Source organism: Hyperoodon ampullatus (assembly GCF_949752795.1).
Source record: "Hyperoodon ampullatus genome assembly, chromosome: 13".
Lineage (NCBI taxonomy): Eukaryota > Metazoa > Chordata > Mammalia > Artiodactyla > Ziphiidae > Hyperoodon > Hyperoodon ampullatus.
The window spans coordinates 1,660,061-1,943,843 of record NC_136926.1 but is presented as its reverse complement, the minus strand read 5'-3'; the positions used below and the strand labels follow the sequence as shown (position 1 = coordinate 1,943,843).

The window sequence follows — 283,783 nt, the reverse complement described above, 5'->3', positions numbered from 1 at the left end:
GACCGAGACACACACCTGCAAACTTAGAGGCACACGTCACAGATGCTCACACACACAGACTCCCCTGTGCAAATTCAGAAACATCCCTATTTATACGGAGAACACAGACCCACAAGGACACAGGTGAGGGTGCTGGCCCCAACGCTGCTTTTTTGTCTTGTGCCCCTAGAACCAGAGGAATGAACCAAGCATGCCTGGCTTTGCTCCCCTCGAGCTGCAGAAAACCTTGCAACTGAATTAAACATCCACGAGCCCCGGGAGCCTGGTTTGGGAGATTGGATCCGGTGATGAGAAGTCCCAGCTCCAGGCCAGATGAGATGCCTGTGTCCTGCCTCTCTCAGGGAGGATCACTCAGCTGAGCCCCCATGGCTGCAGATCAATATGGACCAGATGCTAATGGCTTTTTAGCTGGAGACCAGCATTGAACCGGGGCAGTGTGTGCTGGCATTGGGCACCTTTGCCTTCCACAGGGCAGAGAGGGTCAGCCACGGGCTGTGACCCCTGGTTGGTGACCTACTGTGTATCACTTGTGCATCAGCCGGGGTGTTCTGACATTGGGGACATCAGCTTCTGTCCACAATCAGCTGTAAACACTATTCATACCTTGGTGAGTCTATCCCACTAATCAATTACAAGGGAAGAAAATCACATTTGAGAGTCAGACATTCTATAGTATATTTCACTTCAAATTATAATTTTATGAAATCTCATTATTTGTGTCTAGACTGAAAGAGATTTAATTTTGACTACTTAACTGCATTTCCTCTTGCTCTTATGAGGAATGCTGTTTTTCTAAAGGTCCTGTGTTTCAGTCATTGAGAGTGGTTTTGTTCCTGATGTGTCTGGAACTGAGCAGCACCATCAGGGGCTTCTAGAAGTCTCTGGGAGTCTCAGGGTTTGACTCTGGAAGGACATTATATCCATTCTGGCTGCTTGCTTTCATCACTGTTATTGTCATCATCACCACCATTATTATCACTGCCGTCATTACCAACATCACTGTCGTCATCACCATCATCATCATCATCGTCATGATCGCAGCCATCATTGAATGTGGGACTCACAAGTCCTGGCACTGCTCTAAGTGCTTTCAGTCTATTACTCTTTTAACATCATCACAAGTCTATAAGATAGTGTCACCATCCCCGTTTGAATGATGAAGAAGTTGAGGCACAGAGAGGTTAAGAGACTCACCTAATGTTGAACAGGTAGTGAGCTGCAGAGTCCGGACTCAGACCCACCAGCCTGGTCCGACATCCACGCGCTCACCCACTCTCTGTTTTGCACAACACGCCCTCGATCTCCCTCGACAGTCTTTGCTCTCCATCACTGGGATTGTGTCCTCACCTCAGCTGTTCCCAGAGTGTCCTTCCCTGCCCCTAAGCCTTTGTCAACATGCTCATCCTCCAGACTTCCCTCTGGTCCACCTTCTCATGAAGCCCCTGCTAGCATCTCTCCCCAGCTCCTTCGCTCACAGTGCTGCTGCTGTCCGCCCCCGCCCCCCCCCCCGGACACTGACCACCTGCAGCACTGTCCTGAGAACCACAGAGGCAGTTCTCCAGTTGGATAGACTCTAGTGCCCTAAGCACCTCCCCAGGATGTCCAGGGGCAGCCTGTTGTTAGCTCTGATGATGATGGCACCGGGTCAGGGAGGAGGTGTTTATCACCTGAAATTCCTGGTCTCTCAATGTCCTCACATCACAGCCCACAGAAACGACATGGCCGTGGCATCATTCGGGTTTGACAGGCATCTGCTGCTCCCCCCACTAGCGTGGGGCCCCCGGCTCTGGATGTAAGCCTGTGACGTGGGCAACTGAGAGATAATGAATTTGAATGAAATCAGATTGAAGCAGAGAAGCCTGTCTTCCCCCACAAGGCGACTGTGCTGGCACCTCTTAAAGGGAACTCACTCTCCATCTGATCTCCCTGCTGGAGACTCCATTATCTTTTCTTACAGAGAATCTAGCCTCTAAACCTACACAATTTCCCTGCTGTAGCAAGACGCGGACAGGGACTTAGAACAGCATGTGTAATTGACCCAGACTGGGCTTCCCCACTGACAGCCGACAGGAGCAAACCAGCCTCCCTGTGAGCACGTCCCCTTCCTGGGCAGACCAGGACGGAGTGGCCTCTGCCATTGTCCCCTCTGAGGCCCCAGCCCCAGGAAAAGGACCCCAATCTCCCCTGGCCAATGTGCAGATGTGAAGACCAACATTAAGATGCTCACTCCGTGCCGGCCATGCTTGAGGAGCTCTGCTTACAGGACCAGCTCACTCAGTCCTCACCCTGACGTGGGGGAGTTTATCCTCAGTTTTCGGATGAGGAAACTGAGGCACAGAGTGGTCCATCTCCTTGGACACGAGGACACACGCTGGTGAATGATGGGACTAAGGTGTCATCACCGTTATCGTTATCTTCTCCCCAATCATAATCACCCGCATATCAACACCTTCCTAATCATCACCATTGTCACCACTGCCCCTCCCTTCCTCCTTTTCACTTAATAAGAGTCTTTCTTTTTCATGTCGTTGATTTCTTTGAGAAAGCAGAGTCATTTTTTTCCTTTGTGGTTTGGCTTCTTTCTCTATAAAATAACTTTTTAAAAATTATATACATATTATTCAGATACTTACAAGGTAAATATTCAGACACTATGAAATTAAGACTAAACAATCATTTATAGAATAAGAAGAGAAAAAACTAATAATTCATGTTCACTAGTAATATTTTGATGGTTCTCCTTCTTTGTTTTTATTCAAAGGTATGCAAAACTTTTCTTTCACCAAACATAGGGTAATAGGGCACGTGGTATTGCATAACCTGCTTCTTCCACTGGACACTCTGTTGTAACATCTCCTGCCCACTCTCACCTATCTACCTGTGCCTCGTGATGTGAAGCCCTCACAGGTGACACCAGCCAACCCCTCCCACCTGTCCTCCTCGCTGTTCAGTGGGGCGAGCGTCTGCACCCCCGTCCCCCAATTCCCATAGGAGCCCCACTTGTTCATGGTCATCAGTTCCTGACCTGCCTCCTGTGGGAGACCCCCTCATCCACTTGTCCTCTGAGACCCCCTACTCGCGCGGGTCATAGCTCATAAATGATCCCACTCGCTGCCTTGTCACACTTCCCGAGAAACTTCTCACTCCAGACCCTGGATGGGTACTGGGGACACAGACACCCCCGCTGACCTTTCTTGAGCACTGACAGGCACCAGGCATTTACTATTTACATGTCTGGCTTCCATAATCCCATAGCAACCCCATGAGGTACGTTCTGTTATGTCCCCGACTCAGGCATAGAGAAGGTGAGGTAGAGGTTGCACAAGTGAGAAGCCAGGCTTCACTACAGGCCGTCAGAATCCAGAGCTGAGGCCCTAACCGTCCTGCTAGTCCATAGTCCCTGCCTGTGAGGAGGCCACCCTGCATCAGAGGACTCTCCACCTGCCCAGTCCTGTGTCCTGAGAAAGGCCAGGCAGAGCCCTAAGTGCTCTGTGCAGCTGGAACTCGTTTACTTGTAAAGGACAGAAAACCCGACTCTAACCGGCTTCAGGCAAAATGGAGGGTTTCAGATTCAAGCTCCTCCCCAGTCTAGGGCCAGAGCTGGCCTTTCCAAGGCTGGATTCAGACCCGGTGATGCTATCAGGGCTCACTTTCCCTCTCTCCCTCTCACTGTCTGATTTCTTCTTCCGGGTCAGCTTCATTCTCAGATACACTCTCCCTGATGGATGCAGAATGGCTGCAGCATCTCCGGACCTCACACTCTCTCAGCTTCAAGTCCAGTGGGAGGTCACCTGCCTCTGTCCTGGAATTTGCACCAATGGAATGTGACAGGAGTGACGGGTGTCCCCTCTGATAGAAGCTTTAGGAACCAGTGTGTCACTTTTCCCTGCTGCAGTGAACAGCAGCGTTCCAGATAGAAGCTGCCTCAGTAGCCTGGGTCCTGGAGTGACAATGATGTGCAGCAAATCCACAGCCAAGACAAGATGAACATGAAGCCTGAGCAAGAATTAGCCTCTGTTTCTGTGAATACTAGACCTGGGCTTGTTTGTTACTGCAGCATAACCTAGCACATCCTGCCTGATCCTCCAGTCCACGAACGTGGTGTGTGTCGGCTGAGGGTCTGTATCTGGCATCTCTGTCTTGTTTCCCCCAGAGAGCCGAGTCCAGACGGAGACCCAATCAATACCTGGTGACTGATGGGTGCCAGTCACCTGTCCACGTTGCTCCTGTTTATCTGGGCTCTGGGCTGGTTCCCTTTTCCTATAAAGTCTCTCTGGCCACTCGCCCTCCTGGCTTCAGCCGAAAGCGCCCAGCAGGGCTCCAGGCGCCGGTCAGGAGCAGGTGAAAAGCTCCAGCTCACCCTCCTGAACCGTGGAAACGAGTCTGGTTTCCATCAGTTGTCCTTGTGAGCTTGGGCACAGTGGGATCTTCCCTGGAGAAGGTAGCTAGGAGCCCGCCTTAAACGATGCATGAAGGAAACAAATGCCCATCACCAGTTTTCAAAAAAATGTTTTTCTGTACAACAGTGGAAAAAATGGGGCCCTGGCTGCCATAATGTTCCCTGAAGTCAGAAGGAGCCAGGGCTCTAATTTAGCCTCTGTTGAGCGGCAGACTCCTTGGCGCTCCATCGAGCAGGAGGCAGCGTCCCTCACAGAGCAGCCTGTCCTCACTCCCACAGGACACGGTGCCCACGGAGGAAGGACTGTGTCATCATCCACCGGAGCTTCCTACCCTCAGCCTGCAGCACGCCTCCTGACGCAGCCTGGTCCCTTCCCGTCTACCCTCCTCCTCGACGGGGCCTTCGTTTCTGGAAATTAGTTCAGTAAATGTACCTGTGTGTATGTATGTGCGTACATGTATATGAATAAAACATTCACTGGAGCGTTTATAGACATTTCAGACCAGCAACCACAGAGGCGTGCGTGGACTGGGGCAGGTTAAATGCCGCGTGTTCATTGTTCGCAGGGACCCCGCGTGGCTCCTTTTAGACGTGAGGCTCCTCCGTGTCTGGCACCCGGGGGTGGGGAGCTGCTCCAGGCTGGGGCAATGGGGCGCTTGCTCCAGGACTAGGGGCTCGAGTGAGGCGAGCAGAGCTGGAGCGGTCCCGCGGCGGTCAGTGGGGGGCATGGGCGGGGTGCCTGGCTGTGACCTCTGCAGGCTCCCTGCTGCCGGGCCTCCGGAGAAGGGCCTGTTTTCTGGGTCCCCGGCAGTTCTCTGGACCCTGAGAGCAGAGCATGAGTTCCCTTTGTCCTTGAGACACAGAGGGTGTCTGCTGGAGCACCGAGAACCCTGGACCCCGGAGCCTGCTCCGCCTCCTTTACCCTGAAGGGCAAGGTCGCACGTGGGTCTCCCTGGCTCTGCACCTGGATCACAGGCCGGCAGAGGGCAGGCCCGTCTCACCTGTGCTTGTCCCCATGTCACCTCCTGCAGGACAGACTGGCTGCAGGAATGACTGCACGGAATCCCCCATTCACGTTGCTGGTCTCAGGTGGGGTGACAGGGTGACAGTGACGCAGGGACACACATGGCTGGAGCCCTGGCGGACTCCGGGCTCTCACTGGGGCTGAGGGTGGGAAGCACACGATGCTGTGCCTGGTTGCTGGGAGGAGGAAAGTGCAGGTGGAGGCCGAGCGCTGAAGGCACAGGGAGGAGCCTGAGGCCGATGCGCGGTGGGGCGGGGCGGGGCGGGCGCTTCCCGTGGGCGGGGCCTGCTCCAGGGAACCGGCCTTTCCCGGGGGCTGGGGCAGGGGAAGCAGATGCTGAGAATCCTGGTTGCTGCTGAGGGTAGCTTGTCTGGGTGGAGGTCATGGCTTTATTGCTCTGTGGGGTTAACTCTCTGTTCACTAAAATTAACCAACTACAGTGAGGACGTGGGGAAACGGGACCCCTCCTACACTGTTGGTGGGAATGTAAATTGGTGCAGCCACTATGGAAGACAGTATGGAAATTTCTCAAAAAATGAAAAATACAACTACCATGTGACCCACCAATTCCACTCCTAGGTATATATCTGAAAACAAAAACACTAATTCAAAAAGATACATGAACACCAATGTTCATAACAGCATTATTTACAATTGCCAGGATGTGGAAGCAACCTAAGTGTCCATCACCAGTTGAATGGATAAAGAGAATGTGGAATGGAATACTACTCAGCCATAAAAAAGAATGAAATTTTGCCATTTGCAGCAACACGGCTGGACTTGGAGGGCATTATGCTAAGTGAAATGAGTCAGACAGAGAAAGGCAAATACTAATATCACTTTTATGTGGATTCTAAAAAATACAACAAACGTTAATATAACAAAAAAGAAGCAGACTCATAGATATAGAGAACAAACTAGTGGTTACCAGCGGGGAAAGGGAAGGGGGAGGGAATCGGGGAGTAACAGGTACAAACTATCAGGTATAAAATAAGCTACAAGGGTACATTGTACAGCACGGAGAATACAGCTTAATTTTATAATAACTATAAATGGAGTATAACCTTTAAAAATGTGAATCACTATATTGTACACCTGTAATGTATAATACTGTACATTAACTAGACTTCAATAAGAAAAGTAAATAAAATTTTAAATATAAAAGAACGCAAATAACAGAGAAGAAAATAAACTCACTGTAAATCACACCTGCCACATGGACGTTGGTCTTGGGGGCTTTGCTGCTCCTGCTTTAGGAAGCGCAGGGCCTCAGGAGGAGCTCGATGAACAGGATTTAGCAGGTGCGCCTCCAGACAGCTGACTGGAAGCCTCTTCGCTGTGTGTCTGGGTGTCTGGCATTGTATACAGACCGCTGCATCCCTGTGGGCACCAGTGGCAGAAGGGGTCAGCTGACCGTGATGGGGGGAGCAGCGCGGGTGGAAGGAGGGTGAAGTCAGGCGCAGCAGCGGGGACACCATGGCGACTGCTCCTGCCCAGGCCACCTGACACCTCACAGGTGTGGCGCTGAGCCCCAGCCCCTCCCACCTCCTCCATCCCCAGGACGGGCATCCCCTGTGCTCCGGCCGCGGCGGTGACAGCGCTCCTGGGGTTGGAGCGGAAATGGAAAAGCTACAGTATTAACGTTAATGGTGATTTTCCTGAGGATAGAATGCGGACGGCTGTACTTTCTTTCTTTCATGCCCTGTGTCTTCTGATCGCCTCTCCCTGTCATCAACGTGCATCACTTACACAACTAAACAAATGGGAAGCTTTTAAAACTTGGCTTCCTCCCTGGGCACGTGTCTGGATGAGAATGCCCCCTGAATCTCCCATCTCGTGAAACGCACGTGCATTATCTCTCACTGGCAGAGCAGAGATCACAAAAATTCAATCAAAACAGCAGTTAGACTGGACACAGACATCCAAGTACAAGGTGAATCTCGGAAGGCATCAGTAGTCTTGTCCGTGCATGAGCTTTAGTGTCTCGTGTTTTCTTCCATGGACTACAATGATGTACGAGTGAATGATTCCCGGCTAATTTATACTTGCTTTCAGAATACATGAGTTCCCCTTTTTAATTAATGATTTCATCCCAGGAGAATTATGCTTTTAAATGTCTGCCTTGGGCGAGTATTACAACAGCTGGGCTCCTGCTGGCCGATGGAGGGGTGGGGAACAGCAGAGCGGTGTGTGCTGGGGGTGCACGGAGGTAGGCGGGGCACAGACCCGAAGACCCCTCCCCTCCCCCACCCGCAGAGCAGCCCACGTGGCTTGTCCACCTAGCTTGTCCCTGAGCCACGGGTGATAGGACAGGGCCCAGCAAGTGACAGCTGCATGGGGTTAAAGAGAGATCTAGACAGAGTTCATGAAATCTAATTTAATGATTTAGTCTCATCATTCAAGGGGAAACTCCAGGTTTAGGCAAGGCTCGGAGGGAAGTCTTTTTCATGATCACTTAAATAAACCGCTTGCATTTCTCCATTATTAACCTTTCCTCTGGGTATCTGTGTCTCTGTTAATAAGGGCATGTCCGGAAGTGCTCTTTGCTGCTGCCAGGCAGGGCACTGCCCCTCACTCTCCCTCATCCCCATCACCCTCTAGTCCCGGATCACCAGCCCAGGCCAGCTGAGGCTGGGGCGTGTGGCTCTTCTCTCTGCAATTTTGTGAGATCACAGTCTTCTCTTTGTACCCTGGGCCCCCTTCACCGTGCTCATGTCCTCTTGTTGTTGGTGAGATGGAACTTAAAGCAAACGCTGGGATCCTCCTGCCAAAGCACAGTGAGAAGACACAAGCAACCAAAAACATGTGACCGTCTTATTGTAACTGGGTGACAGCTGTTAAAATGAGTGAGATTTCCCATAAAGGATGTAATTACATTTTCATTGTGTTAAATAAAGGAAGAAAAGTAATACCAGCTCACAATCATTGCCTTTAATCTCCAGAAATTTCATTTAGCTCTGAAATTGTTAGGGGATATCAGGCCAGGCAGCTGCTGGCGCCATGACTCCCGTGTACGGGGCAGAAAATCCACCCCTGGGGGTGGGTGGCTGAGAAGCGCGCTCACCTGCCTTGGAGCAGGGCTGAGGGACGGCACCTTGGGGTCTCAGTCCCCACCCTCTGCCAGCCTCTGTCCAGGCTGAAACCCCACAGTGTGAGCGGGGCGCTGGCCTGGGATGGTTACCTAATCCAGCACCAACTTCCAAAGGTGTGTTAAAGAGAAAAAGCTGAAATCTCACAGAGGAGAGAATTTCAGATTCGTGGAACCTGGGCTTGATCCAGCTGTGGACAAGGAAGGGAAGGCGTGTACATGTCTGAAGCTTGAGTTCAGATTTGGGGTAAATCAAGAGCCTGTGGGAGGGGGCGATTCCTGACTCAGCGTGTGAACCCTGGGCCTTCCTTTGCAGAGACATTAACAGACCCCAGGTCCCCTCAGGAATCTCAGCCGGGGGTGTGACAGAGCCCGACAGCAAGGGGGGCAGCGGAGGCCCCCTGAGAAGACCCCTGCCAGAAAACCCAGCCGCCCCGCTGTGTTCCACGTACACGGGGGTCCACATGGGCAGCATCGAGTTCTAATTACAAATCGTTAGGGAAGATTACACGGGATTTTAACTGGATAATTCAAGCAGTTAGAGTAAAAGGGGGCTGTTTGTCCTAATATTACTATAGGGGGAAGAGCACGTGTCATTAACTCTCTTAGGATGTCTCACCCCCAGGGGCAGGCAGAGCGCCAGAAATCAGGGAGGTGCTTTCTCAGGTGAAATCCCCGTCTCCTCGCCTATGACGGTCTCAGGATCCCCCAGACAGACCCTCACTCACACCTCAGACCCGCAAAGTTCACCATCAGCTACAAACAGCTTCTGCAGAGTGGATAAAATGTCATATTTTAATGACATAATTACCTGTCTTGATTATGCAGTTAGTAAAAACACCATAATTATACACTTAGAACCTGAAATCATTTATTACAGAGGCCCCGTTTTGTCATTTGAACAATAATTTGTCACAGTGAACCTGGTAAAATCCTACATGATCTGCGGAGAAGGTAGTTTTAAAGGGATGAAGACGGATGCCCTCAGCAAACTGGGTACCAACAATTTCTTCAGTCATCAAAAAGAAGTTCGGAGCCCTGGTGAGAGCTGCAAGTTCTAAAAGCCAACAAATTAAATAAATAGAAAGTAGTTTTGAAATATAGCTCTACACACTGCTAATTTGTTCCTGAGTGTTTCAAAATCACTTAGTCTGTAAGAGAGTGTAAAAGCCTCAGGGGTTCTTCAAAGGCAAAGGTTGCGATTTTTTTCTCAATATTTAGAAACAGGTGTGAGTGTGAGTGTGCATGTGTGTGTATAACTCCTATGGTTCAAGGTACTTTACATGAAGGTCGTGTCCACTACTACATCGTTTAATAGTCATCTCTGGGGAGCTTGGGTGTGTATTTGAAAACGTCCCTCTAGAAGGAAGCTCCACATTGGAAGCAGGTTTGAAACCCTTACAGTCCAGCTCCATGAGTTGGGGCGCTGGGGAATCAGAGGTGACGAATAATAAAAGAATGAAAGGTAGATCCCTTGGCTTCCCTGGTGGTGCAGTAGTTAAGAATTCATCCACCATTGCAGGGGACACCGGTTCGAGCCCTGGTCCAGGAAGATCCCACAGGCTACAGAGCAACTAAGCCCGTGCACCACAACTACTGAGCCTGCACTCTAGAGCCCATGAGCCACAACTGCTGAGCCCGCGAGCCACAACTACTGAAGCCTGCGAGCCTAGAGCCCGTGTTCCGCAACAAGAGAAGCCACCGCAATGAGAAGCCCGTGCACCGCAACGAAGAGTAGCCCCCGCTCGCCGCAACTAGAGAAAGCCCGTGTGCAGCATCGAAGACCCAACGCAGCCAAAAATAAATAAATAAATAAATAAATAAATAAATAAATAACTTTTTTTAAAAAGGAAAAGAAAGAAAGGTAGATCCCTCTTGTCGAGGAAAGTCTGGAGAGAGCAGGAAGCAGCAGGATGGGGATGGAGTAGGACCCTGCCTGGGAGATGTGACGCCTCTGGGTCAGGGTCGCACAGAACTCGCCGTCCTGATCCCACCTTGTCCTGGGGAGGAGCTCTCTCTCCTCAGCCCCCAGCTGGCGGGTCAGTGCTTACTCAGTCCTCCTGCTGACCCCTCCCCATCTAGAGGGTCAACACCTCCCCCACCCCAGACATCTCTATGTGATGGAGGACCTGACTCAAGGCTGTCAAGGGCTCTCCTGCTTGGGGACGCTGGGGACCCCAGCTGCGCTGGGGTGTCACCATGCTCTCACTGTTGCTGTGCATTCCCCAATCTCTGTTTCCAGAAAAGACAGGGACTTCTTGTGCTTGGTGATTGAGATGCCTGCTCCATCCTGTTTTAGAGAAGGTCTGTCCTCATTCCCCAGAGCTGGCTCTCCAGTGGATTCCTGTTCACACACACAGTCACTGTGAAGGAGAGAGAAGATCCTGACTGCGGCACCAGAGTGCCTGGATCCAGCCACACCTGAAGGCAATACCCTGTACTTTTCAGTGAAGTGGGCCAATAACTCCCCCCTTTTTAAAATGTTTTATTTATTTTATTTATTTATTTTTGGCTGTGTTGGGTCTTTGGTGCTGCGTGTGGGCTTTCTTCTAGTTGCAGCAAGTGGGGGCTACTCTTCGCTGCGGTGCACGGGCTTCTCATTGTGGTGGCTTTTCTTATTGCGGAGCATGGGCTGTAGACACATGGACTTCAGTAGTTGTGGCACACGGGCTTAGTTGCTCCACGGCATGTGGGATCTTCCCGGACCAGGGACCAAACCCATGTCCCTTGCATTGGCAGGTAGATTCCTAACCACTGTGCCACCAGGGAAGCCCTCCCCCCTTTTCAAGCCAATTAGAAATTGGTTCTGTCACTGACAAAGTTGTAGTTGATAACCCATCTCTGTCCCTCCCACCCTCACTTCATTCTTCTGAGCCCGAGAAAAATTGGGAGAGAGAAATAAGTGGGCTGTGGAGAGGCAGGTTCTGAGCACCAAGGTCATCACAGCCCCTTCCCACCACATCAATGGACCGATAACTTTGGAAACGCCATTTGCACCTAAACCTTTATAGCATGCTTCTGCCCACTGTGCCCACAACCTGGACACCCTTCCGCAGAAATTCTGCTCCACCCTAAAGAGCCCCCGGCCATCACCTCACACATCTCTGAGGGCTTTGCAGACTGCACCCTTCCTGGGCTACCTCCCCAGCTCCTGTCCATCTGCCATCTGTGCTCAGCCCAACTTCACATCTCTCTGATACTGGAACCGACCTCCTCCCCAGCTGCACTTGGCCCCCTGAGGGCAGGAGCTCCCTTACGTGTTCCTGGTTTCTTGGCTCCTAGCAGAGCCCTGGGGTCCCTGATAAATGTTCATCAGCAATAACCACTCACCCACTGCCACGAATGCACAGGTAACTGCAGAATTACAGAGGGTGTGTGGGCAAGAGAGAGATTGGGAATCCCTGCTCTCGTCCTTGCGGTTTGGGATGCATTCCTACAGGGTTCTAATTAGGTTTATACTGCAAGCAAAGCCACACTTCAAAAAAAAAATAATAAGTCTACTACAGGAATAAATAGACAGTTTTTCATGTAAAGTTTCCACCCTGTGCTTTCCTGGCAGGATTCCGAAGGCTTTTAGAGCTTGTTATCCTAACTGGAGAAGCCCAGAAAGGAGAGCTAGAGGGGAGTGATGGTTTCCTGTATGTCACTCCTGACATTCTGGGTCTCTGAGCATCCCAGCCTGGCTGTAGGGGAAGAGGGTGGGAGGGGACCTGGCTCAGGGAGGCTCCTGGGGGCTGGGGCAGCTGCAGTGACCTGGCAGGAGCAGCATCGGGTTGGGGAGGGACCTACAGACCCTCCTGCCCCCCATCCTGAGACACCATGCAGCAGGACTCCCTCGGGGCAGTGCCACCACCTGCCCCTCCCTGCACAGGATGGAAGGCAGACTCAGCCGACCCTGGGCACATGCCAGAACCTTCTAGAATGTTCTGTCCTCGCTGTCTTTAGTCATGACAGCCAGACACACACCAGAAGAAAATCACCAGGGAAAGGCAGCAGCACCAAGGCCCTGTGTGTTCACTTATTCTTTTGATTTGTTTGGCTGCAAACCAGACTCGTTTTTCTGCGGACTGGAATAGAGCTGATAATATCGATAGTTTATTACATGACCATTAACAGCTGATCCTTTATTCCTACTGTGGTTTTTCACTCAGATTTATTTTTACATCTAGCATAAAGTACCTTGTTTCTTTTTCTGAGGGACTCTGAGGCTTTACTTAATTGATTACCACAACTGACTTCCAGCCCCCAGATTTGTTTAAAAAAAGTACACACTCTAACTCAGGGCACACAGAGCAACATTTCTTTACCTGAATTTTGATTTTTCATTTTTCTGAAAGTTAAGTTTTAAGGGGCTTTTGGCCTAAGCTATTCATCTTTTATGACAAATTGTTTGGGAACATAGTATCTGAACTTTAAAGGTTAGCAGGGGGCTTCCCTGGTGGCGCAGTGGTTGAGAGTCCGCCTGCCGATGCAGGGGACACGGGTTTGCGCCCCGGTCCGCGAAGATCCCACATGCCGCGGAGCGGCTGGGCCAGTGAGCCATGGCTGCTGAGCCTGCGCGTCCGGAGCCTGTGCTCCGCAACGGGAGAGGCCACGACAGTGAGAGGCCCACGTACCGCAAAAAAAAAAAAAAGGTTAGCAGGGATAAAGCTAATGTTCACTTTTCACTTTCACTCACTGGCTGTGTTCCTGGGGCAGGAGCTGAACGTCACGGCATCCTGTCTGTAACAGGACAGTGATAAACCTGCCTCCCGGGGGTCCTGCAGGTCGAGTGGGCCTTGCGTGGAAAGTGCTCAGAGGGTGCCCAGCTCACGACAGCCCCAGCACATGGGGCTTCCCCCGTGGAGCTGCCGGGCCAGGTGAGAGCATCATTAGTTCCTGTGCCTGACGTGAGATGTGCACCTGCCGGGGCTGAGTCAGCGCATTGTGAAGTGGAGCCTGTTCTCCGCTGGCCCTTCTGAGACTGAACGACTGTGTTCTCACCAAATCCACGTTTAATTCCTAAGAATTCAAATATATGCATTTTGCCAGAAAAAAGGAGAGAAATAATTCAAATTGAGCTGTAAAATTAAATTTACACATGTACTATTTATGATACGCTGTTCATTTCAGTATGTGTTTTGCATTCTGAATACGTTTGCATCTGTTCTGTACGCATTTTCCAAAGCTTTTGGGTATTGGGTTTCATGGCTGATCTCAGAGGTTTGTAAAGGCAGTTTTGCCCAAGCACCCTCTGTGCCAGGACGCTGCCCACATGGCGCACGAATCCACCACGTAAGGGAGTAGCCATTCGCATCTCGGTAGGAGCAGATGAAGAGACGCAGCAAGCCTCCCAGGCAGCCCTCCCTCACCCTCGGGGGCAGCGTCCCCACTGGCACCTGCCTCTTGGTTTCAGCCCAAGGGCACGTATCTGAACTCACACAACTTGACGTGGACGTGTGACGGCCTCGACTACACAGCGAGGCCACTGCGTTTGTCCAGGTGGGAGGGGACGGCTGCCTGGACCAGGACGGCAGCAGGGGACCTGGGGAGCGCGGATCAGACCTCCCTAGTGGGATGGGGGTGGAGACGGGTGAGGGGACGACGCCCGTCACTGTCCCCTCCTGTCCGGGGCTGAGGGAGGGTAACCTATGGATGACCCCCTCCATCCTCTGTCCTCTGTGGGCCAGACGCTTCCTGCCACCAGCCCCATGCCCCCCACTTCCCTGGCAGCCCCCAGGCGTGTTAGGAAGAGCAGGGTCCACTTTCACACTCGCCACGACGCAGTGCCCACGAGCTGCTGGCCCCGGGTGCTGTGCGGGGTTCCTCACAGTAGGAACGCCTCTGCAGTGTCGCTCTGGCTCTGGCCCCTAATTGCTTCTTGGCTCCCTGAGCAGGGCCAGCCCCTCCGTGTATTCCTTTCCTGTCATAGGCGGCTCTCTGTGTAGCCAGGGCTGGCTCCCCGCAGGGGCCTCCCAGGGTGACACGGGGGCTGCTGCAGGTGCTCCAGCCAGACCCAGATCCCTCTCCCAGCTCTAAGATCCCATTAACCCACTACCCATTCACCCAACAAGTATTTAATGAGCACCTACTGTGCGCAAGGCAGCAGGGAAGGGTGGTCCCTGAACACAAGCACCTGCGTCTAGAAGGAACAGTATGGACCAGAGGTTACCTTGTCAGCTGTGCTGAGTGGGATGAAGGAGGGGACAGCCCAGGGGACGTGACCTCAGGGACACAGGGCAGGGGCACTTCCAGGAGAGGGAGGCTGGAGCAGAGACAGGAGGGCTGGGGAAGGCCCACCAGGCCAGCAGGGCAGGCTTGAGGGCAGAGGGGCAGGAGGGCAGGGCCTGAGGGGGAGGGACATGGTGACTGGGGACAAACGGGGTGCAGCGAGGCCGGACCACAGCCCGTGCTGGGGAGGGGGCGGGGCATCCCAGGGCCCTGTCGGCCTCAGTGCTCGGATCTCCTGCTGACACAGCTCCCAGCCCCCATCCTGCTCTGCTCTGCTCTGCATCGGGGGCTGGGGTCCGTGGACGCGCTCCCCTGCGCAGGGCCCTGCCAGCTCCTGACCACAGGGGCTCCGAGGGACCCGAGGTGGGAGGGGCCCCTGAGCACGGAGGTCTCCCTCCGGCTCCCCCAGCTGCCCTGCAGAGCCCCCTCCTCGGGCTCCCACCCTGCTGGTGCCGTCCGCCGCAGTCCCGGGGTCCCCAGGGGTCCTTCCACGGTGGGCGGTGGTCCCGCGCCCAGGCTGCTCCTGGGCCCGCCCCCCTGGCCCCCGGCCCCGGGAGCTGCGCGGAGCTGGCCCTGCGGTGGCTCTTCTCTGCCATCACCCACGGTCTCTGCCCCTCCAGCCCGAGCCACCCCCTGCCCTCCCAGCTCTGCCACCGCGGGTGTGACCCAGTCTCCACGTTTCTGCCCAGATCCTGCCTTTACCGCATTTGAGGTTGGCAGCACAGGGAAACCACTGAAGGGATTTTACGCGAGAAGGTGACTTTATTCAAGTCAGTCTTTAAAGATGACTCCGGCCGCCGAGCAGAGAACGGGCTGGGTGTGGGCGGAAGTCAGGAGCCTGCAGGTAGGCTGACAAAGGTGACAGCGCTTGGGAGGGGAGCAGTGCAGATGGATGGAAGTGGGCACATTCCACAGGGGTTAGGACGTGACACCCAGAGCCCCGGGAGGTGACCCCGCCGGGCTGGTTGTACAGAAGAAACACCTGAGGTCCAGAGGCACCACCACTCCCGCAGCACCGTCCACCCTGGAAACCCGGAGAGGGAGTCGCCTCCAGTCCGGCGCCCACCCCTGCCGACCCCTCGCCTTCTCTCAAGGCCACCTCCGCAGATGGGGCCCCGTTATCCTGACTCTAAACTCTTTGTATTTGAGGCAAAATTGAAACACAATGAGAAATGCAGAAAAACATCCCTGACACCACTGACCTGGCTTCAACCACCATCCGTCATTTTTACAGTCTCCGCAGATCGGTCTCTGCGCACAGAATGTCGATGTCCTGATGTTTCCCTGCACGGAGGCCTGCGCAGGGCTGGGGGCGTTGGGGAGGGAACTGTGGGACCCCCATCCCTGTAGGCTCCTCCCCAGGAGGGGGACAGGAGGACATTGCTCTTCCCGGGGCTCCCTACAGGTGGACGGGAGGAAGGACAGCGGGGAAGTGGACACAGGGAGCAAATGCCCGGGGTCCTAGAGCTGCACACCCACCCACCTCCACAGGGTCTGGGTTTGCACCAGTGAAGGGGCCTGGGACCCCCTGCTCAGGCCTGTGCAGACCCAGGGCTGTGAAGGCTCCGGACTGCACCCCGCAGAGGAAAGGCCATCCCACCCATTGCCAGACCATTTGAGCTCATGGCAGGTGTGCTGTGTGCAAGGTGGGGAAGGCCCAGGTGGGGGGATGAGGGTGGGGCCAGGCTGGGGGCGGGGCAGGCCTGGGGGCGGGGCCAGGGTGGAAGGGTGGGGCAGGCGTGAGGGGCGGGGCCTCCACTGTCCTCTTGTGCTGATGGGGGATAAACAGAATGATGTCCAATTTGGAGGGGCCTCCGTTGGTCTCACAGCCCCTTTTTCACTGCTTCTATCTTCACCTACTTTATCGGACCTCAAGACAAATGTGGTGAACTAATCACACTATACAGATTACGTGTCATTTGTCTGCAGGTGGATTCCATCTGGTTTGATTGTTCCTTTATTCCCCTTTAATCCATTCTTCTGCTCTTAGGAAATCACAAAATTGTGTTTACTGGTATTTAATTTTTATTGAATTTTTATGTTATTAATTTGAGTGTGTTTATTGAGACTCTTTCCTAAGATTTCATTCCTAGGAAATCCTTGAACTGTGTTTAATGACTATCTTTTTACTTGAATGTGTTCTTGTAAAATGTCCACTGCTGTTTTGTGGGCATATATTTTAAATAACGATGGCATTGTGTTGTATATTTCATTCTGTTTATGACACTTTATTTTTACGAATAATTATGTTATGTTATTTATTTATTATTGGCTGTGTTGGGTCTTTGTTGCTGTGCGTGCACTTTCTCTAGTTGCGGCGATCGGTGGCTACTCCTCGTTGCGGTGTGTGGGCTTCTCATTGTGGTGGCCTCTCCTTGCAGAGCACAGGCTCTAGGCATGTGGGCTTCAGTAGTTGTGGCACGCGGGCTTAGTTGCTCTGCAGCACGTGGCATCTTCCCGGACCAGGGTTCGAACCCGTGTCCAGGGAAGCCCGGAATGTGGGCTCTTAGTTGCAGCATGTGGGATCTAGTTCCCTGACCAGAGATTGAATCCAGGCCCCCTGCATTGGGTGTGTGGAGTCTTAACCGCTGGACCACCAGGGAAGTCCCACAAATAATTATGTTTTGACCAGATGCTCACGTCGCTAAGTGCACAGTGACTGCCTTGTTTTTCGGGCTGCATTCTGCTCGGGGGCAGGCACCCACCACATTTTCCCTTCATGTTCCCAGGAAGCCTCCAACTCCTGGCCACCACACACATGCTCAGAGAACATCCTCTTACGTGTCCCTGTGGGCCTGTGTCAGCATCTCCCCAGACTTATGCTTGGGGGCAGGGGAGGGGAGACCCCTGCTAATAGAGTTTTCCTGTACTTGGTCTGACTAAATAATGCCAGGTTCCTCTCCAGGATGGCTGCTCCCTCTACCCTCCCGCCTGCCGGGCGCTGGAGTGCCTGTGTCCGCATCTCCCTGGCAACACTGGCAGTTGCCAGCTTCCTAATTGCTGCCAGTCTATTAGGTGTAAACGGGTATCACTTTGCAGGGTTCATTTGCATGTCCCTCATGACCAACAATTTGGAGCATCTTGGCATAACCTTGTTAGTATTTTGAGGTTTCAATCGCTGATGATTATCTGTTAATATCTTCACGTCCATTTGTGGGAATTCTCTCTTTCTCTGGTTGATTTTCACAGTTACATTGTGTATTCTAGTGTTGACTGTTTACCAGTTTCACGCATTACAGACGTATTCTCCCACCTGTCAGTGGTCTGTTAGTTTTGTCCATGATTTCCTTCATGAACAGACATCCTTACTTAGATGTAAGAAAATTAATCATTTAACGATCCGGCTCATAGTTTTTAAATTTGTTTAAAATATACTTGCCAGCTACCTGTTCACCAGCATCCTACATAACCTGCTAGTTTATTTCCTTTCCTATGTAGGTTTGTAATCCACCTAGATCCCACCTTTGTTAGCAGTGTGGGCAGGGACTTAGTCTTACCTCTCCGTTTATACAACTGGTTTCCCCCCACCAGTTGCATACCATCCATCCTCTGTACCTGTTTGTGGAGCCAATTTCACCACTGTCTTTACAGCCATCCTGTGAACACGTTATTTAGTTTGTTGGTTTTGCTGCAATATTCTAGCTTTTGTTGACTGTGCCCCCTTAGGGGGAAGCCAACCAGAATCACACAGAAGAATGAAAACATCACCATCAATGACAAAGACGCCTGGCACACACTCAGCTGCGTTCTGGTGGAGGGCACGGCCGTGGGGTCCAGGAGGCCAGCCCGACCTGGATCCCAGAAGCAGATGCTGCGGTGAGGACCCGGGGATGAGCCATGTGGTCAGAGGCTCTCTCGGAGAGCTGGTGAGGGGCCAGGAGCCAGGCTGGGAGAGGACAGAGCTGAGCAAAGTGTGGCATCCACGTGGCCCTCGGTCTGTGGCCTCAGTGCAGTGGTACCGGAGCAGGCAGTGTCACCACGTCTCTGAGGGGAAGCTCGGGGGCTGAGTCAGCCCCCACACCCGACACTGTCACCGGTTAAAGGCAGAGTCGTGATGCTAAGTGTTTAACAACTGCCCCAGGTTAGAGTAGACGCTTCTGGGGAAATAGGGAGGCGTCCCAGGTAAGCTTAGACATACTTGGGTGATTTGGGAGAAATCTTATTCAGGGGAGACAAAGGGTGACATTAGGGTGACATCCCAGATAAAATCAGACACATGTGGGGAATTAGGCCAGAGGCCACAGGTCCGGGTAGACACACATGGGTAATTAGGGAGACATCCCAGGCTAGAGCAGACACCTCAGGAATAAGGCGGAAATCCCAAATCAGAGTCTTCACACCTAGGAAATTAGGAAGATGTCCCAGGACAGTGTGGACACACTTTTCTGATTCTTCCTGCACTGCTCCCTGTGCACATGGGGTTTAAATCCTCCTCAGATAGGCTGTCCTTTTTAAGGGTAACATCTGGTCATTCGGGATCTTTGAAACATCTGGAAGTCTGAAATGGCTAGAGAATCTAATCTCAAAACACTGCAGTTGATAAAGCTTCAGGAGACGAATACCATAAGCTGCCTCTTCGCCTCCTTTACTCATGGGACCAGCTCATTACAGTATGCGCAGTTGTCATGGTAACAGGTGCCAGACAGGAGGCAAAATTTCCAAAATGCTTGGAGAAGATAGTTTTATAAATCACTCCTGGCTGCCTGTGACTTAAATCTGATTCTTTCTCACTTAAGCAGCAAACAGGGCTTGTTTTTTATGTTTTTGTGGGTTTTTTTGCTTGCATTTTTGAAAAGGCTATGTTAGTACCAATTCCAGGCGGAGCTGCGGTCAGGGCTCAGTAGTGTCATCAGGACCACAGTCTCTAGCACATGGTTCTGCCTTCTTGATTAAGGTCATTGTCAAGCATCACATGTCATCACCTGAAAGGTTCAAACTACTCAGATCATCATTAATATCAGAAGGCCCAGACTTTAAACAAAAAAGTTACCAGTCATTTTATGAAAAATACTACACAAAGTACTGAAACAAGAAGTTCAATAGCATACTGTTCTCCACAGTGGCTGCACCAATTTACATTCCCACCAACAGTGTAGGAGGCTCCCTTTTCCCCACATCCTCACCATAGTTGGTTAATTTTAATGAACAGGGAGTTAACCCCACAGAGCAATAAAGCCACCACCTCCCCCCAGACAGAGGCTCCCCTCAGCAGGAACCAGGATTCTCAGCATCTGCTTCCCCTGCCCCAGCCTTTTTGCTGTAAATGAGCTTCGTAAGTGTGCTCGGGCCAAAGAAATGTCATTTTACAAGTATGTAATGGAAAGTTGTGATCCTAGTACACATGTTATATTATTGGAGGACACTGCAGCCGTGTTGGGAGTGACAGTAGCAGCCACTCGTATGGGCCTTACTTCAACAACAGGCAACACACTGTATGACAGCCTAGGTTCTTTGGGTGTGGGCACCTTATTGGGTGTGGTCGCAGCATTCCTCATCTACACTAACACAGAAGCACCCTTAGGGCGATCCAGCCAGCCAGAACAAGTACAACTTGTTCTTACTTGAACTTCTGGAGAACGACCCATCAGTAAGGGCAATTCATGATGTTAAAGCCACAGATCTAGGATTAGGGAACGTAAGGTTTAAGGCAGAAGTAGATTTCGATGGACGAGTTGTTACGAGATCATATTTGGAAAAACAAGATTTTGACCAAATGCTACAAGAAATTCAAGAAGTGAAGACTCCTGAAGAACTAGAGACTTTTATGCTTAAACATGGAGAAAATATTATTGATACTTTAGGAGGTGAAGTAGATAGACTTGAGAAGGAACTGAAAAAACGAAATCCTGAAGTTCGACATGTAGATTTGGAGATACTGTAGACTTGATGGAATGAATCACCTTAGAGGGAGCCTTGGAAACAAGTTTGTCAAGACTACTTTCCCACACAGAAGGGGTCAATGCCATTCAGAAGCCGTTTTGTTTTGTTTTGTTTTTTGTTTTTTGTTTTTTTTGCGGTACGCGGGCCTCTCACTGTTGTGGCCTCTCCCGTTGTGGAGCACAGGCTCCGGACGCGCAGGCTCAGCGGCCATGGCTCACAGGCCCAGCCGCTCCGCAGCACGTGGGATCTTCCAGGACCGGGGCACGAACCCGCGTCCCCTGCATCGGCAGGCGGACTCTCAACCACTGCGCCACCAGGGAAGCCCCTGTTTTGTTTTAAGATAGAGGAAATATTTAAGTAAAAAGCAATTCAACAGTCCACAGAACTAAAACAACTTCTTACCTCTAAGAGACATATTACAAGTTGAATCAATTTGGAAATCATGTTTTTATGTTTCAACAGGAAACATTTTGGTTACTTATATCGTTCGTAATTTCTCACTTTAGCCTGTCAGTGTGTATCGTACCTTGCAATCATGTTTCCTTTCTTCACATTGGTAAAAAATAAGGGGCATCCATAAGATTATGGTTTTTAATTTTGTTGCCAGTGAAGATTGCTCTCCTTCAAAACCTGTCGATCTTGAACATTCTGGCTAAATCTTGGTTTGCGGTTTTTAAAAGTCACTCCATTTCAAAGTCTGTCTTTCCTTATAGAGGGTAAAAATTATTTTAACATACCTTGTATTTTTTGCCCTGAGCACTAAGTGGAACATTCTCCTAACCCAGTTATCCATAAATGTTCATTCCAGAAAGGGCTTTGTTACTGAATTGAAGGAAGAGATTTCAGCACACTCTTTTAGGTCATGCTACTTGCCATTTTGTAAGATTTCTTTCCTCTTCTTTGCTCTTTTTCCCTTATTTAGTTTAATTTTCCTAGTGATAGGAAATATGAAATAGCCCTAGATCTTTCCATGGGCCAGTGTGATGACTGTTTTTTTGTTTTTGTTTTTTAACTGGCTTCAGTGCCATAATGTGTATTTACTAGGAAATAATGCATTTATAAGCATTTTAACATTCTGTAAAGTGGACTAGAAATATTTAGAATTTTACAGACAGGACAGCATTTTATTTTAATTTATTTTAAAAGAGGCACTACTTAACTTATGTAAATCTGAACTGTGGGATATTTCTTGCTTTAAGAGATAGAGAAGTAAACCTCTTAAGCGGAAACTTATGGCCATGACTTTTGTATAATATCATAGTTAGTAGTGTGTCTGTAACATGAGCTTCTTGCAGTTACAAATGAGCATTTAGCATAATGTATGATTATAACATTATGTGCTAAGTAGCTTTCTAATGATCATAAGGTATCAAGGTGAAAAAACATGCAACTCAGTAATTGAAAATTTAGTGCAAAACTACAGCTGTGTCTCCATTCATCAAAAGAATTCATATGCACTTTAAATTGTTCAGGTACCAGTGAGAATTGTCCATGCAAGAGTGGTAGCTGGGTGAATAATCTCTTTGCCGGGTAAGTGAGTGCTTATGGACCTAGGTCAGTGTCTAAAAACGTATTTAGATTGAAGTTTATGAATTATAGCAAATTATAATGCTGGAAACAAAAAATGAATATTTGATTAAAGGGTTAAAAAAATGCTCTGAGGTCTGAAGCATGTACTTGAGGTAGGGGGACCAGCACTGGGTAAACTGATGAAAGGGAACGTGGAGCTGTCCATGTAAAACCCTTCTGATGGATGTTTCAGAACCACAAGTGCAGTTACTCCAGTGAAGTACTGCAGAGAGGAATGGTTGCTTGTCTTGGACGGACCACGAAATGAGGTGCCACTTTGTCATGATGCTCCCAAGGAAAACTGGGAGCTATGTGGGTGACCCACTGCCCTTCTGAGGTCATAGCTGGAGTTGTAATTCTGTAGGAGATGGAACATGGCTTCCCATTAGAATAGAAGCAGTCACTCATGTCCCTTCTTTCATCTTTCATAATATTGATTGAACGACACTGAAAGCCCAGTACACTGCTAGGAAGTAGACTCTATAAAAGAAGCTCTGTGACGGCTTCCCCAGCCTCTTCCTAGCTCTATTATGACAAAACTTGGAAGAGATCAAAAGATGCTTTTTTCAGCTAAGGACTGGTGATGCAACCAGGCAAAAGGTTATCAGCCTTCTGGTAGCATCTATAAGGATGCTGTAGCCCTGCCTTAGACTTTATTGTCCATCCAACCAGCCATTCAATAAATGTTGAGCACCTACTGTATACCAGGCCCTGGGCTAGGCACTGTCCTTGAGAAGATTATAGCCCAACAGGGAGACAGTCATGGAAACAGACTGACTTGTCAGAACTCCTGGTTTCAGGCAACAGAAACACAGTTCCAAACGCCGAAGTTCAAGGGGGCGTGTGCTGTTCAAGGACAGTGAGAAGGGGTTCTGAGCTGGTTGTTCTCTGTGTCCCCCAAGTTCCACCCTTCACCCTTCCCTGCCCTGATCTGTCCTGGAAAGCTGAGTGTGGATCTCAGTCTACCGTCTTAGGTGGGCTAGAAAATAACATTTAGGGCTGCCTTTCCGTAACTGAAGCTCATTTCTATTTGAGGCCCCCCTTTGTGCCTTTGGTGGAGATGTCACCTCAGCCCATTCAGGCACCCGCCCCCTTTTCCCTGGTGCTCTAAGTTCTGCAAAGGTGAGGTGGGCAACTTTTTTTCTTACTTATATACAAGACCTTTTAAATACATTGACGTGTTTGGCAAATTTCCAGACATATGATTATGAGCCGAATCAGAACACGCGAGTCCCCTCCCAGTCCCCCTGCATCCAGGATGGGCTGGGGGATGGGCAGTGACAGCAAAGGTGGCCAGGTCCTCGTCTGGCCCAGTCAGGTCACTGTTCCAGCCCTGGCCTCCGTGCTCCCGACCGTTCAGTGCTCGCCCCAGGATCTGTTGCATACACTCACTTTCTGCCTCGTCAGCGCAAGTCACCGTCTGAGATGCTGACTGGTGTGTGGGCCACGTGGCGCTGTGACCCTGTGGGAGGGGCGTCTGGCCTCACTGGGATGTCGTCACTCCCATGAGGCCCTCAGACGTCGGTCCTTGCAGGTCTCTGTGATTCCTCCCCCCACCGGGGCCTCTCCAGGATCTCTCTGCCCCTCCCACATGATCCCAGGAGATGGGGGGCTTCCAGCTGCTCCCACCCCCTCCGAGGAGGCCTGGGGGCCCCATGACCAGACTGATGACTCTGTCTGGATGCCCCGCAAGGAGCTACTCTCCTGCTGCCCATAAAGGTGCCCACTGAGCTGGGGCCTGGGTCGGGTGCTGGGTCACCCCAGAGCGGTCTCCAGGGCTGGTAATTCCACTATGGGAAGGTCCCCGATACCCCATTGGCAGGATAGTACTGTGAAGAAATGACTGATGTTTTCTAGCTTGGGCTTCTCTTTTACCACCCTGCCACTCCAACCTGGTCATTGCCCTGGAGGCTTCTGCTCCAGAGGAAGCACTATGGGAGGAAGAAAGGAATAATATTACTTTTTAAAGTTTTTCTCAAATACATTGTCCCACTGTAAATCAGAGAGGCTTGGAAGAATATCTTCAGAGTCAGTTGCTTCCCAGCCCAAATAGGTCAGGATTATCTCTGGGGTGGAGAAGAAGAATAATCCAGAAGAAAGAGGAGAGGCACGAGAAGGGGTCTTGCACCCAACACCTCCCCAAAGTCGCTCTGAAATGGAAAGTGCCAGGCACCCCTGATAAATTTGGGGTCTGAAAACAGAGGGGACTTGGGTTTGCTTCCTGCCTGGGATTCTGGAAGCAGTGACCTCACAGGAGTCCCCACGACCAGAGTGAGGGCAGGGAGAGAGGAGGTGGCTGGTGGGGCCTCAGGGCAGAGGGGACCCAGGGGAGACCCACACATCTTGGTATGTGGAGAAGAATGAGAGCACCCAGGTCCCATAGAAGACAAAGTCCTACAGCAAAGGAAGGGACGGGGCACGAAGAGAGCTGCGCTGGATCAGGGACGTGACACCAGGAGAGCTGTGCCGGGTCAGGGATGTGACACCAGGAGAGCTGTGCCGGGTCAGGGGGTGAGACAACAGGAGAGCTGTGCTGGGTCAGGGATGTGACACCAGGAGAGCTGTGCTGGGTCAGGGAGTGTGACAGCGTCAGACACACTGAACATTGTAGGACCAGACCCTGAACAGGCGTGGGCATGGTCCGAAGATGTCAGCAAGGGTGGTGACGGCTGAAAGTCCCACCCCCACCCCGAGTGACCCCGCTTGCAGGCACCTAGGAGGGGAGGGAGAATGCTCCCCAACTGTCTCAAAAAAAGGCTACCGCCCTGCATTGATACTATTCACCTGGAATTGAGTCTGTTGTTTTCTGCCATTATGCACAGAGAGGGCTCTAGAGAGGAACTATATTTAGTCATTAAAGAATCTAGTTATTTTACACACTTGAGTTGATGGCTTAGAAATCTGTGCCATTTGAGAGTGCTTTGGGAGAAATGGTTATGTGCAGAGTAACAAATGTGAACTTTGCTTTCGAGCCCAGGAGGAACAAAACCAATTTTGGTTTCTTAACCAGGAAGTAGGGTTTGCCCAGGGCTGAGGCGGCTGTTCTGGGTCTGACACCATCTTGAATCTGGAGGGCGGGTTCAGGGGGGACCTTCAGCCACTTCAGGGTGGGCAAAGGCGCTACTCACCCAAGTCCCGGGAGCCGCTGGGCTGGGAGGAGATGGGAGAAGCAGAGGAGAGACGGAGGAAAGGGAGCAAGAGAGGAAAGGAGGAGGAGAGACAGCTGGGCTGGGAGGAGGGGCGTGGGGGCGGGGAGACACAGGTGAGGCGCTGACCCTGTCCTCGGCCTCCTGACTTGGGAGCAGGGAGGACCCTTCAGATCGGAGGAGGAAAACCCGGCAGAGCTTCTCCATCAGACTCATGAAAGGTGTTGTCCTCCGTTGGTTCCTGCACGCACTCAGGGGAGTTTCATCGTCACCCACTATGTCCCTGACGCTGCTGATAAATGGCGGTCGAGGAGGATGCGGTCCTGCCCTCTTAGGAAACAGACAGTGAACAATAAAATGAGAAGAAAGCCAAGACGCTTTTAGATAGTGATGGCTGCTACAACAGGAAAAGGACAGTGGTGAGCCGGAGAATAAGGTGGGGACCACTGCCACGGGGTCAGAGGAGGTCTCTGTGAACTGTCTTTGGGGCTGAGAATGGAAGCAGAGAAGGCGCCAGCCATGTCAATGTATCGGGAGGAACGTGCTAGACAGAGGGAAGAGCAAATGCAAAGTTCCACGAGATAAAGTGTGGAGACTTGGACAAACTGAGGGAACTTGCGTGCCACGAAACCTCGTGACCACTGAGCACGTCTGTGTCCCCTCTGCCCCCCCCACACACACACCGAGTGCTCAGAGCTGAGCTGGGGGCCGGGGGTGTCAGTGTGTCGTTCTCACGGGCACCACTGCAGCATCAGCGCACCTGCCCCAGGACCATCTTTGCAGCTGGCATCTTATTGCTGCTCTTCCACTGCGGGGTCAGATATTTACACTTGAATAAACAGTGGGCAAAGTCCTCATTCTTTACACTGCTGAGGACCTCATGGGAACATCACCTGGAGATTAAAACGTGCGCGGACCCCCTGACTTATGGGCAGAGTCATCAGACCCTGGAGCAAGGGATGCTGGTGCTTTGCCTGGGGTTCCCTCGACCACTCCAGAGAGCCCCCCACCTGTGGGCTCCCTCCAGGCTGTCTCACACCCAGGTACAGAGAGCTGGGCATCCTGGCCAGTACTGTGGCGGGGTGGGGGGCCCCGGGGGTTCTCAGCAAGGAGATGCGGAGCCAGTTGTGAGAGAGACGGGAGAAGAGCAGGCATGGGGAGCAGCTGGGGACGGATTGTGCTCGCAGGAGCGAGTAGCGCCCACATGAGGCCGTCAGCACAACCTCTCACCACGAATCTCACACTGGGCCACGAACGCCTTCGTCCACTCCGGCTGTTTCCACTGGCGCCTCCGAGAGAGGAGCTGGGAGCCCTGTGCTCAGATTTCAGGCAGGGCCTGGCTGCTGGTTCTTTTGCCCCATGTGGCCTTTGCTGGGGTCACTCAGCTGCACCCAGCTGGGGGCTGGGCTGAGCTGGAAGGTTCTAGGATGTTCTTATTCACCTGCCACATTGTTTCAGCACCACTGAAAACAGCCCAGGTAAATCCACCACCAAGAACACAAAAGGTTCCACAGAGACCATTTTGTTACCAGGAGGAGCATCTGGGCGAGGAATCTATCAGGTGAGTGAAGGCTGCCAGGTGTAGCTTCCTTCTCACCTGAAGGATGGTTCTGATCCACAGGGCTTGGGGCTGTTTCTCCTTGAAGTCCAGGCAGCCAGGATCTCGGGTGATGGATCACTCTGAGCTTGAACTTGAGACTTTGATTAAACTTGTCACGTCTCCAGCCCATGGCGCCCTTCCTCCTTCACTTGTCTTGATCTCAGCCGGAAGGAGGGAGACTTGAGACATCCTGAAAACTGCAATGTTTGCTTTGCTAATTCCCAAGAAAAGGGAGCCAGAAAAACTCATTTTGGTGGAATTTAGGAAGCTTGGCTGTTGGCTCCATCTAATGCCCAAAGCTCATTGTGAGTCTGATGAGGTGACAGGTTCGCACAGGTGACCATGGACCAGCTGCTCAGCACCCTCCCCTGGCGCCCCGCCCCTTCTGCCCTGCAGAGACCTGGGCCTCCTCCCCTCCGCGGGCTTCTCACCAGCAGTGCCTGAGAAACGTCCATCCACACTGAACACGTTATTTCTCTGCCACACTCACCCCTTAGCTCAGGCTACACATCGTTCTCCACTCACAGAGAACCTTCCAGGCAAATGCGTGCCGCAGGAGAAGGGTTTCACATAGCATCTAAAGTGTGTCTCCTTCTGGTGTTCCTGTCGCTGTGATCACCCCACCCACCCATGTGGGCTGCGTCCAGGGGCTCAGGGGAGCATCGCAAGCGGTGCCCCGTCCACGTGCCCATCCTCCTCCTAACAGACCCCCCCCACACACTGTGTTTAGGAACAAACCCCATGGGGCATACTGAGAGTAAGAATTACTTGTTATTTATCTGAAATTAAAATGTAACTGGCATCCTGTACTTTGTTAAATGTGACCATTCTACCTGGAATGACTTGGCTATGTCCCTGTGATGTCCCTCTGAAGTGTCATCTGTGTGTTTAGACATGCACTTTGGACCCTGACCTGTGTGTGTAGGGGTTACGCCTTTAAAGAAGAGGTCTCTGTAACAAGAACTATTGCTCCCCAGCTGGGGGTCTCCCACCAGCCCAGGGTCTCTGGTTGGCAGGTGTGAGGGACCCTGTGGTCTGTGGGGAGAGCAGTTGGCACGGGGGTCACGTTGTCCTCTGTCTTCGAGCGCACACCTGGGGAGATGCTGACACGGGTCCACGAGGGACGTGTAAGAGGATGTTCTCTGAGTGTGTGTGTGGTGGCCGGGAGTTGGAGGCTACCTGGGAAAGTGGAGGGAAAACGTGGTGGGTGCCCGCATCGAAGCAGGATGCAGCCTGAAAAACGATGGAATCACTGTGCACTTAGCAACATGAGCATCTGGTCAAAACATAATTATTTGTATAAAATAAAAATTGTCATAAACAGAATGAAATATATAACACAATGCCATCAGTGTATATTTAAATATATGCCCACAAAACAGCAGTGGACATTTTGCAAGACCACATTAAAGAAAAAAGATAGTCATTAAACACAGATCAAGGAATTTCTAAAAATAAATCTTACGACAAAGTCTCAATAAACATACTCAAATAAATAAGGTAAAAATTCAATAAAAATAAAAAAGATACTAGCAAACACAGTTTTATGATTTCATAAGAGCAGGAGAGGAATGGACTAAAGGGGAATAATAATAATAATAAAACCAGATGGAATCCACGTGCAGACCAATGACATGTAACGTGTGTAGTGTGATTGGTTCACCCCATTTGTCTTGAGGTCCGATAAAGAAGAAAAAGTCGGAAGCAGTGAAAGAGGGGCTGTGAGACCCACGGAGGCTCCTCCAAGCTGGACATGCCCTTGTCTGTCCCTGTCCCCAGTAGAGGACATCCTGGCCCTGCCCCTCCCCCAGACATTGTGAATCGGGGAGCCCAACTGTTTTAATACTCGCCCAAGGCAGACATTTTTAAAACATAATTCTCCCAGGATGAAATCATTAATTAAAAAGGGGAACTCATGTATTCTGAAAGCAAGTATAAATTAGCCGGGAATTATTCACTCGCAGATCATTTTAGTCCATGGAAGAAAACACGAGACACTAAAGCTCATGCACGGACAAGACTGCTGATGCCTTCCGAGATTCACCTTGTACTTGGATGTCTGTGTCCAGTCTAACTGCTGTTTTGATTGAATTTTTGTGATCTCTGCTCTGCCAGTGAGAGATAATGCACGTGCGTTTCACGAGATGGGAGATTCAGGGGCCGTTCTCACCCAGACACATGCCCAGGGAGGAAGGTGCTGGCAAACAAAGCCAAGTTTTAAAAGCTTCCCATTTGCTTAGTTGTGTAAGTGATGCACGATGAGGGCAGGGAGAGGCGATCAGAAGACACAGGACGTCAAAGAAAGAAAGTACAGCCATCCACATTCTATCCTCAGGAAAATCACCGTTAGCATGAATACTGTATCTTTTCCATTTTTTAGAACTTTGTCTAAAATGAGGCACACATATAATGCACGTAATATGTTTAACCTCATTTATACCTAAGTGGGACCATATTAGAAATGACATTTCATCACCTACCACCCTCACTCACCATACTGCAGAGACCACTGCACATAAATAATGCAGATCAGCACGACCATCTTATTCTACAGAGTGTTACACTGACGCTGTCCTGAAGTTCACTGGACATTTCCCTCTCTTGGTCCCTCAGGATTCCGGAGGCTTCGGTATCACACACGAAGATGTAACGAGTGTCCTGGGTTGCAGTTTGCCCTTAGCACGAGCCCTGGCAGTGGGTGTGTACTGTGCACACAGAAAGGGAAAACTAAAACACCAGGTTCCTTAGCTGGAATGCTGTGGGGCGGGGGGAGCAACACGAAAGGGGGGATCCTGAAAGCCGTAATGTGTCAGGGAGATGGCAGAGGAGACAGAGACCAAGAAAGGGAACTAACTACAAGGGCGTTTCTGAACTACTACTGGGCTCCCCCTGACCCATGCACATGTGCTCTGATACTCATCAGCACACCGAAGGCTTTGAAGACTGTGCCCAGGGTAGACCAGGGCCCAGGTCCCAGGCTGACCGATGGTTAGAGCACACGAGGGACAGACACACATAGCACTTCCAAGGCTTTGGAACAGAAGCTGAACCATAGCCCATCAACGAAGGCAGGGACTTGCTGCGTGTGCCTAACCAGGTCAAGTGTCCGCTAAAACAAGCCTTCCCCTTAGAATTTAAGCAACATCCAGGGTCATATAATGTAATATTTAAACTGTTCAGGATGCAATCTGAACTCATATGCCATCAATCTGAAATTACAAAAAACCACAACCATCTCAATACCTTGCAAGAGGGAGTTCCAATCCAGAGATACCAGCTCCAAAGCAACAAAGATTTACTGTATAGCACAGGGAGATATATTCAACATCATGTAATAAACTATGATGGAATAGAATTGAAAAAATATATATATATTATAGAATTATAATATATATATAATTCTATATTATATATAGAATTTGAAGTGCAATATACTATAGAATGTCAATCTCTCAAATGTGATTTTCTTCCCTTGTAATTGATTAGTGGGATAGACTCACCAAGGTATGAATAGTGTTTACAGCTGATCGTGGACAGAAGCTGATGTCCCCAATGTCAGAACACCCCAGCTGATGCACAAGTGATACACGCCAGGTCACCAACCAGGGGTCACAGCCCGTGGCTGACCCTCTCTGCCCTGTGGAAGGCAAAGGTGCCCACTGCCAGCACACACTGCCCCGGTTCAATGCTGGTCCCCAGCTAAAAAGCCATTAGCATCTGGTCCATATTGATCTGCAGCCATGGGGGGGCTCAGCTGAGTGATCCTCCCTGCGAGAAGCAGGACACAGGCATCTCATCTGGCCTGGAGCTGGGACTTCTCATTACCGGATCCAATCTCCCAAACCAGGCTCCAGGGGCTCGTGGATATTTCAGTTGCAAGGTTTTCTGCAGCACGAGGGGAGCAAAGCCAGGCAGGCTTGGTTCATTCCTCTGGTTCTAGGGGCACAAGACAAAAAGCAGCGTTGGGGCCAGCACCCTCACCTGTGTCCTTGTGGGTCTGTGTTCTCTGTATAAATAGGGATGTTTCTGAATTTGCGCATGGGAGTCTGTGTGTGTGAGCATCTGTGACGTGTGCCTCTAAGTTTGCAGGTGTGTGTCTCGGTCCTTGCACAGGGCATGTGCATGTGTGCCTACTTTGTGACAACGACATGTTTTCTCTGGACAAGTCGTGGCCTCCTGGCCTGGCCTCCCCTCCGCCCCTCTTGAGCCCAGCAGCAGGACAGACATGGAAAGGATAAACCAGATCACCTCACTCCCTGGTTAAGTCCTCCCAGGGCTTCTACATCATCAGGGTTGGTAACTGTAAGGACAGGAACCCCTGCAGCTGGGTGAAGGGGAAAAGGAGCACGTTTCACTGTCCCTGAGCGGGGTCCGAGCCTGAGCATTTCCAACCGCCCCAGGTGAAGCCGCCAGGTGGGCGGCCAGGGTGCATGTCAGGAGGCGCTCAGGCCCCTCGTGGGGAACAAACGCCTGCCCCACACCAGGGCCACTCAGCCAGACCCCGCCGCCGCCGCTGGCCCCGAGAACTGGACCTTTTCTCTCCACCGCTCCCCGCCGAGGCCTGGCTCCCGGCCAGCTCCACCGCCTTCCCCGGTTCCGCCAGCTCCACCTTCTCTCTTCCGGAGCAGAGGCTCACGGGAGGCTTCGGATTGGTGGGTCGGGGTCACATGACTGGGCCCCGCTGCAAGGGAGGCTGGGAAACGGACCTCTGGTTTCCACCCTGGGAAGTGAGACTCGTGGTGAGGGAAATGTCCCCTGGGAAGGGAGGTCTCACAGCCAGCCGGGGGCTGCACGACGTCCACGGTAGCTTCTCCCACAGCCAGACTCCGGCCGCAAGACTCACAGGCCCCTCCGTCTTTCATCCTCCCACACACCAGGCCCAGCCCCCCACGTTTCTAGAACTTTCTCCGCCCATCTCGCCAGCCGGCCCTCAGTTCAAATGCCACCTCCTCAGAGAGGCTTCCTCCGACTACCCCAGTCATTCCAGGACCCAAATCCAAGGCCCTTAGCCCTGAGGACGTAGCAAAGCTGGTTCACACCTGCCCTCCCCCTTTGAACACAAGGTTAGAAAATGTCCTGCTGTTCAGCAGGACACGCTTCACTTAGCCAGATTCCGTGACCGGGGAAGATCCTGGCCATCCACGTTCCACACAGTCGCAGGGCTGCTCCCAGAAGGAATGTTCCGAGGATAAAACTGATCCTCTTGTTTGAATATGTGATGTGTGTGAGTGTGTGTGTGTGAATGTGTGTGTATGTGCGAGTGTGTGTGTGTGTGTGTATGTATGTGAGAGTGTGTGCGTGGGGGTGTGTGCAAGTGTGTGTGTGTGTGAGTGTGTGCATGTGTGAGGGGGGGGGCAGGGGGCCTTCTTCACAAGGCACACCGGAAGTGCTTTTTCTCTGGCGTGGCCAGCACTGGAAAGGGGCTGACCCAGCATGTGGTCATCGTGTGCAGAGAGAACGGGTGCTCAATGTAGGGAGATCACTGTGTGGATGTCGACCAAGGAAGCTTCCAAGCTATGATACGGCACACAGCGGGATCCTGGCACACACTCATCTAGGTGTTAAATTCAGATATATACACTCAACATCAGGGAGAGGATAGGGGGAGGGAGAGGGAGAACTATGTAAACCATTTGGGTCACTCCTGTCAAGGAGTCGATGTCCCAAACGCAGGAATCAGAGGACAGGGATCTGCTGTCCCCTCATCTGTCTCCAGGGGGTATCTTCACCATTCTGAGATGATTCAGTGTTTAAAACTGTATTCTTCACTCAAAATGGCCCTACGAACGAGGCATGTATTTCATCTTTTGCTCAGCAGAGAAAAAGCAAAAACAAAAAACTATGATCTGTTCCAATGCTGGACTACTCATGATTTTTAAGAAACTCAAATCTAAACTCGAGTAAGGTAGGACTCTCCCATGTTGTCATTATTTCCGGGGCCCCTGTGTCTTAGGCGGCTCCCCCCACACACCGTGCTCCATCCTGGGCGCCGAGGGCCCACCAGCTGGGAGGGGAGCACGCTTGTGTGGGGTCCTGGCTCCACCCCTCCCTGGATGTGTGGCCAAGTCTGTGACCTCTCTGTGCCTCAGCTTCCTCGTTGGTGAGTGTGGATGAGAGCAGAACCTAGCTCACTGGGGGAGGATTGAAGGAGATAATCCATCTAAGCCCCTTAGCACAACGCCTGTCACCCAGGAGGCGCTCCATAAATGTGGTGGTTATTAACTTCACGTTCACGAGATGGACTTTGCAGTAAACGGTGCAGAAATAATTTTGAAATTTGTCATGCTATATTTCAGGGCACTTGTGAATGAAGCACTGGATTTCAAAGGCCTTTATCACATGCTTTCTCATAACTAGGACCCTGGACTCAAATGTTTCTTCATGTTAATGTATGTATTTTTTTCCTCGCCTGGCTGCCTCAACCCATATTTCTTATCCCCTCAGGCCTAATGCTTAAGCCTAGACTTTAGAAGAATAACAGGAACTAGAACTATCGTTGTATTATTTGTTCTTTTAGATTAAAATTTATTTTCTGATTCCCTACAATCTTGCCTTTCACACATGCCCGTGGGCATTAACATTTAGTCAGACCATCCCTTTCATTTCTTCATATCTCCTTCCTCCAGCCTGTCATCTGGAAGGAAACTTGTCATTTTCAGTCAGCTCACAAGAGATGATTTTTAATTTATACCTGAGTGAGAGCTGACATGGCTCAACATTTCCCAGTGTTCCCTCAGGCTCCCGTGTCAGCCAGGATCACCTTCTCCTCCCCTCCCCCCTCCCTCTATTACTTCTCTTTCCCATCTTCACGCACACAAGGCAAACCACTCAACTGGCCCCAGATGCAGTGGGCCGTCCCTCTAGGACTCCTCCAGCCTTACAGCAGGGCGTCTCCCCTTCCCTGGTTTCTGGGTGAACCTCACACTTAACTCTCCCACCTCCCACCATCCAGGACGCCCTGCTCTCTGAGACCTCAGATCTCTCAGGAAGGTCCATCCCCTCCAGCCCACAGGGCAGCGCTGCTGCTTCTCCCAGACCCAGGGAGATGCCAAGGATGAGGCCTGCAGCTACGGGACACAGCAGAGGTTTGTCACATTGGACATTGAGAATGCAGCCAGTATTCTGGGAATCCAACTGATAATGTCTGAGGTGAAGCCAAAATGGCCTCCCTCCTGGAATCCACATGGTGCAGACCTCCTCCCTGCCCCTCGCTGTCTCTGCCTCCTGGAATCTCTGACACGTGAGTTGACCTGCAGGACTTGGTCTTCCCACCGCTGCTCCCACCCAGCACCCAGGGAGGACCTGACCCACAATACAGAGTCAGCAATGTCAGTAGAAAGAGTGAATGTCGGGGAAACTGGGGAGGGGGCCAAGGTCCGGGGTCTACCATCCATGTTCTGGTCGTGCCCATCCCTCAGACACAGGCTCAGCATCATCCTGAGAACTTGTCTTGGGTCACCTGTCACAGGACACAGAGGACATTCTGGGATCAATCCCAGAGCTGGTACAGCTGGTGATGACAAGGGAAGCTGAGAGAAATTTCCTGACTGAATAACAGTGTGTGGTTGAAAGAAAAAATGACCACCTCCCTGAGAATCTTCAGAAAGTGTGTGAAAAGTACAGAACATAAAGACTAACTTTCTTAACAAAATAAACCTTCAGATGTATCATTTTCATAGGACACAAAAAGCACAAGCATGACAACCTTTTAGAAAATGACATCACTTCAGCACATCACCCATTTTCCAAATCTATTTCCTTTCCTCACCATTTCTAGGAGGTTGATCTGTTGATTCTTTGCCAAGCTTTCTAAGCCACAGGCAGCATCGCACTCTGTATGCAGGTAATTAGCTCTCAAGATTCTGGTTCATGGTGGTGGTGATTTGGGACTGACTCACCTTGTCCTACAGTAAGGTAAACCCTGACCGTTGGGTCTTCTCTTTTTTGTTCTGCAAGTGCCTGACTTAAGCTTTGATTGCCAAGGCATCCACTTCAAAGAGGCATCCGCTTCAAAGATGGCATCCACTTCAAAGATGGCATCCACTTCAAAGATGGCTTTCTCAAATAAACACATTGCCAGCCATAAAGAGCCAGGCTGCCTCCCTCCACTGGACCCCTTTGTTTTAAAGATCTTGGTTGATTTTGATAGCTGACCATTGGGCCACTTGTTTTTTCTCTTCCGGAGCTTTAAATTCCCATTCTTATATTTTACATTTACAAATAAAGAGTGAGACCTCGAAACCTTAGGCCCCCACCCCGACCCCAATAAAATCGGAACCCCAGACCCATGCTCGCTCGCTCTCTCTCTACCCGTGGCATCGTGGTGTGGCCCTAGGTGTGCCATGTATTCTCCAGATCCTGTAAGTAATAAACCTTTTGTCCCCAAAGTTCCCTGATGGCCTGAAGGGCATCTTGCAACCATAATAAGAACCACAAGGGCTGGTCCAGCCACAGATTTGTTATTGATGGGCTGAGAGAAGCACACGACACCCACCTTTCAGGATACTGTGAACACTGGGCACCCGCACTCATCCTTCTCACCACACCTTATTTGTATTTATCAAACAAGGTCAGCTCCACTCCAACACCTTGCACACACACCTGGCCTCAGGCAGAGCAGCCTTCCAGTCTGTACGGGCTGAAGGTCAGCTTTTTTCCAGAAACACAACCATCTGTATAGTTTCCTATTGCTGACCTAACAAGTTACCACAAACTTAATGGGTTGGACAACACAAATTTGTTATTGCACAGTTCTGTACGTCAGAAGTCTGATGTGGGTCTCACTGGGCTAAAATCAGGGTGTCTGCAGGCTGTTTCTTCCTGGATGCTCTAGGGGAGGACCTGCTTCCTTGCTCATCCGAGTTGTTGGCAGAAGTCAGTTCCTTGTGGTTGTAGGACTGAGATCCCTGTTTCCTTCTGACTGTCACGGGAGGGTCTTTCTACCTGCTAAGGGCCATGTATGTGCCTTGGTTCACAGCCCCTCGCTCCATCTTCAGAGCCAGCAGTAGTGGCCAAATCCCTCTCGCACTTCACGTCTCTCCTCCCTCTCTGCCTCATCTCTCTGGCCCAGTTAAGAAAGGTTGTCCTATTTTAAGGACCTGCATGATTAGGTTGGGCCCACCTGGATAATCCAAGAGGCTCTCCCCACCTCAAGATCTTAATGTTAATGACATCTGCAAAGCCCCATGTATGGTAACATAGGCACAGGTTCTGGCAATTAGGGTGTAGACGTCTTTTGAGACTACTATTCTGCCTACAACACCATCAAGGACTTGAATAAGATTCGCCCTACTCTCTTCTCCTGCACTTGATGTTTGCTGTGATTTGTTGAATTGCCTGTCTACCTCATCTGACTTGAAAGCCAATCCTTCTCAAGGTCAAGAACAGTCTCACAATCTCCAAACACTTGCTCAGTGAATATGGATTCATAACAAGTTGGAATCCTTAGGAGACACTGGAGCAGGTGGTTACAGGATACGATGGACCAGGTGGGGCTGGGTAAACTGGTGTCTCCATGAGGGTAGGTCCACTGCTCAGCAAGAATCCATACAGGCATGGAGCCTGAGGCTACCAGAGCCCTGACTGCTCAAGAGAATCCAGAAATCAGAATTTTATACTAAACCACTCAATTTTTTGAGGTAATATAAACATAAAATTAACCGATTTAAGCTGAACAATTCAATGGCATTTAATACATTGTGCAGCCACCATCTCCATCTAGCCCCAAAACATTTTGGATTATCCCCCCAAAATAAAACCTTCTATCCTTTAGGCATTTTCTCACCATCTCTCATCCCTCCATCTGGCAAACAACAACTTGCATTCTGTCTCTATGGATTTACCTATTCTGGACATTTCATATAAATGGAATCATAGGATATGTGACCTTTTGTGTCTGGGTTCTTTCACTTATTATAGGTTTTGAAAGTTCATCTTCACTGTAGCATGTATCAGTACTTCATTACTTTTTTAAGACTGAACAATTGTCCATTATTAATATTAATATACATGTATAGACCACAGTTTGTTGATTCATTCGTTCTTTGATGGACATTTGGGCCGTTTCCACCTTTGGCTACATGGTCATGTTGCCACTATGAACATTCATGTTCAAATGATTTGTTTGAGAGCCTGTTTCAACTCTTTTGGGTGCATACCTGGGACTGAAATTGCTGGATCATATAGTAAGTCTATGTTTAACTTTTTGAAGAATAATCAAAACTGTTCCACAGCAACTGAACCTTTTTACATTTCCACCAGTAACGTACAAAGGTTCATTTCTCTAGATCCTTGCCAATGCCTCTCTCTGGAAATGGGGTGGTATCTCACTATGGTTTTGATTTGCATTTCACCAAAGACTAATGATGTTGAGCATATTTTCATGTACTAATTATCTACATATATATCTTTTTTTGGAAAAATACCTATTCAAGTCACTTGCCCATTCTTTTAATGGGCTTGTTGACTATTTTGCGATGAGTTTCAGGATTTCTTTATATATTGTGGATACCAGATGCCTATCAGATATGTGGTTTGCAGGTAACTTCTCCATTCTGTAGGTTGTCTCTTCACTTTCTTGATAATCTTCTTTGAAGCACAAATGTTTTAAATTTTGATGAAATCCTATTTATGTTTTCCTTTGTCACTCACGCTTTTGGTATCATACCTCGGAATCCACTGCCTTCACGTGGCAGGCACTCAAGGATATAAGTTGGATGAATAAGGCTTCATCTTCAACAAGGTTTTGGAGGCTGTAGCAGTGACCCCCAAACACTTGGGCTGGAGCTGAATCACACCCCTTCAACACCACCCTCATCTTCCCCCTAGTGCCCTCCCCATCTCCCCCTTCTCCAATATTGCATGCACCACACTGGTCACAGTGTCCTTGTGATATATGTTAGTACAGACCTGTCCTGTACCCCCATTAAATATAAAATCATAACCAATGCTTGGACGAGAGAGCCAGGGGTAAAGTAGTACCTTGCACACCAGTGGGAGGACTGAGATCACACACTGGTGAATACCTCTCACCAGTGTTATTTCCACACATCGACTCCGAGGCCTGTTCCCCAAGGTCTGTGGGGTGAGTCTTCATGTGATCACTCCAGGCGGGGAATATGCATCATCCCTGGTGGTCAGTGGAGACCACTTGCATTCATTTGTTACCTGGACACTGACTGGTAGCAGACATGAAGCGGTTCTGCGTAAAGTCAAAATGCAATTCTGAATATTTGTTTCACTTAATCTCTTCTAAATTTATCTGTACTGTGTATGCCTTTAAATATGAGTGTCCTTTCTTAAGTTTATACAGCACTGACAAAGGTTTTAATATTTATTTTTTCTGAACATTTAACTTAATCAAATAGTCGTGTATCCTCCCTCCCCTCCCCCATCTTACTGGCTCAACTGAAAGGCTAATTGGTTAGTCGCACACGCTCTGAGCATCAGATCCCTTGTTTATAAACAGTGAACCCTCCACTCAGAGGTGAGAACACTCAGCAGAAATGCTCTAAACCATATTCATTAGTTTTGAAAAACCACTGAAGAAATGCCCCTGAGAGCCCAGAAAAGAGATTAAATGGAAGACAAGGCTGAATGAAATTCCCCATCCCTGAAACGAAGAGAGAACACGGAAGCATAAATAAATACACAAATAAAAGTTTAAAAGACTGACTGGAACTGGTAAAAGTAAACACGTTAGAACTAACAAAAGAGATGCCCCAGAAGCAAAGAATAAATCAGCTCTAATCCTTGCAGGGTGAGATGTTAGAGGAAAGTGTAGGCTCTGGCTCTGAGCCCTGGGATGCAAGACAGCCAGGCAAAAGACTAACTAAAGGTGGTTGTGAAGGAGAGGTTGTCTGCTGCCCAACACTCCTGTTCTATTACAAGAGCTATTTTTGGCTAGTGCATGGAAAGCAAAGGTTTGCAGCAGTCACATACAATCCCCACATCTCAGGGACTTAAAACAACTGTTCATTTCTCATGTCAATCGGGGACTGACAGGGGCGCTCTGCTCACCACAGCTGCCCCAGGACCCAGGCTGCTGCTGTCAGTCACCATGTCAGAGGGGGGAGGAGCTCCACAAGGACGTCAGATGCCCTGGGATAGAAGTGAGTCACGACCTCCACCCAGCAATCCCATTACTCCAGGTGGGTGAGACTAACTCCAAGACACGGGAATGAGATGAGCTCTCTAATGGGGCTCCACTCTGTGCTGAGGGGTGCACAGGGTCAGACTGGGGTCTGGGAGGGCTTCCCAGGGGCTCAGGAGAGGCAGCCGCGCCCACGAAGAGGAGGGCATGAAAGGCTGAGCCTCAGACGTTTCTGGAGGTGCGTGGAGGTCTCAGCGCTGTGTGGGTCTCAGCCTTTGCCTCTTTCGGTTCCTGCCCTTTAACTGCGGATGCGGATTCTCCCCAGCAGCACCGAGAGCGGACCGCAGAGCAGCCAGTCTGGGCGCCTTCTCCACCTAAGGACAGGCCTGCCACCACGGGAGTGTGCTCACCTCATCTGGACACAGGGGCTGTTGTAACCCCATCTTAAACCTTACTTCTGGGAGCCTTTCCCACCAGAATCTCTCATTCTGATTCTAGAGCTTTGTGAGCTTTGCATCGCATTAGGCAGCATTTCTGGTTTCTAAATCGCGTGGAGAATCCCAGGACTGGCACTGCGATACACACATCCAGAGTCGGCGGCTCACTGCTACCTTGAAACGCCTGCAGATGATTCATGTGCTTCCGAGTTCATGAATCAGGTTAAAATTTCGAATCTCATTAGAGCCTCAAGACCATCCAGAGCTCAGTGTAATTTATATTCAGTGAATGCACAAATCCCTAAATCTTCACACTGATACATTCAGGTTCTAAACCTTCAAAATATGAAAGTACCGTTTAAGGAGCACATTACAGGTAGGCTCAGAGAGGCATTAGCCCACGGCTGGGCTGTGGGGAGCCTGGCACGGAATCTGCAGGACCAGAGAAAGGGCAGGACGCTGGGCGGGGTGGCCGACCTCTGGCCAGAACTGTACAGGAGGCCATAGTCCCAGCGGGTCCCAGGCTCTGGCTGAGGTCAGCGGGTCTCAGAGATTCTTGTCCAGGACCAGAAGTGAGGACCAGGCCAGAATCCCTCCTCTCTTCCCTTCAGGGTCCGCATGCAGGGGCAGCTGGGGGCCTCCGGGGCACTGACCCAGATTCTGCGGAGGACATCTCCCAGCATCCACCTCTCCTTCTAGGAGCACCCCAAGTTTCATCCGGGAATCCACCCGCTCAGATCCGTGATGCAGGCAGAGCACCCTTGGCTCCAGTTGAGGCTGTGATTCGGGTCAAGTCAAGCCCTGCCCTGATTGCAGTGATTGGTCCAGAGCTGGTCACATGACATCAGCATGTCCAATCAGAGTGAGCATCAGGACTTGCCCCAGGCGGACCGGAAAGGCTCTTACCACTGGCTGTGTTCTGGCTTTAATGATTGGTTCAGGAAGGTCACATCACCTTAACATGTCCAATCAGAGTGAGGGTTAGGGTTTGTCCCAAGTCAACAGGGAAGGCTCTTACACGTTCCGGGGGCTGTGTCCTAGCTGCAGTGATTGGGTCAGGCACGGTCACATGACCTCATTCAATCCAATCAGAGTGAGCGCCAGGCCTTGCCCGGGGCTAACGGGAAAGCCTCAGCTCTGAGAGGAGATGAGCGGGACCTCCACTGCCATTTCGTCACCGTGGAGGGGCCTGAAGGTGCCAGAAGGCAGAGATTGGCGCCTGATAACAAAACCAGGCTGAACGAAGGCAAAGGGATGAGGGGGAAGAAAGAACTGAGTTCTGATGACGTCACTGGGGCCCTGGATCCAACCGCACCTGAAGCTGGCCCTGCCCTGCCTGCAGAGACCTCAGGTCAGGAGTGCACCAGCCCTACCCCTGTTTTCTTGAGCAGATGTGAGGTGGGTCCGTCACTTCACAGTGAGGAGGCCTCGTTAGTGCAGAGGGCACGGAGCAGATTCTAGGACCGGGATTGTGTGGATTCCCGCCATGCGGTCCGAGCCTGGTTCTTCTGGACCCTCGTCTGTAAAAGGAGGATGGAGGAGCCCATCGTGGGAACAGGGAGGGTCGGGGGGCAGGAGCGCGGGGCCACGGGTGAGGGGCCAGTGCAGAACACCCTCTGCCCCGAAGCGGCCGCGAGACCCCAGCCCCGCCCCCACTGCCCCCATCTGGAGTCCTGTCCCGTCCCGCGGCTGCCCCAGGTTCCTGCGGGGCTGTTCGACTGGCGGCGGCGACGCTGCCTGAGGGAAGCCCCTCCCGTGTGGCGGACTCCTGTGCACCCTCGACTGCCCGGCCAGAGGGGCGTGAGCTGAGCTCTGAGCAAGGAAATCGGCCTCGGCCAGGGGCGGGGAGATACGGGCCTGGCTTTGGGGATGACGCTGGCTGCTCTTCCAGTTACACACCTAGACACGCGGGAAGAAGCTCGAGGGCCCTGAGCTTCTCAAGGATTTCTGCCCTTCTCTATGCCCCCTTCCCCTCACACCGAAATGGGGCAGATGCTGTGTTGCAGGGCGTCCAACCAGTGGGCAGCATTCACAGAGGTAACAAACCCGGCTTACACTGGCCTAGGTACAACATATAGGTAGTGGTCCTATCAGCAGTACACACGTGTGGCACCCATAAGCACCACCCACAGGTAACAGACAGGTAGCATGAACCCAGGTGGCACAGATATTGCACAGGCAGCACCACACAAACCAAAACATATAGATAATGCATGTGCATAACCCACAGACAGCTCACGTAAGAATCACATGTAGGGACTTCCCTGGTGGCACGGTGGTGAAGACTCCACACTCCGAATGCACGGTGCCCGGGTTCGATCCTGGGTCAGGGAACTAGATCCCGCACGCGTGCTGCAGCTAAGAGTTCACATGCCACAGCTAAGACCTGGTGCAACCAAATAAATAAATAAATACTAAAAAAAAAAGAATCACATATATTGGAGTGTGTGAAAATGTTAACACACGAAGCAACAGGCACAGGTAACGTGGAGGTGGCACACACAGGCTGGAGGTAGGCAAGGCACAGAAACAGCACACAGCAGCAGCATGCACACACAAGGGCAGGACACAAGAGACTCACCTGACACAGATGCATGTGTGACATGCACAAATAACGGGATGCTATTGCGTTCAGGTAACAGAGCAGCCACATGAACACGGGTAATGCAGACAACACACAGAAGCAACCCACCCAAGTGAGTGCCCGTGTAGGCTGCACACAAACAGATGACAGGCAGTCAGTGCACAGTGTAACACAAGGGAAAACGCTAGAAGAACTACAGCCATGTAGTACCCTCATAGAGATAGGTAACACACACATGCACAGGATATACACTCAGGCAGAGCATAGCGAATTGAGAAAGGAGGCTCTGCATAGATAAAAATACATTAAGGCTCTCAAAGGACATCAAAGTCAATTTCAGTTTTCTAGAACAAAAAGCATTTTGTGGAAGAGCTTTGCAGTTAGCTTACATTATCAACACCCATATCCTTTTAGTACCACCTCCATCGTCTCAGTTCTTATTCATGGTCTCAGAATGGAGTGACACCTGCCTTAGTTTTAATTAAAAGCTTATAATGTTCAAATACATTTAGAGGGGAAAGGACGCATCCCATTTGAGGATAATTACATACTTTTTAGAGTCCATTTACTATGCTCCATGTTGTGTATGACCCAGCCCAGGTGCCAGCCACAGGTCTTGCTTTGTTGCCACCTGCAGGTGCTGAGTGGGTCCAATGATGAGCACCCTCCTGATTGGGTGGTCAAGAATATGGACCATCACACCACAAGAAAAGAAAACTACAGGTAAATGTTCCTGATGAATTTAGATGCAAAAATTCTCAATAAAATACTAGCAAACCAAATGCAGCATCACATTTAAAAGATCACTCAACTTTATCAAGTGGGATTTATCCCTGGGATGCAGTGGTGATTCAACATATGCAAATCATCCAATGTGATACATCATATTAACAGAATGAAAGAAGAAATATGATAATCTCAATAGAGCAGAAGAAGCATCTGACAAAATTCAACATCTGTTCATGATAAAAATTCTTTCAAAGTTAGTTGCAGGGGCTTCCCTGGTGGCGCAGTGGTTGAGAGTCTGCCTGCCGATGCAGGGGACGTGGGTTCATGCCCCAGTCCGGGAAGATCCCACATGCCGTGGAGCGGCTGGAACCGTGAGCCATGGCCGCTGAGCCTGCACGTCCGGAGTCTGTGCTCCACAGCGGGAGAGGCCACAACAGTGAGATGCCCGCGTACTGCAAAAAAAAAAAAAAAAGAAAAAAAAAAGTTAGTTGCAGAAGGAAAGTACCTCAACATAATGAAAGCCGTATATGACAAGCCCACAGATAACATCACACTCAGCAGTGAAAGGTTCAAAGCTTTTCCTCTAAGATCTGGAACAAGACAAGGGTGACCATTCTCACCATTCCTATTCAACATAGTACTGGAAGTCCTAGCCAGAGCAATCAGGCAAGAAAAAGAAATAAAAGGTATCAAAATCTGAAAGAAAGACGTAAAATTATCTGTATTTGCAGATGACATGATTTTATAATCCTAAAGACTTCTCCAAAAAGTTACTAGTTCTAATCAACAAATTCAGTAAAGTTGCAGGATACAAAATTAACATAAAAAATCAGTAGTATTTCTATACACTAACAACAATTTATCAAAAAATACATATAGAAAACAATTCCATTTGCAATAAACAGCAAAAACAATAAAATACTTAAAAACAAACTTAACCAAGGAGGTGAAAAATCTCTACGCCGAAAACTACAAAGCATTGACCAAGTAAACCAAAGATGACACAAATAAATGGAAAGTTATCCCATGTTTGTGAATTGGAAGAATTAAATGTTGTTAAAACCTCCATACTATCCAAAACCATCTAGAGAGTCAATGTAATTTCTAACAAGATTCCAACAGCATTTTTTACAGAAGTAGAAAAAAATCCTAAAATTTATATGGAAACACAACAGACCCCAAATAGCCAAAGCAATCCTGAAAAAAAGGACAAAGCTGGAGCCAAGAATACTCATTGGAGAAAAGACAATCTATTCAATAAATCGTGCTGGGAAATTTGGATATTCACATGTAAAAGAATGAAACTAGACCCATCTCTTATAATGCTCACAAAAATTAACTCAAAATAAATAACGATTTAAATATAAGAACCGAAACCATAAAACTAGAAGAAAACAGGCAAAAACTCCTTGACATGGGTCTTGGCAATGAGTTTTTGAATATAACACCTAAAGCACAAGCAATATAATCAAAAATAAGTGAGTGGAACGACAACAAACTAAAAAGCTCTGAACAGCAAAACAATCAGCAAAATGCAAAGGCAGCCTATGGAATGGGAGAAAATATTTACAAAACTATCTCTCCGGTTAATCTAACAGTTGGGGGTCATAGGGCAAATGTGAGATGAGATACAAGTCTCCTAAGAGCTTAGATGCAATTAAACAGGTAGGTGCCTGTGTTCACATGCTTGTGCACGCATACGCGCACCACACACACGCGCGCACGAGGATAAAGAAGTGAATGGTTCCATGTGAAAATGGATGACCTGGAAAAGGTGTGGTCCTGCAGTGATGGGAAGCAATCTGCCAGTCTAGAGCCATGGCTTGTGGGGGAGGGGGGACAGGTGGATCAGGTGAGGTCACCTGGGACTTGAAGGATGATGGGTGTTTGTCAGTGTGGCTGGGTCTGCAGGCACCGTTACAGATCTGCTCCATTGGTCCACTTTCTTCAAGCAACTGAGCCTGCAGTTTCCTTGATGAGCCATCATCATTCTTTTTTTTTTTAAGAAGACTATCCTTTTTTATTTTGTTTTTGTTTTGTTTTTCAAAGATTTATTTTTGATTTATTTTTGGCTGCGTCGAATCTTAGTTGTGGCGCATGGGTGCACCGCTCTTCACTGCAGTGCTCGGGCTTCTCTCTAGCTGCGGCGTGCAGGTTTTCTCTTCTCTAGTTGTGGCGCGTGGGTTCCAGAGGGCGTGGGCTCCGTAGTTTGTGGCACGCGGGCTCTCTCGTTGAGGCGTGAGAGCTCAGTAGTTGTGGCACGCGGGCCAAGTTGCCCTGCGGCATGTGGGATCTTAGTTCCCTGACCAGGGATGGAACCCGTGTCTGCATTGTAAGGCGGATTCTTTACCACTGGACCACGAGGCAGGTCCTCAGAGCCATCATCATTCTATGTGGTCAGGTTATCTGACTCCTGTCCTGGGTCTAAGATGCCTATGTGACCCAAACCCAGCTTACTAAATCATTAAATCTCTTGCCAGAGATTGACCCAAAGATGGACGTGTAGCTCTGGATGGACCAATGAGACTCAGTCCTGGACTTTTCATTAAATGATTGAGAAAGAAGCAGCTGAGCTTTCTGAGAAGATGCAAACATTAGTGAGACTCAGATCCCAGCAGCTCTCTTGATACTACATGGGGAGAGCCAAGGCACGAATGGAGGAGTCAGATCTGCAGGACGGAAAAAAGGGGAAAAATCTTGATAATGTCACTCGAGTCCCTAGAGCAAGCATGCCTGAAGCCATCGCTCTGATGTTTTTGTTATATGAGCTACTTTCAGTTGAGTTTCTGCCACTTGACATTGAATTAAGACAAAATAAATCTGCCTGATATTTATCCATGCCACGCCAGAGTCCGTTTGGGGATTGGGAGTTGGAAGAAAGCCCTCATACTGAGAATAAAGTTTTTAAAGCTTACTCTGGATCAGCTATCCGTCATTCTGCAAAGAAAGGGCCCTATATTCAAAAAGAGCTTTGGGAAATCTGGCCTGACCTTAGGGAACCTTCCTCGTTCTCGTTCTCTTCCAGATGACACTGTGTAGCTTAGAGGCATTTGTAAGCTAATATGTCTATGAACCTCAAACAGGGAGGCAGATACGCAGTGTTCCCCACCCCAGTTATCTGGGGAGTTTGTCCTGGAGAGCACACATCGAAAATAGGACTTTCTCCACTTCCACACACACAGGTGAGTTCTGAGGATCTTGACTTGAGAATCTGACTTGACTTCTGAAAACAACCCACCCTAGTTACTCAGAAAGTAGCGCATCCTCCAAGGTCTACACATGATGCAGCCGCCCTGGGCACAGCAGCCTCTTCGTCTGCTCCCTCTGCCAGTGAAGGGCTCAGGATCCCCAGCCCAGGGTCTAGAGCTGACATGCATCTGCCTTCATAGTCTAGTGTGAAGAGACTGGATCCAGGGGCAGGGCTGGTGCCTCACCAGGTGCAAAGAGCTGAGACCACAGTGTCCTCTGCATGAGGAAGCTGATGTCCCTGAGGCCCTGCTCCTGGGAACATAACCTAAGGACTCCAACACGTGGATGCTGCTGGATTCCATGGGTGCTGCACAGACCCAGCTACAGGTTCTGGAAACACTGTGACTAACCCCTGAGAGTGCTGAGACCTCCATCTCTGGAGCAAAGCAAAGAAGCCGGGAGGAGCCAGCACCTATTCTTGATGAGCATTGAACTGAGCATTCACTGATCCAACTAGTTTGGCTCCTGCAGGGTAGAGACCCTGCGTAGAGGAAGCCCAGGGGTTTCCAGAGCATCAGGACCCGCAGGGGAGGGACAGGACCCCACTCGCACCAGCTGCAGCTGCTCTTCGGGTGTCTGCTGGAGCTGCTGCAAACTGAGAATGATTATAGGGTCAGCCTGAGCATCTCACATGTAACTTTCTTTTACCTCCACCTGGAATTCAACCCCTCCTGTTCTCTCTGTCTAGAACACCACCCATCCTTTGTAGTGAGGACAATTTTAGACTCTCACAAATCCTACCTTGATTACAAGTTTGAAATTGCAATGAAAGGGAAACGGAAAACAGAGCTTCCTGGCAAGGTGCTAAATGCCTGGAGCTGATGCCTCACAGACTCTTCTGAGTGACAGCCAGCTTTGTGCCAAGTCAGAGTGTGTCTGCAACCCAGACACATTTTCCCTAGTTCTAACCACATACACATGCAAAATTCTTCCATAGTAGGATTTGATGACCATGAATTTGTCCCACTACCCTCCTACTTTGTGTCTCTAGATACTTGCAAGATAATCTGGGTAAGGATGAGTGGCCAGGTCAGGATGTTGGTGGCCTGTGTGTCAGGGAGGCCATGGGATGGTCCTGTTTGATCCCAAATGTGGGACCAGACTCCCTGGTTGAAATCCAGGTTCTGCTGATCCAGAGCTGGGTGACGTTGGGCAAGTCAGTTTACCTCTCTGAGGCTCAGCTGCCTCATTTGTAAAATGGGGATGACGACAGTCCTTACCACGACATGTCACTGTAAGAATGAATAAGTAGTTTATCATTCTTGGTAAACAATAAGCACTCAGTGACTGCTAGTGGGAGGATGATGGAGGGGGAAAGAATTATCAGATGTATCGTATTTAAGGTAAGTAAGCCAAGTCTTAGGATGCCTACTGGTCATCGGTGACTTAATGAACTCACTCATGCAACAAGTCATCAGGGGGGAAGACTCAATAAGAAAATACACGCAAAGTTCTTACCCCAGCCCAGTGTGCCCACAACTAAACAGCAGTGCCCAGCAGATGTTAACTGTGAACGTGATCGTGGTGATAGTGAAGGTGATGATGATGGTGATGACTATGGTGATGTGATGAAGTGACGGATGTGGAGGGAGATGGGTGAGAATAAGGAGAAACTAACAGAGCATCTAAAATAAGTCACTGCATGTGTAACCCTGCTAATGACACCTGGACCTAGATAAACATATCAATGTAATGAATGTTTATCAAGGACTAAGTACCAGGTATTGTGCTTGAAACGTGTCCTACTTAAGTACAAAGATATTCTCTGCAGCTTTGAGGGCAGCAGCAAAATACTGGCCCGAACAATCAATAGAAAGTAGAGACTGGGATGATCGTTCCCCGAACTCACAGCTGCAGAACAAGCTACAGAAGCTACAGAGACTAGATGAGTGTGTGTGTGTGTTAAGAAAAAGTTCACAGATGGGAGAATGAGGAACGTGGGAGCAGGATGGAGAAAAGAGTGAGTGGGCTTTGGAGCCAAGCCACGCCTGGCTCCTTTCCCAACCCCAGACCAGCTGTGCAGCCTTAGGGAATGAAGTAAACCCCTCTGAGCCTTCATGTTCCCATTGTGAAAACTGGTAATGAATACCCTCCTCGTTAGGCTACTGTGAGGACCAGATGAGGGGTCCCATGTGGATGTAAAATAAGTCCCTCAAGGCATGAAGCTAATCGCTACAATATTTACTATTAGCAACTAACTCGCGTTCCCATTTCCTTTTCCTCTATTACCAGCTTCTGAGCTGTGAGATACCAACAAGACAGTTCAGAAAATTTCAGAATCCTGGTCCCATCTTAATATATGTTTGGGAGTTCAAGCTTTCACCTTTGAAAATAGAAACTTTTCAAAGGGAGCCGACGGTACTTTTTTCATTGAGATTTTTGCTGTAATAAGTGAAACCTCCTGATTCTCATGAGAGACAAGAAGTGTGAGCAAGAAAAAATTGGCTGTTTCAGGCTACTGGGATTTTGTGCGTTATTTGCTATTGCAGCACAATACAGCCTGGGATGCGCCTTCAGCTATCTTGGCACCGTGTAATAAATCTTCCTGGTAGGATCAAGAACTGGCTGATTAAATTCCACCTTCCAGCTGAACGTGAGCTCCTAAAAGAAGTCAGGCAACATCACAGAAGAAAATAAAGCACACACATCTCTCCCGTTCCTGAGTGTGTGAGCTGAGGTTGGTGTGCACTATGCTGGTATTGAAACTCCTGTGTGCTCATCACTGCTGTCCTCTCCTGGCTTCCTCATGAACTTTCTAGAAGACGGGGTGTATTTTTCATCCACCTCCACCCACCGCATACTTGCCTTCCGGGGGCCTGGCATCTGAAGGTGCTACTGCTGCCAGCTTCAGGTGGTTTGAGGGTCCGGGTAAGAGCAGGGAGGAAATCCGCGGAGAAGTGGCCTCTCCGAGGGGCCGTCCCTGCAGGGTGACCTCCTGGGACCCTGGGTCAGCCTCCACCTCCTTCCTAATTAATAACTGCGGATGGAGAGAGGCCTGCCACCTGCAGATTGTCTGTACTTAGGCCCAGAGCCAAGTCTAACCCAGTCAGAACGAAGAACACAGCTCCTGAGCCGCTGATGAAATTCATTAAGGGGAAGCTGGCAGGAAGATGGATGGAGGCTGCTAGAAAGCAGCCGAGCGCTCTGTGTGCAGGGAGCTCACGTCCAGGCCTGCAGGCTTGGTGTCCTCCAGGGGCTGGGGTGGTGACATGCGCTGTCCAGCTCCAGCCAAGTGCCATCAGGAAAGGACAGAGTCCAGGGTGCCAGGTCGTACAGCTGCTCAAGTAAAACCAGATGTTAAGTGTCGACGTCTAATCCATTTGCTTCTCAAACACTGTGCGGACGAAATCAAACAGGCCGGACTGAGCTGGCAGGTCACTGTCTTGTGACCTTGTCTGACGGGCTGTGAGAAGTGGGTGCCCCTCACCATAGGGACCAGGGCGAGGTGAGCCCCACGAAGGCGCCCAGCTCAGTTTTAACTGAGTCTGCTGAGGCTTGTGGTGCTTGTGGGGTGAGGGAGGGGATAAGGGAGGAGCACAGATCCTCTGAAAACCCACGTCCCCCAGCGAGGCCTGTGGGGACCACACTGAAGGACCCCTGCAGCGCTGGCCAGCGACTCCCAGATGAGGTGAAAGAGGGAGGAAGTAACCTCAAGTCCAGATCCCTTTTATCTCCACGTGTGTTTCTCTGGGGATCCTAACCCAGATCGAAGCTCTTCAACTTCATGGACTTCAGCTACTCGCCCTGGGGAGTTCCAGCGTGTTCTATGATCACCCATTTCCCTCTGAGCTCAGCACCAACACCACGTCGTCCAGTGTTCCACCCGCCCGAGCTCCTGAGGCTGCTGCATCCCCGCCCCCCGGACCTGTGATAAATGGGCCCGTGGGGATGGCGACGGAGGTGGGGGAGCCGTCGGGAGCCCGGGGAGTGTGGCCACTTTACTGGAAATGCTGCCATTTTCCACGGACCTTGGTTAGAGGGAGAGATTTACAGGGGGGTTTCTGGGGTCTCCACCAAGAAAATAAAAATTTAAATTTATGAAATAAATAAACCTGAGAGTTGGTTAGGTCTGTATTGCCACCTGTGAGTGCTTCAGTTTACGAAACATCTCCTTTATGCACGTGTATTTGGGTTGTGGAGTTTGCAAACCAGGCTGTCACTGGCCAGAAATGAGGGTGGTCAGCAAACTGCTGGGTCCAGCCCTCCAATCTGCTTTGTGTGGACTCAACAAAATTTCAGCCTTTTTTTTTTTTAATTTGCATGCTTTCAAGCAGGGCTATTCTCCACGCAGCCGTTTCCCTGTCAGGTCTCAGTGGACACGGGGGCTTGCAACCCGATTAAGAGTCAGTCCTCAGCTGAAGCGATCAGCGGGAGGCTCGTAGAAGGCCCTCGTCTTCATAACTCTGCCCCGTCCTGGTTATCATACAACTGCTAAAAAGCATAGTAATCCCTTCCTTGTCAGGAGCACATCTATTGCAAAAGGAAGATTCAAATTTTCAATAAAAGATATAAAAATTTTAAGCAATAAGATGATGCAGAACGAGGCAGAGACAGTTTGTCCACCTGCATCCACTCTCCCCTCTTGCTTCCCAGGAGTTTCCCTCTCTCTCTAGTGCCCCCCCTCCAGGAACGCCACCCACCCCCCCAGTTGCCCTTCAAAGTCCAAGTTCTCCCTCTTCTATCCTCCCAGGGGAATAATGAAGCGATTCACTCCAGGAAAACCAGTGGGGGTGGTGTGTGTACTTTACCTCCAATTCCTCATCAAAGGAATATTTGCCAGCTCAAAGCATAAAACAAACCTGTTACCTTCTTGCATCATGAGGACTGTGAAAATTAAAACTACTTAGAGACAATAAGAAATAAATAGCAGGTCTCCAACGTCTGGTGGATTCCTTATGGCAAATGCCGGAATGCCAGGTGTCAATTACATAGACCAACCCTCCCGCAGGAAACGAGGCCTCAGGTACTCACCAGGACTCCTCAGGATGGACAAGAACAGAGATAGACAAACAAACCAAGAGGTCTTTGTCATCAATTGTCCAACTCTCCTTCCTCTCCTGCCCTTCTGGGGGCAGAGGGGTCCGAGGAAGGGCCTGAGAATGAAGGCACACCTGCCCTACCCCACCCCATCCCACCCCGTCCTATCCAATCCCATCCCCACCTACCCCATCCTATCCCATAGTAGTAGCGGTGCTTGCTGTCCTCTGATCCAAAGACCTTGATCACCATGCTGTAGAGATGCAACCCTTCCACCAGCATCCACGCAAAGGTGCTCAGGAAGAAGTAGTGCAGGAGCATGGCCAGCACCTGGCACGGGGTCTAGGATCAAAGCAATGGCACGGAGGATAAGCTCTCTCGGGGTGTGAGCAGTGGGCGGTTGCTGTTGTCTCAACCTCCCTGCACCCATTTTCTGGGGGCGCCTTCTGGTCACGTGGCCTCATTTTCTTTCTGGGGAGTCACATCTTGCCTTTCTAGATGGAGAGATGTGGATGGGGCACGTGACTCAGGAAGTTGCCAATCACTGCATGCCCCCTTCCCCCACCAAGCACGGTGATTGGCTCAGGAGAGGGCAGGGAATCAGGCCTGGCCAATCAGCATAAATATCCCCATCCCTGAAGCAGGATTGGCTGGGGAGGGTGCACGTGACCCTCCTGGTCCACTGGGGTGGGTTCTGAAGTGGGTAGAGCTGCCAGGGAGCCAGTGAGCGAGGCTGAGGCTTTGGAGACACCTGGGCTGGGCATCCCGCCGGCAGAGCCAGAAGCCATCAGTGGGGAAGGCACTGCAGGCCCGCCAGGACACCAGCTCACAGTAGGTGTGGAGGGCTCCTGTTTGGTTTAGACCTGAGCGGGGGCACTGATGTGAGGAGAGGGGGAGAATGCCCAGGCACCACGCATGTGTCCCCGTGGGACCCGGAGAGGGGCACGGCCTGGGAGGAGAACTGGAGGTGGAAGCGGACGGGAAGGTGACAGGAGGGAAGAGGAGTGGGAGGGAGGAGGGAGGAGATCTTTTCAAAGGAGAAAAAATAAAGAAAAGCATTAAAGACAGAAACCTATTACTGTACCAAACCTGGGTCTGCTAGCAAAGCCACTGACACCAGGTTGTGGTGAAGGAAAGTACAGCGGTTAGTGCAGGGCCAGGCGAGGAGGCCAGCGGGTCTGCTCATGCTCAGAAGACCAGGACTCCCCGATGGCTTTCAGGAGGAGTTTTTAAAGGCAAAGTGAGGGAGAGGGTTGCAGGTGTGTGATCAGCGTGTGGACATCCTTCTGATTGGTTGGTGGTGAGGTAACAGGTGGTATTTTGGGGGTCAACATCATGAACCTTCTGGTTCCAGCTGGTCTGGGGTCTACGTGGTGGTGGTCGGCATGCATTTAGTTTCTCCACCTGGTGGGGGTCTCAGTAACTGCAGAACACCTCAAGGATACGGCTCAGCATAGTATCTACAGCCCTTGAGGAGGAACGAAAGGTCCTTGACTTTGCTTTATGGCTAAACTATTATTATCTTGTCTTACTTGACTGTTTTCCTTTGTTTCTGCATTTTCTCACTTCTCGGATTAAATTTGCTCTTTGGAACTTGGGGAAGGCCTAGGAGGCTAAAGTTCTACAAAAAAGAGAGAGGGGACACAGGGCAGGGGATCTGTCCCCAGGAAGGCCCCACAGTGTCCTGCTCAGTTTCAAATCCAGGGATAGCATGATTTCTGGTGGATACACCGAGTCCTATTCTTACAATATTCAGCAGTCTGCTAATTCTCAGGATAAAAATGTGTACTTGATACCTCGGTTTCCTGTTTGGAGTCACAAAACTTCCATTTGGTCATTAAGCACAGATATCAAATTCACACAGTCCTTGTCTCTGAGGTCCCAGCACCGAGTGGCCTTCTAGGACGAGCTGCCCCTTGCCTGTGGCTCAACCCTGGTTCCCTGTTCTCTTTGTTTTTTCCCCCCTCCCTCTGGATTTCCTTTGGGAGAACTGACCACCCTCTCCCGGACACAGCCAGGCAGGGTGGGGATAGATGCTGTCATCATGGTGTCCCCACCCCTAGCCGAGAGGTGGGCATGTGCTCAGGCTGTCACTCGCTCACATGACGCTTCATGAAATGTTCATTTTTAGCACGGATAACTTCAATCCATTTTCAGATCCACCTTTCCTGGCAACGAACAGATGTGATTTGCTTCCATGAAGACACCCACAGACTGTCTAAAGCTGGTGTCACCTACATTGAGTGGTGACAGATTTGGAGAAAAAGTTATATTTAATCCCAAATAACTCTGTGACTTCAGTTCTTTACACTCCCTCCCTCTCCCCTACTGTCTCGCAAACACGCTTCCTGCTGAACTTGTACCCCCTCTGCCCACTGCCACCACCCAACAGACCCACCCACGTCACACAGGAAGACAGCCTGGTCTTTAGTTCTCAGTGTGTAATGGATCCAGAGGCGGAAGCTGTGCTCCAAGGTCATCCAGGCTCACGGTCACTGCCACACAAGGACATGATGCCACCTGAGCACAGGAGGTAAATGACATCAGACATGAGGGACCCGGAACATCCTGCAGCCACCAGCACTCCGGGAGCCGGGTGGCAAGAATGTTCTAGAATAATGGCTGCAGCGCCTGAGCTGAGACTCGGTCTCCAGACACTTTGTCAGTGCTGAGCCCTCACCTGCACTCAGCCCATCCACCCTGGGCTGGCATTTTAAGATGTTGATGCCCTCATGGGGACATCCATGGAGAGCTTCGGATGTTCTTCTTTAGAGCACGGCTCCCCGGGGGGTGGGCTTGGTCAGGGCCTGGGTGGGCAGCCCGCCTACGAGGCCCTGCCTGAGCCTTCAGGGCCTGTCTCCGCCCATCCGCCCATCAGCCTGGGGAGGCTGTACCAGTCACGGCAACTCATAAACATCTCTCTGGTGGGAGGTTCCACGTGGGGCCTGGGCAGCTGCTCCTCTCAGGCTCCCTGGGGAGCTGTGAGCCCGGGAAGGATGTAACCCAGAGGGACAGGTGACCCATGGCTCATCACAGGGACACGGACACAGAGCATGCATGTGTGGGGAGAGCGAAGCCCAGGGAAGGCCGGGTACCAGACCTGCCCACCCACACCCAGGGCCCCATTTCCCTCCTGTGCACTGACCTGACAGCCAGCGCGGTGGGGGGGAGCCGTGCACAGCCCCAGGGACACACAGCACACATGGGCAACGACACACTTCTGTGTGACCTCTGACGTGGCCCAGAGCTGTGTCACTGGGTCACCCTCTCCAAGGCCAGTCATGGGCAGAGCTTCCTCACAGCACAAGACAGGGTGTCTTCTGAGTATGACTTGGGGGCTCATAAATTCCTCCAGTGCCCCTCTGGGGGTCTCCTCCCGTTCCCACCTCTGTGCGCAGACAGCAAGACAACTGAAAACGGCAGCTATTAATTTCAGAAACCGTGTGTGTGTGTGTGTGTGTGTGTAACAGGAAGAGTCAGACGTGCACGTCAGGGACAGTGTCCTGCCGCCGCCCATCTCCACCGAGGACCCCCGCCGGCTGGGGAGGGAGGGAGGCGGGGGCACAGAGACGATCAGGAAGGGGGCAGGGAGGGACTTCCCTGGCAGTCCCGGGCTTAAGACTCCGCGCGCTCACTTCAGAGGGCACAGGTTCCATCCCTGCTCAGGGAACTAAGATCCCACATGGGAGGTGCAGCCAAAAAAAAAAAAAAAAAAAAGGGGGGAGCGGGAGGCTTCTTCCACCACAGTCTGTGTGAGGACTGTGAACACTGAGGACTCAGCAGCGTTGCGCCCTGGCCCCCTGACGGGGCTCCAGTGGAGAGCGGCCTCCAGCACGACTCCTCTTTCCCCCAACTCACATGTGTCCTTGCACTGGGCACACCCTGGGTGCTCATCTCAGCCCTTGAGTCCAACGTACCCTGGGTGGACAGTCCCCATTCCAGGACTCGGAACACTCACAACTCACCCAGCGCTGCGTGGGCTCTGGGCGTCGGGACAGCAGCCGTGGGATAAGAAAGCCCCACACCTCACCAGCTAAATGGAGCAGCACTTCTCAAAAAAAGGAAGCCAAGATCGAACACACTCACATGTCTAACGATGGTGGGTGGTGGGGAGGTGGGCCATGCCCGGGGCACTGAGGACCCTTAGGCGCTGTGCTCGGTCCCTCCCGACATCCCTCAGTGTGTGACCAGGTCATCCGAGGACACCCCAAGGCCCTGACCCGTGGCCCCGCACGCGCCCTCCCCTGTCCAAATGCCGCCTGAATCCCCGGCTCCCCCGACCCTTCCGGGCCCACCGGCCGATAGAGGCCCCTCTGGGCTTGGGTCGGTCCGTCCTGTCCGTGGACACACACGTCGTGATCACACGAGGCACAGACGGCCCGGCAGGTGCTGACGCACTCGTCCTCACCCTCAGCTGTTGGCGGCGGGCCCCCAGGCCCAGGTGCGCCCCAGGCCCCGACCTGCCGATCGCTCCACGTGCAGCTGAGCACGGTCGGGTATGCCGGGAGGGGCTCGTGCGGGACACGGCGGCACGGCCACCGGGTCCGGGGCGGAGACGCCCACCGAGGACCCGTCCAGAGCCGGAGAACGCGGGGTCCACACGTGCGGGAAGCTCAGGTTTCCCCACCTTCCCGGTCCCTGCGGGATGCTGGGCGCAGGGGTGGGTCCGGTGCCAGAAGGGAATTCAATTCTAACTGTGGTCGCCCGTGGTTCCCCAGGCCCTGTCTCCTCTGTTAAACCTCACGGCTCCAGTTTGAGAGGCACGGGGCCTGCGGACTCCTGAGGTTTACGCTCACGGTTTATATTCGGTGTGTAAACCTGCCCGGCGGGTGAGGGAAACACGCAGAGAGGAAATTGCTCCGATGCTTCCAGCAAAAAGCAAAGAAAAAACACCTGTGAACTTACATAGGGATCTGGAATTAGAACAGCCAGGCTCAAAACTGAACAGAAAGTGTTTTCAAATCGTCCCCATGGCCCAGGTAACACGAGTCAGGAAGGTGTCAGTGGAAAATGCGCTGACACGGGCTAGACTGGTCCCCAGGCCCGTTCGTGCATCTGGCATTTACAGCTGTGGCGTCTCAGGGCAGAGAGGTGGGTCCCAGGGAAGGCGGAGCGGGGAGCAGAAAACAGAAGCGGAAAGAGGCAGGAATGCGTGAGGACGGGCGCGGCCGTGAGCGCCTGTCAGCCCGCAGGTCGGGGCTCTTTCCAAAAGCTCCATCCCCATTTCACAGGAATGGGCTGCACAGTTTCTTATCTTCTTAAAAAGGGAAATCTTGTGTTGAGCCACACACGTCGGACTGTTTGATGCCAGAGGGAATGTGAGGACGAGGGCGGCCGTGAGCTCCTGTCAGCCCGCAGGCTGGGGCAGGGCTGCCCCAGGGAGAGCCGCATCCCTGGATGTGCCACAGAACCTTTCAGTGTGGCCTCTGCCTGCTCCCCGCTGCCCAGAATAAACTCCCCGACCGTCCGGAGAGGCAAGAGCTGCCATTTCACACACAGGTGGCTGCTGCTGCACTGCCCATTACACGTCTTGGTGATGCTGGCGTCACTGTGATGTGTCTTGAGGACATGAGGAGATGTCACTGTGATGCAGTGGGGGTTATGGGGAGGGGCCACTGTGACGGGGCCAGAGGACACGTGAGGGGACCCGCCAGGAGGACAGAAACCCTGAGAGTCCTCAGGAAACTGAGGCCCAGAGAGGTTAAGTGTCCCTCCTGAGGGCACCCGGCTCATGGACAGAGCTGGGATTTGCACACAGGCCAGCTGCTCCAGGGCCCTCACCCTCCCACTCACCATGTGGGGAGCTCACGGACTAAGCTGGGCACTCAGAATGGAAGGGGGTGGGACACAGAACCCAGGGGAGTATGGGGGATGTTGGGATTCGCAGCAGGGAGCGGGTGGGAAGAAGGCTGGACTGAGCTGCCACTTTGCAGACTCTCCGTCCTGTCACCCAGGTGGCTGCACAGCTTCCCTACTTGTCTGTAAGGACATGTCACTCTTCCAACGTTCCCTGTGAGGATGTGGAAGTAGAACTGCTCCCCCGTTTGTCACGTGGGGACACTGAGGCCCGGAGAGGCACAGTGATGTGTTTGGTGGTTGGATGGGTGGGTGGCCAGGGGCAGAGGAAGAGGGAGGTGGAGAGGTGGGCGGGGCCTAGATCTTCACTCTACAACACGGAGCGCGCGTCACTATGTCAATTTAGATCCATTACATTACATAATATGCAAATTGAGTTCCTCAGTCACACTGCCACATTTTAATTTCTCAGCAGCACACGTGCCTGTGACTACCAGTTTGGACAGCACAGCATAGGTGGAGACCCTGGAGAGTTTGAGCAGAGGGGGACATGGTCTGACATATGGGGGCAAGGGACTCCCAGGCTGCTGCGTGGGGAGCTGACTGCAGGGGTCTCGGTGGAAGCAGAAGCTGGTGGGCCTCATGCAGGATCCAGACAAGAGGTGATGGTCCTGTATGAGAATTGCCACGTGGGGCAGGGAGGTGGCTGGATGGTGAAGATATTCTAAAGGTAGAACCATGAGGATCTTCTGAAAGATTGCAGACACAGTTCAAGGCTTTGGCTTAACCAGCTGGAAGAGTGGAGATGTCCTTCTCTTGGATGGCAAAGAACGTGGGTGAGCGGACTTCAGATGAAATCACATCGCAACCCATGAGCATCAGGCAGAGCCTTGGCTGTGGATGTCCACAGCTCAGGAGAAGCAGAGCCTATCAGAAGGAAGGGTCGTAGGAGGGGGCTGAGCAGTCAGCTCTCATGGTTTCAGGGTGGACAGCCCTGTCCTGGGAAGGGCACAGGAACACTCTGAGCCTCGGGTTATCCATCCGCAAAATGGGCAGAATAATTCCTGACCCTCTTTCTCTAGTTGGAAGTTTTTAGGGATATAAGAAGAAATAACACAGAAAGACTTGGAGGCTTAGCCAGGATAAGGCATGAGATAACTCCAAGGTAAGATTATTATTGTCTTAATTGGATGTAGTCAAATTTAGTTTTTTATTTTAATGATTTAGATTTGAGGATGAACTATTAATTTATGAATCATCTGTGACAGGAAATAGACCTCCCTGGTGAAGACTTCCCTAATTACCTGTAACCACCTGTGACTGATGAGCCAGCAGCAGGGATGGTAGGGATGTGATGGCAGGCATTATCTAATCACATGTCCCTGTAAATAATTCAGGGACTGGGGCCACATCTGAGGCTGGAACAGAGTTACCTTTGCCTCTCGTGGTGCATATTTTCTGTCTCTGCAGGAGACAGAGATGAAGCCACAAAGCAGGAGCCAGGAGGAGAGGTGCAAGCACCAAGCCTCTGTCCCTGCAGGCTAAGCCATGCCCCTCTGATTGTGGATGTGGATGTCCACGGCTCAGGAGAAGCAGAGCCTATCAGAAGGAAGGGTCGTAGGAGGGGGCTGAGCAGCCAACTCTCAGGGTTTCAGGGTGGACAGCCCTGTCCTGGGAAGGGCACAGGAACATTTTGAGCCTCAGGTTATCCATCTTTCTCAACACCTGGGCCAACATAGAGCTGGAAGGCATTCCCTCCGCCTCCTTCTTGCCAAGCTGGGTGGATGCATTTGGAACATTCCACTGTCTTTGTTATTAAACAAATCTTGTCAGGCTAATTAGCTATGGGGGATCTTGGGTGGGTTTTTGTTTTCAAAAGTAGTCAAACAAAACAAATGTATATTCTGCTTGGCCCAAGGCTAACTTTCTAATTAAAGTAAACTGCAGTCGGATCACCAAACAAAAGTAAATAAATAATAAGTATGTGTGCACATATGTTCAGAGAGGAAAAGCAGGAGGTAAAATGAGATCCAGCAGAGCAATTGCCAGCCATGAACTGAGCACAGGGTGCAGGTCCCAGAAGCAATGAGGTTGCAGGGAGGGAAGCTGGGTTAGTATCACTGCCTGAAGGGGGGAATGAAGAGGGGAAATAGGTCTTGAGTCTTGAGGGGAAATAGGTTTGTTTGTTTGTTTGTTTAACAAAGTCTTTCTGCCCGGTGTTGGGAGCTATAACATTTTCTTCTCTGTCTTCTTTCTTTTCCTTCCTGTAATAAGGGTCTGGCGTGCGTCAGAATGCAGACCACATGTCACAATGGCTCAGTCAGTGTACGTTTTAGGTCTAGTGTATGGGGGGACCCTGTAGGGCCTGAGTGTGAGATGGCCACCAAGGAGCTTGGGTAGTGACAGTGGAGAAAATCTGCCCACGTGTGGACAGATCCCTGACCTCAGGCAAGATGTCTCCTGCTACTCGAGAGCGAGCCATCCAGGGTTGCTCCGCCCGGCGCGCTCCTGGGCTCGGCAGAGCCGGCAGAGCCGGCGTGTTAGGTTAAGTGTGGGCAGCCGAACCGATCCGCTGAGCCTGTCGCTGCCACCGCGCCCCCCCCCTGCGCCGGGACCCGCGACCCCAGACCCCGACCTGTTTTCGATCGGCCCGCGCGCCCCAGGCCCGGCCCGCGCGGCGCGACAGGAGGATGAGCGGGGCGCAGCGGAAGGAGGCGCCCCCTCAGCCGCAGCTGGCCCACGGGGCCCTCAAAGTCTCTGTCTGGAGCAAAAGGTGCTGCGGAGCGACGCGGCCCGGGGGGACAGGGATGAATTTTTAGATGTGATCTACTGGTCCCGACAGATCATTGCTGTGGTCCTAGGTGTCATCCGGGGCGTGTTACCATTGCAAGGTTTCTTGGGACAAGCAGGACTCTGCCTGCTCAGTGCCGGTGTCCTGTGCCTCTACTTCAGCAACTACCTACATTCTTCGATGCGGAAGAATATGGCACGGGCTTCCCTGGTGGCGCAGTGGTTGAGAGTCCATCTGCCGATGCAGGGGACACAGGTTCGTGCCCCGGTCCGGGAAGATCCCACATGCCACGGAGCGGCTGGGTCCGTGAGCCACGGCCGCTGAGCCTGCGCGTCCAGAGCCTGTGCTCCGCAACGGAAGAGGCCACGGCAGTGAGAGGCCCGCGTACCGGAAAAAAAAAAAAAAAAAAAAAAAAAATTGAGCAAAGGACCTGAATAATTATTTTTCCAAATAAGACATATATATGGCCAACAGACCCATGAAAAGATGCTCAACATCAGGGAAATACAAATCAAAACCACAATGAGCTATCACCTTAGGCTTGTCAGAATGGCTATCATCAAAAAGACAACAAATAACAAATGTTGGCAAGGATTTGGAGAAAAGGGAACCCTCATGCACTGTTGGTGGGAATGTAAACTGGTGCTGCCACTATGGAGAACAGTGTGGAGGTTCCTCAAAAAATTAAAAATAGAACTACTGTATGATCCACCAATTCCACTTCTGGGTATTTTTTCCAAGGAAACAAAAACTCTAGTTCAAAAGATACATACACCCCAATGTTAATAGCAACACTATTTCCAATAGCCAAGATACGGAAGCAACGAAAGTGTCCATCAACTGATGAATGGATAAAGAAGATATGGTACATATGTACAGTAGAATATTACTCGGCCATAAAAAAGAATGAAATCTTGCCATCTGCAACAATATGGATGGACCTAGAGGGTGTTATGCTAAGTGGACCAAGTCGGACAGAGAAAGACAATCATATGGTTTTGACTATACGTGGAATCTACAAAACAAATTAAAAAAAGAACAAATGCAACAAAACAGAAACAGACACACAGAGAACAAACTTGAGGTTGCCAGAGGGGAGGGTGACGGGGGGATGAGTGAAATAGGTGAGGGAGATTAAGAGGTGTAAACTTCCAGTCATAAAACATCAATAAATGAGCCACAGGGAGATGATGTGCAGCAGAGGAATAAAGTCAATAATAATGCAATAACTTGTATGGTGACACATTGTAAAGAGAATGTAAAAGGTGAACATTTTGTAGTGTATACAAGTATCAGGTCACTATGCTGTACACCTGAAACTAGTATAATGTTATAAGTCAATTATACTTCAATAAAAATAAATGAGAAATAATGAGAAATCTCAAGAAGATAAGGAAATTGTGTTAGTCAACGCTCAGTTGTACTTTCAAATAGCCACGTCTCTCTCTCTCTCCATCTTCTGTTTCTGTCTGTGTGCAAACTTTGATCTCCTTTACCTCACACTGACTTTCCCCACAGACCCCACACACTGACTACTACAGAGAGTCGATATATAATAGACGAGATCCTTCCCTCCCTGATTATTTGGTCCAGTGGGTGTCAATAGTCCAGCCTTAGACCAGTTACCATGGCTAGGAAAGGGAGTCAATTGAGAAGGTTGAAATTACATGTTTAGGAGAAGCATCATCCATAATGGGATGATGTGGTAACTTACTGTTCTGGGAATACAGGATGATAAATGTCAGCTGCGTGAGTGACACTCTATTGAACACCTGTGCTCAGTTACTGAGACAAAATTACTGACATTTTATCGAGACATGTGCCCCTGTCCCAGGAGTTCCACAAAATGATATCCTGTTTCATTCTTAAAACTTCATTGCCAAGTACGTCAATTTTGCGGGGGAAGAAATTGATATTCAGAGAGAAAACATTCATTTTCCCTGCTGATTCACCCACCACCTTCTATGCCCCTGAGGCAACAACACACTTACTAAACTTCTGCTTTCCATGGTCTTCCCAGGACACTTGAAAGTTACCTTTCTCCCTAATGGTGTTTCCTAGGTGCACTCAGAAGTCTCCTCTAAGATTTTTCATCTTCCTTTAGCATGTACTTTGTTGGCTTATCTGAAATCTTGTGACATAGTTTCATGGGCTGCAGAGAAGTAAACAGTGTCAACCACATCTAATGAACCACGGCTCATCATATGTTTCTGTCACAGAAGGAGACAAACTGTGTGACTCCTGACCTTTGGGAGGAAAGGTGAGCTTTGCACCAAACACACACACTTAAACACACATACACACAATACAATCACACTCAAATATACATACACACATTCACACACAAACACATGTACAAACACATAGTTAACTTTGAGAAGTCACCCCAGTACCACTGGTTCCCCTTCCTTTTGGACATGCATCTTCCTCTCCCCACGTGTCATGAAGCCTGGGTCCAGGCACTATGTCATAATTCTTCCTGGAGGAAAGAAGCCAATACACTCCTGCACATTGAACTGGACACAGCTGAATGGTGTGTTAAGGAGCCTGAGAAGTCACTGCTTAGCTCAAAGGAATAGCATTCTAGTAGCGGAAAGCTACCAGACGGACAAGGAGAAGATCATTTTGACAAAGAGCTAGATCTTTCTAGCATCACACTACTTGGATTATGACTTATGTGCCTTACACAAAGTAGGTCCTGCATATGTGACAATGACACCTAAGGGCAACGTAACATCCATGTGCATGATGTGGGTGAAGAGAAAGTTCCAAGTTCTGCTAGTGTGCAGCTTTCCAGGACCATGAGACTAGACACTGCTGAGTCTCTGGAGGGCTGTGGCACCATTACACTACCCATCTATCCATCCATCCATCTGTATTAATCAAGCTCCTACTATGTGCAAGAAAATACTACATTTTTAGGTAAGCAAATAAGAGGAGAAGAACTAGAGGTACAATAGTCATAACAGGCTGAACTGTGCTGTGGGAACAATATCAAGTCTTCAGTGGCTCCCAATTCTAAAGGTTTATGTATTACTCATGCTACACATCCACAATGGGTCATTGCAGATGGAGCAGTCATCACCTTAAATGCTGCCAGTTTCTATGCCAGAAGGAAAGAGAGTCCCTGAGAGTTTCCATTTGGCAATTAAATCCTTTGATTACATATGGCATGTGTCATATCCATTCAAAACCCATTGGCTAGAACCAGTCACTGTTGCCAACCAACCACGAGGGGTCTGGAGGTACAATCCTTCCATGTTTGCAGAAAGGTGATAAGCAGACATATCTAGTGAACATCACTATGACACCACATGAAGGAGGTTGGCTCTATTATCATGGTTTTCCCCCAACTTTTCCAAGGCTTGCTGCTGGCGCAGACCAGGAGTTTGGGACTTGGGTACATTTCTTCACCTATAGTTTTGTCCTAGAGCCCTTTCTATGGAGAATGGAACTTGACGTTGCTACTTCCTTGTATCCACAGTCCTATAAGGACCAGATATGAATCCTTATTGAGGATGTATACATAATGAGTCACTCACCTGTAATGGAGACTTTGGCAATGCCCCACCACCTACTCTTGTGGTATAAGATTTCCTGAGATGCCCCTGAGAAACTGCTTCTTCCTAGGGGACACAGGTGGTATCAGGTGACTAGGATGACCATATAAATGAAAAGTATATGACTATGGACTTTCCTTGAGGCAGGGAGCTCATCTGCAATGAAGGAGCTGAATTTGTAAACCTGAAACATTTGGAAATCTCACTTTTTCTTTAATTCAAATCATAATTTGATCCGTGTTGGGTGGATTTCGATTCGTCTTCCCCATGGCTCTGGCCTGAGAGTCATGGAGGCTGTGGGAGCCCAAAGGTGATGCAGGGTCTCTGTCCATTTCCCCAGGAGAAAAGTCCACCTTTACCTGCCCAGGTTCAGGAACCCGGCTGTGACTTTTGGGCAGCAACCCTGGTTGGTTTTATTCCTACATCCTTTTCATCTTCCCAGGATGTGAGTGTATAGTTTTTAAAACATTTTGGGGCACTAAGCAAGAGTACTATACAGGACATTGTAAACACACAAAGTTCAAAGAACTGAGAGAAACCGATTTACTGTCATGCTTCATAATGAAATATCAGTGCTTTCCCACTGAAGTCAGGAAAACACATTAAAGATGCCTAATGTCACTGACATGGAAAACTTTTGATGGAGGATCTGGGTGATGCACAGGACATGAAAAAAGTGGTACAAATACTGCAAAGGAAGAGATGCAGTCATTCATATTTGCAGAATATATAATTGTCTAAGCAGAAACCCCAAAACCAACATCACAAATCAAAAGGACAAATTCAAATCAAAAGAAAAAATTTTAATAAAAAACCAAAATTGTCCTAATTATCAGCAGTAACTGCTTAGAAGATTCAACAGAAAAGTAATTTTCCATTTACAATGGCAGCAAGACTTTAATGTACATGAGTGAGCCTACTTAACATGTGAGATCCTTACAAAGATGACAGTACGACATCCTTGCAAGACATTGCGACGCCCTGACAGAGGGAGCAGAGATTTGCTACCTTCCTGAACTGGAAGCCTCAGGAGTGTGTGGCTGACTTTCTTCCATTTTACTCTACACGTTCAGTGAGACAACAGGCAAAAGCTCAACATAGATTTTTAGAGATATTGACAAACGGAATCTAAAATTCATCTTGAAGAGAAAGGGCAAGACCAGAAAAGATAAGAAAGGAAGAAGAAAAGGAGGAAGAGGGGGAGTGGTGATTCTCTCCCCATGTTGGGCACATGACACACGTGTACAAAACAGGGGGAGGGCAGCTGACGTGAGCAAATAGATCAATCGAACATAATGAAAAGTCCAGAAACAGAGACTTTAGCGTATGTGAAGTTAATACACAGGAAAGGATGCACTTCGCATCCACAGGAATTCACGGCGCTAAATGGTGTGAGACATTTGTCTACTGTTGTGGAAGAAAAATAGAATGAATCTTCAACCTCACATCATTTCCCAGAGTAATTTCAGGTGGATTTCAGACATCAAGGTAAAACAAAACTGTAAAAACATTGGACAAAAATACAAGAAAATGTAACCTGGAGAGACAAAAGACCTCAAACAAGACACAGAAAATGCAAAAGGCTAAAATAAAGAACACATACGCTTGAATACCTCAAAATTGAAAATTCCTCTACGACTCACGATACAGTTAAGAATTACCCACAGACTTGGAGAGAACATTCACACCAGACATAGCAAGGGATTCACAGATAGAATATGTCATCACCTCCATAGAGTAATATGAAAAAGATAAACAACAGTGGAAATTCAGGCAAAGGATATAAACACACGATTCATGGGGGAGAAATTACAAATGCCAACAAACGTGGAAATGCTCAATTCAGTAGGAATGAGGGGAAAACTTGCTGAAACAAGACATCCTTTCTCACCTATTTGATTGGCGAACATGAGCACGACTGATAATAGCGGGTATCAGCAGAGAAGTGTGGAGACAGGATTCGTACGTGCTGTTGGTGAGAATGTACTTTGAAGGGCCTTCTGCGGAGAGGGATCTGGGCGCATCTATTGGCACAGAGACCGCACAGGCCCTGGCTTCTCCGCTTCCCATATCTACCTGGAGAAACGCCCACTCGTGTGCAAAGGAGGTGAGACAGAGGACATCCACCACGATGTTCCCTGAAGGAGTTAGAACTCGGAGGGAAAAATTAAACGTCCTGCAATGGAGACTTGGTTCAAGGCAGAAGAATCTGGTGCTGCAGTTCTTGGACTTAGGAAGCCTGGGGGAGGGGGTTCCTGGCTGACCCCTTTGCCGTAAAACGGTGCGTAGAACAGTGTGGTTGGGACGAGGGGTGTGCAGCTGCCCCCCCCCCCACTGTGATGCAGTGAGGCTGGGTCGAGGGGTCTGTAAGTCCTACAAGGTGGTCACCGCAGGGCGGACGGTGAACGTCAGGGAAGCAGCGCCCACCCTTCCCTGGCTCGGCCAGAGCGGCCCAGTGGGCAGCACCCTGACTTGTCAGTGTTTGCGCCACGCTGATTCCTGTGGAGTTAGGCTTGTGGGACTCTCTCATCTTTCACGGGCATTAGCTGACGCTGGACGTCAGGTATGAGCGGAGGGACACGGGCTGGAGGCCTTGGAGACGCGGCTCAGGGTACCTGATGAGCGTGTGTCCTGCCCACTGGGCGCTGCAGCCCGGTGCACCGTGGCCACTTCCCTCCCACATCTTCTGCACATTGAAGACAAGCCTCCCCACCCAGGAGGCCGCAGGGGTCCTCTCCCCTTGTCTGGAGTCTCCGGGTCTCCTCATGCCGGTCCATGGCCTCACACACCTTCCCCTCTGAAGTTTGAGGCAGCGAGAGACTGGTGAGTATTTTTAGGTTTCCCTCTGTGCACGCAGGTAAAATTTTAATGAGCAGGACTGGAGATGCACTGAGTATGTCTGATGTCGACAGGAGAAATTAGCCCTCTGCTAAGCCAGCTCTGTGCTTTCATTACACGCATCAGATCAATGCTGGGAAAACAAACACAGACGCCAGGCATCCCGCGGATGCGTTCTGGGGGAGAATCCACTGCAGGAAGTGCTGCACTAAGTAGAGGAGGAAACCGCGGGGGTCGGTCCTCACGGGGCCATCAAGAGGCACTGCGGAGAGGACCCCGGGGGATTATGGGTTACAGAGGTTAGTGGGGACCTCTAGGGTCCTGAGCAGGTGCCCCCCACGGGGAAAGACACAGGAGTGTTTTAGCCCCTAAAGCGTTGCTACTCAGACTGGGGTCCATGGACCAGCAGCCTCAGCACCATTGGAGCTCGTTACAAATGCAGATTCCCAGGCTCCTCCCTCCGTATCTGCCTCTTCGGTGGATCAGAACCCCAAGCATTCTCAGGGCACTCAGCTGCCCAGGGCAAACACTGCATTTCCCAGCCACCTTTGCAGAATCAGGGATCATCTGACCAGTGGATTTCAGTTCTGCCCAGTGTGCACTGTGAGCAGAGGTGATGGGAGCAGCTTGCGGGTCGTGCCCGGAGGGGATGCAGGGGAGCCCTCCCCGCCCATTTTTCCCAGCCACTGGCTGAATGAGGCCCAGTCTGCTTGGGTCGGCTTCTTATCTGGGCCCAGGAGGCCCCAAGGGAAAAGGGGACCTTGTGAGCTTTGGAGAAACTTAATCTCTTTATCGTGTGGTGACCACTTAGCTTCCTGTGGCTGGGCTTCCTCAGCTGTGAAATAGGGATGAGGATGGTGATGGAGATGATGACGGTGAAGGTGGTGCCTTATCTCCAGGGGGAGGAGGACAGGTGATGGGGTAACGGCAGGGCTTGGAGCAGGCCCTGTGTCTACCGTTACTAACACCATTCTTATTAGCACCTCGTGTTCTCGGTGAAGCGGACTTTTCCCCTCCTGTCCTGGGCCCCTGCTTAGAGGCAGGAAACAAGCTCCCCTTTAGAAAACCTCCCTTCCCAGCTTGTCCTCAGCAGGAGTCCTCTACAGAAGGCATGCATGTCCCCCAGGCAAGCAGGGGACACAGGCCGGTCCCCCAACCCTGTACCAAGGGCCCCACTGGGCCTGGTATCCTGGAAGGCTCATTAACACAGCAGACCCTGTTTCCTGCAGTAGCACCAAGATCAGTGGCTCCCATTGTGCTTAGCTGAAGGGAATCAGGAATGGACACCAGCGGGCAGGCGCTGGGTCACTTTGTTAATGAGGCTGATGTGCCCACCTCCTGGGCAGTTTCCAGGGGAGGCATCAGCGCTGCCCCTGCAAAGTGGTGGGGCTGGCGTCCCCGGGCTGGTGTCCACACTCCAAAGCACATTAGCCTGGATTGGGAGGGCAGAAACGTCACAGATCTGCTCATTCGAGGCCTGGCTGATTAGTGGCCGGGACATCTTGCCTCGTGTTTAATTGGACCCTCGCATCCTCTTCTGTGAATGTCTTCTCGTAATGTCTGAGTTTTCTGTCAGGACTTCTCTGCTTGTTATTGATTTGCAGAGGCCCCTTTGATGCTTCGTGCACCAAACCTTTGTCTATTAAACACAGCAAACGTCGTTCCCCCGTCTGCCCTGTCTTTTCCCTGTGGTGTGGTGGTCGGTGTTCTCGCTCAGAACTCTACAGTTAACCACAAGTCTCTCTGAAATGAGTTTTCTCACCTAAATCTCCACTCTGCTCTCTCCAGCAATCAGAGGACTTTTCTCAACTAAATTGAATTCAGGGCAAGGCTTTCTAGCACCAGAGGGCCATCAGGAGAAAAGCCTAAATGAAACACTTTTCTGGGCAGTTTCTGTTTTGGCACATTTCCCCAGGACACGGATTCCAGCTGGGGGCAGTTGTAACCAGAATGATCTTTGCCCAGGGGCCGGGAGGCATCCATCCCTGCCGGGGGTCACAGGGGGCTTTCCCAAAGTGTATGAAAGGCTGGCAGGTGGAGCCTGGGGAAACCTTTGAAGAACCCACAGGGCACACAGGCTCTGAGAAGGTCAGAGCTGTGGCATTTAGGGGGAGCCCTGCAGACCCAAGCTGTTTTCTGGGCCATGACCTCCCTGCTCGGGGCTGCCCTCCACTGAGCCCCCTGCCATCGGGGTCCGGGTCTGGGGGAGCAGCCGCTGGATGCATGTGGATCTTGGGGGATCTCAGCGTTCAGGTCCCCCCTAAGGAACTGGGGAACAGCAGCCTTTCTCCCGCTGCCTCGGCCCCTGTGTCTGTGGGATGAACAACGCATTTCTCAGAAGCCTGTGATGCAGGGTGAGGGCAGAGCCTTTGTCCCGGGCTGTGCGGGGCTTTACTCTCCACCGGCTCAGGAGGGAACCTGAGAGCTGTGAGCGGGGCTCCCTCTGGGCGCTGGGGAGGGCGGGGTGAGGACCAGGGGCCCCGGGGTCCGCACACAGCAGGGGAGCCGGGGGCCATCCGAGCCAGTGTGCGTGTCCCGCTCGCACCGCGGGGGTCCCTGTGCCCCGGCACCTCCTGGTTCCATGCCTGGGGGACACCCCTTCCACCTTTCCTGGGCCGGCCCCCTGAAGGCAGCCTTCCGGAGGGCCTCAGATATGACCTGCGCTGGTCCCGTGATTTCCTGTATGAGTTAAGTGTTCATATTTGCATTTAAACTATTGTTGTAAATGTAAAAACGAGTGGTAAAATTTATGCTAATGACTGAAGACTTTAATTTTATTGACATAAAACATTAAATAGCGCATGAAAAAGCCCACGGCAAGTGTAGACAGATCACAGAAGAAAGAAAGGGTTTGTATTTTAGTGCCATTCAACAGAGCTTTGTCCTGACTTTGGAACAAGGGGCTCTGAATTTGATCTTGTGCTGGGCCCCCAAAGCATGCCCTCGGCTCCCACCTGAGAGCCCCTGGGGAGGGTTTGTGTCCTGTCCCCAGGCTCTCTGAGGGGGACGGCCAGTCCACGCCTGAACTGTGTCCCTGGAGACCCCACTTCTCCAAGGCCCGCTCTGCTGGCTCCGTGGACGGGGCGGAATCGTCCAGGTTGCTGGGGAGAAGCTCTGCTGTTCGGGGCAGGTGTGACCCCCAGGAAGGCCGAGGGGCTGAGGACAGGGTGACTGGGGGGTCTCGGAACATGGGGCTGGGGGACACCTTGGGGGCCCCTCCAGTCCCCACTCCTCGTGCTGAGGCCTCTCTGGGGCCCCAGGACAACAGGGACTTCCTGCAGGAGGTTCGGGGAGGCCCTTGGCGGCCCCTGACCCGCGGCCCCTCCCCCTGCCGAGGACACCCCTCTCCCCGAGGGCCCTTTGAGTCAAAGGCAGTGCTGAGCCCAGGGCTGTGGACACAGGTGAGCAGAGAGGCTGGGAGCATCGTCCTGGGCTTCATCCCTGTCCCCAGGATGGATGCTCAAGGACAAATTGGACTCATTACGCAAAGCTATTCTCAGGAAGGGCCCCTCCCAAGCTCCTGCCAGTCTCACACTTTAAAAACAAATTCCTGAATTAAAACACATTGACAAGCTCAGGAATCATGCACATGGGGCCCAACGGATTGAAAAAAGAACTTGGAAAATACAGGCCTTACTTGATTCTGTGCCACAAAAACAAATGTGTTGCTCAGGCTCATACATTTTTGGAAAGGAATTTCTGTCTAAGAATTGCCAGCTTCAGGAACGTTCTCTGCTCTCACAGCTGTGACACAAGGTCACAGCCTCCTCCAAGCAGGAGAGACTCCCTCTCGGTCCCTGCAGACGCCCAAGGGCTTCACCTGTGGGACCGCGTGGGACTCTCAGCGTCGAGTGCCATGATGGCCCTGGAGCTGGGCCAGATTGAATTTAAGAGGGTCCCTGGAGTTCCAGAATTCATAGACAAGCTTGTTGATCATGGAGAAGCCAGAGGAGAATCGGCAGGTAAAAATGGCAGTGCTGACAAGGGACAGAGAGGTGCCACGTTCCAGAGGATCAGGAAGGGGGGGGCGCCCATCTCCCCTGTGTGAGTCCTCCCCCCTCCATCCTTGCCAGGCGTCACCACACCTTCACAGGGTCACCACGTCATTTCTGGAGGCATCCTAAGAGCCAGCCCAAAGGCATATGCTCAGAGCCTGCGCTTGTCGGGGTCCAGAGCAGCAGAACCAAGAGGACGTGTATCTATAGAAAGACTTATCGTGAGGAACTGGCTCAGGGAAACCAAGAGGGCTGTGCATCCCAAATCTGCAGGGTGGGCCGGCTGGCTGCAGACCCAGGAGAGCAGACGATGTGGTCCCAGTCTGAAGGCCATCTGCTGCAGAATTCGCCCTTGACCTCGGAAAGGTCAGTCTTATGTCCTATCCGGGCCGTCGCCTGATTGGACGAGGCCCACCCACACCAGGGAGGGCAATCTGCTTTACTCAAAGTCCACGGATTCAAATGCCAATCTCATCTAGAAACACCCTCACAGAACATCCACCAACTACCTGGGCCCCGAAGCCCGGCCAGGTTGACACAGAAAACTATCCCTGACAGCCCCGTCGCTCACATTTGCCTGGATCATCAGTGTCTGATGTCTCTGCTGGGGAATCCACCCTGATGAGAACAACGGGACCAGGAGGGAGGAGGGGTGTGTGGGCGGGGGAGGGGAGAGGGCAGGGCTGTTCCTGGCCTCAGGGTGCGGGCAAAGCAACACTAAGGCAGAGCAGTGTCCTGTTGGGGGTCCAGCGGAGGGGCAGAGGTGAGCCAGGCCAGTGCAGGGGGCCGGGCGCAGACATGGGATGCAGCTCGCGGGTGGGGCGTCCTAGCGGACATCTGCTCCCTCAGGCCCAGCAGAGCGCCCCCTCAGGTGCAGTTCTTGCCCCCCTCCTCGGTTCACGGCGGACATTGGCTCCTCGTGTCCACTCAACCCCTGAGCTGTGAGGACTCATCCTCCTGCCACAAGGACAGCTGCTGGAGCGGGCAGGTAACCCACCGGAGCCCATCAGATTCGGGCAACGTTCACATTGGAACCTGGGGACCCAGGCGAGCTCTCGTCCCACCACCAGTGACCCTGCGAGGCTGTGGCTGGAGCTGCAGCCTCTGCCTCATCACCTCGGGGATTTTTCAAACTCATTAACAAGCTTTGGAAAGGAAATGGTGTTTTCTTGTATAATGACGATAAACATGAGCTCTCTGAAGCCCATTATCAGAGGGAATAGAGACAATGTCCCATCGAGGGGAAAGAAAGATGACTGTTTAGACTTTCTGTAATAACCAAGTGTATAAACCAATATCGTAATGATCTGAGTATCGCATTGTGTCAAGAGCATCGCTTGTTTCCCACTGCGGCCGTTCCCGTTACAGGGAGAGCAGCCCCCAACTGGTAACTGGCTGCAGAGGCGACCCCTGTGGTCTCTGCCTGGGAATTTACAAGGTCACTGTCACAAGCTGCTCTTCCACCTCGTGGTGTGGATGGGGTGAGTGTTAGAGTGCTTACGCTGCTCTCGGAGTGACCTGCTACGTGTCCATTAGATATCACCAGCTCCTTGTGCATCGATTACACTGGAGGAATTTTAATGATGTGTTAAGCAGGTAAAACAAGCGAAGCAAAGAGATACTTCCCCCCCGCCCCATCTATTGCCCCGACAGCAGCGCTGAAGTCTTAACAAATGAATCCGTGCTCCTGATGCACTGAGAATAAAATCCAGAGTCCTCCCGGTGACTCTGAGTCAGGACACACCACCTCCCCACCCCCAAGTCTTCCTCCTCTCACCCCTCCCAGCCACACTGGCCTCCTGTCCCTGAGACCCTGGGTCCCCTGCCTCAGGGCCTTTGCACGTGCTCTTCCATCTGCCTGGAGCGCCCTACCTGCCTGTGGCCAGCACTGTGCAGGTCTCCCTCAGAGGAGCCTCCAGACCGGCCAGGATAGAGACCCTCTCCCTGCCCCTCGCATACCCCTGGAGCATTGTCATCTGTTCGTTTCTTCATAGCCCTTAACACTGTGGATTTAATCTCATTTTCTTATGTATTTACCTGTATGTTGTCCCTCTAGCTGTCCTGGGGTGGGAGCCCCAGCACAGAACAGCGCCTGGCACGTAGCAGGTGCTGCAACAAGTGTTTCTTGAGTGAATGGTGGGGTGGGGTGTGGAGGGGATGGCTGGGTACAAGGTCCAGCTCAGTCACGAGGGCGAGCAGAAGAGGAGAGTCTAAGGTGACAGATTCACGTGGTGGATCCGGAAAGACTGTTTCAATTGACATTTACAGCATACTGCAAACAGAGCAGGGATATTAATTTTCAAAGTGTATCGAACTGAATTTACCTTTGGGCAAAGCCTCAAATCAGGCTCTGCAGCCACCCGTCCTTCTGTAAATTGCATCCTCAAGACAGCTCCCGAGAGAGCAAGTGGGAGATCGGTTCCCCCGTCACGGCTCCCGTCGCCCTGTCCTCCATCCACAGCTCTGAGCACGTGTTTTAGTCCAGCCACTATCTGAGCATCGCACACGGGGCTGCAGGTGGGAACAGGATTTCTGAGACACAGAGGTGCATCCACCCACGTGTACTCGTGAAAACCATTCCTACCGCGGCGTGGTCACCACCCCGGCGCTCTGGCGTGAACACTCCCCGTGCGCCTGGAACCAGCCCTAAGCCCTCACTTTCCTCAGCAGGACTTGTTGAACCCGGGGCCCCTCCCTCCAGAGCAGCTGTGCAGGTTCAGCAGATCCTGCACCTCTGAGCCATCCCACCTCTGCCAGGGGTGCACTCGGGGCGCAGGGCTGGAGTAGCCCCTGGGCAGGTGAGCGTGGCTGGTGCAGGTTTGTCTGTGCAACTGGAAGCCCTGCCCTTAGGAGAGAAGAACCCTCTCCTGTTCTCCACAGTCCCCACCCCTCCCTATGACTCACCTCTAGGACCCTACTCTCCTCACATTCCAGTCTGCACCCCGAGGACATTTGAGTTCATGATCTTGTCCTACATCAGTGTGTGGGCCTAGAGGTGTGGTGCTGTGGTTAGGAGCTGGGTGTGAGGGGCTGAACTGCCTGGAAGTGAGGGTCCCACACTCTGTGTCTCCCTGGCATGGCTGTGAGCCCAGGAGGTGGCTTGGGGTAAATTAGAAATGGACCCTTCCTCAGACACGTTACTGCCATCTGCTGGGAAACCATCCCAGGGTCTGTATAACCCCAGGGTGACTGTGATGTGAGCTGTGCTGCTAGACTCGGGCAGTGCACAACCTGGACAACCGCACCCGGCAGCCCTGCCTCCTCCTCCTCTGCACTCCCTGCTCCTTCACTCCCCCACCCCCAGAGCTCCAGTCACCAACGACATTGTATAATTTATCTAATAAATGTCCTTTGAATATATTCTCCAAGAGGGCTGTGAATTGGGTCTGTTTTATTCAAGATTGTGTTTCCAGTGCATAAATCTGTCTAACACAAAGTAGGGACTCAGCAAATATGTGTTGGATGAAGGAATGAATGAATGAATGATTGCAGGAATGAGTTCTCCTTCCTTCCTCCCCCTCTTCACCTCCGGTGTCACCAGCAGAGCCCGTGGGCAGAGGTCACCGAGTTTTGTGCTGCCCCGACCAGCCTCAGGGGTCTCGGGCTTGGTCCAGGGGAGATGCTCAGAGCAGGTTTGGGGTTGATTCCTCTGTTTGTAGAAGCTGCGTCTGGGCACAGCTGCCAGGGGCACAATTACGCTGTTAAGTGAAGCGCAAGAAAAGGAGCCGAGTTAGGTTATCACGTAAATGTTTGGACAACTGCACAGGTGCCGAGGAGCCAGTAGTGAAAATTCAAGCTTTGGGAAAAGTTTTGACTCTGTAGAATTAAATGTTTGAGTTGATTATTAAATTTCCGAGCAGTGAAGGCGAGCTGGGAGCGGTGACGTCTGAGGCAGGAGATCATTTCTTAACTTTAGGAGGGAGGCTGATTCCATCTCGCGGGACCGGATTCTGATAACTTAACCTCCACCCCGTGACCCCTGACTCTGTAAATCTCAGAAGAAGCAGCAGTTTATCTTCCTTGTTTTAAAGATGATAAAGTTGATAAACCCTCCCACTTCTGCTCCTCCCAGCAAAGGGACAGTGAGCTCAGGGGTCGGTCATGTCCTCCCAGCTTTCCCCTCAGGGTTCTGCGCACACGGGGGGTGGATGTGAGCCCTGCAGTCCTCAGTGCTCAGGCAGTCGTGAGCGACAGAAAATCGCACCCAGACTGACCGTAGCCCCAGGAGCGCTGGTCACGAGACTCAACTGCAGGGGCAGGTGGGGTCCAGCCTCCAGTCGACAGGACCTGGGGGTTCGAGGGACGCCGTTAACTGGTCTCTCTCTGCGTCAGACACTCTCCCTCTGTCTCCTGTGTGTCCTCCTCCAGGGAGTCTGCCCGACCTGGAGCACAGCATCCACTCTCAGCTCAGGACTCACGTGGTCTCTGCTGACCCCCTTCCGATCGTCCCAGACCGTGGGATCCACCTCACGTGCCCGACCTGCATGGCGTCCCCCTCCCCCGAGCCCCTGTCTGTGATCTGGGCCCAGGGGCTTCCCTGGAGCCTGGCACCAGGCATGGGGGTGCGGTGCCCACCGCCCTGGTCCACACGCCTGAGAGGAGGCGGCTGCCCCCAGGGACGGTGGGCGTGGCCGGTGCACACTAACCAGCAGACACCAGTGCCCCCCCAGCCCCAGGTGAGCAAACAGGGCTCCCGACAGGTGACTAAGCAGCTGGGCCACGTGGCTGGTAGGACGCAGAGTCGGGGTTCCCATGGGGCTTCTGTCTGTCTGTCTGTCCGTCTGCGGGGCCCCGTCCTCACCCCCCAGCCTGTGTGGGCTCCCGCCTGAGCATCTGTCCTGCCCCCTAAGCTGGAGGAAAGACGTCGCATGGACATTCTGTGTGTGTGAAGGGAAACGACAGCAGGGACTCGGGAGGAGCTGGAGGTCGGCTCCTGAGACGTGGCGGAAGGACAGGCGGCCTCGGGGCGAAACGCACACACGGCCCCGGGTCAGCGCAGGGCCCTGCCGGCCCCAGGCTCTCTGTCCCAGCCGGGCCGCCCCGCCCGTCTCCTGGGTGCCAGGCTCCGAGGGGGACACTCTTCTGGGAGAGAAATGGCAGCTCCTGACTGGCTGCGGTGGAGTCAGCGAGGGAGGTGGGAGCCCCGCAGGGGCTGGGAAACAGAAGTTCCGTGAGGGCGCCGCTCGTAACGGCGGGAAGCGGCTGAGCGCGCAGCGGGGGCGCCAAGTCTGGCCACCGAGGCAGCTGCTGCCACGGCAGGGCTGGGCGGCCGGGCGGTGAGCAGGCCGGGGTCTGGGTTTCCTGTCTTCCGGCACGGGCGTCCAGAGTCCCCTCCCGTGGAGCCACGCAGGACGTTGCTCTTACGTCCCCATCAGGTCGTGACAGCACCGGTGACACGGTGTCGCCGGCGAAGCTCATCAGACTCGGTGCCCAGAGCTGCACTGCGGGCTGCCCGGGTAGCCACCCTGCCTGCATGTCCCCACGTCCCAGGCCAGGGAGGGAAGCAGGCGCCCAGCCTCAGCCACGTGGTCTGTGCACGTGGTTTAGGAGGGCGGCGGGCGGAGGCCTCTTAGCCCCGAGGGAAAGTTCCCGTCAGCGTGGGGACTGTCTGCAGCCCCGTTCCCAGACCCTTGCCCGGGGACAACCTTGCCAGAGGCCTTTCTGAGAATCGCAGTTCACATACCAGGCTAGCCCTTCTCTGCACACTTTCTCACTGGGCTGCTCAGGGAGCAGGATGGAGGTCCAGAGTGTCGGGAGGCCGTCCCACGAGGGGATCCTGGCTGCGAGTTAGAGCATCCAGACAAGGGGGCGGGGGACGGAGGAGGGAGAGCCTGACCTGGCTCCCCACAGAGATGTCAGCTTGACAACGACACCGGTCCACGGCCTTTACCAGACAATTGCAACTGTGCGAATGGACACAAAACATGCAGAGATGTCCTTGTGACGCTGACAATACAAAGTAGGAGGGGGTCTAAAGAAGTAGGTATTTTGTAGCTGGCTGAAAGTGAGTTGTTATCAGTTTAAAATAGATGGTTTTGTCTAATAAGGTGTTTTTTAATCCCCTCGGTAACCACACAGAAAACACCTATGGAGGATGCACCAAAGAAAATGATAAAGAAATCAAACATGTCACTACATTAAAAAGCAACACACAAAGGAAGGCAGCAAGAGAGGAAAGTAATGAGAGACGACAGAAAACAACGTGTAAAGGCAACAGGAAGCCCTTCCCCTCAGTAATTACTGTAAATGTAAACGGATTAACTTCCCCAGTCAAAACACATCAGTTGGCTGATGGATAAAGAAACAAGATTTCGCTATATGCTGCCCACGAGACTCTCCCTTAAGACACAAGGGTGGACACGGGCTGAAAGTAAAGGATGGAAACAGGTCCTCCAGCAACTAGTGACCAGAAGGGGGCACGGGGAGCTCTGCTTATATCTGATCCAACAAAATATACTTGAAGTAAAACAGTGTCACAAGAGACAAAGAAGAACGTTATATAATGAAAAAAAGGGTCAATTCAGGAAGACAGAGCAATTGTGAATACACGTGCACCCAACAGCCTAGCTCCTAATTACAGGAAGCAAACGCCGGTAGAACTGAGGGGAGGTGTAGACAGTAGCACAGTGACAGCAGGAGACGCGGTGCCCACTTCCAGTAAGGGATGGATCAGCCAGACCGAAGTTCAGTGGGGAGACACGGGCTCACCCTACACGGCAGGCATGTGAAGAACCCTGCACCCAACAAAAGCAGACACACACCTTCCTCCAGCTGACAACGCATCCCCCAGCAGAGACCACCTGCCAGGCCACAACACAAGTCTTATCAAATTTAAGAAGATTGAGATCATACCAAATATCTTCCCTGACCAAAAGGGAATAAAACTAGAAACTGGTAGGGAAGAAAAGCCAAGAACTCACAAATACTTGGAAATTGGACCACAGTCTCTTGAACAATCCATGGGTAAAGAAGAAATCACAAGGGAAATTAGAAAATATGTTGGGACAAATGAAAATGGAGCACCTCATACCAAAACTTACGAGATCCAACAAAAGCAGTGCTAAGGGGGAAGGTGAAAGCAGTAAATGCTTAAATTTAAGAAGAAAGCTCTCAAATGAACAATCTAACGTTACACCTCAAGGAACTTGAAAAAGAAGAGCAAACTAAGCCCAAAGTTAGCAGAAGGAAGGAAATATTAAAGATTAGTCCAGAAATAAATAAAACAAAGAATAGAAAAAAATCAATGAAACTAAAGTTGTTTTAAGGATCAAGAAAACTGACAAACCCTTAGCTAGAAGAAAAAAGAGAAAAGACTCAAAAAGCAGAAATGAAATAGGAGACATTAGAACTGATGCCACGGACATACACATGATCTTAAGAGACGTCCTTGGACAATTACACCTGAAAATTTGACAACTGAGAAGAAATGGATAAATTCCTAGAAACATACAACATACCAAGACTGAATCATGAAGAAATAGAAAATCAGAGCAGACCCACAACAAATAAGGAGTGTGAATCATGACCCCAACCTCCCAACAAAGAAAAGCCCAGCACCAGCTGGCTCTCCTGGTGAATTCTACCAAACATCTAAGAATTTAATACCAATCCTTCTCAAACTCTCAAAATCAGACAGAGATAGTATAAGACAACTACAGACCAGCACCCCGATATCTCTGGTGAATACTGATGCAAAAATCCCAGCAACCCCTCCAGACCCTCCAGGGCCCCTCCTGTTTGAGCAAGAGGCCGGCGTCTGAGGCTGATCAGGGCAGCGGGGAAGCCACGTGAGGTTTCCTCTGCTCTCTGCTGCCCCAGTGGAAGACCTCTGTTGGGTACAGAGGGGGCACAGGCAGGGTCCAGGGAGAATAGACGAGAGGGACCCTGCAGTGCACACCTGGCCCTGTGGCCCCAGGCACAAGTAGAGAGGAGGTTAGGGGCCCTGGATGTCCCCAGGAAGGGGGATCAGGGGACAGAGGTGAGGCAGAGGTTCACGTCCCACGGGCATCCTGCACAGCTGACACTGATGCTGCTTACTCCCCTCCACAGACACACAATAGATGTAAGTCATTGGATGCCCGGGTACCATGGTGACGGTGCCGTAGCAACCCCCACCTGTGGTCTCCACACTAGTGCAGGTGGGATTAATGAGTTTAGGTTAATTTAGTAACGTAATCGCCCTGGGGAGTCAGGTCTAAAGCCACTTTGAACGCTGGGCCCTGACCATCCAGGACCCGCCTGACAGGACAGAGGGGAGACGAGGTCACAGGTGGGACCAGGAAGGAACCGCACCTGAGCTCCAGTCTCCCGTCTGCCATCACTGCCGCCTCCGTGGCCGTGGGCAGGGGAGGAGGAAGGGGTGACCTGAGCTGCAGGTGTGGGTGATGTTTGCATGGCCCCTGTGGCCGGCGGCGCGCACGCTGGATCACTCACACCTGGAGAAGCATCAGGACCACAAGAGCCCGAGCCCCTCCCAGCCTCCCTCCCCCCTCCCTCCGAGGTACCACCGTCCTCAGTCCTGTCTCCCTCCCCATTGCTTTTGTTTATGCTTTAACCCCTCTTCAGGCATCCTTCACACACAGAGGTGATTGCTGTCACTCTGCACATCTATAGGATGCAGTTGTCTAGCCCATGATCCCCTGTGATTTGCGTATTGTGTTCAACTTACCTTTGGAGCATCATCTGTGTTAAAACGTCCATTGAATGTGCATTTTCACTGCTGTGTACACTTATTTGTACCACAGTTTATTATCCAGTCTATGGCTGTGCACTCCACACATTTGTTTCTTTGTTCTGTGAACGATGCTGCTATGAACACTGTAGGTTGTCGAGATGATTAAATGAATCTATCTTATTTATCCACCTATGTATTTATCTTTCCATCTGCCTATGCTGAGGGCAGCGCCTGGCAGACAACAAGAGCCACATAAGTGTGTCATCATTATTTCTCATTGTAGGATCAGTGACAGTGCTTGAACTGGGTATCCTGTCGACTGTGGCGTGTGGACACACAAGCACACTCATTCACACTCTCACACTGACGCTGACATGAGCACACACTCCTTGGCTGGATTTTATCAAAAGACACCACAGATTGATGTGAAAAGTGAGGCTCCACCTCGCACCTGTCTCGTCTCTGACCTGTGACGGATGCTCAGGGAAACAGGCCCCAGGCGAGTCCAGCCAGGCCCTCTGGGCAGACAGAGGTGCAGGGCTCTGGCCGGGCTGGGGATAGGAAGGAGAGGCTGGGTAAAGTCTTCCAGGGCCAGAGGGACGTGAGCTTTATCCAAACCAGAGTGCTGGGATCCGCAGGCGTGACAGTGTCACAGGTCCACCAACTGTGCCCTCCCCAGGGAATTCGAGAGCTCCGTGGAGACAAACCAGCACCCCTCATCCCGCAGGGAATCAGGAGTGAGCCAGCTTGCTGACCTCAGAGTGGAGCCACAGACTCATTCCCACCAGGCTGGGGGCCACAGCTGGGCACCACAGCTGGGCAGTCCAATGACCTCTGAAAACCTGCAGATCATAACACGCTGCCCCAGAATGAAGCCAGCCCGGGACAGCATCTCCTGAGCTCCGATCTGCTTCAGTCTCCTCCCCAGGAGCCAGGGCCCTTCCCCCTGTTTCCAAGAGGGCCGGTGGGTTGGAGGGGACACTGAGAATGGGTGATTCGTCTGTATGCGAGCTCACTGCAGGACATTCTCCGCAAAGTGGGCTTTTCCCGTTTCCCTCACGCGTGTAATCCCACTGCTCAGAGCAGCGTGGGCGCGCGGTCCGTGCTCAGTAAACACACACGACGTGGCTGGACTAACGCGTCTCTCCCCTGGGAGGTGGGGCCCGGCTGGTGTGGGGTGCCAGGGCCTGACTCTGGGTTGACCAGACGGAGGTCGTGGAGGAAGGCCTTCAGCTCAGTTCTAGAAGAGCTGGGGATGCAGACAGGAGAAGGTGGGGCTGAGATGCGCCCAAAGGAGGGGCTCCCAGGAGGAGCAGGACTCGAGGTGAGGGGGGAGCGAGCCCCCCGCTGAGGGAGGCCGTGCTGTGTCTGTGCTGCTTCAGCGGGGCCGTCCGTCCAGTCCTCACGACTCAGTGACATCAACGTGATGACTGTCCCCACTTCACAGACGGGCAAACTGAGAGTCGGAGCGGTGACGTCATTGCCCACGCACGCGGCTGCGAGCTGCATTCTAGCTCAGCTCTGCCCGACCTCTCAGCCTGTGCTCTTCACGTCCTCCTGCCCCAGACCTGGGTGTCCTGCCAGCAGGTCCCGGAACCCCCAGCACATGGAGACCACAGGGCCTCCTCTCCCGAATCCCAGGCTCTTCCCCACCGGCTCCAACTGAGATTCCGGCTTTTCTTTCCTCTGCCCCCAGAGCACGGGCACAGGCCCAGGCAGCATTAATGACGGGGGCAAAGCCGCCTTGGATGGTGCCTGGTCAGGACCTTTCTCACTCGGCCTCTGCACGGTCTGAATCATGAGCAGGAAAACAGCTTCGGCATGAATCCCAGGGCAATAAACTGCAGCAGGCACACTGCCAGGAAATAAGGGCACGTCTACAGCTCTGGGGATGCGGCCCCTGAGCGTCGGATCAGACGAGGCTTTACCAGGAGCCCAGCCTCCTGAGTCATGGCTCCACCCCGAGTCCTCATGGACTAAAGATTTAGTCACTCAGGTGTGAAATAGGCAGGGCTTTCAGCCTTTTCTCCATGGTGGGTCCTGCACGTGATGGATGCTCTTCGAATGCGCAGCAGACACTCTCCCGAGGCTCATCTAGAGTCTGACAGACCCAGAAAGGTTGTGCAGGGGGTGAGTGGAAACAGCAGCTCCTGAGCCCCAGGTGACCTTCAGTAAACATCACCCTCCACCACACCCTCCCCCTCTTTACAGGGATGGCTTTCCTTTAGGGGTTGACACCGCCCCCCGCCGCCCCGCACTGTCAGTCCCTGCGGTCTAGGTGGGGCCTTTGCCTTTTCCTACCTGTGAATCATGTGACTTGGGCCCACATAATAGCACAGAATCCCGGGCCACAGTGTTATTTGGGGTTAGGCGTGTGACCTAATCTGGACCAATCAGAGTCGTGTCGGGCTATTGTAGGAGCTATTGGGGAAGTCAGGTGCCCTTTCTGGAGAGCAGGGGAGGCTGGAGGTCCTGCAGCCCTGATGAGGACCCAGCTGTCGGGGACACTGTGGGACCTGAGGCTGAAGCCCACACGGAGGAGGGCAGAGCTAGGAGGGAGAGACAGAAAACTTCCGGATGGTACCTTCAGGGAGACGAGCGCAGTCACACCTAAGTCCAGGTAAAATACGTAGATTCCTTCATTTTGTGAGCCAGCAGCTTCCCTCTATGTGACGATTAGGGTCAGGGTATCTGGTGCTTTGCACAGAAACTGTCCCCAGCTGTGCAGTCTCCACAACCTCGGAGGACTAGCCTCGGGGCGCTGGGTAGATGTCACGCTGGCTGGAATCCCAAGTCCCCTCCCCCTTCCCCCCCACCGGCCCCGCAAGTCCTCACGAGCATGGACTAACGAGCAGCTAACTGACCAAACGTCAGTTACTCGAGCAAATCCCTTTAGTTGTTAAACACTAAAAAGTTCCCAGCCTTGACACCTTGCTATTCCTAAAAGATTGCTTGTGAGACCCCACGAAAACGATAGTGACACAATGGTGTGTTTCAGCAGCAGGCTAAGAACAGCTGAACAGAAGCGGGTCTACCAGTAGAGTCCGACCCTGCTGTGAGCTGTGTCCTCCTGCATCAAATGTCCTTGCCCCTTCCCTGCGAGAGAGCCTGACTTTACTGCAGGCAGCAATGCCCCCAGGGTAGTACGGAGATCGCACCCACCGGCTCTGGTGCTCGTTTCTGCCCTGTGAACGTGGAAGTTATATTAACCTACATTATGCTTTAAATGTACCCAGTTGAGGAAATATTTACACATGATCAAGGAAATGTCACAGAAAAAGCGTTCAGTTGCAGAAAATGGCCCTGTTCTTAGGAGGAACTCAGATGGGAGGGCAGGTGCCGCGGGACCAGGACATGACAGAGCCTCCGTCCTCAGCCTTTCGTTCCCTGCCTCTGGAGCCATGTCCTCAGGAGGTGCTTCCTTCCCTCTGGGTGGAATCTTTGCTGAGCCATCAAAGAAGGAAAGGGTGTGGGAGACGTGGCCACAAATCCTTCCTGAAATGCCGCAGGTTCCCCGAATGCCCAGCAGGTGGGCACTGTTCCTGCCCCCAGGAGCCGCTGCTGAGGACAGAGCACAGGCTGGGCAGGTGTCCTCTTGGGGGAGTGAGGGCTGAGGCGGGTGGTGGGGATGGGCAGGGGGCTGCTCCACGCCATGTGCCTCCTTCTCTAGGGGGAGAGGCCCTCTGCCTGTGCCCAGCAGCCCAGTCTGCACAAGAAAGCGTGGAGTGTAAAACGGGATCCAGTGGGGGGACCTTCTTCTTTGTTGCTTTGGCCACAAAGCCTCCTGTTGGCCTCACCAGAGGTAGTCAGAATGTGATCAAGCTTATACACATATCTGCATATCTATACATACAATTTGTCCACAAATGGTAGCAAACTAAGACACATTTTTTATTTTATATGACCTTCCCTTTCTCAATGAACAGAAATCTCAAAGATTCTTCCGCATTGTTGGAACTACCTTGCCGTCATTACGGTCAAAGGCTGCAGAGTGGCCATTGTACAGACGCCCACGGTTCACTGAAGTGGTTCCCTATCTGCCGACATTTATCTCAGTCTTTTGTTTCAACAGACAAGCCTGCAGAGAACATCCTTGCAAGGATGCCCTTGTGCATATCACAGCACTATTTTGTGTGTGTGTGTGTGTGTGTGTGTGTGTGTGTGTGTGTGGTATGTGGGCCTCTCACTGCTGTGGCCTCTCCTGTTGTGGAGCACAGGCTCCGGACACGCAGGCTCAGCAACCATGGCTCACGGGCCCAGCCGCTCCGCGGCATGTGGGATCTTCCCGGACCGGGGCACAAACCCGTGTCCCCTGCATTGGCAGGCGGACTCTCAACCACTGCGCCACCAGGGAAGCCCCAGCACTATTTTCAGTGCCTGCTTGGAGAGCTGTGAGAACACTGCACAATAATTTATTTAGTGGATCCCTGTTTTTAAACCTTTCAATTGTCTCCAATTTTCCCACGATTATAAATAGCATTGCTATGATCATAAATCTTCACACGCACCCCTGAATACTTCCTTGGGATGAATTTCTAGAAGGAGCTGCTGGGTAAACACATTTTAACCTTGAAACTGCTTCAAGCCCATTTCCCAAGGCCTGAGTCAGGGCTGCCCACTCTGGTGGTGCAGGGTGCATATTGCTCAGAGGTCCCAGAAGGGGCAGGGAGGGGCTGAGGAGGAGCCTGTGGTCCACTCCGCAGGTATCCAGGTGCCCCCTGGAGCAGGTAACTTTTTCTAGTCTGCACAAAGGCGCAGAAAGTGCTAGCAGAGCCCTGGCTGAGTTGTCAAAGAGTCTGAGGTCAGAGGAGTCCCGTGACTGAAACCACCCACAAGGGGCCCCAGGGGGTGGGGTCAGGGCCAGCGACTGTCCAGTCTCATCCAGGTGACCCTGCGCATTGCCCAGGGTGAGGTACAGAGCCATCTCCCTTCTGCCCACAGCCCCTGGGCCTGTCCGTCAACAGCAGGCACGGATTCCCCCCACTGGTCACCAGCTGAGTGATGCCCGTCTGGGTCCTGAGGGTTTGTTTAACCTCACAAATCACCCCACGTGGACCAGCCATGCCCCATTGTCCTGGGAGCCTGTGGATCCCAGAACGGAGGATGGGGCCTGGGCAGCAGCCGCGATGCTGGTGGGGACCGTGAGGAAGTGCCTGCCCCCGACGAGGGGGGTCGGACGGACTGAGCTGGGCGCTCCCTCTGAGCCCAGTGCCTGGGCCCCCCGGTCACGCCCAGCACAGGGAGGGGTGTTGGCGTCTGGACAGAGAGCTGTGGAAGGGGAGACGCGGCCTGAGGGAGCCGTCCCAGCCGAGGGAGCTCACAGCCCCGCGGGGGCCCTACGGACGGACGCCGTCCCTGTGAAGACCCCAGTCCCCAGGCTCGGGAGCCAACTCTGTCCCCAGGGGCCGGCCTGGGGCTGCGCAAAGAGGGTCTCTCCTCCTGGGCCACCCAGCGCCTCTGCCGCGGGGCTGGGTGTCCCAGCTGAAATCTCCCAAGGTTTTCACGATTATACTTGATGGGGAAATCCAGCAGAGCGCCAGCCTCCGTCCACACTAGTGGCAGCAGTCAGCTCGGAGCAATTGCGTGGATCTTAGTGGGTGAAAACACACTTAGCGTAACCCCTACAACAATCTTCCGGGCAGAGCTTTGCCCGTCTGAACAGAAACAGTCCCCCGAGGGGACCCTGCAATGGGAGAGTCAGGACCATCTTCACCGCAGAGACAGCAGCAGGGGTCTGGGAGCTCCAGCCGCCTTTGATTGCAGACTTAATGCACTGACCTTGTGCAACTTCAAACCCCCGTTTGGGTGCAGAAGTGGCTCTTTTGAGATGATGGGCTTTTAATGATCACCCTTGACCCTGTCAGCTCAGTGACTGAATCTACAGGAGAGACAGGGACAGGGAGGCAGAGAGATGGAGAGAGAGACAGAGAGAGACAAAGACAGAGACAGACAGAGAGACAGAGACAGAGACAGACAGACAGAGAGAGATAGAGACAGATAGACAGAGATAGAGAGACAGAGACAGACAGAGACAGACAGAGAGACAGAGAGACAGAGACAGAGACAGATAGAGAGATAGAGAGACAGAGACAGATAGACAGAGACAGGGAGACAAAGAGAGACAGAGACAGACAGAGACAGATAGAGACAGACAGAGAGAGAGACAGAGACAGGGAGGAAATGGCGTCGGGGTGTCTTCTGGGAGGTGCAGGGTGGCCCTGCCGGGACCCTACTCCCCAGTCCTGTGAGCTGGGATCTGGGCAGGGGGGTGACTTGGGGTTTTCCTCTTTCCTTCCTCTGCAAAGAGACGTGGAACCAGAGCCAGAGGATGGGGGAGAGAGAGGAGGAGAAGCATCACGTGTCTGCTCCAGTGACAGGAAGCTCTGATCCCAACGGGCACGTCCGTGGGTCCACGTGATGGTGCTGAGGCAGGAGATGGACTCCAGGCTAGACACTTACAACTGGCCTCCTGTTCACACTTCCTGGGGGAGAAGAAGATGGGCTCCAGGCCCGACATTCATTACCAGCCCCCTGTTTACGTTTGCTGAAGCAAGAGACAAACAGGCTCCAGGACTACATATTTATGACCGGACTCCTGTCTAGATTTCGAGACCTGCACCTCGATATAAAAACCAGCAACAGAAATAGGGTAAATAACCAGACATTGGACATTTTTGTGGCAGGGACGGAGTGGGACTAAACCCTGTTAAAAGATCAAGAGGCCGTACATTTCCCATCCTTGGGGCAAGGGAGACATTGCACATGTGCAGAAAGCCTCCTTGGGGGTCAAAAGGAGGGGGCACCACCCCATAATAGGTGATGCTAAGGCCGTCCCATAGGCCTCTGGGCTGGAATCCATCTTGGAAAGAAGTTGCACACGCATGTTAGGGAGGGTCCTAGGGCAGGGCAGGTGTGGAGAAAGAAACCAGATAATTGGCCAGAGGTGAACAGAGACCCGGAAGAACTGCCCTATACAAGTGACTTAACCGCCTCTTTACTGGGGTCCTCCTCGGTAGGGGGGACGCCCACACCCTTGCTCTCCGGGTGTGCGTCTCTGCCCTGCTTCCGTCTTAACTAAACAAGCTGTTTCTCTGTGTGCTCTCCCACTTGTTGTTGTGCTGTGTCTCTAATAATAAACTTTGCACCCGTTTTTACAGTTTTGCCTCGGTGAGAAATGCGTTTTTCACTGGGGGCAAGAGCCAGGGGGTGTGCTGGCTGGGATTCCTGGTTTTCATCCAGGCTCCCCAGGTTCAACTCCTGGGCCGGGAATTAAGATCTCGCTTCTCGCCACCACTCACTGCTGCCTCTCCGAGATCAGTGTCAGACCTGCTCAGGGAGAGGCCAGAGCAGCTGGGGGAGGCCTGGGACACAGTCAACTGCCACCACCTCCCCACCGTGTGGCTTTGAGTTCACGGGCCCTAACAACTGCTAGTGTTGAAATATGGGAACGCGTCTCTAACCGTGGTGAACAGGCACTGCCCCAAGCCCCGCAAGCGCCCGGCCCTCTGCCAGCCTCCTCAGGACCTGGTGACTAAGGGGTTAACGCCTGGCAAGGCTGAGTCAGGGAGGGGTAGGGGAGGGACACACTGCGTCCACAGGGACAGCCACTCCCCAGCCCCAGGACAGCATCTACGTGCCAGAATCCCGGAATCCCGGCCCAAAGTTGCAGACATTCCAGTTCTTCAAGAGAAGTTTCCAAATACATAAATATTGCTTCAGATTTTTAAAGAACCCTCTGTGGACCAAACTTGACCCATTCCAGACAGAATGCAGACCACAGGCGGCAGGGAGACCTTTCTAGTGCAAAACCCACCTATGTCCACATATCCCCAATTCTGCAAATCTTCAGGTCCCCTAAATCCACCAATTTTCATTTATTTACACGGGGAATTCAGACCTGGAAGCTGAGTGGAGCTGGGGCATTTGGGGGCGTGGCCCAGGGAGAGCTCAGGCGGGTTTTGTCCCTGTGAACGCCCCCTCCCCTGGCCCACTCGCTCAGACGACCCTGACTCGGCCTCCCAGGGCCATGGGCAGGGCTGTGGGAGCCCAGACAGGTTTATCCAGCACTTCGACAGAGTGACTGTGATCCCTGAGATTTAACCGTCTGGGAACAAAACCGTTCCCCCTGCACAGGAAACAGCATTTGCCACCATCATCATTTCTATGCTGTTCACTCACCAGCCATCATTTGTATGCTAATCAGCCTGTCCAGCCCAGTAGACTCCCGAGCACTGGTCCCAGCACTGAAGTCACGCCTCTGGGCCTCCTAAATCCAGTCTGCGGGGTTCAGCCCACACCCCGCTGCTCTTTCCCGCCTCCAGGTCGGCCAGGCTAGATGCCCTGTCGCACGCCTGGCTGCCAGCCTCGTAGGCAGGAGGTAGGTGGTTTCCACCGACCCCAGGCTCTGGGAAGCAGGAGGCAGAGGCCAGCTCTCTGTGGACTGGGCCCAGATTGTGGAGGCTGTTCGTGCCTGTGGCGGCCTGTGGCCTTCTCTGCGTGCATGCCTCCCTACCGGGTTCTCCTAATGACAAAATGACACAGCTCTGGCAGGTGAGCAGAGAGAGGATGGTGCCCGCAGTGAGTCTCAGTGGGCTCGGAGAGCTAAATTTAGAGAGAGCCGTGCATTCAAATGTGGACACACCCCAGGGGATGCATCATCCTGCGAGCACGGCGGGAGGACATCTCACTTCCCGGAGCCCCTGGTGCAGGCGGCCGCAGTAGCTGGAGCAGTCCCAGTTCCTGAGGAACTGGATCCCTATGGGGCATGCCCGAGGGACTGGTTACAGGGCAGACGCTCGGGCTTTTCCAAGGGTCTGAGAAGCGCTGAGCTCCGCAAGGTCCCCCCTACCGGAGCCCCTTCGTTAAAGTATGATTTTGCTGGTTCAAATCACATGTAAAAGCATGTAGGGACTTCCCTGGCAGTCCAGTGGTTAAGACTCTGCGCTTCCAGTGCAGGGGGCGCGGGTTCCATCCCTGGTTGGGGAGTTAAGATCCCACATGCCACGGGCCAAGGCCAAAAAATAAGTAAATAAATAAAAGCATGTAAAGCAGAGATTGAAAGATGTTTTATTGGGGGCTGCTTCTTCCCACTTTAAAAAGGGAGAAAAGACGTTCACATAAAAACCCAGTCTTTCACCTGCACCTCGGTGGCCCTGGGCTGAGGTCCGAGCAGGGCGTGGCCAGCGTCCCTTTCCCCTGGGCTGGGGTCCCCTTCCCTGCTGTGGCGTCCTCGTTGGTGTTACATGCCTGAGCCCTTTCATGTTCCCGACGTAGAGGAAAAGACTATTTGGAGACTCGTAAAGAACCAGGTTGTTTTTTAGAGGGCTGTAAGAATTTTGAGGCTTAGAAAAGGGAGATTTAATACAGGATAAGTCAGCAACTCCACAGACCACCTGCTCCTTGTGGAAGGAGATCCACCAAGAATTGGTCTCAGTGGAAAGAAAATGTTTTCCAACTTTGTTTCTGCCGCTGATTTGGAGGAGAGTCTTGGGTGAAGGACAGGTTCGTTCTCAGATGCCCCTGGATGACGGCAGCTTGATGCCACCATTTCTGTCCTTTCTGGGCTCATTTCACAGATGGCAAAGGATGTAACTTGGCAACAGCAGAAAATACTAAACGCTCTCGCACCTGTTTCACAGATCACCAGTATACCCGCACACCCTTAAATCACATGTGCCCCTAAGCTAACTCCCCCAGCATGAGGGGCTGGATGCTTTCTGCAGTGGTGCTGGGCTCAGAGCAGGCACTAAATAGACCTTTACTCACTCATCTCTACACCGACCTTGGTCTCTCCCCAGCCCAGTCCCAGTTTCCAATGTCTACACTCACCTGTGCTTCCACAGCTCAAAGATGACAGTGTGGGCCACAATGATCAACACCAGTGTCACCTGGGTGTGGTCCCCACAGTGAAAATGTCCAATGACAAAAGCAACCTGGTCTGGATCTGTACACCCCAGTGGGAAAGCGTGGTGGCATCTTCTCAAGCTGAGTGCTGTAACACATCAATTCCACCCCTAGGTATATACTTGTCGCTTTCAGTGCAAAAGTGCATAACCCTGGGCCCTAAAAGGCACACATAAGCATGGTCATAGCAGCACTGACCCAAACTGAAACTGCTCAAATGCCATAAACAGTAGAATGGATAGATGACTGGTGGGTTTTCACAATGGGAAGTTATTCAGCACTAAGAATGAGAAAACTAGAAATCACGCCCCATGACGTGGATGACGTGCAAACGTGATGAGTGAGACACTGAACATAGACGAGCACATGCAACGTCATCCCGTTCACCTAAAACATAAAAATAGGCAAAACTGATCTACCATGATAAAAGTCAGGGAACAGCTACCTTTAAGAAGGAAACAAATCAGTGTATCGTGATATATGGAAAAGACCATGATTTTAAAAAAATAAATTTTATTTATTTATTTATTTATTTATTTATTTATTTATCTTTGGCTGTGTTGGATCTTCGTTGCTGTGCACAGGGTTTCTCTAGCTGTGGTGAGCGGGAGCTACTCTTTATTGCAGTGCACAGGCTTCTCATTGCGGTGGCTTCTCTTGTTGCGGAGCATGGGCTCTAGGCACACGGGCTTCAGCAGTTGTGGCTTGTGGGCTCTAGAGCGCAGGTTCAGTAGTTGTGGCGCATGGGCTTTGTTGCTCCACGGCATGTGGGATCCTTCTGGACCAGGGCTCAAACCCATATCCCCTGCATTGGCAGGAGTATTCTTAACCACTGCACCACCAGGGAAATCCCAAGACCACGATTTTTAAATGGGCAAAAGATTTTAATAGACACTTCACCAGAGAATATATCTGAATGGCTAATAAGCACGTGAAAAGACACTCATCATTAGGGAAAAGCAAACTAAAGCCACAATGAGGTAGACACCCCCTAGAATGTCTAAGATCAAAAGGATGGACCATACCAAGTACTGGTGGGAATGGAAAATGGTGCAGCCATCTGGAAAACAGTTTGGCAGTTCCCCAAAAGTTAAATACAGAGTTACCATATATATTAATTTCCTACTGCTGCTGTAACAAATGGCCACAAATTTAGTGGCTTGAAACAACACATTTATTTTCTTTCACTCTGGAGGTCAGGAGTCTTAAAGGGGCTAAAATCACGGTGTCGGCAGGGCTGGTTCCACCTGGAGGCTCCAGGGGAGAGTCTCTTTCTCACCTCTTTCAGCTTCTAGAGGCGTGCGTCCCTCCAATCTGCTTCTGTATTCAAGGTCGGCTCCCCAAACTCCCACCTCCATCTTACAAGGATCCTTGTGACCACGTGGAGCCCACGCAGATGATCCGGGATAATCTCCCAACTCCAGACCCTTAACTTAATCCCATTTGCAAAGTCCCTCTGGCCATACGAGGCCATGTCGATAGTGAATGTGAGGGTACTGACACCCAGACACGTCTATACGGAAAGATGAAGTTCCTTGGTGGGCAGGAGCACAGGCCCGCGGGGCAAGCAGCCAGGGATCTGTGACCTTGGACAAGTTAACAAACATCTCCAGGTAAGAGTGAGATCACAGAGCACCTTCATGAAGGGGCCATCAAAGAAGAAATTCAACTGAGCAAACCTTAAAGATCTTACAGGCTTTATGCAATGATTCATGAATCAGGCAGCATCCAATCTAACAGATAGAAAGAAGCACCAAGGAGCTGTACAAAATGAAAGACTTTTATAGACAGAAGGGAAGAGGAACAAGGAAGTCATACTAGACCAAAAATGGGTTGGTTATTGCAAGGTTACTTTCCTGTAGGAGGTGACAGGCGTCTAACAGGCAGGTAACCTAACTGGTGCGGATGTGGTGATTCCTGGTTCACAGGTTTAAGATCCCATTTCTGGAGAGCCAAAACCATTATTAAATTAGGTCTTACTTTGGTGATGTGGGGCTTAGCATAATCAACTCCATTTGGGGACTGTCGTCTTGTTTTTAGCCAGGCCTTGTGAGGACCAATTGGATAATACACATGCTCAGGAGGGCACCTATCTGCCCTCGTGTCCACTATGGTCCTTCTGCCCAGTGTCACGTGGGGCTTGGCCTGCAGGCGGAGCCTCCAGGCTCCTTTGCCCACTGGCGTCACCTCCGTCCAGCAAATGGTGACAGTTTGGGTGTTGGAGGGCGGGAGGGAAGAAGCCTGTGTATCTCTCTGCTTCTCTGTTTTGAAAGGCACCTCCTGTTCTATCTGAATCTTTTTCCTGATTCCAGGGCTCTGCACAGCACCTCCTTCACAACCCCAGGTCTGACGGGGCCACCTTCCCGCTGCTCAGCCAGCATCCAGGATGGTTGGGGCGCCAGCGCTTGTCTGTCTCAGGGTTGCCCCGCTACTCCTGTATTCAGCTCTTCCTACGCCTTTGTTACCAGTCCAGGGCACTAACTTCCCTCTGTAGAACCACCTTTGTTTTCCTAGGTGAACCCTGATTGAAAAGTGCTCGATAATATAAGCTATTATTTTTAAATTAAGCATGTTCAGATTCATAGAAATTGTATGCCCCTTTACAGTATTTATGTGTTTACATGTCTTCCCCCTGCCTTTTATGAGTAGGGATAATGTAAAATGTAACAGACATTGCTTATTTGCCCAGCCAATACCCATTCTTCCCTTCTTTGTTAGCAAAGAATCTTTATTCAAGGAGACAATGCATCTCACCTAGGGGCCGCAACGTTATTGGCCACTGAATGAAATTTCCAAATGACAGACAAGGCATTGTCATTAATTTTTGTCCAACTGGGGATACAAATACATGTTTCCTATCACCCAGGAGTTCACAGTCCTGTGAGGTGCACTCAAGTGCCTGACACATGGCAAGTGCTCAGGTGAGATGGGGTGACTGATATTCTCTTTCATAAACCTGAACGCAAGCTGGGACCCATGACCTGACCTAGGACTTATATTCCTGATTTACTGCATTATTCACAGAAACGCTTGCAAATGTATAAAAACTAAATCACATTTGGCTGAAAAGGACAAAACTGCACGAAGATGGACCTAGAAATCTAGACCATATAGACCCATTTTCTATGACTATTTACTTCCAAAAACCTATCACCCCTTCACAGCCTGTGCCTGCCAGTGTGGAGTGATCTTAGGAGAGTCGTTTCCTCTACGGCCTCACCCAACTAGGCTGTGACTAGTTACCATTCACGTGGCCAGCTAGCATTCATGGCAGAGACCTGGCTAGGTTCTTAGCCTCATTGGACGGATGAAGTAACTGGAGATCAAAGAGCTCCAGTTTGGCTGGACTGAGCTAATGTCTACAGCAATGGACAGGGCTGGCCATCCTACCCATCACAACTGCCCAAAACCCACCCACACTTTAAGATTCCGGTTGTGTTACAAAGCAGGCATTCCTGTGTGGGAAGAATGTTAATGGAAGCTATCGGCCATTTCAAATTACAGAATAGGAAGGAATCTTCCAGATAATATAAGCAAACTTTTTTACTGTGGTCCACAATAAGAACTACATCTTATGACCATATGTGTGTGTGGCTGAAATAAAAATATCAAAAAATAATAACAGCTTACACCCGAGATGCCCTTTATGCTTTTTAAAAAACATTAAACAAAAACGCACTTGACAGGACTTCCCTCATGGCGCAGTGGTTAAGAAGCCGCCTGCCAATGCAGGGGACACCGGTTCGAGCCCTGGTCCGGGAAGATCCCACATGCCGCAGAGCAACTAAGCCCGTGTGCCACAACTACTGAGCCTGTGCTCTAGGACCCGCGAGCCACAACTACTGGAATGTTTGCAGCATCCCATCAGCCTTTCCTGATCATAACCCTCTGCTTCCCCCACCTCCCTCACATACTCATCTCTTTTAACATTGCTTTACTTTGCTTTAATCTTTTTTTCTTTTTAAAAGCAACTTCAATTTTATTTATTTATTTTTAAATTTTATTTTTTGGCTGTGTTGGGTCTTCATTGTTGCACGTGGGCTTTCTCTAGTTGCAGCAAGCGAGGGCTACCCTTTGTTGCAGTGCACGGGCTTCTCATCGCAGTGGCTTCTCTTGTTGCAGAGCACAGGCTCTAGGCATGCGGGCTTCAGTAGCTGTGGCTCGCAGGCTCAGAAGTTGTGGCTCGCGGGCTATAGAGCGCAGGCTCAGTGGTTGTGATGCACGGACTTAGTTGCTCCGCAGCATGTGGGATCTTCCCTGACCAGGGCTCAAACCCGTGTCCCCTGCACTGGCAGGTGGATTCTTAACCACTGCGCCACCAGGGAAGTCCCCTTTGCTTTAATCTTTTACCACCTAAACACTATAGCTTAGTTTTGCCTGTTTGAATTTTAGGATTGGAATCACAAAAGTACTATTTGTACTTTTCTGTCTTGCTTCCTTTGCTCAAAATTGTTTCTGATTCAGCCAGACTCTTGCTTGCAACTGCAGCTCATTCAGTTTCATTGTATATTCCACTGTGTATGTAACTATACTACAATTTATTTAAGCATTCTGTTGTTGATGGACACTTGGGCTGTTTCCAGTTTGGGGTCATTCAATAATGATGCTATACTAGTGGGAAGCAGCCGCATAGCACAGGGAGATTAACGCGGTGCTCTGTGACCACCTGGAGGGGTGGGATAGGGAGGGAGGGAGGGAGACGCAAGAGGGAGGGGATATGGGGATATATGTATACGAGTAGCTGATTCACTCTGTTATACAGCAGAAACTAACACACCATTGTAAAGCAATTATGCTCCAGTAAAGATGTTTAAAATGAAACAAAAAGTTGCTATAAACACTTGAGTCCAGGTCTCCTGCAGGTCTTCGGATATCAGGTAAGACAAGTGAACTGCTGGGTATTGGTAAGAATGTTGACCTTCACTAGATAGCGACGGTTTTAAAAAGGGGTTGTACCAATAAACTAAATAAATAGAATAAGAAACAAAGCAGTCACCCCGCATGCAAGTGACAGGTCTCCGCAAACGGGGTCGCCACCAGCGCCCCCAACCACTTTTCTCCCACATGGGTCCCAGGACCCCCAAGTCCGTCACCGCGAAGGGCTTCCCGGTTTACTAAGCTCTTTGACACCCGCTAAGGAAACCTTCCGTGGTACGCGAGACGAGGGTCGTGACCCCCAGGACCGAAAACAAACCAGGGCACCAGAAGGCCATGCGACCCATCCCAGGGCACAGCCTGTCAGCCAACCCCCGGGCCTCAGAGTGCCGGCCCCAGAACACCCGACCCCACGGCCCCCCGACTCCAAAGCACCCGACCCCACTGACCCCCGGCCCAAGCGGCAGCCAAGAGGAAACCTCGCCCAGGAAAAGTACATCCGCCCCCACCGAGCCGCGCACTCGGCCCACGAAGCACCCGCGCTCCTTCCGCCCAGAGCCGGGAAGGGCCAGGGTGCGGGCAGCGCGCGATCCAAAGCTGCGCTTTCGCCACTGCCCTGGGCGGCCGCCGGAGAAAAATCAACAAGAAAAACACGCTCCCCTCTGATAACTGCAGCCCCTAACGTGGCGGCGCCTCCGAATACGAAAGGCTAAAGCCAAATCTTTTCTAGCGGCTCAAACTGCCGCGGGAGTGGCGAATCTGCAGGACCTGCTCGTTGGAAGTAGGGCCGCCCCTCGCCGGAAGTTGCGCTTCCTCCATTTTGTTGCCCGCTATGGCGGCGGTGTAGAGGTTGGGGCCGGGATGCGGCGCGTTTGACTGAGCGGGTAGGCCAGGCGGAGACATCGGGGACATCGTCGCGGCGCAGAAGAGAACCAGCCTGGACGCCGGGGACGCTGTCATGTACGGCGCGACCGGAGGCCGCGCCAAAACCGAGAGGAAAAGCGGCGCGAAGGAGGAGGCCGGGCCGGGCGGTGCCGGCGGTGGGGGGAACCGAGTGGAGCTGCTGGTCTTCGGCTATGCCTGCAAGCTGTTCCGAGACGACGAGCGGGCCTTGGCCCAGGAGCAGGGACAGCACCTCATCCCCTGGATGGGGGACCACAAGATCCTCATCGACAGGTCGGTTCCTCCCCCCACCCGCCGGTCCTCCCCGTCCCTCGCCCGCTTGATTTCGTCTGATGTTGACTTGATGGCCAGGACTGGAAAGGGGTTTTCTGGAGCCATCAGGGATCCGGGGGGACACCCACTCCCCTGTCCCCACATCCCCCTGGTTTTCGGGGGGAGGGGGACGGTGAAACCGGCCCTAAGGCCCTGGCTGGAGCTGCGTGTCGCGTCTGTCGCCGGAGGGATCGTCTCTGCCCCCGCAGCCCCTCGCGACCTCTCTTGTCGCTGGGTTGCAGTTGCCACTCCGGGCAGTGGAAGCTGCCCGGGCCCTGGGCCTCTCCTCACCGGCGCTCTGGGGCCCTCCGCGCTCCCATAGCTCGGTGTGGGTGGGAGGGCAGCCCGAAACGCCGCAAGCTTGATGCCGCAATTAGATACCTCTTGGGTCCCCTGAGTTGGCTTTGAACCTGTCGTACCCCCAGCGCTCTCTGTGGAGCGCGCGTCTTTTGCCGGCTTGACATTTGACTCCCCCCGACTCCTCCCCCATCCTGTGTTAATCCCATGAGTTTGACAGATTCAGGCCGAGGGTGAAGTTGCCAATCAGTTGGAGGCCAGTTGACTTCGTGCAGACACTGGCCTTGCTCTTAGAGGTAGCGTTCTTAGGGCTGGTTTCACTGTCTCTTAAAACTGAAGGGTGGGGCTGGGATACAGATGTGTTCTTTTCAAATCAAAGGTGCTTTAGGTAATCACCCTGGAGGGTGTTTCGTCACTTTGGGCAGAGGGCTCCCGGGACTGGGTTTCTAAAGGTGTTTGATTTGAAAAGGATGACCTTACGTGCTGTAGGTTGTTTGCCCTCCTCCCCTCCCATGTTTTCAGTCCCTCTTTCCTTCTCCTTGGGATTTTTGTTTGTCGGTTTGGTTTTTGCCAATTTGGCAACTCTGCTTCTGGGGCCCGGACTGAAAAGTAACCGTGACCAACCATTAGACTGTGGAATAGTCTCCGAGTGAAGGAAGCCCATCGTTTGAGACAATTAAAACTGGATTCTGCAGAGCCCTGGAGCATGACTGTAGGGATGACCTCTGAGCTGGCCAGAATGGACACATTAATGACCAGACGCCTTTTTCCATCCCCGACGTTTCCGTTTGGAGTTAGATCTAGACAAGAAGGACTCATGGACGGAGGGTGGCCAGCTCAGGTCTGGACCTGAGGGCCCCCATGCTCTGCTCAAGCATGCTGTGCCTTTAAACCATGGTTCCTATTGAATCATGCTGCCTGAGCTGTCAGGCAGCTTCCTTTTCCAAAGTGTTACTTGCGGTATTTATTATTAAAGTTTGATAAGGGAGGAAATCTGAGCTTTTTATACAGTTTTCCATATCATTCTGTATATGATGTGAGTTAGGTCTTCCAAAACCAGTGGGGCGCAAACACTACACATGTACATGTGTAATATTTTAAAATAATGATCTACATTTGTAAGTTAAGGAGGTTTACAGCATAGTAAACATAATTTTGAAATTTAATAAAATGCAATAACTTGGCTACCCTGAAATTTTTGGCCTTTTTTTCTTGTAAATGTCTTTTTTTTACCTGTAGTATTTTCTGGTCCTCATTACAAAAGTCAGCATTAAAAAATTAAGCAGACTTTTGTTTGTCTTTCCACATTGGTTTTTGCAACCCTAAATCTGAGTGTTTTAAGTGAAATTTACTAATTCACTCATTATCTGAAAGGTGCACATTGACAGCATCTTCATTGAATCTTCTGTGTTAAAAGCGTGGCAGAAAGTGTTCTTCTTCTTAATTTGGCTGAAGTATCTATTGGTCCATGCAAGTACGCGTGGATGCGTCTTCATGTATGTTATATCTTGGGGGCATAAAGTCTGGAAGGAAATAATGATCCTGCGTCTCCTAATAGTTTTGCTCTGTTTCGAGTGAAGCTCCTTAAACTGCACGTATATGTCACTGTTCCTATGTATGTGTGTCTCTCTATCACATAACCCAGCACTTATTTCCTCAGCCAAGTGGCTAGGGGGCGAGCCTAGCCAAGATTTTACCTCCAATGGACGCAAGTTTCTTTGGTGAAGATCTCTCCTGAGAGTTCGGGACTAGCAGAAGGAAGCGAGGAAATTTCCACCGTTTGGTTCTTACGGATAGGTATTTATGTATCCGGTTTGTGTGAATGTAAGCTATGATATTTGACTTTTCAGAAAAAAAATTTTTTTTTAATTTTTTATTTTTTTTGCAAATGGCATTGAATGGTTAACCAAACCATACACGGTAAGAACTGCCACTGAAGTGGATACCATTTTAAGCTATTAAAGGATTGTTTACCTTTAATTATAAGTTTTATCATATTGCAGAAAGGCGTTTAGACTTTGTTAGACTAAGATAACTTGAGCTTAAAAGTAGGTGAGCTATGACTAGCCAAATTAAATATAAATCTGAGAAGAGTTTGTATGTTTGTTTTCCTATTTTTTTTTCTTTATCTTAATCGGTAAGTATATGTATAAAACATCCCACACAAACCAACCCAGACGTTAATTTCTTTCCATTGACCAGCATGTTCATATTACAGATATGATGGGCGTGGTCACCTGCATGACCTTTCTGAGTGCGATGCTGAGTATTCCACATGGAACAGAGATTACCAGCTTTCTGAAGAGGAGGCACGAATAGAGGCCCTGTGTGATGAAGAGAGGTATTTAGCCTTGCATACGGACTTGCTTGAGGAAGAGGCAAGGCAAGGTACTGCTCAAGAAAAACTTATTTAAGCAACAAACTCTTTAAAATTTTTTAAGTATTTAAAAATTTACTCCCATTCATTTTTTTATACTCACTCTTTCTGATATTATCTTGACAGTACCCAGTGGATTGGAAAAACAGGAGTCTTTGCGTTCTGAGAGGACCTCAGGATAGTTTATATATAGAGCCACAAAGAATTTTCCCAGCTTTTGAGGGCAGACTGGGATTTGAAAAAACAAAAACCAAACTCTTTAACTGTTCTTCTTTAACAGTATCGTATAAATTAAAATTGATGTTCTTGTCTTTGCCTTAACAATCTTTAATACAGTTCTTAATCCCCAAATTTCTCAGCAGGAAGAAATTTTCCACAAAAGACATGTATTCTGCTGTCTGTGGTAAACATGTACTGGCAAAAGTACATATTGATAGATATGAAGTGTGAATTTTTAGAAACATTTTTGCCTCAAAAAGAGGTTGGAAAAAGTGTGCTGTATGCTTTACTGATAGCTACAACTTTAGAAATATATAAAATTTTTCTCAGTAAATTTCTATTTTTGGTAACATAATTCTCATTTTTATTCAAGAGGAAGAATACAAGCGGCTGAGCGAAGCGCTGGCGGAGGACGGGAGCTATAATGCAGTGGGATTCACGTACGGCAGTGATTACTATGACCCGTCCGAGCCGACAGAGGAAGAGGAGCCTTCCAAACAGAGAGGTGGGCGGCTGCCCGGGGCGATGACGCTGGGCAGGTGCCACGTGCAGCGGTAGAGTCTCCCCAGCACGATACGGGCACCCAGTAATCACAGCGTCACTGGGACAGAGGGAGAACATGATTGGTGTTAGGGTAGAACAAAGCTAAGGACCAGAAGATGAATTGTCAATGGAGATGGAGAGTGAACGCAGACTGCACTAGCTGTCTAGGATCTGCGTGCCCTTCCTTTATTTCTTTTGGATTCAGGGAGTAGGAAGTTACTCACCCTGGATTCTTTGTTTCTGGATAGACAATGTATGTGTTGAAATCCACAGTGACCTGCTCTTGGGGCATTGAAAAGCCAGGCATTAACCACCCTCTGCTAGCCTGCCCCTCACAGCCCCTCCACGACTGAGATAGTGGCCGACGTCCAGTGGCAGGACGCCTGTGGAGTCAGTTATTACCGAACAGAAAACAGCACAGTATGTCCTGCTTAGGCTCAGTAGGCCCTAGGATATAGACTTTCCATGGTATTTTAAAATAATGTTTACATGGAATTAAAGGTTTTAAATTTATGCCTTTCTGGATTAACTTGGAATATTTATTTTTTTAAAAAAATAGTGCTATTAGAAAATCCAGACCCATGCAGTTCAGGAACAAACGTCCGTAGTCACTTTGGTAAGACCTGAGAGCACCTTTATTACAGCCCTGCATACTGATCAGTCATGATTTATCGGTAACGATAATTATTAAGGGTGGATCCCTCTATTCATGGTATTCTTTTTAAAGAGAAGGAGAACTTCAGAAACCTATTCAGATGTTTAGAATAATGAACAGGAATCACATCACAGAGGGATTTAACTTTCGCGCTAACTGAACCTGTGATGTGGGACTTGATTGTTTTCTCCTTAAGTAACAAACCTCCTGACACGTATGAAGTACTTACAGCAGTTTAATATTAAAGTGCTGTCTGCCCTGCACGGTGCAGCTGCACTGGGGTTCTCCCGGCCCCTCACCGGGGCCGTGATCCTAGGAGAGCAGGACAGACACTTGCCTTGTTGCGCGTCCTTTCCTTCTGCTCATTACTTGATGGACATAAGAATCACTGTTGCACAGCTCTGTTCTGCGAGCTTCTAAAGAGTTTTTCCAGGTGTAATTTTAACCATATTGAGTTAAAGCGTGGTTAAGGTATTAAACACCTTTTTCCATTGACTTTTGTATCTGACCATACCTCAGAAGTTAGGGTGCGGTAGACATGTTCTTGCAGGTTTAAGAAGTATACACTCGTTCCTTTATCCAAAATAATTCATCCACTTTGGGATGCTGAATAGTTCCTATTTTATTGTTGTGTTTGAACCATATACGTTATGTCTGCTTTAAATATCTAGTGTTTGACTAGAAGGAAGGAATGCCTACTGCCACCATTTCACAAGTGAAGAATTGAGATTTATAGAGCCCAGGTGTCTTTTGCAAGGTCCATCGACTATCTTTGGAAAAATGTACAATAATCATTCCTTAACATTTCAGATTAGGGATCAGCAAACTATGACCGAGGCCCAGCTGGCATGTTTCTGTGAGGTTTTATTGGAACAGCTGTGCTCATTTGTTCATGTTTTGTCTGTGTGGCTTTTGCACTTCAGTGGCAGAGTTGAGTAGATGAGACGGAGACTGCGTGGCCCGAAGAGCCAGGAATCCTTACTGTCTGGCATTTTACAGACAGAGGTTGCCAGCCCCCGTTCTAGGTGACGGGCACTTGTCGTGGCGTCATTATTGGGCTGACTGATGCTGAACTTTGTTACGATTATGGCATTTTAAGAACTTCCACGTGACTTGGTTTCTCTTCCAAGTTTTAGTATGTTTTCTCTTTAACGTAAAGTTCTCTGTATTTAAAATGTTGTTTCTTGGGCTTCCCTGGTGGCGCAGTGGTTGAGAGTCCGCCTGCCGATGCAGGGGACGTGGGTTCGTGTCCCCATCTGGGAGGATCCCACATGCCGTGGAGCGGCTGGGCCCGTGCACCATGGCCGCTGGGCCTGCGCGTCCAGAGCCTGTGCTCCGCAACGGGAGAGGCCACAACGGTGATAGGCCCGCGTACCAGAAAAAAAAAAAAAAAATGTTGTTTCTTTCTGTAATCACATCCTCAGAACTTTGCTTTGTGTGCTGATTAACTTTTTAGTGGAAGTTGGGCCCATGTAAACCTTACAGCTTGACACTTTATGTTTAATATACACTAATATAAATAAAATGCCACATGTATAAATAACATGTACACATGCACGCAAACACATACATACGTGTATGTGTACCTATACATACACACAGTTTTTAGATGGAATTCAAAATGTTGGGTATTTGGTACCCAGTACCACTAACAACCAAATTTTACTTTACTGCTGCATTATCTTAAAATTTGAAAATTTAATTTTTGTTTGTTTTCCGGAGTCACCAACATGTCTAAATATTCCTTGATTTCCAGAATTACTATGCGGTTGACCCTTGAACAACACAGGTGTGAACTGTGCAGGTCTACTCATTCTCAGATTTTTTTTTTTTCCAATAAAACAGTACTGCACTGTTGGTTGAGTCCACAGATGTGGACCCGCGGGTACAGAGGGTCCGCTGTGGGACTTAAGCCTCCACAGATTTTGGTTTCCCCTGCGGATACTGAGGGATGACTGCGTTGTCTGGGCGTCTTGAGCGCCTTAAAACCTTGTGATATTAAACAGGAGCATTTGATGGCACCTTTATTTCTGTGTAACTTCTCTCTTCCCTTTTTGCAGCTTACTGTTTTCATCCCAGTTCCATCCTTTAGATTTTCAGTTTTTCATCATTATTACATATCCATTTTTTTAAACAAGAAAAAGTTATTTAAATTTATCTGAATCTGAGTTAGTATTGCAATGGTTGGTTTTTATTTTGTGCTGCTAAAGCCATTTTTCTGCAAAGAAAGGTATGTATAAGAATAGAGCAAAGCTGTGTAACCCACCTGTTCCAAACAGCTCTTTTGATTCCCATGGCTTTACTTTTGAGAACAACTTAGCACTAAGGAAAGGCTATTTCCTTAGTTTCCATCACTTTGTCATTTTAGGGAGGTACGGTAAAAGTTGTACTTTTATAGAGACACCTTTGGCTTCATTCCCAAAGGAAACTGAGGATGTTGAGCTGTTACTTGGCATGTCGCAAATCAGTGTTTTCTAATATCTACCAGTTCAGTGTGTCATTTGGTTCCTGGAGCTGAACGGGGGTATTGTTGATTACAGGGAGCTTTCAGGCCACAGTAAGTCTTTAGTCCTTGGGTGAGAGTGAGGCTACGTGAACTTGTGGGACTCACTTAATAGGAACTTAGAATCAATCTGTATCTCATCAGACTACAGTCCCCAGGTCTTTGTGTACTGTGAAGCCTGTTTAAAATTCCCTCTTGGCTTCACAGAGAATTAGGTTTGATAGGAGACTTGAAACTGTTCATCTCTTCAAGAGACTCTTATGTATGATGGAAACGTTTGTTTTGATGAAGATTTAATGTTTATTTCATGTCATCTTTTTTGAAAGAAAAACTTAAGTAGATGTTGAAATCCTTAAAACTGTTAGCTTTTACAAGGTTTCTACTATTTTTTGTACACTTCACTATATTCTTTTAAATTGATCATCTGAGTGATTGAACTGTACCTTAGAATTCAGAAAGCTATAATGTGTAGTGCCTTGTCTAATATACAGTAGACAAATGTTTATTAAACGAACCATTAAAGAAGAAGTGGAGGGACTTCCCTGGGGGTCCAGTGGTAAAGAACTGCCTTACAGTTCAGGGCGCGGGTTCAATACCTGGTCGGGGAACTAAGATCCCACATGCCGCAGGGCAACTAAGCCCCCATGCCACAACTACTGAGCCTGTGTGCCACAATGAGAGAGCCCACGCGCTCTGGACCCCGTGCGCCACAGCTACAGAGCCCACACACCCTGGAACCTGCACGCCACAACTAGAGAAGAGAAAACCCGCACACTGCAACTAGAGAGAAGCCCGCTCGCCGCAAAGGAAGATCCCGCAAGCTTCAACTAAGACCCGATGCAGCCCCCAAAAATAAATAAATAAATAAATAAACAAATAAATAATAAATACGTCTTTAAAAACAAAAGAAGAAGAAGAAGAATTGGAAATACATCTGATTATTTGTGAAAAGGGAGGTGGTTTGCTTGGGGGGAGAAGTCTTGGCAGTTACGTGCAGGGGTTTTACAGTTCAGTGGTCAAAGTGGTTGTCTTGGAATTGAGCACCGTGTCCTGTGCCTGACGCTCTGGGGGACCCACAGCGTTAGTTTGAAGGGCGGTCCTAGCAGACCAGAGGGGCTGGGAAGGAGGAGAGCGGAGCGCGTGTCGAGTGCCTGCCGAGGGCGGAGCCTTTTGGGGGAAATGCTCACGTGCCTTGTCTCGCTGTACCTCCCCACGGCTGGGGAGTCCACGCTGCCGCTGCGTCTGTACCCCCAGCCCCTCGGGGGTTTGGTAAAGTGATTCCGCCCACACGTGGTGGAACGAGCAGAGAACGGAAGTGTTCCCGGGAGGGATGGTGTGCGATGGAACCGGGAAGGGCCCGTCGTGCCCGCGGCCCCCGGCCCCGTAGTGGCTTAGAGCTGGTGGGCGTGCCTCCTCTGCAGGTCACGGTTCTGAAGTTCTATGTCTTCTTTTTATACAGAAAAACACGAGGCTGAAAATTTGGAGGAAAACGAGGAGCCTTTCATTGCCCCTTTAGGACTGAACGTGCCGTCTGATGTGGAGCTGGTAGGTGTCTTTCTCGGTCACAGTACTGTTAACCTTTGTTACTACTTATCGGGAAGTACTGGTGTGAGCACCCTGCCACGATCGTAGTTGCTTTCTAGTTTGGGTGTGTAATGCTTTACAACTATTTGTGAGTTAATGGAGAAGAAATCACACACCACCTCTTTCCCCCTAAAGAAAAAGGGAGAAATTATAGCAGACTCACCAGACCAGAGCATCAGGGGCCTGAGGAGCTGGCTCACTCTCGGAGACCATACGGTTGAATCCCCAGATTTTACCAGCATGGGAAAACCCAGTCAGAATTTCTGGTGAGGAGACCGTTGGCCCCGTTTAGGTGCAGACACCCTCCTGCTCACGGCAGCGCGGCTTCAGTACAGTCGCTGTGTCCTGCCTTTTGCTGCTGTGGTTTTGTGGGCACTCAAGAGAGGGACCTTCACCGTAACACTCTCTTGGCACCTTCCACCCGGGTCTCCTCTCCATTATGACCAGGGACCTGTGGCATCTCCAGGTGGCCCCTGCCCTCGGGAAGGACACCTGGGTCGCATCCTAACAGGCCCCAGCCACGTCCAGTCAAGGTTACATTGTAACAGACCCCAGCCACGTCCAGTCAAGGTTACATTGTAACAGGCCCCAGCCACGTCCAGTCAAGGTTACATTGTAACAGGCCCCAGTGAGGATTTTCTAAGTCTTACTTAATGCTAGTAACCCTATAAGGTAGCTTCCTGTTCCCCTTTCACGGATGAAGAAAAGTGAAGAAGTTAGGTCGTGCGTGCCAGGCAGCACCTCTAACCCATGGTCTTAGCTGTTGTGCCATCAGGAGTCACTGTGCTTTGTGGGATTCTTACATGTTCATTAGGGATGTTTAAAATATTTGTGTTGCGTGTACATACTTGGAAAAGGGATATTCGTGCTCAGAGTAAAGGTTTTTCTTTGGCATCTTCCTAACTGGATTGCAAGCACCACGGACGTGGGTATTCCAGCTCCTTCATTGTGTCCTGCTACAGCATCATTGAATAAACAGTGGATGCTGAAAATTCCTCCTAGAAGGAGTCTCTTGTGTTCCCCGCACTAGCACGTGATACTTCCCTTATTTAGCGCAGCGTGAATCCGCTGGTTCTTGCCCTTCGGTTTTATGTGACGATGGGAGATAACAGAATGTAATGCCTGCCTCCACCCATCCCTTCCTCCACTTACTCATTTATAAATCCTCTCCTTCTCTTTCTCTTTTCTTGCAAATATGGGTAAAAATTTCTTTGGATTTTGCCAAGTAGAATTACTATTTATGTTTGATTCCCGTTTCTACCGTTGATCAGTTTGCTACAGTTAAAACTGAAAATGTTATCTGAAGATTTGATATTCTGAGACTTGGATTGATATATTTTTATGTATTGTATTTCTGTTTTTTCTGGAATATGCTGTTCTACGTGAGAGACGCATTAAAAACAGTTGCTCTCTTACCCACACGTAATGCTAAAAGCTTTTCTTTAAGGTTGACTATATAGATTCTTATTAAGTTTTGGTACGAAAGATCATTTTTAAGCTTTTATGTGAACATAAACATAGAGGTGTAGATTTTGTTGCCTTAATTCCTACTGAAGTATTTCACGGCTGTATGTTCCCAGAGTCAGCACCACTAGGCTGCGTGGTGGCCTGCCGGGACCCAAAGCGTGTGCACCCCGTGGAGAGCACAGCAAGCCTGGCGTATAGTGGTCTGCTCTCTCCCGACGTTCATATAAAATGGTCCCCTGGGTAGGAAATCTCTGCAGTGTGTAGAAACCGTGTGTAAGTGCTTACCAGGTCGCCTGTGGACAGCTAGCTTTTCCTGTATGGTGGCATCAGTATGTCATTCTTCAGAATTGCTGTGAATCGGGGCCGTGATTCGTTGTGTACATCACACACTGTCGTGTCCACATTAGTGGGGACACTGTCTAGGAGACAGGTGTCTGCGTCGTATGTTCCACCTTGGTGACCAAGCAAGAAACTGCCAGCTCGTGTTTAGGTGACGCTTGCTGCCTCGGTGGGCAGGGGCTGCTCTGGCAGCAGCGGAGGCGGGGGTGGTAAAGAGAGCGGGTGCTTGAGGGGTTCTCAGGTTTTAAACTAGGCTTTTGGATTAGAACCTCATGGCTGCAGGGTCTCTGGGGGTCCGTGCGAAGGGTCAGGAGCAGTGAGAGGTCACAGCGCCCTGGAAGCTGCATGCCGGCGCCTGCTCGAGGCTGGCCGCCTGGTCCCACTGGGCCCCTAGACGCCGGCTCCTCAGATGATCTCACAGCTTTATTTTAGCTTTTCGTAGTGACTCTGTTTGTCCATTTGTATGTTTCTTGGGAAGTAAGGACCTGTTTTCTCCCGGAGTTTGTAGCCCAGCATCACTTGTCCCAACATTGTGTTTTCAGTTACCTGTCCCTTTCCCAGGGACCTGAAGGCCTGTCTTTGTCACCTCCTGAGTTCTACACGTGCCCAGGTCCGTCTCTGGCTGTGCTGTGTTGTCTTGCGCTGCGGGGAAGGTGGAGGGCATGTCTCAGCCGAACCTCTCACCCACCCGAGACACCGCAGATCCGAGTTCTGAGCCCAAACGAGGTTTCCACAAGTGCTGTCCAGAGGCGCGCGAGGTCTCGTGAGCCCCCCGCCTGTTCTGTAACACCCCACGTTCCCCTCGGATCAGCTAGGGGGACCTCGGCACACCCGTCTGAGTGTATTTGCAAGGGAAATGTGCTTGTTTAACATATTTTATGGACAGAAGGAAAAGGGGGGAGGATACAGTGTACAATCCCGTCCTGGTCCTGCGCGGCGGCACCAGTGGGTTAATCACAGCATCAGATAGTGAGTGTTCACTGAGCGTGTGCTGTGTGCCAGGCACTCTGTTAGCTTGGATCTTCCGTCCTCACAACACCAGTACCTCTGACGGGGACACGGGGCAGAGCCGTCGAGAGCAGCCACCCCAGGTCATCCTGTAAGGGTCAGGCCTGCACTTCCAGCCACTGCGGTTGCGCTTTACTGAATGTTGTTCTGATTAGAGTGTCAGTCTCACCATACGTTCAGGTGCTGTGTTGCCATGGGATGGGGGTGGGGAGAAAAAAGAAGCACGATTTACCCCTGTGTTCCTGTGGAGTCCTGCCTTTTCTTGGGGGTTTGTGAGGACTTTTCACGTATGATGAGTGCTAAGCCCTGATCCGGTAAGTGTCGTGCACTTTTGTTCTCCTGGCACTTTGTCTTTTACCTGTTTGTTCCTCTTTCCGTGCAGAATTTAAAGGTATTCGTGAAGTCATATATGTCACCATATATGTCACCATATTCCTTTCTGGCTTCAGGATTTTGAATCTGGTCTTAGAAGACCTTTCCACCCCTGACAATTTTTAAATATTTTCCTATACTTCCTGCTGTTACTTCCATAGTTTTGTTTTGACAGTTGAGTTCGTGCCTCAGTCTGATACTATTTGGGGCTCTGATCACAGAGGAGGAGAGAGGGCCAGCCCGGCTGCTCCTGGGGCTCCTCGCCTATTCACCCCACCTGCCGCCCAGCCTGGCCCCCAGCCCGACCCTGCTCCAGGGATCGGAGCTCCAGCATTTTCCAAAGCTCTTTGGAAAATGGGTGCAGGCTTTCTGACCTCACATACTGTTGTCCCATTTCCCGATGCCTCCTCTGGAGTTTCTAGAGCCACGTTAACTTTGGAGATGCTGGGAGGTGTTAGTCCCCCTTCTTGGGCTCAGCTGCTTTCTTGAAAGGCTTCCATAAATTAGAAAAGCATGTTCCCCTGGATCAGTCAGTCTTTGTAACACATACATATTTATATGCTGGCTACATCCTTAAAATCCCATCTTACGGTAGGAATAATCATATTCTTAAATAGAAGAGGATTTTTCTAAAACCTACATGATAAGGAGAGCAGAGAATGACTTTCTCCAAACCAAATGTTTATCTTATATCCACTTGCTCCAGTAGCAGATCTTGAAGGACGCTCATAAGCTGCTTTGTTTTTCTCTAATCATCGTCGCTTTGTAAAATGACCCACACGTCGCTCTGTGACTGCTGTAGCCATAATGTGACATCATAAGAGGGCCTGCTTTTAAGAAATTTCAGACCAACAGTTTGGTTTGGTCAATGGAGAACATCTCTCCTTGGGTGGCGGGAGGGGTTGTACCCTCCTTTAAGGATCATCGTTCTGAAGTGATCAGTAATAATTGTCATATATACGGAACACACTAATGCAAAACAGAATCTTCCTGTTGAGCCAAAGCCACTGAAAAAGTGCACCAGGATCCGCACTTGGGTGCAGCAGTGAGCCTTTAGCATGGACTCTAGTGTATTCTGGGATCCGTAAATGACTTTAACCATAGACATTTCTCCAGTTTAAGTGTGAAGGACATCATTAGTTCAGGAATTACATTGGAGAATTAAGGCGTTTGTATTTTGTGAAGGATTCAGCCCTGAAATTACAGGAAGCATCTTGAGTTCTTAACTGCCCATTATTAATGAGAATAATTACCCGCTTTATTTGCATGTAAGTTTCTAGTGTTAATCTCTTCATTAATATTAAAAGTATTTCAGATGTGTGGCTTCCAGCTTCTGGTCCGAGGGGCTCCTTGTGTGGGTAGGAATTGCTCAGCTCATGATGTGGCGGAGGTAACTTAGCAGCACGTGCAGGAGAGAGGTGGGGTCTGGTTCCAGGTAGTGAACGTGCTCCAAGGCAACCAGATGACTCGCCCAGTAAATGTGGGTGAAACCGTCTCTGCTCTGGCCAGACCACAGGTAGCTGGGCCTCAGTTTGGAGCTCTGTACTTTTTTTTTTTTTTTTTTGGCTGCGTCGGGTCTTTGTTCCTGCACGCGGGCTTTCCCTAAATTGTGGTGAGCCGGGGCTACTCTTCATTGTGATATGCACGCTTCTCACTGCAGTGGCTTCTCTTGTTGCGGAGCACAGGCTCTAGGCCTTCGGGCTTCCGTAGTTGTGGCACGCTTGCTCAGTAGTTGTGGCGCACGGGCTCGGTTGCTCCGCGGCATGTGGAATCTTCCCCGGACCAGGGATCAAACCTGTGTCCACTGCACTGGCAGGTGGATTCTTAACCACTGCGCCACCAGGGAAGTCCCTGGAGTTCTGTACTTTTAAGTGGGAGCGTTGATGAACGGGCGCCACGGGGCAGTCTTACAGGGAGTAGGAAGGAGGAACCGGGTGAGGAGAGGTCAGGCTGGGCGTGAGCCTGCGGCTTTCCTTGGACGTATAAAGGTAGTGTTTTCCAAGCTCTAAACACTAGTCCCTGCTGAGGAAAAGGGAAGAGAAAGGATTCTTAGATCCTTGAGAGGCTTACTGAAACATGCACCCCTCTCCCTAGAAGATTGCATGTGTATGTGCAGAATTTGCATACAGCTCCCCAGAGGATTGATTCACAGGCCCCTGAACCCTATCACGGACCCTGGTTAAGGGCCCCCAATATACGGAAGCACATTGATTGGTGCGGAAAAGCTTGCCTCCTGTGGGTTCAGTACAAAGCTAGAATGGCCTGCCTCAGCAGGTGAGTCTTCTCCCCACAAAATACTGCAAAATTCAGAAACTGACCGAGTGTCGTGTAACGGGGCCAGTGCCACAGTCTGTTCAAACTGGGCTCTTCCCATTGAAATGTCTCTGGTCACTAGTAAAACCAGGGTTATTCCTCTGTTTTAAGCCACACGCGCAGTGGAGAAGAGGACAGGCTGGTGACGTGAGTGCGTGTGTTCTCTTGCAGCCACCAACAGCCAAAATGCACGCCATCATCGAGCGCACGGCCAACTTCGTGTGCAAGCAGGGCGCACAGTTTGAAATAATGCTGAAAGCCAAACAGGCCCGAAACTCTCAATTCGACTTTCTGCGCTTTGATCACTACCTCAACCCCTACTACAAATTCATCCAGAAAGCTATGAAAGAAGGACGGTATACGGTACTGGCCGAGAACAAAAGTGAAGAGCAAAAGAGTATGTGAAACGGTTTCTGTCCTGTGTTGGGCTGGGGGAGGGGTTGAGGTCTGCGCTGTAGGACTTCCTGAACGTTTGTGAAGTCCTGCCACTAAGGCACGAGGATTAAACCTGCTGTGCCGTAAGTCTGAACGTATATTAGATTCTTAATTAACGTTTTCATAGATGGGTGACATAGAATTAAATGTTGATGCCATCAGAGCATAACCATCTCTGTTGGAAACGTTTCCCCTCATTCTGGTTGTTGAACATGTCACAGACAGAACAGCGAGCCTCGTGCTCCGTGGATCGTTCTAGCGTGCACCCCGTGTTAGGGCCTGAGGCTAAATTACACAAGTCCACAGAATGAAGTGGCTAATCTTACTCTCTTTTTTTTACTCTACCTTAAGCTGTTGTTTTTATAAGTGTCTAAATTTGGAATTCTTACTACAAAGACCAATTAAGTATTTTGAATAACATTCCGAGACAACAGTACATGTGTCTGCCGTTGAATTTTTCTTTCAGCCGAAACACGATTTTCAAAATCAGTTGTATACACCTTACTACAGACCTCATCTTCTCCATATTTGTTTGTTTGCTGTAGTTTTGTAAAAAAAAATCTGTTGCTGTTATTTTACCTTCATAAATCAGTAAGATTTTTGCCTTTTTTCCAAAAACTTTAAATATTCAGTGGCTCCGGACTAGTAAATGCCAGAGGGAAGGTGCCAGCGGGGCCGAGGTCACGCTCCTTTCTCGCTGCCTTTATTTCTTATAATCCCACTTGATAAAATCACAAGCAAATGTCATTCTGCTGAAAGACTTGGGTGGCAGCAAGATAGGGAATATTTTCCAAAGGTGGTTTTTGGACAGATAACCAAGAAATGGCTGCATATAGTTCTGCCTTTGTGTGCGTGCGTCTGAGGTCTTAATGTAATTTATTTGTACCTTGACGTCTTGACGTGTGTTTTGCTTTCAGAGTCGGGGGTCAGCTCTGACAATGAAGATGACGACGACGAAGAGGGCGGGAGTTACCTGCACCCGTCCCTCTTCGCTTCCAAGAAGTGCAGCCGCCTGGAGGAGCTCATGAAGGTCCTCATCTCGTTACTGAGCTGTAGCTTTATGCCATGACAAAACTGCTCATTTAACTTTGGAAAATTGTTAAGCAGACATTTCTTTGTATAATAGCTTTTTACAATTTTATTAGCATTGACTTATATCTCGCCTTTTTGTTTGGCTTGGTGGCAAAGGATTTGCTCCCTTTATTTCTTATATATCCCATTTTATAAATCACAAGCAATTTATTTTCATTTTATTACAGTTTTACTATTTGGGATATTTAGAATAAGTAAAATGTTGTTAAGACTTGGAAAATTACTTTTTCATGCAGGTTTTATTAAAACAGGATTAGATTTCATAGGTGTCCAGGGTATGTGCCGCTTGAAATAGTCTGTGACCGTCACGGATAACATAATGTGTTAGCGAGAAACATAAAGAAAAATTTTCTTTTCATTCTTATTATAAGGAGTTAATCCACACCACTCATGGTGCCATTTGTGATGTGAAAAAAACGGGGTCCATCAGACCTAAGCACATCATTTCAGCAGTCACGCAGTGTGGCTGATTGATTGGACTTGAAAAGCTGTGGGTGATTAAAAATCAGAAATTGCTTTAAGGATGGACAGAGTTTGAGGTTTTGAGTGAATTTGGAGGCTCACACTTGGCTCAGCAGCAACCTAGTCTTGGTCATCCCTCCTTCTTTTCCTTCACGTCATTAGGCAGATTGAGGTGATTTGTTCATTCAGTTCCTCTGGAGCTCACAACCAGCTAGAGCTCTCGTCGGCCACGGTTAGGGCCTCCCTCTGTGCGCCCGCCCACGTGTGTGGGTGTGGTGCGCGCGTGTGTGCCGCGTGCATGCGTGTGCTGAGGTTTTTCTGAAGCGTAGACACCGTCCTAGAGCCGCCTTGCCACAGAAGCGTTCTGCGTGACTCAGTGCAGGATGTGGTGTGACCTTGCACCGTCTCTCTCTGCAGCCTTTGAAGGTGGTGGACCCAGATCACCCCCTTGCGGCACTGGTCCGTAAAGCCCAGGCCGACGGTCCTGCCCCCACTGCACCCACGGCAGATGGCACGGCCGTGCAGCCCTCCCAGGTGGAGTACACCACTGACTGTGAGTACCTCACTGTGCGCCTCCGGGCAGGGTGTCAGGTGCGGGGGCAGGTATGCAGGTCCGGTGGAGGTGCCATGAGGAGCGTTCATGTTAAGCATCCTTAGCATGTGGCCTCATCCTTTTGCCTGTTCCTTCACGTTGGCAAGATGGCTGCCCTATCACCAGCATCAGCCCTGCATTCCAGAAAGGATGAAGAGGAAGGGCAAGAGCAGAAAGCAGTTTCACATGGTCTTCCCATCCTGCAGCACAGGCTGGGAAATGGGCTTTCAGCTGGATACATCGCTGCCCTAAACAAAGTCAGAGTCTGTTAAGAAGAACGGGGAAAGTGGACATTGGTGGACATGTATTGTACTACCGTTTGCCGTGGTTGCTTTCCTAAAAGACACAGGGGTCTGATGTGCATCTCGGGTTGGTTACACTGCCTGCTTGTTCTTGCGGATTGCTACTCTTTTCTCTCTTTAATTACTTAAAGATTATTAATAGAAGGTAAATCTTGAAGTCCTATTCAAGAAATCATTTGATAGTATTTAACCTTGGTCGCATTATCAGGTCTTTTTAAAATTATTTTATTCAGAGGTTAAATACTGAATGAGAAGAACCTTTAGCAAAGCCACGGGAATTCATCTGTTCAGCCTACTTCACAGGGACACCTGATACAATGAATTTATAAAGCTTGTCACTCTCAGTTAGAGATTGGAGGGTCAGCCTGAGGTTAATTCCCTTTTAAAATGTAAGCTGCTTTGTTACTTCAGGAAGGAGCTTTTGTTAAAAATGATAACTGTGTCCTTTTGCAATTCCCGTCTGGCACTGGCATGCAATGTGTAATTTTGATGTGCTAAATTAACATTTTTAGACTTCAAAAATCAGTTACTTGAGTGAACTTAATGCATGTGTCTTTAAAAAAATCTCTTAGAGAACTCAGATAATTTCTTTAATGCATAAATCAAGTTAAATCCAGTTTCTTTAAACGTTCAAATCAAAGAGCGGATCTGGTGCGGTCTCATCTTACCTCTGGGGGTGCAATGGGCTGGGGGTTCAGTGGGCGTCAGAGTGGGCAGTAATCCCTGCAGCGCTTTGTAGATCACTCCTCATGCCTCCCGGCGGGGCTCTCAGTACGGACAGCCCACCCGCCCGGGTGAAGCCCTTGAATCGGGAGTTGGGCGTGACCGGGGGCTTCTGCCCCCATCTTTACCTCAGTCCAGGGTATAAGCTCACTGAGTGGGACGTCTCTGGCTTCCTTTTTCCTTGCTTTCTCTTTTCAGACCTGTCTTTGAATTTGCACAAGTTGAATGCAGTGTCCCTGCGCCTCCTCCAGATTTCTAGAGCTATTAAGCTTCTTGCATCGGAAAGGAATAAAAATTCAGGGTTGAGTGGCCATTATCAGGTTTTTCGCGCTGCTTGTCGCTAGTGTGCGTGCAGTTAGCTATGAGGTCGGTAATGGCTCTGTGTTTCCACACACCCTGAGCAGCCGAGGGAGGCCGCTCCGTGACTCGGGGTTTTACTGCGAGGTCCCACGCTCTTGATTGTTGACCACGGCCTGGGCCGAGTCACGGCCGGCTGGAGGAAGAGAGGGGTGGGCAGGACCCAGGGAGCCTGGAGCCCCATGACTTCAGTCCCTCCTGCCACTCATCAGGGGCCCCAGAGGCCAGGGTGACCCTTGGCAGCCTCCCGCCCGGGGGAAATCCCACCCTTGCTCTATGCAAACCCTGCAGGCCAGTCCATGGGCGGGGTGTCCTGGTCCCCTCCCTGACCCCAGCCGGAGGTGCTCCAGCAGCGGAGTACCAGTTAGTGACCACTCTTCCCCTCAGTGAAATCATTGTCTTGACAGTCACCTTCTCCTTCACACATGCAAGAGTGACAGACACGAGTAGGAGAGGCGGAATGGGGGTTACGCCTGGTGCTAGACACGCGCTGCGTTGAGGGCCAGCCTCACGTGTGCCCAGGCCAGTGGAGAGGAAGGAGGGAGTCGGTGCCAACAGAGTGTGTGCTGCTGAGACGTGGGTTTCAGCCACGCCAGAGGGCCGGGACCAGGTTCTGGGTTTTCCAGAGAAGCAAGGAACCTAGCGTGTTTAGGTGAAACATCTCAACTTACAAATGTCAGCAGTGAATTCATATTTTGTAAAAATACAAGGCATATTTTGTAAAAATACAGAACGTAAGGCAAGCCAGATGCTACTCACAGGTGCCCGCGTCCATCCTCTGCTGTGGGTGCAGGAGGGTACCTGGGCAGCGGGACAGAGGGAGGTCGCAGAGCTTCTCTGTGGAGATGGTGCTCAGCAGTGGTCAGCTCTGCCCAGAAGCTGGGGAGGAGCTGTCAAGTGTCCTTCAGGTTTCACACAGATTTAAATGCATCGTGCTGGGAATTGAGAGCAGTTTCATTAAAATGGGGAGGACAAAGGCCAGACTCCACCCGGGTGGGAAGTGAGTGGGTGGTGTAGGTGGGAGACCTGAGCATGGGCCGCTTTGTGAAGAGGGGAGGGGCAGTGCCTAGTGGAGAAAATGTTCCCTGAGAGCCCTGCCTCCAGGATCGGCCCCTTGGGTTGCCATGACAACAGCCCATCTAGCATCTGGGAGTCATAGGATGGGAGAGGTGGCCTTAGAATTTGGATCTAGATCAGAAAAATGCCTAGAAGAAATGAACACAGACACCTGTACTTGGGTTCTCAAAGATGTTTTTATTTGTGATTAGAGTCTATGGTTATCTTAAAAAAATAGCAAGCAAGAATATGAAAAAATTGAAAAAGAGGCAAGTAAAGGCAACATGGCCCATCAGATAATAAAATGAGATGTTACAATAGAAGTACTTGGGAGGCCTAAGTAATTGGTGGTTTACACAAAATGTGTGATTAAAACAGGTCAAAAAATGCTGCATACGTACGTGCCTGACATGGGCTGCTGTTGACCCACTTCTGACGTGGGCCACGGCCTTGCCTCTGACGGACGTCCTCAGCACAGCCAGCCTGAGTCCTGTGAGGTGAGGTGCACGCCAGGCGCCCAAGAGCAGAACCCCAGTCTTGCAGGGTCTTACTTCAAGGCTTTCACAGTTCTTTCTCCCTCCTTGGGTTCCACAACAGTTTTTTGTTTTTGTTTTTTAAACAATTGGTGTTTTATCCAGTCTTTTCAAAGGATTCAGTTACATTTTCACAGAATCAGTAATTCTCTTTTCTCACTCAGATTTCATCTGTTTGCATAAATTTTAATTAAATATGTAATTACAGTACGTTTAACCAGAAAGAGTTTAAGTGAAAAACTCTGCTGGTAAAAGCAGAAAGGTTCAGTGTTCTGAGGAGGAGCGCCCTGGCCTGGCGTGTTAGTGCCTCTGGGGCCTCCCCGGCCCAAACCCAGGGGGCCCTTCAGAGGGGAGGGGTGAGTGAGCCCCCCAGAGACAGGTTCAAACAAGGAAGGACTGGCTTATGAAAAGCATGGTGTCGGGGAAAAGCTATTCGGAAAACAGATCCCATTAGAGCCTCACCTTTTATCCAACAGCAAGACTACTTCCAGGTGTAAGTGCCAGATGTGAGAGTTCTCAGGAAAGCAACGACTTTTTTTTTTTAATTTATTTTATTTACTTAGTCTTGGCTGCGTTGGGTCTTCATTGCTGCACGCGGGCTTTCTGTAGTTGCAGCGAGCAGGGGCTACTCTTCATTGTGGTGTGCAGGCTTCTCATTGCGGTGGCTTCTCTTGTTGCGGAGCATGGGCTCTAGGCTCGCGGGCTTCAGTAGTTGTGGCATGCGGGCTCAGTAGTTGTGGCTTGCAGGCTCTAGAGCACAGGCTCAGTAGTTGTGGCGCACGGGCTTAGTTGCTTCGTGGCATGTGGGATCTTCCCGGACCAGGGCTCGAACCCCTGTCCCCTGCATTGGCAGGTGGATTCTTAACCAGTGCGCCACCAGGGAAGCCCAAAAATAACGGAACGAGAATCATCTATTTTAAGCCAACAGACATTATATTCAACTAATGGAAAAAACAAAACCGTTGAGAAAGCAGAAAAAACTAACAGAAACAGCTTTTACAGTCAAATAGGAAAAAAAACTTATAGCCCAGTAGAAGAATGAACTGCAGTATGAATAATTCACAAAGGTAAAAATGACCATAAAAAAATTTTTTAAAGGTTTACCCTTGCTGCTCAGTCAAATGGCATTGTATCTACTGACTTTAGAACCTAACCTCCGTGGAAAATAAAATCCAGCATTTCATTTAAATCAGGCTGCAGCAAATATATGAAGAATCTGAGACTTTTTGTTATGGTGGGAAAATATCCATTCGCAGGCACACAAGAACACTTTGAAAGTATAAGTCTTAGGATAAAATCGAGGTTTCTGGGCTGTGGAAAATGTTGTTTCATGTATACCTATTTGAATTTCTTAGTAATCATAGAGATTAAATAAAAGAGAGCCACGCCATTTTTCAGCTGTCACGTAAGCAAAGAAGGCAAAAAGGTCGACATCACGTTGCTGGTGGGAGTGTTCGACTTGTGGAGGGAAGCTGGCAGTGTAGACCAGAGCCTGAAATGGCGCCTTTGACCCAGAACTGAGCTTACGTGTGTAAAGCCTGAGCTTACAAGAATGTTCACTGTAAGAACGACTTTTGTGAGCAGCAACGGCTGAGATGCCCTGTGTGTCCCTCGGCGAGGACGAGTGGAGTAGGGTTGGAGGCTCCGCCTGGGGCTCCCGAAGGCGAGGGTGGGGCCGAGGGGGGCGTTTGGTGTGAGCCTGGAGGGGCAGGTAAGAGACTGGCGCCAGCGGTGCGCGTAGAACAGGGTTCAGGGTGGGGGGTGACTCCTTCCCTGGCCATTTGTGCTGCTTTGAACCGTCAGAAAAAGTGCAGGTTTGTGTGATGCTCATGTGAAACACTCGTATCCTGAGTTAATTCTTGGCAGTTTTGAGATTTTTAATGGCAAGACTGTTTTGTGAGCTCTCCCTGTATCCTGTTGAGGCTGAAGCAGTCCTTGTGACAGCTTGTGTCCCAAACAGAGGCTAGGGAGCCCACCTGCTGGGGCCCATCCAGGCGGCTGGAGTCACTGAGCTTTTCCGTCTTTTTACATTACTTGGTGTTTAATCATCACCTGAGAATGTACTCAGTCGTCCCTTGTTATTTACTTTCTGCTGATCAGAGGTTTTCCTAGATTTGGCAGTCTAGGAAGAAAAGCATCTTTTTTTTTTTTTTTGCGGTACACGGGCCTCTCACCGCTGTGGCCTCTCCCGTTGCGGAGCACAGGCTCCGGACGCGCAGGCTCAGCGGCCATGGCTCACAGGCCCAGCCGCTCCGCGGCATGTGGGATCTTCCCGGACCGGGGCACGAACCCGTGTCCCCTGCATCGGCAGGCGGACTCCCAACCACTGCACCACCAGGGAAGCCCCTATTTTTATTTTAAAAGAATTTTTTTCTAGAAGCTCCTTAAATACAGATATGTGAAACTTAAACAATCTCATTTATTAGCCTGACAGTGAACTGTCTTTCATGCTGTTTTCTGTTATTAGTTAGTTGTCTTCTGCTATTCAGCTATAAATCCTTGCAAAAAAGCATAATAAATAAAATAAATTATGCTGGAAGCAGTAATGCTGAAATATTACCCACTATTACAGCATGGGGTTTTTTTAAAATAAAATGCCAGCTCGGTTTTTTTGATTTTTCAGTCTATAAATAGCTTAAGTGAAATTAAACCACATCACATGGCTGCAGTCGATATTTTCATGCTTCTTCCCCGTTTTTAAAATGTGGTTTTGCTATCGTTTTTAGCATTTTTTTCCTGCAAAGTCATGACCTTGAAATGCTTTACTTACCTTGCAAACTCTTTTTTAGAAATAGTTGTACTATAATTCAAGAGAAGTAAAAGGGAAAGAGTAAAAATATTACCCAAGATGCCACCATCCAGAAATAGCCGTTTTTAACATTAAGTGAGCATCATTGACACAGTGAAAAAGACTGAGATACTGTGGGGAAAAGGGGAAAAAAAGAAAGCTCATATCTTTAGGATACAAAGATAATTTTTATGCAAAGATAGATTAAAAAGTTGATGTATAGAGAGAAATATTTGTGTTAAAGTGGAAATAAGCGTTATAATTTTACTTGAATTTAGCTGAAGAACTGTAATCAAAATGAAAATGAAGTAATTCCTGAACTTCAGTTAAAAGTTTCTTCCAGGGCTTCCCTGGTGGCGCAGTGGTGGAGAGTCCGCCTGCCGATGCAGGGGACGCGGGTTCGTGCCCTGGTCCGGGAAGATACCACATGCCGGGGAGTGACTGGGCCCGTGAGCCATGGTCGCTGAGCCTGCGGGTCCGGAGCCTGTGCTCCGCAATGGGAAAGGCCACAACAGTGAGATGCTCGCGTACCGCAAAAAAAAAAAAAAAAAGTTTCTTCCATACCTCAAGAATTCAGTTCTAAAAGGAGAACATCAGAGAGGTTGGAATTGTAGGGGTTTTTTCAAGCTATATATTTTTTTTATCTTAGATGTTATTAATCAACTAAGAAACTAGAGAAAATTCAGCGCTATTAAAATGCCTTCCCTTCCCCCCTCCCCTAACTGCTGGGTTTTTTTTAAGAAATACTGTGTTCTGATTGTGAGAGTTTAAAGTAGTATTTACATGCTGTTCTTTTCCCTGGTTGCTTAGTCTGAGTTCCACGGATTACTTTTTTTGTCAGAGCATCTCTCTTTGAGTTCTTTATCTGATTCGTTTCTTGGTCATTTGAATTTCATAAACAAGTAAGTTTTTACAAGGGTTCCATTTCATGCATTCTTGAAAAGTGCCTGCCATTGACCCTGGTGTAGAAAGGAAAACTTGCCAAGTATAAAATACTTGGGTTGTATTTTCTCTCTCTGAGACCTTGTAAACTAGAATCTCACGTGGTCCTTCATCAGAGAAACCTGGGTTGGCTGACTTTTGCCACCGACTAGTTGAGTGAGTGAGTTGGTTGGTTTTCATTCGTTGTTCCTGGGTGCTGTTCTCTGAGATCTTATGTTTGAAACTGTCTGCTGCCCTTTGACATAAGTAGCAACTAGGCAGAGAATAGTACACTTAGTCACACTTGCCCGGAACTTGGGAGCGTTGCTGCATGTTGCTGTGGAAGGGGCGAGGCCAGCTCCCTCTTCCCTCCCTCACCCCTTAAGAGCTTGCTTTTTCTGACTGGATACCTAAAGAGTTCTCTTTGCCCTTAAATTTTAATAACTTAATCAACATAAAGCCCCCAGTTTTCCTGGAATTTTCTGTATACCCTTTCAGTCAAAGATGCAGTTCTCATTTCAGGGAAATTATTTTCTATTATACCTCTGAACGTCTTTTAAAAGACGCCAGTTTCCTTATTTTGGATCATCTTTTTCTTCCATATCTGTCATTTTCTTTTTCTTTTTTTTAATCTGTTTCTCTTTGGCATTCAGCATGATTACGTCCACTTCCTATCCATCTTCTCCTTGGTTGGTGACTTGGTTTTTTTCAGCTGTGACTATTCTGTTCCTTATAGTCGATAATGGTGGTATTTTGGTCCTCAGTTTGTTTTCTAAACTCTCCAGCAGGTTTGCAGAAGACCTTTTCTGTAAAGGATGTAAGCGTTTTCAGTGTGGCAGCTGAGCAGCCTCTGTGGCAGCTACTGGTGCTGGTGGAGCGTGAAAGCCACACTGACCATCAGGAACAAGGGCATGCGGCTGAGCCCTAATAGAACTTGATTTATGGACACCGAACCTTGAATTTCATAGAATGTTTACATCATGAAATGTTGTTTTGTTGGTTTGTTTTGGTTTTGGTTTTGAACCGTTTGAAAATGTAAAACCATCCTGAGCTCTCCCGGGCTGGGCTGAAGCAGGCACACAGGCCCAGTTCCTGACCCTGCTCAGCAGGATCCCTTCCATCTCATTACTAGTTTTACTTCCTTTTCTTTGTGCTCAGTTGAATTCCTGTCTCTCCAGATTTGTCTGTGGCCCAAAGAACTCAGAGGTGGCTTGGGTTCTGTTTCCTTCCAGACTCAGTTCTCTGCTGTTTGCCCGGCATGTTCCTCGCTGGGCTCCCTTGCTGGGCCTTGTCCTTTTCACCTTCCCCCGCTCAGGTCGGCAGCTCCATCCAGACCTGTCATCCCAGCACTGGCCACCCCTCCTAGACACCATTCTCACCTGCCCTGAGATGCTTTGTCATCCCTCCCAAGTGCAGCTCCTCTGGAGACTCCATTCTCTGCTCTCACGAGATCCCCAAAATGCCCTGGAGCAGATGTCCTTCCCCCAGTCAGGGGCCCAGGGGAGACTTCTGACAGCACAGAGCCCCGGCTGCAGGCTCCCACCTCCCGTACCCCTGAGCTCCTGGTCTCACGCTTGAGCGGCCTGTTGTTCCACCTGGACTCTGCAGAACCTGTTCTTAGGTAACTTGCCTCCAAAACCTCCATACGGTATAAAAAATTCAGGTCATTTTGCTTGAGGGTCACTGATGAAGACTTTAAGTAATAGTTGGAGACAAGGCATCTCGAGAAGCAAAAAAAAAGAGCAGTCGCTTTTCAACACTGGCCCTAAAGTTCCTGAGTCACACGTTCATGTATCTAAAACGGATCCATTTGGGTGGTTTCCAGTGAGTTTACAAGTGAGAAATTCTCCGTGTCACTACAGAAGTCTTCAGATTTTCCTCTTCCAGTTTGGTGACAGCAAAACAAGTCTCCTTTTGTTTGAGGATTCTTTTTCCTTAAACACAGGGCTGTCTGGATGTCACAGTGAAGGAAATTAAGCAGGGTGGCTACTGTGAGCCCATGTTGAGCTTCCGTCTTCTCTAGCATCTGGCTCCTGAGCCCTTAACAGCCGTCGGCCACCGCCATTCACTGTGGTGAGGTGAGCCCCAGGGTTTTCAGACACGGTATGTGCTGATCCAGATGGTGAAAGCTTTTAAGTATTTGGGGGGTGGGGAGGGTCATAATATATTATTTTTTAAATAAATTTATTTATTTATTTTTGGCTGCACTGGGTCTTCGTTGCTGTGCGCGGGCTTTCTCTAGTTGCGGCGAGCGGGGGCTACTCTTCATTGCGGTGCGTGGGCTTCTCATTGCGGTGGCTTCTCTTGTTGTGGAGCACGGGCTCTAGGTGCTCGGCTTCAGTAGTTGTGGCTCAGGGGCTCTGGAGCGCAGGCTCAGTAGTTGTGGCACATGGGCTTAGTTGCTCCGTGGCATGTGGGATCTTCCCAGACCAGGGCTCGAACCCATGTCCCCTGCATTGGCAGGCAGATTCTTAACCACTGTGCCACCAGGGAAGTCCCAGGGTCATAATATTTTTTTACTTAAAAACTGTGGCTGTAGAATTTGAGGGAGTTTTGGTTTGACTGTAATTTTCCCTTGCAATTGTGTATGATACACAATTGTATCATAGATTGTGTATGATAGAGAGCTAGTAGATAAATGCTCTGCCTAGAACTAACGGTGGCCAGAAGGGGTTTTTAAGGAACTCCTGAAAATTATCCCAGTCCAGGAGGTGAAGCCAGAAGGCTTGAGAACAGACATCAAGAGACAGTTGAGTGGATAAGAGAGTCTAAAGAAAGGGATAGAGAGGGAGGTTTCAGCTTTGATTTCTCTCATTCTACTTCTGAAGCACCTTGAACATTTTTAATATTCCCTGGGATTATTGGGCACTTTCCTCACCCTTGAAAATGCAGAATTCAGTGATAATTTTGCTTACCATTGAATTGTGTTGTTGATGCTTAATATTTAAACTCCTATAGTTTAACCTATCCTCAGATAAAGGCTTTCAGTATGAGAAAGCTAACTCTTAACTGTAGGCAGAAAAAGATTCTCCAATCAAGTAGACTGGTTTTTTGGGGGGTTTTTTAGTAAATTTATTTATTTGTTTTTAGTTTTGGCTGTGTTGGGTCTTCATTGCTGTGCACGGGCTTTCTCTAGTTGCAGTGAGCAGGGGCTACTTTTCGTTGTGGTGCGTGGGCTTCTCATTGTTGTGGCTTCTCTTGTTGCGGAGCACGGGCTCTAGGCGCACGGGCTTCAGTAGTTGTGGCTCGTGGGCTCTAGAGCACAGGCTCAGTAGTTGTGGCGCATGGGCTTAGTTGCTCCGTGGCACATGGGATCTTCCAGGGCCAGGGATCGAACCCGTGTCCCCTGCGTTGGCAGGTGGATTCTTAACCTCTGCGCCACCAGGGAAGTCCGACAGCTGTATTTCTTGAGCTGTTGGCCACTGGCACCAATCTGGACAGGCCGTGTTCCCAGCCTGTAACCCGGGTGTTCCACTGACTTGCATTCATTGTTTTCCTGTGTTGTTAGTGCTGTTCTCTCCTTGTTTATTTGTTTGCTCCTGTATTTTGCTAGAGCACGTCCTCCAGTAGTTTGCGAAGAAAAGGTACACAGGAAGACCGTTTTTTTTTTGATTCTTGAATGTCTGAAAATGCCCTAGTAGATCATTTGGATGGGCCCAGAATTGTGGTTTGAATATTGCCCTTCAGAGTTTGGAAGGCTCCAGGCCACCATCTCCTGGAAGCCTTTGCCCTGTGCCATTCCAGTTCCTGTTCTTCCACACGTGACTTGTACATTCATTGAACAAACTGGCATCACGGGCAAGCCATGCTGGGAAGAGCAGGGCACGGCGTTCCCTCCATCGTGGAGCAGAATCAGTGAGACCCCTGGGGGAGTCCGCAGTGCTGGCGGATGGAACCAGGGAGGCCCTCGAGCCAAGGCTTCCGGGGCCCAGAGGCCTGAGGAAGCCCGGGTGAGGCCCGATTTGGGTAGCAGGGGGCGGGGCATGGGACCCGAGGCAGGTGCCTCACAGAAAGGGAACGTGGCTGGGGCCTTGATGGGGAGTGACGCGGCTGGGCGGGCAGTATGGGGGCTCTGGCTGGTCTAGGAAGGGGTCCCTGGAGCCTCTAGGGCAGCGGCCGGAAGGGCTCTGGTTCCCGCGAGGTGGGTATGGGTCTGAGAGAAACCACGGAGCCCGGGCTGACTCAGCGGGAGGAGGCGCGACCGCAGGAAGCAAGAGCGGCGGTGTGTGGGGACAGCTGTGTTCTGGACGCTGTCCCTTTGAGAGGTTTATGAGATGTCCCAGTGCGCGTGTTAAGCAGGCACTTAACATACCAGTTCAGCTCAGAGCTGGAGATAGCAGTTCTGGAATCAGCAAGTGTAAGTAGGATTTAAAGCCGTTGAAGTTATTAGGGAAGTCCCAAGTATGCAGGTAGATGGAGACCGGTTGGCCATCCAGTGACGGAGGCCAGGGGGCCAGGCGCTGCCCAGGCTGGGCAGGGGCGCTGCGGGCGGGCAGGTGGTCTTGCTGCTGCTGCCCAGGCCCGCTCAGCTGGTAGCACAGCGCTTCTTTTTCACGATCTCGTGTGGATAAAGTAGATCGGTCTTTTAAGAGTGTACTTATTTTTCTCCACGGAACTCAGGAAAGCTCTTTTCTTTCATTCTTAATAGAGACACATGTTTATATTTCTGAACTGACAGCAGGGATTGCTGAGCAGCCCGCTGATCCCCAAGAGCCCTTCCAAGGCTGACGTTCTCTTCTGAGAGTTAGATTCCTACGAGATTAAGATCACAAACAAGAGTTAGTAAATCGGCTCTGATTTTTGCAAGAAGCCTGTTGGATAGAAGGGTTTTGGAGGGTAATTAGGCAGGTCTGTCTGACCCTGGGTTCTGCAGCTCTGTACGTTTCTAAGCGCACAGAGTGTCAGGGAGGAAGTGCTTAAGAATGTGCCGGGGGTTTTAAGCAGCTTGATCTTTCCCCACAACTATGCCTGCCCTTGGGAAGTGTAGGCACCCGTTGACATTTCTGTCTTAGATTTATTTGGAGTAGACATGTTTTAATAAACGTTATCATTGATGTTTATTAAAATCACATTGGCATTTAACTTTGTGTAAGACTCAATCCCCTCTTGAAAAATTAAACAGAGAGCCCTGAGAACAGCAACAGCCCTAGTAAGGAGTGTTATGCCTTGGAAGCCCGGTGAGAAGTGGGACTGCGGGCGCCCTTTGGAGCCCTGCACACCACACCACCCCATGTCTAGGATGGGACGGTGAGCTCCAGGGAGCCAGACCTCTGTCTGTCCTTGGCTCCGTCTGGTGCAGCGATTCTCAAAACTTAACATTCATGAGAATTTCTGAGTTGGGAGCTGTACACAAAAACACATGTTCTCTAGCTGGTAGTCATTTTAAAGGATCTCCAATTCAAGGATTTCTAGAGCTGTGAGGCCCCACTGCAGCGACGAGCGCACGTCTGCAGTGTCCGCCGCGGGGCGGTGCCGGCCGCTGGCTCCTGCTCTTGAGGAATACCTCAGCACGCGCCTTGCCGTCCACGGGCTTTGCTTGTCACACGCTTCTCTAGTGCCTGCTCTAACCTGGGAGCTGTGCAGCCTCCCTCTCACTGCTTTCAAGATGCTTTGCCTTCTGGGACCATAGCCCTGATCGCAGAGAACTGCCCCAGGGATGTGTGTGCAGGAGGGCAGAGCAGGGGCCTCCTGGGGTGGGAGATGGTTCTGGAGGTAAACACTTTGGTTTAGTTGAAGTACAGTTGATGTGCAATGTTATGTAAGTTATAGGGGCACAACAGAGTGCATCACAACTTTTAAAGGTTATGGTCCATTTATAGCTCCTGTAACATAATTGGCTGTATTCCCTGTGCTGTACGGTATACCCCTGTAGCTTATTTATTGTGTTTGTAATAGTTCTTGCCTCTTAATCTCCCACCCTTGTCTCGCCCCTCCCCGTTTCCCTCTCCCCACTGGGAACCTCCAGTTTGTTCTCTGTGAGTCTGCTTCTGTTTTGTTATGTGTACTCATTTTAGTTTTTAGATTCCACATATGTCATGCCATACAGTATTTGTCTTTTTCTGTCTGACTTAATTCACTACGTGTAATACCCTCCAGGTCCATCCATGTTGTTGCAAGTGGCATTATTTCATTCTTTTCTATGGTTCAGTAATATTCCACTGTGTGTGTGTGTGTGTGTGTGTGTGTGTGCGCGTGCGTGCGTGCGTGTACACCACATCTTCTTTATCAGCTCATGTGGCTGATGGACACTCAGGTTGCTTCCATATCTTGGATATTGTAAATAATGCTGCTTTGAAAGTTAGGGTGCCTGTATCTTTTCAAATTAGTGTTTTCATTTTTTTAGATATATATTTATTCGATTTTACGGGGGTTTTTTGTTTGTTTTTGTTTTTAATATTTATTTATTTATTTGGTTGCCCCGGGTCTTAGTTGCGGCAGGCGGGTTCCTAAGTTATGGCTCACTGGCTCCATAGTTGAGGCATGTGGCCTTAGTTGTGGCATGCGAACTCTTAGTTGTGGCATGCACGTGGGATCTAGTTCCCTGATCAGGGATTGAACCTCGGGCCCCCTGCATTGGGAGCGCGGAATCTTAACCACTGCGCCACCAGGGAAGTCCCTGGTTTTTAGTTTTTTTGAGAAACCTCCGTACTGTTTTCCACAGTGGCTGAACCAATTTACATTCCCACCAGCAGCATATGAGGGGTCTCTTTTCTCCACATCCTCACCAACCTTTGTTATTTATTGGAGGTAAAACTTAGGAGGGGCTTCACAGCAGGCAGAAGACACTGTTAGGAGGTGCCCCTGGCACCTGCAAACGAAATGAGGGGCATGATACTGTTCACCATAGATTGGGGGGCAGGCCAGGCCAGGCGTGGCTCCGGGCTGAGGTTGGCCTGTCACTGTCACATCCGCCCCGGGCCTCAGTGTCTGTGGGGAAAAGGACAGAAACAACCTTCTCCCTAAAATCTTTTCATCTGTGACATCCTGCACATGAAATGGGAATCTGGGAGAAACAGTGCACAATTGGCTGCACTGTTGGGTCCTCAGCTGTGGCGTTGCCCCAGCAGGCACCATGCAGCAGGAAAGTCTGCGTTCTCAGCTCGCCAAGCCTCGGGTGTTTCATTGGCATCAGGGTTATTTTTGGATACAGAGGGATTTTCAAATTCCTGTTCACCTTTGCAAGATGTAATTAGAACTTGTTGGAAAGGACTCACAGAGTGCGTGGGTAAGAAGTGAGAGGGCATCCTGTGTGCATCGTCTTTAGGTTTCTGCTTCCAGTGTGTCCTCGTCTGCAAGTTCCCCAGGGCGCGTGCCCTGGGCTGGCTTTCTAGCATGGGAATCCCGGCATCCGGAGTAAGACTTGGCTCAAGGCTTAGGAGATGCCTTCAGGTTTGGAGGCTTTGTTTGATTTTCACACATGGAAATGGAGCCTTTTCTCTTTGTGAGCTCAGCTGTGCATTTAAATTTTTTCCTTATATTTTACAAGCATGTTTAGGTATTTGTAATGGGTGAGTTCCTGTGTTAATCTGCCGTCTCTGGCAGGGTTGTTTTTAGACTTTGTTTTAATTTAATGTGATGGGTGGCTCAGGTACAGACTGATGGTTTATCTGCATGTTCATTCTTTCAAAGGCATGATCCTTAGTTTTGAAAGTAATTTATTCCCTTCTGTTACATAAAGAATGCATTAAATGGCAATTGCATAATATATAGTGGACACTTCACTGTCCACTGTTCTTTTCTAATCCACACGCCTCACTGGTTGTAGCTACGACGTTGAGATGTATTTTGGCCTGTTTTCGGGCCCGAGGCTGGCCGCCTGGCGCAGAAAGAACACGGGGTGTCTGTCCTGTCCTTGAGACGCGACACTTTGCGCCGTAGCAGCTCTTGCCGCTCCTCCCAAGGCGGGGCGGGGGGTGCTCTGTGGGCGGGGCCACGCTCTGGTCTTGCCGCTGCTGCCTCACCCCTCCTCCGGGGCGGTGTCTGTGCCCAGGGGTGAGAGGAAGGGCCCCCGTCGCTCGACCGAGTGCGGGGTGAGTGGGGAAGGCGTTCCATCGTTTCAAGGAGGAGGATACAGCTCACAGACGCCTCTGTTCATATTTGAATACCTAATTGGGTTAGGAAAAGCTTGTATTTGAAGCATCGAATCCGTCTGTCCACCCAACAGAGTCTGTGTGCTGAGTGCTGGGGTTACAGAACAAACGTGTCTCTCCCGCCCTCTGCCCCCGCCTTCCTTCAGAGATATGGTTTGAACGTCTCTGTGCTGAAGATCACACAGAGGATATTGAGGCCACACATCTTTTTTTGAAAATGTGGAATATTGTGGTGAACATGAACAGTGGTTGGTGCACAGCATCGAGCCAGCGATTCACAACTTGGGAGTTCAGACATGTATAATTCATAGAAAGTCAGTCATTACCAGCCACGGATATGCCTGCAGCACGGGTGAATGATGCAGTTGTTCCAGCCGAGGCGCAAAGGCTGGGGTATAGCTGTCAAGGACAGGTTGTGAGCTGCTGCACCACTGTCATCTTCCCCACGGAGCTTCCAGTGCTGGAAACTGTAGTCAGTGTAAAAGCTCTCACTATTTGCAGATGTTTTTGTTTTAAAGTAGATTAATTGAAGATCAAAGGAAAATTCCATAATGAGAAAAGTCTTTCACCATGCTCTAATGAAGAGGAAATTAAATCTCTGTGTGGTCAGAACCAGTTGCTTATCTACAACAGGATTAGAAACTTAAATTCTTAATTAGTTCATTGGATCTTCTGTGATTTCACTGGTTTTGAATATTTTTCCCCAAAAATAAAAAATGAATAAACTTACAGGAATTTTGATTGTTTTAAAAAATGGGCTCTATCTTACAGATACTTGCGTAGGTGGGCAAAATATATAGGAAGTTATCGTGCTTCACTGTTTATAGTAATAAAGCCCCAGATGACCTCAGTGTCCGTGAGGACTTCTTAAATCGATTGCAGTACGGCTCTGTGCTGGGGTGAAGGCATGCAGGGGTTGTTACAGAGCAGCACAGCTTTGTAGACAAGATGACTTCCAAGACAAGTGTTTGTTTGTTTATTATTGAAGTATAGTTAATTCACAGTGTTGTGATAGTTTTTGGTATACAACAAAGTGATTCAGTTACATATATATAAGAGATACATACCAGATTCATTTATATGAATGTTGTATATAATATATATTCTTTTTCAGACTCTTTTCCATTATAGTTTGTTACAAAATATTGAATATAGTTCCCTGTGCTATACAGTAGGACCTTGTCGTTTATCTATTTTGTATATAGTAGTCTGTATCTGCTAACCCCAAACTCCTAATTCATCCCTTCCCTCCCTCTTCCCCCTTTGGTGGTGTTCTCTATGACTGTGAGTCTGTTTCTATTTTGTAAATAAGTTCATTTGTATCGTATTTTAGATTCCACATATTAGTGATATCATATGATATTTGTCTTTCTTTTTGTCTTAGTTCACTTAGTATGATAATCTCAAGTTCCATCCATGTTGCTGCAAGTGGCATTATTTCATTCTTTTTTATTGCTGAGTGATATTCCATTGTGTATATGTACCACATTTTCTTTATCCATTCCTCCGTCGATGGACATTTAGGTTGTTTCCATGTCCTGGCTATTGTAAATAATGCTGCTATGAACACTGGGGTGCATGTGTCTTTACCAGTTAGAGTTTTCTCAGGGTATATGCCCAGGAGTGGGATGGCTGGATCATACGGTAGTTCTATTTTTAGTTTTTAAAGGAACCTCCATACTCTTTTCCACAGTGGCTGCACCAGTTTACATTCCCTCCTACACTGTTGGTGGGTTCCCTTTTCTCCACACTCTCTCCAGCATTTGTTATTTGTAGACTTTTTAATGGTGGCCATTCTGACTGGTGTGAGGTGGTACCTTGTTGTAGTTTTGATTTTCATTTCCCTAATAATTAGCCATGTCCAGCGTCTTTTCATGTGCTTATTGGCCACCTGTACGCCGCCTTTGGAGAAATGTCTATTTGAGTCTTCTGCCCATTTTTTGATCGGGTTGTCTGTTTTTTTTGTCACTGAGCTACACGAGCTCTTTGTATATTTTGGAAATTAACCCTTGTCGTTCACACCATTTGCAGATGTTCTCTCCCATTCTGTGGGTTGCCTTTTCATTTTGTTAGTGGTTTCCTTTGTTGTGTAGAAGCTTATTAAGTTTGATTAGGTCCCATTTGTTTATTTTTGCTTTTGTGTCATGCCTTGGGAGACTGACCTAAGAAAACATGGCTGCGATTTATGCCCAGACAAATGTTTAAATGAGAAAAGTAAGGAGAGGAGAGAGTGGAGAGCTGGTGTCAAACGGGGAAGCCAGCGAAGGGTGTTTAGTCCTCAAAGGGGTCATCTCACAGGCCACACAGGAAGGGAGCCAGTGCTGCTGGACAGTGGACTTTGTCCTCACCTGCCCGCTCTGCAGTTAGGGAGGACATCAGTTGTGTAGCAGGAAGGTCCACGTTGGGCTGCCTTGAATGTCCCCGTGCATGTTCACTTTCGATCGTCCCTGGGTGTGTGTCTGGGCATTGCCTGATTCTTCCAAACTGTGTGTCACCTGGGCAGCCTTTCTTATATCAGAAAAACGAAACGATGTGGTTGACCTTGGACAGAAGTGACATTGCATTTGGAAAAGTGTCCCTTTTTTACTGCATTGTGGATACTCACCAACTAGCCTGTCTTTTGCCACTCTCACGCCCCCACAATGTGTCTTTTCACAGCAACAGTGGCAGCCATGTACTACAGCTACTACATGCTGCCCGACGGCACCTACTGCCTGGCACCTCCCCCCCCAGGGGTTGACGTAGCCACTTACTACAGCACCCTGCCTGCCGGGGTGGCCGTGTCCAGCTCCACTGGAGTGACAGCCACGGCCCCGCCCCCTCCAGGGACCACGCCACCGCCCCCCCCAAGCACAGCAGAGACGAGTAGTGGGGTGACCTCCACCACCATCACCACAAGGTATGCTCTCACTTCTCCTGGTCACCTGGAGCACCTGTGTTCTCGGTTTGGGCTTCTTTATGGTGTGCGTCACATAGAGGGTCTCCGTTATCCGAGTACTTATTATCCAGATCCCCGAGTTACAGGGTTGATTGGGCAACAGAAAGTGTCCTAACATAAGCACTCGTAGCAGTGAGGTCTAACCACTGAGAGAATGAGCTCCCCGTTAGCGTCCCACACCGCTCCCCTGAACCCAGCATCTGTTCTTTCCCGTGTGCCACCATCTCGGTGGGGCAGTACTAGGCACAGTCAGTGTGAAGTGAAGCCCACTTTTTGCCAAAAATGCAGGACTTCATAAAGCTGATGCAAGTGAATCCTTCACAAGCTATTAGGAAATGAGGATCTGGCTGTTCGTCCAGCCAACCACTGAATAACAGAGCCAGCAAGGCAGGGGCTGACCCCCGGCGCCTGTCCTGGGTAGCGTGAGGGGGACTCTGAAGAGTGCCTATGGGTGAGTGAGCACTTGGTAAGGGGCACTGGCATGTCTCCAGCTGCAAAGACGCTCGGGAGACTTGACGGAACACTTGGGTAGTTCCCACTTTCTGATCATGCTAAAGAAGTCAAACATGAAACGAAGGGTGATGAATCACGCTAGCCAGCATGCTTTCATATGTATGTAACAAAAATTCACACTTGATTTGTTCTTGGTTGTTTCTAAGAATTAGCAATTGGGGGGAAATGGGAGGAGAGAAAAGATGAACCTGTTTTCATGACCTTAAGTGTCACTTTGAGTAAAACCCCTATTTTCATCATTGGCAATGATATTTTGGTCCCTGTTTCAAATGGATTGACTTTGATTAGTTTTCTGTAGTCCCAGTCATCTCAGATAAGGGCCTCCCTGTCTGCGTGTAACTTACCTGCCGGTGTGAACTGAGACAGTGCAAGTCCCCCAGCAGCCTTGCTGGCCGCCCCCTGCCGCTGATCTGGAGGAGGGCCTGGCACTGTGGGTGTGACCCAGCTCTCCTCTGCAGTGCACTTGCTTCCGTGGCCGCCATCATCCCCCCGCCCCCCGACATTCAGCCCGTGATCGACAAGCTGGCAGAGTACGTGGCCAGGAACGGCCTTAAGTTTGAGACCAGCGTTCGTGCCAAGAATGATCAGAGGTGAGTGAAGGAGTTGATGTGGGGTAGATGAATGGTATTTGGGGTTTAGTTTAGCCTCTTTTTTTAATCTAGCTACATAATTGTTTATATATATGTATATATACATATATATATATTTTTATCCTTATGTGTTTAGATAAATATATCTTGTTAAATTACTTAGAGTTGGGGTGGTGGTCTTTTTTATTGTTATATTTTTTTTGTTTGTTTAACTTGTTTTGCTTTGTTTTTTAAAAATGTTGACCCTACCTAAAATAAAAAGCTGGAATTCATGCTTTTCAAGAATCTACTGTGGAAATTCAGACACACACTGCACTTTGTTTTTTTCATCAAATAATGTTCCGTGCTCGGGTCGTAACACAACAACAGGAGGCTGTGGTCGCAGCATGATCTGTGCGATCGGCAGGGTCAGTCACTGCGAAGCCTCCGAGCAGCAGGTGTGGTCCGTCGGAGCCGAGGGGCGTCACAGCCAGCGAGCGTGTCTTGTTGAATGACCCGTCCCCTTCTCTGTTCCTAGGTTTGAGTTCCTGCAGCCGTGGCACCAGTATAATGCCTATTACGAGTTTAAGAAGCAGTTCTTCCTCCAGAAAGAAGGGGGCGAAAGCGCACAGGTACGTGTCTGGGAAGAAGTAATCCTCGGGATGCGCGCTAGTAGCGTTGGTTGGTTTTACGCTCACTTTTAGTTGTAACGTATGTCTTGCGTTTGCCGAATTTAACTTTTCCCACCTCTTTTGTCTTACATCTGTCGGAATCTTTGCCCCGTATTCATAGTTCATTGAGGATCATTTGTCCAGAATGTTGTAAACAAAGTAATCCTGTCTCTTCAAGCATTTGGTGTTTTGGTTGGCCGTTATTTTTAACTACGTTGGATGGAAGCTGTGTGTTATACTTCTGTTGTGTTAACATGTACTTAAATGCCTAAGTGTAACCACAGGTGCTCCCAGCTGACAGGCTGGAGCCACACAGGTGCTGCCCACCCACTGGCCTCGAGCGCCACCTGCCAGCAGCTCGCCTCACGACTCCCATCCCTGCAGACGTCCCGCACTTGGTTCTCAGGCACCCGTTGGAAGCATTGCCTCCTGTCCTTGTAATCCCTTTTCTGCCTCTCCTCTCCTCTCCTCAATTACGTGGACACCCTAATGTCTTTCTAAAACCTGTTTTGGTAGAGAGATGACGTAGGCTTTGCGTATCAGTGGATTTCTTCAAGCTTTTATCTCTGACTGCTCAAACTGAAGAAAATGGACTCATCTGTAGGTGCTGGGCATAATTTGCTGTTCTAAACGTGTTCTCAGCCATCCGTCTCCAAAGAAGAGCTAGTTGGCATTGGTTCGCAAAACAGTATTACAGGGAAAATACCTCCTTCCGCTCCTCTTTTCATTCTGTTGTATCAGAAAATAGTAAATCTGAGTTAGAAAGGATATTCCGTGGTGTTACTTAGGCAGTAACGTAGCCATGCTGTTGTCCCATGAAATGTATGTGCTGCATATCTTTTCTGACAAATCCTGTGTCATTTCCAATGGAGCAGTTCAGAGTCACGTTTAACCTCTGCAGGCTGTGTCAGCACCGGAAGAGGCTCCTGCAGAGTCTGCTCCTGAAAAGCCGGGTGACGTTGGGGACGATAGTGTGTCTGAAGACGTTGCCGACGCAGGGGGCAGAGGTGGCTCCTCGGGGAAGAAGGAGGTGTTGTGCAGCAAAGCCATCCCCGACGGGAAGCTGGTGAAAGGTATGCTGCCCTCGCTACCGAGGGTTCCAGTTTTGACCTTGTACCTCACAGGTGTCACTTCAAATTAGCAAGGAAGAATGCTGGACCGCTTAAGGTCAGGTGCCTTTAGCCACAGGACAGGAGGAAATGGCTGCCCCTTTTAAGTTGCTGTAATTAATGCAACTTGCTTATTTCATAGTACTTTCCTGATTTCGGGTTTGGGGTCATTTGGATATAAGCTCACCTTAGGTATGCATTCTACAGGCTGTTGCTAACAGCCTGTTCTAGCAATTTAATGGAAATGTTTAGAATTTTTCAAATAATGTTTTGTACCGCCCTCCTTGGACTTCTGAAAATATATGCAAACTATTGTGCCAATGGAATTAGTTTTCTTTATTTGTTAAGGCAAGTCCCTTGAGGGTCTCTACCAGGCGGTATTCCACTCGCTCCGTTCCAGTTACCTTTTATGTTCTTGGGAGGAGTTTCTCATCTACCAGGACAGACATACATGAAAAGAGCAAATATAAATAAATAGAAAGAAAAAAAAGCTGACACAGGCGCGGTAGCAGAGAACTCTGTGGTTGGACGTGTGAAGAAGCAGTGAGTTGCACCAGGTGGGAATGAGAAGGGCTGTGCAGAGCGAGGAGGGTTCCCAGAGCCAGCGGAGCTCCCAGGCGGGACGGCGTGGTCTGAGCCGTGTGGCCTGTTCAGACACGGGAAGTGGTCTGAGGGACCCGGGTGTCAAGGGGGGCACACCTGCCCAGGTAACCATGGCCAGCTTGTGGGGCTCTGCCTTCCTGCCGGGTCCCGGGGCTTCCAACAGGGGCAGCACACCTTACGGCTTAGATCAGCGGAATCACTTTCTGCAGTATGGTGAGTGTGTGAAGGGATGGAGGCAGAGAAGCCGTGCGGGGGGTTCGGGGTGGAGCTGGTGGCCTGAACTGGAGGAGGGGGCGTGGCCGGGCGGTGCAGGAGCCAGTGCCCGGATTAAAGGAAAAGCAGAGGAGATGCGGGATGGGCGGGGCGGGCCAGGATTGCAGGAAGGCCTTTTCTGTGCGTACAGATGCCTTTGCTGGTACAAAGATGGCGATCAGGAGTAACCAAAGTGACCCAGATGGGTAACAGGGAAACTTCAGTGATTTAGGAAAGCATGGAAGTACCTGTGAGCCTCTCAGTCCAGGAGGTCACCTGAGCACACGTGTTTAATCTCTCACCCTTCCCAGCCGCCTTCAACTCTCATTGGAATAACCAAAGGAATGTATTAGTAAGGAGAGAGTAAAAAGTTACTGCTCCAGAGGCAGGGGGAGGTACTGTTCGTGTTTAAGAGGGACAAGCCAGGCCACCGGACTTCAGTTCATAGGAAAGAGCAGGACATCTGGGGACTCGGTGGCAGTGACCCCGGGGGAACCCACTGTCAGCCAAAGAAGGGGGCGGGCAGAAGGCCAGAACCACCGGGAGCATCCACGGGGCCGCGGGTCCCCAACAGGGTGTGGTCGGGGCGCAGTGGGCCAGCCCCCGCCGTGGAGCGCCCTCCACGCTCCCGTGAGCAAGCGCCCTGGGACTCGGCAGACGAAAGAGCGCTCGCCGCTTCCCTCGTCGTGCCCTCTGAGCCTGAGGCGCCCGAGAGCTGCGGATGTCCGAAAGAACCCACCGCGCCCTCAGCTCCGTCAGGGTGAGGACGAGGAGACAGAGAATCACGGCTCCTGCAAAGAGGCAGGAGCTCAGAAGGCCACGATCCGAGCCTCGGAGCATGTGGGCACCTTGGAAACAGTTACTAAGTGACAGGAAAATTCTTTTAGTCTCTGATTCGTATTCTCACAGAATTAAAGGTACTGTAAAATGAGTGCAACCGATAATCTGACATCTGGAAAAGACTGTTTAGAGAAAGATTGCCAAATTTTAAAATATAATAAAAACACTAAAAATCAGATTGGATGAGAAGACAAGTTCAAAATTTTCCTCAAATTTCCAAGGAAAGGGATAGAGATGGAAGGAAAAGCGTCCAGATGGGAAAATAGACAGGTTGTCCTTCACGGGGGAGAAAAAGCAGGCTGGCACTTCAGATGTGTATCTATAGCATTAAATGCCAGGTAGTTAAGATCTATCTGAAATTTTGAATGAAAAGTATTCTGAATGCTGGAGGACAAAGATGCTTACAGACGCGTCAATGCCCTGAAATTAATCAGTCAGAGAAGGTGAGGACAATGAGAATATTATCCAAAAATTATCAAATGCAGTGAAAACTTAAAAGAAAAACCTATAACCTCATACGCTTATGTTGGTAAAGAAAAAGTAAAAACAGAACAAGCATTCAACTCAAGAACCTAGGAAGAAACTTTATATAAAATGCATGTAAGAAAAGCAGAAAGGGAGAATCAATAAAAATCAAAGCAGAAATGGGTGAGGATATAATAAAAGACCAGTAAAACTTATCATCATTGTACAAGTTTACAGAAAAAAAAGCAAATGCACAGCATAATGAGAGAGAAAACGGTATTTTTTAAGTTCACGAGAACAATATATTTAACTAAATTTGAATAAATTTGAAAATAACTGAAAAAAAGGTCTACGAAAATATATTGATAAATTGCTAAGTGTCTCCAGAGAGGCAGTAAAATGACAGATCTATAGGCCTGAAAGAATTTAGAAAACATTGGTCAGTGAAATACCTCTAAAAGTAGGCAGGCCAGGACAAAGTCAAGGTCAAGGTAGCTTCCCTCAAGAAAGAGAAAAACTTGTCTGATTAAAGCTACTCCAGAGCCCAAAGATGGAAAGTTAGGAAGCTCTCCAGCCCTAGTACCTTAACCCCATAAAGCTTAGCAGTCTGCAGGCCAGGACCCCTTGGAAACCCAGGTGTTAGCACCTCAGATGGAAGCAAGCTTGGAATGACAGTGAGAGCAGGTATGAGCAGGTGGGGTTCCTTGCAGCCATCCCAGTGCGGCATCCCACCAGAAAAATCTCCAAGTACAGTCTTACCTTGCTAACAGATGCTGGAAAAGCACCAACATTTCCTGAGACTTTTATGATAAAGCTTCCCTAGTATGACAATAATTGATGTTGGAAAAACAGGCTCTCCATTTTGAAAAACATAAGACTCTTACATTACCTCTGACAATTATAGTGATTCCAGATAGATTTAAGTGTTTAAACGTAAAAAATAAAATCATAAAGTAGAAGAAAATAAAGGTAATTTTTTTCTAGTCAGAGTGGAAAGGATTTTCTAAGAATTGAAGCCATGAATGATAAAGAAAGATAGGTCTGATGGGAACTGGGCCTGTATAAAGTTGAAAGACAAATGTCAGGATGGCAGTGATGGCTAATATAACAGAAGATAAAGGTCAAAATCCTTGCTATAGAAAGAGCTCTTGTAAATCAGTAAGAAAAGTCACTGCAGTAGAAAAACAAAGGACATAAAAAGGTAGTTCACAAAAGAAGGAAAACAGTTGGTCAGTGAATAAACTTTTTTTTTTTTTTTTTGCTGCATCAGGTCTTCGTTGCTGCGCGCGGGCTTTCTCTAGTTGCAGCAAGTGGGGGCTACTCTTCATTGTGGTGCACGGGCTTCTCACTGTGGTGGCTTTTGTTGCAGCGCACAGGCTTCAGTAGTTGCGGCACGCGGGCTCAGTAGCTGTGGCTCGCAGGCTCTAGAGCGCAGGCTCAGTAGTTGTGGCGCATGGGCTTAGTTGCTCTGCAGCATGTGGGATCTTCCTGGACCAGGGCTCGAACCCGTGTCCCCTGCACTGGCAGGTGGATTCTTAACCACTGTGCCACCGGGGAAGTCCTAAACTTTTAAAATACATCCTCACTAACAAGATACTGTTCTTTGCCTCCAATTTGGTAAAGTTAGAAAGTAACAGAGTGGGTGCGAGTGGCAGGACCCTCACTCACGCATTGTCCTTGGAGTGTTGTCGGTGAGGCCTCTCCAGGGGAGAGCCCGATGATGGGGACCAAACCCTAAATGCAGATGCCCTCCCACTCCTAGAAACGTCTGGCTCACCAGGACGTCTTGACCAGGTGTTCCTCCCAAGGCTCATGGGCTTTTAAAAATAAAAAATTGGGAACCATCATGGGAGACTGAAATCAGTTGGCATGTCCATACTAAGAAATATTATTGCCGTTTGTTAAAATGATGTATGTTGACATGGAAAGATGTCTAAACTTTTTCTATGGAAAGGTGTTGCTTACTAAGTGAAAACAGCAGGCTATAAAGTATGGTCCCATTTTTCGTGTGTTTGTACACATGCACACGTATGTGCCTCGGAACCATTGTGTTCAGATCATTTCTTTCCCGTATCTGAAGAGCAGTTGGTCTTTCATTTTGTTCACCTGTGTTTTCAAAATTTCCCATAGAGAATATATATTACCTTAGAAGTTAAAAGTTAGTAATGAAACTGGATACCTTAAGAAAGGAAGCATATTTGACGTGGAAGGTGGAGGGCCGGGCACCGTCGGCTCCCTCACGAGTGTTTCCTGAGCACAGGCTACTCTGCATCAGTGCACACCAGGGCCATGTTAGTCCTGCGGTCCTGCCCGCTCCAGGCTCCGGGGTAACCAGACCACGCACACAACACAGAACGTCAAGAGTGGCGTGAAGGAGAGAGGCCGGGCAGGGCCTGTCTGAGGAGAGGCTTCATTTGAGATGAGACGAGCAGGAAAGCCAGGCATGAGAAGAGGATGATGGCTCCAGGCAGAAGGCAGGGCGGGGCTGGAGCGCAGTGCAGAAGGCGGGAGCGGGAGAGGGGACCCCTCCACCGCGGCTGTTCATCCTTAACACAACAGGACACCGCTGAAGGCTGCAGGAAGTGCTGTTCGCGTGTTGTGATGTGACTTGCAAATAAGGTTCCAGGTAGAAGCAGCAGTTGTGTAATTGAATAATTCTACAAAGAAAATAGTTCCTGATCCCCTGCCTTCTGGCTGAGCTATGCTGGGAAGGTTACTTGACCTTTTTAGCCTCAGTTTCCTTATCTGTAAATGGGGAGGCCTGGTAGTATCTGTCTCCTCCGGGGGTTGCAAATGTTAACTGAGGTGAGGCATGGAGACTCTGCACATTAGTCAGTTCTTTTATTACGTCACTATTTTTTTAATATAAATTTATTTATTTTTGGCTGCGTTGGGTCTTCGTTCCTGTGCGCGGGCTTTCTCTAGTTGTGGCGAGCAGGGGTGACTCTTCATTGCAGTGCGCAGGCTTCTTGTTGCGGAGCATGGGCTTTAGGGCTCGCGGGTTTCAGTAGTTGTGGCATGCAGGCTCAGTAGTTGCAGCTCGCGGGCTCTAGAGCACAGGCTCAGTAGCTGTGGCACACGGGCTTAGTTGTTCCGCGGCATGTGGGACCTTCCCGGACCAGGGCTCGAACCCGTGTCCCCCTGCATTGGCAGGCAGATTCTTAACCACTGCGCCACCAGGGAAGTCCCTAAATCACTCTAAAGTATGTGTCAAACAGTGGTGCTGTTTGGCACTGTATTCGACATGCATTAAACTGTGTTCCAGGAGTTTTCATTTTAATATATTTGTTGATTGCATATTTTTTAATTTGGAGGAAGAGATTGGGAGTAATTGTTTTTAAATTATTTTGTGATATAATACTTTAGCCCAAGTTAACTTGAGTAATTTTGATTAACATTTAACTGAAGTTTTCTTTTCTATGTTTCTTTGACCCTATTCTTAAAGAGACCATATTGCTAGAGTATAGCCTATATATAGAGAGTATATAAACGGTTAATATCATGAAAGTATTTTCTTACGGAGAATTTCAAACAAGTACAGAAACAGAGCCTGGTGTAATAGTCACACAGCGCCACACGCAGTGCTCAGCATCCAGCTCCTGTGGCCGACGCAGGACACATCTTAGAACTCTCAATCCAGCCCACCCCCAGGATATTCTGAAGCAGATCCCAACATCATGGCATTTTATCCATCAGTGTGATCACACTTATCTCCAAAAGATAAGGGCCGTTCTTAACATAACCACGGTAAAATGGTTAATATTGACTCTCCCAGCAAAGTGTACTTTTCACCCCGTGTTATATCTTTGGGGGTTGTTAGGAAGGTAGACCTCAGCGCACCACGTACAGTGCAAGTGCATGGCGTTGCATAATCAACACAGAGACTGATTTTGCCCCCTTTTCATTCTGACTTATAAAATATCACTTTGCTAACATTTAACATCTTGGGGTGTGCTCTGTAGCTTGAGAGATTATTGACGAGAGATGATTATATGTCAAAGATCTGGGTTATTTACCAGCTTCAAGTCACACTTGAGTTTGGAACCGTAAAATGCTGAAAGTGGAGAAGCCTGGGGTGGGTGGGGGGGTGCAGCTGGGTGAGCTCACCTCCACAGTTATAGCCACATCAGAGCCTGCCTTCGGTGACCTACCTAGATCCTCTTCCCTCTCAGAGTCAGCCCGTTTGCACTGCACTTGACCTTGCCCTTCGCTGTGGTCTACTTGAATAGCTTTCATCAGTAATAACACATGGTTTTTAAAAATAAAGTATCTCATTACAACCAGTTAGGTGTTGTTAAGAGCCATTTACCGTAGTCTGAGGAGGAAGGGACCCCGTGAGTGAGTGTTGAGTAGATGGGGGGAGGGGAAGAAGATTGTTTCCTTTGGGGCCTTTGTATTTTCTCTTAAATTAAAATTTCCAAATATTCTAGGAGAGAAAAATTGAACCACCTAAATTTTCGTTACACTAGGTTTAAAATTTTCTTAAAGGTGCAGAGAATAGTCTGACATAACACCTAGCACAAAGTAGGCACCCAGTCAAACGTTTGCTGAATAAAGGAACAGTGTCTGCAGCTTGCTTTTGTAAGAAAAGGTTACCTTATACGGTTGGGATTTTTTAGAAGTACCTTTTCATAGTGGAGTCCCATCATATGCTTACTTCTGCAAACTCAGCAATGTGCTGAGCCCAGAAAAAAAAGGAAAACACCAACAAAAATTGACCATTTGCCCGTGGAGTGACCCCAGCTGGCACTCAGTGTGTGCGTCCTGACGTGGCCCGAGGTGGAGCCGGTGCTCTGCCGTCCCCTCCATCGGGCTCAGCATGTGTGATGTCCTTCTAAACGCCCTCTGACATCACAGGCACTGCCTGCGGCCCCTGAACCTCCCTCTGCGTAAGATGTGGCTCCACTCAAGACGGTGCTCCTACCAGCTCATGCTCATGTGGATGGTGGGGCCCGCGTAGATTTCTGCTCTGTGCTTCCAGTTACTTTAAAATGTATTACCATTTTCACCTTTTCTCAATAGCTTCATTTGCTCCAATAAGCTTTGCAATCAAGGCCAAAGAAAATGATCTACTTCCCCTGGAAAAAAATCGTGTTAAGCTAGATGATGACAGTGATGATGATGAAGAAAGCAAAGAAGGCCAAGAAAGTTCTAGTAGTGCTACAAACACTAACCCGGCAGTTGCCCCACCCTGTGTAGTTGTTGAGGAGAAGCGGCCTCAACTTACCCAGGAGGAGCTAGAAGCAAAGCAAGGTTTGTCAATATGTTTTAAACTTCTTAAAAGAAAAGTACATAAATACAAGATTAACCTACTAAGCCAAAAATACGAGACTGCCAACTCGAGTCTCCAGCCTTTGGAAATCGGAACCACTGGGGAGCCGTGTGGTGTTTTTGCTCATCTGAGAAGTTCTCTGTGGAGTGAGGAGCCCTGCTGTTCCTTAAGCTCAGATGCAGTGCCCTCGGCGGTTTGTTTTCAGAGGATACGCTGAGGGTGGCCAAGAAGGCTTTAATGGCAGCCTTGGGGCAAAGGCCCAGCCTGCGCGCCCAGCTCGGGCTAATGGTCCGAGCTGGGAGACACCTCTTTGTGAGGCCGTCTTCCTGCAGAACCATCGGACCCTTGAAGGTACTGGGGCCCAAGCTGGTTTTCAGGCTGTGGCTCGTCTTCAGGGGTCACGATGTGGCCACCGCTTGCCTCTGACGCATGGCTAGCAGTGTCTGTGGGGAACGTCTTGTCGTGTTCTGTCCCTCTTCCAAGGTAAATTCTGTTCTGCTCTCACTAAAGTAGTGACTTAACAGTTGCGTTTGCAGTACTTATCTGTTCTCACTGGTTTTGTATACACAAACAGACCACGCAACATTGATGGAAGGTAATTCTTTAACCACAGGATGCTCTGCTCTCGGGAACTAGCATTGCGCTGCTGTCCCCGAGCACACTTGTGTTCATGCATGTGTACCTAAATCTGCATTTATTGCGTGTGAACTGAACAGTGTGTCAGATCATTTGGAATAAAACACTTTTCACGGTGTTCCTTACCTGGTAATTTGGGCACGTGTTTATGAGAACCATTCCAAGGTTTTCATCATTTCAGGTTTCACTGCTGTGGAATCCCATCAACTTTCTGACTTTGATTTTGAATGTAAAATATGAGAAGTACCAATAGTAAGCATTATAAACTAATTCTCTGAGAATTCTGTTTGCCCGATTTGTTGACCTTTCCTGAAACCTGTATCATATTCATGTATTAAAATAACTGCATTATATTTCATGACCCTTTTACTGCCCATGGAAATTAAGATAGCAAGATATTTATACAGTACTGCTTGCTCTAAACATCTTTTTTTCTGTCTATTCCTTAAGCAAAGCAAAAGTTGGAGGACCGACTGGCAGCTGCTGCCAGGGAAAAGCTTGCCCAGGCGTCTAAGGAATCAAAGGAGAAACAGCTTCAAGCAGAACGTAAAAGGAAAGCAGCTTTATTTTTACAAACCTTAAAAAATCCTCTGCCAGAAGCAGAAGTCGGGAAAGTGGAAGAAAATCCTTTCAACGTAGAGGTAAGTTAAACAAGGGTCCATGTCTGTGTTCTGGGCAAAGCGCAGTGGGTAAGAGTGCCTGAGTGTGGATTCCTCTGGCCACTCAGCTCTCGAGCCTGCACGAAGGCTGTGAGCAGACGCCGCTCTCCTGCCACGTGGGATCGCGTGCTTTTCCGGGCAGACCTCGGAGATACCATGGTTTCAGGTCCAGACCATAGCAGCGAAGCAAATCACACGCATTTCTTGGTTTCCCAGTGTGTATAAAAGTTATGTTTACATTAATCTGTAGTCTATTAATTGTGCAATAGCATTATGCCTGAAAAATATATAGATACCTCAGTTTAAAAACCCTTTATTGCTAAAAAATGCCAGCCGTCATCTGAGCCTTCAGCGAGTGGTGATCTTTTTGCAATAGTAACATCACTGATCGTAGATCTAATAATGAAAAAGTTTGAAACATTACGAGAATCACCAAAATGTGACACAGAGACATGAAGTAAGCAAATGCTGTTGGGAAGGTGGCCCTGATAGACTTGCTCGACGCAGAGTTGCCACAAACCTTCAATATGTAAAAAACAAACAAACAAACAAAAAAAAAACGCGGTATCTGTGAAGTACAATAAAATGAGGTCTCTCTGTACTGTATAGCTGGGGTCAGTAAGAACCCGATGAAAACTCCCTGAATGCACATGCACACCAACTACTGGGTGCAGTGTCAGAGACGCGGAGCTCTGGGTCCAGGCTGGGAGGCTGTGCTTCGTGGTGAGCCTCCCAGGAGCTGCAGCAGAGCTTCGGCTGTGAGGGCCACACCAGGCCTGGACAGACTCGCCAGAGCACTGATGCTCCCGCCACAGCAGTGGCCCTTGAGCTCACACTGACGGCCAAGAATCTTACTCAGGGGTCTGTGTTAATAGCAGCACTTTAATTAAAGTGCTTTAATTAAATTAAAGGGCCTCTGTATACCCACCAGATAAGGATCAGATTGCATATGCTGTTGGGAAAAAACGTGTTGACATAGATGCTGAGAGAATAAGAAAGGCAGAAAACAAAACCATGTGTTGGGTTTGGGACTGTCATATGTGAAATGCAGAATAAAACAAAAAAAAGTTATTTAAAAAAAATTTTTTTTAATTAAAAAGAAAAGTAAGATATGGTTACCATCGTCTTCTCTTAAAGGGGTCAGATCCTCACAACTCTTTCCTAAGCTGTAGAACCAGAGCTTAGCCCCCGGCCCATTTCCTCCCTTCAAATGGCAGTGGGGCGTGGGGTGTTGGACTGCTCAGAACACGGCCTGCCCCGCTTCTCTAGGGGTCCCCAAACGTCTTTCGCAGCTGCCTTTTTCCTGTAACATAGAACGGGCACTGTGCGTTTTTTACTTTAATTATGTTGACATTTCTTAGCGTCTAAGGCCGTTATTAAAAACTGATTTTTGCTGCATGTAGCCATTGGTTTATTTGTTTCTCCATGGAAAGCAGCATTCTAAGTTCAGATTTTCAGCATTCTGTTGAAGGTCGAATCAGCTTTCTCACCTCAGGAGTCGGTCTGAAATTCAAATCTGGCAGGAGACCTCAAAAATATAGCTGGGTCAGACTGGGGAGCACGAATGCCAGCTTCCGTGAGAGCTTGTGGCCTGTGGGCTGCGCTCTGGCAGTCTGGGTGCTGTTGCCGTCCTCCTGGGCACCCGGCCGCCTGCTGGAGCACTGGCCTGGCCGCCTCTGTGCTTCCCTGTGCCGCTTCCAGAGGCAGCCGCTCGGGGAGGCCAGAGGCAGCCGCTCGGGGAGACCAAAGGCAGGCGGGCCCAGAAGAGCACCTGCAGTCATGCCCTGGCTTTGGGAGCACCTCTGCGCCAGGGCAGGGATGAAAACATGCAGCCGCTAAAACCGCCACAGATGGAAAAGCGGGGAGAGGCAGAATACAGAACAGCTCCACGGTTATGGCTGCAGCTGTAAAAACATGCATATAGTGCGGGGAGCGGGGGGCAGGGAGCTTAAGAAGGTGAGGAAGCTGCCACATGGGAGGGGTGTGAGTGAACTACTTTAATTTCCTTTATTTTGATGTCATTTGTGCAGGGAATATAGGGCTTAATTAAAAGGTATCTGCATACATAGATACTGTAACCCATTATGTTACATGGTTACATCTATATTTTCTAATAAAACTGTGGGGTTTTTGTTCGTTTTGGTTTTTTTTTAATATCTATATTGGAGTATAATTGTTTTACAATGATGTGTTAGTTTCTGCTTTATAACAAAGTGAATCAGCTATACACATACATATACATATATCCCCATATCTCCTCCCTCTTGCGTCCCCCTCCCACCCTCCCTATCCCACCCCTTTAGGTGGTCACAAAGCACCGAGCTGAACTCCCTGTGCTATGCGGCTGCTTCCCACTAACTATCTACCTTACGTTTGGTAGTGTGTATATGTCCATGCCACTCACTCACTTCGTCCCAGATTACCCTTCCCCCTCCCCGTGTCCTCAAGTCCATTCTCTACATCTGCGTCTTTATTCCTGTCCTGCCCCTAGGTTCTTCAGAACCCTTTTTTTTTTTTTAGATTCCATATATATGTGTTAGCATACGGTATTTGTTTTTCTCTTTGTGACTTACTTCATTCTGTATGACAGACTCTAGGTCCATCCACCTCACTACAAATAACTCAATTTCGTTTCTTTTTATGGCTGAGTATAATATTCCATTGTATATATGTACCGCATCTTCTTTATCCATTTGTCTGTTGGTGGGCATTTAGGTTGTTTCCATGTCCTGGCTGTTGTAAATAGTGCTGCAATGAACATTGGGGTGCATGACTCTGAATTACGGTTTTCTCAGGGTTTATGCCCAGGAGTGGGATTGCTGGGTCGTATGGCAGTTCTATTTTTAGTTTTTTAAGGAACCTCCATACTGTTCTCCATAGTGGCTATATCAGTTTACATGCCCCCCAACAGTACAAGCGGGTTCCCTTTTCTCCACACCCTCTCCAGCATTTATTGTCCGTAGATTTTTTGACGATGGCCATTCTGACCGGTGTGAGGTGACACCTCATTGTAGTTTTGATTTGCATTTCTCTAATGATTAGTGATGTTGAGCATCCTTTCATGTGTTTGTTGGCAGTCTGTATATCTTCTTTGGAGAAATGTCTGTTTAAGTCTTCTGCCCATTTTTGGATTGGGTTGTTTGTTTTTTGGATATTGAGCTGCATGAGCTGCGTGTACATTTTGGAGATTAATCCTTTGTCAGTTGCTTCATTTGCAAATATTTTCTCCCATTCTGAGGGTTGTCCTTTCATCTTCTTTATGGTTTCCTTTGCTGTGCAAAAAGCTTTTAAGTGTCATTAGGTCCCATTTGTTTATTTTTGGTTTTATTTCCATTACTCTAGGAGGTGGGTCAAAAAGGATCTTGCTGTGATGTATGTCATAGAGTGTTCTGCCTGTGTTTTCCTCTAAGAGTTTTATAGTGTCTGGCATTACATTTAGGTCTTTAATCCATTTTGAGTTTATTTTTGTGTATGGTGTCAGGAAGTGTTCTGATTTCATTCTTTTACATGTAGCTGTCCAGTTCTCCCAGCACCACTTATTGAAGAGACTGTCTCTTCTCCATTGTATATTCTTGCCTCCTTTATCAAAGATAAGGTGACCATATGTGCATGGGTTTATCTCTGGGCTTTCTATCCTGTTCCATTGATCTATATTTCTCTTTTTGTGCCAGTATCATACTGTCTTGATTACTGTAGCTTTGTAGTATAGTCTGAAGTCAGGGAGCCTGATTCCTCCAGCTCCATTTTTCCTTCTCAAGATTGCTTTGGCTATTCGGAGTCTGTGTTTCCATACAAATTGTGAAATTTTGTGTTCTAGTTCTGTGAAAAATGCCATTGGTAGTTTGATAGGGATTTCATTGAATCTGTAGATTGCTTTGGGTAGTAGAGTCATTTTCACAATGTTGATTCTTCCAATCCAAGAACATGGTATATCTCTCTATCTGCTTGTATCATCTTTAATTTCTTTCATCAGTGTCTTATAGTTTTCTGCATACAGGTCTCTTGTGTCCCTAGGTAGGTTTATTCCTAGGTATTTTATTCTTTTTGTTGCCATGGTAAATGGGAGCGTTTCCTTAATTTCTCTTTCAGATTTTTCATCATTAGTGTATAGGAATGCAAGAGATTTCTGTGCATTAATTTTGTATCCTGCTACTTTACCAAATTCATTGATTAGGTCTAGTGGTTTTCTGGTAGCATCTTTAGGATTCTCTATGTATAGTGTCATGTCATCTGCAAACAGTGACAGCTTTACTTCTTCTTTTCCGATTTGGATTCCTTTTATTTCTTTTTCTTCTCTGATTGCCGTGGCTAAAGCTTCCAAAACTACGTTGAATAACAGTGGTGAGAGTGGACAACCTTGTCTTGTTCCTGATCTTAGTGGAAATGGTTACAGGTTTTCACCATTGAGAACGATGTTGGCTGTGGGTTCATCATACATGGCCTTTATTATGTTGAGGTAAGTTCTCTCTCTGCCTACTCTCTGGAGAGTTTTTATCATAAATGGGTGTTGAATTTTGCCAAAAGGTTTTTCTGCATCTATTGAGATGATCATATGGTTTTTCTCCTTCAGTTTGTTAATATGGTGTATCACATTGATTGATTTGCATGTATTGAAGAATCCTTGCATTCCTGGGATAAACCCCACTTGATCGTGGTGTATGATCCTTTTAATGTGCTGTTGGATTCTGTTTGCTAGTATTTTGTTGAGGATTTTTGCATCTGTGTTCATCAGTGATATTGGCCTGTAGTTTTCTTTTTTTGTGACATCTTCGTCTTGTTTTGGTATCTGGGTAATGGTGGACTTGTAGAATGAGCTTGAGAGTGTTCTCCCTCTGCCATATTTTGGAAGAGTTTGAGAAGGATAGGTGTTAGCTCTTCTCTAAATGTTCGATAGAATTCGCCTGTGAAGCCATCTGGTCCCGGGCTTTTGTTTGTTGGAAGATTTTTAATCACAGTTTCAATTTCAGTGCTTGTGATTGGTCTGTTCATATTTTCTATTTCTTCCTGATTCAGTCTTGGCAGGCTGTGCATTTCTAAGAATGTGCCCATTTCTTCCAGGTTGTCCATTTTATTGGCATAGAGCTGCTTGTAGTCATCTCTCAAGATCTTTTGTATTTCTGCAGTGTCAGTTGTTACTTCTCCTTTTTCATTTCTAATTCTATTGATTTGAGTCTTCTCCCTTTTTTTCTTGATGAGTCTGGCTAATGGTTTATCAATTTTGTTTATCTTCTCAAAGAACCAGCTTTTAGTTGTATTGATCTTTGCTATCGTTTCCCTCATTTCTTTTTCATTTATTTCTGATCTGATCTTTATGATTTCTTTCCTTCTGCTAACTTTGGGGTTTTTTTGTTCTTCTTTCTCTAATTGCGGTAGGTGTAAGGTTAGGTTGTTTATTTGAGATGTTTCTTGCTTCTTGAGGTAGGATTGTATTGCTATAAACTTCCCTCTTAGAACTTCTTTTGCTACATCCCATAGTTTTTGGGTCGTCATGTTTTCATTGTCACTTGTTTCTAGGTATTTTTTGATTTCCTCTTTGATTTCTTCAGTGATCTCTTTGTTATTAAGTAGTGCACTGTTTAGCCTCCATGTATTTGTATCTTTACAGATTTTTTTCTTGTAATTGATATCTAGTCTCATAGCGTTGTGGTCAGAAAAGATATGTGATATGATTTCAATTTTCTTAAATTTACCAAGGCTTGATTTGTGACCCAAGATATGATCTATCCTGGAGAATGTTCCATGAGCACTTGAGAAGAAAATGTATTCTGTTGTTTTTGGATGGAATGTCCTATAAATATCAATTAAGTCCATCTTGTTTAATGTATCATTTAAAGTTTGTGTTTCCTTATTTATTTTCATTTTGGATGATCTGTCCATTGGTGAAAGTGGGGTGTTAAAGTCCACTACTATGATTGTGTTACTGTCGATTTCCCCTTTTATGGCTGTTAGCATTTGCCTTATGTATTGAGGTAGTCCTGTGTTGGGTGCATAAATATTTACGATTATCATATTTTCTTCTTGGATTGATCCCTGGAGCATTATGTAGTGTCCTTCTTTGTCTCTTGTAACAGTCTTTATTTTAAAGTCTATTTTTACTGATATGAGAATTGGTACTCCAGCTTTCTCATAATTTCCATTTGCATGGAATATCTTTTTCCATCCCCTCACTTTCAGTCTGTATGTGTCCCTAGGTCTGAAGTGGGTCTCTTATAGACAGCATATATACGGGTCTTGTTTTTATATCCATTCAGCCAGTCTGTGTCTTTTGGTTGGAGCATTTAATCCATTTACATTTAAGGTAATTATCGATATGTATGTTCCTATTACCATTTTCTTAATTGTTTTGGGTTTGTTATTGTAGGTCTTTTTCTTCTCGTGTTTCCTGCAAGGAGAAGTTCCTTTAGCATTTGTTGTAAAGCTGGTTTGGTGGTGCTGAATTCTCTTAGCTTTTGCTTGTCTGTAAAGGTTTTAATTTCTCCATCAAATCTGAATGAGATCCTTGCTGGGTAATCTTGGATGTAGGTTTTTCCCTTCCATCACTTTAAATATGTCCTGCCACTCTCTTCTGGCTTGCAGAGTTTCTGCTGAAAGATCAGCTGTTAACCTTATGGGGATTCCCTTGTGTGTTATTTGTTGCTTTTCCCTTCCTGCTTTCAATATTTTTTCTTTGTATTTAATTTTTGACAGTTTGATTAATATGTGTCTTAGCGTGTTTCTCCTTGGATTTATCATGTATGGGACTCTCTGTGCTTCCTGGACTTGATTATCTATTTCCTTTCCCATATTAAGGAAGTTATCAACTATAATCTCTTCAAATATTTTCTCAGTCCCTTTCTTTTTCTCTTCTTCTTCTGGAACCCATATGGTTCGAATGTTGGTGCGTTTAATGTTGTCCCAGAGGTCTCTGAGACTGTCCTTGGTTCTTTTCATTCTTTTATCTTTATTCCGCTCTGCAGTAGTTATTTCCACTATTTTATCTTCCAGGTCACTTATCCGTTCTTCTGCCTCAGTTATTCTGCTATTGATTCCTTCTAGAGTATTTTTAATTTCATTTATTGTGTTGTTCATCGTTGCTTGTTTCATCTTTAGTTCTTCTAGGTCCTTGTTAAACATTTCTTGTATTGTCTCCATTCTATTTTCAAGATTTTGGATCATCTTTACTATCATTACTCTGAATTCTTTTTCAGGTAGACTGCCTATTTCCTCTTCATTTGTTAGGTCTGGTGGGTTTTTACTTTGCTCCTTCATCTGCTGTGTGTTTTTCTGTCTTCTCATTTTGCTTAACTTACTGTGTTTGGGGTAAGTCTCCTTTTTGCAGGCTGCAGGTTTGTAGTTCCCATTGTTTTTGGTGTCTGTCCCCAGTGGCTAAGGTTGGTTCAGTGGGTTGTGTAGGTTTCCTGGTGGAGGGGACTAGTGCCTGTGTTCTGGTGGATGAGTCTGTATCTTGTCTTTCTGGTGGGCAGGTCCACGTCTGGTGGTGTGTTTTGGGGTGTCTGTGGACTTATTATGATTTTAGGCCGCCTCTCTGCTAATGGGTGGGGTTGTGTTCCTGTCTTGGTAGTTGTTTGGCATAGGGTGTCCAGCACTGTAGCTTGCTGGTCGTTGAGTGGAGCTGGGTGTGGGTGTTGAGATGGAGATCTCTGGGAGATTTTTGCCATTTGATATTACGTGGAGCTCAGAGGTCTCTTTTGGACCAGTGTCCTGAACTTGGCTCTCCCACCTCAGTGGCACAGCGCTGACACCTGGCTGCGGCACCAAGAGCCTGTCTCCCCCACGGCTCAGAATAAAAGGGAGAAAAAGAAAGAAAGAAAGAAAGAGAGAGAGAGGGAGGGAGGGAGAGAGGGAGAGAGAGAGAGAGAGAGAGAAAGGATAAAATAAAATAAAGAAAATAAAATAAAGTTATTAAAATAAAAAATAATTATTAAGAAAAAAAATTTTAAGTAAAAAAAAAAAAGAAAGAAAATAAAACCGTGCGGTCAGAACCCTAGGACAAATGGTGAAAGCAAAGCTATACAGACAAAATCTCACACAGAGACATACACATACACACTCACAAAAAAGAGGAAAAGGGGAAAAAATAATATATCTTGCTCCCGAAAGTCCACCTCTTCATTTAGGGATGATTCGTTGTCTCTTCAGGTATTCCACAGACGCAGGGTACATCAAGTTGATTGCGGAGCTTTAATCCGCTGCTTCTGAGGCTGCTGGGAGAGATTCCCCTTTCTCTTCTTTGTTCGCACAGCTCCCGGGTCTCAGCTTTGGATTCGGCCCCGCCTCTGCGTGTAGGTCGCCGGAGGACGTCTGTTCTTCGCTCAGACAGGACGGGGTTAAAGGAGGCGCTGATTCAGGGGCTCTGGCTCCCTCAGGCTGCGGGGGAGGGAGGGGCACGGAGGCGGGGCGAGCGTGCGTCGGCGGAGGCCGCCTTGATATTGTTGCACCAGCCTGAGGCGCGCCGTGCGAACGTTCTCCCGGGGAAGTTGTCCCTGGATCCCGGGACCCTGGCAGTGGCGGGCTGCACAGGCTGTCCGGAAGGGGGGCGCGGACAGTGACCTGTGCTCGCACACAGGCTTCTTGGTGGTGGCAGCAGCAGCCTTAGCGTCTTATGCCCGTCTCTGGGGTCCGCGCTGATAGCCCCGGCTCGCTCCCGTCTCTGGAGCTCGTTTAGGTGGCGCTCTGTACCCGCCCCTCTCCTCTCGCACCAGGGAACAATGGTCTCTTGCCTCTTCGGCAGCTCCAGACTTTTCCCCGGACTCCCTCCCGGCCAGCCGTGGCGCACTAACTAACTCCCTTCAGGCTGTGTTCACGCCGCCAGCGCGCTCTGACTGAAGCCCGAGCCTCAGCTCCCAGCCCCGCCCGCCCCGGCGGCTGAGGAGACGAGCCTCTCGGGCTGGTGAGTGGCGGTCGGCACCGCTCCTCTGTGTGGGAATCTCTCTGCTTTGCCCTCCGTACCCCTGTGGCTGCGGTCTCCGCCGCGGCTCCGAAGCTTTCCCACTCCGCCACCCGCAGTCTCCCCCCGCGAAGGGGCTCCTAGTGTGTGGAAACCTTTCCTCCTTCACGGCTCCCTCCCACTGGTGCAGGTCCTGGCCCTATTCTTTTGTCTGTGTTTTTCCTTTTTTCTTGTGCCCTACCCAGGTACGTGGGGAGTTTCTTGCCTTTTGGGAGGTCTGAGGTCTTCTGCCAGTGTTCAGTAGGGGTTCTGTAGGAGTTGTTCCACGTGTAGATGTATTTCTGGTGTATCTGTGGGGAGGAAGATGATCTCCGTGTCTTACTCTTCCGCCATCTTCCCCGTCTCCGAAGTATCCGTTTTTAATTCATTTTTGATTGCATAAAATATACATGCAGTTTATCATTTTAACGCTTTTTTTTTTTTTTTTTGTTTGCGGTACGCGGGCCTCTCACTGTTGTGGCCTCTCCCGTTGCGGAGCACAGGCTCCGGACGCGCAGGCCCAGCGGCCATGGCTCACGGGCCCAGCCGCTCCGCGGCATATGGGATCCTCCCGGACCGGGGCACGAACCCGTATCCCCTGCATCGGCAGGCGGACTCTCAACCACTGCGCCACCAGGGAGGCCCCATTTTAACGCTTTTTAAGCATACAGTTCAGTGGTATTAAGTACATTCATGTTGTTGTGCAGCCGTCCCCACCCACCGTCCATCTCCAGAACTCTTCCATCTTCCCAAGCTGAAACTGTCCCCGTTAAACACCAGCTCCCCACTCCCCTCTCCAAGCCCCTGGCACCCGTCATCCTGTTTATCTAGGTATAGATTTTAAATATTACAATAATAGGACTGTGCCCTATCCATTATTCTGGTATCTCGATTCTTTTCACTTCTGCTAGGGATCTTTCCATATCAATGCCAGAGTAGTGCTTGGTGTGTAATAGACACTTGGTAACTGTTTACAGGATGAGTGACTATCAGTCCTTTCATACATCAGTCCTGAAATCAAGCACCACCTGCATGTGCCATACTTGGTTCACCCCTCCCTGCTGGTGGAAATGCAAGCCGCTCCTGGGGTTTTACTGTTACAGCAGTGCTGCTTTAAGCCTTGTGTACTCACTGAGGTGAGTATATCCACAGGATAAATCCCTGACTATGGAATTGATTTTTAAATTTCAGATTTAAAATTTTTTAAATTTATGTTACTGCTAAATTAGCGCCTAGAACGATTATAGCAGTTTTGGGGGGTTTTGTTTTCGTTTTGTTTGTCTCTGTGATGTGTGAATGTAACTGTCTTCACGCCCTGCCGTCACTGGCTGTCATCCACCTTAATTCTGTGAGTCTGATAGATGGGAAAAGATGGTATCTGTTTGGTTTAACCTACATATTTTAATTATAGGTGTTAACTGAGTAACTTTTCATGGGTTTTGTGGCCTTTTTATTCCCCTGCTGTGAACCCCTTCCATAGCCTTTACTTTTCTCCTGGCTGGCTGGCTTTTCTCTCCTGTTTTGTGTTAGCTCTGTATCACCAGAGTTACCAACAGTTTCCTTTTTGTCTTTTAATCTGCACCACTGAGAATTTATTTCATTCTAGCATATAGCTAGACACAACACAACCCCCTAAATCACACATCTTTTTGCACTAGTTCAAGGGCCCCTTTATTATACACTCAATCCCAGCTGTACATGCTCTGTTAATGCATGGTTGTCTGTTCGGTTCCATTGATCTCTTAGGAGAGGTGATTTTTACGTACTCAGGTATAACTTTTAATGATGCCTTGGAGTGTGTTTATTGATGTGGACAGATACTAGTATATTAAATTTTTAAGCAGTATATAAAATATTTAAAACACTATTCATAAGTAGTACTTAGAAATCTGCTTATATACCATCCAATTTTTGGTGTGTGTTTGTGTGTGCTCTTAATTCAAAACAAAGAGAAATCAGAAGTCTTGAATTGAATCCCTGTTGAATCATGCCGTCATTTACGTGGTAACAACAGACTTCAGGACGTTGTTTAGATAACAGTAATTTTTTCAAGTTAATGATCCCGCCAGGTTTACAGGTCCAACAAGAGTTTGAAAAGGAAAGGGGAACAAAAGTCAACCCATGTTTGTTGAGCTTCTGTCATAATTCAGGGCGCTTTGGGATGTGAATTAGAAGCCTGTTTCTTATCCCGTGACCAGTCACATTCGTGTGGTTGGCATCTGCCTGTGGACATTTCCACCAGGTCAGCCCTGCGGGGCACAGAGCAGCTCTGAGCAAGAGGGTGAGGGCCCCGGGCCCCCAGGACAGCAGAGGTGGCACAGGGCAGGGTCCGTAGAGTGCTTGGGGACTGGGCAGGGTCTCGGGGAACCGCGGTCATTTGGGGAGGTGACGGGGGTGAGGGCACTCTGGGGCCAAAGACCCACAAGCTGCAGAGGCGGGTGAAACCTGCGCAGGCAGCAGTGATTGGCCCAACCCCGCACTGAATGAAGGGTCTGTGGAGGAAGGGGGAGAACCAGCACGGCGGTGGGGACAGGTCTGGGAGAGGCTGAACCGCTGCAGGACGTTTCCACGGAAGAATATGGATACGGCGGCAACAGCAGTCTGAGTGGGCACAGCTGATTAGAGGGCAGGAGAGGGTGCCAGCAGAGTGGAAAAGGCGGAGTCATCTGGAAAGAGGCCTCAGCAATCAGATCTGGGCGATTGCCCTGCCTGGGAGGTCGACTCGGGAGACTCTGGCTTGACGTGCGCGGGTAGACATTTGCAAATGCAGTTTTAGAGGATGCGTTTCAAAGTCTGATTTCAAACGTATAAAAAATCTTGAGTCCTTTGTATAATTATCCCGTTTCGTGGTTAATGTAGTGTTACTTCAGAAATAAGATTTTATTTTAAAATGTATGTTAGTCTTCTTTTGAGCAATTTATTTTCCCACAGCAGGAAATAATAGTTGCTGGTTTGTGTGCTAATTTGTTGACAAATACTTCATTGTGATCAAAGACTGATCAGTATTGTTTCCCACTGTTACCAAAATAAGGGACACAAGTTTTTAAATACTCTTTTTTTTTTTAATTTACTTATTTTTGGCTGCGTTGGGTCTTCGTTGCTGCACACGGGCTTTCTTCTCTAGTTGCGGTGAGCGGGGGCTGCTCTTCATTGTGGTGCGTGGGCTTCTCATTGCGGTGGCTTCTCTTGTTGTGGAACACGGGCTCTAGGCACGTGGGACTCAGTAGCTGTGGCTCAGGGGCTCTAGAGCACAGGCTCAGTAGTTGTGGCCCACCGGCTTAGCTGCTCCACGGCACGTGGGATCTTCCTGGACCAGGGCTCAAACCCATGTCCCCTGCATTAGCAGGCAGATTCCTAACCACTGTGCCACTAGGGAAGCCCTTAAATACTCTTATAAATGACTAATCTTTCTCCAGTTCCTTCCTGATTTTGCCAGTCGTGACTCAGACCAACCTGTGTGTTCTCCTCCCCCATGATGATCTGTGCTTTGATCATTTTTGCTGGAGTATTAACATTCCATCCCCAAAGGGCCACTTTGCTTGTTGGACACTGGTTGCCGCACGGCTCTGTTGCTGTGTCCCCCGCGGGCATCACAGGCACATCCTCACGGGTTGCCCTGTGCAGAGCCTCAGCCAGGCACCCTCAGAAACCAGACAAGGGAGGTGTGGGGCTGCAGGGAGGGTGTTGACTCGGCAGTGACTGGTCTTGGGGTTTTCGTATAATTTATAGTACAAATTAGCAGGGCCATTGACTCCTTCAGGATGTGCACCGTGCAGTATGGCCACCAGCCACACGTGGCAATTTCAGCTTAACTCAATTAAAATTCAGGATTCAGGTCCTTGATCACACTGGCCACATCTCAAGTGCTCAGTAGCCGCACGTGGCTGGTAGCTAACTGCAGTGGCGGGGGAGCGCAGAAACAGAACGTTCCCGTCACTGCAGCCAGGTCTAGATTACAGAGCTAGCTGAGTATTTAAATCTCTTTTCCGGTAGTTTGAAAGTCTGGATTGCTGCATCAGTCAGGGCCCTGATTACACATGCTAGAAAACCACCCGACTGCCCCCAAATGACTTAAGCAAGTCCAGTAACTAGTTGGGTTCACTTTCTGAGTTGTGAGGGCGGCGCAGCTTGCTTGGGGCTCACGTATGTTGCTTGGGGCTCAAGGATTCCTCTGCGGACTCAGCCTCCCGGGCGGGCTGAGCTCCACAGCTTTGCTCCCTCCGGCCCCTGTCTCAGCGCCTCACTCCACAGCCCCGCCCCGCTCAGCCTGGCCTTGAATCTGTTGACCTGGGCCAGACTCAGGTCATGTGCTTCTCCCTCAACGTAGCACGGTGGCCAGGGAGAGCAGAATGTTCTGGTCTGTCTTCTGCTTCAGCTGGAGATCTTCATCCAGAATTCACGCACCAAGAGGGCAGGAAGGGCCATTGTCCACATCAGCGGTGTTTTTGCAAGTAGGGGAGAGGGTGCCGGGCTGCAGAGAGAGCAGGTGGCCACCGCGCTTTTCTCAACAGCCCGAGTGACGTTTTCCTGAAATAGTCCTGTGGCTCATGTCGTTAATATCCACGAACCACTCCCTCTGTGTTGTTGAGTCCGTGCCCCCTGCGCCAGCTGTGCACCCAGGAACGCCTTGGATGTAGTTGGAGAGGCCAGAACACACTCCTGTCCTGACGTGTCCCAGGTGCTGGCCGCTCCCCGAGACTGGACATAACGGAGGCCCTGCCTCTGAGCAGCCCTGTAGGCCCGGGCAGACCAGGCCCTTCGGCTTGTGTTTGGGTAGAGCTCCTGCATCCAGCCGTCCTGTCTGGCAGTGCGGGCGGCCTGGAAGTCTCTTCAGCCTCACCCTGCGTGAGAGGCGTGACCCGCGCCTGCTTCCCCCTGGTGCGGTCACGAGAGCCGCCACCCTGCGTGGTGGGATGCGTCATGAGGTTGCTTGGTTTCAGAGGGGGAGCCGTGTTGGGGAGAGCGTACATCTCAGGACCCCGAGACGTGCTGGCACAGACAGCCTGCCCCTGGGGTCACCATTGTTGGGGGGCTGCCCCTGGGCGTGTGGGATTGGTTATCCTTTCTTTTTTCTTATTCTCAAGTCTAACTGCCAGGGTTTTTTTTAATATTCTCTTAGTACTTTTAGGCTGAAGAAAACAGTGAGGTCGTCACAATGCATCATCTTAATTCAGCCCAGCCAAGGCCCCCCACCTCAGTTGCTGATTTTCACTTTAATGGTGAAGGGTAATCAATCATTTTATTGGAATAAATAGACCCCATGACTTAATTACGAGTTATATTTTGAATATATTGATTCACTTATTCCCTCGCCTCAAAATGAAGTACTAAACTATAACCACAGTGGTGAAATGAGTACTCCTAATGACGGGCGTTAGTTAGGATAAAGGCAAAAGAAGCAGTAATAAAGTTCAGAGGTACAAAGTATCAGGTTGGCAATAACGTATAAACAGGAATTCATCCACTGAGCTGCCACTCACCCTCTCCTGTTGCCCTGGCCTGGCCGCCTGCAGTGCCTCGCCCCCCTGGTTCTTACCCTTTGCGGCCGTCCATCACGGGGGGGCGTGTTTTCCCATCTCTCCCCGTTTAGTGCAGCACGAATCACCACTAATTAGTGCCGTGCTTCTGTTCTCATGTGCAGGAAGGGAGAACCCTGAGGGAGGAAGACAGCCATTCTGTGCTTCTCCTCACTCAACAAACCACTTAGATAAAGGATGGAAACCATGTCTCAGTTCTCCTAAAATAGACTCTGCTTCCGGGGGGAAATCTCCGCAGCAGTCCTGACTGCCCTGTGGCTCCTGGGGCCATGACCACTAACTCCCCATTGCTGGAGGCCTCGTGCATGCTGGCATGGAAGTGCTCACTGGCGGCTCTTACCCCTCATTCCGTCTCCTTGTTCATGCAATGTATATTCCTAATTTAGAGTCCACAGTTACTGGGATTTTTTAAATGCACTAAAAGCTGGTTCTTCCAGCCGAGCGGCAACAGTGTTCTCTACTAGGCAGCACGGCTGGCGGCACAGCCAGCATTTCCCTTCCGCCAGCCTTTAAAGTTAGAAAGCTCACTACATTTTATTTATTTTAGTCTTAACATAATCATTTTGTATATATGTTTATGGAGTGCCAGAGTGGGAGTTAGGTGTTCTTAGAAGCAAAGGTTCATTTCTACATGTTAGAATTGTTTAACAGCAACCAATTATTTTTAAATGTAACCCAAAAAATATTACTGCACTAAAAGAATTTGAAGTGAGAAAGACCTTTTTGATAGGAAGAACTGTCTCACGATGAAATGGGTTCCCTGGAGGCAGTTTAGGCAGAGCCTTAAAAATTACCTGGGCAGCGCTGACACGGAGGAGACGAGCGAAGCCCAGCCAGGAGCGGCAGGCGGCCCGTGCGCCCCCCCTTCTGCGGTGGCCCCGGCTACAAAGAGCAAACTGCTTTGGGAACAGGGCGTACAGTTCTTGAGCGATTCTCGGCCCTGCTGCCTCTCAGCTCACAAGGAAGGGAAGGTGTGCGAGATGGTGTTGTGCGTGTAAACGGTAGGCAGGTGGAGCAATGCCCTCGGGTTGCAGCCCCGACCCCTAACCAGGGTGGCACCCTCGTCCGCCGCAGGAGCACCGCCGCTGATCCTCTCAGAGCCAGGGCAAGAAGCGCAACTTCAGAAGAACCATTTGCACAAAGTGTTCTTTTCCCTCATCCAGTTGGCCTTGTCCAAATGGACCTGCGGAGAAGAGAGGGGAGGCCGGTCCTGCTGGAGCCCAGTGCCGGCAGCAGCCAGCACCCACGCGGCCCGCGAGACGGGACCGGGCCACAGCCCCTGCCTGGGATTGTTTTCCATAAACTGTACAGCTGAATCCTCCAAGGCACAAGATGATACACTGCAGATTTCTCGGTATATCTCTGCGTGTGGTATTTACTGGCTGTAGTTTAAATTCATGTAAAATGAATTGAGGAAATGACCTTTCTCAGGACAAGGGGAAGGGCTGCAGGTGGGTGGCCACAGCTGCAAATATAAAATACTGGTGGTGGTTTTTTGGAGTTCTGGGTTTGTTGGGGTTTTTCTTTTTTTTTCTGTAAATTCATATTTTCATTTTACAACGTGATGTGGACAAATGTTAACGTCAATAAAAATAGGGTCACCACATCATTTTTTAAAGTTGAGCACTAATTCACTGGTTGGATGGACCATAGTGAACCAGGAGTACCCTTTTGATGGTCGTTCGGGCGGTTTATAATTCTTGTCATCACAAAGTGCAGTGTGGTCCTTAGGTGTGCGTCTCCAACACTTAGGTGACTGTGTCTTTAGAATAAAGTCCTAGAAATGGGAGTGCTCTGGATGCCACAGCGCTGAGGGTGGTGGCTCCTTGATGTGTGTGCTGGTGTCCCACTGTGAGAGTTTAGCAGGCGGCGTCCTGAAGGTCTATGCACTCTTCTGTGTTCTGTCACGCTTGGGTAAAGAGGTTTTTAGGGATGACTGATAACTTACTAAGTGCGGTACCGTGGTCTGGTGCGTTCACACGTGTGGAGCACGGCTGACTTGCACCAATGGGAGTATCTTGTTTGTGATTCCCATTAGTGGCTTTCTTTTTTTCTTTTTTTCTCAGTTTTACTGAGATATAATTGTGTCAGTGGAAAAAAAGTGCACCACGTGAGAGTTGTGAGTTAAGTTTTATTTGGGGCAACATGAGGATGATAGCCCAGGAGACAGCCTCTCAGGAGCTCCGAGTAACTGCTCCGCAGAGGTTGGGGGCCGGGGGTCAGTAGACATGTGACTCTGGAGAGGGGGTGCGTGCAGTCAAGCACACATCTTGGCAGAAGGTGGCAGCTCGTCACGAGGAGCCGATGTCACCATTAATGACGTTAGTGCTTTTCTAGGCATGAGGAGGTGCGAGAAATCAGGCCCATAAAATCTTCTGAAACTGTCTATCTGAAGGCCTGTTCTGCCAGCTTTTCCCAGAGCACCGAGGGCCTCCTTCCTGATCTCCACCCAGAACTCCTTTCAGGGGGTGTCAGAGGTCAGCGACGGCAGTGGCCAGTGACTTCATCCTTGTAGAGCAGATGGCGAGTGACAATTTTCTGGTTAGCAGTTGACACACAGCATTGTGTGTTCAAGGTACACAGCATGATCTCACTTGCATATAGAACAAAATAACTACCACAGTAAGTGAGTAGGAGTTAGGAGTTAACATCCATCACCTCACACAGGTACAGAGAAAGAAGGAAAGAAGTGTATTTTCTTGTGACAGAATCAAAGAGGAGCCCCTTTTGGTTCAGGCAGAGCAGAGGTTCATCAAAACGTGACACTAGAGGAACCTCCTTTTCGCTGGAAAGTCACAGTTATTTACGGAAGAGCAAGCGGGGCTCTTCTAACACAGAGCACTTCGTGCCGCGTTCCTTTCATCAAATCCAGCTGCCACAGCCCAGCAGGCTTGGGAGGGAACCCTGCGCGGGAAGGTGCGGCTGGGAGAGGCGGGCATTCAGCTCTTGACTTCGAAGGAGCCATCGTTTTCCCTAAGATGCCAGGGCAGTTTTTTTAGCACCACAGAGGGAGGCGTGCTCCGCTCTAAGAGGTGTTGGTTTGTTATTGGTGAGAGGGCCCCAAAGTCGGAAGCTTATAAACACACATCTTTAAATGTCGCATTTTCCCTGTTAACATCCAGACGTTTGCTTCTGTTCCCAGGAAGCCAGTACTGTGTCCTGCCCTCTACTGGCCGGAGGCAGACCTCTGCCCACTTTAGACATTAAGCCTCCGGAAGGGCGCTCAAGCAAAAGCAAAGACCCGCCGAGAGAAGAAGAGAGAGAGAGGAAAAAGAAAAAGCACAAAAAACGGTCTCGAACAAGATCACGCTCTCCCAAGTACCATTCGTCGTCCAAGTCCAGGTCTAGATCCCACTCGAGAGCAAAGCATTGTCTTCCCAGTGCCTATCGGACAGCACGGCGCTCGAGGTGGGTGTGCAGGGCGCCCGCGTGGCCGTGCATCTGGTGTGGGTGCAGACCCCCGCACCTGCTCACCAGCAGAGCTGGGCGGAGCCTCCCTAGCCCAGCTCCCCGAAAGCACAGACCCACACACCTGCGTGTGTTGACGAGAGATGCGCCCTGCCAACCCAAATAAGATCTTTTCAAAATATTTTTTTAACCTGACTTGCTAAGGTTCATCAGCTACTGCCAGGTTTTTTAAAAATAGAGGTATTTACATTTTAACAAGTCTTAGAAGCAAGCCTAGCATATCGGCTGAAATGTGTGGAAGATCCACAGGGTTGGGGGTCTTTTGCTTGGTGTGCACGCGTAGGCTTTCCCAGGCTAACTCCTCATGACTGTGCAGACGGCGAAGCAGGAGGAGTGTGTACTGTGCCTGTGTTCAGCTCCCCTGGCACAGCACCTACAGGTGCACGTAAAGGAGGGAGCACAGTGGCACACATCTGTTTTCTCGATTAATTTGCTTCTGCAAACCTCTCACCCACAGTCACTGTTCAACCAAAAACCACCTTTACAAGGAGCCGGCTTTTGAGGAAGCAGCCTAAAATTTCAGGCAACAGAAGTAGAAAACCTGTAAGGATCACAGAATTTGCTGCTTAGTAAAGCAGATATTTTTCTTTTTTTTAAAGCACCTGGCTCGCAGGAGGTTCAGGAAAGCAAATTTTTAATTTGAAAACTCACCTCACGCTTCTGCTTTATCCCTGAGTGTTGACTGGATGTCTCTCAGTTTCTCTTTAGCGCAGCGCTTGCACTGATCTAGTTCCTCTTCTACCGCTGGTGTTAGTTCTTTCCTTTCCATGGGAAAAATGCAGGTGCCCTATATACCTTTTATTTTTTAATGTTTAAAAAAAAAAGTGTACTTGTATACACATCTGCCTGTCTTGAATATATCCTAGAGCAACATGCTTTCCCTAGAACAACATGCTTTCCCTATTTTTACCCAGACCAGACCTTAAAGGCTTGACAAGTATTTACACTTGCCTACAGTGAAATTAGAATAAATTTGATGTTTGGCTCTCTGCATTTCTTTTTAATAAATTTATTTATTTATTTATTTATTTATTTATTTATTTATTTATTTATGGCTGCATTGGTCTTTGTTGCTGCACGTGGGCTTTCTCTAGTTGGGGTGAGCAGGGGCTACTCTTCGTTGAGGTGTGCAGGCTTCTCACTGCTGTGGCTTCTCTTGCTGTGGAGCACCAGCTCTAGGTGCACAGGCTTCAGCAGTTATGGTGTGCAGGCTTCAGTAGTTGTGGCTCACAGGCTCTAGAGCACAGGCTCAGTAGTTGTGGCGCACGGGCTTAGTTGCTCCGCGGCATGTGGGATCTTCCCGGACCGGGTCTCAAAACCGTGTCCCCTGCATTGGCAGGTGGATTCTTAACCACTGCGCCGCCAGGGAAGTCCCGTTCTCTGCGTTTTTGCTAGTTCTTTAGAAGTTCCATTACTCCTCCCTCTCTCTCTCCTTTCTCTCTCTCTCTCTCTCTCTCTCTCTCTCTCTCTCTCTCTCTCTCTCTCTCACACACACACACACACACACAGAGCTTGTTGTTGTTTAATTAAATGAACAGCTTTGCTGACATATTTTTAATTTTTGAAAGTCCCCAGAAACTTTATATGTATATATCAAAAATTTTTTAAGTTTCTTATTTGAAAAAATTTCTTGTAACATTATATAGTGGAAATAAATAAATAGGCCTGTACCAGCCCTCTGAGTAATAACATACCCAGTAAAACTCTTCCTAGTTATCCTTTATTCCAGGGCTCAAAGAGAAGAGAGTATAATGCATTCATAACCCCCCATCTAGGGGACTGGTAACTCTCAGGGTTCCTTAGATTGTTTCCTGGTGTAAGAAATGAGTAGGGTTTCATGGTGAGTACTCAGCACATACAGTAGGTGCCGGTGTCTAGTACTGAAGGGAGCCTGTCTGGTCAGATGTGATGGCCACAGACCTTTCCCCCAGGTTGGTCTGTTCAGAACTGGAAGTGTTCGTGAAGCACTTGGAATTTTAACCTTCTAGGATTTATGTGATATTTATTGACTATCTATATATAATAGAGTAAGTCATTTTGTATGTTATTTTAATACATTTACAATATTTTTTTATTTTAGAGTAGATTTACATATTTTATATGCAAGTATATTTTATATTGTTTTCATATATTCAGTGCTGACAAGTGCAAGAAGCAAAATCCTAATCCTTAGTTTGTAATTTTCAGTTAAAAGAAAAAGTTAAGTTCAAAAAATTTTTAGTGTGAGTTCTGTGATGGCAAACCACCAATTTTACCTTAATTTGACCTATAGTTAAAATATTTGTAAAAAGAGCTGAGTATTTTTGTAACTCCCAAACTTTTTTTTTAATCTCAATAGTATCTCTGTGATACTTTTAGTTAATTTGAGTTAAATCAGCTGACTTAAGTTCACTAAATAAGTCAGATCTTTGATGTTTGATTTTGCAGTTTAGATAAAATATCAAGGCAGAGTGCAACTCTATTATAAAATTTTTAAAAAATAATATTATAAAATAAAACCTTCAAAGTATTTGTCCAGGAGTATTTGCCTTGAAAGCTTATATGTGACAGTGATGCTCCTTGAAATCAGACCACCTCTGAGCTCAGGGCCCAGAGGCGGGTTGCAGGTCTCTGATCGGAGGTATGGAGGAGAGACCAGCTGTCTTGTGGTGGGTCTCTGGGCCCTGGGGACATAAGTCAGATAAGTCACCTTCACCAGGTAGAATCCTGCCTCAGCTCTTATTTCTGAGAAGAGTGAGTTTTATTTGATAATACTGCCTTTTTTCTTAAGCTGGTTACAGACCTGCTTTCTTAATCCAGGCTCACACTAATAATTTCTAGGGATCCAACTGGATTTATAAAATAAACAGTTATAAAATGAGAGAGGTTGGTATTCTTGGTGATGTGAATTGTATGAAGTATAAAAAAAAGAAATTTAAATTTTAACCAAAATATTGAAGTTGCTAATGATACTGTCATAATTTTCTCTTTAACTATCTGTCTTTTCAGATAGACTAACCCATGACAGACATAATGTCTGCATAGGATATATGAGACTTGTTTCTTGGGCCTGACACAACTTAATCAATTGTTTTAAAAAGACTACCGCCAGCTCCAAGTAAAATGACTTTTGTTAATATTTCTTTCTACTTGTAGGATATTACAGTTGAAATATATTTTCTCTTGTATATTAAATTACTGAAATCCTATATAAAATGTAGAAAGTTAAGATTAAAAAGCTTTTATGTCATAAGTAATTTTTATGTTAATATGTTAATGCTCGTATGGTTGAAGTCCCATTTATCAAATATGTCTAAATTATAGATGACTGGCTCTCCAAAGGTGAATTTGTCATAGAAAAATCTTTAGTTTTGGAACTCAGTCTTTTGCTTCTCAGAAAGCATAGTGATTACCGAAAGACAGTATTTGGTGTTTTTTAAATCAACATTGATTAAAGTATAATACGACTTCTTTCTCTGTTGTTTTCTACTTTTATATCACATTAGGTTTTATACCTTAATGGGATGAAGATGTACTCATGCAATTCACTGCCTAAAATTAAAATCCACTTGTAACAGTGTAGGTATTTTAAAACAAAGTTCAATGAGACTAAAGCTTGAAATTCAGCTTATTTGTAAGGCTTTTTGATGAGATCACCTACGGCGTCGTGTCGTTGGTTAGTTGGTGGGGGTTGGCTTCGCCCGTTCTGAGGTTGGGGGGATTCTGGGTGGAACTGTGCAGCCCTGCGGTGTGAGGTGCTCTGTGTGGAGGAGGGTCGGGGGCCCCGGGTCGCTTCCAGAAGTCAGGCTCCCTCGGGGCTTTCACCCGGGGAGGGGTCTGGGAGCTGGGGGTTGATGTGGCTTTTGCAAGTGCTATATTTAATGTTCAAAAAGAACTCAGGCGGGCAAAATTGCGGTCGTACTTTAGTTTGAAATTTGTAATTCCTTACGTTTTCCCCCTGGTAAACTGCGTAGCAAACCGGTGAGGGTGGTTGGTTTAATCTCCTGATCCTGGCCCTTAAAGGAGGATGGGGTGCTTGACGTTCCCCCGAGGCGCCGGTTCACGTGCTGGTGTCCAGGAAGTGAGTCGTAACCCCAGGCAGAGCCCCGGCTGCTGGCTGCCGTGTTGGTAACCGCGCTGGGGGAGAAGCTGTCCCCGCAGGAGGGGGGAAGGGCTTGCGGGTGAAGTCGGGCCCACAGTGCAAGCTTGAGAAGAACTAAAACCTGGGAGCCTCTTGCTTGTTCAGCCTGCTTGGTACCAGATCCTTGCTGCCGGGTCCCCAGTGCTGCTTGTGCAGTTCCGTGAGGACCTGTGAGTAGTAAAGTAACAGGAATGGAGGAAGTGGGTTCCTGAAATGGTTAAACGCTGCTGGAAAGAAGCTATTTGTAAATATCACTATCATTCAGATGAGAAGTCTCCTTAGGACTCTCTTTGAAAGCAAACCATTGTGATCATTTAAGAAAAACAATCTGAGTTGCATTATGCTTGAAAATTTTTTAATTCAGACTATTTCATTTTCTTTATGAGAAGGCCTCCGGTCACATTATACAGATGATTTACTTACAAAATGGAACTCCTGTTTCTTGCACTGTGCCATGGTAGCAATATTCAGACCCTACTTAACAGAATAAAAGCATTGGAGCTTCTTTTTTTTTTTTTTTTTTTTTTTTTTTTTTTTTTTGCGGTACGCAGGCCTCTCACCGCTGTGGCCTCTCCCGCTGCGGAGCACAGGCTCCGGACGCGCAGGCCCAGCGGCCACGGCCCACGGGCCCAGCCGCTCCGCGGCATATGGGATCCTCCCAGACCGGGGCACGAACCCGTATCCCCTGCATCAGCAGGCGGACCCTCAACCACTGCGCCACCAGGGAGGCCCTGGAGCTTCTTTAATTAAAATAAAACCTAAGTATCATCTGGTGTAGCTCATGGCCCTTCGTTCTGAGATGGGCTTTTTCCCAGGTAACTTGGAATCTACTGGTAACAGGCACTTCAAAGAAAGCTAGTACCAGTGGCCACTGCAAAGTGGTATTGTATGTCAAAGTTAGGGATTTGCAGACATTAAAAACTAATTTATTTTCCTGATTATTGAGTTTATTGTAGAAGTCTGTGTTTAAGCGTTCCATAGGTGCTATGGCTTTGATTGAGCAGAGCTTTTTTCGGGGCTCTAGCACCGCGCAGCCCAGCACATGTCATTCTGAATGTGAAGTATGTGCCTCTGTGCCACAGACCCATGGCCTCCCAGGGATGCTGAGCTCGGAGCCTTGTCAGAGCAGCTCACAGTGGTGGCAGCACAGCAAGGCAGTTATCGGGCAGCCTCGACCACGAACAGATTTGACTCCTGGAGCTCTTTTGAGGGAAAGTCTGGTAAAATGTCAAGGTGTCTGACTGACCTCACCTTTGTAATCTGTTACTTAAATCTTAGGAAAGCTCTGGAAACAAAAATCACAACCATTGTATAAGCTGAAAAGCAGTTGTGTCAGAGGAGCCCCAGAGCCAAGGCGCGTTTCTCCCGGAGCAGGTCATTCCGTGGCTGTGGTGTTTTTCAGGAGTGACTCAGCGTTCCCCCTGTGACACAGAGGGTGGAATGTGATTACAAGCTGATCTTTGCAACAACGGTGTGCGTTGTTGGGGGTTTTACTGTGACTAGAATGATTCCGTGTAGAACTTCTTTAGATGACAAAATCAAAACATCTCTTCTGTATATCATTTTTTGAGTGGGTTGTCATAGAAATAGAATGGAAAGAAATTCCACCCCCCCAGATTTCTGCTTATTTCAGGTCTCCCCAAAACAGTAATTTCACTGAATGGACAAAAAACTAAAATAAGAGTCCTAAACCCATTGTTAAAGGGCCCTCCGTTAGGACCTTGACCCCGTGGGTGAGGGTCTCGAGTTGGAGTTCTGCGTGCTGGTGTCTGTGGGGCATGGTTGCCCTGTGTGGATCACGGCACTGCATGAATAGAATAGTCCTTCTCCAGGCACAGGAAAGGGAAGAAAAAATATTAGACATCTCATAAACAAATGATTTAGCCAAAATTTTCATGGGAACGGCATGGTCTGAATTGGATTGAAGGTTCAGGCTTCCTGCCAGTGGGCCTGCAGCCTGTTCTTCATGCTGAGAGGCCATAAGATGAGTGCAAACAAGAGAGATTTCCAGGGGGTCCTCGAGCTTCATCACGTTTCAGTTTCTTCCTCTCGCCAGTGTTCAGAACAAGTAGGAACAACTCACTTGGATCTTGTTGCCTTTCCTCACCTAATTTTGACAGCAACACCAGTGAGCCGAACATGTTTCAGGGAGACCAGATGGGCAAAGGCAAGAGGAAGGAACAGCGGCAGCGGGCCTGCGTCCGCCGGGGGCCGCAGGGAGAGCCCGGTGGGCGGGGCTGGCTCCTGCTGACTGTGCACCAGCAGCCTCGGCATGAGTTGTGCCCCACTTAGAAGTTTAGCATTGGTGTGAGGAGCGTTCTGCCTCTGAGCCTGGATCCAGTTCCGGGCCAGCAGAGTAGGGAGGCTGGGGGCGGGCCTTGAAGGGACAGGCAGGGACCCACCACGCCCCACAGGCTCAGGCCAGGGCTGGCCTCCGTCTCAGCAGTGGAGGTGCTCCCCTGCCCACCCCACACAGGACTGAAATGCCTGCTTTCCTCTGCCAGGTCCCGGTCCCGGTCCCCTCGGAGACGAGCGCACTCCCCCGAGAGACGGCGGGAGGACAGGAGTGTCCCCACCGCCTACCGAATGAGTAACAGCCCTGGAGTCAGCAGGAAGCGGACCCGGTCCAGGTAGGCGGCGGAGCTTTCGCAGACACGGGACCTGTGCTGGAAGGTGGGGCTCCCACGTCTCCGGCACAGAGCTGTCCGGAACCGGTGAGCAGCTGCTCTGGCCGATCCCGAGTCACCCTGGCAGCGTTTTCACTGCTCTGGAACTCAGAAGCAGAGGGCGCTTGCCTGTGCTGGAACACGTCTGTCTTTGCAGCTGGTTGACCCTGCTGGGAGCTCTTGGGGTCACATTTCCCCCAAGTCTAGCTGCCCCTAGACCCCCACACACAGCTCCTTGCCCTTTACGTGTTGAGAAGGGAAAGGAGCGGAGGGACGAGTGACAAGGAGAATCCGAAGTTCAGGTTTCAAGTGGATCCCTCCTGCTGCCCAGGTGGCCACACCTCGGCTGCAGCTCCCAGGAGAGTGCCACAGGGTCCTCGTGGGGTCTGAGAGCAGGGAGAGGGCCCATCCTCTGGCCCCTTGACCGCTAGGAGAGACCTGTCTAGTTGAGGAGAGTGAGGGAGGCTGGTTCCCATGTCGCCATCACCCCCAGTCTGGGCCTTGGACGCTCAGCGAGCCAGGGCCCCTGCCCCCGCTCCCAGGAAGAGAGCTCCGGGGCTGACCTCTGCCACCAGAGGCCCTGGCACCACCACTGACTTGAGGAGACACAGGACCCAAGCCAGGAGCATGGCCGGTGGACCAGTGGGCGTTTCCCTCTCGGCTGAGGGGTGCCATCCGGGGATTGTCCCGTCCAGCGTGGGTGATGCCACCTGAATGCTTTATGTCACTTGGCTTCTGTATTTCCATTCTCTCTGAAAATGAGGGCTTCCCATTTTTTGTGTCCCTGCACTGGAGTTAAGGCAGGCCCTGGCTCTGGTAGGTAGACAAGGAGCATTGCTGTCCCAGTGACCAAGGCACCCAGAAAAGGGCAAGATGCCATTGTTGCCCGTCGTAGTCTCAGAATTCATGATGCCATGCTGCTGAGTGTCAGGACACCCGGGGTTCCAGAACCTTCCAGAGTCTTCCAGAGGACGAATCTGCATTTCAGGTGTCCACCATTCTTGGACAAATGAACCCAGCCATCACCCAAACCTGCCTCAGAGACGCCCCTCCATCAGCAAACATCCTCAACAGGAGCAGTTCTTTTTTTTTTTTTTTAACATCTTTATTGGAGTGTAGTTGCTTTACAATGTTGTGTTAGTTTCTGCTGTATAACAAAGTGACTCAGCTACATGTATACATGCAGGAGCAGTTCTGAAAGCCATTTCTAACTGAAAAATGTTCCTGCAGTCTGGCTAGTTATGCAATAGTTCCATTAAATGATAAAATGTCATCTCTGTTTCTTAAAACAGAAAAATCAGGAAAGGAGCTGTAAAACTGATATATTTCAGTGAAGGCTTCATGTACAGACTCACTCCTTCTGTTTATAAATTTCATTTTGTGCCTTGGAACTCACACACTAAGCATACGTGACTGTTGCAGGATGAAATGATGAAAATTGAAGTCCATTTTAAATTTTATTCCTTACACAAGTAATTGACATTTGAAATTTATCATCACCCTTGGTATATGTAAAGGGCATGGTCTAAAATTAATTCCTTGTAGCCGAAGATCTCTCCTAACAGAAGAGTTCTTGCTTTGCCCTCAAATTAACCTTTGCATTAAAAGAGCTGTCACTAGAGAAGATGGTGATTATATTAGGATTCATCAGAGCTTGTGTTATCATCAGAACTTTAATAAGTCAGACAAAAGAAGTTAAGATTCAGCTTACTGCAGGGCCTAGCTACCCTGCCCTGGTAGATGGGATCAAGCCTGTGACCTGACTCAGGGGTCATGGACAGTGGTGGACTCAGGAGGAACACAGTAGAAGTGAACACGTGCACGATTACTGGTCGATTTCCTGGGCTTGACTATAAACCCAGAGTTTCTGTAGGCCAAGAATCTGTTCTGTTAGCAGGCGAGTTGTGTTAGCCCAGCAGTCAGGCTGTCCCCTCCGTCCTTCTGCTCGGAGTAGCTTCAGGGTCTCTGCTTCAGTGTGGCAGCAGGTGACTGACTCGTCCACCAAGTCAGGGTCACTTTAATCCCGTCAGGTCACCCCAACTGAGGGGAAAGTGCCTCCTGCCAGATTTGAAGGATTATTTCTACAAGCTGATCACTGAATGCTTCTTTCACTAACTTTTTTTTTCTATTTTCTTCTTCTTTTTTTTTAAACTTAACATTTTTTAAAATTTATTTATTATTTTTGACTGCATTGGTTCTTTGTTGCTGCGCGCGGGCTTTCTCTAGTTGTGGTGAGCGGGGGCTGCTCTTCGTTGTGGTGCGCGGGCTTCTCACTGCGGTGGCCTCTCGTTGCGGAGCACGGGCTCTAGAGTGCAGGCTCAGTAGCTGTGGCTCGCAGGCTCTAGAGTGCAGGCTCAGTAGTTGGGGCGCACGGGCTTAGTTGCTCCACAGCATGTGGGATCTCCCTGGACCAGGGCTCAAACCCATGTCCTCTGCATTGGCAGGCAGATTCTTAACCACTGTGCCACCAGGGAGGTCCCTGACTTCTATTTTTGAAAAACTTTTAACTTACTAGAAAGTTTTTAACTTACTACTTAAAAATACCCATCTGCATGTAACTTGTAGCTGGATTCAGTGTTAATGTTTTGCCACATTTGCTTTCCTTTCTCTCTCCTCCTCTTCCTCCCTCTCTCATGCCCTCCTGTGAGTGTATATTTCATGACTTTGACAAGCCCAGGTCACCTGTATCATTGAAGGTCCCACACTCTGGATTTGTCTTACTGTGTCCTTTTGGCTGTGTTCATGTTAAGTATTTTTAGCAAGAATACTCTGTAGTGATGCTGTGTAACTTCCCATTGCATCACACCAGGAGGCACACAAGTGTCCCTTTGTCCCATTGCCAGTGACACTGAGTTTGATCACTTGGTTAAGGTTGTGTCTGCTGTGTAATTGTACCTTTTCCTCTTTGAACTAACAAGTCATCTGTGGGGTGGCACTGGAGCAATGTGAGTGTCCTGTGGCCAGCAGCTTTCTCCTCATTTCTTCTCTAAACACCCGCCTTTGTTTTAGTGTCACTGTGGACTTTGGGTTTGGGGGTTTGTTTTTTATTTGTTGTGCAACAGTCCGTTGCCATTATAATCTATTTGATGGTAACATTGTCTCACATTTGTCCCCATTGTTCTTTGAGTACTTTGTCACTTTTGGCCCAAGATATTCCAGGCTTAGCTGGTGCTTTCCCTGCCCTAGACCTGGAGTTAGCTGTTTCTCCTAGGAATCCTGGTTCCTTTTAGTGTTTGGAGATCCAGATCTGGGCAGAGTGAATATTTTTAAAAGTAAAATTCATGAAAATGTTTAGCCAAATCATATTACAGTACACTCCAACAGGAAGTCCCAGTTACTTTATGACAGTAAATAGTATGTGATTGGTTAGGGTGGGGGGCAGGGTTTAGCATTGAATCCCTACAGCTCAGCGCTCACCGAGCACATCAGCAGACACTTGTTGAGTGAGTGAATGGGAATATGCTACTGTTCTGTGGTTCTTGTATCATAACATGAAGTGTTATTAATTGAAAGATGCATATCGTAATTCCGTAAAGCAACCACTAAAAATAAAAAGGTTAAAAATCCAATAGAAACTGTTAAAGAGAACCATAAAAATGCTTTGTTAATGCAAAAGAAAGCAGAAAAGTGGGGAAGAGGAGGAAAAAGAACAAATGGACAGCTAGAAAACAAGAAGATTGTTAACACCATCCATACAAATAATTACATTAAATGTAAGCAGACTAAAAACTCTAGTTAAAAGGCAGAGATTTTAGACTGCATTAAAAAGCAAAACTTAATACTAAGCTGCTTATAAGAGATACTTTAAATATACAAATAGGTTAAGATCTAAAAGATACACCGTACAATGCTAATAAGAAGAAAGGTGGTGTGGCCGTATTAACAGGAGACCATGCAGACTTGAAAAAGTGGTGCTAGAGATAAAGAAGGCAGTTTCATAATGATGAAGGGGCCAGCTCTTCATGAGGACATAATGTTTTAAATGCGTGCATTGAATACAAGAGCTTTAAAATACTTGAAACAAAACTGACAGAACTAAAGGGAAAGGCAGGCAGTAGAACACTACAGATGTGGCAAATATGAACAGCACTGTTGACCAGCTAAACACTACCACCTGCAGTGAAGCGTGCACACTCTCGTGACATGCGCATGGGTCAGTCACCAGGCTAAATCATTCCCTGTAACACTGAATGAGTCCCAGCACATTCCAAAAGACTCAGATGATACAGAGTATGTTTTTTTACCACATAAAAATCTGTAGAAAGGTATCTGGAAAGTCCCCAAATACTTGGAAGTTAACACATTTTAAATTACCCATAGGTCAAAGAAGAAATCACAAGAGAAAGTAGAAAATATGTTGAAATGAATGATAATGAAAATGTAACACACTCCTTCTGCAGCTGTACTCAGAAGGAAGGTAGTAGCTTTAAGTGTTTATATTAGAAAAAAAAAGAAAGGTCTAAAAACTAATCTTCTGTCTTAAGCTAGAAAAAGGAAGAACAAATTAATCTCAAAGTAAATAGAGGCAAGGAAATCATAAAAGTAAGATCAGAAATCAACAAAATAGAAAACAGACTGACAGAGGAAAACAGTAAAACCAAATGATGGTTCTTTTTTTTGTTGTTTTTTTGCGGTACGTGGGCCTCTCACTGCTGTGGCCTCTCCCGTTGCGGAGCACAGGCTCCGGACACGCAGGCTCAGCGGCCATGGCTCACGGGCCCAGCCGCTCCACGGCGTGTGGGATCTTCCCAGACCGGGGCATGAACCCATGTCCCCTGCATTGGCAGGTGGACTCTCAACCACTGCACCACCAGGGAAACCCCAAATGATGGTTCTTTGAAAATGATTTTAAAAAATGATAAATCTTTTTTTAGATTGATCAAGAATGAAAGACCCTATAGACATTAAAAGGATGATAAGGAAATAAATCTCATTCCGGTTTAAAGACACATTTATTCAGCGTCATGATCAGACTATTACATTTAGCAATCAACAGCATGGGTGCAAAAAAAAAAAAAAAATCTACATTAAAACCCTTTGTTGGAATGCTTTACACTTTCCACAGAACAGAAACTAAAATAACCTGTATACAATTAGTCACAAATACAGTCCTCGAGTTTTGCCCATACACATGAGTATTGTCTAAAACATGTCTTCTTTGTAGCAGCTAGGCCCTGCCACCACTGTGCTTGGCTGAGTTCACAAATCTGTTGTAACCTGTAGCTTCCCTGTCACTTCTCTGGCTCTCCTCTCCTGCTAAGCTTTGTTTCCTGGCAGTAATCAAAACCTTCTGCCACTGCCACTGCCATAGCTACTGCTGCTGCTGGAACCACCATAGCCACCTTGGTTTCGGGGTTTGGCAAAGTATTGGCCTCCACCACCATAGGGGCCAGAACTTCTGCCTCCGAAGTTTCCTCCTTTCATGGGTCCAAAATCGGAAGATTGATTGTTGTAACTGCCAAAATCATTGTAGCTTCCACCACCTCCAAAATTGCTTCCATCATTACCAAATCCATTATAGCCATCCCCACTGCCACCATATCCACCACCACCACGGCTGCCACCAAAGCCACCTCGACCACTGAAGTTTCCTCCACGACCAAAGTTGTCATTCCCACCCAAACCACCTCCACGACGACCACCAAAGTTACCAGAACCACTTCGACCTCTTTGGCTGGATGAGGCACTAGCCATCTCTTGCTTAGTTAGGGCTTTCCTTACTTCACAGTTGTGGCCATTCACAGTGTGGTATTTCTGAATGACAATGTTGTCTACAGAGTCATGGTCATCAAAGGTTACGAAAGCAAAGCCTCTCTTTTTGCCACTGCCTCGATCAGTCATGATTTCAATCACTTCAATTTTCCCATACTGTTCAAAATAATCTCTTAGATGATGTTCTTCAGTGTCTTCTTTAATGCCACCAACAAAAATCTTTTTCACAGTTAAGTGGGCACCAGGTCTCTGAGAATCTTCTCTTGAGACGGCCCTCTTTGGTTCCACAACTCTTCCATCCACCTTGTGTGGCCTTGCATTCATGGCCGCATCCACCTCCTCCACAGTGGCATATGTGACAAACCCGAAGCCTCTGGAGCGTTTGGTGTTTGGATCCCTCATTACCACACAATCTGTGAGCGTTCCCCACTGCTCAAAATGGCTCCTCAGACTCTCATCGGTTGTTTCAAAGCTCAAACCTCCGATGAAGAGCTTCCGCAGCTGTTCGGGCTCTTTGGGTGACTCTGACTTAGACGTGACGGCAGTGGAGGGGGGCGGGGGAGACGTTAGCGATGCTTACTCGGCTGTCCAGGAGCAGAAAGTCATTCCGGTTAATTTAACGGCATAGGTGAAATGGACAAATTCCTTGAAAGAAACAAACTACCAAATGGACAGCAGAAGAAATGGAAAATCTAAGTAGCTCCACATCTGCTAAAGAAACTGAATTTATAATTTAAAACCTTTCCACAAAACTCCAGGCCCAGATGACTTTTATCAGTAGAGTCTAACAAACATTCAAGAAAAAGGGGATAACCAATTTTATAGACACTTCAAAGGAAATAGAAGAGAGAACACTTCCCAGTTCACCTCATGAGACCATCCTAAAGCAGATGGACAGTGTATGCACATCTGTGTGGTGTGGAGTGTGGTGTGTTTTGTTGGGGGGGGGGGGTGTGGATGTGTGTGCACACGCATGTGTTTATTCATAAACTAATACTCTCAGGAAAATAAGTGCAAAAATCCTTAACAAAGTATTAGCTGATTTGAGTCTAGCAATTAACTAAAAGGATAAAATACATCAGGACCAAATGGGGTTTGTCTCAGAAATGCAAGTTTCTTTAACATTCAAAAACCAGTCATTGTAATTCACAGTATTGACGGAATAAGTGAAGCAAATCATATGACATCTCAATAGATGCAGAAAAAAATATTTGACACAATTCATCACCCATTCATTAAAAAGAGAAAAGCGGGGGGAGAAAACTTGGCAAAAGCAGGAATAGAAGGAAATTTTCTCCATCTGGTAAAGGGCATCTTTTTTTTTTTTTTCTGGCCACACCCTGTGGCTTGTGGGATCTTAGTTCCCCAACCAGGGATTGAACCCGTGCCCTCAGCAGTGGACGTGTGGAGTCCTCATCACTGGACCGCCAGGGAATTCCCAAAGGACATCTTTGCAAAACCTACAGCTAGCATCACACTTGGCGGTGCCTTCCGCCTGAGATCAGAGACAAGGCCAAGGTGTCTGCTCTGTAATAGAATTCATAGCCTCGACAGTAAGGCAAGAAAAAAGAAATAGAAGGCCTAAGGATTGCAAAGGAGAGCGTAAAGCTGTGTCTTCTTACATAATCGTAAAATCTTGAGGAACCTCTAGGTTTATTTCTGTATACTAACCTAGAACAACCGAAAAATGAAGTTAAAAACAATACTAATTGGAACAGTATCAAAAAAACAAACTACTTATGGATAAATGTAAGGAAATATGCCTAAGACCTCTCTACACTGAAAATCCCAAAACATTTCAGAGAAAATGTTTAGGAAACCTAAATAAATGGAGAGAAAGTCCATATTCATGGATCGGAAGGCTCAGTATTGTTCTGATGGCTCTTCTCCACAAAATGACCTGTAGATCCAATACAATCCCAGTCAGAACTGCCCTAGGCTTCTTGTAGATGCTGGCATACTGACTAGCAGTCAAAACCACCTTGAAAACTAAGTTGGAGGACTCTTACTACCCATTCAAGACTTGACTAGAGAGCTACAGTAATCAGACAGTGTGCGCCGTACACCTGAAAAAGGTGAAGAGGCAAAACAGTGCAGTGAGGAAAAGTCGTTTTTCAGCAAATCTTGACTGAACAGCTGGACATCAGAATGGAAGAAAAGTGACCTGTACCCCAAATACCAAGCTTAACTCAAGATGGATCACAGCCCTAAACATGAAAACTAGAACCATTCTGTTTTTGAAGAAAACAAGGAGAATACATTTATGAGGTGGCAGAGATTCCTGAGGATGTAGAAAATGGCACCATAAGAGAAAAAAAATACAAATTTGACTTCATTGAAATTGAAAACTTCATTCAAAAGGGACAGTTAAGAAAGCGCATCGGCAGGCCCCGGATGGGGAGAAATATTTGCACTGTGGATCTTTGACAAAGGTCTACGTCAGTTCCAGAAAGGCAGCCCAATTAGAAGAGGGGCAGATGGCTTGAAAGACATTTCCTAACAGGATGTGTTTCAGGTCCATCTCTCCATCGGCCTGGAAGGCTGCTGTCACTGCGCTGTGAAGGAGAGGAGCTTCCTGTCCCGTAACGAGGCCTCGGCGGGGCAGCCTCCTGGCCGAGCGCCTGCACTTCCCTACTGCCGGAGCGTTCGTTGTGTCCCCGGGTGTTGCAGCTGTCTGTACGCTTGCTGTGGCTGAACCAAGAAAGAAGGCGTATGCAGACGTCGACAGAAGTTATGATTCCATAAAAGAGTTTGAGGAGATGAGGAAGGCTGGTATCTCTTAGAGTGCAAAGTGATTTTGGAATGTAAAGAATTTCTTTGGGTTGAGTTCCACAGTAGTTTGTCACATGCTTGTGTTTTGAAACTATGAACTATGCATATCTGGGCTAAGGAATAGTTTCTCTTGATAAATAAACCACAAATACCTTGGTGGGAAAAAAAGAATATATTTAAATAGCCAGTGAAGGTAGCATATGAAAAGGTGCTCAGCTTCCTTAGTCATCTGTCAGGCAAATGCAGATTAAAACCGCAGTGAGATGCTCTTCACACTGACAAGAATGGCTGAAAACAAGCAAGACGGACATTACTAAGTGTTGAAACACTTGGGAAACAGTTTGGCGGTTTCCTACAGAGTTACGGCCTGACCGTGCTAGTCCCAGGCGTTTACTCGCCATAAACATTTGACCACAGACGCAACTTGATTTGTAATTGCTAAAAACCGGAAACAACCCAGATGTCTGTTAACAGGAGAAAGCCTCAACCAGTGATGGCAGATTCATACGGTGTAATGCTACCCAGCAGCGAGAAGAAACCCACCTCATGAAGCATCTCAGAAACATCCTGCTCGAGCGAAAGAAGCCAGTCACAAAAGACTAATACTGTGTGATCCGATGTATCTGAAGTTTTCATGTATGTGATAGAAGTCAGAGCAGTGGGTATCTGTGATGGTGGGGCAAGGGATAGGTGCCTGAGAGCATCAGTGGAAGAACCTTCTGGATGGTAGAAAGTTCCTGGTCGTGACAGGGGTCTGGGTTTCACCATGTCTGCCAAAACTCATCAAATAGCACTTCAGACCTTTGCATTTTGCTGGATATAAAGCACACCTCAATTTAAAAAACAAAAAGATTAGTTAATTCCTTAAGCGAACGCTTAGAAAGTTTTGTCATGAGATCAAGCTGTAGTGAAATTGAACGTGATTTACAGTTCAGGATTGCTCACCTCCCTTTAATTAATTCATGTAGGCAGCCATCAGAACTTAGCCGGATTTGGGGCTGAAATCATTTGGGACATATGTCACGTGCTACTAAGTATTTTATTTATTGTTTTATTAGCTGCTTCCTTTGAAATCCTAGCCACGTGTTTACAGACAAAAATGTCTGCCGTGTAGGAAGTAGGCCTGTGGTGTGCACTTCCCCCTTCTGTGTACCCAGCACCGGGAACAGCCTCTTCTTTACGGGCCACTTCTCTTGCTCCTGTCCTGCACGTAGGCCAGCGCACCAGGGACACTTCCCACAGCTGAACTGAAGTTGCCCAGCTGCCCCCACCCAGGGCCAGGTCCTTGTTGTTGAGGCAGAGCCAGAAAGCCGCGCCCTGCCCGGCGGGAGGGTCAGCTTGCTTCACCGGCCAGCAGCCTCCTGCACCAGGGGTCCGCGGGAGCCGCCCCAGGGAGGTGCCCTGACGAGTGACAGGCGGGCTGACAGGTGCACTGGTCTTGGGGTGGGTGGGCGTGTAGACGGGCCCCGGGGTGTCTCCAGGTTGGGAAGGGCCTGTGAGCCACCTGAGTCCCGAGGAGCCAGGAGGAGTGTGAGCTGTGCAGGCGGTAACCCAGGACGTCCGTATTTAGAGCGGTGATGGCACGCGGGGAAGTGACAGCGCCAGGAGCCCGTCATCCACCCTCCGGCCGCGCTCTGAGGACGAGGGCGCGGGCATCGGGTGGTGCCTCCCGAGGTCCAGTTCCCGTGCTGTCGCCCAGCTGCCCACGGCCAGGGATCCACCCTCTAGTGCTTTGCAGCAAGTCGCAGCCCGGGAGGAAGTGGGGAGCAACAGAAACTGAGACGGGGGCTGATGAAACCAGCGGTGACCTGTGCCTGCGGAGACTCCAGGAGACGGTCCCAGCAGGAGGGCGGCCTGCAGCCCAGGCGCCTGGCGGGTTCTGAAGGGCGGGCAACCGTGGTCTCAGGAGAAGCGGGCAGCGGCCTGCAGCTCAGCGCTTCCTCCACCCACACACTCCCTCTTTCCTGCTGTGTTTTCGGGCCGTGGGGAGGGGGGTCACGGGGCAGGGCGTGGAGTGCGGTGAGAGCTGCCTCTGGGCGGCAGGCGGTGGGCGCAGGCTGAGTGCCGGCTGCGGGTCTGGAGGGGGCAGGGGCCGGGGGGCGTTTCTGACGTGGAGTCACGGGCCTTGGCAACTCGGAGGACGTGGGCAGCGAGGTGCGGCCCGCGCGGCCGGTGGGAGAGCGAGTGGCCCCAGGGCCCGTCAGCCTCAGGCCAGAAGGACACGCCGAGCGTCTGTGCTCGCAGTGCTCGGTTTTGATGATTTTCCACTTCTGGTTGGAAATTCCCATTAAGTCAGCGTAAATGAACAAGCAGTACAGACAGCGCTTGGTTACTTATCTTGGGTTATTTTAAATGTAGATAAAGTGCTGATCGTGTTTTAAACCCACAGGCATCTGACTTCAGGACTTCTGCCGATGAGCTGGTCTACGTTTTGCTTCTGCACGACTTTTATTTTATGTCCATCCGTTTCAAGTTAATTAAATGTGTATGGTTTTAACAAGGAGTCCATGCGTATAGAAGGGTGGGTGGAATCGCCGACTTGTCCCACGGAGAGCACTCGGAACGCCTTCAGAGCCAGCGCTGTGCCTTTGTCTAAACCCGCTTTCCTTCCAGAAGCCCCCATGAGAAGAAGAAGAAGAGGCGCTCACGGTCACGGACCAAGTCCAAGGCCGGCTCCCAGCCAGCCTCCCCGAGCAAGCAGGCCGCGCGCCGGCACTCGGCCAGCATCTCTCCTGTGGAGAGTCGGGGCTCCAGCCAGGAGCGCTCCAGGTAACCCCGCCCTGACCTCTGGGCCACGGGGGGGCGGGGGGCACCGAGAAGGGGCGGGCTGGCAGACCCCCGGCCCCGGGCCCTGCGCCGCACATCCCCCCCGGGTGTCACTTGGGCTCCAGATGAGGAGAGGGCGCACACTGAGGGGGGCGGCCAGAAGCCGCCCCCGGCGCTCGGGCAGGGGGAACCCTGCGACCGGGAGTGGGGCGGCCGCGTAGTGTGCCAGTGGCCGGTCCCCAAACCAGTGTCTCTCCAGGCTCCCCGCCGATGGTGGCTTGTGCTCACGTGCGCCGTATGAGGTGGGAGCTGGGGAGCCCGGTGTGACCAAAGGAGGGGGTCGGGCACTGGGCTCCGCAGTGACAGGGGCCCGGGACCCCCACCCACCCATCGCTCCCTCTCAGCCCGAGCGGGCAGGGGTGAACCCGTCACTTCCTGACCGCGCAGGCCGTGGGGATGTCGGCGTCCACACTGATCGTCCCGTGGTCTCCCCGTGCCAGCGCAGGTGACCCCCGTTGCCTGGCTGCCCGTGGTTGTCGGGGGACATTTGCCAGACAGTCCTGTTTCGAAAAGCCGCCTGCCCACACCCACCCACCCAGAGCCTGGGCGGGGGTCGGAGGCAGGGCATCAGGTCCTCCATCCCCCCGCTTCCGCAAGTGTGCATTACGGTGCCCCGATGCTGGTGGGTGAGTAGCAGAGGCCACAGCTCACTTGAGGTGGGTCAGAATCTAAGGTGCGGCTTCTTTAAAGGTAAAACGTGACTCAGTACAGGCCCCGACCACCACTTGTGTGTCGTGTCCACCGCTCCGAAAGTCCTCACAATGCACCAGAGGCGCCCACTTGGGTTGTGGTCAGGCTCTGGGTGTGCGGCGCCAGCTTTCTGTGCTTTTGTCCTTTTCTTCATCTCTTTTTTTTTTTAATGTGTCTTATATAATGTTTACATGAACATATCTTTTTTTTTTTTTTTTTTTTTTTTTGCGGTTCACGGGCCTCTCACTGTTGTGGCCTCTCCCGTTGCGGAGCACAGGCTCCGGACGCGCAGGCTCAGCGGCCATGGCCCACGGGCCCAGCCGCTCCGCAACATGTGGGATCTTCCCGGACCGGGGCACGAACCCGTGTCCCCTGCATCGGCAGGCGGACTCTCAACCACTGCGCCACCAGGGAAGCCCTATATCTTTGAGTAATGTTGCATTTTATGAAATATTTCAAACGTGTTACATAAAATATAAAAGTGAAATACATATATTTATAATGTTGATTTCTTTTTTAAGGATACTGGAAACAAGTAAAACAAAATGGCTTCTTAAAGTATTTTTTAAGCCTCTGATCTCTCTCTTTACTTGCGTTAGGGGAGTTTCTCAGGAAAAAGACGGTCAGATCTCCTCAGCAATTGTTTCTTCTGTGCAGAGCAAAATCACTCAGGTAAGGTGGGAGTGGGTCTCTCTTTCCTCCCATCTTCTTCTAAAGGGGCTAGTCCACTCCCTGTCCCCTCATCTTGTGGGTCCTGACAGGGGGTCCCGGCTGGTCCCCTGGAGGTGGTGGTGTCGGCGTTGCCCGGGGCAGCTGGTCCCTGGGCCCCCCTTTCCGGTCAGCCCCGTCTCCTCCTCCCCGGCCAGGCCTGAGCGTCTCCTCCTGGGCCCTGAGCCTGCCTGGGTGTGTCCCCAGCCACCCAGCACGTTGCCCCCAGTTTCCTCGGTCTTCACCCGTTAACACGTTCGCGAGCTACTTCCCCGTGTGGAGCGTCCGCTTCCCGAGTCTTAACGGGAGCCCGCGGGGATGCCCTCTGTCTCTCCTTGCACAGGACCTCATGGCCAAAGTAAGAGCGATGCTCGCAGCTTCCAAAAACATGCAGACCAGTGCCTCCTGAGATTCGGCCGTGGGCGACTGGGCCTGGGGCCCCAGGAGCTGGCAGAGCAGAGCCCCGTCCTGCACAGACCATCCCGCTGGGGCTCCTGGACGGTTGGCGGGTTTTGTAAATTAATTTTTGATGACATTTTAGGTTTAAGATTTTTGACCAGCAGTCTCTTACCTGTATATTTGTAAATAATATCCTGTTTCTGTGAAAATGTATTATCAAATAAAATGGGAGGAAAACACCTTTTCTAGCTAGTAACCGTGGGCAGTTTCTTCCTTGTTTGGCTTGTGGGTTCTTTACTGTTTGCCGTCTGTCACTGGCCTCTAACACTTGCTGCCTGGGTGTCGCGCGGCACGGGGACGGCTGTAGGGGTCGCCTGTCCCGCTCCCCCGGCCCTGCACCGGGGCACAAGGCCACAGCCGCTTCAGCCCCGGCCAAGCAGGAGAGGCAAGTCGCCGGGAGGTGCCGCCCCCGGGCAGGGCGTCGCTGCCGTTTGGGTGGGTTTCTTTCTATCTTTAGCACCAAGATGTCCTCCACGTTGACCCGGGTGGATGGTGCTGACTGAGGCCGTCCCTTCACTGGGCCCTGCTCAGCTGGCCCCTGGTAACCCCTGTTGTTCGAACAGCCATACTGACCCCACCGCAGGCTGCAGCCACGCCACGGAAGGGCGCTTGGTGGCGTCACGCGGGGTCTCGGGCCTTTTTCTCTGCAGAGTGCTCGCGGCCCCGGGTGGTCTGTGCCTCCTCTAGAGCCTCCGGCCCCGCAGCGCAGCCCCGCTCACACGCCTCTGCGCCGGAGTCGGAGTCCGCCCTCGTTCTGACAGTCGTCCGAACCCCCAAAATGGAACCTTGACCCTTTCCTTCTTAGAAAGTAGCCCCCTTCCCAGGAGTCCTGCTCCAGAGAGTCGGGGAAAGCAGGACACGCCCCTGGGAGCTGTTTATGAGCGGGGGCGGGGCCGAGGGCGAGGAGCCACTTCCCACTCCGGTGGAGGTCCCGCTGCCAGGCAGACGCGTGTGCAAATCGGTGTTGCGCACACCTGTCCCTTCGCACAGTGGTGGCCACTTCACGCCGAGTTCTGTACTTTGTCCTACGTGTTTGCCTTTGAGACAGGGCCGTGTGGGCACTTAAGGACCTGCCCTGGCCATCGCCGTCCCCTGGACACGGTCCTGGCACACGGACCGGGTCCGTGTGTGTCGGGGGCATCCTCCCGGATGGATGCCAAGCTTCCTGCTGTTTGAAGCATCCGCCCACGAGAGCCAGCCACACTGGACATGCTGGTGCAGGCGTCACCTGTGCACACAGGTACCACGGAGTCTGCAGACTCCATCCCTAGCAGTGGACGTCACAGGGAACGTGTGCTTTTGATTTCGATGCAAGTAATTGCCGTCCAGAAAGGGCTCTCTGCCAACCAACCCCGAGTGCCTTTTCTGCACCCTCACCAAAGCCGTGTGGCGCAAACGTTACCTTGGCTGAATCAGAAAGACACAAAGTTCTCACATTTTAATTTCATTTCTTTAATCATGAGTAAGATTGAGCAACTTCTCTATTTAAAAATCCATTTGTATTTCTCCTCTGTAAACCAACCTTGTACTTTGGCTGTTTGTTACTATTGAGTTTCTTACTGCACTATAAGCACTCCTTTCTGTATTATTTATTTTGTAAATAATTTTCTCCCAGTTTGTCACTTCTCTCTTGACTTTATTTTGTGTGTGTGTGTGTGTGTGTGGTACGCGGGCCTCTCACTACTGTGGCCTCTCCCGTTGCGGAGCACAGGCTCCGGACGCACAGGCTCAGCGGCCATGGCTCACGGGCCCAGCCGCTTCACGGCATGTGGGATCTTCCTGGACCGGGGCACGAACCCATGTCCCCTGCATCGGCAGGCGGACTCTCAACCACTGCGCCACCAGGGTAGCCCTTGACTTTATATTTTTAACCTGCAAAAATTGCTTTTTTTACACGGTCCTTCATTTTTCTCATGGCGTATGGGTTCTGTGTCCTTAGACAAGACTTGTGGGCTCCGACCGTGACTTTCTTTCTCCCTGCTACTTGTACGCCTTTGCTGTTTTGTGCAGAGCCGTCGATTGGCTGTATCATTCCCACTGTGAAGGAACTGGGATTATGAGCCAGAGAAAGAGTCTTGGAAGGAAAATGACCACTTGGGCCGACACCAGCAGGACAGTCACTGACCGAGCGCTGTGGAGTGGGCGTCTGTCATGGGGGTGCATCCTGTGACATCAGCTGCGGGGAAGCCCTGGCAGAGGACGCCCGGGCTGGGGCCGTGGGCTCTGTCCGGCGTCTGTCAGGCCCCGTCTAACACGGTGGACATTTCTGTTTGCAGCCAAGCGGGCTGGAGTGATGGCGGGTGACATCAAGCTGCCAGGGGAGCTTCGTGGCGCAGTGAGGAGACGCGGTCTTCACACGGACGTCGCCCAGACGACACCTGCCGTGGACTCGGTGTGGGGGGTGGGGGGAGCAGCAGAGAGCGTCTCCACTGACCTGGCCGAGGGTGGAGTGGAGCAGGGCAGCTCCCGGCGTGGGGCTGGGGGAGCCCGAGTAGGAGCGGCCCTTCCACCTCCCAGCGAGGGAGCGGGCGAGCGGCTGCCCTGCGCGGACTTCCTCCAGCTCTGTCCGGGCTCAGCGCCGGCAGGGGCTCCGGCGGCACGGCATGGCCGTAGGTCCCCGGGCGAGAGAGGGACGCAGGCCAAGCCCCGAGGAAATCGGGCGCCGCTGCCCACAGAAGGTGTGAAGGACGCCGGGCCCTCCGAGAGCCAGCCGTCCACCCCGCTCCGTGCCCGCGGGTCGGGGGCTGCCCACCTGGCGTCTGGGGCCGGTGCTGAGTCCCCCTGACAGGCCAGGCCGCCCGCCGTCCACGCAGCCAGCAGGCGCCAGGGGCTCCGGCTTCGCAGGGCTGGCGGGACAGGACGCTGGCATGCGTGCCTCCACAGACGGCATGCAAGGGCAGGCCCCAACTCACTCCACCTCGGGGGCGTGAACTACTCATCGCGGGCAGCTCAGGGGAGCTGGGGGATCAGGCGCTAACCGGGGGGTTGAGGAAGCACGGCCAGTGGCTCCCCGTTCACTCTGATGTTCAAGCTGCACAACCAGCGCCGGGGTCTCCGGGGACAGAGGGGGCGGGCGGGTGGCGGAGGGCAGGTCGGCTGCGCCCTCTGTAACGCGGAGACCTTCTGTGGGCTCACGGGGCTTCCCAGCTCTCAACTCAGTGCGCAAAACCCACCCCAGGGGCCAGCGCCCTCCAGCCCAGCGTGGGCCCGGGCTCAGCACACAAGCCAGGCGATGACAAAGCCCTGGAGGCGGGAGGCCCGACAACAGTCTGGTCCACAGCAGTGGGCGGTGCGCCTGGGGGAGAGGGGACGCCGAGCGGAGGGCGGGGATGGGGGCAGGGCCAGGCGTTCCGGGCTCAGGGACCAATGAGGGAGACAGACAGAGACACAGAGAAAGAGAAAGAGGAGCCCCAGGTGACTCCCAGGGTCCCAGGTCGGCAAGGGGAGAGGCCGGATGATCCCTGTGGTGACGGACTAGATGCGGAGACCGCAGCGGGAGCGCACGCTTAGCTGAACGTAGCTCCGGAAGGTTGCATGTGGAAGCGTTTATGCATATGTGCGCGCACACAGGTTACTACACACACGGGTTACTACACGCACGTACTTCTTTCAGCTGACACACGAGACCCCAGGAGCACCTGCCTGGGATCCCAGAACAGAAATAGGACGTTAGGGGGAAAATGAGAGTGTCTGATACAGCAGGGACCGCAGTTAATAATAATGCGTGGACATCAGTTCACTGATGGTGACAGCGCTCCACAGCACGTACGATGGTAACAGCGCAGGAAAGCAGGTGTGAGGCACACGGGCCCTTTCTGCACCATCTTCACACGTTTTCTGTAAACGCAAAACTGTTCCAAATTTTAAAGTTTTTTTTTTTTGGCCACACCGTGGGGCACGCAGGATCTTAGTTCCCCAGTCAGGGATCCCCCTGCAGAGGAAGCAGAGTCCTAACCACTGGACCGCCAGGGAATTCCCAAAGTTTATTTTTTTTAAAAAAAAAGAAGAAAAGAAACTCAAACACGCGAACTCTGCCTTCTAAAGCGGGCACCTAGGAACGCCGTGTTTTGAATGCGCGTTAGCTTGTACAGTGAGCGCACATAAGCCGTCAAACCTGCTTGCCCAGTGTGCTTGGAACCCTGGGACCCAGAGTCCGGAGGGGAGAGGACAGGGGCGTCACTTGGGAAGAGTGGCCTCAGTCACACACGGCATCCATCGTATGCAGAACGCCTGGTGGGCACCGTCGCCTGCTGCTGAGGCTGCCATCCGAACGCAGGTGCCCCTCGATTGGGCTCCAGAGCTAATCTTCCAAAACGTCGTGTGAATAGAGAGCTGGAACTAGGGGCTCGAACGCTACCAGAGGAAATATTTGTTGACTTCAATCAAGTCAAGGTGTAGAGCTGCATTTCCTTTTGCCATTATTTGTAACAGACTTGTTCAGAATGAGCACTTCTGGGTTAAAGACACAGTAAGCAATTCTACAGAAATAACAATCACGCCCGGGTTTCCAGCCTGGGCTTCAGGGTTCACGGCTACACCTGCCACGGAGTCAGGAGTGCAGGGTGTGTGGTGGGGAGGTGACGCACCGGCGCTGGGGACACACGTGTTTGTCTGGCGTGGCTCATCCATGGGACTGTCCAGGGAGGAGGCTGTCGGCCAAAGGTCTCAAACAGGCCAGAGCTCGGGCGGCAGGGGCCTCGTGCCCGCAGCACGTGGCTGGTAACCGGAGCCTCCAGAGTCAGCAGGACGGGCATCAGAGCAGGGAAAGAGCGACCCAGGACCAGCCTCTGGGAGCCCCGCCCCGAAGGGCTGCGTTGGGGGGGCTGAGGGCCCAGGAGACCCGGGGACACCAGGCCTCCAGAGCCCCGGCAGTGGCTGGTCCCCTCAGTCCCTCGCCGCCTTGGCGGTGGGCTGGGGCAGCCTCCCCTCAAAGGTGGAGCATCCCTCCTGCGGCCCTCTTGGTGCTGCTGAGAGCCACTGAGGGCAGGACAGCAAAACCCCCCGGCCTTGAGGGGGGCCCGGAATGAACAGACGAGAAGGTACCAGATGGCGGGTGGTGGAGACTGCACAGCGGGGACTGGGGCAAAGGCAGAGGCTGCTTTGCAGAGGCTTCAGCAAGGAGGCATCTCTCAGGAAGAGGCTCGGGCGAGACCTGCGGGAAGTAATGAGGGTTGGGGGGAGCTCTGGGGCTGGGGGGCACGAAGAGCGTGAGCAAAGGCCCTGAGGCAGGAGCAGGCCTGGGGGGAGGGGGCAGGGGCGGAGCGGACTGGGCCCACAGGCTGGGGTACGAGCTGGGACTTGCCTCCGAGCACGACGGAAGACCCTGACGCTGATGCAGGCGGCACCATCCCTCCACATGTGGGGAAGGTCGCCCCGGCCCTGGTTTAGGGAACGGCAGGAAGGCAGGGTGGGCACAGAGGACAGCTGGGAGGTGTGTCAGGGTCCTGCTCAGCCACCCAGACCACCGCTAAGCAGGGTTTGAAAACTCAGGAGTTTGCCCGCTCAGTCCTGGGGGCCAGAAGCCCGAGGCCCGGCTGCCGCAGGGCTGGGGCTCTGTGGGCGGATGTGCTGCTGCCCGTCCGCTCCCGGTGCTGCCGGCGTCCTGGGCGCTGCTGTGTCCTTGGCTCGTGGCCGCACGGCTTCTGGCTCTGCCGCCACCTGCCCATGTGTTTCCCCGCTTCTCACCTCCTCTCCAACGACTCTGGGTTCAGGCCCCACCCGGACAATCCAGGATGGGCTCATCTCCAGCCTCAGCTTTGATGCCATCTGCAGCAACCTCTTTGCAAATAAGCGCATATTCTCAGGTTCTGGGTGGACGTGAATTTGCGGGGACACCACTCGCCCAGATACAGGGCCCTGGAAGGAAACCCCAGATGCTGTGCAGGAGCAGGCTTGAGCTCCGAGAACACACGGCTATAGGCTGAGGGCAGTGGGAGCGTCAGACCCTCTGCGTGCGTTCCCAGCCGGCTAGGCTCCTCCCGGGCTATTTAAGAAGGAGAATCCCTCCCCCTCCCCCTCCCCCGCCCCTCCCCTGCCCCTCCCTCTCCCCTCCGCCCCGCCCCGCCCCCTGCCCCGCCCCTCCCCTCCCTCCGCCCACCCCTCCCCCGCCACACGGACAGAGCACAGACCTGACAGTGCCTCCAACACCTCACCAGCCTGCTTAACTTTCCTTGCCCTTTACTGTGTGTTTCATGGGGATGCACGGTGAAGAGCTGTGTCTTGCTGAGTCTAGAAAGCTCTTCCCATAAGTCGGAAACCAACTGCACGTGACAAAGCAGCCCGTCATGTGCGTGGCGGCCCTTCCCGTTCTTCGCGCTCTCTGAGATCGTGGTACCGCTGATTCAGTGACGCACAGTAACTTGGCTTCTCAGTTTCACAACCTGCTGAGCCCTGCGAGCAGCTGTCAACTGTGCAGCCGGGGCCGGAAGAGCAGCGGCCACACAGCACAGACGGGGCAGGCGGGTCCGACCTGCCGGCCCTTCACCAGCGCGCCTGGGGCAGGGCCCCTGACCCGTCATCCCCGGTTTCCTTCTCTCCTTTTAAGCGGAGACTCACACACCATGCCATTCACCCCTTTAAAGTGGCTTTTGGTACACTCACAGCACTGTACAGCCATCAACCACTATCCAATTCCAGAACATTCCCAGCACCCCAAGAGAAACCAACCGCCTACTCATTACCAGTCGCCCCCTTCCCCTCCCCCAGCCCCTGGCAGCCACCGCTTTGCTTCCCGTCTCTCTGGATTTGCTGGTTCTGGACATTTCCTATAAATGGAATCGTACACCTCGTGGGCTTGTCTTCCTGTTTTTTTCCACTTACAAAGTGTTTTCCAGGCTCTTCCAAGCTGCAACATGCATCAAAACTTCATAGCTTTTTAGGGCCGAATAATAGTCCATTGTGTGGCTACACCACATTTGTGTGTCCATTCTTCACGGGTCAATGGATATTTGGGCAGTTTCCTTTTGGCCATTATGAATAATGCTGCAACGGACACTCATGCACAAGTTTGTCTGTGGACATAGGTTTTCAGCTTTGGTTCTTTTTAAATTGGGAGTAGATACACCGCCTCCAGGTAGGGCAGCCAGAATTCACTGAGTTGGGTCTGTACGTCCTTAGATCAGCTCCCAGAGCACAGTGACCGGACGACAAGCCTGGAAAGGGTGCGGGAACATGCACTGTCGACCTCTTTCCTGCCAACACCCCTTTCTGGCACCTGCACCCCAATTTTCCTCCGGAAAGCTGCCCCTCCCCGACTTGGCCCACGTGGTAAGGGTGGGGCTGACAGGCCCTCAGCCCAAGACCCCGACCAGCCAATCAGAACTCACCTCTGCTTGGCCCAGTGATGGGCTCAGGGAAGAGCACAAGACCCAAGTGAGACAATCCAGGACCTTCCCTGAAACGTTAGGAAGGGCCTCCCCAGGACTTCGCTGGCGGTCCAGTGGTCAAGGCTCCGAGCTGCCAGCACAGGGTGTACAGGTTTGATCCCTGTTTGGGAAACTAAGATGCTGCGTGCCGCATGGCATGGCCCAAAAGAAGGGGGGCCTCCTCTTCTGGGCAGGGTGGGGGAGCACGCGAGGTCAACCAAAGGGAGGAAGCAGAGTCTGGGCCCAGAGCCCCTGGAACCAACCATGCCTGAAACCAACCCTCTAATTTTTCCTCTTAAGCTGGGTTTCTCGGAGGCGCCTGAAATTGCTCCTCCTGCACTGGGACCAGTGGGGCCAAGGGGGCCAGAGACTCGTCCTGGATGGAAAACAGGGAACGAGACAGCCTGAGTGCCAGAAAGCACGTCCCACAGACAATCCCAGCAGTTAGAGCATCTTCTCTTCAGATCCCAAGAGGTGAATACAAGTATTCTGAACCGGAACTGATTTCTCTTGTAACACCCTCTCTGGAGGCCGTGGCACGGGGACCCGCCTCCCTCTCAGGCAGGTGCCCCAGAGAGGGAGGGGCTGGGGTGCTCCCCGGGGGCACGGCCTGGGCAGAGGGTCCAGCTCCGGGACCAAGAGTTGCACTTGGCAGCTGAGTGGGGCGGGGCCCAGGGACACCAGCGACACCCCACCCCAGCCCCCACGGCCACTCGGCCCGCACAACCCCCTGCACACACGGTCCCCGCCCTGACGACCTCTCACCTCCAGCTACGACCCCCTCCCCCTCCATCTGGGCGTCTGCTATGGGCTGAACAGTGTTCCTGCAAAATCTGGATGTTGCGGTCCTCAAGATGTGATTGTACTTGGAGATGGGGTCTTAAAGGTGATTAAGGTAAAATGAGTCCATAGGGTGAGCCCCGATCCAGTGTGACTGGTGTCCTTATAGGAGGCGGAGGTCAGGGCACAGACACGCGCAGGGACGACCACGTGAGGACACGGGAGGACACGGCCGTCTACACGCCCAGGAGAGAGGCCTCGGGGGGACCAGCCCTGCGACACCTCCATCTCGGACTTCCCGCCTCCAGGACACGGGACCATAAATGTCTGGGTGCTTGTTACGGCGGCCCTGGCAGACTCACACGGCATCTAGATACCAGCAAAAACATCCCAAATGTGGCAGTACTAAACATCTCTCAGCCATCCTGACTATCTCCCAAGGCTGCGGCTGTCCGGGCTTGGCCGGGCAGCGCTCCTCAAGGCCTCCCTGCAGCCACCCCCAGACCATCCGAAGCTTCTTCACCCACAAGCTGGCCCCTGAGCTGGGAAGACGCAAAGCGCCGGCTAGAGCAGCTGGGGCTTCCGTGCATCCACTCTCTCTCTCCCTCTCTCCGCCCCCACTGAGATGGCAAGTGTCTTGCACTGAGTGCCGGGGGTCCAGGGAAGCCCGTGGCCTTTTCTAAGGCAGGCTCAGAAGTGAGCCTTCAGGCCCATCTGTTGATGGAGGTGGACACGAAGGCCAGGGGTGTAGCCCCCGCTGGGAAGCAGAGCCAAGAGTCCAAGGACAATTTTGTTGTTGTTGTTTTGGCCATGTTGGGTCTTTGTTGCTGCGCGCAGGCTTTCTCTAGTTGCAGCAAGCAGGGGCTTCTCCTGTTGCGGAGCATGGGCTCTAGGCGCGCAGGCTTCAGTAGTTGCAGCACGCGGGCTCAGTAGTTGCGGCACACAGGCGCTAGAGTGCACGGGCTTCAGTAATTGCAGCACATAGGCTCAGTAGTTGCGGCACACGGGCTCTAGAGCACAGGCTCAGTAGTTGCGGTGCGCGTGCTTAGTTGCTCCACGGCATGTGGGATCTTCCCGGACCAGGGCTAGAACCCGTGTCCCCTGCATTGGCAGGTGGATTCTCAACCACTGTGACACCAGGGAAGTCCCAAGGACAAGTTTTAAAACCACCTCCCCCTCTTGGCACTCCAGCGCCATGGCTGAACCTCCAACACACAGAGGCTGCCCCAGGGCCTTTGCATGGGCTGGCCCCCTGGCTGACTGCTCTTCCCTCAGGCCTTTGCGAAGCTGACATCTCATCCTCCCGACCCCGCCCATAAGATGCACAGGAGTTTCCTGTGGCTGCAGTAACTGTGACCACAAACCTAGTGTGCAAAGTGAGACACATTTGTTCTCCCACAGTTCTGGAGTCCGGAGGTCTAGAGACAGTTTTGCTGGAGTGAAAGCAAGATGTGAGCAGGGCTGGCTCCTTCTGGGGCTCCCGGGGAGGCTTGCTCCTTGCCTCATCCAGCTTCGAGAAGCACCTGCATCCCTCGGCTCCCGGCTGCATCACTCCGACCTCTGCTTTCATCACCACGTGGCCTCCTCCCCTGACTCTGAGCCTCCCCCGCCTCCCTCTTTCAAGGGCCCTTGTGAGGACGCTGCGACCACCCTCATCTCAAGATCTCTAACTTAATCACATCTGCAAGGCTCCCCCTACCACATAAGGGAACACATCCGTGGATTCCAGCAGTGGGGCCTGGAAACTCTGGGAGCCACTGTTCCACTTTGCACCCGATTCATCTATGCCCACCCTGCCGGGTGTCAGCCCCATAAGGGCAGGGATTCAGGCATGCGGCCAGTGCCCCGTCACTCTGCTAGACTGAAGGCCTGGGGCCTGGTCTAAGGGCACCACATCCCCTTGGAGCCCATCTTGGAGCAGGGACCTCCCTGAGCAAGTTGACCTTTCCCATCCAACACACACATGCACCCTGCTCTTCCCACTGACCTTGAGTTACACAAGCAAACCAGGAGTAGCTGCTCCTGGTAAGAATGTAAAACTGTGCTGAGACACTGAAGGCCTCGGTCTCTTCACATCCTGGTACCTACCTGTTGGTCCTCAGCTGGTCCCCTGAGCAGACCAAGCTCAGAAGAGATGACACGTGTGTTTGTACATGGTTCACATGGTAAATGTAACTATGTAGTTGCTTCGCGGGGTTTTTCTGCTGCTTTTTTTCTCGTAATTTTTTTTTCACTCAACAATAGGCCTGAGTAGCCTCGTTGGTGCACCTGGATCTAGTCCGCTCTTTCTCACTCAGTGTAGTGTTCCATCTTTGGGGTACATCCCAGTGTGGTCATCCCAGGGCAGCCACCAGCTTCCACAGCACCTGCGGGTCTTAGAAAAGGTGCCCTTTTCTGCAGTGGGACATGACCCCACCACAGCAAACACAGGCCGGCAAATGGGCACAGGGGGACTCTGCCCGTCACCCTCGTCCTTGACCACAACCAGCACCAGAGCACACAGTTAGGCAGTTTCTGGGTTTATTTATTTATTTATTTTTTTGGTTAACTATTACATCTTGTATCAGCCGTCTTGTACAAAGATGGGAGTGTTTTTCTAGGGCAGACGCCAAGAATGCTGGGCCATAGGAAATGTACGTTTCAAATTTTAATAGCTGCTCCCTGATGGCCTCCCAGCGAGGCTGTACCAGCTGGCACCCCCTCCAGGAGCACCAAAGTCCCCACTTCCCTCCTCGGTGAGTGATGATAGATGACTTTCTCAACGTCGCCCATCTGATGGGTGAAAAGTGGCCTCTCGTCAGCGCTTGTATTTGGGCCACATTCAAATGCCAGAATTCAGTGGCGGGCTCGAGGAGAAAACAGCAGCCGTGGTGCCACACGGCCCCCCCCCCATGAAGTGACATGTCCCCCGACACCAAGCATCCTTGGTTCCCGCACCGTTCACCAGGCACCATCTGGACCTACCTAGGGAGAACCATGTGTGTCTGTCGGCCGCTTCTTATGCTTGTGGCCCTGCCACTGCCACTGCCATGGCTCTTCACCGCCTTCAGGGCCTCCTACAGCTCCTCAGCCAGCGTCCCCTCTCAAATGCAGGAAGAACTGTTACACCGTGGGGTCGACTGCTCCAGTATCTCTTCCGAGCCCCTTGAGCCAGCCCTGGCTGCCACGCACCCTCCTTTACTCTGATGTCAGCATCTCAAAGTTCCTTTAGAAAACCCCTTCCTTCCCATCATCAGTGCAGGTGGTCCTGCTCACTTCCGTCCCCCAGCCACATGCTTGGTGAGGGATGGGCACACGGCCCACAGCGTCCAATGAGAGATGGCCCTGGGACTGTGGCCTGAGAATCGGTCGGCCGGGTTTGCTAATCTGGAAGAATGTCGGGTGCAGCTGCCCGCTCTGTCGTTGCTGCCATTTGGAGAGATCTTGCCTGAGGATGAAGCCAACACAGAGATGGAGAGAGAAACCGTATTCTGATCATGTCCTTGTGCAACTTGATCCAGCCTTGCCTGACGTCAGCCTGCTCTGAGATGGCCTAGTTTAATGAGCCCATAAATTTCCTTTCCCTGACCAGAGCCAGTCTGAGCTAGGTTTTTGCCAGCAGCACTTGAGCAAAGCTGGGGGATGTGCCTGTGAATGGTCATCATATGCAGGGTCTTCACTGCAAGTGATCTCAGCGGGTCAATATAACGGTCTTCTGAGCAGGTGCAGAATCTCCATGCTCCAGAACAGACCACTGAGGCCTGGAGAGTAACAGGGTAGGATGAGCAAGACCCCAGCCACGGGAGGACAGTGGAGAGGAGACTCTACCGGAAAACCCAGCCCTCACCTGGGTGGAGGGGCCACCACTCCCCTCAGACTGGGGGAATGTGGGTCAAGCAGAAGCACCTGGGCCTCAGTTTCCCTGTCCGTAGAATGGGACCTCAATCTTGATAGCACCAGCTGTGATGGGGGGGAGGGGAGCATCTGTAGAAACAGAACTAAGGTGTAGGGGTATTTGCATCTGAATGCCCTGCCCAGGATCCTTTGGCTCTGTGACCTCCCACAAGTTATTTAATTTCTCTGGGCCTCAGTTTCCTCATTTGAAAAATGAGAATGATAGTTTCTGTCACGAAAGATGTTGTGAGAAGTGAACGATTATATATGGCAGGTTCTGAGCTTGTGCCGGGCACGCACTGACCTCCCAACAGACGTCACCCATTTGCATTCTCCTCCCCAAACCCACAGCGACCACAGACCCACGGCCCTCGCTGACTCCCAGCTGCGCCCAGACCCCACCAGAGTTAGGGCCGCCGCCCGCGCCCCTCTTAGTCTCTCACCCCACCCCCTCCCGCAGTCCCTCCCGAGCTCCCACCCCCAGCCCCGCTGCAGCCCGGCTCCTCGCACGCCCCCAGCCCCTCCCTGCTCCCACCCCTACCCCGACCCCTCCCACTCTCCCACCTCAACCGCCACCCGACCCCACCTCCCTCCTACCACGGTGCAAAGGCTCCCCCAAGCGTCCGCCGGGCGCGCTGCGGCTGCCGCTCCGGGTCCCGCTCCGGGTCCCCATCCCTGACCGTGAAACCGTGCTTGGCGCGGGGTCCACGTACGCGCGGTCGGGCGGGAGGCGGGGTCCGTTCCCTGGGGGCCGGCACAGAGCCCCGGACTGTGCCCCCGCCTGCACGCCTCCGCCGCCCCGGGGCCGTCTGGGGACACACAGGAAGTGTCTTCCTTCGGGCCGCCGCAGCCAAGGTCCCCGTGTGGACTCGCCGGGCGGGGCGTGGGTGAGGTCTGAGCATCCTCCAGGGGGCGCGGGACTCTGGCGGGAGCGGGGCGCGGGCCCTTTAAGGCGGGTGGGGGGAGCGCCGGCGGCGTTCATTAACATATATTAGTATGCCCCGCCCCGCCGCTGGGAGGCGGCGCGGGGCTCGGTTGGGCAGGCAGCCTGGCGCGGGCTCCGGGAGCGCGGGCGCGGGGCGCACGGGCGCGGGGACTGCCACCGCCGCGCCGTCCGCCCTATGAGCGCGATGCGGCGCCGCGCCGCCCGGGGGCCCGGCCCGCCGCCTCCCCGGGCCCGGGTCCCGCCGCTGCCGCTGCTTCTACTCGCGCTGGCCACCCGTGGGGGCTGCGCCGCACCCGCGCCCCGAGCCGAGGACCTCAGCCTGGGAGTGGTGAGTGCGCGGCCGGGATGCGGGGCTCCCGCGGGCCGGGGAGACCCCATCGGGGCGCCTCGGTGCCTGCGGGAACTCGGACGCCCTGCACCCATTTCCTGGGCAGGAAGGCTGAGGCTGGGTCACAGTCTGAGTGTCTTACGCGCGCGCATCCGGGTCTGGGAGAGGCGGCGGGTCCCTCCCGGGCTCCGTGCGCTCGGAGCCCGCCGCAGTCGCTGGAGCCCGCGGAGGTTGGGGGTTCACCTGGCCCCAGCCCCGTTTCCGGCTCCGTGCAGCCCCAAAGGGGCCCCTGAGGCGGGTGGGACAGCAATCGCAGCCGCCCAGAGCAGGGCGGTCCCGAGTGCGTTCCCCGTGGGAGTGGCGGGGGGGAGGGGTGCGCACCCACAACCGAGAAAAAGACAGGGCTGCTGAGTGTGGGCGCCCCGGAAAGTCGGTGGTTTCGAGTTTGCTCCGTTGAGGATGTTGAAGATGTCGGGGAGCAAGGGAGCCGGCCTCCCAGCCCCCTGCTGGGCATGGATCTTGGCCCTAGTCCCTGTCCCCTTCCACCCCCAGGGTGGCCAGCCCTGCCTTGCCACCCTTGTCCCTGTCCTGAGCCTGGTGGAGCCCCCCTCCCATTCCCAGGCTCGGATGTAGCCGTCCAGCCTTCTCCTGCGCCCGCCCCCCCCAGTATCAGCTGTCCCACTGGCTTGGAAACCATACTGGGGGACTGCGCAGTGTCTTCTTCCCACAACCCCTCCCCCGTTCAGCCCGCCAGGCTTGGAGCCTCCTCTTTGGGACCTGGAAGATTTAGATCAGACTTTATGGGTCTCACCACCCCCAGGCCCCGGGAGGCCAGGCGAGGGCGAGAGCAGGGCGGTGGATTCAGCAGATTCCTTCTGAGGCTTCCGCCCCTGCAGTTGCCCTCACTTGCACAGATGAAGGGACAGGGCCGGGGACCTTGGCTCCCTGCCCCCGCCCCCGGCCCACGGCAGTCTCCTAAAGGGCTGCTGATAAGGCTCCTCTCCCAGGCCAGTGGCATTCTCGAGCTCCAGGTGGCTTTCAGGCCAGTGCAGGCGTTTGGGCGCCATCCGCAGCCCCGTGGTTGGCAGGACTCAGCCACCCCCGCCCAGCTGCCGCAACCCCTGCAGCCGCCTGGGGGGGGAACAACCACAGTCCCTGCCGTCTGCATCCAGATGCCAGAGGGTCCCCAGCGCCGCTTCCTCCCAGCCAAACTGCTCTGAAATTGGGGTGCCTTTGCCCACCTCCTCCGGGCCCTGGGGTGTCTTGGACCCCCTCCCGGGGCGCACGCTCTGAGGGCATCAAGTCTCTACGTCTGGGCTGGGTGGTAGTAGAACTAGGCTCCCACCTTCCAGCTGTGAGGGGCCTCGCGGGAGGGCTCCTGGGGGTCGGGCCCGCACACTCAGGGCGTGGAGCTCCTGGCCCAGCCAAGTGCGTGCATCTCGTCCAGTGCTGTTCTGAAGTTTCTCGCCGCCCACCCAGAGGAAGCGGGTCAGGTACACACTCCGGCTCCCGGCTTGCACCGCCATGCCTCCTCCTCTCCCTGCTCTCCTGGGTTCCAGGGGACGTGGCTCCCCAGCCTGGAGCCCCAGAGACAGCAGGGCCCTGGTATCCGACCCGGCGCGTAAAGAGCAGAGGATGCTGCCCCTGCCCAGAGAGATCCCCCCACCCAGGGAAGGCCAGGACCCCTCCAGCCTGAGTGAGAAACCTTCCTGCCTGCTGCCCCCGACTTGCGGGCCGAGGGCGGTCTCTGGTGGCCTTCGGGGGAATGACACCTCAGCGCGTCAGACCCGGAGGTGCAGGAAGGCTGGGAGACCAGCAGGGATTTGCCGGGAGGAGGGAGGACTCCTCTCCACCCCGCTCTGCAGGCTGCCCCCAGGGGCCCAGTGACTCTGGATATTCAGGTCTAGGGCTGCCAGTGAGGAGAAGGGCCCCTTTGTAAGTGTGACCCAGCTTCTGCCAGACAGAGCCGTGCCCAGCGGGTCTCTTGTGCGCTGGCTGTCCCCGGGAGGGGGCTCCCCAGCCCAGCCCGCCCGAGCCTCAGAGGAGAACAAAGCACCGGATTGAGGCCTGCCGCGCCGGTCCAACGGTGGTCTTTCAGGCTTCGGCGAGCGGGACAAAAGAGCCCCGTGCCCTCCTGGGGTTGTCGACTGAGCCGCAAGTCCTTCTGGGCCCGTTTTCATTACTTTATTTCTGAGTAGGTAATACCCACAGCAAAATATTCAGGCCGTACAGAAGGGTCCGCAGGGGTCGTTGTCTCCCTCATTTCCTGAGGATCCTTCCAGAGGTTGTCTGGGCACGGAAAAGGGCATGGGGACCTCGGTCCCTTATTTCCGCGGATGACAACCTGCTGTCCACTGCTGCGTGCCCTGCTGTTTTCACTTCCCAATGTGTCCTGGAGGACGGTCCACGCTGGAACGTCAGGTCCTCCTGGTTCATTCTTTCCACGCATCGCATTTCACTGCACGGATGTCACATCCATTAGCCAGAGCCCCGCACGGACGTGCAGGCTGTTCCTAATAGTTCGCCGTGGCCAGGAGCTGCCAGGACGCCCGCTTACTGCGACGTGAGTACGTGAGGGACCCGGCCCTGGGGGAGCCCAGGTGACAGGCGTGCACGTAACGTATCGTATGTTGGCAGATCTGCCACCATCCTCTACAGTTTGTTCTCAGGTTTCTATCCCGGCAACAAAGTCTGTGAACTCTTGTGCCTTGTACCACGCGTGTTGGCAGGTCTTTTGATCTCTGACACCCAGACGGTGACAGTGGTTTGTGGCTGAGAGTATGTGAGGGTGGCCGGGAATAAGCAGGGCCCTCAGCGGCCCAGGGGGCTGGGCAGGGGCTGGAGCTCCTGTGAGCACATGTCCCCCTCCAGGGGGTAGGGAGGGGGGTGGCGGGGATGACCGTCACCCTGGCCTCAGCCAGTCGCCTCTGGGTCCCCGCTGCTCAGTGCCAGCACCCCAGCAAGCCTCTGGCACCTCGGTGCACTCAGGACCCGTATCAGACCTGGCTTGGGGCCAGGAACATCCCTCTCGGCTGCGGTCAGGGAACCCAACCAAGGGGACCAGGGATGGTCTCACTGAGCCGGCAAGAGGGGAGCCTCGGCTCCCAGTTCCCCTCCCAGAGCTTGAATTTAAATGCGATGACGGTCCTAGGACCCAGCTGGGCCCCTCCCAGACCCTGGAGGCACGTTGTCAACAAGTGAGTTCATTTCCCAGACACTCATGGCCTTGGGCGTCTGGATGACTGAGAAGTCTTTGTGGTGCTTTCGAGGGGGCCTGTGGCGTGGGCAGGACCGCACTGGCCGCCTGTGGTCTGAGCCCCGGGACTGTGGATGCTGACTAAATGGGCTGGCGACCAGCCTGGCAGCTGAGGAAATGTCGTTGCTCTTTCAAGGGGCTCTGGGACCAGCCTCTGGGTGTGGATCCCAGGCTGCTGCTCACAGCCTGGGATCTGAGTGTTGGGCCTCAGTCTCCTCGTCTGTAAAGTGGAGCCATGAGAACGGGGCAGTGAGGACGTTCCCTGGGTGATGCCCCTGGATCTCTCACCACAGCGTCTGCAGGAAGTAAGCTGCCTTCGTGTTCTGAGGAGGGGGTGTGGGAACAGGGACAAGGGCTTGAGGGCTCACCAGGGAGCTGCCTGATGCAGTGCCCTCCTGGGGGTTTCCGAGGGTGCTTTGCGTGCGTGTGGTTTTTGCCTCTCGGTTAATGGTGGCTCGGAGCTTCCAGTGAGATGCTCTGGGTGCAGGGCCTATGCTGAGCACGGGAGGGGTGACGGGTGCGTCTGTCACAGGCTAGCCGACAGCCTGCTGTGTCCCTCCCAGGCACTGTCCAGCTCTCAGGAGGGATGGACAGTGGCCTGGGCAGGATGTGGAACCCACTTCCCCCCTTTACCTGGCCGCCTGCCCACTCCTCCATCCTCTCTTCCCTCTGTACCCCAGTCCTACCAGTTCCTTTCTGCTCCCTGAACTTCCAAGGCTGGTTCCTGCCACAGGGCCTTTGCACTAGCTGTTCCCACTGCCATGAATTCTCACCTCGGCTCATCATCTGGCCAGCTCCTTCTCATCCTTCAGGTGCCACCCCCCCGAGCACCCATTTAAGGAGCCCCTCCACCCTGTCTCACTTTCCCTCATAGCACAGCCGTCCTGGGAATAGGCCCTGAAGCCACATAGCCTGGGTTCCCCTCCCAGCTCTGCACTGTCTGGCTGTGTGACCGTGGGCAAGTGTCCTGACCTCTCTGCACCACAGTTTTCTCACCTGTAAAATGGTCATAATAATAGCGCCCACCTATAAGATCATTTCAGTAGTTCTCTATTGAGCGCCTACTGTGTGCCAAGCGTGAACTGAACCCCACAGACCCCTGTTCTCACAGCTTTCCCCTGTGGGCGCTGTGAGTAATTGAGCAGCGCTCAATAATCGTTGGCCATTAGGATCACTAATCATTGATCATCTGTGACACTTATCACGTGTTTATCTTTGGCTTTTTGCGTGAGACTGTCCCTCCTGGGTAGACAGCAGGACGGTGTCTCCCCAGACCTACCCTGTCCCCTGGCACCTGGCACAGGGATCCCTCGGTGAGGGTGTCGGATGGATGGGTGGACCGTCAGAGGGGGTTCTGGGAGCATCCCCCTGGGGAAGATGCTGGGGCAAGGCGTCATCCCAACCGCCAGCAGCCCCTGGAGGAAGACCCACCTTGCCGGGGGGCCACCAACTCCTTTGTCTCTGGGTCTTTAGCGCCCTGACGGCCAAGCGGGTCAGACACAGACTTGAGCCAGAGCTGCGCCCTCTGACCGCGAGCCATTTCCGCAGCTGCACGTGGAGGTGATGGTGACGCCGCCCTCGTGGGTGCTGAGGAATGAGTGGGTGAAGATGCAGAGCTGGCGGCACGCAGTGGGTGCTGAAGGGTCTGTTATTATTCGGGTCTGGGGGTGGGTGCTCTAAAGCCACTGCCCGCCCACCTCCGCTCCCCCAATGCTGTGACGGTGTCTGCACTGCCCTGGGCCTCCATTTCCTCATGTGTGCCGTGGGGCTGATGACAGCCGCTCTCCATACCCCCTACAAACGAGGCTGGCGGAGTCCAGTTAGAGATGGGGGGCGAAGGGGGGTGCCGACAGCTCAGCCGTCCGTCCCCACGGTCCCGGCCAGACACAGGCCCCTCACGGGGCTTCGGCGAGCCGACAGGCGTCCCGGGGTCCCGGCTGGCTTCGCTCCAGTCCTGCTCCCACGGCCAGCACGTCCGGCGAGCCCTCACTTCCCCACTTACAGGTGTGGCCAGGGACACTGTGGGAGCAGTGGCCAGGCCTGGGGCTGTGGGAAGGACCTGCGGGGGCACCGGCACCGGCACCGTAAGGCACATCACGGCGCGGCCTTCCCTCGCCCGCGGGTCCCCCCCCCCCGTCTGTGGAAGGTCGGTTTGCTGCGCCCCCTGGGAGCGAGCACCGAGGCCGCAGGTGCTTGCACTTGATGGCTGACCTGCTGGGCGGAGGGGCCACCGAAGACGTGAACGCGGGGCCGCTCGGTGGCGGCGATGGCCCACTTGCCCGTGGCTTTGCCGAGGTCAGGAGGGGAGTTTTGTGGTGTGTGCGTTAAACATCGCTCAACAGCGTTAACGCTGTGAACAAACGCACGTTGTGTCAACCAGCAATAAACGACACAGAGAAAATCAAGAGCAGGCGGGGGCTGGGCGGGGGGAATGGGAAGGCCACGGGAGGGATGGTAGGTGACTGCGTTTGCGGGAGGCGCCGGCGCCCCACTGCCTGCCAGTGCCTTGGGCAGGACACCCACCTCTCCGGGCCTCAGTTTCCCCATCTGCAGTACTGGCTCAGCTCACGGGGGTCCTTGCGGGGAGGAGGGTGGGAGCACGTCCTTGGCTGCCAGGGATTCCCCCGGGCGGGGCCGCCCCCGCAGGCCTGGGGCTCCCCTTGCTCCCCCCTCCCCCCTCCCCTCAGCCTTCCGGAAAGTTCACCCTCCGCCCACACGGCCTCGTTGCCCTGGAGACACGGTAGCCGTGGTGACAGTGAAGGGAGGACCCGGGGATGAGCACAGGAGGGGGCTGGCCCAGGCGACCCACAGTCTCTGTAGGGTACTGGGGGGCGAGAGATCTGGGCCCCCACCCCGGGGGCCGTCCTGATGCAGGCACCACTGTGCTGGGTGCAGGGATCGGCGCTGCACGGGCTCCAGGGCAGCCGAGGCGGGGCTTTTGTCAGCCTTTGCCCCATGCAAGGACCCCGGCCCTGAGGACGGGTTCTCAGCCTGGTTCCTCTGTGATGGTCCAGCGCGTACGTACTACCAGGGAAAAAAAAATGAAACCCCGGCCCTTGGGGAATTTGCTTGTCTCCCCTGAAGCGGGGAACGAGCCGGCAGGGCGAGAGGGAGAGAGAAAGAGAGAGAGAAAGGGGCTGCCCGAGACGCCCCCTCCCTCCCAGGGCTCTAGGGCTGACTGTTCCTTCCCAGCAGGGATGGGGGCTTCTTGTTGGGGACACTTGTGTTTCCACCGAAGGCAGGAGAACAGGATGGCTCAGGGCTGGGCCAGGGTCCCCATGGGCTCTTCAGGCCCCCCTGATCCATGCATCACCTGAGGGCCGGTGGCTGCCAGCAGCATCCCCCCAGCAAACCCACCAGGGGCTCGTCCTGTTGTCGGACACCTCCTGAGGATTTCCCCCAGCGAGCTGTCCAGGAATCGACACAGAAGCCACAACCACTGGGGGGGCCACGGGGAGGAGGTGGGCCGGGGGTGTGAAGAGAGGGGACCGGCTTTGTGATGGGGAAGGGAGCTGCGCTGGGGGCAGGTGGGATGTCTGAGCCCAAGCCTGCGGGGAAAGGGGGGAGGGAGCCCCTCCCCCCCGCCAGCCCCTCAGATCTGGTCCCATTCTTGCGCTCTTGCACGCAGCAGGGGCTGCAAGCTGCAGCGCCCAGGGCCCGGGCAGGCGCCAGCAGCTGCTGGCCGTGGTCAGAGCAGTGCTTGTCCCAGGCGGGCACAGGCCCTCAGCTCTGCCCTTGTTATGCAGGTTGACACAGAGCCAGCCACTCAGACCTGTAGCTGAAACCTCCTGCTTTGCAATGTTAGCAAACGTTTCCAAACCACCTGAAGTGCTCTTGAGGCCTGAAGCCCAAAGGTGTGCGTGGCCTCCTGGCCAGGCTGCCCAGCCCCAGAGGGCGCAGCTCCTCTGTGAGCCCCGTGGAGCCCCACGAGGGCTCGGAGCAGGGGTCTGCTACGATCAGACACCCAGCTGTTCTCCCAGCCTGGAAGGGGACAGCCGGGAGATGGGTGGTCCCCCCAGGCTGTCTCAGCCCCTGCCCACCCAAAGCACCTGGCCTGGGTGGGGAAAGGCACTTGCCTGGGTGGACCATTACCTGGTGAGGAGAGTGGGGATGGCACCCTCACCCAGCATCGTGTATGGCCTGAGGACACTCCCAAGGGATTCCTCGTGGCGCTGGGTGCCTCCAGGCTCTGTAGCTCAGTCCTGCAGTCTTAACAAAGAGCTGCAAAACGTGTGTGTGTATTTTCTGACTTTCAGAAAGAAAACGGCAGACTCAAAACCTTAAAGCATGTGTAAAACTTTCCCCCAAAATGTGTAGCCACAGGTACACGTTTTTTTAAATAACTTTTATTGGAGTATAGTTGATTTACAATGTCATGTTAGTTTCTGTTAGTACAGCAAAGGGGATACAAACACACATCTGTCACCTGGAATGCTCTCTTGGGTATTTCCAGGGCCCAGACAGTGATTAGCCAAGGGACTCAGTAAATCCTGTTGACGGCTGACGGGATGCATTTAAATGTGTTTGAAGTGATGTGAAGGGTGGTCCTCCCAAAAGAAGGGTGCTCAGGGGTGGCAGAGGCCTCAATACCACAGAGGGCAGAGCCCAGGGTCAGGGGTGAGCCTGCCCGGCCCTCGTGCTCCCCTCGTCTGAGCACAGGATGTCACTCGGGTGTCCACCGGGAGCACCCCTTGGTTGCTGTTCACTGTCCTGCCTGGGTCTAAGAGGGACCCCCAGACCTGAGGGGGGGGGTCTCCCGGGTCCCCCAGTTCTGCGCATTCCGGGGGTTCCTTCAGGAGTTGGGGAGGAGGTAAAGGGACAGAGAGAACCCCAGCGAGGACTCAGTGTTTCCTGGAAAGGAGGGAATCCAGCTAGTCTGCTGCAGGTGTATGCAAATTATATGCAAATCATTGAGGACCCTCCTGGTCAGTTGCGTTCCCTAGGAATTCCAGGAGGATAGACCCCCTCCCACTGAGCACCCTCTGGGCCCCCTGTGGGGACAGATCCCCGGGGCGGGGAGTCCTCAGGCAGGGGCTGCAAACGCGCAAGCTTCTGGGGGCCCTGCAGGTAGCATAAATGAATCAAGGATTTCTTAAATGTCCACCAAAAAAAAAAAAATAGACCTGCAAGTCGGTGCATTTCTTGAAGCCTGGTCTGGGAGGGGGTGGAGCTCAGAGAATCTCCAAAACCCTGCCTTGCACCCACCTGTGGGTCATCCTGAAGCTAGCTGATGAGCCCACCCCCAGCATTGCGTCCATATGACTGAGTGCTTTTTTTTTTTTTTTATCCTTTAGGACTTTTTTTTTTTTTTTTTTTCGGCTGCGTTGGGTCTTTGTTGCTGCGCGCGGGCTTTCTCTAGTTGTAGCGAGGGGGGCTGCTCTTCGCTGTGGTGCGCGGGCCTCTCACTGCAGTGGTCTCTCGTTGCAGAGCATGGACGGGCTCTAGAGCGCAGGCTCAGTAGTTGTGGCACGTGGGCTCAGTAGTTGTGGCACATGGGCTTAATTGCTCCGCGGCATGTGGGATCTTCCTGGACCAGGGCTCGAACCCGTGTCCCCTGCATTGGCAGGCGGATTCTCAACCACTGTACCACCAGGGAAGCCCAGCTGAGTGCTTTTTATGGGATTGTCACACAGCTTGGGAAGTGGGCATGAGCACCGTGTGGCAGTTGAAGAAACAGAAGCCCCCCAGGAGGTCCCCACGGATGGCATTGGTGCCTCCCTGTCCCCTGTGCCCCCACAGATGGTAAAGGGGTTCTGTGTGTGTCCGTGGTATAAAGGGTTGCCCCCCATTCCTGCTTCCTGTTTGGCTCAGAGGACCCCCACCGGGGCACTTTGCATCAGAGCTGTCCGCTGAAAACATGCACTTTATATGGAGGGTACCTGTGTCAGGGCTGATGTGAGCATTTCCACGTTCTAACTCTTTATATCCTCACATCCATAGGCGAGGAAACAGCCCAGAGGGGGTGTGACTTGCCTCAGTTGCACAGTGAGGAGGGGGCTGGGTGGGATTTGCACCCAGGCAGCCTCGCTCCAGAGTCTGGGCTCTTAACTACTGTGCACATGCAGCTCATAACCAGATTCCTAAAACCAGATTCTGAGCCCATTGCCCTTCTCAGCGTGGGTTTCAGACCTTGGGTCCTAAACTGCTGCCTCACAAACCAGCTCAGGGCCTGCATTTGGCACTCACGATGTTAAATAACCTTTTAAAAACTTCACTTTCCTAAGTGTCCCCTGGGCATTTTGCTGCCTCCGGAGGAGTGAGGTGGGCCAGGCTGCCATGAGCAGTCGCACAGGTTGTGCACTGCTCAAGCCCACCCTTCTACGGGGCATCAAGTTTATTAAGACACTCGGGCAAGGAGGGAGCATGAGACGCCCTGTGGGCTACCGGGCAGGGGCTGGAGCGTTGATCAGAGCTGGGAGAGGCCCGCCCCTCCCCGCAGTGGTGGCCCCAGGCAGGCGGCTCTTCTGTGGGGCGGAGCCCCCCCTCCACCCCTCACTGTACTCTCTGCCCGCAGGAGTGGCTGAGCAGGTTCGGCTACCTGCCCCCAGCAGACCCGGCAACGGGGCAGCTGCAGACGCCAGAGGAGCTGTCCAAGGCCATCGTGGCCATGCAGCGGTTCGGAGGCCTGGAGGCCACTGGCGTCCTGGGTCAGTTCTCAGGGTGCAGTGGGGGATGGGTGAGCTGAGCCCAGTTCCTCCTAACTGCCCCCTCCAGCCTGCCCTGCTGTCCTGGGATGGAGGGAGGATTCCCGCCGCATGGGAACCGTCCGTCATCCCCCTCCCCGTCCCCCGGCCGTGGGCACAGCAGGGGGTGTGTGCGTACCAGCCGCACCCAGACCCTCTTTCCACACTTTCAGTGGGGTCTCAAACTCCATGCCACGGGCCAGGCAGGCCAACTGTCGGAGTGGGGTCTGGCCACCCACGCCCCAGTTGAGTCGCCCCATTGGGGTGCCGGGCCTGTGCTGTTGAAACTGCCCGCTTCCCAAGAGAAACCAGAAATCTGGGGGGTTTATGTGAGCACCCCACCTTTTACCTTTTGGCCACAAATTCCAATTTTGTAAAGACTCTTCGAAGGGCCAGCTGATCAAAACATGTCTGTCCCCAGGCCTCTCAGGAGTAGACACGTGTGTCACACACAGAACCGGTCGGGTGTGTGTCCCGTGAGATGCAGGGAGTGTTGGCCAATGGTCCAAGTTGGGGCCATGCCCCCTCCGACTGCTCAGGGCCCTGCCGTACATTAGTGAATGCTTTGAAAGCCCCCCATCCTGGTCTGTGGACGTACCCTGGCAGGGGGCCCGACATAGGTGGAGGCCTGGGCCTCGTCCCCCCAGACCTGGTGCAGGGAGCGAGGGAGCGGGACTGGAGCTTGGTGCCGGCTCTCGGGGAGCTGCTGGGAATCCCCGGTTGGGGGTGCGCGTGCGCTGGGCCTGGCTCCTGACCCCCGCCCGCCCGTCCGCCCTGCAGATGAGGCCACCCTGGCGCTGATGAGAACCCCGCGCTGTTCCCTCCCTGACCTCCCAGCCGTAGCCCCGGCTCGAAGGAGGCGCCAGGCTCCGGCCCCGACCAAGTGGAGGAAGAGGAACCTGTCGTGGAGGTGGGCAGGCGGGGCTCCACCGGGCCTGGCCTTTCCGGGGGTCTGGGCGTTGGCCAAAATGAGCACCCACAGACCGGGGCTTAAGAGACAGGAATTTATCCTCTCGGTTCTGGAGGCCAGAAATCCGAGATCCAGGGGCCACAGGTCCCTTGGCGGCTGTGAGGGAGAATCCGGCCCAGCCCCCGTCCAGGTGCTGCCGGCAGCCCTGGGCCCGTGGCTCTGATCCCTGCTTCCATCTGCACGTGTCCTCCTTCCACGTGTCTGTGTCCCCTTCTGTCTGTTGTAAGGACACTCACTGGATTTAGGGGCCACCCTATTCCGGGATGAGCTCATCTCCATCCCCGCCCCAGTTACGTCTGCAAACCCCATTTCCAAATAAGGGCCCCGCTGCCCCCCACGACCCCGGGGCAAGTTGTTCCAGGGAGCACCGTCCAGCCTGGGGCGGGGGCACTGGGTCTGTCCCCGTGACCGACCCGTCTGTGACCCCGCCTGCCCCAGGGTCCGCACGTTCCCGCGGGACTCGGCCCTGGGCCGCGACACGGTGCGCGCGCTCATGCACTACGCGCTCAAGGTCTGGAGCGACCTCACGCCCCTGAACTTCCACGAGGTGGCCGGCAGCGCCGCCGACATCCAGATCGACTTCTCCACAGCGGACCACAACGACCGCTACCCCTTCGACGGCCCCGGCGGCGCGGTGGCCCACGCCTTCTTCCCGGGCGACCACCACACCGCAGGGGACACCCACTTTGACGATGACGAGGCCTGGACGTTCCGCTCCTCAGGTGCGTCCGGGCTGGGGTGGCCCCGGGGACCCCGCAGAACCCCCAGCCCCTGACAGAGCCCACGATGGTGTAGGGAGCCACACCAGCCCCCCAGGAAGAGGAAACCGCCACGGCTCCCCTGCCTAAAGCCGTGGGCACCTGTCCAGCTCAGGAGGACAGCTCTGCGTCCAGCCGTCTCTGCACGGGCAGCCCACCTGGCAGACCCGGGCTGGGCTCACAGGCCTGGGACGTGACTCCGTGAGCCAGGCTTGTCCTCACCCTGGTCCAGCTCCCAAGCGGGAGTACAAGCTTGTAAGGCCTCTGCAGGCCTAGGCACGCCATCACTTCTGCTAAGTCCCATTGGCCAAAGGAGTCGCAGGCCCCTAGCTTCAAGGCGGGACGAGGGTCAGAGCCGCGTGGCACAGGCTGTGGGTACGGGCCGGGGAGACGGGGGCCTTGTGGGGTGAGTCTGTATCCCAGGCTGGGGAGCCCATCCGAGCTGGAGGAGCCAGGAGTGGCCCCGTAGAACCCGTGGGTTTTATACCTTGATGGGAGCCCAGGCCCGTCCTGTGGGGCCTGGAGCATCTATTCAGTGCTGTGGGGTTGAGGGAGCTTACGGTGACCCCTGTAACTTGGGATCCTGATGGCCAGCAAGGCCTGAAATACTTACCATGTGGCCTGTACAGAATAGTTTGCCAACTTTAACTGTGAGGGGCACGTGGGAGGTGAACTCCACAGGGCCTCCTAGGAAGCAGACAGGCCCTGAGTGACTCCATAGGACCCGTCTGTCAGGACTGGGGCCTCCTCTGTAACCAGCTTGGCGGACTCATCTCACCCCACCCCACGGGTCCCGTCCCCGTGGCCCAGCAGGAGCTGGCGGTGCCTCCCTGGGCTCACTGGCTCCTGTGTCCCCAGATGCCCACGGCATGGACCTGTTCGCGGTGGCTGTCCACGAGTTCGGCCACGCCATCGGGCTGAGCCACGTGGCGGCCACACGCTCCATCATGCAGCCGTACTACCAGGGCCCGGTGGGTGACCCGCTGCGCTACGGGCTCCCCTATGAGGACAGGGTGCGCGTCTGGCAGCTGTACGGTGAGTCCTCCCCACAGAGCCGTCACGGGTCAGCCGGGGATGGGGACAGCAATGCCGGGGACCCCCAGAGCACAGAGCCCCACGGAAGAGGGCTGGTTCTGTCTTGTTCGCTGCGTGCTCAGCATCTGGGACCGCCTGGCACACGCTGGCTGCCCCGCGGTGTGTGTGGAATGAATAAGCAGGTGAGTTGTGTCGCCAGGGGTCCCTAGGACCTGGGGCCCCGCTGCCCTCTCCACGGAGCTCGTCTCAGAGCCCCGGGCAAGATCCCACGTCCAGTCCCCAGACGGTTTCGGGTCGTGACAGCTGACATTGATGGTGACCCAGGGCCCACGCAAAGCACTTACATGTATTAAGTCATCCAGTCTTTACAACCTGTGAAGTAGGTACCACATCCCCACTGAGAGATGGGAGCGCTGAGCCAGGACTGACCCAGGGCCAGCTCCGGGCCCCGTTCTGCTGGGAACACACCAGACAATGTGGCAGAAGGAGCTCTGTCCTGGGAACTGTGAGAGCGAGGTGGGGAGGATGAACCTCCCCCGGTCACCCCCCACTTCTCCATGCTGGGCTCCCCGACCCCACGCCAGACTGCCCCTACCACAGCGGCCAGAGCTACCCTCTGAAAGCCTGGGATCGAGTGCCTCGCCTCGGAGGCCGGCCTCCCCTCATTCCACGTCGCAGCCTCTCCCCTCCGCCTGGACCCGCCCGCCCCCCACTTCACTGGTGCCCCAGCGCTTACCACCCTCTGACGTCTGTGGACGTCTTTTATTGAAGTAAAATTTACGATTTTTACCCTTTTAAAGCAAACTGTTCAGTGACATTTGGTACATTCACAATGTTGTTCAACCGCCCTTTCTCTCCACTTCCAGAACGTTCTCATGCCGCCCCCCACCCCCCCGCCGTCCCACCTCACCCATTAGCAGTCACTTCCCATCCACTCCCCCGCCCCCGGCAAACACTCGTCACTTTTCTGTCTTTCTGGATTTGCCTCTTCTGGGCATTTCACATAAATGGAATCATACAATGTGTGGCCTTTTGTGTCTGGCTGCTTTCACTGAGCATGTGTTTTCCAGGGTCATCCCCGTCATAGCATGCATCAGTAATTCATTCCTTTTGACAGCTGAATCATTTTATTTATCCATTCTTCCGTTGGTGGACATTTGGGTTGTTTCCACCTTTTGGCCATTATGAATAATGCTGCTGTGCACATTCATGTACAGCTTTTTGTTTGAACACCGGTTTTCTGTTATTTTGGGTCTGTACCCAAGAGTGGAGTTGGGGGGCGGGGGGGTATAAACACCCCTTTAAGTCAGTGGGGCACCTGTGCCTTCTGCTCATGCATCACGATGCTCTGGCTCCAGGGACGGGAGTCTCCCCTGCCCTGCTCACCGCCGCAGCCCGGCGCTCAGCTCAGTCAAGACGCAGTGCCACCCACCCGATGGCCCCGGCTCCGTCCTGGCGGCTCCAGGAAGGGTGGTGGAGTCTGCAGGGAGGCGGGTGTGCTGGGCCCGATGCAGCCTCCTTGTCTCCACAGGCGTGCGGGAGTCCGTGTCCCCAACGGCACAGCCGGACACCCCAGAGTCCGAGGAGCCGCGCCTCCTGCCAGAGCCCCCCGATGATCGCTCTAGCACCCCGTAAGCCATGGGCCCCTTGTCTCCGCTCTGCGGCCAGCGCGGCCCCCAGCAGCAGCTCCGAGTCCTGAGCTCGTGGCTCTTCTGGGCCAGCTGAGCCCTGAGTGACAGTTAGTTTCTTTTCTTATGGACAGACAGTGGAGGGGACCCCCGCTCACCCCAGCCCAGAACCGTGCAGAGGCCTTGACTTTCAAATGTGCGATTTCCTCTCACTCTTCGTCCCAGTCAGTCATCGACGGCTGCGTAACAAGCAGCCCTGCCTCGTGGCATGAAACCACCACTATGTCTTTAGGCTCGTGGGTTCTGTGGGTCAGGAACTTGGACAGGACACAGTCGGGGGTCAGGGGTCGGCTACACAGTGTTGTGGAACATCTGCTGGGGGCTGGAATCGTCTGGGGGCATCTTGACTCAGGTCTGGTGCCTGGGCTGGGCTGACTCGAAGGCTGGGCTCAGCTGGGCACCATCTGTGTCCCGTGCCGGAGGCTGGATTCCTGGAGTGGCTGTCCCAAGGGAGCATCCGGAGGACTGGCAGTGCTGGAGGCCATGCAGCAGCTGTCCGCCTTTTAAGGCCCAGCCTTGGATTCATCCAGCCCCGTGGTGAAAAGAGTCAGAGCCTGCATACTCTCACCCCCCTGTCCCCCAGTGGAACAAGTGCCACAGAGTCTGCAGGGGGCATCCCCGTCCACCCCTCCCACCTTTGCCCTCACAGCCTGGCATGCCTCCTTGCCACCTTCAGGCTCACACTAAACACAAAAATACAGACAGAAATCTATGTATTTAGGCTTCCGTGGTTTGGCTTGTTTTGAGGTTTGGTTTTCCAAACGTGGGATGTTTTTATGCTTTTCTCCCTCAGCTGTATGTGGTGAATTTCCACTGAGGTCAACAGATGTTGCTCTGACTTGTGTTATTATTGTTCTTCATTGCATTTATTTATTGCATAAGTAACACCTGCCAGCAGTACACGATTCCAGAGGCACAAAAAGCACTCACAGTGAAAAGTTAGTCCTCACCGCTGACCTCCCAGTCCCCTCCCTGGGGCAAACATTTGTGCGTGTGCGTGACCTTCCAGAGAGATTCCACACGTGTATAGAAAGCCAAGCATGTAGATGTCCATGCGTGAACCCAGTGGGACGTCTCCTGTGCTGCTCGGCCTCAGCTCTGGCCCCAGGGCCTGTGGAGGCCTCTGTGTCTGTGAAGATGCCTGGGTCTCGGAGCTGAGCTGCACTGCCGTACGCGTGTGCCCTGCCCTGTTTTTAAGTCCTGGATCGGTGGGCATTTTAAGTTCCTGACCTTTTGTCGTCACAAATGATGTTGCTGTGAGTACTGTCTGTGGCTAGAGCTCCAGATTCAGAACCGGGCTCCCGGCACGCACGCTCAGCGTTTCTGTAGGACGTGCCCAGCTGGCTTCTCGATGCTTCACTGGCAGCGTGGAGAGCGCCTGCTTGTCCAAGTGCTCCCTGACGCTCGCTCAGCGATCCATCTTGCATCCTGCACGGCGAGCGTGGGGCTCAGTTTCACCTGCTTTTCTCTCTTGACTAAACTGCTGTGGTTGCTGGACCTACAGGCGGTGATGCGGGCGTGCAGGGTCCTTCGGGGATGCTTGTCCCCATGGCCTTGCCTAGCCCGGCTCCCCGGGGCAGCTCGGAGTGGGGCTGCCTCCCAGCCCAGCCCTCTCTCTGCCCCTAGGCCCAGGAAGGATGTGCCCCACAGATGCAGCGCCCACTTTGACGCGGTGGCCCAGATCCGAGGCGAGGCCTTCTTCTTCAAAGGTAACCCCCTCGGGGTCCAGCAGCCGCTGGACAGAAGAGCAGACCCCACTCTGGGCCCCAGGCTGGCCACCTGCAGCCCCACCCCCTGTGTCCCCCCAGGCAAGTACTTCTGGCGGCTGACCCGGGACCGGCACCTGGTGTCGCTGCAGCCGGCACAGGTGCACCGCTTCTGGCGGGGCCTGCCGCTGCACCTGGACAGCGTGGATGCCGTGTACGAGCGCACCAGTGACCACAAGATCGTCTTCTTCAAAGGTGGGCGCCCCCCCATCTGGGTGCCTGCTGGGCATCGCTGACCGGGGGCCGCAGCCTGCACTCCCCAGGACCCCCAAAGCTCGCGTCCACACAGGAGGCCAGTCCCGTGCTTTGCTCTGTGGGTCCAGAGCTCAGAGCAGAGAGTATCACATTCATGTGTGCACTCAACCAATTTGTAGTTATTGAGCACCTGCTATGTGCTCTGCACTGTGGTAGGCCCTGCAGACACACAGTGGGCAAGACACAAAAATCCCTGCCCTCATTCTGGGGCGGGGGACACACAATAAGCACCTGCAAGTAATGAGGGAGTTAATTTCAGATAAGCCTGAGGGAACAGCATACCAGGCAGAGGGAGCTGCCAGTGCAAAGGCCCTGAGGCAGGAACAATCTTGCTGATTGAAAGAACCTGGAAGAGGGTGATGAGGCTGGATCAGAATGAAGGGTGAGGAGGGCGGGGTGGGAAGTGCAGGTCGACTCCGAGTGGCCGTGGGAAGGAGCTGGATTTAGGCTAAGAGCAGGGGGAAACTGCTCTCCCATCTCAGTCCAGGGTGGCAGGTCCACTGGAGGAGGGGTGTCACTTCACCCTCAACAGCCCCGCTCCCGGGCTGGGCTGGGGTGGTGGTTCCTGCCCTTGGGGAGCATGCTGTCTCTGGGGAGAAGGAAAGGTGCCCCGCCTGCAGCAGGAGACTGAGCCCTGCCAGTTCTGTGGGCACTTTGGGGGCTGTGAGCCTTCCTCAGTCTCACGCACTGCTGTGTGTATGTGCAGCTGTGTTTTGGGGGTGCAGGGTCTGTAGCTCCCCAGAGTGAAGCCACCCTGCTGCCCTGACCCAGGCTCTCCAGCCTGGCCTCCCCTGTGTGGTGCTTGGGCTCGACCCCTCCCCACTCACCCTGACGCGCCCCCTGACAGTGGAATCACCGTCTCCCAGGCTGGATGTCAAGGGCCGGCCACAGTCATGGTGGGGGGACCTGTCTGGCATCTTCTAAGTAACTTGGATTATTTCTTAACATTTAAAAATCGGGAGATCCCCACGAGAAACCACAGCTCCAGACTTGAAATATGAGACAGTGTGGGCACTTGGGGCCTGTGCACTTGCCTGGCAGCGTCAGCTGGAGCAGGTCGGGCTGCCCTGTCAACGACACCCCGCGTGCGTGCCCACTCAGAGGAGAGCATCACAGCCCTCCTCGTTGTGATTGCACGGGGCCCTGTCTGCAGCTGTGCTATCATTTCCTTCAGTTGTTGCCAGTCTCTGACAGATGATTTTTTAGAAATTATTGTTAATTGTGGTAAAACACACACACACACACACACACAATGTAAAAGTTACCGTCTCAACCATTTTTAAGTGTAGAGTTCAGAGGCATTAAGTTTTTTCACACTGTGTGCAACCATCACCACCGTCCATCTCTAAGGCTTTTTCATCTTGTAAAGTTGAAATTCTGTCCCCATGAAACACTAACTCCCCATCCCCCTCCTCATCCCCCGGCACCCACCAGCCTGCTTCCTGTCTCCATGGATTTGCCTGCTCTAGGGACCTCATATCGTGGAACCACACAGGATTTGTCTCTTTGCGACTGGCTTATTTCACTGAGCGTAGTGTCCTCAAGGTCATCCACGTAGCAGGTGTCAGGATTCCCTTTTTTAAGGCTGAGTAGTGTTCCATTGTATGGATGGACCACGTTTTATCATCTGTCGATGGACACTTGGGTTGCTTCCACCTCTTAGCTGTTGTGAATGATGCTGCTGTAGACAAGTGTGTACAGATAGCCCTTTGAGGACTTGCTTTCAATTCCTTTGTGTATATACCCAGCGCTGGGGTTACTGGATCCTGTACTATTTCTATGTTTAACTTTTTGAGGAACTGCCAAACTTTCTTCCACAGCAGCCGCTCCCATTTTACATTCCCACCAGCGGTGCCCAATTCCCCCGATCCTCACCTACGCTTGCTGTTTTCTGGGGGCGGGTTTGATCGTGCCCATCCTACCGGGTGTGAGGTGGTATCTCATTAGGGTTTTGATATGCATTTCCCTGATGACTGGTAACGTTGAGCATCTTCTCGTGTGCTTACTGACCATTTGAATATCTTCCTTGGAGAAATGTCTATTCCAGTCCTTTGTCCAGCCAAAGATTTTTTTTAATGTTTTGCTTCTTTTTCATTTGTATCTTCTGTTTTCATTTGTTTCTTTTTTCATTTGTTTTGTTTTGTTTTTTTTGGCCGCAGCTTGCAGGCTGAAAGCACAGTCCTAACCACTGGACCGCCAGGGAATTCCCTCATTTGTTTTCTAAATAACAGGGTTGATTTGTTGCTAAACCCCGGTGGGAGTGGGGGACCTGACAACACATACCCAAATTTAATTCCCGCCCTTCTGCGGCAGAGCAGCTAAGGATGTTTCCAGAGCCCAAAGTCAAGGATATACCCAACAAGGATCTCAGTCACACCATTTCCCGAAAGCTTTACATGCAGGTTTGAAGTTCTCGGTGATTTCTAAAGCCCTGCTTCTGTGTAATCTGACAAGGCTGCACACATGCAGGTCCGGCGGGCCTTGACCCAGTGCCCTTCCTGCTTTGCCCGTGAACATGCTCAGCCCGCCTCACAGCAGAAGTGGACAAGGCCCCGCTGACCGAAGTGGCTTCTCGGGGTGGGAGGGGGGAGTCTTGCCCCCTGGCTGTGATGTGGCCGCCTCATCTGGCCCCGCGTCCCCAGGCTGCTGGCACGTGTGGGACCCCTGCCGGGAGCACAGCAGGCGCTCGGTGAACCCTCCTGGGACTTACGCCGTGGGCACTGCGCATCGGGGTGCCCGTCTGTGGGAGGAGCAAGGGCTGGGGCCCCCGCCCGGCGGGCTGGGCGAGCTCCGGCCCACGGCTCTTTCTCTCGCCCCCAGGAGACAGATACTGGGTGTTTAAGGACACTAACGTAGAGGAAGGATACCCGCGGCCCATCTCGGACTTCGGCCTCCCGCCGGGCGGCGTCGATGCTGCCTTCTCCTGGGCCCACAATGACAAGACTTATTTCTTTAAGGACCAGCTGTACTGGCGCTACGATGAGCACACACGGCGCGTGGACCCTGGCCACCCCGCCCAGAGCCCCCCGTGGAGGGGCCTCCCCAGCACGCTCGACGATGCCATGCGCTGGTCCGATGGTGAGCCGGGCGCCGGGGGAAGGGCGAGTCCGGGGCAGCCTCAGCCTCCACCCCTGGGGAGCGGGGATCCAGGGGCAGATGCGTGCGTCTGCCCCGCCCCCCACCCCCGCGCCGCAGACACCACCCGCCCCCGGAGGGGCCCCTGGGTCGCCCCCTCTGGCGCTTGTTCACCTCTCGGGGTCCCTTCCTCGCCCCCGTCACCCCTCTAGCCATAGCAGCCTCGCCTCCTGCTCTCACACACACACACCCCCAGGGCCTTTGCACTGCCGTGCGTCCCCCCCACCCCCCAACACTTTCCCCACAGGCTTCAGGGCTCCGCCCAAACGTCATTTCAGCGCCCCCTGGCTGCAGTGAGAAGTACAGCATCCTCCCACAGGGGCAGCTCCACCCGTACGGGAAGTTTCGTTTGTTCTATTTGCAAAGCCAAGTCCCCAGTACCTAGAACAGCCTGGCACATAGTAGGCCCTCAGTAAATAAATAGTAGGGAAAAAGCAGAGGTCATCTCATCCATCCCCCTGCCTCCAGGCGGCTCCTTGAGCTTTCCCAGGCCTGTAATGCTCTGAGTGCCCACAGATGGGCTCCCCGGAGGCTGAGACCAAGACTCTGACTCTCACCTGAGACGTTCTACGTCTGTCCTTCCTGCTGGCCCCGCAGCTCTCTGCATCCCGTCCCCCTGCCGTCTACACCGAATCCCTCGTGCTGCAGCGGCCGGAGCTCAGCCGCCTGCCCTCTTCTCTCCCAGGTGCCGCCTACTTCTTCCGCGGCAAGGAGTATTGGAAGGTGCTGGACGGTGAGCTGGAGGTGGCGCCCGGGTACCCGCAGTCCACGGCCCGGGACTGGCTGGTCTGCAGAGACCCGCCCGCTGACCCCGAGGGCGCAGACGGAGAGGCTGGGGCCCACGCCCGGCCGGGGCAGCGCGACCACAGCCGCTCCGAGGACGCCTACGAGGTCTGTTCCTGCACCTCCATCGCCGCCGCCGCACCGCGGGCCGCGGGCCCACTGCTGGCCGCGCTGCTGAGCTTCCTGTGGACAGCGGCCCGGGCCCTGGCGCTGTGACATTCGGCGCTGGCCTGCGACAGGACAGAAGGGGCTACGGCCCAGAGGCACAAAGTGCAAGGACTGATGCCCGCCCCTCCAGCGCCTGAGCCAAGCGTCCCTGCAGAGCGGACCCCGCCTTGCAGATGGGGACGGCGCCACCAGCCCCCGGGCCGAGGCCACCGGGTGCAGCCTCCCCGACTCGGCAGAGGCCAGCAGAGGGCGCTGCTCCCCGGGCGCGGATGCAGGGGGAGCGCCCGCCTGGCCTGCCTGCCCTCTGCCAGCTGGGGAGATTGCGTCACGTCCCGGCCGGGTCGGGGCCGGGAGCCGTCCTTTCAGCGAGCGAGTGACTGAATCTCACGGAGATTGACCGAGGAGCCAGGGGCAGGCTGGGCTGGGGGCGTTACATCAGGTCCGCAGGCCCACGGGCATCCCCTCCCCATCACCTGCCGCAGAGCCGCCCCTGGTGCTTCCGCCCGCCCGTGGGGCTTCCTCTCCTGGACCCAGTGGGCCTGCCGGCTGCCCTGACCAGGGCAGCCGCCTCCACGGGCGAGCCCCCAAGCTGGGGCCGTGGTGGGCTTCCCTTGTGACGCGTTTCAGACAAACACGATCTCTTCCTGCTTTGTAACGGCTCAGGCTCGGCTCCCTGACGCGCCCAGGCGGTCTGAGTGTGGGCGTCCTCCGGGGCCTCGAGGGGCTCTGTAGCCCTGGCCCCAGACCACCTGCACTCTGGGGTGGGGGGCCTCCAGGAAGGCCTGTGCAGTGGTCACCAACACCTTCCTGCCCAGCGCCTCCTTGACGACTCCATGACCCCTGGGTCATTACACCCATTTCACAGACAAGCTGAGGCCCAGCTCAGGGAAACGAGGCTCCTGCCCGCAGGCAGGGGTCGGGCCGGGTCAGGTCTCAGGACCTGGGGTTCTGGCACGTTCGCCCAACCTCCCTGATGGATGGAGTGACTACCTGCACGTGCAGGTACTGTGCTCAGTGCGGGACGTGCAGAACGAGACAAGGTGTTGGGTGAGGCACCTGGGACGCTGTCTGCCACCCCGAATGCCCCCGAGGGCCTCCCAACAGGAAGTGCAGGGAGGTGGCTCCGTCCCATTGCTCCTTCTGCTTCTGGCTCCAAGGCCAGGATGGCAGCCACCACTCTCCCACCCGGAGGGGCAAAGAGTGGGAGCGGTACCCCCTTCACCCGGGAGGGCGACCTTTCCCAGAAGCCCTGGCTGCCTGCCCGCTCTCACTGGCAGGGAGCGATTGATCAGTGCTTCTCCTGGGGGTGCGTGGACATGGGGGTGGGATGGTCCCTGCCCATCCCTGTCGCAGCCATAGATAACCCCAAAGGTAGGATCACCTGGGTTGAGAACCTCTGGTCTAGAGGAATCACCACCCCTCCCTGGGGCTGGGGCAGGTGAACGCCTGCAGCAAAAATGGTGTCGGTTAGGAAGAGAAGAGTAGGTGAGGTGAGCGTCAGGCCATCAGGGGGTTGCGAAGAGCCCCTGCAGGGGCTGCCTTGGAGCAGGGGTTCTCCAGGCGGGGTGCCCAGCCAGCAGCATCCACATCACCCAGAGCCGGTAGAAATGCAGATTCTCGGGCCTGGCCCTACCTGCTGATCAGAAGGCTGGGGGTGGGGCCGGCCATGTGTTACCCTCTCCCCTTTCTGTGAGTGTGATACACGGGGAAGTTTGTGAACAGCTGCTTTCCAGGGGGCTCCGGAAGGGCCTCCCTGAGCCAGGGAATGAGCCGAAACAGAAGAGAAGGAGTTGGTTGTGCAGCGATCAGAGGGAAGAGGCCAGCTGGGGTGGGGGGGCAGGGCAGGTGCGCACGTTCTGGGGTGCAATGGGCCCGCTCAGCAGAAGACCCTGCATCCTGGAGATTTTCCACAAGGCCAGCCCACATGGGGGATGGTAGGCTGCTCTAAGGCACTGGCACTCATTCCCTGCGTCGTGGGAGTTATCACCCCCCCGCCCCCGCTCTAGGGTGAGGCACAGACGTTCGCATGTTCAGGAGAGGGCTCAGGCTCCTGCAGCTGCACACCTCCACCCCGACCTGATGCCCAGGTAGCAGAGGCAGGCTCAGGGCCCGTCCCGGGATGCGTGGATGCCACGGCCAGGCAGGCAGTCTCCGGGCCAGGCCCCATGCTCACTGAGCCAGGCCAGGCCACATCCCACATCCGTCTGTCCGCCGTCTGGTCCCTGGACCCAGGAAGGGTCTCCGCCTGTCTGACCACACCAGATGGACTAAAGGTCCCTCCTGGGGGAACAGGCTACCTCTGCTCATCAAGGACAGCCCCACGTGGTCCCACTTCATTCTCCAGCAGCCTGCGGGGGCGGGGGGGCAGTCCTAGGCCCTCGTGTGTTTGGGGGAAGGGCACACAGCCCGTGGGCCAGAGCCGGCAGTGGACCGGGTCTACAAGAACCCAGGCTCTCTCATGGTGGGTGGTGGTCTTACTCTTGTGTTAAAGCCAAAGACCATTTTATAAAACGTTCCCATTAATTCTGTCTCACATGAAGTAAACAGCAGACACAGAAGTGGTGCATCTCTGTGTTCAGTCCTAAAGGACAAATTAGCAGTAAAAGTAGTAGCAGCAAGAGCTGCTCCCACCAGGGGCTGCAAACCAGGGGTCTGGGCACTGAACAAAGCCATGGAAATACTTGGCTTGAGCCCATCTTTTTATAAATACATGTGCTTTTACATTTTGAAATAGTCTCATATATACAGAGAAGATGCAGGTAGAGTACAAGACTTTTTTTTTTTTTCTTACCTAAATTATTTGGGAGCACACTGACGACCCCGGACACTTTTCTGTGTATTTCCTGCAAACTAGGACTTCCTCTCAAGTCTCTGTAAAATCAAGAAATAATAGGACACATCAGACCCCACTTGGTTTCTGCATTTGTCCCAGCTTGTCCTGTCTTTTATTGACAGGACCCAACCCAGCATCACACTCAGCTGTCCTGAGGTTTTATGCTCCCTGAGCCTTGGTTTTCCCTTGACCTCCATGACCTTGGCCCTCGTGAAGGTCACAGGCTGGCTGTCCTGTAGACTGTCCCTCAATGCCAGCGGCCTCAAGTGTCCCCATGGTTCAATTCCAGTCCTGCATCTCTGGTAGTAATGTCACAGAAAGATATTATGCTCACATAAAATTTTCAATTTTAGGTGAGTCACTATTTAAACACCTGGAGCTTTCATGTAAAATTTTAGGTTTTCAGTCAAAAGTCTCTATTTTCACACCAAGCTGTGCTGGCTCTACTTGGAGAAGCTGTGGATCCCTCAGGGAGCCTGCAGCCATGGTGACAGACCCAGAGAGATCCCTCAGGAGGAGAACAGAGGGCTCACACCACACCAGTGAGAGCACAGACCCCAGGCGAGGTCAGCCGTGGAGGCCCAGGTGCTGGCTGACTTCAGCATGACTGGGCCTTGCAGGCAAACACTCATATGCCTGTGTGCATGGGTGTCAAGTATACAAAACGCGTCTACACAGGGGACCCCTGGGACCAGAAGGTCTCTGTTCTAGCTCCCATTTTACAGGTGGGGAAACTGAGGCTCTGGTCTTGGCTCAGGCTGTCATAATAAAAGCCACAGTGCAGGCTTAAACAGCAGTTATTTATTTCTCACAGTCTTGGAGGCTGGACGTCCAAGGCCACGGTGATGGCAGATTGGGTTCCTGGTGACGGCACCTTCTGGCCGTGTGTTCACATGTGGTCTCTTCTTCTTATAGGGACACTAAGCCCATCGTGAGGGCCCCACCCTCACGACCTCACCTCAGCGTATCACCTCCCAAGGTCTCATTTCCAAGTACCATCACGTTGGGGGTTAGAGCTTCAACGTACGACCTTCGGGGGGGCACAAACATTCAGCCCGTAACACACAGGGAGAAGGGCCCCCCGCACCGCAGCTGCCCCTCGGATGGGACCGAGGCCAGACCCAGATTCCAGCCACACCTCATCCCCTCCTGCCACCTTTCCTAGGAGCAAATTATGGGAGGCTAGGAGGCTCTGGGTGACTCACCCTAGAGAATAATCACGATGGTGCAGTTACTGGTTCTGTTCTGCACTTGACAGGCACAAGGGAGGGAATGTGCTTAGTTTCATTTTCCAGATGAGGAAACTGAGGCTCGGAGAGGAGCGGTGATTTGCTGAAGCTCAGACACTTAGTGGGTGGGGGAGCTGGGAGTGAACCCGTGACGCTCCTGCTCTGGGGGTCCTGCTCACAAGCTGCCGTGGCCCTCCCTGGGTGGGGAGGGGGTGTGATTATGGGACAGCAGCGTGGGTGCCCCTCGTTGGAATCCCAAGGACGGTGAGCGGGTTTTCCTCCAGGGCTCTGGGGCCAGGCCAGCGCTGGGCCGGTGTCCTCCCGCCTCCCAGGTGTCCCTCGCGACTGTGTGCCCGTGGGCCTCCCACCCCAGCTGGGCATTGGGCCCCTGCTGGCTCTGCAGCCCCTGCCCTCTCTGGGTGGACAAAGGGTGACAGGACCCCAGTGCGTCCAGAGAAACGAGAGGAAACCGAAGCAGATGGCCCCCAGCACAGCTGCCCGCTCCCCTGCCTCCCAGGCACTGGGCACGCTCGAGGCTGCAGCAAGCACGCCCACCTGCCCTCTTCCATTTCTGGGTTCTCACCCGGGGCCGTCGTGGACTTGCAGCCAGGTGGTGACCAGGGCCGCGTCATCCTCACCCACATGGCGGTGATGCTGGCCGTCTCTGGAGCCCCCGCCTGGCCTGGGCTTCCTTACCCGGCGGCGGCCAGTGCCAAGGGCAGGAGTCCCAGGAGGCTGAGCGGAAGCCACAGGTCACTTCTGCTGGTCTCATGCCCACTGGCCCCAAGGGAAGGGGACAGACCCCACCTCTCAGTGGGTGACAAGTGTCAGTCCACAGGCTGAGAAACCATGTGAGATCCAAGGACTTTTGCTCCTCTTGGAAAACTCAGCTGGCCACACTGCTCCCCTGAGCACCCCAGACCTGCTCCTCCACAGGCAGACAGCAGGCCACCCCGTGGCTCAGACGGAGACCTCATCGCCCTGCTCTCACCTCCCGCCCGGCCCCACAGCCCCTCTGACCCTCTGACCCCCAGGCAAGCCACCATCCACTCTGCCTCTGAACTGTCCTCTGCATCCGCACTGGCCACTCTCCCGTCTGTTCTCCACACGGCAACCACAGGACCCGTGAAAAGCTTCATCAGGCCAGATCCCTCTGGTCTCCAAACCCTCCCGTGGATCCCCTGGCCTTGGGAGTGAGCGTGAGGGTACAAACCCAGTCCTTACCATGGCCTAGATCAGGCCCCTCGTCCCTGCCCTCCACCTCCCCTCCCCGCCTTCGCTCCAGCCACTCTGACCCAGCCCCTCCCAGACCACAGCTCCTGCCTCAGGGCCTTTGCACACGCAGGCGCCTCCAGTGTCACCTTTGCAGTGGTGCCTCTCTGACCACCTCCCTGGAACTGCAAACAGCCCTCCTTCCCCATAAATGCACCCACACCCCTTCCCTCCTTTATTTTCTCCATGGCTCCCACTACCATATGACCCACTCTATAGTCAGTTTATATACTCAGCTTGTATTTTGTCGGCTGTCTTTCCTCTCCACTAGAGTGTAAAGATTTGGCCTATTTTGTTCAACGCCGTGGTTCTGACTTACTAGATGTTTGCTGAGCGAACAAACAAATGACAGAAATGCCGCAGGTGGACCCAGGCCCCATGCTGGCGGCTGGGCCAGGCCTTCTTTTCCCTGTGCCGTCTCAGGACTCCCCTCTTCCTCCTGGCCCAGGAAGCGGCCTTTGGGAGGGCGGCCGCTCAATTTGGATGAAAACCAGGACTGTCCTGGATGGACCTGGACGGCTGGCCCCGCATTCTAGGCCAGACCAGGAGTGCGGCGCCTGACTCGGGGGTAGACTCCCTGGGACTGAAACAAGCTCCATGCCCGGAGCCTCTCTCAATCCTGACTCCCTCCTGGGGTCCGTGGTGTTTGAATCTCTCTCCGTCCAGCGTTGGTTTCAGAGGGGAGAGGTAAGCCTCTTGTGCTCCGCTATCGGGAGGCCCAGGGATGGTTCAGCAGAGGCTGCCTGGCTGATTGCGGCGAGCAGCACGAGGACCTCGAATCAGCACCAGGTGAAGACACGAGGAGCAGCGTGAGACAGAGAGGACTCAGCAGACGGACGGACGCCGTGCAGCAGCCTCAGGGTCTCCTGGCCCTTTGTTTAGTGATAACACATGAGACGTGAACAAGTGATTCCTCAACAATGCGGCCACTCCCTGCCCGGCAGAGCCCTTGTCACAGAGACACAGGGGCAGGACGCAAAGTGCTGACCGAGCCCACAGAGGACACGGGCGGGCCCCCGAGACAGACTGCACCGCGGCATTTACTGTCAGACGCACTTCACAATCGCACCCAGGAACCAACGGGTAAATGTAAGTCGGTGGCTCTGCAGGGACGGGGGCGCAGGTTGTGGGGAAAGTGAGTAAATAGCAAGGAAAATGGGTGGTGACCTCACGCCGTGAGTGAGAGGCGGGAGTTCTGGGAAGGATGGAGGCCCTAGGGGTCTGCGCGGAGCAGCCGGGGCTGAGAGCTCTCTGGGGACCGTCAGAGGGTCACGGAATGTGGAGCTCCCAGGGCCCGCCCTCATCACAGTCACCGCCCAGGAAGGCGGCCACCGGCCAGGGTTGCATCACCCCAGCGAGGCCCCAGGCAGCCCCGGGCCACAGCAGCGTGGACCCTGATGCAATCCTCCGCCTGGACTTGTGTGGCCCCGCTGGCCTGCCGGCCTGGACTGTGCCCTTCCGGGGGCCCCGGCCCCCAGCGCAGCCTCCAGCTGCCCCCTCCTCGCAGGCTCCAACTAGAAGCACTTGGGGTTATTGCCTTGCGGTGCCAAGCACGTCACTAGCGGCCTCCGAGGCTTCCTTTCCCACCTCCCAAGCGGCCCAGGGGTTGGGGAGCCAGGTGCGTGCCTGTCGGGAGCGTGGGTCCCCCGGCCAGACCCCCGTTCACGCCTGCTAGTCTTCTCCTTGACGGTGTGACTCTGACTAGTTACTCAGCTGTTTCGTCTGTGAATTGGGGATGAGCACACCTGCCCGGTACGAACAGCCACACCCAGAGGAGAGGAGCCGGCCGGGCACAGGTGCGAGGCCAGAGCCTGCTCGTGTCACGACCGAGTTTCACCGAGTCCTTGATGAACAGTTTGTCACGTGAAATCAGGATGTGTCTTAAAGCTGATGGAGGGTCAAAGTACACCACAGGGACTTCCCTGGCGGTGCAGTGGTTAGGACTTCACACTTCCACTGCCGGGGCGCGGGTTCGATCCCTGGTCAGGGAACTAAGATCCCGCATGCCGCGCGGTGCGGCCAAAGAAAACAAAGGTACGACCCTCAACGTTGTGTTCTTTCTAGCAGCTCGTAAATGAATGGGGGTCTTACTATCAGTGGCATTTAGATTTGACTGAACACAGAAGTATTACTAAGCCGGAGAGCACAGGGTGTCACAGACTCCACGGAGGGGAAGCGGGGGAAGAGCTCTGTGAACCAGGAGTGGCGTTAATGGTGCCTGGGCTCAGGGACCCCAAGAAGGTCCCAGGCTGCCCCATGGGCACCGTAGCCCCTGGACACCTGGCCCCTTTCCTGGGGTCTCAGGGACTCCAAGATGCCAGCAGACGTCATGAGCTCTCATTCCAGAGGCAGAAGAGAGAAGTCAGTGCTGCCGTCAATAAAAGGAAGGTTGTAAGTGGTGACCACAGCGGCCGGGATGAAGGTGGGCTTGGGGGACTTTAGACCAGGTGGTCCCGGAGGGCCCCTTGGAGTAGGCGACATGTGAGTGAGACCTCCGTGATGGGAGGGCATGGGGGCAGTGTTCCAGGCAGAGGGAACAGCCAGAGGCCTCAGGCTGGAGCCAACTTGAGAGGCGGGGGAAACAGAAAGAGGCCAAAGGTCGGGGTAGCTGACCCAGGTCACCCGGCTCCACTAGGTGGATTTGAAGCCAGGGCCCAGGCACGTCCAGCTGCACTTACCGTGTTATTGGTTCTAACGAAGGAGAAGAGGAAGAGAGGGGGCAGCTCTGGGCGTTTGGGAGGCAGGTGGCCGGGAGCGGGCGGAGGGGGACCGGCAGAGGCACATCTTGCATTCCGTCCCATGCACCTCTGACCGTCCCTGAGGAAGGCAACGCTCAGACCCATGGTGTCCCAAGGCCAGGTGGCCCTCCAGGTGGAAACAGGCAGCCGGGCACTGGGGGAGGAGCTGGGGGGAAATTCAAGGGTCTGTTTCTTTCTGAGCCCAGGCCCCTCCCCGCAGGATGAGATGCCCAACTGCAAGGGCGCTGGCCACACCGCAGCTGGCACCTCAGGTTATTTCGCCTCTCCACTGAAACTGTTGTATGGTTTCTGACAATGTAGATTTGACGTTCTTTTTCGCTTATCCATACTTTATTTCAGCTCATACCTTTTTCAACAACTGTATGCTAAAATACACGGCACAGGGCCTCCCTGGTGGCGCAGTGGTTGAGAGTCCGCCTGCCGATGCAGGGGATACGGGTTCGTGCCCCGGTCTGGGAGGATCCCATATGCCGCGGAGCGGCTGGGCCCGTGAGCCATGGCTGCTGAGCCTGCGCATCCGGAGCCTGTGCTCCGCAACGGGAGAGGCCACAACAGTGAGAGGCCCGCGTACCACAAAAAAAAAAAAAATAAATAAAATAAAATACACGGCACAAAATTTATCATTAGTGACACTGAGTACACTCCCGGTGCCCACCCTGCCCTCCACCCAGCTCCCGACCATTTTTATCCGCCAGAGGGAATCTCCGTGCCCCCGAGCGGTCACCCCCAGCCCCTCACCAGCCCTCAGCCAACACGGATCTACTTTAAGTCTCTGTGCATTTGCTTATTCCGGGACCCTCACCTGGGAGGAAATCATACAATAGTCGTCATTTTGCGTCTGGCTTCTTTAATGTAACATGTTTTCAAGGTTCATTCGTGTTGTAGCGTGAATCAGAGCTTCATTCCTTTTTACGGCTGAATCATGTTCTCTTGTATGGCTGGCCCACATTGGTTTATTCATTCATCCCTGGACGGACATCAGGGTTGGCAACTGTGAATAACGCTGCTATGAACGTGGGTGTGTGTGTTTGCTGAGCCCCGGTTTTAGTCGTCCGGGGAGTAGACACGGAAGTCTAACACAGGCTTTACCGGGGAACCCGAGTGGGCTTCTGACAGCACAGCAGGGGTGCAGATGTGTAAGGTGCTGTGTCACCCAGCCTGAGTCAGGTCTGGAAGAGTAAAGCTCCTCATCCTTTCCCGCGCCCCTCCACCCAGCTGTTAGGGGAACCACTGACCAAAACGCCCCGCCCTGGCCAGACCCAATAGTAACCACTTGCATGAGTTATCGTACAGCTGGAGGTCCTGGGTAAGGAACGTGGAACTAACAAGCTACCACCAACCGGAAGAATTCGGGAAAGGCCCAAAGGAGAGAGGGAACGCCAGTCCGTATGTCCTACCAACTTCCCAGAATCCTTCTCTCTGGAATCCATCCAGGCTGAGCGATGCGTGCGCTACCAGCAAGGACCCTGAGTCAGAGTGATTGGCCAGAGACAACCCGGAAACTAACCCCGTCACCATAAAACCCGAGACTGCGAGCCTCGTGGCAGAGCCGTTCTCCTGGGGTCCCTGACCCTGCTGCTCTCGGCCCGGGCGCCCCTTCCCAACAAAGCCTCTTGCTTTGTCAGCACGAGTGTCTCCTCGGAAAATTCATGTTCGCGTGTTAGAGAAGAGCCCACTCTCGGACCCCGGAAGGGGTCCCCTTCCTGCAACACAGCCGCGACCCAGAAGCTGTGCCCGGGGAAGGGCTGCTGACTGGGTCTGACCTCTAGGCTGGAGCTGCGGAGTTCTAATCCACCAGCTTCCCAGGCAGTCTGCTGCTCAAGAGTATAAATGCATGTGACAGCTTTGCCCGGGCCGTGTGCAATGTCCCGCACCCTCCATCTCCTGCAGAGGCTCTGCCGTGTCCCCGAGGGCATCTGGATTTGAGACCCGGGGCCTGTCTTGGTCTGGGGAGGGGAAAGGGGTTCCTGCAAAAACCCATCAGGTAGGTCCTGGAGGCTGAGTACCACCTGTTCCAGGTGAGTGCAGGGATGCCCAGGTGTGGACTCTGCAGTGTGGCTGGGCTGGACTGTTTCCTTGGGGTCACTAGGGGGTGAGGAGTGGGAGAGTCGCCAGGAGCACAGAGCCAAGCGGATACCTGCGGGGACCCTGAGATAATGACCCTACAAAAACCACGTGTTAGGCAAATTGATTTGGAGCCTGTACCAAAGTTTATCATTTGTCAGGAAGGGAACTAGCAGGAGATAAGAGAGTGCCCTTCTGAGAGGGTTTGGAGAACGTGGTTTAGGTATTTGGTACACGTGCCTGTTGGATTTCATGAGGTCCTAAAACTTCTCACCCCCATCGGTTTGTGGACAAAGAACATCGTCTGCCTTTTCAGTAAACAAGGATGTTGCGGCCATAAAGCCAACAGCCACTGAAGTTGCACCTATGGTGCACCCTGAGGGGAATTCAGGATGCAGAAAAACAAGATACTGGCCCTAGACAGTTAAGATGCATATCAAAGAGAGAGAGAGAGAGAGAGAGAAGGAAAAAAAAAAGACGCACATCAAAGGAATGCTAAACAGGAGATGTGATTTCCAACTCCTAACCCAAAGCGCACACACGAAGGGGCCATCGAACAGCTTGTGGGCTCTCGCCCTGGGCAAGCAGAAGGATGGGGAGGGGGTAGGACTGACTTGGGACGGACAGGAGCTCCATCCTTCGCCCCTACCCCAAGCTAGAGATGCCTGGTGGCCCAGGCCCCTCCGCTTTGCTCTCCTACCTGGGCAGCGCAGAGCAGAGGTGCCTGAGGTCTCGGGAAACGTTGCCTGCATGCATATGCATTCAGTAGGCACTCACCCCCGCGTTCATTCACCACAGAACTATTTGTGGAGCACCTACTCCGTTCCACGTTCTGTTCCAGGCACAGGGGATGGCAGAGAACTTGAGCCCCAGGGGCAGCCCCTCCTCCACCCTGGGCCGACCTGCTGGGATATGAGCAGTCACTTCACAAAAGAGGCTGGAAGAGCTGAATTTGAGGCAGCAAAGAGATGCTCTTTGAACTGGACACTGTCTGTCCAGTAGTGAGTGCTGTCATGGGCTGGTGTTAGCAGGGAGGACCCATGGGTCCAGGGACTCTGGTGGGTGTGTAGCCCTCTGCAACCCCTTTGCAGCATAAATGGGCATATGATTTTGTAAAGTGGAAGCTTTGCATACTTTGTTACTCTGCAATTCCACCCCTAGGTACGTCCCCCAGAGAAACTCTGGCAGGGGACAGTAGGAGACATGAGTGAAAGTGTTTGTAGCAGCAGCCAGTTCCTAACAGCAAAGATCTGGAAACGACCTACGTGTCCATCATCAGAACGGATCATGGCTCTGGGACGGACCTTACAGGGCAGAGTGTAAGGCAGCCGTGACGAGAACGGGCTGCTGCTGAACAACACAGAATGGATCTCAGTGACAAAATGTTTAGTGAGAACAGCAAGGTGCAAAGGACTACAAATGCTATTGTTAAAGATGATCAAAAAAGGAAAAATCATGATTCAGAGCTATACAAAAGAAGAGGTGTTAAAGATGTTGCTCAAGGAGGGACCCAGGCTGATGTTAGAAACTTCAAAAGAAAATAAAGAGGGACTTCCCTGGAGGTCCAGTGGTTAAGACACCTCGAGCTTCCACTGCAGGGGGCACGGGTTCCATCTGCCCCTGGTGGGGGGGTGGGGGGACTAAGATCCCGCAGGCCCAAAGTTGCGGCCAAAAAGGAAAGAAAGAAAAGAAAAAGACACCTTTATAGATAAGGAGTATTGAAATGCATATGTAAATGGAGGAAAATCTGTATTTTTCCCCCTGGGGTGGAGGGAAGATAACTGAACCTCTGTGGATAAGAAAGAATTCCCATGTCTGTCAGTTATGTGCAATTTACAATGAGTTGTAAAACAGCCCAGAGACAACGGAAGCCCAAATTCCGATAGCCCTGAAGCACCTGAAGCAACAGGGTGTGTGGCTGACCCTTGGAATATTTTTCCATTCCTTTCCTTTCAGCCTGCCTGTGTCCTTAAATCTACAGAGAGCCGCATATAGCAGGCAGCACACAGTCGGGTCTGGGTTTTTTATCCACTCAGCCATTCAATGACTTTCAATTAGGAAGTTTAATCCATTTGCATTTATGGATTTACATTTATCCATTTACATAATTACTAATAGGGAAGGATTTGCTCTTCCCATTTTGTTCAGGGCTTTCAGTTCACCCTGTAATCTCCTTTCCTTGATTGGGTTTGTTGATTTTTAAAATATTGATATGCTTTGATTCCTTTCTCTTTCTCTTTTGTATAACTCTATAGGTAATTTTTGTGTGTGGTTACTTTGGGACTTACATAAAATATCACAGTTATAAAAGCCAATTTTAAGCTGATAACAACTTATGTTCAGTTGCATACAAAAGCCCTATGGTTACCTCCCCCTACACATATTTCTTTTTAATTGAAGTATAGTTGATTTACAATATTATATTAGTTCCAGGTGTACAACATAGCGATTCAATATTTTTATAGATTATACTCTATTTAAAGTTATAAACTATCGACTATATTCCCTGTGCTGTACAATGTATCCATGCAGTGTCTTTATTTCTTTGGAGTAGTTTGTACTTCTTAATCCCCTGTCCCAATCTTGCCCCTCCCTACTTCCCTCTCTTCACTGGTAACCATTAGCCTGTTCTCTATATCTGTGTTCCTGTTTTGTTATATTCACTGGTTGGTTTTATCTTTTTGATCCCACATATAAATGATAACATACAGTATTTGTCTTTATCAATTTCACTAAGTATGATACCCTCCAGGTCCATCCATGTGTTGCAAATAGCAAAATTTCATTCTTTTTTATGGCTGAGTAATATTGCATTTTATATGTGTATACTACATCTTCTTTATCCATTTATTTTAGATAAGCATTTAGGTGGCTTCTATATCATGGCTACTGTAGATAATGCTGCTATGTATCTTTTCAAGTGTATGTTTACATTTTCTTTGGGTATACATCTGGGAATGGAATTGCTGGATCATACAGTAGTTTTATTTTTAGGTTTTAAGGAACCACCATAATGTTTTCAGTAGTGGCTGCACTAATTTGCATTCCCACCACACACACACACTTTATGGTATTGTCACAATTTATATCTATTCATACTGTGTACTTTTTGACATATTTATTAGTTATAGTTATTGTTTAATACTTTTGTCTTGTAACTTTTAAACTAGAATTAAAAGTGATTTACCACCACCATTACAGTGATATTCTGTATTTGTCTATATATTTACCTTCACCAACAGTTTTCTTATGCTATTGCGTTGTGTTTTTTGTACACTAAGATGTCAGTTTTATAAAGCTTAAAAACAAGCAAAACACAATGTCAACGTATATGAATATACATATACAAATACATACATACACATATATATATGCTAAGATTGTTTTGCAAAAGCAAGGGAAGGATGTGATCTCATAGGTGAATCTTATGGACATACCTCTTCCTGAATGAAGCCAGACACAGAGACTGAGCTCTGTATGATCCTTTTTTTTTTTTTTTCTGGCCACACTATGCGGCACACAGGATCTTAATTCCCCGACCAGGGATTGAACCCGTGCCCCCTGCAGTGGAAGCTCAGGGTCTCAACCACTGGACCGCCAGGGAAGTCCCTGTATGATCCATTTTTATAATGTTCAAGAACAGGCAACACCAATCTATGGAGAAAGAGGCCAGGGTAGTGGTTCTCTTGTCAGGAGTGAAGAAGAGTACCTGAGAGCTTTCTGGGGCCTGGAAAGCGCCGCACCTTGAGCTGAGCAGTGGTTACACAAGTGCAGACATTTGTAAAATGAATCCATATCCTTAAGATTAGTCTACTAACAATGGTAATAAAGAAGATTTTCAGAGTAAACATATAGGGATGCCCAATAACAAGTACTTTTCTATATCTCTTACACAGTATTTCTTTCCAGTTGTCGTGAAAAAATTCAAGCTTAGAAAAGAAAATAGTTGAGTGAGCAGTCACATACACAGCACCTAAATTTAATTATTGTCAGCATTTTGCCATATTGCTTCACTTATTTTTGGTCTTGCTGAAGTAATTTTAAAGTAAAATAGACCTCCTTGTTTCATTCTTACTGCATTTTATAAGAAAGTAGACTTGCTTTTTCTGGATCAGTTAAGGTGTTAGAGTATTACATTTCTTGGAAAACATAATTTGGTTTATCAGGAGCCTTCATTGTCTTAATGCAAAAAAGTTCCAAGTGCAGTGATTTCCAAGGAGCTAAGTTCTGACGTTTGTTCAATAAATGTTTCCTGAGTATCTGGTAAGAGCAAGATACTGTGTATTAGGTGCTGTGAAAGAAATCCAGTTGAGAAAACCATAATCCGAAAGGATACATGCACCCCAATGTTCATAGCAGCACTGTTTACAATAGCCAAGACAAGGAAGCAACCTAAATGCCCATCGACAGATGAATGGATAAAGAAGATGTGCTACATATGTACAATGGAATATTACTCAGCCATAAAAAAAGAATGAAATAATGCCATTTGCAGCAACATGAATGGACCTAGAGATTATCACACTAAGTGAAATAACTCAGACAGAGAAAGACAAATATCAAGTGATATTACCCATATGTGGAATCTAATTTTTTAAAAAAAAGAGAAAAGGAAAAAATGAACTTATTTAAAAAACGGAAACGGACTTACAGATATCAAGAACACACTTACGGTTACCAAAGGGGAAACATGGTGGGGGAGGGATAAATCAGAAGCCTGGAATGAACAGGCACACACTACTATATATAAGATAGATAACCAACAAGGACCTACCGTATAGCACAGGGAACTCTATTCAATATTCTGTGGTGACCTATATGAGAAAAGAATCTAAAAAAGAATGAATATGTGTACATGTATAACTGAATCACTTTGCTGTACACCTGACACTAACACAACATTGTAAATCAACTAGACACCAATAAAATAAAATTTTAAAAAAGAAAGAAAGAAAGAAATCCAGTTGCATGAGACTTGGTCCTTGCTTTCACAATTTGGAAAGTAAAATAAAATATTTACACATATACCCCCCCAAATTTTTTAAAATAAAGTAACATAATGACATATTACTCCTAAGTACCTTGTATGAGAATACAGACATTTTAATATGTCAATTATATGTCAGTTAAAAAGAAAAAGATCATTTTCCTGCATGACAGAGACAGCACTGTCACACGTCCCAAAATTAACAATAACGCCCTAATGTCATTTCCTACGTGACCGTATTCACAGTTGCCCCCTTGTCTCCCCAAATACCTTTACGGTGGATCTGTTCAATCAATCCTGGTCCAGAACTACGGTTGCATTTGTAAATCTCTTTTAATCTACAACAGACCCCTATCTTCCCCATGCCCTTAACTTGATGAGCAACTGGGATTGATTGTCCCAAGACAGGTACTTTATTTTTTGTTTGTTTACTTTTTATTTTATATTGGACTATAGTTGATTTACAATGTTGTGTTAGCTTCAGGTGTAACTTATATGGTTACTACAGAGTACTGAGTAGAGTTCCCTGTGCTGCTCAGGAGGTCCTTGTTGGTGATCTGTTTCATGTATGGTGGTGTGTATATGTCAATCCCAAGCGCCTCATTTACCCCTCCCCCCCACTTTTCTCCTTTGGTAAACACAAGATTTTTTTTTTTGAAGTCTGTGAGTCTATTTCTGTTTTTTTGTTGTTGTTGTTTTTGGTTTTTTTTTTTTTTTGCGGTACGCGGGCCTCTCACTGTCGTGGCCTCTCCCGTTGTGGAGCACAGGCTCCGGACGCGCAGGCTCAGCGGCCATGGCTCACGGGCCCAGCCGCTCCGCAACATGTGAGATCCTCCCGGACCGGGGCACGAACTCGCGTCCCCTGCATCGGCAGGCAGACTCTCAACCACTGCGCCACCAGGGAAGCCCTGTTTCTGTTTTGTAAATAAGTTCATTTGTGTCATTTTTTAGATTCCACATATGTGATATCATATGATATTTGTCCCAGACAGGTACTTTAGACAAGGCAGACCAGGGTGAAGTGATGGAGATGGAGGGGGCGTGGCTTTGCTTTAAGTGGTCAGGGACGCTCTCGGAGGAGGGGCCACCTGGGCTGACCCAAGAGCCAGCCACGCAAAGTTCTAGGGGGAGAGTGTGCCCAGCAGGGGCGAGGCACAGGCTCAGCATGTTTGAGGTGGAGCGTGGAGGCCAGAGTGGGCGGGCGGGCGAGCCCGAGGAAGGGCTAGAAGTGCAGTCAGAGGAGCCGGGGAAGCAGGTCACGAGGAGTGAGCGAGCCAGTGGACAAAGGCTGGCACAGACATTCCAGTTGGACGACCGCCCGTCTCTGTGAATCATCTGCTGGGCATGTGCTACGTGCTGGGCACTGCAGCGAGCATTTTATGTGGTCAAGCCACCCGATCCCCACGACAGCCCAGTGAGTTCCCGACCATCAGTCAGGACCCGCTAGGCTCTGCAGCAGTAACAAACTGCTCCGAAAAGCTCTGCCGCTCGAAGCCCTGCAGGTTTACTTCTTGCCCCTGCTGTGTGGTGATCCATCCCAGTGTTGGCTAAGGGCTCCAGAATGAATGTGGGACCATCTGGCATTGCCACACCAGGGGGGAGCTCAGGAGGGGCCGTTAGGAGCTCCATTCCGGAAGCTTCTACTGACAGCTCATCCGTCAGAACTGACCGCACGGCTCTAACCACAAGAAGGACAGGAAGTTTCTTCCCACTGGGCGCCCAGAAGCTGGGAACCTGGAAATATCCTAGTAGCATTGTGGCCCCATTTTACAGATGAGAAAACTAGTTTAAAGAAGATAAAAGTAAGTTGCCCAAGGCCTCACACCTGGTTGCTGGAAAGGCAGGGAGAGCTGGCCTGGACTTGGGCTTTGATGGCAGAGGCCTCGGCAGAAGGATGGTGATGGGCGTGGTGGCTGTGGCTGTTCTTCCTGCCCCAGGACACAGGGCGCAAGCGTTTTGCCCGTCTGCCTCCGAAGGCTGGAATCTGCCTCCGGACACTTGCTTCCTAGCCCAGAGGCACCCCAAGTCCCCAGAGGGCTGTGAAGCTGGTGGTGAGGGCTGGGACCGGGACCCCGGGCCTCCAATTCCCCCCCGAGAGGCGTGTCCTGCACACGCTCGGTGCCCCACACCCAGACCAGGCTCTGGGCCCTGGAGGCTGCGTCGCCCGGGGACCTCTGGCTTTTCCTGGGTTTGGCCCAGCAGAGGCCCTTAGTCCCCGATCCTCCACATCTGTGAGTTCTATGACCACCTCCCACCCGGGCCCTCCACCCAGCTCCAGCAGCCCCTGCAGGCCTGGCGAAGCCCCAGGTCCCCACAGCCCTGTGACTCCCTTCATTAACGTCCAGTGAGACCCTGTGGAGTGGGATTCTGTCTCCCGTCAGGATATTGACTGATAAGGTCCCTTCACCAAGAAGGTCTGGGAGGTTAGGCAGGGACCACTCACACAACAACTTCGACTGAGGGCTGCCTGAGGGCCAGGTACTGCCTGAGGTTCTGGAAAATCCCTTCCGTCATGGAGTTCCCGTTCCACTGGGAGACAGACAAGAAACGCCATTAAACGAGGCCTGTTAGATGGTGCTGGGTTTCCTGGAGGGAACAAAAACAGGGAAGGTGCGCGAGTGTGCGGGAAGGGTCATAACTCTAAACAGGGAGGTCAGGACCCGGGGTCGGGGGGGCGGGCTGGGCGACACGGGTCCCTCCCACCAGAGCAAATAGCAAGTGCAAAGGCCCTGGGGCAGGGGCAATGAATGCCCTGTGTGTTCAGGGGAGGCTAGAAGAGGGGAGGCAAGGGTGTCCAGCCTGGAGCGTGAGGACCTGGGCTCCGGCTCGCAGCGACCTGGGCGTCCTTGGAGAGGGGTTGCAGGCTCTGACTTGGATTTTCCAGAGCTGTGGGCCTGCACAGGTGAGAAGAGACTGTGGTGGACCCCGGCTAGAGGCTGGGGATGCGGCCCAGGAGGGAGATTCTGGTGGCAGAGGCCAGCACCTCCCACCTGGATTAGGTGCTGCACGGGGCTGCATGGTGTGTCCACAATTCATGTCCACCAGGGACCTCAGAATGTGACCTTGGACTTCCCTGGTGGCACAGTGGTTGAGGGTCCACCTGCCGGTGCAAGGGGCGCGGGTTCGATCCCTGGTCCCAGAGGATCCCGCGTGCGGCGGAGCAGCTGGGCCCATGCACCAGGGCTGCCGGGCCTGCACTCTGGAGCCCGTGGGCCGCAGCTGCTGAGGCCTGTGCACCTGCAGCCCGAGCTCCGTGGTGGGAGGGGCCCCGCGGTGGGGACATGCGCGCCCAGAGGGGATTGGCCCCGCCCCCTACCGCCCCCTCACTGCCCCCGCTCACGGCGGCTGCAGAGCTCCCGCGTGCAGCCAAACATAAATTAATTAATTTTTTAAAAAAAGGAATGTGACTTTATTTAGAGATAAGGTTTTTGCGGATGTACGTAAGTTGAGGTCATGTTCAGCTAGGGGGGTTCTAAATCCCGCAACTGGTATTCTCACAAGAGGAGAGGGTGCACAGTGGTCTAGGGACTTCCCTGGTGGCGCAGTGGTTAAGAATCCGCCTGCCAATTCAGGGGATATGGGTTCGAGCCCTGGTCTGGGAAGGAAGATCCCACATGTTGTGTAGCAGCTAAGCCTGTGCTCCACAACTAGTGAGCCTGTGCACTAGAGCCTGAGAGCCACAACTACTGAGCCCACGTGCCACAACTACTGAAGCCCGCGTGCCTAGAGCCCGTGCTCTGCAACAAGAGAAGCCACCACAATGAGAAGCCTGCACACCACAACGAAGAGCAGCCCCCGCTCGCTGCAACTAGAGAAAGCCTGCGCCCAGCAATGAAGACCCAACACAGACAAAAATCAATCAATCCGGGCTTCCCTGGTGGCGCAGTGGTTGAGAGTCCGCCTGCCGATGCAGGGGACACGGGTTCGTGCCCCGGTCTGGGAAGATCCCACATGACGCAGAGCGGCTAGGCCCGTGAGCCATGGCCACTGAGCCTGTGCTCCGGAGCCTGTGCTCCGCAAGGGGAGAGGCCACAACAGTGAGAGGCCCGCCTACCGCAAAAAAAAAAAAAAAAAAAAAAAAAAATCAATCAATCCATATATATTTTTTAATAAAAAAATAAAAATTTAAAAATGTGGTCTATCCGAGCAATGGAGTATCATTCAGCAAGAAAAAGAAATGAAGCACCAATACGTGTTCCGGTGCAGATGAACCTTGAAAACAACATGCTGAGTGAGAGAAGCCAGACACAAAACAAACCAAAAAATAAATAAATAAATAAATAATAAAAGAAGGAAAAAAAGAAATAGAAATAAGTCTGACACAAAAGGCCACACATCGTATGATTCCGTTCATACAAAATGTTCAGAACGGGCAAATCCAAGAGACAGACTAGTGGTCATCTGGGGCTGGGGGAGAGGGAGCCTGGCAGTGGGTGTGGGGTTTCTTTCTGAGGTGCTGAAAACGTTCTGAGATGAGATAGTGGTGATGGTCGCACAACTCAACATGCTAAAAAACCGCTGGAGTGTACACTTTAACATCCTGAATGTTATGGTATGTGAATTATATATTTTTTTAAAAATGAAGACAAATGCAATAAAGATGTTTAAAAAAAAAAAAAGAAAAATGAGGTACTGCCTGACCCGCTTGCCTCCGGGTGCAGAGATTGGAAAAGCAGCCTGGGGTGGGTGGACGTCGAAGGCGCCACCGCTGTGCACTGCCCACAAGACAGGCTGACCTGTGTGGATGCTGGTCCACAGCCGGGCTCCAGGACCTGCCAGGGTGTGGTTCTGGGCCAGCCAGGCCTCTCCTTCATCACCTGTAGAATGGGGAAGGTAATGGTGCCCACTTGGAGCCGGGGGTGAGGAGGAAGTGGGTGGGTTTCCGAGAAGCCCTAAGAGCAGGGCCTGGACGGGGCGCTGTGTTACCCGTCCATCCACAGAGCCCTCGGAGCGCCTGTCCCCAAGCCAGAACCCCTCGAGATATTTTTTTCTGAGGTGCGATTCACACAACACAAAATTACCCACCTTAAAGTGAACAATTCAGGGGCGTTTAGCACGTCGACAATGCTGTGCAACCACCACCTCTGTCTAGTTCCAAAACATGGCATCACCCTGAAATAAACCCCATCCCAGTTAGCAGCCCCTCCCTCTCCCCTCCTCCTCCAGGCCCTGGCAACCGGTCTCTGTGGGTTCACCTCTTCCAGGTGTTTCATATAAATGGACCACTTGCGATATGGGACCTTAGACTTTCCCTCATTTGAAGCTGCTGGGAGATGAGAAAATAAAAATATGTCTCCACATGGTTATATGAATTGTCCTTTTCAAAGAAATTCTAAGCAAACCCCAGATGCACTGCTTGGATGAATCTTAGTTCGTGGTGCGCTGTCACCATCAGCCTGGACTTATTTATAACATAAAAATGCGTGAGTTCACCAACCCACCCAAGAACTAGAGTATCAATGATAACTTCCACCCGCCTCTGTGCCTCACACCTTCTCATCCCTCCCAGGGACCACTGAGTTTTGTGCTGTCACCTCACCTTTGTTGGATGGCAGTTTTAACACAAATGGACAATCACCCAGATATTCATCACACACGCATTACAATGTCACGTTGCGTTTTAATTGTTTTCAGCTTTGTCGAAAGGGTGTCTGTCATGTTATAGGTCATCTTCTGGGACTCATTTTTTCCCACTGCATATTATGTCGGTAAAAAGCATCTTTGTTGTTGCAGGAAGTTGGCATCTGTTCCTTTTTTTCCACTACGGGGTAATATTCCATTGCAGAAACAGATTATAACAGAGGTTTGGGGAGGGGAGGGTTCAGTATTTTTCCTTTTATAAAGACTACTGCTGTCATAAAAATGAACGAAATTGGGTCATTTGTAGAGACATGGATGGATCTAGAGACTGTCATACAGAGTGAAGTTAAGTCAGAAAGAGTAAAACAAATATCGTATATTAACGCATATATGTGGAACCTAGAAAAATGGTACAGATGAACTGGTTTGTAGGGCAGAAATAGAGACACAGATGTAGAGAACAAACATAGGGACACCAAGGGGGGAAAGGGACAGGGGGTGGGGGAGTGGTGTGATGAATTGGGAGATGGGGATTGACATATATACACTAATATGTATAAAATGGATAACTAATAAGAATCTGCTGTATAAAAAAATAAATAAAATAAAATTCAAAACTTCAAAAAAAAAAAGACTACTGCTGTAAACATCCTAGGTTGTCCTCTGTGAGTGTGTGTGTGTGTGTGTGTGAGTGTGAGTGTCTGTGTGTCCAGGGCACAGGCCTGGAGGGGGCTCAGCAGGGACAGGAGCAAGAACAGGCTCCCACAGCAGAGCGGAGAGGTGGGTCTCCGGGGATGGATGGGAAGGTGGGAGCCTAGACACGCCCAGCCCCTGTGCCCCGTTCATTTGCTCATTCATTCATTCAACAATAGCGAACTGGGGACTTCCCTGGTGGCACAGTGGTTAAGACTCTGCGCTCCCAATGCAGGGGGCCGGGGTTCCATCCCTGGTCGGGGAACTAGATCCCACCTGCCACAACTAAGAGTTCTCAGGCCACAACTAAGGAGCCCTCGAGCCACAACTAAGACCCAGCACAACCAAATAAATAAATAAATAACAATAGCGAATTGAAGGTTTCCTAAGTCCCTTTTAGGCTAGTCACAAATTCAAGCTCCCTGTTTTGGAGCTTCCACATTGATGGAGGGAGCTAAAAAATAAGAAATCAACAAGGAGAGTTCCCATAAGGATAAGTGAGGAAGGAAATGAAGTGGGGCTGAGGAGTTCTAAATTTTTTTAATCTTAAGCACTTTGGAGAGGGTGAATGGTAAATTTCTGCTGGAGGTGAGCGAAATAAGGATGTAAGTGTGTCTCCCATCCCACCTCCCAGACCCTTGACTGTGCTCCTTGGCCCACAGTCCCCTTTGTTAGAGTGCCAGAGGGGACCGGCTTCTTTAGATGGAAAGGCAGTCAGGGAAAGCCTCTGGAGGAGATGACTGGCTGAAGCCAGCGTTTTGACCAAGAGCCGGTCAGTGCAAAGGCCCTGCAGCTGGGGTAGGTTGAGTGGGGCTGGATGAGGGAGGTGAAGAGGGAAGAAGACAGCGATGCTCCGAGCACTGTGCCCACCAGGAGGCCCCAGGCCCCAGACAGTGGTTTAGACCAGGGCGTGGCCAGGACTGGAACTGGGGGAGGAGGAGGACAGCAGGTTGAGGCAGGGAGGCGGGGGGCATGCGCATCATCAGAAGACACACCTGGCTGCCCCTTGAAACGGGGCTAGAGGGAGGGCAGGACACCACAGGATTCTGGAGTTGGGGCCCAGGCGCTTAGAGGAAGCCCAAAGTCCCGATCCTTGCTCCAGGCCTGGCAGGGGCTTCTGCATGCCTTTCCGACGTCCCGAAGGGCTCCTAACTCTCTGTCGTCCATCAGCAGGGTGGCAGTGGTCCGTGTCAGGTTGAGTCACCCATCTGGCAGGATGCAAAGGCCTTGGGGCACTCTGCTTTGACTTCTGCAAGAACCAGCAGCCGCAGGCTCTGGGCCAGCTTGGTTCTCACTCAGGAGCTGCTGACTTCAAGGGCTGGAGCCCTCTGGGCCTGGGAAAATGCGGGCTAAAGCTCGGCGCCCTGGACACAGCAGTCACTCGCTCCTTCTCCCTCCAGGCCTTCGAGGAGGCTATTGGCACCCGATGTGCCTTCTAGAACCAGAGCCGCCAGCCCCCAGCACAGCCGCCCATGCCGCGGGCACAGTGGGAAGCCCCCTACCCCTCAGCAGTCCCTGCCCCTCCCCCTCCCCATAGCCCCTGCCAGTCGCCAATCCTCTTTCTGTCTCTATGGATTTGTCTGTCTGGATGTTTCATGTAAATGTCTTTGTACAAGATGTGGCATTTTGTATCTGGCTTTTTCACTCACAGGATGTTTCCTAGGTTCATCCACACTGTAGACTGTGTCAGTGCTTCTTTTTATTTTATTTTATTTTGGCCACGCCACGCGGCTTGAGGGATCTCAGTTCCTTGACCAAGGATCAACCCTGTACCCCCTACAGTTCAAGCACGGAGTCCTAACGACTGGACCGCCAGGGAATTCCCAGTGTTTCTTTTTAAAATTAACTTTGGGACTTCCCTGGTGGCGCAGTGGTTAAGAATCCGCCTGCCAATGCAGGGGACACAGGTTCGAGCCCTGGTCCGGGAAGACCCCACATTCCGCGGAACAACTAAGCCCATGCGCCACAACTACTGAGTGTGCGCTCTAGAGCCCACGAGCCACAACTACTGAGCCCGCATGCCACAACTACTGAACCCGCACACCTAGAGCCTGTGCTCCGCAACAAGAGAAGCCACCGAAATGAGAAGCCCACGCACCGCAACAAAGAGTAGGCCCTGCTCGCCGCAACTAGAGAAAGCCCGTGCGCAGCAATGAAGACCCAACGCAGCCAAAAATAAAAAATAAATAAATTTATTAAAAAGTTAAAAAATAAAATTAACTTTACTGAGGTATAATTCACACACAGTTAAATACTCGCATTTCAAGGGTTTTGACAACTGTATAAAGCCATGTATCCACCACAACCCCAATCACCATAGAACACTTGTCACCTCCAAAGCCCTGCCTGTCCTTTCCCAATCAATCCTCCCAGCCCAGGCAACCAACAAGTGATCCATTTCTGACGGATGAATCCCTACAGCAGAGGTCTTCTGGGCCTGGCTTCTCTCGCTTTACACACAGGGTGTCAAGGTTCGCCCGCGCTGGGGCGTGGACAAGATGCTTATTCTCTCTACTCCAGAGTGCGGATATCCCCATTTGTTTCTGCTTTTGCCTGTTGACGGACATTGGTTTCCAGCTCTGGGCTACTCTGAATAAAGCTGTAATGAACATTTCCCATCAGGCACCCTCAGTAAACACCTAGGAGCGGGATTGCTGGGTTGTAAGTTTATGTTCAGCCATCCCTGCCTGGGGGACACAGGTACAGACCTTCCCTCTGGGCTTGAGGCTGGAAGGGGCTGGCTGCAAGGCCAAGGTGGGTGGCGCCCTGAGGTTACCTGGGGCTGAAACCAGCCCGGAGCCCCCTTAGAATCCTGGCTGTCACCATCCCAACCTTCTGGAAGCCAGGAAGCAAATTCCCATCCTGCCCCAAAGTCTGAAGTCCTTGAGATGAGCCTATGCCCTGAGAAGCTTTGCCTAAAGTCCCCTAGAGGAGGACAAAGACCTTTTCGGGATGAGATCACCAGCTCTCCCTTCAGCAGTGCTCCTTGATGGCTGGAATTAGCTTGGGATGGGGCTGGGAGGTGGTGGTGTTCTAGGGAACTCCTCTTGAGGAAGCTGGCTGTCTCCATTGTTCTAGTTAATCCTCTTTATTATCCCAGCTGAGATGACCTAGGCACAGAGAGGCCAGGTGGCTACCCAGGCTTCCCCGCTGTGCCTAGAGGGGACCCACCCAGACACTCACCCACTCTGCCGTCCAGCCCATGGTCTGGAGGAGGAGTGTCCTCCCAACACACACACCAGTAGTGTTTCAGTGGCATTTGAGGAGTGGATTCACCTCTGGGCATCGTGGACTGGGGTGATAGAGACAGGAACTCCTAGGTTTTGCTGGTATCCACTACCACTGTTTGGAAGAATGATCCAGAACTTGTAAGTAATGACTTCAGCATGCTCTTTCGTGGTCCAGTTGGAGCATCATTGAAGGACTACTTAGTAATTCAAGGCCAGGGTCACCAAACTCATTCTGTAAAGGGCCACATGGCAAATACGGCTTTGCAGGTCGCATGGCCACCTTTGCAGCTACTTAGCTTTCCAGGTGCAGCTTGAAAGCAGCCAGAGACACTAAGTAAGCAAGTGGGCGTGGCTGGGTTTCAATAAACTTTATTTACCAAAGTAGGCAGTTAATCTCTAGAATATATAAAGAACTGCAACTCAAACAATCCAATGAGAAACTGGTCAAAGAACTTGAGTTGACATTTCTCCAAAGAAGATAAACAAATGGTCGATAAGCAAATAAGATGCTCAACATCACTAATCATTAAGGAAATGCAAATCAAAACCACAGTGAGAAGCCACAACCACTAGGATAGCTATTTTTAAAAAGCAGAAAATAACAAGTGTTGGTGAAGATGTGGAGAAATTGTGATTGCTGATGAGAATGTAAAATGGTGCAGCTTCTGTGGAAAACAATATGGTGGTTCCTCAAAATATTAAAAATAGAATTACTAGCAATTCCACTTCAGGATATATATCCAAAGGAATTGAAAACAGGATCTGGAAGAGATGTTTGTACACTCACGTTCATAGCCGCCTTATCCACAATAGCTAAAATGTGGAAGCAACCCAAGTGTCCTTCACTGGATGAATGGCTAAACGAAATGTGACGTATACGTACAATGGAATATTATTCAGCCTTAAAAAGGAAGGAAATTCTGACACATTATACAACACGGATGAAACTTTTGGACATTATGCTAAGGGAAATAAGGCAGACATTAAAAGACAAATACTGTAGGATTCCACTTTTATGAGGTACCTAGAGCTGTCAGATCCATAGAGACAGAAAGTGGGAGGGTGGGTGCCGGGGTGGAGGGAAGAGGGAGTAGGTGTTAGTGTTTTCGCAGGGGGTGGCATTAGTGTGTAATGGGGGCAGGGTTTCAGTTTGGGAAAATGAAAAATTGCTGGAGATGATGGTGGTGACAGTCGCACAACAATATGAATGTATTGTACACCCTGAGGTGTACACTTAAAAATGGTTAAGATGGTAATTTTTTTTTTTTTTTTTTTTTTTTACGCCTGACACGTGGCACAGAGCCTGCGGGGTGGGGTCGTCGCAGCCACCACCGGGTGCCTGCGGCGGGGCGAGGTGGAGTCGCACGGGGTGGAAGACCCACACGCCACACCTCGCGCCCCGCCGCCCTCGGGTGAGCCAGAGACCGGAGGCGGCACCGCGGGTCGGGTCAGCCGGGCACACACACAGGCATACGCACGAGAGCCGGCGCGCAGGCCCAGGCGGGCGGCTCAAGGGGCTAAGGGGACGGTTCGGGCGCCAGACGGCGGCCCGCGGCCCACAGCCCAGATCCCTGCGTGCGCCCAGAGACCCAAAGTCCTCAGCGACTAGACGCCAGAGAACACCGTGTCAGCAAGATGGTAATTTTTAAGTTATGTGTATTTTACAAATATTAAAAAAATAAAAAGAAAGAAAAAACTGGGACTTCCCTGGTGGTTTAGTGGTTAAGACTCTGCACTTCCACTGCAGGGAGCACAGGTTCAATTGCTGCTTGGGGAACTAAGATCCCACGTGACGCAGGGCACGGCCAAAAAAACAAACAAACGAAAAACAACAAAAAAGGAAAAAACCAAGAGGAGGGCTGGATTTGCCCCCTTAGACCATAAGTTTGCTGATCCTTGATGTAGGGGTTCTGCACCCGTGTTTACCTTTCTGTTGACAATTGATTCAAAGCTCTGAGTCTGTGACATTATCTCCATGTTAACTTGTAGGTTTTTGTCAAACAGAAGACAGATGATTTCTCTGAGATAGAAAAGATAATCAAAGGTTAATGTTTTGCCCTGGGAAACAACAACCAGTTTTGAATCGGCCTGACCAATCTTACTCTAACATTCTTCTTTTCAAATCCCTGTAAATAAACAATCCCTCAAATTCTACCCCGGAACCATCTTTACTGTCTGGCTGGTTCCCTCCTTACTGAGTTAGCTAAACCTCTAGCCCACTTTTTGCTCCATATTCATATGAGAGTTTGTTGGTTTGTTTTTTTAATTTTTCGGTCACACCATGTGGCATGTGGGATCTTAGTTCCCTGACCAGAGATCGAACCCACACCCCCTAGATTGGAAGCAGAGAGTCTTAACCACTGGACTGCCAGGGAAGTCCCTGACAGTTAGCTTTTAACTTCTTGAAAATTACACTGGTGAAGTCACAATGACACAGGAATGCAGCCCTCTGTCTGTTTTAAGGCACACAAACCACCCCCCACCCCCAGCACCTGTGACAGACATTACTAATCCATCACAGAATTCTCAGAACTCTTAAGCTTAAGACTCTGGGTAGCTGCCACCAGTCCCTTTGAACCGACACCCATTCACCATTCCTTTCGTAGAAGGTGGCAGCAGTGCTGGAGGCCTGTCTGGGTGGGCAGGTGGCACCTCCATGGAAGGTGGTGTGTTTTGGCTTGTTGAGTAAGCAAGTCAGGGGTGGTTTTCTTCACTCAACATCCTTTCCACAGGTTTCTTTACTGACTGCTGGGCACTGGGCTGAGCACCAGAGGTCAGAGATGAACAGGATTTTGTCCTTGCCTTGGGAGGTTTGGAGACCTAGGAGGATGAGGTGCAAGTGCTTGCAGCGGAGAGGTATCACTTCTTAGTTGCATGACCTTGGGCAAGTCACTTCTCTGGCCATCAGTTTCTTCCCCCATTAAATGGGAGTAGCCATAGGAATCTACCTCCCAGGGTTGATGTGGGCATAAGAGTTATTTCCTGTAAGGAGAGTTGCCTGCACATAGCAAGGGCAGTTGATTCTCACTGTTCATGGTACTGTGAATGAAGAATGTTTCCTGCCATATCAGTAAACAAAGGATGTTGCAGCCATCAAGCCATCACATTACAGCTGCCCCAACGGTGTACTCTGATGAGAAGACTCAGGATGAGAAGCAGAGGATACTGGCCCTGGATAGCTGAGGTGCATATCAGAGGAATGATTTCAATGCGCCCAGACTTTGCATCTTCCCATACATAGCAAAGCGCTGAATTCCTTCACTTGTGACGTCTGGTTTTCCTCATTTGACGGCAATCTTTCGATGTTCCGACTACCTGGTCTTTGTCCCAAAAACTCCCATAGATCCTGGCTCCCCGCCCCTTGCCCATTTGGGACAGTCTCTCAGAGCCTCTGAGATGCTGCGTCCCAGACTTAAGTCCTTAGTTTTGTCCATCGAATAAAGCATAACTCTGAACTTTTAGGTTGTGCATGTTTTTTCAGTCGATAGTACTCATGCTCTATAACGTTGCCACCAGCACAGGATTAGCGGATTTTGAACCTGCTCTGGGAAAAATACATTTGGGTTCCTGCCACCCTCTGGTCACAACAGTTTTGTCAATGGTTCAATACATCACTGTGTGTTTATGCGTGTTTCTGTTTAAAAGACATCTTATTTAATATATGCTGTTGATTCATTTAACATAGTTTACTTTTTTTTCTTTTTTTGCTGTACGTGGGCCTCTCACTGTTGTGGCCTCTCCCGTCGTGGAGCACAGGCTCCGGACATGCAGGCTCAGCGGCCATGGCTCACGGGTCCAGCCGCTCCGCGGCATGTGGGACCCTCCAGGACTGGGGCACGAACCCATGTCCCCTGCATTGGCAGGCGGACTCTCAACCACTGCGCCACCAGGGAAGCCCTATTGTTTACTTTTGAACAGCGAAATCACCAACAAAAAGCACAAAGATCCGAAGAATGTTGTAGGGCTCCAAGGACAAAGGACGACCCTGCTTGAAAAGGTGTCAGCGTCACAGCCCCTAGGGACTCTTACTCACCCTCCCCACCCTGTTGCGATGGTTACAGAATTCCTAAGCCCACCTGGGCGACACCCATCTGAGCAACAGGGACCTGTCCCAAATAAGGAAAGGCATCTGCCCTGTCCCACTGCCACCCTACAGAAGGAAGGTATATGTGCCTCGACCAATCAGTAAACGAAATTTTCACCTCGGACCATTCCTTTGTTTCCTGGCTATAAAAACTGATCAGTAGCACACGTTCGGGCTCGACTCTCCCAGAATGCTAGGAAGTCAGCCCGCTGTTCTGGCAGCGATGCTTCCCTCCAATAAATTCTATCTTCTTTACGTTCTGCCTGTTCTGCCTTGTGTCTGGAAATTCTTTTCCAGCCCGCGTTCGGGCCGCGACAGATGTGGCCCCAAATAGCCCATAGGACCCTTGTTTACAGTATGAGAGCTGCTGACGCAAGGCAGTGGCCTCCCTCACCCTCAGCTGGGGAAGAGGGCCTGGGGCAACAAACATTTTGCCCACAGAAGCATGTGAGTACTGATTTGGGGGTTACATGAAACACTTAGCGAATAGGCAAATTCGCAGATATGGAATCTGAATCACGAGGGGGGACTTGGCACAGACCATGGTGGGTGTGTCACACAGAGGAGGGTGGCAGCCTGAGCAGCTGAGCTGGGCCCAAGGCCAGGGGAATCGAGCATAGCTCGCCTCCCTTCTCTTCCACTGTCGAGGGCCCAGAAACCTCTTCCAAACGCACATCCCATCTCATCTGCCCCCTTCCTAACTTCTGCCCTGTCACTGCCCAAGTTTAGGGCAAATATCTCCTTCCCAGGGTGCGCTGGGATCCTGGAGGCATGTCTCCAGGGGAGCTAGGCTCCCTCTAGCAATCTTGGCTCCCACCATCTGCCCTGCCCATTCTTTGCACTTTCCTGGGTTGAAACTTTACAACTGTCTGTGCAATCATTGCCCGCCTTGTCCCCCGACCCCAACCACTGGATAGGAAGGTCTTGAAGGAGGGGATTCTGTGTTTTTCTTCTGTGGCAACTCTGGGTGTTGAAAAAACAGTCATTGGATGAAGTGAGGGGATGGATGAGGAGGTGAGGGCAGGCTACAACCGACCACATGGCACTGCAAGACCTCGTCTTTGGAAGACAAAGGTGGTGGGCCAGGAGACCCATTGTCCCTTCCAGCTCTGATGGTCTCTGGCCCCAGTCGGGGTATGGAGTGCCTGGGAGCCTACCCCTCAGAAGTGTGTTCCCACAGGCTGGTGTAACCGTCCAGGGCTATTACTGAAGACTGGGAGTGACAGGGAGGATTGTTTAGAATTCTGCATTTGCAAAAGCAATAATGGAAGGTTATAGGAGCAATTCACACTCAAGGTGTAAAGTGGAAGGGACCGGCTCTTCCCAAAGCAGCCACTGTTAACAGTTTCTCCTGTGAGAATCCAGGCTCTTTCTCTTGCTGGCTGTGTGACTTTTTTACCTAACTTCTCTGGGCCTCAATTTTCTCATCTGTAAAATAGGGATACAACAGCAAGTACTTCATGGGATCATTGTGAGGAATAAATGAGTTACTATATGGAAAGACTACTGCCTGGCACATGGTAAGCAATGGGTTAGCTGTTATAATTACCCAATGTACTATATATGCATACATAGTATAGTACTAGGAACCCTATATATGTAGATACATACATAAAACTATATACACACGTAGGTATGGTATACACACATCTCTCTCCAGTGACTTTCTTTATTTTTTAATTAACTAATTCATTCATTCATTTATTTATTTTTGGCTGCACTGGATCTTCGTTGCTGCACGCGGGCTTTCTCTAGTTGCGGCGAGCGGGGGCTACTCTTCGTTGCGGTGCTCGGGCTTCTCATTGCGGTGGCTTCTCTTGTTGCGGAGCATGGGCTCTAGGCGCGTGGGCTTCAGTAGTTGTGGCTCGCGGGCTCTAGAGCGCAGGCTCAATAGTGGTGGTGCACGGGCTTAGTTGCTCTGACGCATATGGGATCTTCCCGGACCAGGGTTTGAACCCGTGTCCCCTGCATTGGCAGGCGGATTCTCAACCGCCACGCCACCAGAGAAGTCCCTTGGAGCACTTTTTATCTGAGCATCTCTGCCTCTAAGAATCTGCTGTGTATTATTCCATAGAAAGGATGCACCAGGATTTACCTAACCTTAGGACTTGTGGGCTATTTCTTAGGTTTGGTGCAGTTTGGGGGACAGTTTGTAACTATCGAGCGCAATTTTAAATTCATAACCTGCAACTCAGTCGTTCGCTTTCTAAGAATTTATTCTATCCAATCTCCAGCCTTGGGGTACACAGGCCACGTCCCAGGCATTAATGGCGGCTATGGCACATGTGCGCCCCCCAGATGCGCAGACAAGGGACGTAGTGTAAGGCTGCAGCAGGAGAACTGGTTGGAGGGCGACCCCTGGCTCATGCCCAGGCTTGCAGCTCCCCTGTCATTCCCAAGGAGGCGGGCCTGCTACTGACCCCGCCCCAACCATCTGGTCCCGCCCCAACAGGCCCCGCCCCGCCGCCAGCGCCACCACCCACTGAGCGCGGCCGCCCGGCAGGCCCCGCCCCGCCCCAGCCAGGCTAGCCCCCAGGCTCCGCCCCACCCGGCACTCTGTGCGCTTGCGCCGGCGTCTCAGGCTCACGGGCCCGGCGGCCGCGGCTCTTTTGTCTCCCGGCCGGAGCCCGAGCCGGATCCTGAGCTAGGGTCGGAGCCCAGGTCAAGACTGGGTTGGAGTCGGATCGCGTCCGCAGCCCGGGCTGCCCGATGGGGCGCTCCCCCTGCCCACCACCCCCGGCCCGTGCCGTCGCCTGAGCCCCGGCCTGCCTGGCCCGGCCCGCGCCATGGAGTCCGGCCGCGGCGGCCTGGAGACCGTGGGCAAGTTCGAGTTCTCGCGCAAGGACCTGATTGGGCATGGCGCCTTCGCCGTGGTCTTCAAGGGGCGCCACCGCGAGGTGAGGGGCCGGCCGGCCCGGACAGAGCGCCGGCGAGGGCGGCCCCCCCGCCCCGGGGTCCCTCTCCGCATCCCCCGCTCCAGGGACCCCCCCATCCCCACCGCCGGCCACCCCTATCCACACCCCGGAGGCCCCCTCATCCTGCCGGGGACCCCACATGAACACAGCCGGGCGCCCCTCGTCTCACCTCACAGCCCCGGCACCCCACGTCCCCCTCACATGCACGCCTGAGCCCCTCATCTCCAGGGACCTGCTGGGCGCTTACCTGGCTTGGGCAAGGCCTTCAAGGGGTTCCCGGGTTCCCCGCCCCTGAGGGACACCCGCGCTTGGTTTTCAGAAACACGACCTGGAGGTCGCTGTCAAGTGCATTAACAAGAAGAATCTCGCCAAGTCCCAGACGCTCCTGGGGAAGGAAATCAAGATCCTCAAGGTGAGCTGGCCTCAGAGGCCGGAGGGGAGAGGGTGATGGGTGGGTCCGCTTCACTCACGGGAAACTTGGGTTTCTGTCCTAGGAACTGAAACATGAAAACATCGTGGCTTTGTATGACTTCCAGGTAAGGCTGCGGGCCGCCGTCTTGGTGGGGAGGGGGTGTGCTCCCCTCCGCCCCCGCCCCCACTGGCCCCAGTACAGCCTCAGGCCCCGGTGACTTAAGTCGCAGTCCAGCCAAGTGCTGGAGGCCCTGGCCAGGAGTGGACTGTTCTAGGCTAGCATCTCGTACTGGGGGAAGGGGCTGGGCACCCCGCTGTGTGGATGGGCGTCGGAGGCCTGCGGGGACCTTGGAGACCCCACCCTCAGCCCAGTTCTTGGGCCTGGGTTTCCTCTGGGCACGTTGGGAAAGCTCCCACCTTCCCCGGCCACCTGAGTGCCATGGGCGCCAGCGCTGCTCCACTGAGGGAGGTCTGGCTACAGCGTGGCCCTCGGGGGTGTCTGGCTCAGTGGCTGCGACGGTGAGTCCTGTCCCCAGCGCAGGCTCAGGGCAGCCCTGCCGGCCTGGACCACCTGTCTGGGCCAGCGGATTGTTTGTTGACAGTACCCCAGCGGCCCGGCATTGGCCACTGTCTCCCTGTGTCAGACGGGGAGGGGCGGGGCTAAGGGAGATTCCTTCTTGCTGGCAGTTGGGGCCAGCCACCCGGGCAGGAGGGAGGCGGGTGCCCAGCTGATGAGGCCATCTCAGGCCTAGCTGGCCCAGAAGACCGCGGCCTGCTTCCCCCAGTGACCCCGGGCCCCCAGGCCTGGCGGTGGGGAGCCCAGCCTCGGCCCAGGTCTGGGACCCTGGAGACCCAGTTTGGGGACCAGGAACCTGAGGCAGCAGATCTGAGGGCCAAAGTGCTGACTAATGGTTTTGAAACCTGTTTACTGAGGCCACGGGACCAGCCCCTGGCTGAGGGGAAGTTCCCAGCCTGGCTGTCTGTGTTTTGGTGGCCTCCTCCCTCCTTCCCTGTCCTCTCCCTCCCCCTTCAGAGCTGGGCTGCGGCCTTGGGGGCTGTGGCATGACGTGAGGTGACTTGGGGAGGGCCCAGGTCCAATGTGACAGCGACAGGGGGAGTGCCTGGAAGCTGTGTTCTGGGGCCACGAGGGCAGCCCCCTTCCCCCTCCTCCTCTCCCACCCTTCCCTGTCCCCTGCCCCCGCCTGTGCGCACCCTCCTTCCCATCCTGGCTGGGCCACACACCTGGTTGTGGGCAGTGCCACTTCCTCCAGGGCTGGCAGTGCTGTGGCTTCCCTTGTGCAGAGGAAGTGCTTAGAGGCCAGCCAGCCTCTCCCTTGCAGGCCCCCCCCCCACACTGCCGGGGCTCTGTGCTCTCAGCCTTTGGGGTGTGGGGTGGCTCCCCAAGTCCTTAGACACTTGTCTGAGACACACGTGGGACCCAGGGAGTTATGGCTTTTAAAAACAGTTAATGATTTGGCTTAAAAAAAAAAAATGAAGAAACAGTACAAAAGGGACGTGGAAAAAGGTGACTCTTACCATCCCTGTGCCCATGAGCCCCATCTCCCCCAGAGGGTCTTGCTGGGGACAGTGACACATGCTCACGTACCTCCTTGCTGCCGCACCGTCCACAGCTCTGCTGCGGCGTCTTTCACTTCAGTGTGTCTTTGAGAAGGTCTGGGTCACTCCACATTCACTCAATCCACATGTGAGAAGTGACACCCCTCCTCCCAAGAAAATTGTCCCCCATTCTTTCTGCAAGGTTCAGAGTCCAGACTCTGAAGTTAGGTGACCTAGTTCCAGTCCTGGCTCTGCCACTTAAACGAGCTGTGTGTCCTGGAACGAGTGTCTTAATCTGTCTGTGCGTCCATGTCTTTCTCTGTAAAACAGAGAGTCTGGAGTTGTTTGGTTGACACTGGTCCTAGGAAGCACTGTATGTGCTGGCGTTGCTGCGACCGTGGCTGTGGTGTTCTTTGCAGCTGTGTGGTGTTCCGTGGCCCTGTATTCCACAGTTGACCTCACCAGCCCCCCGCTGGTGGGACGAGAGGTTATTCTGGGATTCTGACATGTCAGCAGTGTGGTGGTGACTCTCCTGGATTCACCTTTGCCGTGACTGTGTGTCTGCAGGGTGGATTCCTAGAAATAAGAGGATGCGTATTTTAGTTTGGAACAGTTGCCAGATCGCGGTCCACAGAGGATGGGCCGTGCACACGGCAGCGCTGCTGGCGGGAGGGGCTGTCTCCCCACAGCCTCGCCAGGAGGTCGGTTATCAGGCTTTCATCTTGGCCTGCCTGAGAGGTGGAAAATGACATCTCTTAACGGTTCTGTTTTTCACTTTGGGGGGAGGCTCAGCATCTCTCTGTGTGCACGTGAACACCAGGAATGCCTCCTACCCAGGGATGTGCTCCTGTGGGTCTTGTGATTACTGAGGTTGGACGGCACTGTGGTTAAGTGGTTAACGGCCTGGGCCCTGCGCCCTACTGCCTTTCTGAGCCCAACTCGCCCATTTACTTACCTGTGTGGCCTTGGGCAGGTTACTCAGCCTCCTGGTGCCTCAGTGTTACCCAGAAAATGGGAGATGATAACAGTACATCTATGTCATAGGGTGGTTGTGATGACAGCTTGAGTCTACGTATGTTGAGTGTTTAGATCTGTACTTGTTAGTTAGTAAGCGCTATATAAATATTGGTTGGTGGAAACTCTTTATATATTAATGACAGCCCTTCTGTGATAGGTTGCAAATCTTCCTCCTCAGGTGGCTTCTTGTCTGTTGAGGTGGTTTTGTTTCGTGGCCAGACGGCATAGTGACTGTTGTCAGGCCACGGTGGGTGCGTGGGGGAGGCCTCTGGGGCAGTGCTGTGCTCTGTGGCCCGCAGACATGTGGGCAGGCAGCGGGAGCCCCTGGCCTTGCCTCTCCTTGAGGGGCAGACGGCTGGCTCTGGGTCTTGCCCTCCCCTGCTGGGCCGTGGTTGGGTGTGCTCTTTCTGGGGAGAGTGGTCATCACAGGGATCAGGGGACAGCCCTGCCCAGCGTGCACCCTGGGACGAGGGCCTTCCTGAGACCAGCACGCCGTCCAGCTGCTTCCCACAGCTGGGTGACTCACTTCCCAGCCTGGCTGACAGAGCCACCCCTAGTGACTTTGGGTGGGTGGACACCTCAGTCAAGGGGAGAGGTCTGCCTCGCTGTGGGGTCGTTCAGGACAGTGCCAACCTTTGGCCTTGCTTTTTCTAGAACGCTGGCTCTCGGTGGTGGGCACCATGACCCAGGCGGGCTTGGTGGGTCCCGGGCAGGGATGTGTGGATTCTGTGTTTTCCATTCTGGAAGCGTCCCCTGCTTCTCCCGAGTCAGGGGCAGGCCCGGTGTGTGGGAGGAAGGGGGCTGGAGAGGGCAGCTGGCCTCCCCCCGGCTCCCCGCCCCCCCGGGAGCCACAGGCACACAATGGAAGCTGAAGGAGGCTCCCTGAGGAAGGGTGGGCTTCCTCCTCAGGGCGGGGCTGGGCATCCCTTCCTGTCTAGGCGCTGTCCAGGAGAGCCCAGCCTGGGGGCGGGGAGTGCCGCGGCTCCCATGGGCTGCTGTGCTCCGGCCCTGGCTGTGGCTTTTGCCTCCTTCTGGAGCCAAGACGGCCCACTCCAAGGGGTTAACTAGGTCAGTGCCCGCCTGCCCACCTGCCCACCAGGCCCAGCCCAGGATCACCAGACAGAGTGGGCTCGGCCGAGCCCGGGAGCTGGGATCCTCTTAAGCAAAGCACCTTAGCGCCCTGTGGAGGCAGGGCGGCCTCCTGCGTGCCTGGGCGCCCGTGCCAGGCAGCTTGGGACACCTGGCCCCAACACCCGGGCCAGCCCAGTCCCCAGGGCCTGTGGGCGCGCCACTGAGAGACGGAGAGGGCGCTGCTTCATCCCGCCTTCAGGGCTTCGCCTGTCCTCTCGAGGTGTGCAGGTCAGGGTTCACTGCCCCCTTCCTTGGGGGCCACACGCACGGTGGAGTGGCCAGGACTCTGGCGCCCGGCCCTGCCCCTCCCGCGCCAGCTGGATGACAGGCAGAATCACAGGACCTCTCTGTGCCCGTTTCCTCCCCTTAAGTCCGCTGGGACGTCGATGGGACCTGCCCGGTCCCAGGTTGCACCGGGGGGACTGGTGGGCTGGGGGTGACCCCGCTGTGCTCCCTGTAGGCCCGGGGGCCTGGTGGGCCGGCGCCTCGGCCGCGTTGGTGGTTTTGCATTAAGAACATGACGGACTCCTGGGGCCAAGAGCGCAGCCAGAAGCTCCCTCATCCGCCTCCCCCAGGAGGGGAGCCCTCTGGCTCAGCGGTCGCCGCAGCCCCAGGAAGCAGTCCTGGTCCTTTCGAGTGTCCAGGCCGAGTCTGGACCCGACCCCGAAGGAGGCGGCCTGCTGTCTGCAGTCCACTTGGTCCCCCCGCCTGGGGGAGCTCGTGGAGACCAAATATAGCTCAGGAGGAGGAAGGCCGAGGCGCGACCCTTCCGGGTCTTGGGTGGGCAGCAGGCTGCCAGGGGCAGACCAGCTGTGCCACCGAGGCCGCACTGACCTCCCCCGCCCCGGGGAGCCTGGAGAGCCGGCTTCCTCAGGGGGGCCTGGGCACGCAGCTGTCCTGGAGACCGCCGCACTGGGGGCGCTGCAGGCATGGCCGAGGCTCGTGCCGGACCGTGGGGTTAGAGCCTAACAAGCTGATGCCACGGGCGGGGAAGGGGCCTCTGAAGCCAGGGCAGTGGGGGACCCCGAGGCCGGGCCTCCGCGGGCCCGAATCCCACGTGGTGAGGGGAGGCGGGCACGACTCCCCCGGCCCAGTCCTGCTGTGCTGTCCCCCTCAGGCCCTGACCCTCTGGGCTCCGCGCACAGTAGGGCCTGCGGGCGACACCCTCGGTCTCTGCTGGTGGCCCACGGGGTGAAGGGACAGCGGTCGGGGAGGAGAGCGGCCCCGGAGCCCCTGGTCTTTGCTCACTGAGGGCTCGCCGAGGCCCGGGGGCGCCAGGAAGGCTTCAGGGAGGTCTCGGGGGGCCGGGTTGTCAGGCGGTGGGGAGGGCTAGGAGCCCCGAGCCAGTGGGCGGCGGGCCCCGTGGGGTGGCCCCGCGGGAGGGAGGGTGTCTGGCCCGGCGTTTGGAAGCGGCCCCAGCTGGACTGGGCTCGGGGGTCCCCTGCGGGGGTCCCATGGGTTCCTGGGCACGAAAGGCAGTATGCTGTCACTGACGCACGGGCACCTCCTTTGTGGGGCAGGAGGTCCTGGGCCCCAGGCTGCGCAGGGCTCACCTCCCCGCGGGCAGGCCCCTCGTCCCGTCCAGCCACCGTTCTGCCAGCCCTGGGTGACTCCCCGGGGACCCTTGGGGGGGCGTGGATGCTGCATCTGTCTCCTGTCCTTGTCATCCGGCCTCTGTCCGTCCTGGCTCGGTGGGTGATCGGAGGCTTTCCTGGGGAGCAGGGGGCCTGTCGGGAGGACAGCCAAGAGCTGGGGGTGCCTGGGCCCCGCCCTGCGCTGCCCCTCTGGCAGTGTGACACCTCTGGGCCACTCAAGACAAGGCTGCTCCCTGGCGGGCGAGTTCGGGAGCCTGTTCAGCGTGTCCCCAGAGGTGGCTGTGGTCAGGGTGACGGCAGATGAGGGAACGGGTGGCCTGGGTGTCACGGGGAGTGGCTGTTCTATCTCCTGGGTTAGTTCTGGGTCCTCATGTCTGGCCCCTCTGCCCGGGAGCCTCCGGCTCTGCACCCGGCTCTCAGAGCCTCCCTCCGCTGGGATCTCCCTCCTCCTGGTCCCCCTCTGTCCCCGTTGGCCTGGGCCCACCCCGCCGGGGTGGGTCGCAGTCGCGGGCGCGGTGTGACGGGGGACTTTCTCCCTGCATTATCTCTCTCCGCAGCTGGCCTGGGAGGGCGGGGCCTGTGTGCTGGGCTGAGGCAGCTCCCACCTCTCTCCTGGGCGGGGGTGGGGGGGGCCTGCTTTGGTGGGTGGAGCCCGCCCCCTCCCAGAGGAGCCCGGCTGGGCACTTGGGAAGGCTTCTGCATCCCTGCCGGACACGCGGCTGAGTGAGGGCCTGGGGAGCAGGGTGGGGCCCGCGGCCCAGCCAGCCCGGGAGCTTTCAGTGTCCACCTCTCAGCCCTGCACCCCGGGGCGTCCCCGTCCTGGACCCACAGCCCCTCTGCTGGGGGAGCGCTGGAGGCATGGGGGCTTCTCTTTTGTTTCGAATATAAATGTATCTATTTTATTTACTTATTTTTGGCTGCGTTGGGTCTTCATTGCCGCACGCGGGCTTCTCTCTGCGGTGGCTTCTCTTGTTGCGGAGCACGGGCTCTAGGTGCGCAGGCTTCAGTAGTTGTGGCATGCGGGCTCAGTAGTTGTGGCTCGTGAGCTCTAGGTGCGCAGGCTTCAGTAGTTGTGGCATGCGGGCTCAGTAGTCGTGGCTCGTGGGCTCTAGGTGCGCAGGCTTCAGTAGTTGTGGCATGCGGGCTCAGTAGTCGTGGCTCGTGGGCTCTAGGTGCGCAGGCTTCAGTAGTTGTGGCGCACGGGCTCAGCTGCTCAGCGGCATGCGGGATCTTCCCGGACCGGGGCTTGAACCCATGTCCCCTGCATTGGCAGGCGGATTCTCAACCACTGCGCCACCAGGGCAGTCCCGTGGGGGTCTTCTCTTGTTTCAGGGGGCTGACATTTACACCTGGGGTCTCATCCAGTGGCTTTGTGTTCTACTGGTGTGGGTCTGAGCCCAGGCCCAACCTCCTGGGGGTAGGGTGACTGATCAGGGGTCCTCTGTCCTGCCAGGTCGGGGTGGCGGGGGCATCCCTGGGACCTGAGTAGGGGTGGAAGGCGGTGGCCCGCTGCTGGGGATCAAGTCTGTCTGGGCCTCGGGTGCCCTCCCCCAAAGGCCGCTGAGAAATGTCCCTCCTGCAGCCACCTCCCTCCTCCCACCCAGGCTTCCCTCGGGGCTCCCCCCATGCCTTGAGGGCTCCGGGGCCAGCTCATGCACTTGCCCCCTTGTCCCTTGGGGGTTAGAAGCCGGAGCTGCCCGTGAGCAGCGTGCTGGTGGGGAATGGGGACTCGGTGCATTCTGCTGGGCGGCGGGGAGGGGCTGTTCCTGGTCCCCAAGGCCCAGCAGTGTACTGGTGCTGAAGGGGCTTGGGGACTTGCTCCTGGCTGGCAGGGCCCCTCGGTTAGGGAAGACCCCGCCTGGGGAAGAGGGGAGGGGACTGTCTGCAGGAGAGCAGAGCGGTTAGGACCCCACCTGCCTGGTTGACTTGGCTTCGCCAGCCTCAGTTTGCTCATCCGTGACCTAGGGATCTCAGGGGCCCCTCCTAGACGGACGCCGGGGCCGTGAGTGCAGGAAGGCGTCTGTGCGCTGGCCTGAGCAACGGGCTCCTCAGTCCTGCTGGCGTGGACCGAGCTGTGGATGCTGGTGGCACCCCGAGGCCATGGGTGGCCAAGGGCTGAGCCGGAAGCTGGCCGGCAGTGGGCTGGCGGCGCCAGCCTATAATGCTGTTGGCATCTTTGATTCCGGAGCCAGGAGCAGTTTCCGTGGCCTGAGAGTCAAGGCCCTCACACCCTCGCTGTGTCCCTTCTTGGGGGCCTGAGTCCCCCACTAAGTGCTTCTCCTTGGCCAGGACTCACCACTCATAGAAGAGCAAGCTGAGCCCTGTCAAAACCTCCGGGCCAGGGCTGACCTTGACCTTGATGGAGACCTGGGTTGCTGAGGGCTCGCCCTGGGAGGTGGGGTCCTTGCTCCACCCCTGACACCTCTCCTGCGTCCTCAGCCCCTTCCCCAGACTTGACAAATGGAGTGGTCTGATTGGCTGCTTCTCCGGTCACTCAAGCCCACTTGGCTCAGACATCCTCATCTCCTGGCCACTAACCAACTGGCTAAGCCCTGGCATGACAGGCCCCAGGGCTGCCAGGCCAACCAGTATCCACACTCACTGGCCTCTCCTGCCTGAGCCCAGGTGGTGTGTTGAGGGCAGCTGCAGGTGCCGGGTGCCCAGGTCACACTGGGGCCAAGCCAGGCTTCCCAGACGGCTGCCAGACTGGGGGGCAGGGTGTGCTGCCCTCCACCTCTCACTGCCTCTTCTGTGTCCTGCAGGAAATGGCCAATTCCGTCTACCTGGTCATGGAGGTGAGTCCTGGAGGCCAGCTGTGAGGACGGGGAGGCTGGGCCCTCTTGGCTCTCAGGCCCCTTGTCACCTTGGGGTTAGAAGTTGTTTTCATGTCCGTGGGCTTAGGGCCACCTCACCAGCGGCCACAGCAGGTGCTGGAGGGGCGGTGAGCACCCCCCATTGACCTCCTCAAGCACGGATTGCGGGGGGCGTCTGCCCTGGGCTGGAGACAGGGCACCAAGTGCCCGGGGAGCAGGCGTCCAGGGGTAGGGTGGTGGGAGACGTGGGCAGGGCTGGAGGGCCTGCCCTGGCCGCTGACCAAGGCGTGTGGCCGGTCTCTTGCAGTACTGTAACGGCGGCGATCTGGCCGACTACCTGCACAGTGAGTGGACACGTGCGGCGGGATGGGCTGCCCGCCGAGGCTCACCCTGGCCCATTCTGAGAGGTGGCCTGGCGTGAACGAGCTTTCCTGGGCCTGCTGGTGATGGCGGATCCTCGCATCCCCCTGGCGCCTGCTGGGAAAGATGGAAGGGGGAGTGGAGCCCCACTGGGGACACATGCTGTATCAGAACCACGAGGGGTGGCCTCACAGGGCAGACCTGGTCTGCAAGGGTCACTCTTGAGCGGGGCCCCATGCAGCCCGCTGTGGATGCGGTGCCCGGCAGGGTCCCGGTCGCTAGTCGGCTGCTCTGTGGGAGCCAGGCCTGTCCTGGGCCCCGGCGGGGGCCGGCTCTCCACAGGGGGCGGGCCTCCGCAGGGCCCTGGCGCAGGTGCGGGACTACCGCTGAGGCCAGGCCTGGGGCTCATCGCACAGCCGCTGGCCGTGGTGCACGCTGTGAGCAGCGGGTAGGGGGAGCTGCTGAGAAGCGGCCCTCAGCTGAGAAGGGGCGGGGTGTGCTGGGCAGCAGCACGGGCCTCGCAGGCGGGGAGGGGACACCGGGCCAGCTCAGAGTCAGACGGCGTGGCCGACAGGCCTGGAGACCGCAGGGAGGGGCGCGGGAGCTGTGCGGGGCGGGAGGCCCCCGGCTCGGGGCGCCCGGGCGAGCTGCGCCCCACGGAGCCCGTCTCCCCTCAGCCATGCGGACGCTGAGCGAGGACACCATCCGGCTCTTCCTGCAGCAGATCGCGGGCGCCATGCGGCTCCTGCACAGCAAGGGCATCATCCACCGGGACCTGAAGCCCCAGAACCTCCTGCTGTCCAACCCTGGCGGGCGCCGTGCCACCCCCAGCAACATCCGGGTCAAGATCGGTGAGGCGGCGGCCGGGGCCCCGGGAGACCGGCGGAGGTCCGGGGGCCGCGGCCACCCCTCTCACGCCTCTCCTCGCCTGCAGCCGACTTCGGCTTTGCCCGGTACCTGCAGAGCAACATGATGGCGGCCACGCTCTGCGGCTCCCCCATGTACATGGTAGGTGGGCCACCCCAGTCCCTGCTGCCCCGTCCTGTTGGAAGGGGCGTCCGCGGTGGGGTTCCCTCCCGTGTCCAGAGTGGAACCCCATCCTGTGGCCTCACTTGGGTGGCAACCGGCATGGCTGTACCGTTTCCCGCCACGTCTGTGGCATTCGGCTGGTGTCTGTTATGATTGGCTGGCGCCTGGCTGGAACCAGACTTTGCTCAGCGCACGCTCAGCGTCCCTTCTCGCCGTAGCGCCGACCGCACTGTACCCCCGCAGGCCCCGGAGGTCATCATGTCCCAGCACTACGACGGGAAGGCGGATCTGTGGAGCATCGGCACCATCGTGTACCAGTGCCTGACAGGGAAGGCGCCCTTCCAGGTGAGGGCCCCCCCGGGCAGAGGGTGTGGGCGCGCTCAGCTCTTCAGCCCAGCGGTTGTCGGCCGTCACAGCCCTGCAGCCTCCCCTCACTGGAGTGACGTGGCCGCCCAGCTCCCCACCATGCAGTCACTTCAGGGCCATGTCCTGCTCAGGGCCGAGGCCGGAGTCTCCACTGGCTCTGGGGCGTACCTGTGTGTGTCCATGTGTATGTCTGAACCAAGTTTCGTGGCCTCCCTCCTGCCCATTCCAGGGCTGGCGTGACCCACCAAATTGGTACCAGGACCCCAAGCTCTGGGGTACACCCTGCATTTGGAAGGCAGTGGCCTGCTGTGTGCTGGACCCCAAAGGGTCCAGGGCTCTGAGCCCGTGCCGCAGGCCCTCGTGTCCCATAGTGGCCTCGTGGACCGACCCGGCAGCTCTCCACTGTCGCCAGCTTGCCCCAAAGCGCCCCTCTGCCTGCCCGGTGACCTAGGCTGCCCCCATCCCCCCCCACCCCCGCACCTCCCTGCCTGCCATTTCCTGCATGTGAGCAAGTGACTAGCGGAGGGCTGTCCCCCGCTGGCATGTTGGCCTTGGGAAGGCAGGGGCTGTCTTGCTCTTGGCTGTACCCCCCGTGCCTTGAACAGTGCCTGGCACACAGCAGTGCTGAGCGCGTGACACATGAACAGGCGTGTGGGCTGGGCCCACTTGGGGGGCGAGCTTGTTCTGGGGCCCTTGGCTGGGGTGGGGTGCACGGGCCACATTTTAATTTCAAGAAGCACATGACCGGTCACACCCAGGATGCACCCACACCAGGTGGGAAGGGGGCCCAGTCAGCATCCTTGCTCTGGGCCCCCCTGGCCCCCCTGTGTGGTCCCCGTGGTTCCACAGCCTGGCTGGGGGGACGGGGGCCCCTTCCTTGGAAGCAGGCGAGGGCGCTCAGTGTTTGGACAGACAGGCTGGCAGTGCTGGACCAGGGGCCTCTCGGGAGACAGAGGCTCTGAGCGGCTAGTGGCCGAGAGCAGCGGGGATGCTCACACCTGGCCCCCTGGCCCCCACTTCCAGGCCAGCAGCCCCCAGGACCTCCGCCTCTTCTACGAGAAGAACAAGACGCTGGTCCCCCCGTGAGTGCCCCTCCCGCCAGACACAGACACCCCGCCCCCCCACCCCCGGGCAGGCTGCCCTGTCAACGTCGTGCCCTGTGCCCCCAGCATCCCCCGGGAGACCTCGGCCCCGCTGAGACAGCTGCTCCTGGCTCTGCTTCAGCGCAACCACAGAGACCGCATGGACTTCGGTGAGCACCACCTGGCCGGCCCACCACCTCGCCCGACAGGCCTGGGGGGTCAGGGCCCTCTGGCTTGCGCCCCTGCCCCCCACGTCCTGCACACCCCGCTCCCAGGGGCCCTGTGGCGCCAGTGAGTGGGTTTCCCGGGGCCCGCAGCTCCTTTCCCAGCAGCGGAGATGGTAAAATCCCCGGTTTTGCAATGGGCAGCAGTGCTGGGAAAACCGTGGGCAGGGTGGGTGGATCCGGGCCTGGGCCGCACTGGGGACGCCAGCTGGGGCTGTGCCTCCCTCCGTTCCTGGCATGAGGCAGCGGAGACCGGGCCCAGAGCCAGCTGGAGCTCGGGCCCCAGGGCACGGGGGGGCCTGGCCTCGACCCTGGGAGCCCTGGCGTCGGACCCTCCTGAGCCCAGGCCCATCCCTCCTCCTGCAGATGAGTTTTTCCATCACCCCTTCCTTGACGCCAGTGCCACCGTGAAGAAGTGTGAGTCCCCTGAGGGTCTCGGCGCTCCCGTGCCCCCGCCTTCTCCCTGTGGGCTGCCAGCCCCACCCTGGGAGGTTGGGGGCTACCAGCTCCTCAGCCCTCCTCCAGCCTGTGGTCCCCAGGGGCCCCCGAGGCCAGGGGGTGGGCTCGAGCTCAGCTGACTTGGTGCCGTGGGATTGGAGAGGTGAGGGCGGCCCTCACCCAGGCCCCCTCCCGGCCCCTGGGTTCCTCCGGGGCGGGGCGGGCCCCGAGCCGGCCGCTGTGCTAGGCGTGGGGTTGACATGGGCAGGGTGGGAGCGCGCAGCGTGCTGACGGGTGCTGACCTGTGCCCTCTGCCAGCCCCGCCCGTGCCCGTGCCCTCGTACCCAAGCTCGGGGTCCGGCAGCAGCTCCAGCAGCAGCTCCACCTCACACCTGGCCTCCCCACCGGTGAGTCACGCGCAGGCGGCGGGCGGCAGGCTCCTCTCGCCTTCGGGGCGTGCGGGCGTCCGCAGGAACCTCGTCGGGCCCCGCCCCAGCTCGCGCCTTTATTTCTGCTGTGTCGTCTGGTCCCATCACACCAGACTCAGACACGTTCTGCTTGTGAATGTGGCGGAGCTAGAAGCGGGTGGGGGCCTGTTTCAGGGTCCCTGTGTCCCGTCGGTCTCTTCAGCACCGTGTCAGCTCCGCGCATGCGTGTGCACAGGCGCGCGGGTGGCCACGGGCGGGGGCCCCGTGTTCTGGGAGCCCACCCGCCCCGCAGCCTGCGTCCCCAGCACAGGGCTGGGGTGAGGTCTGCCGAGGTTGTGCTCGGGGGCGGGGGCCCTGGGGCTTGAACCTCCCTTGGGCCGTCCGTCTGTCTGTCCGTCCTGCCAGGCGGGGGCCGGGGCCAGGCTGGTGGCGAACAGCGCGGCTCTCTCACGCCCGAAGGCGGACCTTCCAGACGCCCCACCTCCCGAGCGCAGTGCAGGGCCACGGGGGGCGGGGGGGGTCTCTGGAGCCTTCGGGGGCCAAGCGGTTCCTTGTGCTGGGCAGCAGGGGGCTCCGTGAGGTGACCGCTCCTGTGGGGGAGGTCACCGGAGAAGGAGTGGCCTGGGGGAGGAGAACGTGCAGAGCCTCTGCCTCGTCCCCACGGCCCCCTTCACCCAGGCCCTGGGGCCGGGTCTCAGCGGCCTCCCCTCTTAACCTCAGTCCCTGGGGGAGATGCAACAGCAGCTCCAGAAGACCCTGACCTCCCCAGCCGAGGCCGCCGGCTTCCTGCAGGGCTCCCGGGACTCGGGCGGCAGCAGCAAGGACTCGTCCTGTGACACTGATGACTTCGTCATGGTCCCGGCCCAGTTTCCAGGTCAGGGGGCCACCAGGCAGGGGTGGGCAGGGGGATCACTGCAGACGGAACCCCTAAGAAGGGGCTTCTGGAAGCTTCTACCCCAGATCAGCCTGGCCAAAGAGTCAGAGCTGAGTCCTGCCCGCTGCGGAGCATCCAGGGCGCCTGCTCCGAGGGGGAGCTGCTGCCCTCGCTGTGTTTGCTGAGCTGCAGCCCCCCACCCAACCCCGCAGAGCTCTGTTCTCGGGTCCTCAGTTCCCCTCGCGACCCCGGATGCTGGCACTTCTCTCACGGCCTTGGCCACCCTGAGACTCCCGGGACGGGGCTGGGAGGGAGCGGGCCCAGGTGTCCGACGGGCCCCCTTGAGCCTGTGGGCTTGGCTCCGCAGGGGAGGAGAGGCCCCGCACCCAGCCGCCGGCAGCGCAAGGAGGGCAGTGGGAAGGTGGGGACCCAGCGGTCCTGGAGGAGGGGTGAGGCCCAGATTGGGAGGTGTGGACACCCAGCCTGGGGTTCGCTGAAGGCTGGCGTGTGGGGAGGGTACCAGGGTCTCCTTCCAGCGCAGTGAGGTCCTGACAGGCAAAGGGGGTTGTCAGCGCGAGCGACAGAAGCGGGGACGGGAGAGTGCTGGGCTCGCCGTGGCCCGGGCCCACCCAGGAAGAGGCGCCTGGGCCCAGCCTCGCCCGTGTCCCATCCACAGGTGACCTGGTGGCCGAGGCGGTCGGTGCCAAGCCGCCATCGGACAGCCTGATGTGCAGCGGGTAAGCCCCCAGCCCGAGCCCCGCCGGCTCTGCGGGGAGGGCGACGCCTGCTCTCAGGCTGTCCCCTGACCTGCCTGGGTCAGGCAGTTTGGGAAGGGCCGAGTCTGCTGTGCCCAGTGCAGGACGGAGTCCCAAGGAGGGGCCAGGGTCTGCGCTCCTTTGGCCCGAATGTGAGGCCCTGCCGTCCGCCCTGTCCCCGCCAGGAGCTCGCTGGCGGCCTCTGCTGGCCTGGAGAGCCGCGGCCGGACCCCGTCTCCTTCCCCGCCCTGCAGCAGCTCCCTCAGCCCCTCAGGGTAAGCGGGGCCCAGGGCGCAGTCGGCATCACAGTGCCCCAGCCCCAGCTGGATCCTGCAGGAAGCGGTCATGTCCAGAGGCCCTGCCTTCATTCAGGCCCGGCAGGGTGCCAGGTCCCTGTGGGTGGCCCAGCGGAAGGAAGGGATTGTGGTGGAAGGGACGCAGGGGGGCCTTGGGGCCCAGGGGTGGTTACGGGAACCACCAGAGACCAGTGTCGTCGCTCCCTCCCCCTCTCCCCGAGCTTGTGGGGCGAAGCGGGCAGGGACTCCCAGTGCCAGCAGGAGCCGGCCCAGCCCCGCTGTCCTCTGTCCACCCCCGCACTGGCTGGTCCCAACCAGAAGCCACCTGGGTGCAGAGAGTGGGGGGCATGGGGCACCAGGGAAGCAGTGCTGGCCGTGTGCAGAGACAAGCAGGTGGCCCGGAGTGGCCTCTGCCCCCAGGATGTTAGGGCCTGGGGTTCAGCCCAGCGCCCCATCCGCGGTGACCCCAGCCTCTCCCGCCGCACAGCCGGGCCGGGGCATTCTCCAGCAGCAGGTGCGGGGCCTCGGTCCCCATCCCAGTGCCCACTCAGGTGCAGAACTACCAGCGCATCGAGCAGAACCTGCAGTCACCCACCCAGTACCAGACGGCACGGTGAGTGCACGGGGCCCCCCAGTGGCCAGGCACGTCCCAGAGGGCTGTCATGAGAACCCCATGCAGCCCACTTGGATGGTGCAGGGCCATCTCGCACGCACGGTTGTGCAGACTGCACGCTGTGTGACTGTCAGCGCCACCGCTCTGTGGACATACTGGCACTCGGGCTGTACCGTGACTGCTTTCTGGTAGATGTCAGTGAAGTGTCTTGTGTCCACAAAACCGACGTCAATTTTTCTAAGTTTCGGAAGAGGAGAGGGCACCTTTTTTTGTAATTCACAGAAGCCCCTGTGGGTCGGGGGCTGCCCTGGTGGGGACTCGCAGCTCCCACCGGGTTGTGGCTGCTGGTGAGGCCCGTTATTTGGACGGAGGGGGACAGACACGTGGCATGCTGGTGGCCCTGGCCGGGCGTGGCAAGGGGCCTCACACCCTGTGCCTGCTTGCGTCCGCAGGTCCTCTGCCATCCGCAGGTCAGGCAGCACCAGCCCGCTGGGCTTTGCACGGGCCAGCCTGTCCCCCCCGTCTCACGCCGAGCACGGAGCCGCCCTGTCCAGGAAGTTCTCCCTGGGTGGGGGCCGGCCCTACACGCCGTCTCCCCAGGGTGAGCCTGCGCGCCGCTGGTGGACCCAGCCTCGGCGCTGGAACGGGGAGTCTCCACGCGGGGGGTGGGGGAGGGACTCACTCTCTGTCCCACATTGACCTCGGCAACCCCTCTTGCCTCCAAGTCGGAACCATCCCCGAGCGGCCGGGCTGGAGCGGGGCGCCCTCCCCCCAAGCAGCCGAGATGCGGGGTGGCAGGTCCCCTCGTCCAGGTAGGTGCAGCTCCGGCCCAGTGGGTGTGCAGGTGGAGCTGGGGAGGGGCGGAGGAGCTGGGCTGACCTCCCTGGGCTGGCCTCTCGCTGCTTGGGATAGTGGCCGTTTTCCTGGTTCACGAGCATCATTTCTTACGCGTTAAAAGAAGGCAGGAAACTCCGTGAGACTTATTTTAACAAGCTTAAGCCTTCAGCTTACGGAGGCCCACTGTGGGGCTCGGATCCCACCCCGACCCCGCCATGCTGTGTGACCTCGCGCAGGTGTCTCAGCTCCTCTGTGCCTGTTTCCTCAGGTGCGCAGTGGAGCCTAGGTGCAGTGCGGCACAGGTGGCCACGAGGGTAAAGGGAATCCTGAGCAGGCGTGGGGGTCTCCATACAGTGTCCTGGTTGGTCGTGTGGGTGGGGCCAGGCAGTCCTTGGACGGCTGTGATTGGGCCCGTCCTGTCCCGCCCTAGGCTCCTCGGCACCTGAGCACTCTCCCCACAGCGCCGGGCTGGGCTGCCGCCTGCATAGTGCCCCGAACCTGTCTGACCTGCGTGTGGTCCGTCCCAAGCTGCCCAAGCCCCCCACGGACCCGCTGGGTTTGGCGTTCGGCCACCCGCAAGCCAGCCCCCCACAGCCCTCCCACGGGCTGCAGTCCTGCCGGCCCCTGCGCGGCTCGCCCAAGCTGCCCGACTTCCTGCAGCGGAACCCCCTGCCCCCTATTCTGGGCTCCCCGACCAAGGTAACGGGGCCGCGGGCCTCCAGGGGGGTGGGTGGGGAGTGGCTCTGTATGTGCGCGGGCCACCGGGCTTTCTGCCTGGTGGGATTCCCACAGGACCTGAGGGGCCCCGGAAGCCAGAGGCAGGGCTGGTGTGCTCCAGCACAGCTGCACCTGCCCTCTGTGCTGAGACCTCTTGCACTGGCTGGTGGCTGGATCCGTGTCTCCCCGTTCACGTGTGGGGTGGCCACGTCCCCGTGACGAAGACTGGCTTCCAAAGCCAAAACATCTGCTCTCTGGCCCTTGACCGGAAGCGTCCCGACCCTGGCCCAGCATCTAGAGCCCCAGAGAACCCAGGCTGCCACCATGGGCACATGACTTAGTTCATCCCTTGCCTCAGTCTTCCTGTCTGTGAAATGGGGCCAGAACCTGCAGCTACCTCGTGGTGTCTCTGTGAGGGCATAGGTGCACACGTGCGTGGCCTGTGTCGGACGCGTGCGTCTGCGTGTATCACTGTCCTCCAGCACAGGGTGGAGTCAGCCTTCACACCTTTGCTGTGAAGACCTGGGTCGTGGAAGTTTGGGGTTTTGCGGCGTGGGGCCCTGCAGACTCAGGCCAGCGCTGCTGACCCCGTTGAGATGTGAATGTCACCGTGGCGGGTCGTTCTCAGCACTTCACCTGCCCCTCCTAGGCCGTGCCCGCATTCGACTTCACCAAGACCCCCAGCTCCCAGAACTTGCTGACTCTCCTGGCCCGGCAGGGCGTGGTGATGACGCCGCCTCGGAACCGGACGCTGCCCGACCTCTCCGAGGCGGGACCCTTCCAGGGGCAGCAGCTGGGCCCCGGCCTGCGGCCCACCGAGGACACCAAGGGCCCCTTTGGCAGGTGAGTGGGTGGGGACTCCCCCGACGTGGCCTGCGGGAGGAGAGACCCAGCCCTGCCTGCTGTCTGCGGGCACCTCACTCCCTCTTCAACCCCTTCTGAGCCTCAGTTTGTGCGTCTGTTCAATGGGTGACAGTAACTGCCCGGGGTGGGTGGGAGGACCGGGGGGCCAGCACAGTCGGGACAGGCTGGGCATGCTGACCAGGCTTCGGGGCCCCCAGACCCTGCCTGGGGGGGCCGGGGGGCTGGCCCTGGGCAGCGGGTGGCCTGGTGCCTGGGTCTCTGGATCCCCTGGGTGGTGCCCGGCACGTGTTCACCACCCTTCACCCTGCAGGTCCCTAAGCGCCGGCCGCCTCACGGATCTGCTCCTTAAGGCTGCCTTTGGGACGCAGGCCCCTGACTCAGGCAGCGTGGACAGCCTGCAGGAAAAGCCCATGGAGACCGGTGCGCGGGGGGGCCGCCGGGGAGCGTTCTGGGAAGTGGGGGCCCCCCCGCGGCGGGAAGACCCTGAGCCCCTCCTCTTGCTCTCCAGCGCCGTCTGCTGGCTTCGGAGGGAACCTGCACCCGGGAGCCCGCGCCGGGGGCACCAGCAGCCCTTCCCCCGTGGTGTTCACGGTGGGCTCGCCCCCAGGCGGGACCACGCCGCCCCAGGGCCCCCGTGCCACCGTGTTCTCAGGTGAGGACCGTCGCTGGCCTCGCGGCTACAGCGGATCAGCAGCCCGTGCCGTCCGTTAGGAGGCGGGAGGGGCCCTCGCTGTAGAGTCAGGAGCTGAGCCGGGCGCTACCCTCACACGAAGCCCTGGGAGGGTCCTCCTTGGAGGCTCGGGGGCACGGCTCCCACAGACAGCCCCCTGCAGCCCTGGCCCTGGACTCCGGGGTGTCCCTGCAGTGGGCGGGGGCCCGGGAGGGGTGAGGCCTCCGCTGGGGCGCCTGCTCGCAGAGGCGCAGGAGTGGAGCGGGTGGGGACCGGGCTCTGGCACAGAGCGGCGGAGGCCTGATGGGGAGGGTGGCCGGCCCTCTCCCCACAGGGGGCCCCTCCAGCCCCCTCGGCTCGGCAGGCTCCTCCTCCGCCCGTCACCTGGCGCCCGGGGCCTACGGCGAGGCCCCCCTCGAGGTACCCGCCCCCGGCCACTGCTGCAGCTTTGCCGACCCCGTTGCCGCCAACCTGGAGGGGGCCGTGACCTTCGAGGCCCCCGACCTGCCCGAGGAGACCCTCATGGAGGTGAGGGCTGGGCGGGGGCAGGCGCCTGGCCCAGCGTGGCGTCCGGGCAGGGCTGGTCGCGGGTGCCGAGGTGCGTCCCTCAGTCGCCCCGTCTCCCCAGCAAGAGCACACGGAGATCCTGCACAGCCTGCGCTTCACGCTCGTCTTTGTCCAGCACGTCCTGGAGATCGCGGCCCTGAAGGGCAGTGCCAGCGAGGCGGCCGGGGGGCCCGAGTACCAGCTGCAGGAGAGCGTGGTGGCCGACCAGATCAGCCTGCTGAGCCGCGAGTGGGGGTGGGTGTGCCCAGCGGGGCCCCGCGGGGAGGCGGCGGGGGTGCGGGCCCCACCCCTGACGCGTCCTTGCCGCCCTGCAGCTTCGCGGAGCAGCTGGTGCTGTACCTGAAGGCAGCCGAGCTCCTCTCCTCGGGCCTGCAGACCGCCATCGACCAGATCCGGGCTGGCAAGCTCTGCCTGTCATCCACCGTGAAACAGGGTGAGGGCAGCCTTGGCCGGTGGCGGCGGCGGTGACAGCAGCGTTCGGGGCACGAGACCCTGAATCGGGGCAGGGGAGTCGGGAAGGGAGGGAGGACTGTCTCTGGGAGAAGGTCAGCGAGGAAGAGGGGACGAGGGAGGCCTTCCTGAGGAGGTTACCTGGTGCAGGCCCAGCCCGGGGAGGGATAGCTGGGGCGGGGGCAGGTGCAAAGGCCCTGCGGCAGGGCCCCCACGGGTCTGGGGTCGGGAAGGCGCAGCGTGAGTTGCTGGAGCAGAGCGCCTAGGAGGTGGGGTCGGACAGTGCCCCGGGGACGGAGGGAGGGGCTTTTGCCCCCCGGTCGCGTGGGTTTCCTTCCTGGGGGCCGGCCTGAGCTGCCGGGGCGCCTCCCACAGTGGTGCGGAAGCTGAACGAGCTGTACAAGACGAGCGTGGTGTCCTGCCAAGGCCTGAGCCTGCGGCTGCAGCGCTTCTTCCTGGACAAGCAGCGGCTCCTAGACCGCATCCAGAGCGTCACCGCCGAGAAGCTCATCTTCAGCCACGCGGTGCAGACGGTATGACGGGCGGGGCCCCCTGTGGGGCAGGGCGGGGAGAGCGGGCTGAGGAGCGGGCAGGGGCGGGTTGACGGCCACAGCTCCGCCGGATTTCAGGGGGCATCGCTCCCGGGGTGGGAAGTTACACTACGCTGTCCCCGCAGCCAGCACATGTCACCCAGGCCCCTCCAGCCCTGGTGGGCAGCCGGGAGCTCACCTGGGCTTCCGCCTCGCTGTGAGGCTCCACGGCCCAGGCCTGCCCCTCCCTGAAACTCAGGTTCCTTACCTGGAAAGCGGGGAACCTGGTTTTCAAGGCTCTTAGCAGGTGAGTTGGTTCCTCCTTCTCTAGAGGAAACCAACGCAGGCAGCCCAGCTGGGAGGTACGGCGTGAAGGCAGGAGGGGCTTGGAGGGGCCGTGCTCAGTGCTCTGTGTCTGTTGCTTTGGGGTCCTTGTGCCCCAAAAGCGCTGCTTCTGAGGCAATGCTTGTTTTTGAGAAAATTCACTCGCGCAGTAAAAACGCACCCCGAACAGACGTTCGGGAACAGTCGGCCTCCTCGTCCCCGAGCTCCCCCTCCCCCAGGGGTGACCATCACCGACATGACTGGGACCGAGGGCGTGCTCTGCCCGGTGCGGGTGGCCGGTCGCCTGCCCTGTAACCCTGGCTGCCTGCGGCGAGCAAGCCTCTGTCGAGACTGGGCGTGACCCGGCGGCACCCACAGCGTGCTGCACCGTGGCTCGTGCGGCCGTCAGCCCTGGGTCCCCCGTCTCTGTGGAGGGCAGCTGGGCCCAGCCTCCGCCCTCACCCGGCAGGTGCAGTCGGCCGCCCTGGACGAGATGTTCCACCGCCGGGAGGACTGTGTCCAGCGCTACCACAAGGCCCTGCTGCTCATGGAGGGGCTGCAGCAGATCCTCTCGGACCAGGCAGACGTGGGGAACATCGCCAAGTGTCAGTGCCCGCCGGGCCCCTGGGTGCGGGGGCGGGAGGGGGCAGCCGGTGCCCGCTCACCGTGGTGCCCGCCCCCCTCCCTCCCTCCAGGCAAGCTGTGCATCGAGCGGAGACTCTCAGCCCTGCTGACGGGCATCTGTGCCTGACCTCCTCGAAGCCCGGCCCACGGCGCCCAAGGGGCTTGGACCTTCGCTGCCGATCCATGGGGTGGGGAGCAGCGTGTTGGCCGGACTCGGAGGGGCAAACCCGCGGCCGTGACACCACTCGCTGGTGCTGCGGAAAGGACCATGGCTCCCCATCCAGCGTCCGGAGCCAGGCCTCTCTGTCTCCTGGGCTCCGTGCCCGTGGACTTCAGGGCGCTGGAGGGCCCCGCACAGCACCTCAACGTAGGCCAGTCCCCTGGCCTGGCTGACGGGCAGAACTCCCTGCCCAGCCGGCAATCAGAACTTCTCTCCCGGCTGCCTCGATGGCAGGTGGGGATATGTGGGCGTCCCCCCCCAACCCCGCCCAGACCCCAGGGCTGTCTCGCTGAGGACAAGCAGAGGCCCTGAGACCATGATGCCCACTCAAGCCAAAGCCGCCAGGCCTGCCCAGCGGATCCACCAGCAAAAGGTGTGTCCTCCTGGCTCCCTCTCCTCCCTTCCCCGAGACCACCACCCAGCTTTGTGAATCACCCAGCACTTTATGCAGGCGGACTGGACCCGGGGCTGCCGCTCGGTCCCGGCTGTTGCACCACCAGGCGCGTGTACACACCCGTAATCACATATCCGTGTGCAGACAGCTCCGCGAGCGCGTGTGCTGTGCCTGCCGCCCGGGTTGCTCGCGGGGCGACACAGCCGTCTTATTTAAATGTTCTTTTAGGGACGGACAGTACGAAGCACCGAGCTTCCAAAACGCGGCACAGACGTTGTTGCCGTCTTTCACACTTTACTCCTAAGACGTGTCTTACCTTCTGCAGCTCTTTTTCTTTTTTTTTAAAAGAAGAAAACTCGTATGAGTTGACGTTTTGTTCTGAAAGGACGGGGGCAGGGTCGGGGCAGCCTCGGCCACGATGCTGAGGCCCGGGGGGCCGGTGGCGCTGGGCGCGTGTGGCCTGCGCGTGGCCGTCCGCCCTCCCGCCTGTAGGGCGGCCCTGCCCCTACCCCTGCCCCTGCCCCCTGCCTGAGGACGGCGGGCGGCCGAGGACCGTTTCGTGCGTGAACCGCCCTGTCCAGCTCTCACAGCGGGTTGTGACGTCAAGTCCTCCGTCCCCTCGCCAGGTCCTGGCTGCCGTGGGGGGTCGGCGGGGAGGCCACCTTCCAGGCTCGGGGGGGTCCCTTTTCTGGTCTGCCCAGCTCCGCCGAGCCCCTCTCGAACGTGTCCTCAAGGATGCAGAGGGAGCCGCCCCGGTCCAGCACCCCCGGCGCTGAGGTTTCACCACAGGCCCAGGCGAAGACCCCACGTGTTTCTCTCTTGCGATACTTGAAATCTTGCCTCTGTGCTTGGACGCAGAAGAAGAAGAGCAGCCCTGGGACTCGTTTCTGTCTCCGCACCAGTGACTTGAGCTTCTCCTCCTGCGCAGAAAACGTCCGTATTTATTGCTTTACGGTTGGCTGGAACCAGGGCCTCTGGGGGGCCGGCGCCGTGGGAGGGGCCCCTCGGGCTCTGTCCGCGGGCCACCTCCGGGGTGCGGGGTGAGCACCGCCCGCCCGGCCTGACCTCCACAGCACAGCTCTCCGCCCTTGGTCTACCTTACAAGACGTTCGTGTCACCCGCCCCCACCCCTTGCGTTAAGTTGTGTAACATCAATTTAAGGAAATAAACCTCTGGAGTTGTTGGGCTGCTGTTACCGATGGTTTGGTCACGGCCTACCCTTCTCCCGCCGCCTCCTTTCTCGGACTACACGCCCCGCCCCCCCATGTCCTGCAGCAGCAGCCGGAGTTTGGAGGTCAGGTTCGGGGCAAGGCTGGGAGCTCAGTCCTCCAGGGGTTCACCGGGTGCCAGACCTTGACAGCAGCCGCGTCACTTCCGTCCCCACCCGCGGCGCAGGAGGGTCCCCCGCCCCACCTCTGGGTGGATGTGACAGGCTGTGGTTTGGATGTGCACGCCCCCGACAGTTAGTGACCTCAAGTATCTTTTCATGTGTTTCTCAGCAAGATCATTTTTGGAGAAATATCCATTCATGTCCTTTGCCCGTTTTTGAATCGGATGGTTTCTCTTTTGTTGAGTGGTAAGGTTTCCATTTTTTAGACTACGTGGTTTTTTTTTTGGTTTTTTTTTTTGCGGTACGCGGGCCTCTCACTGCTGTGGCCTCTCCCGTTGCGGAGTACAGGCTCAGCGGCCATGGCTCACGGGCCCAGCCGCTCCGCGGCATGTGGGATCTTCCCGGACTGGGGCACGAACCCGTGTCCCCTGCATCGGCAGGCGGACTCTCAACCACTGTGCCACCAGGGAAGCCCCTACGTGTTGTTTTTTATTTATCTGTTTCTAAGTGTATTTTATTTATAAATTTATTTATTTATTTTTAGTTTTTTGGCTGCATCGGGTCTTCGTTGCTGTGCGCGGGCTTTCTCTAGTTGTGGCGAGAAGGGGCTCCTCTTCATTGCGGTGCGCGGGCTTCTCATTGCGGTGGCTTATCTTGTGGAGCACGGGCTCTAGGCTTGCAGGGTCAGTAGTTGTGGCACACGGGCTTAGTTGCTCCGCGGCATGTGGGATCTTCCCGGACCAGGGCTCGAACCCGTGTCCCCTGCATTGGCAGGTGGATTCTCAACCACTGCGCCACCAGGGAAGCCCCACGTATTGTTTTAATAGGTTAAAAGTATCTCATTAAGTTACCAAAAAGGCTAACCGCAATGTGAAACGAAAGCTCGCGGAGGGGTAGTGATAGAGGAAGTGGAAGGTGGGGCCTCAAAAGGCCAGGTCCCAGCAGGGCTGCTCCAGTCTGGCTTCCTGGAGTGCGTGCTCCCGGCTCTGCAGACAGGAAGGGCCGTGCCTGGTGGAGATGCAGCCCCTTCCGCTCTGTGGGGCTCCCGGTATGTTACACAAAGAAATGCCAAAAGAGGATTAAGACAACCGTGGCATTTTGTTGTCAAATTAATAGACTTCGTTTCTTACGGTGGTTTTAGGTTGACAGAAAAATTGTGCAGAAAGTACAGAGAGTTCCCAAATACTCCCTCTCCCCCTGCCACCCACTTTACTTCTCCTGTTAACACCTTGCATGGGTGAGATTCATCTGTTACAACTGATAAACCTACACTGACACATCAGCATCACCCAGAGTCCATGTTTACGTTGTGATTCACTCTTGGTGCCCGTGCTGTGGGTTTGGACACACATATGATGACCTGTACCATTTCAGTGTCAGGCAGAGTAGTTTCACTGCCCTGAATATCCTCTGTGCTGTGTTCATTCCCTTTACTGTCTCCATAGTTTCGCCTCTTCCAGAATGCTGGAATCACACAGTGTGTAGCCTTTTCAGATGGACTTCTTCCGGGTCTTTCCATGGCTTGATGGCTCATTTCTTTCCAATGCTGAATGATACTCCCCTGTCTGGGGGTACTGAGTTTATTTATCCATTTTCCTACTGAAGGATATCCTCTTGCTTCCCAGTCTTGGTATTTATGGGTAAAGCTGCTGTAAAGATCCCTGTGTAGGAGCCTGACAGTAAGGAGGGCCCAGGAGGGCTGGCTGGGCCGGGGGTGCAGCGGGCACACAGGAGGGACCGGCTCCCCCCTTCCTGCGGAGCTCACATTGCCCTGCACGCTCCTGGCACGCTCACAGGGGGCCTTCGGCCAGGAGGTCTGGCTCAGGTGCCTGCCCCACTTCCAACTGCCCCCTGGGCACCTGTCCCAGCCTCACAGGCCTCAGTTTGTTCTCCGTAGATCAGAGATGTGGGATCGGGGCTGCTGGGTCCGGCTCGGTGCCACCATGGCCAGTTTGCAGGGAGGCCCGTCGGTGGTCTTTTTCTTTCATTCTCTCAGCTGACGCAGGACCTCAGAGCACGGCCCCAAGCTTCCATCCTCTCCACCTGCTGGCCTGTGGCGCAGCCTGGGGTCTTGGGCCTGCCCCTGAGACTGCCCTCACCCGGCCTGGGTTTCTGTTCCAGCACCGGGAGCTTCCTGGTTCACACGGGCAGGGGGAGATGGACCGCTTCCTGGGGCACAACCCGAAGTCCCAGCATCCAGTCTCAACTGCCTTCCTCTGCGGCTCTAGTTCCAGCCGTCACAGTTGCCCAGGTCTTGCGTTCACACGGATGGTTCAGCCTGGGCCCCGTGTCCACCGCATGTGCCAGAGCGGGCCCAGGCCTCCAGAGCTGCAGAGGCCGAGGGCGGGGAAGGAGTGTCCCCCGACAAAGGAGTCTCTATGGTAAGGGGTGCTCTGTGATGGTAGGTGCTGTGTGACGGGGTTCTCTGGGTGAAGGTAGGGTGCTCTGTTGTGGGGTGCTCTGGAGATGGTAGGTGCTCTGTGTGAAGGTGCCTCGATGCTTCCTAAGGCTGCTCAGCCACCTGAGTTCCCCAGACCACACGTGACCTTGACCTTTCCTCATGCCTGGAACCCTGGGGCAGCTCTTCCCTTCCTCAGAGGGGTGGGCTGTCCTGGGGATTGGTTAGCACAGGTGAGCTATGCCCTCCCGCCTGCCTGAGCTCTTTTCCAACTAGGCCTGACTTTTCCAACTAGGAGGCTGAGTAGACTTTGGTCCAGGAGAGAATCCTTGTCAGCAGCCACTGATCCCCTTTCTTGCTTGTGGGTTCGCTTTTTCTGGACATTTCACGTACAGGTGACGTGCGAGCAACGTGGTGGTTAGGGGCACAGACCACCCCCCCCCACGCAGTCGAAAATCCACATATAACTTGACAGCTGGCTCTCCGTGTCCGTGGTGACGCATCCGTGGATTCAGCCACTGGCAGACTGAGTAGTCCTGCACTTTGTATTTAGTGAAACAAATTCTGTATAGGTGGAGCCGCACATTCAACCCTGCGTTGCTCAAGGGTCAGCTGTACATGGAATCATACGCGCACGACGTGGCCTTCTGCGCCTGGCTTCTCCACTGAATGTGTTTTCAGGGTTCACCCCCAGCCGTAGCACGCGTCAGTACTTCTGAGTCGTTTTCACACAGCATTTAACACTTGATCACACACTCTCTTGCTGTTGGTCTGTCATTGTCTGTCCCCCCTAGAGTGGAAGCTTCCCGAGGGCACGGGTTCTGCTCCTAGTCTATTCCCAGCCTCTGCAGGCGCTGGGAACCTACTAGGTGCTCAGAAAATAGCTACTGACCGAGTGGCCATCTCCGGGAGGTCTGAGTCCCGTGCCGCCAGCCGCACTTCCTTCCACCTTCTGCGGGCTGTCACTCGCTCCCGCCAGCTGTGGTGACATCTGTGCCGCCTCCCAAACCCCATGTGTGGACGAGTTTCCCATCTGTCTTCTACCAGCTTCCAGGAGGTCCTCACTCCCTGGAGCTCTCACACAGGCGGCTCCAGCATGACCCAGTCTCTCCCTGGCATCTGGGCCCCTCTCCGTGCCTCAGCTTCCTCATCTGTAAAATGGGGACAAGAGAACCTTCCTCAAGGCTTCATGAGGATTGAATAAGCTAACAGGCATCAAGCCACTAGAGCAGCACCTGGCACCGGCACATGGCAAGTGTTTTCTTATGAGAGGTTTGTGGGAAGGCGCTGGTCTGCACACTGTTGAAAGACAGGCTGTCATTCCAGATGCCGGGACTGGTGCTGTGTGGCTTCCGGCCATGGGCTCAGCCTCTCTGTCCCTCGGGTTCCTCTTCAGTAACGTGCTTGCTCTTATGGTGCTTGCTCCCTAAGGCGGGCGAAAGGACTGAATGAGCTAACACTTGTAACACGGAACAGAGCCTGGAAGCGTAGTTGTTAGGACGATTTGTTCGCCCTGAGAGGGCGCATCCACATCGGCCTCAAACCACCCCCGGTCTCAAACCACCCCCGACCTCAAACCACCCCCGAGTTGGCAGCGGGGAACCGGGCTCCCGGCGCCAGGCCCCGCCCTCCCCGCCCCGAAGCCCCGCTCAGTCCCGCCCCTGACACCAAGCTCCGCCCCAAGCCGCCTCGGCCCGCCTCCCCCAGAAGTACTTTTGTCCACGTCCGGCCGCCGTCCGGCCGCGCGCTCCGCTTCCGCCTTCGCCCACGTGGTCCGGCTCCGGCTCAGTCCGCGGCTCCGTGAGTGGGGCCGGGTCGGGGCGCGCCCCACTAGTCCCGGCGGGGGTGGCCGGGGTCTCCCCGATTCCCGAGGGAGAGCCGGCTGGGCGAGGCGAGAGGACGAGGGGGGAGCAGGAGGGACTGGGGAGGTCAGAGGTCAGCCTGGGGGTCAGGGACGTCTTAGGTTATCCGCGGGCGGGGCTGGAGCGTGAGAGGGTCCCGGGAAGGTTAGAGTTCACAAGGGGTGGGGCTGGAGCGTGGCCGTGGTCGGAGTTAAGGAGGGGCGGGCTGGTGTGTAGGGGCCCCGGGGAGGTTAGGGGTCTAGAGGGCCCGGTGGGTGCGTACTGGGGGAGGTCACGGGTCGGGCGCGTGCCCCCCCGCCCCTCCCGCGTCTGCATGGGGCTCCCCAGCCTGCGGGCGGCGGCCTGGGCCCTGAGGAGAGCCTGCGGACCGTGGACCCCGCGCCTGGGACCGCGCCTCCTCTGGTAATGACAGTGCACTTGTCCGTGACCCCAGGGTAGCACGCTGACCCCCACTGAGCCCGACTGCATGCCCGGCGAGCACCAGCCCTAATCGCATAAAGTGCTGTCACTGCTCCATTTCTTGGACAGTGAAACCGAGGCCAAGGTGGTGGTTGGGCAAGATCTACAGTTAGCGCCCAGCTGGGATTTGGACTCGGTGGTCAGCCCAGGGTGTTTACTGGGCCGTGCTGCCACCGTCAGTCTTTCACTGGGCCGCTTCCTTCTGTGTCTTGCTCACACCCCACCCCTCCTCGCCACCGTGTCTTTTCAGTTTGCCCCCCATGGCAGGGAATGGGGAGGCCGCCATGCCCGTGGGGACCAAGCAGGAGCAGGACAGGAAGGCCCGGCGTGGCTGGCAGGGCACGGCCAGGATCTGGGAGGAAACAGAGCAGCAGGCGAAAAAGCTCAAGAGCAGCGAGGACGGGGAGCAGCACAGGAAGCTGCCCAAGCGGAAGATCGTGCTGCTCATGGCCTATTCCGGGAAGGGCTACCACGGCATGCAGGTGAGGGCGCCCGCGGGCCCGGACAGCTCTGACTTCTCTCGAGGCCCGTGTGCTTGGGGCAGGGACCTCGGAGTGACAGTTACCCAGTGAGCCATCTTGGGAAGTGGCAGAAAGGGGGGGTCTCATTCTTCACCTCCTTTACCGTGTGGGTCCCATCAGGCAGGATTTAGATTCACATTGAAGCAGCCTTGAGCCCTGTTTCATCCATGCATTGCTTGGCGGGGGGGGGGGGAGATGTGCATGAGTCTCCCAAGGTGGTTAAAGGCCCAGGCCTGCCGATGGCCAGAGGCGGCAAGTGACTCGAGCTCTCAGTCCGTCGTTTCCTCATCTTTCTGATCACAGTGCTGACCCTACAGGGCGTGAAGGGCCATTAGGCTGACCGATACCGCACACTAGAACTGGGGCAGCGCCAGGGGTGCTCAGAAGAGGCAGCCGTTACCCTTCGTTAGACACGTGAAGGTGACAGTTGTGGGTACGCGGGCACGTGAGAACTCCCTGCCCAGCCCAGCCCTGTGACCCTTTCCTGAAAGGCACAAGAGCCCCGGTACCCCAGCAGACGCACGTAGATCTTCTTCTTGTTCCTTGTGGCCAGCGTTGTGGCTCTTACACTTGGGTGCCTTGTTCTTTAAACTTCTGTAAGCTTGACTCGCAGGGAGGAATTCCCTGCCGTGTAGAGTGTCTAACTGAAGCGGGAGTTTAAGGAAACAGTGCCCAACCTTACCAGGTGCTGTGGTCACCTTTGCTGTAAATAGTAGTAGTAATGAGATACTTCGTATCCTATTTTAGTATTTTTTATTAAGTATAGGGTTGCACCCGTGAAACCCATTTGATGACCTTTGATGACCACGGGTAGATTGTGACAGTGGTGGAAACAGTGCTTCGGTCTCACTTAGTGGAACAAATAAACCACCTCTGCTGCTCTTTGTGGGTGTTTAAATGCTTTTTTGTTTGAGGGTGACTGATTACGTGTGTTGTTGCCTTATGCGCTGTCTTGAGAATTTTGCCTGTCTCACATCATCTTCTGTTTGCCTCAGTTTCCCCATTAGGGGAATGGATGGGGGGTAGAGGGTGACGGTAGCTCACAGGGTGACGGAAGGACACAGCGGGATGTGGGGAAGGGTTGTTATCCCCGTTTCTTAATATCCATTCCGATCGCGGGAGGAGCATTTGTAGCTTCTTGCTGAGTAAAGGGATTGGACTTACGCTGCGGTGGGGACTGTGAGGTAGACTTTGGGAAGAACCTGCCCCCTGTGGTGCGTCTTGGCGAAGTGCTTGTCGCCCTGTGTCCCTTGCTTTGCAAAGATTTTCTTTGACAACGTCAGGGTGGTGATCTCACTGATGTCACAGGGTCCTGCAGGCCCTGGACTGTGATTGCACTTCATCCGCACCCACTAGGTGCTGGCAGCACCCTGGGGTGGCTTCCTCCTCCAGCAGGGGGGGCCTGCCTCCCTGTAGTGATGCAGGAGGGCCTGCTCCCTGCTGTGGTGAGGGAGGGAGACCCTGGGGTGATGAGGGAGGGGAGTCCCTCTTTGGCCGGGTGCAACAGACAGATGGGTCTCCAGCAGGAGGGTGCTGGTCTCACATCTGACCAGGTAGGGGGAAATGATGTCTCAGGTGATGCCCGCTGTCAGCTGCCCAGGGTGGGAAGTTTCTAGGACTGTGGGCACCCACAGGTGGCTTTCCTGCTTCCCACAGGTCGGGGGACGAGCTGCAGGGTCTCTCCATGCCCACAGGTGCGGTCCCCTCCTGCCGGGTGCAGGCACAACGCACATGCCCCTACCTGGATCGGCCGTGGCCCAGGGCCCCTACTGGGGGTGGTGACTGAGTGAAAAACAAGTTTTCTTCTCTTTTCCTCAGAGGAATGTTGGGTCCTCGAAATTCAAGACCATCGAAGATGACCTGGTGTCTGCCCTGGTCCAGTCGGGTTGTATTCCTGAGAATCACGGGGAGGACATGCGGAAGATGTCCTTTCAGCGCTGCGCCCGGACGGACAAGGTAGGTGCTGTCCCCACATCCCCCGCAGGTGCAAGCGGCACCGAAGCCGCCGGTCTGTGGTGTGCGTTTTTCCTCGTCCCACTTTCCATCTCAGCGCCTTTATCTCTCAAGATTCTCTTGGTCACAAATGACAGATGCACAGCTCAGACTAGCGTCAGTGGAGAGAAAGTTGTTGCCTCGTGTGGCCAAGAAACTGGGGCATTTCCGGCCCAGGTGTGGCTGGACCTAGGTGCTCAGGGCCACAAGGTCTGGCGTCCTCTCCGTCTGTGCTTTCTCCTCCGTCACTCCTGTGGCTGGCACGGTGGCCACGACATCTGCCTTAGATCCATCCATCTCAGGCTCGCGACACAAGTAGGACCGCGTGGCCGCAGAGGCCTGCCATGCGTGTGATGTTAAACTTCCTAGGAGCCACAGCCAAAAGGGAAAAGGAAACAGGTGACGCTGGGTTTTGTTATCAATTTTATTTAACTTAGCGTGTCCAAGGTAGTCGCTTTTCAACGTGTAATCAATATAAAAAGCGATGAACGGGAAATAGTTTCCGTTGTGCGTGTGTGAGTGCCATGTCTTTGGAGCCCCGCGGGAGTTGCACACGCAGGAGTCTCGGGGGGCCGTGACCCAGCACTGTCCATTCACGCTCATGAGATTGAGTCCTGCTGTCTGGTTGGCTCTCCCACCGTCCCAGGCCAGTCGCTGGCTGGTCCCACCCTGGCACATTCCCAGGTGTGGGGCTGGTGCGAGCAGGGGCTCCCCACAGAGGAATGGAGGGTGTCGCCGAGGCAGGTGGGACAACCAGCCACGGAGAACGTAAAGCTCTCCCCCAGGAGATAAAAAACCCAAAGTGCCCGTGCACCTTTGAGCCTGCTCTCTCAGACCCGGGCCCTGAAATCATCTCTCCGGCCACCTAAGGTCACTGGGAGTCTGTGGTACACGTAGCTTTTTGCAGGTCAGGGTCCCGGGAATCTGAATAACGTTGAGTTTCAAAGGTACAGCGTCCCCTGGGATCCACAGGCCCAGGCCAGAACCCCGGAACCAGAGCTACCGCACAGACAGCTAAGAACAAAAACAGGCGCCTGGCAGTCTCGTGGGTGATCCAGTCACATGGTAGTTGGTCCAGGTAAAGAGTACCGGGGCTATTCGTGGTGTTTGTTTTCTTTTTAACTTTCCCACTTACAGCTCTCTGGTTGTTTTCAAGGCAGAAGAAAAGTAAACATTTGCCTGAGCTAATGAAGACAGCATTTCCAAATACAGGGCTAGCATTTATTTCAGTTTTCACTGTTATTAGAGATGGTTTTATTCGAATATGTTTTCCTTCTTACATTTTGGGAAATCTAGAAAACCTTTGATACTAACATCCCCACGGATGAACAAATGATAATATTTTGTTAGTTTTTGTTTCATGTTAAAAAAGAAAGTTTCAAGGCGCTGTAATTCGCTCCCACACATTTTGCCTATTTAAAGGGTACATTCATTGATTCTAGTCTTTTCTCACAGTTGTGCAGCCATCACCACAGTCAAGCTTAGAACATTTTCATCATCCCTAAAACTTCCCTGTACCCTTTAGTCATCACCCACTCTCCACCAGCATATCCAGAAAATTCTCATTTCAATGTGTAATCAGGGCTTCCCTGGTGGCACAGTGGTTAGGAATCCGCCTGCCAGTGTAGGGGACATGGGTTCGAGCCCTGGTCCGGGAGGATCCCGCATGACGCGGAGCAGCTAGGCCCGTGTGCCACAACTACTGAACCCCGCGTGCCTAGAGAGCCCATGTTCTGCAACAGGAGAAGCCACCGCAATGAGAAGCCCGTGCACCGCAACAAAGACCCAATGCAGCCAAAAATTTTAAAAAAACAAAAAAACATGTAATCAATATAAAAAGATAAGCAATGAGATGTATTTCCGTTCCTTTTCGTGTGCTGAGACTTTGAGACCTCATTTCAGGACAGCCATTTTATGCCCTCGGTAGCCACTCGTGGCCAGATGCCTCTGTGTTGGAGGGTGTCTGCCTGGGGAACAGTGGATTCGGCCTGTGTTCCATCTTACCAGTTTGTTTTTTGTCTTCCTTCTTTTTTACAAAAATCTCTCCAACTTTTTATTTGGAAAACGTTCAGACCCCCGGAAGTCCCAGGAACGATGCGTGAACACCCTTAGTCTTCCCCTAGACTCGGCAGTGTTAAACTTTTGCCATATTTGTTTTCGTTTTTGTGCCTTTGAATGGAACCATTTGAGAGGAAGTTGCAGACGTTATCACCCTTCACCCCAAAATATGTCACATGAGCAGTGGCGTCCCCTGGCAACTGCTCAGTGTAGCTATCACCCTTGGGAAATTTAACACTGATAACACCGTTTCTTATTGATCCTGTGTCTAACCCAGGGTTGATGGTTCCATTCAGTTGTCATGTCTTTTGAGTTTCCTTCATTTTTTTTTTTAATTAAAAAATTTTTTTCCTATTTCTTGTATTATTTCTTTTATTTATTTATTTTTTTGGTTGTGTTGGGTCTTCGTTGCTGCACGTGGGCTTTCTTTAGTTGTGGCGAGCGGGGGCTGCTCTTCATTGCGGTGTGCGGGCTTCTCACTGCGGTGGCTTCTCTAGTTGTGGAGCACGGGCTCTAGGCACGCGGGCTTCAGTAGTTGTGGCACATGGGCTCAGTAGTTGTGGCTCACGGGCTCTAGAGCGCAGGCTCAGTAGTTGTGGTGCATGGGCTTAGTTGCTCCGTGGCATGTGGGATCTTCCTGGACCAGGGCTTGAACCCATGGCCTCTGCTTGGCAGGTGGATTCTTAACCACTGCACCACCAGGGGAGCCCTTGAGTTTCCTTTAAAATGGTCTCCTCACCTCCTTTCTGTCCTTCCTGACGTGATGTTTTTGGATAGTTCAGGCCAGGTATTTTGACGAATGTCCTCAATCTATTTGTCTGATTGTTCTCATGACTAGATTCAGACTAAAGAAATTTTTCAGCGGAGTGTTACATGTGTTACACAGTACTCTATCTTCTTTGCTTACGTTTAAAAAAATCTTTTTAGAAAGTATGACTGTAGTAAACAGAAAGGTGCATACAGTGTCAGTATAAAGTGAAACGGGTGATTCTACGGTGAACGCCTGGATAATCTCCACTCAGGTCAACACGTGGGTCTCTGCCCGCACCCCAGGAGCCCTCCCCGTCCACCTTCCGGATCACACCGCTCCCCTCCCCGAGACCTTACTGCCATATTGCCTTTTATGAAAACTTGCTTTTAGAAAAAAGGTATAACATACAAATGGTAGATGGTACTCTTCTTGAGTGCAGAGCTTGATCAGTTTTACCTGTGTCACTAGCACCCCATCCCCACAGGATACCTGCTGTTGTGACTTAGATGGTGACCTCTTCCTTGCTCAGCTCCAGAGTTCTGTCATCTAAGTTGCATTTTCTTTTTTCCTAAGTCCTTGAGAGTCACATCCAAGGTGGGACTTTATCTCCTGTCTGCAGGATTTCATGTACTTGTTCCCATGTTTTTTGGGCTCTGAAGTTCACCTGTAATATTTTCTAAGTTATGTGGCACTCACTCCCTTGTTCTTGTATCTGATTATTCCCTTCAGAGGCACTTCTAAAAGCAGAATTCCTCCACGGAAAGATGTAGCGCGCGTGTGGTCCTTCTGCTGAAGAGACCAGCTTGCAGAGTGTCAGAGTGTCGTGCTCCAAGTGCAAGGCCCAGCTGGCCCTCCCATGTCTGCTTCCTTTGCAGGGTGTGTCTGCGGCCGGCCAGGTTGTGTCCCTGAAGGTGTGGCTGATTGACGACCTTTTAGAAAAGATTAACAGCCACCTTCCGTCTCACATTCGGATACTGGGTAAGCCTTGCAGCGCTGGGCTGCACACTGGGTGGTGGCCGGTCTCACAGGGACACGAAATTTCTTCTTTCACCGAATTTCTCTGTTGCGGAGCTAAGATAACAGGGTGGTTGCTTAGCAGTTGGTAGGAGTGGTTGTGAGTCAGCTGTAAGAAAGGGTTCAGTATTCCCACCTCCTTCAGAAAGGGACACAGCCAGACAGACTTGGAAAGGCCCTCGGTGCAGCATCTTGGTGCTACATGTGCCTTGTTTTAACCAAATGCTTGGATATGAAAGTCCAGATTTGATAAAATTAAAACAGGGGCTCTGACTCCCTATTGTAACAGGCCTGATAATGGGATTTCCAGTCTGACCCTCTCTGCCTTTTAAGTGGCATATATGTGCCATTGATAATTAATGTGGTTACTGGGGTGGCTGGGGGTAGCTCTTCTTGCCTTCTGTTCTCTCTGTCCCATTTGTTTCCCTCTTCTTTTTCTCCCTCCTTTTGGATTAAGTGATGTTTCTTATCATTGCATTTCATCATCACTTTGGTTAGCTAATGCGATGACTCGCTATGGTTTTTTTTAGTGATTGCTTTGCCGGCCCTTAAAGCAAGGGCTGGCAAAGTCTTTCTGTAGAGGGCCAGGTAGTAAACTATCTGAGGCTTTGTGGCCACATAGATTACTGTCTCTGTTGCATATTCTTCTCCTTTGTTTCTTTTTTTAACCACCCTTTCAGCCTTAGCTCAGAAGTTGTACAGGAACGGCCATGGTTTTGGCCACTGTTTGCCAGCCCCGGGGTCAAAGCATCCATGGGCCAGTTACCACAGCTGCCTTCATGTGAAGCCAGGCCACCTTGCACGCACCTAACACCTGCAGCCATGTACTTGCACCTGTCCTGCTGTCGTGACGTGTATTTCAGGTCTGCCTGTGTTATCGCCCACACACTACAGTGTCAGTTTTTCTTTAACCAGAGAATTAAAAACACTTTTCAATGCTTTTTAAAGTTGAAGTATAACCAGTGTACGGTAAACTGCATAGTTCATTATACAATTAAAAAGTTGTGATATGTGTGCATACCTGTGAAACCAGCCCACTTGAGAGTCACCCTGTCACCCCCAGAAGATTGGAACCCTCCCCACGTCCCTCCCACCCCATTTCTCACCAGGCCACCACTGATGTGCTCTCTTTCACTATAGATTGCTTCGTATTTCTAGAGTTTTATGTAAATAGGATCGTATGGAATGGCTTCTTTCACGGAGCCTGGTTAAAGATTCCTGCACGCTGTCGCGTGTATCCGGTTTGTTCCTTTCCATTGCTGCGTGGTTTCCAGTTGTTTATCCACTTGCCTGGTGGGGAACGCTGCGGGTGTTTCCAGTGTGGGGCTGTTACAAAAAGAAACTGCCATGAACATCTGGTCCAAGTATAAATAGGGATCTCAACACAAAGTCACAACCGTTATTTTTGGTTACTTTGCCCACTATTAAATTTATTTTTTTAAATGTTTATTTATTTATTTATTTGCTGCACTGCATGGCATGCGGGGTCTCATTCCCCGACCAGGGATGGAAGCCGCGCCCCCTGCAGTGGCAGCACGGAGTCCTAACCGCTGCACCGCCAGGGAAGGCTCTGCATTTATTATTGGCATAACGCGGTTTTATTTTTATTACCCTGTGGTCTTTCTCTGCCTGGTGAGGATAATTCCCTCCTGAAGACCTTCTCCGGGAGCCAATCCTCTGAAAGTCCCGTGTAAGGCCCCTTGACATTCATTCCACGGGGATGTCCTCATGTACGCACAGGTTGTTCCCCACTTCTGCTAAAATAACACCAAAGCCTACACAGTTCGCAGCCGTTAGCACTGCTTACATAACACAACACAGCAAGGCTGTGTTTCCCTCATTAACAGCCCAGCCATGTGGTCGGCTGCCGGCCCCTTTCAGCCTTTTCTTGGCAGTTATGTTCCGCACGACAGAAATTAGGTGCACAAAGCATACCTGTGACGCTCTGTGTCGATGAAATTGGATTCTTTTTTTTTTTTTTTTTGCGGTACGCGGGCCTCTCACTGCTGCGGCCCCTCCCGCTGCGGAGCACAGGCTCCGGACGCACAGGCTCAGCGGCCATGGCTCACGGGCCCAGCCGCTCCGCGGCATGTGGGATCCTCCCGGACCGGGGCATGAACCCGCGTCCCCTGCATCGGCAGGCGGACTCTCCACCACTGCGCCACCAGGGAAGCCCCGATGAAATTGGATTCTTAAAGCAAGACAAAACACAAAAATAAGATTACCCCAAATCAAATGCGACAGCAGAGACAGAAGACGGGAAGGGCGGTGCGGATGCAGCCTTGAACTGGCAGCCCCGGCGCGGTGTCCGAATCAGTCCTTGTAACATGAAGCCAAAGTTGGCCTGTAAGTCAGCCTCCTTGTGAGGCTGAGTCCTCGCGACCCCGTCTTGACTTTAGCGTGAGGACAGCCGCGGAGCACGGAGCACCCAGGGCCACAAGGCGCTTCGTGGTCCCCAGTTCCCAGAAACCGCCCCCCTAACAGTTGTGATTCTTTCAGAAATTTTCTATACAAATACAGACATAATTCGTATGTTTGTGTTTCTCTCCAAAGAGAAATACACACGTAGCTCTTCGTTTGCTTTTCTTTTTTCACTTAACGGTTAAGAAGTCTGTTGGGAGGCCTGGCCAGGCACAGTGAGCGCCCAGTGGTGCAGCCCCCGGTCCTGGGGACGGGCGCCTGCTCTGCGGGGCTGCTTTCGGTTCATTCTGCAAATGTCTAAGAGCCGTTGATCGTTTCCCTGTTGCTGGACTTATTAAGTTGTTTCCAGTTCTTTTGCTGTTTGAACACACTGCTGTCCTTGGCCTCACCTGCAGGATGGCTTCTGATCCAAGGCTTCTGGGTCGGGGTCACCGGCTGGTGCTTTAGTCCACGTGGGTCCCCCGGGGTCCGTGAGGCGAGAGCAGGATGTCCCGCACCTCGGCCGACCCCGGGGTTTGTTGGACAGGGTTTGGCTGAGGGTTTAGCGCACGGAGCCGGGGCCCCCTCGGGCTCGTCCGGGTTCGGCAGGTGACGTGCCGGCACTCAGACCTGCTCAGGGTGTCGTCGGTCCTCATGGCCTCCTCTGCCCCCAGGACTGAAGAGGGTCACGGGCGGCTTCAACTCCAAGAACAAGTGTGACGCCAGGACCTACTTCTACATGCTGCCCACGTTCGCCTTCGCCCACAAGGACCGTGACGCGCAGGACGAGACGTACCGGCTGCACGCGGAGACGCTGGGGCATGTGAACCGGCTCCTGGCCTGCTACAGGGGCACCCACAACTTCCACAACTTCACCTCGCAGAAGGGGCCCCGCGAGCCCAGCGCCCGGCGCTACATCCTCGACATGTTCTGCGAGGAGCCCTTCGTGCGCGAAGGCATGGAGTTTGCGGTGATCAAGGTCAAGGGCCAGAGCTTCATGACGCACCAGATCAGGAAGATGGTGGGGCTGGTGGTGGCCATCGTCAAGGGCTACGCGCCCGAGAGCGTGCTGGAGTGCTGTTGGGGGGAGGCCAAGGTGGACGTGCCCAAGGCGCCAGGGCTCGGCCTGGTCCTGGAGCGGGTGCACTTCGAGAAGTACAACCAGCGCTTCGGCCACGATGGGCTGCACGAGCCGCTGGACTGGGCACGGGAGGAGGCTGAGGTCACGGCCTTCAAGGAGCAGCACATCTACCCCACGATCATCAGCACCGAGCGCCACGAGAGGTCCATGGCCCAGTGGCTGAGCACCCTGCCCGTGCATGACTTCAGCGCCACTGCCCACGCGGCTGCCGGCCCGGGCACCAAGGTGGGGCTGGGGCTGGGGGTCAGGGGAACCACGGGGGCTGGCGCTGGCCTTCCAGGAGCTCAGCCAAGCACTTGTCCACATCTGTCATTGTCCGTGGCTAAGCTTAAACCCACTCTGCCCCGTCATTGTACCCATTGTATAGATGAGCAAGCTGAGGCACCAAGAGGCCTGTCGCTGCCCCGGGGTCACAACAGTGGGAGGAGCAGGGCCAGGGCACAGGACCTGGTGGCCGGCTCCCCTGCTCTGCGCTCAGGGACGCTGGGTGAGGGACGTGCTCGGTGGCCGTCCTCCCGTGTGTGAGATGGAGGTGCCAGTAGGACGTCCCCCTCTGGCTGATCCTGCTGGGCAGTTGGCACGTACCTGGCTCCAGAACATGGGGTAGCTTGACAGGCGCCAGGGACGCTGAGCGGCCAAGCGTTGTTCTCCTCGCCCTCTGGGCGGCGTTCCCGTCCAGGCCCGCGGTGCCCTCCTCCGTCTGGGAGGGGACGCAGGCTGTGCTTTGGGCTCCGCTCCCCTGGAGCCCTGCTGTCCGATACCGACCAGGGACCTGGCTCAGAGTGTGATTCGTCTGTGAGTTAACTGCCAACCTTATGTCAGAAGGAGAGCGTCCAGGATTGGAGGTGCTGGAGCTGAAAGTTAACATTTTACTTTAGTTCTCAATTCTTTACCCTGGGGTGAGGGAGGTCCCCAAAGCCATGTTCTCTCACGGTGTCCCAGCAGGCTGCCAAAGGGTGAGATTCGCACCTGGAGCTCTGGGAGGTTTCTTCCCATTATCTAGATATCTAGAAAAACACTGTCCTTCCTCCCCAGCGGGCTTGTAAACCCATGTGCGTACAGGTAAGGGGGCAAGCAAGGTGGGCCAGGCTTGAGAAAGGCAGGGGTTGCGGGTCGGATGGTGAATTCCAAGCAGCGTCGGGGAGGAGACAGGACTTGGTGGAGACTGAGAAACGGCAGGGCTCTCGTTCCACCGGAAGGGCCCCTGCAGCTCAGCACCAGCCAGTGGAGGGTGGGCCTGAGCGTTGTCGGAGCTTACATTTTCTCAGGAGAAACTGGGATTCCAGACTTGTCTGTGAAATAGTCCACTGTTTAAATGTTGGTGGTTATTAATTTTCCCAGCACTGTGAGGCCAAACGGAGCATGTGTACAGATGGGACCTGGGGGCCAGGCTTGCTCTCAGCCTGATTCCCACAGACAGAGAGAGGCCTCTGACTGTCTGCCGTCTTTATATAGCGCTGAGGGGCTTGCACTTGACCAGTTTTGCAGTAGATCAGTTTTATGTCCCCAAGGTCACTGAAGCCTCTGGGAGCTGGAGGAGCCCGATGAAGACCCCCTCTGGTCCCCAGCCCTTGGCTTTGCCTGTTCAAGACAGGTTCTTGAATCAGTGAAGAGGAAGCCGGGGTGAGGCTGAGCCTCGCCCTGGGCAGCCCCCGAGCAGGGGAGCCCTCGCCGGGCAGCGCGCTCCCCAACAGCCGTTTCCTGTCTGCTCTCACTCTGCAGGTCCCCCGCCCCCTGGAAGGCAGTGACGGGGACGGGGACAGTGACTGAGCTGGCCCACGACACGACACGCACGCCGGGACCCGCCAGCCTGCCTCGCCCCGACGGGACGGCCCGCGCCGGCCTCCTCAGCTCAGGATCCTGAGACCTGCATCACTGAGTTTCCGTCACAGGGAGAACCTGCTGCGAGTCTATTTTCAGCTCACGCGTTGACTACACACAACTCAGCATGTAAAGACACTATTTTTTTTTTAAAGAAGCGATTTTCTTATTAAATAAGTACAAACCTTGCTTAGTCACTTCTTTTACCTTTTTCTCAGTCTTTTCCACGGGTCTTTCACCGAGAGAGGTGCAAGGAGCACCGTGCGCTGTGTCAGCAGCAGACCAGAGCGGTGGGAACGGGTGACCTGGCGGGGGTGCGTGCCTGGGTGGAGGCTGGAGCGGGCGGGACAGCGGGCGGCTCCTGGCAGGACTGGCTGTCAGGCTGTCAGGGTGGGGCTCGGCGGCCCGGCGAGCGGCGCAGACCAGAACAGAACGGGGGCCGTCGGGCCAGGGGTAGCAGTCCCCAGCGCTGGAGGACACGGGCTCCTTCTGGGTGTCCACCTGGCCCCCTGCGGCACGCAGCTTTCATCCTGGTCCGTGCATCCCTGGCGCCGTCCGTGTTCTGGGCGGGAGGGAGGAGGGAGGGCAGAAGGAAGGGGCACAGCGTTGCCTGTCCGGTAGCGAGAGCCCTCCTGGACGTCCCGCCAGCGGCCTCATCCCCTCGCTGGCCAGAGGTGTGTCACGTGGTCACTTCCAGCTGCAAGGGGGGCAGGGAAATGCTTTTATTAAGTGGCGCCTTGCGGAGGCTACGCTCTGTTACCAAGGAAGAGGGGTCAGGCGGGGGGCAGGCAGTCAGCAAGTCTGCTGCGGGAGACGCGTGGTGTGTGTGCACGTGGGACGCACGCGTGCACGTGGTGTGTGAGCAGTTCGTGCACGTTTATGTGATGTGATTGTAGGTGACGTGTCTGCATGGGTACGTGTGCACGTGTGATGTATGTGCAAATGCCGTATGGTGGGTTGCACACGTGTGTACAACGTGGCTGGGCAAATCTCGAGGGAGCACTCCCTTTCGGAGAACAGAGCGGGTGGGGTGAGTAGAATCGGGAAGACTGGCAGTGAGCTGGGGGAGAGACCAAGTGAGGTGTGCCTTCGGGGCCCAGAAACCTTAGCGAGTGGTTGCCGCTCCCGGGTGGCCTGGGGCTGGGACAGGAGGGAGGGTTCGAGGCTGACTTGGGCTTTGGGTTTCAGGAATTGATGAGCTAGCTGGGCCATTAACAGGTGGCGTGATTAGGAACAGGATGGGCTTGAAGGAGAAATATTGGGGCTTGGCTTTAAGCATGTTAATTTTACCTGTGATAGGGCTTTTTAAGTCACTTCCCAGGGCAGAAAGTAACCTAAGAACTGCTG

At 52.8% G+C, this 283,783-nt stretch overlaps 5 protein-coding genes across 5 annotated transcripts; 4 read left to right on the top strand and 1 right to left on the bottom strand.

The window, feature by feature from the left end:
* Nucleotides 1-94,373: 94,373 nt before the first annotated feature.
* Nucleotides 94,374-178,265, top strand: SFSWAP (splicing factor SWAP; the record flags this gene model as incomplete). The annotated part of the gene is made up of 18 exons (XM_079717394.1): nucleotides 94,374-94,591; nucleotides 97,146-97,315; nucleotides 97,897-98,028; nucleotides 102,684-102,769; nucleotides 108,479-108,704; nucleotides 109,660-109,772; nucleotides 110,714-110,849; nucleotides 128,317-128,557; nucleotides 129,568-129,699; nucleotides 130,217-130,310; nucleotides 131,251-131,422; nucleotides 138,641-138,871; nucleotides 139,977-140,167; nucleotides 157,791-158,056; nucleotides 164,741-164,866; nucleotides 176,000-176,155; nucleotides 177,502-177,574; nucleotides 177,954-178,265. The coding sequence occupies 18 exons, from the start codon at nucleotides 94,374-94,376 to the stop codon at nucleotides 178,017-178,019; spliced, it is 2,829 nt and encodes a 942-aa protein (XP_079573520.1). The 3' UTR covers nucleotides 178,020-178,265.
* LOC307062350 (heterogeneous nuclear ribonucleoprotein A1-like) lies at nucleotides 168,935-171,096 on the bottom strand. The gene has a single exon (XM_079718058.1). The coding sequence runs from the start codon at nucleotides 171,014-171,016 to the stop codon at nucleotides 170,183-170,185; it is 834 nt and encodes a 277-aa protein (XP_079574184.1). The 5' UTR covers nucleotides 171,017-171,096; the 3' UTR covers nucleotides 168,935-170,182.
* Nucleotides 178,266-191,216: 12,951 nt separating the features above from the next.
* On the top strand, nucleotides 191,217-212,512 carry MMP17 (matrix metallopeptidase 17; the record flags this gene model as incomplete). The annotated part of the gene is made up of 10 exons (XM_079717716.1): nucleotides 191,217-191,360; nucleotides 201,131-201,263; nucleotides 202,080-202,209; nucleotides 202,708-202,991; nucleotides 203,886-204,062; nucleotides 205,594-205,693; nucleotides 207,377-207,459; nucleotides 207,559-207,711; nucleotides 210,592-210,849; nucleotides 211,592-212,512. The coding sequence occupies 10 exons, from the start codon at nucleotides 191,217-191,219 to the stop codon at nucleotides 211,903-211,905; spliced, it is 1,776 nt and encodes a 591-aa protein (XP_079573842.1). The 3' UTR covers nucleotides 211,906-212,512.
* A 30,862-nt stretch (nucleotides 212,513-243,374) lies between these two features.
* On the top strand, nucleotides 243,375-265,874 carry ULK1 (unc-51 like autophagy activating kinase 1; the record flags this gene model as incomplete). Its single annotated transcript, XM_079717311.1, has 29 exons — nucleotides 243,375-243,485; nucleotides 243,823-243,915; nucleotides 243,998-244,039; nucleotides 251,977-252,009; nucleotides 252,335-252,371; nucleotides 253,065-253,238; nucleotides 253,322-253,395; nucleotides 253,660-253,761; nucleotides 254,806-254,864; nucleotides 254,952-255,034; nucleotides 255,455-255,505; nucleotides 255,845-255,933; nucleotides 256,675-256,828; nucleotides 257,505-257,565; nucleotides 257,769-257,858; nucleotides 258,367-258,492; nucleotides 258,945-259,093; nucleotides 259,218-259,304; nucleotides 259,760-260,028; nucleotides 260,696-260,889; nucleotides 261,221-261,330; nucleotides 261,419-261,562; nucleotides 261,915-262,108; nucleotides 262,209-262,381; nucleotides 262,462-262,580; nucleotides 262,973-263,130; nucleotides 263,921-264,056; nucleotides 264,147-264,668; nucleotides 265,548-265,874. The coding sequence occupies 28 exons, from the start codon at nucleotides 243,375-243,377 to the stop codon at nucleotides 264,200-264,202; spliced, it is 3,168 nt and encodes a 1,055-aa protein (XP_079573437.1). The 3' UTR covers nucleotides 264,203-264,668; nucleotides 265,548-265,874.
* Nucleotides 265,875-270,500: 4,626 nt separating this feature from the next.
* PUS1 (pseudouridine synthase 1) lies at nucleotides 270,501-282,625 on the top strand. Its single transcript, XM_079717276.1, has 6 exons — nucleotides 270,501-270,681; nucleotides 270,989-271,220; nucleotides 273,078-273,215; nucleotides 276,936-277,038; nucleotides 280,149-280,840; nucleotides 282,338-282,625. The coding sequence occupies exons 1-6, from the start codon at nucleotides 270,593-270,595 to the stop codon at nucleotides 282,383-282,385; spliced, it is 1,302 nt and encodes a 433-aa protein (XP_079573402.1). The 5' UTR covers nucleotides 270,501-270,592; the 3' UTR covers nucleotides 282,386-282,625.
* Nucleotides 282,626-283,783: the final 1,158 nt, after the last annotated feature.

What these genes read in the sequence shown, in the direction of transcription:
- LOC307062350 (XM_079718058.1), bottom strand. Translation starts at nt 171,016, where the DNA reads ATGAGGGATCCAAACACCAAACGCTCCAGAGGCTTCGGGTTTGTCACA.
- PUS1 (XM_079717276.1), top strand. Translation starts at nt 270,593, where the DNA reads ATGGGGCTCCCCAGCCTGCGGGCGGCGGCCTGGGCCCTGAGGAGAGCC. An exon ending in CTGGGACCGCGCCTCCTCTG is followed by an intron (nt 270,682 to 270,988) that starts GTAATGACAGTG and finishes GTGTCTTTTCAG; the next exon opens with TTTGCCCCCCATGGCAGGGA. An exon ending in CTGCCGGCCCGGGCACCAAG is followed by an intron (nt 280,841 to 282,337) that starts GTGGGGCTGGGG and finishes CTCACTCTGCAG; the next exon opens with GTCCCCCGCCCCCTGGAAGG.